We start from the raw sequence: 269,193 nt of genomic DNA, 5'->3' as shown, positions 1-269,193 counted from the left end.
GATAGTAAGTTGATGTCGGAAATGTGGCAACACTTGCAGGATCCGTTGATTCGATTTGATGCAAGTGATGCATTTCACTGTCTTGATGTACACGTGACAAATGAAGCTGATCTTAATCTTCGGCCCTGGTCTTTGAATAGTGATCAGCACTCACTGTTATAACAATAAGTCTGGCGTCAACTTTGGACAAGAAAGTTAAACATAGGGAAGCAGGAATACTTGCTAACGGTTGCTCCTCTACAGTCTACACAACAACTTCATACAGAAATCGGTGTTTTGGCATAAATTTGGGCTCTTTGCCTGCAGGTTTCCCTCTAAATGAACTTGACTAGGACTGGGTGTATTCAAAGGTAAATGAATTCCTAACACATAATAAAAGTTAATTACTCTCAAATAACTACTGGAGTTTGGTAAATCACAATACACACATGTGCAGTCTCCTTCCAGGAGAGGGGAATCATTGTTTAAAATCTTAATTTTCTTTTCATTATTTCTGTCAATCTCTTTCCTCCTTGCTCAATCTCATTGTCATTTCACAGCTTCTATCCTCCTCACTATATACAATTTTAAAACAATTTATATTTCTTCCTATTCAAATTTAAATGTGGGAAGCTCAAGACGAAGTTTAAAGTAAGTTTATTGTCAAAATAGTTATATGTCGCCATATACTCCCTTGAAATTCATTTTCTTGTGGGTACTTACAGGAAAATAAATATGGTAGCATTTATGAAAAACTATACATAAATAAAGGCTGAAAGGCAATGTGAAAAAGATGAAAAAATATGCAAATAAAAAACTAAATAATACTGAGAGCATGAATAATAGTCTTCGAAATTGAGTCCATAGGTTGCAGAATCAGTTCAGTGTTGAGATGAGTGAAGGTTTCAGTGTTGGTGTTAAGAAAGTTAAGAATCTAAAATTGCTCTAATCCATTTACTAATTTTAACTCTTGGTTCAAAAGTCCTGATTGAACAGCAGTAAACTAGTTCCCAAAGGTTCGTTAACTGTGTAAATTCTAAAATGAGGCTTGGAACTTCACATCTCGCATGTCAAGTCTCCCAACCCTCAGGAAATTCAGCAGCCTCAAGAAAGGGAAGTTAAAGGGGTAGCAGTTAGTACAATGGCCTCCGGGCTGCAGTGATCTGGGTGCAATTAAGACCCCTGATACTGCTTGTGCGAAGTTTGCATGTTTCCCTCTAACTATAAGGGTTTATCCCGGTGACTCTGATCTCCTCCCACATCCCAAAAATATGTTGGTAGGAAACTTGCCCCTCAGTATAGGTGAGTTGTAGAAGGATAGATATTTACTTTGTACTTGCTGGAGGTTAGAAGAATAAGGCGGGATCTCAGTGAAACTTATTTAATATTGAAAGGCCTAGACAGAGTGGACATGGGGAGGATGTTTTCTATAGAAGGGGAGCCTTGGACCAGTGGACACAGTCTCAGAATAGAGGGGTGACCATTTAGAACAGAGATGAGGAATTTCTTCAGCCAGAGGGTGGTGAAACTATAGAATTCATTGTCACGGACAGCTGTGTAGGCCATTGGGTCTATTTAAAGCAGAGGTTAGTAGGTTCTTGATTAGCACTGGTGTTGATGTTTATGGGGAAAAGGCAGGAGAATGGGGTTGAGAGGGATAATATACCAGCCATAATGGAATGGTGAAGCAGACTCGATGGGCTGAGAGGCCTAGTTAAATGGACAGAGGTAAAGTTAAAGGGAACTAAGACTGTTGGGAGCCTCCATACATCTAATGGGCCAATCGCCCTTCTCCCATGTTGTGAGGAAATATAAATACGAGTTATTATCTTACACACTACCAGCCTGTCAGGAGGAGCAAGTCTGTCATCAGCCCTAAAGCTGCTGTCTTCTCTGCAATCCAACTCTTCCTCACTAGACTGAGGATTGATCCCTGAAGAGATAAGACTCCTGGTTCTCCCTACTGCTGAAGAAGGTACATTAATTACTCTTGTGGCTTCCGAGTCACCCTGAGTGCTTTCTGCTGAACTGGAAGCTCAAAGTTGTTATCACACACAGAAAAAGAAAAAGGTGCTCTTGAAGAAGTTAAAACTTCATGAGGTTGAGGCAAGCAGACTCTGCAAAGCCTTTGCTTTATCTGACTGGTTGAAGAAATTTGATGTTTCTTTACCTGTTCACAGAGGCGTTGAAAACACTGGGGAAGGTATCACACTGAGCCAGACTATACGTTGGAATGGATCTGCACTCAGAAGTCTTTGCCACTGTTAAATTTCATTTGGGATTTTTACATTTCACTGTGTGACATGAGGCCTTCTTAATGCTAAAATCCACGTGTTGTTTTTATTCTAGCCTCCAGGGGGCAAATATCCACAGGATACAGCTTTCAATTCAGCTTTAAATGATTATTGCAAGAGACCTCAAAGCTAGTTAAATTACTTTGCACTGGTATAGTCTGTGCTTTCCCCTAATATGGTGCATTCTTCAGACAGAGTCCTGAAACCGTTCTGTACTAATACTGGGAATGTTTGACACATGTCGCAAAAACCATGGAATTAAACCTCTCCTCTCATGCACCCCCAGGCTTACGGAATAACTGCAGTTACTGCTTTGAGAGGCGTTATTTTGTGACATAAACTCAAAGCCATTGCTACAATAATAAAATTCAGAAGAAGAATTTTTCCACAGGGAGACAATTGCAGCTTCGTCCCACAATATTCGCTTCATTTTACTTAAATAGTATGAACTAATTATTTCAAAGTTTGAAGTAAATTTGAAGTAAATAAACTAATTATTTCAAAGTTTGAAGTAAAAATGAAGTAAATCAAAGTACGTATTTGTCACCATATACTATCCCGACATTAATTTTCTTCACAGTAGAATAAAAAAATACAATGGAATCAATGAAAAACTCCACACAAAGACTGACAAGTAATCAATTTGCAAAATTATTTAAATATATATAATTTGTGCCGTGTAATTTATAAAACCACATTTTGTCCTTAGAATTTGAATTATGTTGATAGGATTAAATAAGTAAACATTGAGAACCCTATCCTACTGCCTGTTACACCACTGACGTTTGGGGCAGCAATGAAGATCCTCCATCTCTGGTGGTGTTTAGGGCTTCCTTCATCATGTTAGTAGCTCAGCTTTCACTACTGTCAGTCATGCAAGTCCCAGGCAGAGACTCCGGAATACCAGACGTATTCTTCATTGCTGTTTCTGTAACAGTTTAGTTTTACCCAGACAGGGTTACCCTGAGCTGAACTCCCAAACCTGGAGGACCTGTGGACCACTCTTAACCTGGTCTGCCCTTCCAACTGTTTGGCACGGGTGAACCTACCAAGAGCCAAAGCATAACGCCCTGACTCCAGTCATCACAGCTCTCTGGGCCATTGAGACACGCAAGCCTCCTAACTCATTGACAAGGTTGTGGTCCTCTTGGAGGTAAACTTTGAGAATGTGGATTTAAAATCTAATCAGGTTCTGAGGCACGTTTGAGGTGCTGGATATCCTTGGCTATTCAGTTCCTCAAGCCTGTTCAACAGTTTGACAAGATTTTGAATTGTCACACTACTGGACTTACTTCAATAAACTGTTCAGGCTGAGGCTGCTGAAAAAAGTGAGACCATCACCCCTATGTGACTCCCAACCTACGGCAGTGAGGTGAACTATTAACTGACCTAGTAAGCCATATGATTGAATCCGAACCACTGGGCATTGAAGGAAAACCTTTATACAATTATTGCAGTTGTTGGATCTAGAGATGTTTAATCCAGCGATTCGTGGAAATCAAGATTGAAACATAAATCTTGTGGTTACAGCCATTTTATTCGGTGTTCAAAACAAAGGAATGACAGTCACAAACTTACACTACTGTGAGGAAAGGAGAGAACAGAGAATGAACAAAGAAGAGACTAAGAACAAAGAAGTTGTGGTGCAGATGTTCTACAATTCAGTGGTAGCCAGCATTCTATTCTACCCTGGAGTCTGCTGGAACAGCAGGGTGAGAGCAGATGACGCCAAGAAGATCGATAAGCTTGTCAGGAAGGTTGGCTCAGTTCCGGAGGTGGAACTGGATTCCCTGGTGGTCGTGTCTGGGAGGAGGACACTGAAAAAGCTACGGAGCATTATAGACAATCCCTCTCACCCCCTCCATGACACACTGGACAAACAGAGGAGCACCTGATTCCACTGAGGTGCACCACTGAACGCCACACGAGATCCTTCTCCCTGTGGCTATAAGACTCTACAACTCCTCCTCCTGAAGTATATAAGTATACTGTTTCATTGCAAATCTGTATTTGCACTACTTAACGCACATTTTGTTTTTTTTTGTACATCAATGCTTACAATTTGTATTTTAAACCATATATTTCTGACTGAGCAACCTTGCAACAATAATTTCCTTTGGGATAAATAAAGCTTAATCTTATCAAATCTTATACAGAACTAGCTATACTCTAATTTACTGAAAATTCACTGAACAGTTACCCCAAACAGATGATTATATGAAAATATAAGCAAGCATAAAGGAAGTTAAACTACAAGAAAAGTAACAACTTTGGACTCAAATACAACACGTTGATTTAACATGACCACTGTTTCTTGGGCAATAAGGGAGGTGAATTAATATTGGTCTTTCCAGCAAAACACATGATCTACGAACTAAATTAAAGAAAATAGTTCTTCCCCCCTTTATTTCACTCAAATTATGTGATTTTAATTTAATTATTCTAATTGATACTTCATGTTTAGATTCCTGGTGTCTCAGTGACAATTCCTCAAGCTGATTGGCTGAAGAGCCATTTTTCAGCTTTTCCTACTCACATGCACCAGGCATTTATTCTTATTTATTGATTTATAGGATGTGGGCATTGCCAGCTAAGCCAGCATTTATTGCCCATCCCTGGTTGCCCTTGAGAAGGTGGTGATGAACTGCCTTCTTGAACCGCTGCGGTCCCTGAGGTGTGGGTACACCCACAGTGCTGTTAGGGAGGGAATTCCATGATCTTGACCTAGTGACAATGAAGGAACGGCGATATGTTTCCAGCTCAGGATGGTGAGTGACTTGGAGTGGGATTTTCCAGTGGTGGTGTTCCCAGGTATCTGTTGTTCTCGTCCTTCTAGATGGTAGTGGCTGTGGTCTGGAAGGTGCTACCTTAGGAACTTGATAAATTACTTCACTGATATAATCTTGAGAAACTGTTTTAACTGCAACAACTTGTGTGTGGCTGCCAAAGTGGCAACAGGTTTCCTTGAACCCTTAACCAGAAAACCTTGGTCGTATAACTGATGCTACAAGTATACAGAGCACTGTATCCAATGTACCTGGACTTAGCAGCTGTCTAATAGCTCAGCTGTAAGAAAGGACATAGCTCACTTCTCAAAAAGTTGGTCATACCAAGTTCTTTGACACACTGAGTTGACACTGACCAATTGAGCACCCATACTGTTTTCCACCGCACATCAAGGATAATTTACCTAACTAGGTGATTCCCTCCCATTTCCTTAAGATGTGGGAGGAAACCCATGTGGGTATGTCCAAATTCCACACAGATAGCACTGGAGATCCTGTAAGAAGTGCTTCAAGCTTGTGTGACTAGCTTGGGCTCCAAGGTTTTTAAGATGTGAGTTGGTTAAAGATTATTTAATGAGAATTATTAATCACTTAGAGTTCCTTGTGTTTTTCCCTCAAGGGACTAGCTCTTTGTAATGTGGTCTCTTAGTGTTTTCTGTTGAAGTTTGTTATGTTTATTTCGATAGGCTCAGGAATTCCGTGTTACTTGTATTATTTAAGCAGACACCTGATTAGTGCTAATCACAGGGTCCTAGTTTTGAGAATGTTACATCTCGCGGTGTCGCTCCGCTTATCTAGCGACGTGCTGTTGGAATTCTTATGAATTAGTTCTGGTCACCGTCTCTATATTGGAGTCTGTCTTTCCCCCACACTTTGGTTCCGACACTACCAGCGCACATTGTGGGCCTGGGTAACTGAAGCCAAAAGTCAACAGATCTACCACTGTGCTGCCCCTGGTTGAGAAGTTAGGTTTTAGCCTGATGATTTTACTCATGGAAACAGGCCATTAATGAGGAAGAGCATAGAATCATCTGCTGGGATTATACTTCTGACCCATAATAACCGTATAACCATGTAACAATTACAGCACAGAAACAGGCCATCTCGGTCCTTCTAGTCCATGCCAAACACTTACTCTCACCTAGTCACACTGACCTGCACTCAGCCCATAACCCTCCATTCCTTTCCTGTCCATATACCTATCCAATTTTACTTTAAATGACAATACTGAACCTGCCTTTACCACTTTTACTGGAAGCTCGTTCCACACAGCTACCACTCTCTGAATAAAGAAATTCCCCCTCATGTTACCCTTAAACTTTTGCCCCCTAACTCTCAACTCATGTCCTCTTGTTTGAATCTCCCCTACTCTCAATGGAAAAAGCCTATCCACGTCAACTCGATCTATCCCCCTCATAATTTTAAATACCTCTATCAAGTCCCCCCTCAACCTTCTATGCTCCAAAGAATAAAGACCTAACTTGTTCAACCTTTCCCTGTATAATCAATAATATATGATCATAATCAATAAGGAGAGGTAGATTTACAGAACTATGATTGCACCAAATAATTTACAAAGCCCAGGAATAAAGAGCATATGCTATAAAGTAAAGTTGGACAAACTTGGGTTGTTTTATCTGGAGCAGTAGAGACCTGATGGAAGTTTATACAGTTCTGAGGGGCACAGACAGGGCAGACAGCTGGTAACATTTTCCCAGAATCAAAATGTCTAATATAAGAGGCTGTGCGTTTTAGAGAGGATGCATTCAAAGGAGATGAGAAGGGCAAGCATTTTTTACACAGGGTGACAGGGGTGGTAGTGGAGGCAAATAGAACAGGAGCATTTAAGACGCTCTTAGATGAGCACATAAATGAGCAGAGAAGGGAGGGTTATGGACGTTATGTCGGGATTAGTTTAGTTAGGCACTTAATTACTAGTTTAATTAGTTTGACACAACATCATGGGCTGAAGGGCCTGTTCCTGAGCAGTTCTATGTTCTATCCCATTTGCATTCCTCTCAAAATCTGAATAATATCTGGAACCAAGTTAAATGTCTCATAATTCAAATGGGCAGAAATAAATTGAGAGAGGGCATAACATTATCTTCATGCAAAATGTATATTGGAATAATGGCTTCCTGCTAAAATAGCATACTTCATTAACCACAAATGAGAAACTTTAAATATCTTTCAAATTATATTCTACAAAATGGTTAAAAGATATTCAAAGAAATTTCTGGGATGGATAGTTAATGACTTAATGTGCAAGAAGTCAAATAACTTCATCAAATCCGATAACTTAATGTCTTGTCTGACAAATCTATTTGCTTCTAAAGAGACATGATTATTTTTTTGTCTCCTGGACATTTTGCTTCTTTTCTTAATATTGTCTAAATGCTTAATATGTTCAATTGGTTTTAATGTGTCCCTTCCATAAGAACGGGATTTAATTAAAAGCTGCAATTGCAAAAATAGTGTTCTCAAATTAATAAGCCTGCTTCATTATGTTATACGATTGGTTTCCTTTATCCCTGGCTGCACACCCCAGTGCAACTGCCATTTATATCACGTTATCATATCTGTCATGTTACTACCAATATATTCTATAACTGCAATCTTGAAATTATTCACGCAGACTGCCACAGCAACTAGTCTGTGGAGTCAATGATCATGGCCTTGCTTGCATTGCATGCAAGAGCACATCGCACAGATGTTTTTCTAGAAAGATTGGACTAAAAGTGTATATTTTAATATGACATCAAGCCATTATCTACGCCAATCTTTAATTTTGAACTTTTCATCAATCTGAATTGACAAGTTCTATGATTAATTACTTCACCAATGAGTGTAAACTCAAGAGAAGTGTAAAATGTATTTATACAGCCTCCTTCATATCACTTTCAGAAAGTCCCGTGTGGAAGGAGATTACTTTTGCAGAATAGTCTCTGTGGTAATGCAGCAAATTTGCAAAAAGACAAGTTCCCATAAACAGTGATAATGATCTAAGTTTTACTGGAAAAGTTCAAGATCCCTTGTACATTTTCTCTTATTGTTCACAATTTGGCTTTGAATTAAATATTCTAATTTCCTCCTCTTGATTTTTCTGCATTTTTTAGTGAGAGTTCAATCTGCATAGTTAAGTAGTCAGAACAATACTTGCAGCTTCACACCGTTTCAGCGGAGGGAATCCAGCTTCCAGTTACTACGTTTATAATGCAACTTAATCATTAACACAATGATGTTTGTGGGAACCTACTCTTGGCAAATTGGCAGACACACTTCCAAAAGCACTTCATTCTTCATTGGCTGCAGAATGGTTTACAACGTCAGGGATCTGAAAGTCACTATCAAAAACTTACCTTTTTTTCTGTTCCCGAAAAACATCTGACGGTCCATTTGCCATCTGCAAGGGCTTGCGAATGACAATGGAATCGGAAGCAAATGATTGGTTTTTGCAATATTAGTCAAGGGAAACCATGGAGAACATTTCTGTTCCTCAAAGTAAGGCAGCATTAGAGACAGATATGCTTTGGACAAACCTATCCAGAATCTCCTGCAAGTGGCCCCCAAGTAACCTCCACATTTCTGTTGTACGTTCCCCTGAGGATACCTGTTTCCAATTTATGCACCCAATTAGACACTTTCCCAAACTGTCTGCTCCTATTCCTGTCCCAGGCAATGCTAAGGTGAGGGAATTGTCATCTGATAAAGAACATTCCATCAACGTTGTTCTCCTTCAGCACTGACCTGGAGAGTCAACCTGGGCTCAAGACTCCAAAGTATGGAAAATCATATCTAGCATAGGACCAAGCTCTTTGACCCAACTCATCCAAGCAGATCAAGGTGTTTTCCCGAGCTGCATGTGGCCCATGTCCCTCTAAACCAGAGGCTCCCAACCTTGCTTAATGGTATTGGGTATTAGAAACCCCTGCTCTAAACCTTTTCTGTCCATATACCGGTCAAAATATTCAAGGCTGAGGCAGACTACTAAAGAATCACAATTTATGGGGAAGGGGTGGGAGGAGTCGAGGCCAACAACTGACCAACCGTGGATGGTGGAGCAAGGTCGCCCAGTGCTCCCGTTTGTTTCGTTCTTACATCGTTGTGCGGAGCTTAAACCTACAACACTACGAGCGGGCGATGAGGGTGGCCTCGGTGAACCACAGCCAGCACAAGTAGTTGACAGGTCATCTCACTCATCATAATGCAGACACTACCCACCCTGCAAACTGCCTTTCCCAGAAGCTCCCCTCTGGAACGCGCTATAGGGTTATTGAAACTAAAACTTCACACCATCTTCAAAGTTCCTTTCCCCAGGCGGTTAATCTGATCAGCCAGCCCCCTCTATCTATCACCCCATCAATGAACTGTAAATACTTTAAACTGCTTTTTATAATGCTGTTCACATTGTAAATATTTGCTGGTGTTTATTTACGCACAGTTTATTCCATATCTATACTTTAAACTCTAACTTTATTTTCTGTATAGTTCATCATTCTTAATAATCGTTGAAAGGTGCCTTTGTTGCATGTTGCACCACAGTGAATTCCTAATACATATAAATGTATTTGCCCAAATAAAGATGGCCATTGATAAGAATCTTCTTCTGGTATTATGTATTCAACACTCTGAAAGACTGCAGATATCACAACAGATGCTTCTGGTTGAGTATTAACAATTCCTGCAGGAATACAGATACTTTCCGGTTAATGCTTCAGACTGAGAATGATGGTAAAGTTCAAGGTTCAGGGAATCCCCGGTGCACTGCTCCGTAAACCTTTGATTGGGGGGAAATAGTCCTGACGATATTCCTGCAGATAAATCGTTGAAGAGCAGGAACACTCACCTTCTCCATTATTGAAGCATAAATGTGATCCTGCAATTAATAATTGATCCAGGGCAAACATGACTGTAAGGTGCATTGTAATTTTCACTCAGAACTGTTGATGCACAGCCGTTTTACAGAAGCACCTCGTTCAGCGCCGCCAAGAACCAGAGCTGTACAAAGTAGCAGGTCTCAGTGGCTTTTTAAACCGAAAGCAGACTGTGAGCATTGCAGAATGGCAAAGAGAAGTTTTTCCGACAAGAGTTAAATTTAATGTACTACACTGGCCCGGGACTGTGGCTAGCGCTGTCGCCGTGATCTGCTGGGACAGGGGGATGGGTGAGTGGGAGGACAGTTCGTATACTGGAGCAGCACAGTGGTATACCTGGAAGAGCTGCTGCCTCACAGTGCCAGAGACCAGAGGCCCCGGTTCAATCCTGACCTCGGACACTGTCAGTGTGGAGTGTGCACGTCCTCCCCTGTGACCCTGTGGGTTTTCTCTGATTTCCTCCCAAGTATTAAAGATATGCAGGCTGGTCGGTTAACTGGGCCCTGCAAATTGCTCCCAGTACAAGGAGTCTGATGGGAGTGTGAGGAGAATGAAAGTGGGGTTAGGGTAGGATTAATGCTGGCATGGGTGAACAACAGTCATTGGAGGGTCAAAGGGCCCGCTGCCTGCCTATGGCACTGATGTAAGTGAACCAGGATTACATTCCATTATCATACTGATTTGACGCCCAGTCATTATCTCACGGGCTTCTCCTGGCTTATTTTCTCATGCTGATCAAGTTCCTGAACACCAGTGGAAGGGAATGGAAAAGTCAAGGTAAGTTTATTCTCCAGCACGTAGATGTCACTGTGGTAGCTGTGATGGAGAGTGCTCAGTAAACAAAGTCCTAACACGTGCACATTTACACACACACACACAAAAACATTACCTTGCCATTCTGTGCTGAGTGTGAGCACTTCAATGTCTTCCCCGGTATATGCTCATAATGGCTCCTAAAGGCTTGGCTTTGGGGTGCCTTTCCCGCCAAACACAGTAATTCCATTTCTTTAGTGACGGGGATGTGTAAGTGTTTATATGTTGCTTGTTTACTGTAGATATATGTTGGCGCGTGGCCTAGTGGACAAGGCATCAGACTAGTAATCTGAAGGTCAATGGTTCGAGCCTCAGCTGAGGCAGCGTGTTTGTGTCCTTGAGCAAGGCACTTAACAACACATTGCTCTGCGACGACACCGGTGCCAAGCTGCTCGGGTCCTAGTGCCCTTCCCTTGGACAACATCGGTGGCGTGGAGAGGGGAAGGCCTGCAGCTTGGGCAACTGCCGGTCTCCCATACAACCCTGCCCAGGCCTGCGCCCTGGAAACTCCAGGTGCAGATCCATGGTCTCTCGAGACCGACGGATGCCACCACCAAACTGTAGATACTTCCATCGACTTTGATAATATGATTGTAGCTACTGTACATTGTGGGGTGCATCATATTCTAATTTATGTGTAGTTTAAGATTAACTTTGTGGGTAATTGAAGATGGTATGCTGTGATGCCTGATAAATGGGGTTCTTTGCTCTCAGGGGGAAAGAGGGGTCAGGACTGGCAGGAGTCCGCTCTGGACAAAGCCAGCATGGAGCTTTTCCGGTAGCTGCCTCTTTGTAACTATTGGCAGCCTTCTTTTCCTTATTTTCGCTAATTTTTGTAAGTTTGATTTTTGACATACCTAATAAACACCCTTGCACAAAAGTGCTCAGCAACCACCTAGTGGTTAGTATGGCGCTTTTACTGGGGGGTATCAGAGCTCCTCCGTTGTAAGCAAGTGCTTACGTTCCTTCTCACGTGCACGTGGGTTTCCCTCGGGTACTCTGGTGTCCTCCCACACTCCAAACATCTACTGGTTAGTAGGTTAATTGGTCATTGTAAATTTGTTCCATGATTAGGCTACAATTAAATCAGTGGGATGCTAGGTGGTGAGGCCTGTTCTGCGCTGTGTCACTAAATAAAAATAAAGTGCTGAGTCTTGACGAAGGGTCTCGGCCTGAAATGCCAACTGCTGTATACTTTTCTCCACAGATGCTGCCTGGCCTGCTGAGTCCCTCCAGCATATTGTGTCTGTTGGTCGGTTAAATAAAATACGACCATGAGGTTCATTTCCTTGCGGGCATTTACAGGAAAATAAAGAAATACAAAAGCATTTATGAAAAACTATACATAAGCAAAGACTGACAAACAACCAATGTGCAAAAGAAGAAAAATTGTGCAGAAAAATAAATAAATAAAAATGATATTGAGAACATGAGCAGTAGAGTCTTTGATAATGAATGTGTAGGTTTTGAAATCAGTTCAGAGTTGAGGTGAGTGAAGTTATCCACGGCAGTTCAGGAGTCTGATGATTGAAGGGTAATAACTGTTTCTGAACCTGATGGTGTGGGACCAAAGTCTTTTGTACCTCCTGCCTGATGGTACTGGTAAGAAGAGAGCTTGGACTGAATGGTGGAGGTCCTTGATGATGGGCGCTGCTTTCTTGTGGCAACAAAATGTACTCATTGGCGGCACAAAAGGCCAGCAGACTCCAAGCAACCTGGTAAATTAGTATACATTGTAGAGGGACTTACAGATTTTTGCAGCATTTTCAATTTACTGAGCGATTATTGTCATAGATGTACATTTGGATCAATTACCTGAAATGGTAAAATCATGTTGCAGCTCTATAAAACTCTGGTTAGATCACACTTGGAGTATTGTGCTCAGTTCTGGTACCTCATTATAGGAAGGATGTGGAAGCTTTAGAGAGGGTGCAGAAGAGATTTACCAGGATTAGATAGATAGAAAGAAATTTTATTGATCCCAAAGGAAATTACAGTGTCACAGTAGCATTACAAGTGCACAGATACACAAATATTAGAAGAGAAGTAAGAAAGAATAAAAAATAAGTTACATCAAACAGTTTAACAGGAGGAGTCATCTCTTCCCCAGCTATAGTTTGACTCATTGGCCGAGGGTAAGAATAACCTCATATAGCGCTCTTTGGAGCAGTGCAGTTGCCTTAGTCTATCAGTAAAAGTGCTCCTCTGTTCAGCCAAGGTGGCACACAGAGGGTGAGAGACATTTTCCAGAATGGCAAGGATTTTCCGTAGGGTCCTTTGTTCTACCACAGCCTCCAGTGTGTCCAGTTTGACTCCTATAACAGAGCCAGCCTTTCTTATCAGTCTATTGAGCCTGTTGGCATCACCCCTGTTGGTGCCATTGCCCCTGAACACCACCGCATAGAAGATTGTACTGGTGACAACAGACTGGTAGAATGTGTGAAGGAGAGACCTGCATACTCCAAAGGACATCGGTCTCCTCAGGAAGTAGAGGTGACTCTGGCCCTTCTTGCACACAGCCTTTGTGTTGGAGATCCATTCAAGTCTGTCATCCAGGTGCGCCCCCGGGTGCTTGGAGGTCCTCACCACATCCACATCCTCACCATCAACAGTAACAGCGCAGGCTTAGTCTTCCTACAGTCCATCACCATCTCCTTTGTCTTACTGATGTTGAACTGCAGATGATTCAGTTTGCACCATTAGACAAAGTCCTCCACCAGGACCCTGTATTCATCCTCCCACCCATTCTTTATACACCCAACTATTGCTGAGTCATCAGAGAATTTCTGCAGATGACAAGCCTTACTATGTAAGGTTGAGCAAGCTAGGGGATTTCTCTTTGCAACAACGGAGGATGAGCGGTGATTTCATAGAAGCATATAAGATAATAAGAGGCATAATGTGGACAGTCAGCACCTTTTTCCCAGGGTGGAAATGACTGAAACTTAGGATACATTTTTATAGTGATTGGAGGATAGTATAGGGGTCAGGGGTAGATTTATGTTTTACACAGAGTGGCTAGTGCATGGAGTGGACTGCCAAGGGTTATAGTAGAGGCAGATACATTAGGGACATGTGAGAGACTCTAAAGCGCATGAATGAAAGAAAAAAGGAGGGTTATTGAGAAGGGAAGGGTTAGATTGACCTTGGAGTAAGTTAAAAGGGTCAGCACAATGTTGTGAACTTGTTTTATGTTTTTTCCTTCACAGAAGCTGCCTATTTTTCTGACCATTCCTGTATTTGCCTTTGTATTTTTCCAGTATCCTTATATATTTCAGTGAATCCACTGTACAGCTTGCAGTAGTTTTATTTTATAGGCCCCCAATCAACCAGGAACTGAGCTGAAGACATTTAACCTCAATTCATAGAGCCCTAAGAGCTTATACAAGTTTCTGCATGGGTTTTCCCCAGTACTCGGTCTCCTCCCACGTTCCAAAAGCATACGGATTAGGGTTAGTAAATTGTGGGCATGCTACATTAGTGCCAGAAGCAAGACAAAGCTTTTAGGCTGCCCCCAGCAGATAGTCATTGATGGAAATGAAGCATTTCACTGTACGTTTTAACGGTTTTGTGACAAATAATGTGAATCTATATCTAAACTAACCTAGCAAAGCATTTGCCTCCCAGTTCAGATGACCCAGGTTTGATCCCGACCTCAGGTGCTGCCTAGAAGGAGTTTGCACGTGCTCGCTGGTTTCCTTCCATATCCCAAAGCGTCTGGTTGCTTGGCTAGTTGGCCTCTGTGTGTATGAGAATGGTAGAATCTAGGAGATGTCAACAGGAATATGGGAGAATGAAAGGGATTTAGTGCAGATGGGAGATAAATGGCCGGCATGGACTTTGATGAGAGGGTGTTGTAGTACACAGAGTACACTTCAACAGAACTCCTTAATGAACAATTGCAAATGGATTTAAGCTTAACACAATTGAATCTTATTAACAATGTTGAAGAGAACAAGTTTGTTGGAAACTCTATTTGCAGTCAAGTTCCACAGGGAGAGCTGTGGTCAAGGAATAAGTGTGTTGACAATTTTCTATATGGGGAGCAAATTCAATAATCAGAGGCGCTAAGGGACTTGGGAGTCCTCATGCAGGACTCCCTCAGGGTTAACTTGCAGGTTGAGTCGGTGATAAGTTGGCAAATACAATGTTAGTATTCATTTTGAGAAATCTAGAATATAAAATGAAGGTTATCGTGGTGAGGCTTTATAAGGCACTGGTCAGACTGCGTTTGGAGTTTTGTGAGCAATTTTGGGCTCCTTATCTGAGAAAGGATGGGCTACCATTGGAGTGGGTCCAGAGGAGGCTCACGAAAATTATTCTAGGAATGAAAGGGTTAACAATGAGGCGCATTGGATGGCTCTGGGATTTAGAAGAATGAGAATGGATCTCACAGAAACCTATTGAATATTGAAAGGTCTAGATAGGCTGGAAGTGGAGAGGATGTTTCCTATGGTGGGGAGTCTAAGATGTCATCCCTTTATAAAAGAGATAAATAGCAATTTCTTTTAGCCAGAGTGTGGTGAATCTGTGTAACTCATTGCACAGGTGTCTGTGGAGGTGAAGTCATTGGGTATGTTTAAGGTGGAGGTTGATAGATTCTTGATTAGTAAGGGTGTCGAAGGTTACAGGCAGAAGGCAAGTGAACGGGATTGAAAGTGATAATAAGTCAGCCATGATGGAATGGCGGAGTGGACTTGATAGACTAAATGGCCTAATTCTGCCCCTTTGTCTTATGGTCTTATGGTCTTACGGTCTTCTTATGAACAGATAATTGCAAATGAGGCTAAGCTTGGCACAGCTGAATCTTAATGACAATGTGAAAGAGAAACAAGACTGTCAGAAACTCTATTTATAGTTGAGTACCACAGAGAGAGCACTGTGGGTCACTGGTTATAACCATCTTTCAAATTTCATTACAAAATTAATGCAGATAAAAAGGAAACTGGGATTGTTGCTGTTAAAATCAATGTTGTTGGATTGGGCTGTATAAGTGTGATGTTCCTTGTAGTTTAACTTTCTTATGTTTGTTTTGTATTTTTATATAATCACCTATATACATGTGATTGTTGGGTGAGTTTTTCAGTGGTTATTGTTGCCCCTGTATTTTTCTGGAAACTTCTTTGTTTTAGTGGTGCATTTCACATTACGTGAATCTGGCTGCTTAATTAGTTAACTGTTATCCATTGGAGTTTCAATGGAATCAGTGATCTGTTGTAAGATGACCAGACATCTTGTTCATTCTCTTTTCGCTTTTTTTCCTTCAGCTCTCTTCCTCAGCTCTTTTCTTCTTCCCTCTTCATCTCCCACCATGCTTCGCCCTTGTCCTCTTTGTTCTTGTAATGCTTAATACAATGATAGTAAGCTTCATTCTTAACTTCCACAGAACCTGTGGATCACAAAAGCATCAGGATCCGACAACGTCAAAGGCAGGAGTGTGCTTCAGGATCCTGTGATTGTAGTGAGGAATTGGTCTTATTTCATTTAGATTTTAAGGCACATTGTGATCCACAAACGTCAACAGCACCTCGATGCCACAACCATCATTGATGTTCAACAGCAGCACAGTCACCAGTGACATTAGGACCACAGCCACACCTGTTCACCTTGCAACACCTGGATGATCCTAGGGAGAACCGGTCTGTTGAATTTGAGCTGCTTCTCTTGATGGTGGCACAGGTAGAGAGAGAAAGCTGTGGGAAGCTCCACCAGATTACAGAGATCTATGCTGAGTCCAATCAATCGCTTTCTTGCTAATTATAGAATCCATGCCTTGTACCTTTCTCAGAACAAAATGTAATTTTGTTATTTTAAGACAAATCTAGTGATTTATACAGCATATACATTCAGTGGCCACTTACACCTGTACACGTGCTCATTAATCTAAATATCTTAGCAGCCAATCATGTGGCAGCAACTCAATGCATAAAAGCATGCAGACATGGTCAAGAGGTTCAGTTGTTGTTCAGACCAAACATCAGAATATGGAAGAAATGTGATCTAAATGACTTTGACCGTTGAATGATCATCGGTGCCAGATGGGGTGGTTTGAGTATCTCAGATACCTCCTGGAGTTTTCACGTGCAACAGTCTCTAGAGTTTACAGAGAATGGTGCAAAAAAACAGAAAAAAACTACAAAGATTGGTACTTTGGGGGGGGGGGGGATAACATCTTGTTAATGAGAGAGGTCGGAGGAGAATGGCCAGACTGGTTCAAGCTGACAGGAAGGCTACAGTAAGTAAAACCATACATTACAACAGTAGTGTACTGAAGAGCATCTCTGAATTCACAACACATTGAACCTTGAAGTGAATGGGCTACAGCAACGGCAGATCACGAACATAGGCTCAGTGGCCATTTTATTAGGTACAGGCTTTATCTCATAAAGTGGCCACTGAGTGTATAAATATTAACATATGAATATGGTGACAAGGAGGAGGTACAGGACCCTGACTATTCACACTCAACGATTGAGGAACAGCTTCTTTCCCCTCAGCAGATTTCTGAACAGTCCATGACTCCATGAATCATTATTCTTCTTTTTTCCACTATTTATTTATTTTGGGATTTATAGTATTTTTTCTTGCATGGCACTGTTGCGGTAAAACAACAAATTGCATGTCATAACAGACAGTAAAAATAAACCTGTTATTGATTCTGATTTGGTGTACTTCTTTGTTAAGACATACTGCTCACCTATTGATGAAGGACTTATGTGATAAACAGACAGACAGACATATTTATTGATCCCGAGGGAAATTGGGTTTCGTTACAGTCGCACCAACCAAGAATAGAATAGAAATATAGCAATATAAAACCATAAATAATTAAATAATAGTAAGTAAATTATTCCAAGGAGGAGTTGTAAAGTTTGATGGCCACAGGCAGGAATGACTTCCTATGACGCTCAGTGTTACATCTCAGTGGAATGAGTATCTGGCTGAATGTACTCCTGTGCCTAACCAGTACATTATGGAGTGGATGGGAGACATTGTCCAAGATGGCATGCAACTTGGACAGCATCCTCTTTTCAGACACCACCGTCAGAGAGTCCATTTCCACCCCCACAACATCACTGGCCTTACGAATGAGTTTGTTGATTCTGTTGGTGTCTGCTACCCTCAGCCTGCTGCCCCAGCACACAACAGCAAACATGATAGCACTGGCCATCACAGACTCGTAGAACATCCTCAGCATCGTCCGGCAGATGTTAAAGGACCTCAGTCTCCTCAGGAAATAGAGACGGCTCTGACCCTTCTTGTAGACTGCCTCAGTGTTCTTTGACCAGTCCAGTTTATTGTCAATTCATATCCCCAGGTATTTGTAATCCTCCACCATGTCCACACAGACCCTTGGATGGAAACAGGGGTCACCAGTGCCTTAGCCCTCCTCAGGTCCACCACCAGCTCCTTAGTCTTTTTCACATTAAGCTGCAGATGATTCTGCTCACACCATGTGACAAAGTTTCCCACCGTAGCCCTGTACTCTGCCTCATCTCCCTTGCTGATGCATCCAACTATGGCAGAGTCATCAGAAAACCTCTGAAGATGGCAAGACTCTGTGCGGTAGTTGAAGTCCGAGGTATAGATGGTGAAGAGAAAGGGAGACAGGACAGTCCCCTGTGGAGCCCCAGTGCTGCTGACCACTCTGTCTGACACACAGTGTTGCAAGCACACATTAAACCTTGTAATCATAACAGCAACAGCTAGTCTGGAACAACAGTTTGTAGAATTAATGCTTGGATAACTTTTAATGCTTAACATTGTTAATAAAGCATCTTTATTGGAATCCATTGAGTCCACTTGCATTCACATACACCACTTACAGAGGAAATTACAATCATCTCAAGCCTGGATAACTGAATCTCATTTATAATTTAATTTTCCTGTTGCCTGGAAATTCTGTCAGCGTGGGCCTACAGTTTAGGCACAATTATTTTATTGCATAAATTCTAAAATCCAAATCTGAGATTTGGTTTGTCACCTAAAATACTCAAAAACTTCCAGATATACCTTGGCGAGCATTCTGACTGGCTGCATCACGGTCTGGTATGGGGGTGCTACTGCACAGCTGACTGATTTTACAATTCTCTGCAGCTTACTCTGGTGCTCAGATCCTGCCTGACCTGCTGAGCTCCTCCGGCATTTTGTGTATGTTTCTCAATTTTTCCAGCATCTGCAGAATCTCGTGTCTGGGAAACACCAACACCTTTGGATGGAAAATCCTGCAAGAAGTAGTGGATTCAGCCCAGTACATCACGGGTAAAGCCCTCCCAACCATTGAGCACATCTACATGAAACACTGTTGTAGGAAAGCAACATCCATCATCAGAGATCCCTACTGCCCAGATCATGCAGTCTTCTTGCTACGGCCATCAGTTAGAATGTACAAGATCCTCAGGACTTGCACCACCACACAAGTGAAATGAGTCACTTTCAATGACTCTTTATCTCCTTATCTCACGTTCTCATTGTCTTCTGCACTCTGGTTGATCTTTCATTTATCCTGTTATAGTTACTATTCTATAGATTTGCTGAGTATGCCCACAGGAAAATGAATCTCAGGGTTGTATATGGTGACATCTATGCATTTTGAAATTAAAATTTACTTTGGTCTTTGAAAGGGAGCAGTTTTGGCTGTGACCATTGGCACACACCATTCAGCACATCTGAGAAGGGCCTCGGGACAAAGTATCAGAGCCTCTGCAAGAGTTATGCAAAAACATGAGACTTAAAAGCATTCCTTAAGTCTTATTTCCCCTCCCTGTTTTAAATTTTATTTTCCCTCTCTGACAGATGAAGTACTTGAAATATGTAAGCTCACTATCAGTCAGCTGTGACTGATGATATCTAAATGTTTTCCTTGGCGATTTCCTCCTCCGCACTCCTGCCCTCCATCCTCACCACCCCACCCCTCACACGTTCAGCTGGGATGAGGTAATAGCTTTGAAATTGAGACAGAGTCTGTTTTTCCTTGATGTATTTTTAAATGCTGCAGAACCAGAGATAGTAGCGCACCAGAAGTTTTATGCAAGATTAGAATTAGGAGATTTTTCTTTCATTTCAGCTCAACGTCACAATAAAGTCAAGTGTCTTCTTTACTCCTAAAAAGGGAAATTGTTACCAATTAACGGCTGTGCTTTTGTGTTTGACATTTTTACAGCTGCTCTGTTAACAAACAGGGCTTTACTTCTTCTCCCCCATCTGTACAGCATCAATCACTGTCACCTCTCTGTATCACACAAGAGTTGGCCTTTCATGCATCGCATTTCAAAGCAGTTCCCTGCTCCCCAAGGCAAAAGTAGATTACAAATGACATTTAGCTAGCGCGACGATGAACAGCATGCAATTCTGCTGACGAAGCAGAACTTATAAATGTAGACGTTCAGGGATTCTCCCCAGACAGTATTGTTATAATCCATCACTAAAGGCTTCCTCACAACATAAGGTTCATGTCCATGTCCTGTCTTACTTCCAGCCATTGTCTGCTCAGCGACTTGCAGCTATGGTAGGGTTGGTAACGTTGCGATTTCTGGGTCAGAAGGTCCTGGGCAGAAGTTCCATTCAAAGTCAGAGAAAAATTATTACTGAAGTAAGTCACCTTGAGATTTATTTTCTTACAGGCATATTCACAGGAAATGAAAAATTTACAAAAAAAACGACACATAAATAAAGAGTGACAAGCAACTGATGTGCAAAAGAAACCAATTTGTGCAAATATAAATAGATAGGTAGATAAATAGATAACAAAAAACCGTGAATATGAGTTGTAGAGCCCTTGAAATGAATTTATAGTTTGTGGAATCAGGTCAGAGTTGAGGTGACTGAAGATATCCACACTGATTCAGGAGCCTGATGCTTGTAGAGTAATAATTATTCCTGAACCTGGTGATGTGGGACCTAAGGCTCATGTACTCTTTGCCCAACAGTAGTAGTGAGAAGAGAGCATGGCCTGGATGGTGGGCTCTAGGGTATTACACAAATACTCAGGGGGTGCTAGACTGTCAAAGGTGTCAAACTCTAAAGGACTTTAAAACAAGTCTTTGTGTACCTTGGCAGCTAGTGCAATGGATTCTATGGTACTAACTTACACAAGAGGCGGTACTCTCAATATTCTGGCCAATATCACTAAAGCAGCCGCATTAATCGAATACCCCACCAACCCAGACATTCTCTCTTCTCCCCTCTTCCATCGAGCAGAAGACAGAAGAGCCTTCAAGCAGGTATTACCAGGCTCAAGGACCGCTACTCCACTGTTATAAGACTATTAACATATTTCTCTAATTTGATAAAATGGAACCTTGACCTCACACAAAATGCTGGTGGAACGCAGCAGGCCAGGCAGCATCCATAGGAAGAAGTACAGTCGATGTTTCGGGCCGAGACCCTTCGTCAGGCCCGAACCGTCGACAGTGCTTCTCCCTATAGATGCTGCCTGGTCTGCTGCGTTCCACCAGCATTTTGTGTGTGTTGCTTGAATTTCCAGCATCTGCAGATTCCCTCGTCTTGACCTCACAGTCTACTTTGCACCTTTTTGTCTCCCTACACTGCACTTCGTCTGTAACTGAAACACTTTATTCTGTTATTTATGTTACTGTTTTACTGTGTTCTACCTCTATCTTCTGTGTAATGATCTGATCTGTATGAAAGTTATGCCAAAGCTTTTCTGTATCTCAGTACATGTGAAATTATAAACCTATTCCAATTCCAATATCGTCCCCTTAATCACATCCCCACAGAGGCTCTGTTCGATATCAGATGGTGGTGTCCTGTTTAAGGCGGCCTAGTGATACTGACAGTAGAGCTGCTTCTTCACACCTCCAGTGACCTGGGTTCAACTCTGGCCTCCAGTGCTGTTAGTGTGGAGTCTGCACGCTCTCCCGGTGACTATGTGGGTTTCCTTCGGGTGCTCCGGTTCCTCACACATTCCAATTGTGCCAGTTTGGTAGATTAATTGGCCTCTGTCCGTAGTGCATAGATGAGTGATAGGATTTGGGAGGGGGTGGGAAAGTTGATGTGAATGTGAGGAGAATAGGAACAAAATGGGTTGGGGTAAGATCAGTGTAAAGGTGGGTACCTGATGGTCGACACAAAGTTAGTAGACAAATGATCAGTTTCCATGATATATCTCTCTGTGACTCTATATTCATAAAACTCTCAATGTTCATAATATACTGAACAGGCTGCAAAATACTATGGAATCTCCTGAAAGATGCTTTGTAAGTGCAAATCACTCTAGCACTTCACTGCTATATTACTGATTCCATTGTACTGAAAACATTTGGGTTGGATCCTCATCATATTGAGAATGCTAATCTTGATCATCAAGGTTGAGTTTATTATGAATGTAACTGATGCAAAGAGAAATCCCGTGTATTAGGTCTTTCCAAGCACCTTTGACTCAGAAGTTTGCCTTTCTTTTGAAATTATATCCATGCAGGTGGATATATAACTGGCCTTCACCCTAACTCCCTTTGAGAAAGAGGCTACTCATATTTACAGTCCAGCTTGCTGTTGGAACCTCCAAGAGGACTACAATCTTGCCGTGGTTTGGAGGCTTGCCTACCCCAACGACCCAGAGAGCTATGTTGGCTGGAGTCAGGGCTCTATGCTTTGGCTCTTGATAGGGTTACCCATACCAAACGGATCGAAGGGTAGAGGACAGATTGAAAGTGGTCCACAGATTCTCCAAGTTCTGGGTTCAGCTCAGGGCTAACAACCCTGACTGGTAAAATAAAGTTTTTACAGAAACAACAGTGAAGAGTCCTTCTATATCTGAGTGTGATGGTGTTCCTGAGTCTCCACCCAGATCTTGCGTGACTGACAGTGGTGAAAACTGAGAGGAAGCTACTGACATGATGGACGTCACCAGAGATGGAGGACCTTCAGTGCTGCTCTAACAACCAGTGGTGTAACAGGCAGTAAGTCAGTCAGTTGCCGTTGGAAGGTGGACTTCTGTCTGAGACAAACTTTCTTTTAGGAAACCACATATCAGTTTAAGCCTAGGAATGTTTTAAAGGATGGCAGAGAGAACTTTAAACATGCTGTCAGGACTTTTATTTCATCTAACCAGTCTTTGGTACACTGTATTCTAACAGATTACATTTGTTAATTTATCAGTAATATTAAGAGACTCTTGAATATGTGGAATTCCTAATACCATAATTTTTAATTGTTCTTTTATGTCTGATTTAGAATTGGATGCTTCTAGTCATTTTAAAGAGTCATTTCAGTAAATCAAATCATGAATTAAAGTCCTTAAAGCAATCAAAATAATTGTTAAATCCTTATAAATAATTCTATTGCTAGAAAGAGCATAAGTTCTTTCTACAGACTACAAGTCTACCTTGTGCCCCAGTGACCAGGACACCTCACTCCCGACTGGCTTTCTGTCTGGTTTGATGCACGGGGCAAAGTGCTGGCAAGGAGGCATCCCCAAGAGAGCAGACACTCTGCTTGAGGCTGAGCTGAGGAAGACCCTGGCGAGGGCCAACTCATGCTTTTCAAGGAGGCAACCCTCATTCCAATGCCAAAGACGGTGACAGTAACCTGCCTAAGTGACTATTGTCCTGTGGCATTAACTTCAACCATTATGAAATGCTTCGAGTGGTTGGTCATGGGGCGCATTAAACCTTTTTCCCCTGTCTATATCGATGCCTTCCAGGTTGCTTTTCACTCGAATCGATCCACTGACAATGCCATAGCCTCCGCCTTCGACTCTGTCCTGTCCCACCTGGAAAATGGGGTCTCATATCCCAGGCTGCTGTTTATAGACTTCATTTCGGCATTTGCCACAAGAGGACACAGGTTTAAGGTGCTAGGGAGCAGGTACAGAGGAGATGTGGGGGTAAGTTTTCTACTCATAGAGTGGTGAGTGCGTGGAATGGCTGCCAGCAATGGTGGAGGAGGCGGATACGATAGGGTCTTTTAAGAGGCTTTTAGATAGGTACATGGAGCTTAGTAAAATAGAGGGCTATAGGTAAGCCTAGTAATTTCTAAAGTAGGGACATGTTCGGCACATCTTTGTGGGCCGAAGGGCCTGTATTGTGCTGCAGGTTTTCTATTTTTCTATGTTACCACCACCATACCCCAGAAAATGGTGGGAAACTGTCCTCGCTGAGTCTCAACACCTCCCTCTGTAACTGGATCCTTAACAAAATCCGTATGGGCAGAGTCGCTGGGCACTGGAGCTCCCCATGGCAGTGTGCTCAGCCCCCTGCTGTTCACACTGTATCGCAAGATCCAGCTCAGACCGTTTCATCAAGTTTGCTGATGAGACAATAGTGGTTGGCCTCATCAACAACGATGACAAGTCAGAGCACAGGGAGGAAGTGGAGCGGTTGGTGGACTGGTCTGGAAACAACAACTTAAGCCTGAACGTGGAGAAGACCAAGGAAATGACTGTGGACTTTAGGAAGACGCAGATGAACCACCCCCCTCTGCTCATGCATGGCTCCTCCATGGAGAGAGTTAAGTGCGCCAAGTTCCTGGGAGTTCACATCACGGATGACCTCACCTGGTCGCTCAATATCACTTCCCTGATTAAGAAAGGCACAGCAGCCCCCCCCCCCACTTCCTGAGGAGACTGAGCGAGGCCAGCAGCCCCCCCACCTCTCCATCTTAACTGAATTTTACAGGAGCACCATTGAAGGTGTCCTGACAAGTTGCATCTCCATCTGGTACGGGAGCATCAGACTGGAACTCCCTACGAAGGACAGTGAGAACAGTTGAGAGGATCAGAGGGGTTTCCCTACCGTCCATCAGGAACATTTATCAGGTGCGCTGCGTGCGCAGGGTCCTTAGTATTATCAAGGATCCCACCCATCCATCCAGCATCCTCTTTGGCTTTCTACCATCAGGCAGGAGATTCTGATGCATAAAGACGAGAACGGTCAGGATGGGAAACAGCTTCTTCCCTCAGGCCATTACGCTTCTGAACTCCCTGCATTTAAAGTGTCACTGGATAATTTGCACTGTGCCCTACAATATTCAATCTATCCACTTCACTTTGTTTATCTATGTGTGATTCATCTGTAGATTTAATTCCTAGTTTCCTAAGTTATTGTGTTATGTTTTATGTGTACTACTTTGATTTACACCCCGGTCTGGAGAAACGTTGTCTCATTTGACGGTATACATGTATGTTGTTAAATGATACTAAACTTGACTTGACTGAAGATTAAAGGGTAGTCAACCTGTAGCATCTGCAGTTCAACATAAGCAGGGAACCTAAATGAATTTTAGAGAGATAGAATACTACAACAGAGAAATCGGCCCTTTGGCCCATCAAGTCTGTGCCAGCCTGGCCCCATCTATCTGCACCCAGACCATAGTCCTCCATACCCCCTCATTCACGCACCTATTCAAGCTGTTGTGATGGAACCAACATTTTACTCACGGTTTTTACAATATTGCTTTAAGCAGCTAAAACATGTTCTTGTGAATATGGAACTGTTTATTCTTATTGATGAGTAAGCAATTTCATCCTGGCATCCTGATGACGAAAAAAAGAGCAGACGCTATCTTTTCAGTAAGTATCGGACTTGGGCTATTTCCTGTCGCAATTCAGTATGGCGTCAATAAGGAATGGTTTTGTCGGCAAAAGGAAGAATTCTTACATAGCAATTCGGCAAAAAAACAGGCATTTGTTTCTGCTCAGCATTTGGGGTATCATCAATACAATAGTCATACAGCATTGAAACAGGCCTTTCAGCCCACTGAATCTACACCAATCTACTGTTCAAAGTAAAATTTATTATCAGAGTACATACATGTCACCACATACAACCCTGAGTCTCTTTCTGTGGGCAGACTTAGCAAATCTGTAGAACAGTAACTGTAAACAGGATCAATAGACAACAAACTCTGCAAATGTAGATATAACTAAACAGCAATAAATAACGAGCATGAAATAATAATATAACAGTCTTTAAAGAGTGTAGCTATCCCCTTTTGTTCAAGAGCCTAATGGTTGAGGGGTAGTAACTGTCCTTGAACCTGGTGGTGTGGATCCTGAGGCTCCTGTAGCTGCTTCCTGACGGCAGCAGTGAGAAAAGAGCATGGCCTGGACGGTGAGGATCTTTGATGATGGTGCTCTGATGATGGTTTCTACGGCAATGTTTCATGTACGTGTGCTCAATGTTTGCGAGGGTTTTACTCATGATGTACTAGGCCCGAATCCACTACCTTTTGTAGGGGTTTCCAATTAAAGCATTGGTGTTCCCATACCAGGCCGTAATGCAGCCAGCCAACACACTTTCCACCACACAACTGTAGTAGTTTGCCAAGGTTTTCAAAGACATACCAAATCTCCTCAGACTCCTGAGGAAGTAGAGGCGCTGTTGTGTTTTCATACTAATTTGATATTGTTTTTTAATTCTTTCCACATTCTCATCAACTTCCCCAGAAACTAACATTTAAACGCTAGTCCAGATAGACTGGGACTTTGCTGCATTTTTGTCCTGCTATCAGATGAACTGAGATGGCTAATATAAGTAGGCTTGGGCCTATTCTGGCTGCTCAGGGGAGCAAATCTAAGGATTCAATCTGTTGCTTATTCCCATTTTTGTATGATATGTATTCTTTTACCTCTTTTATGGTCTTTTTTGCAGTTGGGTTCTGATGCTCCATCAATAACTCTCGGAGACGGGAGGCGAACGATAGGCTTTTATTAGCAGCAAAACAGAGCACAGCATCTCGGAGACTGAGGGAGGAGCAGTGCCTCCAATCGCCTTTATACAGGGGTCTGTGGGAGGAGCCACAGGAGCAGTCAGCGGGGGTCTGTGGGAGGAGCCACAGGAGCAGTCAGCGGGGGTCTGTGGGAGGAGCCACAGGAGCAGTCAGCGGGGGTCTGTGGGAGGAGCCACAGGAGCAGTCAGCGGGGGGTCTGTGGGAGGAGCCACAGGAGCAGTCAGCGGGGGTCTGTGGGAGGAGCCACAGGAGCAGTCAGCGGGGGTCTGTGGGAGGAGCCACAGGAGCAGTCAGCGGGGGGTCTGTGGGAGGAGCCACAGGAGCAGTCAGCGGAGGGGCGTGTCCAGACCGGTATACGTAGTTTACCACAGGTTCTTCGGGATTATTGCTTTGTAGCTGCCCGTAAGCAAACAAAGCTCAAATTGTATAATTTATATGTTGTTTGATAATGAATGTACTTGATACTTGATTCACCTACATGCTGGGGCAATTCACAGCAGCCAATTAACGTGCCAACCGGCTGTCTACGGGAGAAAACCAGAGCACCCAGAGACAGCCCACACAGTCAGAGGGAGAATGTACAAACGCCGGACAGACGAAGCCCATGGTCGGGAGTGAAGCTGGGTCAGTGGTGAAGAGGGACGGTGCTGTGCCACTCCGCCTGAACTGTTCAGAGAGCACAGAGCCAGAGAGCAGTGCAGACACATGCGACTGCAGGCACTGGAATCCGGAGGGGATATACAATCTGCTGGAGGAACTCAGCAACTCGAGCAGGGTCTGTGGGAGGCAGGGACTGGTGCAGGATTTTGACAGATAACTTGGCAATTGCTTTCTTCCAGCAAAGCAGTTCCAGAAAGCAATATGGCAGAGAATTTTTGTTTTATTTTCTATATTCAATAGAAAATGTAGGAACTGAGGCTGCTTTGTTACAAGCTTGAAGATAAAGTTGGAGTGAGAGACATCAGACTTGAGAAGCCTGTTCTAACACAGGCTTTCACATTACCACTAATTAAACCCATTTGATTTATCACCCTGGCTCACTTGATAATACATGTTCTGCTGAGAAAGGAGATTTAATGACCTGAGCACACATTCTTGATTGATCGCAAAGCATTACCGAAGATGTGTCTCATTGTTACGTACTCTCTTTCAGAAGTGCCAGAACAAAACTCCATCTCCTTTTCCAGGTAAACAAAACAGTGGAAAAGGAGCAGATAATTCGTATTGTCATGACTGCTAATATTCTCTCAAGCAACACCATAAAGAAACTTCTCTGAGAAAATTATGTGAAGATTAACAGCTATTTCCAAAATTTCTCTAAGTTAGGACAGGACCAGTACATATGAATAAGAGAGGCCTCGCCCCTTTTGCATTTATCACGAAGAGGACTAATATTAGGGTAAAATCGAGATAATTTAGATTTAGACATATGGGCTCTATGAACAATCTTAAATTGTAAAAGGCAATGGCGAGCACAAAGAGAGGTTGAATTAACCGATTTGAGAATCGAGTCCCAAGTCTCATCAGATAAAGAGATATTTAAATCATGCTCCCAAGCCATTCTAATTTTATCCACAGGGGTATGCCGTAAGAATGCTAATTTATCATGAATAAATGATATTAAACCTTTACCCAGTGGATTAATAGAAAGAAAGAAATCCATAACATTTTTCTCAGGCATTTCAGGGAAGTTAGGAATTAAAGGATTAATAAAGTGTCTAATTTGGAGATATCTAAAAAAATGGGCAGTAGGCAGATTGAACTTAGCAGAGAGCTGTTGAAAAGATGCGAAGCGATTATCAATAAAAAGATCTTCAAAATGTCTAATGCCCTTCCTATACCAATCATGGAAAGATGTCTTCATAACTTTATCCTATATTCTGAATCACCACTTAGAACCTAACCCTTTAATTGCTTTGTTTGGTTTTTTGGGTGAGACAGATATACATTTGAGTTCGACTAAGTGTCGAATATTATCTTTTGCTTCTCTCCTGGCTAGATGTTTAATCCTCCTTAGATGGAGAGATGTTGCCCCGCCCACACATGCTCAATGGCTTAATGATATTATGTCCTGCTTAGACCTTGAAAAAGTTCATTATTCAGTTCTTAATTCGGATATAAAGTTCCATAAGGTCTGGGGACCTTTTATTGAGTACTTTCATAACCTTCCTCTTAATTAAGTTTTTTTTTTCGGTCCCTTGCTTTCAGCTCTTTTTTTTTGGTAGTCGGCATTATTATCTTCTGTTTTCAGGTGTATTTACAGTTTTGGGGGTTTGAATGTCCTAATTTATATTCTCTATATTGTGTTGTGGTTGGTCTGGAGTTTTTTTTTGTTGTGGGGCTTGGGGAGGATACTAACTTTACATGACTTCAATTTGGGTGCTTCTCAATTATCTTTTTTGTATTATATTATTATTGTATGTTTGTTGTTGCACTGTATTAATTTTCTTCATTTTGGTTTGGGTTTTTTTTCTATCTGTAGTGATGTAGAAAATGCATTAAAAAACCAATAAAAAAAAGACCTATTGGATATAAAATGCTTTGAAATGTATCAGTCTGATTCTGTACAATGTTATAGTCTCATATTGTTATAAGAAATTGTCCTCTCCACTGCCTCATTTGAAAAAAGGATCAAGATTACACTAAGTATCATTGTATCAGTCAGTCTAATTTCCCAACAGACACCAAATCCATTGCATTTTAAAGTGAGTTAATCAAACCTGCTTTGGACATAAGACTGAGTCATAAAAGTTCTCCAGCTGGTAAAACGTTAACTTCGGAACACCATTTTCATCGTGGTGTCAGGAGCAAGTGATGTGATGCCAGGTTCCAAGAGTTTGTTTAAAACTCTTTTTTAAAGGCCGGCTGATCTGTTCATTCTGTGCTGCCTGTAATGTTTTCCTTCACTGATATTGAAGAAAGTGGATGCGGTTGTACCAGCACAGTCAGGGTGGGAAATCTGGAACGAGCACTGCTGAAGAAGGGGTCCTGAAATTTCAGTCAATGTAACCCTAGCAACACATCAACAAACAGATCTCAACAGCCTCGCGAAGGAAGACCATCAGATATAGGAGCAGAATTAGGCCTATCGGGTCTGCTCTGATATTTTATCATGGCTGGTCCTCATTCCCTCTCAGCCCCAATCTCCTGCCTTCTGACGCCCCCCCCCCCCCCCTATATCTCTTCATGCCCTGACTAATCAAGAATCTATCAACCTCTGCCTTAAATATTCCCAGTGACTTGGCCTCCACAGCTGCCTGTGGCAAAGAATTCCACTGGTTCATCACCGTGGAAGGAAAGCAATGAAATGGGTTCCAGACTGTTATTAGATCTTTTAAAACTATCTAGTGCAACTATCCGATCATTAATATCTATCACCAACCACTCTTCCCCATCTTCAAGATTGCCCTCCTGATTCCTTGCCAGGCTTCAGTTGCTCTGACAGGTACCACAGCACAAGCACTATTTTTCCAATCATCAGTGTGCATCTTTGTAATTCTCAGTTAGAATGTTTAATCATAAATTTTCAGATTTTGCTACGTCAATGAATAGTAAGTTAGGCTGGGATTTGTAATTCCCTCATATGCACTACAGCAGCAGGACAAAGTGTAAACACCAACAGTACCGACTGAAAAATCATTACCAAGCATAATTCTTATGCTTCAGAGTTTTCTTCATAAAGTATGCAAAAATAATTGTTTTTTTGTAATCTATACTGCCTTGGAGGAAATTAAACAATCTGCTCTCTATAAATAATTCTTGTTTCCTCCATTAGCTGTCAGTGCAGCTAGAGCTGTTCTATTCACGTGTGCATGAGTATTAATATTTATATCACTGATAGACTTACTTAAAGTAAATGGCAAATTTGAGTTTCCATTTCCTTCAAGGTTTTTGTGGAAACAAAGATTCACAGGAAGAAAAGGCACTCACTTCCAACTTTCACAGTCTCTTCTGAATGCTGGGGAATCCTATAATTCCAGGTGCTTAAAAGTGATTAAAATGATGGAGAAATAAACAGTAAATCTGGCCTCTACATATTCCTTCCTGTCATCTCTACCTTTTGGTCAGGAGAGAATGACGCTGTAGGTCCTTTGAATGTGCTGCTGGGGTAGTGGTAGAGGCAGATATATTAGGGACATTTAAGAAATTCTTCGATAGGCACATGGATGATTAAAAAATCGGAGGGCTGTATGGAAGGGCAGAGTGAGATTGATCTTAGAGTAGGTTAAAATGTTGGCATAACATCACTGGCTGAAGGGCCTGTACTGTGCTACACTGCTCTGTGTTTGCACCGGAACTGGAGGGGGACTAATATCCCAGCAGGAAGGTTCATTAATGCTGCACAGTGGCATTTAATCTAGAGTTGCACGGGGATGGACACCAGAGTGTTAGAACAGTTAGTGGAGAGATAATGGAGGCAGATGATGGTAAGACCTCAGGCAAAGTTAGGAATCAAAAGGTTGAGCCTGGTGTGACTAGTGTCTTGAGCTGTGTATACTTCAATGCAAGAAGTATCGTAGAAAAGGCAGCTGATAGTGCTGAAGATTAGGTTTATAAACTGAGGAGATAGTGATGGTAGACAAGGGAATGGCAGATGAACTGATTAAGTATTTTGCATCAGTCTTCATTGCAGAAGACACTAGCAGTATGGTGGAACTTCCAGGTGTCAGGGGTCATGAAGTGTGTGAAGTTACCACTCCTAGAAAGTATGATCTTGGGAAACTGCAAGGCCTAAAGGTAGATAAGTCACCTGGACCAGATGGTGTACATGTACACCCTAGAGTTCTGAAAGAGGTGGCTGAAGAGATTGTGGAGGCATTAGTAATGATCTTTCAAAAATCACTAGATTCTTGAATGGTTCCGGAAAACAGGAAAATTGCAAATGTCACTCCACTCTTCAAGAGGGGAGAACCAGAAGAATGTAAACTATCGGCCAGTTAGTCTGACCTCAGCGGTTGGGAAGATGTTGGAGTTGATTATTAAGGATGAGATCACATGGTACTTGGAGGCACATGACAAAATAGGTCATAATCAAAATTTTCCTCAAGGGAAAATTTTGCCTGCCAAATCTGTTGGAATTATCTGAAGGAATTATAAGCAGGATAGACAAAGGAGAATCAGTTGATATTGTGTACTTGGAATTTCAAGAAGACCTTTGACAAGGTGCCACCCATGAAGCTATTTAACAAGCTACAAGCCCATGGAATTACAGGAAAGATTCTAACATGGATAAAGCAGTGGCTGATTGGCAGGAGGCAAAGAGTGGGAGCCTTTTCTGGTTGGCTACTGGTGACTACTGGTGTTCCACAGAGGCTGGGACCGATTTGTTTTCTGTTAGCTGTCAATGATTTGGATAATGGAATTGATAACTTTGTTGCAAAGGGTACAGATGATATGAGGATACATGGAGGGGAAGGTAGATTTGAGGAAGTAGTGAGGCTACAGAAGGACTTAAGATGGATTAGGAGAAAGGGCAGAGAGGTGGCAGGTGGAATACAGTGTTGGGAAGTCATGCACTCTGTTAGTAGAAATGAAAGGGTTGATTATTTTCCAAATGGACTGAAAATACAAAAACAGAGGGGCAATGGGACTTGGGGTCCTTGTGCAGGATTCCCTGAAGGTTAATTTGCAGGTGAGGAAGGCAAATGCGATGTTAGCATTCATTTCAAGAGGACTGGAACATAAAAACAAGGATGCAATGTTGAGACTTTGAGTATTGTGAGCAGTTTTGAGCCCCTTATCTTAGAAAAGATGTGCTGAAACTGGAGAGGGTTCATAAAAATGATTCCAGGATTGAACGACTTGTCATATGAAGAGCATTTGATGGCTCTGGGACTGTATTCACTAGAATTCAGAAGAATAAGGTGTGATTTCATTGAAACCTATCGAATGGTGAAAGGCCTTGATAGAGTGGATGTGGAGAGAATGTTTCCTATGATGAGAGAGTCTATGACCAGAGGACATAGCCTCAGAACAGAGGGGTGCCCTTTTATAACAGAGGTGAGGAGGGATTTATTTAGCCAGAGAGTGGTTATCCTGTGGACTTCTTTGTCACAGGCAAATGTGGAGGCCAAGTCTTTATGTATATTTAAGGCAGAGGTTGATAGATTCTTGATTGGTCAGGGCATGAAGAGATACGGGAGAAGGTAGGAGATTGGGGCTGAGGGGAGAAGTGGATCAGCCAAATGGCCTAATTCAGCTCCTATATCTTATGTTCTGCTGTTAGCAGTCTTTCTCAATGTAATGTTCTGCCCTTTTTCATCTGTTAGGGAGAATATTTTTGAAAAATGCATCAGCTGCAGGGAGATAGGAGTAATTACAGCACACAGTTCTTTAAAACTTGTATCTGAAATGTTCAGGATAAATGGGTCACAGCTTAACAGAAAACCCATGTACTGTACTCTGTGATATTTGCAAATTACCTACTTCTCTCCAGTCAGCAGTGTCATTGTAATGCAAACTTGTGGCATTTCAAATTAAATTCTAACTTGCAAACTGGTTTCATAAATGCTATTGACATTTCTTGAGTGGTGAAAGATTATTAACTTCCTGGCACTGGCAAATTTAAGTGATTAAAAAATTACCGATATGAATGAAAGTCAGATTTCATTCGTAAGGTCCTTAAATGGCAGTCTTTCTCTTTAATAAGTTGCCACACTATTGAAAGGCATCTTACTGGAACAGATGATGAGGTGATTTATTGTCACAGTGACAAAACAGAAAAATACTGTTATCCCCTGGGGGCAGAGAATATAAAGGAATTGTTGCCATGCAGAAAGGATTGGCGACACGTGTGTACAGTTGCAATTTACCAGTCCTTACCAGAAAGCACCAGGGAATCAGAGCAGACAAGAGCTTTCATAAGATGGAGACAGATTGCTGCCTGCACCCAGGAAGCCCCACTGAGCAATCAGCACCAAGTAAACACTGGTAAACACAGAGACGGGCCTGCCCACATTACTCAGTAGCCTGTAAAGGGAGATTTATTTTTTTTTAAAAGGCAGCTTCTGTTGCACATGAAACTAGTTTGATAGATTGTTTCTGCGCTGATGTAATGAAATTTTATACAATGGTTTGAATAACACAAAGGCACGGCTTTGAATACATTTTAGTGCATTTATGGCATACACTTAACATCCTCTATTTTTTTAACTGATTTTTCCAACCTGGACAATATCTTTGTTACAGATCAGAGCCGGTTCCTCTCCGTGTCAGGCCATTCTGCTTGCAGTTCCTTCGTGCCTTTGTCTCAGCACACCACATTTAATTTCTCTTCTCATTGGCGTTTTGCTGGTAATTGATAGCAGAGCGGTGCATTAAGTAAAAAACGCCTCCTTACAGTTCCAGTGACCCCCGTGAGCTGAATGTGTTAAGTTTGCTTGTTCTATGGTTGTTTCCACACCACCACCACCACAGTCCATGTTCCAAAGCCCTGTTGATTTGTGGGTTAATTGACCACTGTAGAACTATCTCTAATGCAGCTGGATAGTAGGAGACTTCAGCTGCAGTTGTGACAGAGAACACTTGTGATCCACATAAATAATCTGGATGAAAACATGAATGGATGGGTTAGTTAATTCACACACAGACTGCCAGTTTGTGGATAGTGTAAATAATTGTCAACGGATACTGCAAGATATAGATCAGTTGCAGATATGGGTGGAGAAAAGCTAGATAGAGTTTAATCTGTCCAAGGATATGTCGTACTTTGGGAGCTGAAGTGTAAGGGGACACTTCACAGTTAATAGTGGGACCCTCACCAGTTGATGTACTGAGGGATCTTTGGATCCAAGTCCTATGTTTCCTGAAAGTGGCTGCACAATAGGATGGTTAAAAAAAATCATGGTGTGTTGGTCTTTGTTAGTCAAGGCACTGAGACCAAGAGGTAGGAAATTATGTTATAGCCTCATAAAACTCTGGTTAGGGCACATTGGGGGTAGTGCATTCAATTCTGGTTGCTTCAATATAGCAAAGATGTGGAGGCTTTGAAAAAGGCGCAGAAGTTGTTTACCTGGATGTTGCCTGGATTAGAGGGTCTTGAAATAAACTTGAGTTATTTTCTCTGTTGCAAAGTAAGTTGAGGGGAGATCTGATTTTAATGCATAAGATCATCAGAGGCGTAGATAAAGCAAGCAGACAGTATCTTTATCCCAGGATCAAAATGTGAAATATAGAGGACAGTATTTAAGGTGAGAAGAGGCAAGTTTTTTAAACATAGAGCTATGTGTGTTTGGATTGCACTGTCAGGGGTGGTAGTTGAGGCAAATGTGATGGTGGCATTCAAAAGCCTCTTAGGCATAACTATTTAGAGAATGGAGCAGTATGAACAAAGGCAGAAAGGATTAATTTGGTTAGCATTTATTGCTACTTTAATTAGTCCAGTGCAACATTATGGGCCAATGGGCCTGTATTGTTCTGGCAGGAATGGGATTGCATTGAGAATCACTGGACTGGGTGACCTTTTCTGTGCTGTAATCAAATATGAAAATACGCAACAGCCTTTCTCTTCTTAAAACTCTGCCATTCTTCCAGTGGGATGGTGTTGTTAACATCAGTAAGTTGCAGCCTGGTCTCCCTCTCCTTTTCCAAGATATTCTCTCTTCTTTCTTCACTCCTCAATCATAATTAACTACTTACCTCTACTCCCATTGTCCCTCTTCATATCTCCCTGCAGATGCAGGTCTGAGGACTCTCTAGCCTGGGAATGTTTTCTCTGGAACAAGGGCCTGGAAAGATTCTCAGCAATGGTCCTAATTTGTAATGACCAGTGCGTGCAAAAATCTAGTTTTGTGCAATTTTTTTGTGCAGTGACAACAGCATGAGCACACTGAATAATTTCTTCAATAGAAACAGTACAAGTAAGCCAGATGTAAAATCTGCAAATGATCACAAACTCCACGTTGCCACCACTGTCCGCCATCAGAAACCGAAAAAGGAAATGTGTTTGTCTACGAATGTGAAATACACTTAACATGCCATTGAAGTAGAAGGTGACAACCTTTTGTGCACAGTTTAAATTCATCTGTGCGCGCACACCTTAGAGGGGATATTGATTCTCAGGATAGCGAATCCTCATGAAGCCTACTCTTCAGCCTTGCCAATACGTTTGTAAGTCATCCCGGTACCCTCTCCAGTGCTAACACATCTCTTTCATCTTGTTCTTTGGAACATTGGCTATTCAGGAGAAATTTAATTGAGATGCACAAAATGATGTGAAGCCAAGACAGCATAGCTGAAGAACAATTTTCTGAGTAGAGGGCATAGATTTATATTAATTGGAACCAGAAGGGAGGTGAGAAAGTAATTTTACTCAACAAGCATTGGGGATTGAGAACTCGCTCCTTTAAAGGGCAAGTGAGGCACAGTTAGAAACCTACTATGGCCACAGGAGCAGGTAAATTCCCAGCTTCTGGGACTATTCTAGCTCTTTCCTCTCAGCTTACCCCCATCTTTTATCTGGATCTGCTTTTTTTGCCTACCAGCTCTTGCTCTAACCCTTCTCTTTACCTCTTTATTCTGGCCATCTCACCTCTATCTTTCAGTTCAGATGAAGGGTCTCAACCTGAAACACTGACTGCCTATTTCCCTCCAGAGACGTCACAAATCTGCTGAATTCCTCCAGCTTTTTGTGTGTTGCTCTGGATTCAAGCACCTGAAACCTCTCGTCTCTCCAGAAATAACAGATTTGACTTGAATTATTCTTTCTCTGTCAGATTTTTTTTTAATTGATGAAAATCTTCATAAAATTGCAGTTACCCATCACAAGCTCAAATGATCCATTATGAATGTGCTAAACCACTAATTTAACTGGCTAACAATACAGAGTGCTTAAAGGAAGGAAGTATAAATATACATTGAAAAAAGATTATATACTGTAGGTTCAACTAGAAGAATGGAGCCAGTATAAATCAAGTCTAACTCCAAAATATTTTCATGGCCCTAAGGGCACTGAAAAGCTGCTTGATGAAAAGTCCTGATGAAGTGTCTCTGCCCAAAATGTTGGCTCTTTATTCCTCTCCATAGATGCTGACTGACCTGCTGAGTTCCTCCAGCACATTGTGGGTTACTCTGCAGAATCTCTAGTGTTTATCAAAGCTGCCAATTTGGCTGCATTTAAACGTACCTTAGTGTTCAGATTAATCTTCTGGTACTGTATATAATTAAAGAAATACGTAAACTGATTTCGGGTACAACACTGACACTGAAGCAAAATATTTGCTAGTGATCAACTGTAGTTAAAATCTGATATCATTGTATAAAAACAATGAATTCTGTGAAAAGTATGAATTATTAAAGCATGTAACTATGGCAAAGACTCTGGTTATCTTTAATAATAATCTTAAGATCTATTATATGACAAAATACCATCCAGTAGGATCACTTAGAATTCTAATTTATTAACAAATTACATACAGTTAAAGCTTCTCTGTACAATGCAGAAAATACATTAGCAGAAAACAAAATTATTTTACAAGATCATTAAAATCTACATTAACAAAATTTCCAAAGCACTTAATGCATTAAGGATTCAGACAGAAAAGGAAAAGGAAGTGCCTGAGGAAAAGAATGTCTTTGACACCAATTTTGAAAAGGTTAAAAAAGTAGCAGTATTCTTTATTATTGGGCAAAACAGAACCTTTAATATGGATTAACTCAACAATGCAGGAAACAAAAAAATCTAGCTATACAATTGAAGAATTTTAATTTGAATGAAGCCAATCTGTCGCTGAACATATGGTAGCTATAGTGTCGAGTTAATTCATAAAAGATGCCATGGTAAATAGGTAGTAGCCTTTATTCAATAGACAGTGCTATGTACAAAAAGGTTCATTTCATTCTGGACACTATTGGAATGATTCATATTCCCAATATAGAGTTTTGTGCCTGCATGAAATCTAAACTGCATTTCAATTGGTTACCTCAATCTGAGGAACAAACACAGTTTCTCTCTTTAACAGGAGACAACTATTTGTTAGATGCTCTGTAAATCAGGAGGCCACAGCTATGTGGTTTGTGAATAAATGTACTGTGATTTTTAAAACAGCACAGAGGACAAATCACAATTTTGTGATAAAATATTGGGAAAAAAATGAAAACAAATAACAGCTATTCAACATGATGATTTTCTTGGTGAAGATAATCTAAGGCGTTTTGGTTTCTCTCTCATAAAATTTAAGCTTTGGTAACTGATTTTAATTTAAACTACTAAATCGAAGAAAGAAAATCGAGAGCATCAGGTTTATCTGGCCAGTGGCTTCAGCTGTTTATTCAAATATATTACCTTAGTTACCAATGTCTTAGCATAAACTGTGTATCGGAAGCCATCCTGAAATATTAACTATAAGGTTAGACACTGACACTCAAACAGTGTTAAGCTAACAGTTATTTGGAAATTTCTGGTTTAAAAAAGCTTTTCCAGATCCTGCAGAACTCAGAAGATACATTTGAAAAAAAAATATATATTTTTTGAAAATAAATTTATTTCCTTTGCTCCAGACTTTCTTCACTTTTCTTTTGGTCCTAGGTCTTGGCCAATGCTGTTTTCCAATGAAACTGACTTGGAGCTGGGTTTTGATCCAGCAGTCTCTGTAGTTCTTACAGCAAAGAGCAGAAAGTGGAAAAGAGGAAATCAAAAGAACAAATCCATGTTTTGTCACCGTGTGACATAGGTACAAAATTTGTTGCAGTACCATTCTGCACGGAAGTATTTTGAAGTATTGATTATCTGTGCTCTTGAAAATACATATTTTGGATACAGTTTCAAAGTAGTTTATTTTTAAGTGTGACTCTATAATTATAAATGAAACTGCACCTTACTTCCTAGACAATGGAGTTGGGTGAAAAATGATAACACAAATATAGCACATTTAACGAGTCTTTAAAGTATACATCAACGTGCTGTAATTCAAAAATATACTTTACAAGAGCATAATTACTTAAACAAAAATCAAAGGATTTACATTTGATCATAACCAAATCACACAACTGTGGCCCATGGGAATGCTGCTTAAAAACATTCCATGATAACCAAGATCCATTCAACCTAGCAATCTAATCAATATATGCAGGTTAGGTCCATATGCTCCCACTGCCACTCCAGTGCTTTATAACTGTGGAAACATCTAATTACAATATTTCATCAGTGAAAAGCATACAGCAGCAATAAGATAGTGCAAATGCCAATAACACCACCCAAAATTAATGTATCCCTACGTTTTCTCAAATTTATTCTTTGAACCAAACTGTTAATGGCAGGAAATCGATCTGGAATTGTTGTTAAAGAAACAAAGTCATTTTTGATATATTAAAACAATCCAACTACATTGGACATCAAGGTTTTAAGAAATACAGTATCTTCTCCAAAGTTCTCTCCTGAAGATATAAATTCCTTGGAGATATAAATTCTATGGATGTTGGGTGCTTTTATGATGAAATGTGCTTCTTGGAGGAGGCTGAATGTTTTAAGTACTTATGGCCATTCAATTTCAAGAAGATTCACATGCAGATGCAAACATGTAATGACAATACGGATCTTTGTACAAAAGAACAAATAGTAAACCTTATTTCCAATTAAATTTATAAAGATAATTGAGTCACAGAAACTGAGATGGAATAATAGGTCATTTGGCCCTTTCAACCTTCTCAGTTATTCATTGTGATTAGAGATAATCCTCCATCTCATTACCAAATTGTTAGCATCTCTTCATAATCCTTCATTCGCAATCAATCTTTTTAAAAAAAATATAAAATTCAAGGACTTGGTCTCTACAGCACTCTGTGGTAGAGAATTCCTGTCACTTCGTACTTCCTTACGGATTATGACCCCACCACTGAATGTAAAGACTTATTTATCTTTTTGTGGGATACATGGAACAGTCTTTGTTTCAGTAGCTACCTCCCTCACTTCTTCGTCCTGTATAACAACTGAATTGATGCTGTTTCCTGCACTCATACAGAACTTGAAAATCTTGAGAAATTGAAACCTGCCAGGTTGTACTCTATTCCCTCCCACTTTCTTATTCTAGCTTCTGCCCCCTTTCTTTCTAGTCCTAATGAAGGGTCTCGACCCGAAATGTCAACAGCTTATTCCCATCCATAGAAGCTGCCTGACCTGCTGAGCTCCTCCAGTATTTAGTGTGTGTAGCTCATTAATTCCCACTGTTTCCTGTCTGTGAAAACAACTTCAATGCATGTCTGCATTTCCCCCAATCCCAGTTCCTTAATTTTTGCAAACTGAACTTTAACATGGTCTTTACCAATGATCTTCTGAAAATACAAGCACACTGCACCCACTGGTATTCAATCTGCCTACTAGTAAAATCCAAACAAAAATCAAGTAGGTTTGTTAAACACTATTTCCTTTTAATGAATCTATGCTGCAATTATTAATATTTCCCAAGTATCCTGTTATGCTATCCTTTATACAGACTCCAGCATTTGCCCCACCACAAATATTGGATAACCAATCTGTAGCTCCACTTTTCTCCTTCCATTTTTAAACAGTGTATGTTATCTTGGTCTTCCTTGATATGCAGGAACCAATCAATATTCAAAAGAGTACTGAAAATAACAACTGATGCCTCCACTACTTCCACGAATGCCTCACTTAGTCCTTTGAGATGCAGATTATCAGGCCTGAAGACTAATTGACTTTCAGCCCCATTAACTTCTTCAGCATTATTTTTCTTATAACTACTACTAATTTCCCTTATTCTACCTGTTTCATTTCTTCCACAGCATTTCCGGCAGGTATTTGGACTTTGTGCAAATAGAAACAAAGTATTTATTTAACTACTCAGCAAGTTTTTTTGTACTTCTTTGCCCACTATATTGGGTGAAACCTAATTTGGAGTACTGTGTTCAGTTTTGGCACCTACCTTACAGGAAAGATGTAAACAAGGTTGAAAGAGTAGTTACATTTTGACATACTGAGGTCAACTCCTCTACTGTACCAAAACTGAAAAGAGTGAACTTTTAAAGAGATTTAACCTAATAGATCTTTAAGGCTGTGCTATTCATTTTATAGAACAGATTTGAATTGAAAAGAGTTGCTGGGTTTGGAGGACCTGAGTTATAAGGAAAAACTGAGTAGCTTATGCCTTGGAATGTAGAAGGTTGAGAGGAGATTTGATAGAGGTATACCAAATTATGAGGGGTATAAATAGAGTAAATGCAAACAGGCTTTTTCCACTGAGGTTGGGTGGGACTATGACTAGAGGTCATGGGTTAAATGTGAAAGGTGAAAAGTTTAAGAGAAATATGTGGAGAAACTTTTTCACTCAGAGGGCTGTGAGAATGTGGAATGAGCTGCCAGTGAAAGTGATGCATGCAAGCTTGATTTCAACGATTAAAAGCTCGGCTAAGTACATGGATGGTAGGGGTATGGAGAGCTATGGTTGATGGGAGTAGGCAGTTTAAATGGTTTGGCATGGACTAGATGGGCCAAAGGGCCTGCTTCTGTGCTGTACTTTTCTACAACTCAATAATCTGTTTTTGCTTTTAAGGGACTTACACATATTGTAACTTAACATTTCATTTTGACATACTGAGGTCAACTCCTCTACTATACCCAAACTGAAAAGAGTTAACTTGTAAAGAGATTTAACCTAATAGATCTTTAAGGCCGTGCTATTCATTTTATAGAACGGTGTTGAATTGAAAAGTAATTTACTTCCAAGACCTTCCTGTTTAACTTAACTGGAACTACAAGTATTCTCACAGGTCCCACTAAAGTATACTAGTTCTTTAAAATATAGAACTACTTCAACTGAATTTAGAGTATGGATCAGGTTTACTCACAAGTTCAATAGATAACCACATGGCCATGACTCTGTACTCAGGTTTTATTGAAACTATTCTGTTCTACAAACAAATGCAAGTGTGAATCTGCTTTTAATAGCACAATCATCTTTCATGAAGGCTTTTTTCCATAAAATAATTTCTTCCCTTTTTATGGCCTTAAAAAATTATACAATCTGTTGTTGATGCAAATAAGTTAAATGTCAAACATCAAACTGCATGCTCTAGATATGTTTCAGTTGTCAGGACATTACTATTACAATTTTCACCTGAGTTATTATATATTTGTTTCCTAACTTTCTTCTAGCTGTTACAAATAACCAGTGGCAAATCAATTCATACAAAAGCTACTTAAAGCATCATATAGTGGTATAAAATTTCGAGAAATCAGTAGATCAATGGAATGGTACAAATTATGTACATAGTATAGATCTTACTGAAGAAACTGCTGAGCTTAGACAAAACCAATACAATTGGTTTTGAAATCCAAAATATGAAGTTAAGAACCTTTTGAAATCTATATATTAGACTACACCTCTAAGGAGAGCAATTTAAATTCTCTCAAAAACAACCATGGGGTCAACATATTGGCTCCATTAAATTCAACAGAGTAAAACTGGAGTTTAGTTGAAGGCAGTGACATTTGGCACTCATGCCTTTATTGGTCAGGATACTGAAGGAAGAAGTTGGGACATTATGTTGTAAGATATTGTTAAGGCTACATTTGGAGTACTGTGTGCTGTCAGATCGCTCTGCTATGCAGTAGGAAGGAAGAATTAAACTAGAAAGGGTGCAAGGGTTTTCAAGGATATCACCAGGATTGGAGTCCTTTATAAGGAGAGGCTGCATAGGAAGCCAAGGTTGGACCTTATTTTGAGTCCCTCCTACAGAATTTGCATTCCAGCTGTCTATGTGATATGCAAGTCAGTTTGCAAGTATGAAATGAAAAGCTAGCTATTGCCCATGTAGCAGACTTCCCCTCTTCATGCAGCTGATGAAATCAAAGGAACCAGCAGAGATCGATACTGTTTGACACAAGTGGCCTCGAGGTCCCTTGGGGTTTACTCCCAAACCCTTCCCCAAGAGTGGGTATAGCCACAAGGCGGCGGAGGGTTGAGATCAGAGCTTTCCTTCTCCTTTCTGAGCTGCCAATCACAGCTGATGAACGTCATCCGTCTGTAGCGACTGGTTTTAAGGTGCGAGTAACCTGCCTTTGTCCCTTCTCCTGTCATTAGAAACGGTTCAGTCAGGCTTAGTAGCTAAGTCACACATGAAGTCCACGAGCTGGACTTGATTGTCAGAGGCTATCTGAGATGCAAGTCATTAGGAGCATTTAATAGTTAGTGGGTGCTTATCCCTACTACCATCCTCAGTTATAACAACCTTAAGTCACCTGACTTATAGAGATTTATAAAAAATCATGAGGGGCATAAGACGTACAAAAAAGCTGGATGGACTCAGCAGGTCGGGCAGCATCCGTCGAAAGAAGCAGTCAGCGTTTCGAGTCGAAATCCTTCGTCAGGACTAAAGGTTAACGTTTCGACCCGAAACGCTGACTGCTTCTTTCGACGGATGCTGCCCGACCTGCTGAGTTCATCCAGCTTTTTTGTACGTCTTGATTTGACCACAGCATCTGCAGTGCACTTTGTGTTTATAAGGGGCATAAGATAAGATGATTAGCATAGACTTTTTTGCTAGGGTAGGGGAGTGCTAAATTAAGCAGTAAAGGAAGATTTAAAAGGTACCTGAAGGGTAGGTTTTTCACAGAGAGGGTGTGCATATATGGAATGAGCTGCTAGGAAGTGGGACAATTACAGCGTTTAAAAGACATTTATATAGATACATGGGTAGAAAAGGTTTTGAGACACGTGGGCCAAATGGAACTAGTTCAGTTAGGCAAGTTGCTCAGCATGGGTCTATGACTCCAGTTCAAGGGGTTTATTGTTCTTTAAGAGGCACCAACAGCAATATTTCCACATGGTCTAACTGCTAACAGCCTGGAAGTAAATTCTTATGGGCATTTGTACTTACTTTTGAAGTAATTTCACAGTATTAGGAATTTGATTCTTAGCATTCTGCTGATGAAAATGGCTTATTACTTCCAAACAGCAGGATCTTGTCAGAAAGGAATACTGTAACAAGCTGCAAAAAAGTTGGCTGCTGTGTTTAATAGAGCCCAATATTACTCCATAGCTATTAAAAATTTGCTAATGAAATTGAGAAAATATTAAATAGTTAGAGGTTGAATAACAATTAAAATGTGTTTTGCTACAGAATTTGATGACCACAATGCAAATATGGCTAAACTGCAACAGCCTTGTCTCTACCGTCTTTGACATAAACTTGTTCAATAAACTGGTGGCAAACTATCTCAAGCATTTATCACAGTACAGTTATTCAACACTGGCTTCAGATCTACTAACATCTTCCAACTAAGATTTACATCTCAATTTTCAGTTCTCTTTATAGAAGTCCCAACAGGAGCACACAAATTGCAGGGAATGCATTAAACAAATTGCAAAGTCAAAGAGTGCACACATTACAGAAAATCCTAACAAATTAAAAGTATAATAATGCCAAGAGGGTTACCAATGAAAAATGGAATTTAACAATGATAAATGTGAGGTGATGCACTTTAAGAGAAATAATACAGCTTGAAGCAACACGATGAATAGAAGAGTCCGGTTGAATATCGAGGAGATGGAGCTTGACTTTCCTGAAGGTGGCAGCACAGTGAGATACAATAAGTGACAGCATTTGGGACATATTCCTTTGGTAGTGAGAGTACAGAATATAAAAGTAGGGAGCTTCTGGTATAACTATAATAACCTTGATTAGGCCACAGCTGGAGTGTGTAGTTCTGGTTGTCATACCTTTGGAAGGATGTGATTTCTCTGGAGAGGAGGAGAAGTGGCTCATCAGAATGTTACCAAGGAGAGAGGGCCTTAATTATGAAAAGAGATTGAATAGGATGGGTCTGTTTCCCTTGAGAACAAGGAGGCTAAAGAGTGGACTTGATTAGAAATACAAAATAGTGAACAATAGTGAAAATAATGAACATCTGAATCACCAAGGCAGAGAATACTATGTGCCAAGTGCTAGAAAACACAATTAGTGCATGGGCATGTTAGATTTCTGTGCTATATGACACGATGGGTTTCATTGTGTGTCAGTATGTTTTTAATGTTAAAGACAATACATGAATGTAAAATGGGCATGTTATGCTGGCCACGGAATGTATGGCGACACTTATGGGCTGCCTCTAATGCATCCATAGGTTATGTTGGTTGTTAATGTAAATGAATATTTCACTATTTGTGTCGCTGTACATGTGATAAATAAATGAATCTGAATCTGAAGTTTGCTGCATACTTGCAAAAGTTAAAAGTTTACCCTTTTTACAATTTAAACCATTCCTCAACATGATTGTCTAACAAGAATTAAAAGCATTCATAACAGAGTTATATTTAACTTCCATGTTAAAGAGATAATGCATATGTGAATTATTCACTACAGATGATACCCAAATACTTACTTTGGGAGCCAGGGGTGGGGGGGAATCTACTAAAGTAAATCTTTGCTTCATTAAAGACACTGTACAGCAGGAGCAATGGCTCATTATATCCTTTAGTTAGTTTTTATTCAAATCTACTTGTTTTCTAAATAAATTAAGCAGACATCCAAAATTTGATGTTTGAAAACTATGTTGTGCATTCTGCCTTGAAATGTTGCCTTTAATTCTTCAAGAAAAATTACGCCAACACTATTAAAAATGCAAATGTTTTGATCCAACACAGCAATGCTGCACAAAGTAATTTAATGAAGTTTAAAAACACCCCTTTTGGATCCCACTCAAGGGTTCACACCTCTCAGACGCTCCACTAAACGACTGAGTACAGTCTTTCATGTAGCTATGGTTCAAGTCCATTAGCCTGCTTCAGTACATTTCACCTTCCAATTTATTCTCGCCTGAAAACTATGAGCGATATAAAAGCACTTTTTGAAAAGGATACTGGCCAAGGAGTTCACTTTGCTCTGTATCGTCTTCAGCATTCCTCGTTGTGATGTCACATTTTCTTTAGTTGCCATGGCGATGCTAAAGAAAGAAAAACACATCATTGCTAAGAATAGCTTGCTTAGTCTGCTACAATTTCCAAGCTGAACTGACAGAAAATCAAAATATCCACAGTCTGTTTCGTTGATACATGTGACTTGCACCAGCAATCTGGGTATTCCCACAGCAGCTCACCTTATGAATTCTCTAAAATTAATCTTCATCTACCCTGGACTTTATTTGGTCTCTGCATCTACTTAATAAATGTGCAAACATGCCACTTTTATTTCTAAATGTGCATTCTCAATATTAGCATGATGAAATCCACCGAGGCCAATAACAAGACAGATTCAACACACCAATGAGCGCACTGAGCTTCTTTCAGCTAGGCAAGCTGAAATGCAAAAGGAATTTAACACCCCGCAATACTTAATGGTCTTTGTCTAAAGGTGGCTTATGCTTCTTACTTCTTGATCTGTGTATCTGCCTTGTGTTCCCTTCAGGAGAAGTTTTTTGAACAATTTAAACAATGAAGGAAGTGAGGGTGGGTTCATAATAACTTTCCTTCAACCTACCGAGGAATGTGGAAGGAAGAAGTGGAGACCAAACTGAAATCAGATAGCGACAGGTAAAACTGAGATTAAACAATGGGAGACTTTTCAAGTCCTATTTGAAATACAAGCTATACACATTTACATTAGTGTAAGTGATAGGGAAACTAGAGTTAGAACTCCCAAGTTCAGTCAAAACATTTAAATAATATGATAAAACAAACAAAAATGCATGCTACGGACAAAGGTGAATAATATATCAGTTCCACAATGTGCAATGCCTATAAAAGTATTCACCACCCTCTTGGAAGTCTTCATGTTTCATTGTTTTACAACATTGAATCACAGTGGATTTAATCTGGCTTTTTTGACACGAGCAACAGAAAAAGACCCTCGTGTCAAATGTAAAAACAGATCTCTACAAAGTGATCTATATATCAGTTACAAATATAAAATGCAAAATAATTCACCCCCTTGACACACCAAATCATCACTGGTGCAGCCAATTGGTTTTAAAGTCATTAAATCAGTTAAATGGCGATCACTGTGTGCAGTCAAGGTGTTTCAATTGACTGTAGTAAAAATACACCTGTATCTGGAAGGTTCAATTGCTGCTGAGTCAGTATCCTGGCAAAACTTACACCATGAAGACAAAAGACCACTTTAAGAAACTCTGCAAAAAGTTATTGGAAATCACAAGTCACAAGATGGATACAAGAAAATTTCCAAGTCACTGAATATCATCAAGAAATGAAAATAATACAGTACCGCTATAAATCTGCCTATAGCACGCCATCCTAAAAAATTGAGTGACCATGTAAGAAGGGAAGGCCACCAAGAGACCTACGACAACTCTGGAGGAGTTACAAGCTTCAGTGGCTGAGATGGCAAAGAGAAAGCCACCGTTGGAAAAAAAAATTCACATGAAATATTGGCTAAAGTTTGCCGGAAGGCACGTGGGAGACTCTGAAGTCAGCTTTTCCGCCATCAGACTAAACACTATGTTTGGCTTAAGCCAAACACCGCACATCATCAAAAACACACCAAACCCTATCATGAAGTATGGTGGTGACTGCATCATGATGTGGGGATGCTTCACTCCAACACATCCTGGAAGGCTTGTGAAGGTAGAGGGTAAAATGAATTAATTAAAATGCTGGGAAATCCTGGAGGAAAACCCGTTGCAGTCTGCAAGAGAACTGTCTCGGCCCGAAAAGTTGACTGCCCATTTCAACAGATGCTGCCCGACCTGCTGAGTTCATCCAGCGTGTTTGTATGTGTTGATTTGACCACAGCATCTGCAGTATACTTTGTGTTTACTTGGGAGATTTGTTTTCCAACAAGACAATGACCCCAAACTAAAAGCCAAAGCTCCAGAGGAACGGCTTAAAAACAACAAAGTTAATGTCCTGGAGTGACCAAGCCAGAATCCAGACCTCAATCCAATTGAGAACTTGTGGCTGGACTTGGAAAGGACTGTTCACTCACAATCCTCATGCAATCTGACAGAACTATCCACACAAACTCAAGGCTGTAATTGCTGCCAAAGGTGCATCTACTAATATTGACTTGAAGGAAGTAAGTAATTATGCAATTATTTTGCATTTAATAATTGAAATAAATTTAGACCTATTTGTAGAAATTTGTTTCCACTTTGACATGAAAGAATCTTTTCTATTGATCAGTGTCAAAAAAGCCAAATATAAAACCACTGCGATTCAATGTTGTAAAACAATAAATCATGAAAACTTCTGGGGGGGGGGGGCAGAATGGAAGGTGAATACTGTTTAGGCACTGTATATACTAACCTCAAATGAGACATGGAAAATAAAAACAAAATAGCCACATCAAGGATGGAGAGCAGAACCATAAAAGGGAACGTAAACAAAACATTTACAGGCATTAAGTAGGAAGTGGAAAGTATCCTTAGAGGCCAAAAAATGCAGAGGGTAGGGCTCAAATACTTAACAGGACCTTATGATGGTTTCCCAAGGAAGGGTAAAGGTAGTGGCTTAGGTACAAAGAAGGATGATGATGGGAATATGGGCAATGCCATCTAAATGGATTTTCAGAAAGATGAAGAGCAAAATTGAGGTTCTCAGGATAAAGGAGCCAATAGCAACATGAACAAAAATAAGTGGCTCAAGGACAAAAGCAGTCATGGTAAGGAGTTGTTTTCTCCAATTGGAGGATGACACAACAGTAGCGTTCCTCCGGGTTCTAGTATTAGGACCAAAGCTGTTTGTCCACAAATTAATTATCTAGCAGTTGGTAATATGGAGTCGAAGTTCACAATTTCCATTGACTCAATCTCGGAGATATGTTAAACAAATGAGGAAGGGTGAGAGAGTGAGGAGTTATAGAAACGCCGGCAGTTTGGAAATTTAATAAACAGTGTTTGATAAACATTATTGATAAAAGTTAAAGAAGATGCAAAGGTAATACCATCTAAATGGTACTATTCTGAAGAACACAGTTACAGACAGATGCAAGTGTACAAATGCATATATTTTTGAAAGTGGCAAAATGCTGAGGGAGACATTAGTAAATCACATACGATGTTGGGCTCCGTATCTCAGAAAGGATGTGTTGTCATTGGAGAGAGTCCAGAGGATGATTCCAGGAAGGAAGGGGGTTAACATATGAGGAGCATTTGACAGCTTTTGGCCTGTACTTACTGGAATTTAGAAGAATGCAGGGTGATCTCATTGAAACCTACTGAAAGTTAAAAGAGCTAGATAGGGTGGGTGTAGAGAGGATGTTTCCTGTGGTGGGGGTATCTAAAATTAGAGGGCACAGCCTCAAAATTGAAGGATGACCCTTTAAGAAAGGAGGAATTTTTTTAGCCAGAGAGTAGTAAATTTGAGGAACACTTTGCCACAAACTGTGGCGGAGGCCAAGTCTGTGCATATATTTAAGCCGAAGTTGATCGTTTCCTGATTGGTCAAGGCATCAAAGGATATGGTGAGAAGGCTGGTGTATAGGGTTGAGTGGGGTCTGGGATCAGCCATGATGGAATAGTGGAGCAGACTAGATGGGCTGAATGGCCTAATTCTGCTCCTATGTCTTATCCAATGTACTCTGCACTCTAAATTACACCATAAGCACTGTCTCTGGATGAGAACCTAAGGTTTCAGGTTTGCAAATAATATTTTATTTATTGCAAATAATATATTAACCCTGACTCTTCATTCTTGCCTCCAAAACAACTGGAAAGAATTAGCTTCTATTGACTTGTTTGTACAATTACACCCAGTGGGCACTTTATTAGGTACGCCTCCTCATTAATGCAAAATCTAATCAGCCAATCACATGACAGCAACTCAATGCATAAAAGCAGGCAGACATGTTCAAGAGGTTCAATTGCTGTTCAGACCAAAGATCAGAATGGGCAAGAGATGTGATCTAAGTGACGTGGACCATGTAATGACTGTTGGAGTCTGACAAAGTGGTTTAAGTATCTCAGAAATTGCGGATCTCCAGGGGTTTTCATGCACAACAGTCTTTAGAGTTCTTACAACAATGTTTCAAGAAACCAAAAAAAAAATCCAGTGAGTGGCAGTTCTGTGGGTGAAAATAATGAGAGCAGTCAGACTGGTTCAAGCTGACAGGAAGGCAGCAGTAACTCGAATAACCATGTGTTGTACAAAAGAACATATTTGAACATAGAACTTTGAAGTGCATGGGCTACGAAGCAGAAAACCACACAGAGTTCCACTCATGTAGCTAATAAAATGGCCACTGAGTGTATATAGAATTAAGAAAAAGATCATTTGAATAATGTATTTCAGAATTTGAATGCATAGCTGTGATATTGTCATGGGCCTTGGATGTGTGCATGCTTTTAATTATCTAATAAAAGGTAAGATGGTGTTCTTTTTCAAAAATAAAATCCATTTCCCATGATTACTGATTTGAGCATCATTTCATAAGGGACAACAAGAAAGGATTTTAATTTATGTTAAATTGAGACAACACTCTTGGATTCCAATTAGTATGAAATAAATCTTAAACTAAGAACTACAATATTCTTCAAACTTCAATATCTGTACACCAAACAATACTTCTGACTCCAGAAATCTCTTTAAACTATACAGAGCCTTCATGATTAACAATCAGTTTTTAAAACATTCCTTCTATATGCTTCCTTTTTTAGGATACAGTGATGTATGCCACAAAGCCCTCAATAAACATCTAGGTACTTGTAGCCCTGAAGAGTGTATGCCAGAAGGTAAAATCCAACACAGATCAATTTCCTTTTCTAAATTTCTATTTAGTACTGAGATTTAAGGTTCATCTTAAAACACAATACAGTCCATACCATTTTGGTACTTGTCACTGTGAAAATACGCCAATATGCTTAAACTGGAAATAAATTTCACCAATTTCTCTATAGATTTACTGCTATGAAATTCATACAGAGTGCGCATTCAGCAAATGACCACAAAGCACTAGTTCAGTATACTGGTGAGCGTGGAAACAGTCCACGCACAGTGTCCAGCATTTTCTTCAGTAACAAAACCTACAGGGTAAGATGGGAATTGAGTACAAACATTGACAGAGACCAACAGATAGACACAGACCAAATGATCAGTTTGTGTGCTTAGGGGGGTGGGGGTTGTGGTTCTATGCAAACAAAACAAACTTGTAAGAAAGATAAGGGCAGATAGAGATATTGATATTGGGACAGTCGTTTAAAAGATCAACTCTAAAGACAAGATGGAAAAAGTTGGAGTTAGGAGAGAATAAAAGTACATTTTCTCTAATCCACTTTTTTGCTTATATTTCAATTTGTTCAGGATTCATATGTATCAACAAAAGTGTGCAGAAGCTTAAATTAAAATTCTCATTCTTTTTCAAATTCCTACCAAGGGTTTCTAAATTCTATTTCTAATCTCCACCGGACATGTAAACTTCTTGGTAATCCATGGATTCTTACCTCTTGTTAATTCCAGAATGATAAAAATGGAAGCTATGCCATTGATTGGTTTAAAAAAAAGGTTACAAGTTTTCTATTGGGTTTCTTTGTTTTGTTGTTGCCTGTGGGAAGACGAATCTTAAGGTTGTATAAAGTATACGCACTTAGATAATAAATTAATTGTGAACTTTGAAATCTTTAAACTCTCTTTGCTTCTTCAAGATGTTCCAAGCCTTTGGCCAATGCTTTAATACCCCTATGCGACTGGGTGTCAATTTCTGTTTGTGATGTGTCTTGGTACATTTTACTATATTTAAGATACTTTCAAATGGAAGCTGTTGCTGTGGGTGCTGCACTTTTACATCAAAAGCATGCAATGACATTGAACACGTGATGAAAAAAATATTGCTGGATAATAAACAGAAGAAAGTCTGCCGATACTGGAAATTCAAAGCACCACTCACAAAATGCTGAAGGAACTCAGCAGGTCATCATCTATGGAAACAAATAAACCATTGACATTTTGAGCCGACACCTTTCTTCAGGTCCTGGAGAAGGGTCTTAGCCCGAAACTTCAACTTGGTTATTCATTTCCACAGATGCTGCTTGACTTGCTGAGTTCCTCTAGCATTCTATGCGTGTTGCTGGATATTTTATGTTTAATATGGGACATCCTTTTGACTTTCCTAAATCATGCCATATGAAGTTCACTCTGTCCCATGATACAGAAATAAAGTCAAGAGGCAGCTGTAAACGCTGCTACTTGAAGAGAGATAATTTAATCAGTTCATATTTTTTCTTCTTTTTGACACAATGGGGGGAATCCAGCCCAATTTTGTCCTGAAAATAACTAAATTGTTTTTAGCTTAATGATTATAGCCTGTTTTAAAAGAAAGTCATCATAAACTTGTCAAATATATGTTAATTGCACTGCAGAAAGCCTCAATATAACCTTGTTTATTAATCCCACTTCTAAAATGAGAAACCTGCACATAAAACAAGAAAAAATAACTTTTTTTCTTGTTTAAAATATCTCATTTCTCTTACCAACTGAGTAAGATACTCATGCTGTCTGTAAGATGGCACGTGATTGGGAACAGCAATTTGTCAAATTTAAAATCAATGCCTTTTGGTAGGGTGAGATTAATTAAGTCAAATCAGGTAGATAGGATGCCTGTCAAATTTGCATTTTAGCTGATTCTACCTTAATAGACAATAGGTGCAGGAGTAGGTCATTCGGCCCTTCTAGCCAGCACCACCATTCACTGTGATCATGGCTCATCATACACAATCAGTACCAGCACCAGCACCAAAAGAAGTACAAACTTACAAAAATATGCAACATTCAAATCGTGGTTTATACAGTTATGCCTCATCAGCTATAAAGCTATAACAAGATTTGGTTTGGATGCCTGTCTCCTTCCTGTAATGAAATGGGAGATATGAGAAAACTTCATTGTTGTGTAATTTTTAGAAGCAATTGGAAAGACAATTATTATGTAGTATGCTTTGTGATTTTGAGATCCAAGCCCAGTTGATTTTTGAGTTGCTTTAAATTTCAATATACTGTAGTAGGTTTCCAGATTAATCAGTTGACTGATCTCTTCTACTTAGTGTTATATGGTTTATTAATGGAAAGCTTTCAGGAAACATTGATGTTTTCACTAAAAGGATTATATTTTTATGGTTAACAGCTGTGGCCTTTCAATGCTCATGTTAGCAACTGAGCTATGAATCAATATAAAATTGTCAAAAGTGAGGGACTTCTGATCTTTAGCAATGACATACCCATTGGGATTAATTAGTTCCTGTGTCATGGGGGAATGCATTTAAATCAGCACCAATTTCCTAAATGTTTATTAGTAATCATTCATTTACATTTTCCACATAGATATCTGGATGAGAAAATCAAAAGAAACTGATTGAGACACTCTACATGTTCAATTTTCTGAATAAAGTTAATTTTGTAAATATGAGTGGTTTAATGTGCATTGTTTTATCTCAGTTCAAGATCTTTCCCATGCTTGAGAAGATAATACTTACAGTCAGAGTAATGACTGAAATAAATCACATGACAAAACAGTGAAAGAATTTTTAAAGCTGTAAACAAGTAAAGACATTGAAGGCCGTTTCCCTTGTGAGCAAATAATGAAGGGAAGAAATTTAAAACAAATTTAAGAGGGTCTAAAGGAGGTTCATGAGAACAAGTCAAGGACCAGACAGTACAGCCTCAGATTAGAAGGACATCCCTTTAGAACAGAGATGAGGAGGAATTGCTTCCTCCTTCTCCTTTTCCCCTCTGCCATCTATTTTCTGAATGGACATTGAACTTACAAATACTACTTCACTACTTTTTTTATTTCAATTTTTGCACTACTTATTTAACTATTTAATACATATAAAGTTATTGTAATTCAGTATTTTTCTATTATTATGTATTGCATTACACTGCTGCTGCAAAGGCAACAAATTTCACAACATACGCTGGTGATTCTGATTCTGATCCCCAGAATGAAAAGGTTACCGTATGAGGAACATTGATGGCTCTGGGCTTTTACTTGCTGGTGTTTAGAAGAATGAGGGGAATTTCGTTGAAACCTATTGAATATTGAAAAGCCTAGACAGAGTGGATGTGGACAGGATATTTCCTGTAGTGGGGAAGTCAAAGACCAGAGGGTACAACCTCAGAATAGAAGACATCCCTTTAAAACAGAGATGAGGAAGAATTGCTTTAGCCAGAGGGTGGTGAATCTGTGGAATTCATTCCGCAGACAGCTGTGGGAATATTTAAAGCAGAGGTTGATAGGCTCTTGGTTAGCAAGGGCATCAAAGGTTAAAGGGAGAAGACAAGAGAAAGGGGTGGAGAGGGATAATAAGTCAGCCATGATGAAATAGTAAAGTACACTTGACAGGCCAAATGGCCTAATTCTGCCCCTAAATCAAATGATCTAATAAAATGAATATACATCTCTCAAGTTCAACAACCTTGTATTCCACACAATTCTTTTCTTATATGTTCTGATGAGGGGACGTAGACCCACAATACTGATTGTTTTGCGTTCTACAGTTGCTGGTTTTACCAGCATTTCCTGGATACATTTCTCTTCCTGCCATCCTCATCTAACTCCTATAGTAGCCATTATGTTCAAACAGGGACTTAAAGAGAAGTCAAATTATATTGAGGAAGTTTATTATACAGAGCAGAAGAAACATAAATTCAAAAAAAAAATTCAAAGTCTGTATAAGACTCTTGATCAATTTCAACTGAGACAATGGTCCACAATATACATTGTTGCTGAGCTCACTGAGGTGAGATGCAAGCTACCCTCAATAATCTGCAGAAGCAACTTGATTCATAAAACAGGCCTGATTCGTGAGTTCTTGTGCAACCATCTATCTCCCCAAGGAACGTTTTTAATACTAACTATGCTCTGGCTTCAGGCTCAAAAACAAGTCAAAATTTCTGACATTCATATACACTGAAAAATAATCAAAACATATTAAAAATTAATCATACAATTAAAATATTAAAACTTGCTTTTTAAAGTGAATTAAAAATTTAGGAACAAGAAGAGACATTCAAAATAATTAAATATAATCAATTCTTTTACTTCCAAACTATGTATAATTCCAAGACAGTAAAAACCGCCAAGAGGACCACCATGGTCTAACTCCCCCTCTACTTGTGACATTTACTGGGAACAATGTATACAAAGGGCCTGAAGCATTTTTGAGGATTACTACCACCCATCCTACAATCTCTTTGACCCACTACCATCAGTGGGGTACAGGAGCATCAGGACTACGACTGCCAGACAGGGTAACAGCTTCTTCCCTCAGGCTATGTATGAGACTAATGAATACTCTGCCACCACCAAGGTCTTGTTTCTAGGCCAGCAGGCTGTTCACTGTTTACCTATGCTGTGCACTTCCCATGCATTTTAAATTATATTTTATTAACTTACTTGTTTGTGCACCGTAGTTCAGAGGAACATTGTTCTATTTGGTTGTATATCTGTTCAGTCAGATGACTGAACTTGAACTTAAATTAGTTGAAAAGTCTGTGTCCCTCAGAGCCATTCCCCTCCTAAAATGAATGATATTCTGTAAACTGCATCACTCTAACAATGAGTGGAACAAAGGGAATTTTTCCATTTGGATGAAAGTACATAGCATTTAAGTTTTTTCTAAGTTTTACATTCTTTTGTATAATTTGGCCTACTGGGCATTCCCTATAGCCCAGACTATGAAACAATACACAGACTTTAGAACACTAACAGCACATTACAAAGACAAAGGAAGTTGACTGCTGCTTAAAGGTTACATAAATAGGGCACATTGTAGCCTGTAAAAATCAAAAACAATTTTTCTAACAGTTGACCTTTAGTTTGCTTTAGCACTAAACTTCATTCGACTTCACTTGCCCCATCATAGAAATATTTCCACAACGTATGGACTCACTTTCAAGGACTCTTCATCTCATGTTCTCAATATTTATTGCATATTTATCTATTTATTATTATTATTCCTTTCTTTTAGTTTGTTCTCTTTTACACACTGGTTGAATGCCCAAGTTGCTGCAGTCTTTCATTGATTCTTTTATGATTACTATTTTATTATGAATTTATTGAGTATGCCCACAAGAAAATCAATCTCAGGGTTGTATATGGTGACATATATTTACTTTGATAATATATTTACTTTGAACTATTTCCAGCTGATCCCTTTTTATCATGTTTTTCTCACTTGACATGTTCCAATAGGCCCAGACCTAATAAACTTAACAACACATTACATAGAGCTAACCGTCCCTTAACTACCACATTATTTCACCTTATCAAAAAAATTGCTTTTGTTCCAACCTTTATCCTCCCCATCTCTTTTGGTCACCTACTGAATGGTCCCCTTAGCCATTTCTCTTTCCATACTACATTACCTGACCGACTGACCACTCAACACTTTTTTGGTTTTATTTCAGATTTCCAGCATTTGCAGTTAAAAAAAAAATTAATTTAGTACCATATAAAGGCAAAATGGGAGACAGTGGAGAATTGGCAGAATATGGTAGGAAAAGAAATTGCTTTAGTGGAAGATTAGTTAAATGGGTGATTGATCGTTGGCATGGAAGCATTGCTGTGATGTCTAAATGGCAACTATTTCAAAAATGCATTTACTCAATAACTCTACTTCGTAAGGAGGCTAAAGAGGTTTGGCATGTCCCCTTTGATCCTCACCAATTTATAATAGCGCACTGGAGAAACCATCTTATCCAGACAAATCATGGCTTGGTATGGCCGTTGCTCTGCCCATGACTGCAAGAAACTACAGAGCTGTGGACTCAGCTCAGTAAATCACAGCAACGAGTCTCCAATGGACTTTGTCTATGATTTTTGTTGCCTTCCGTAAAACGACCAGCATAACCAAAGACTCATCCAGCCTGGACACTCTCTCCTCACCCTAAAAGAACATACAACCAGGCTCAAGGACAGTTTCTTTTGCTATAAGACTATTGGACTACTGACCTCACCATCTACCTTGTTATGACCATTCACCTTATTGTCAACCTACACTGTACTTTCTCTGTAACACCTTCTTCTGTAATAATTACAGTCATACAGCCCAGAAATAGACCCTTTTGCCCAACTTGTCAAAGCCAACCACAGCATCCTCCCCACAAGTCCCAGTTGCCTGCATATAATCCACAACCCTCAAAGCCCCTCCCGTCCATGTGTCTATCCAAATGCTTCTTAAATGTTGCAACTGTAACACCTCAATCACTTCCTCTGGCAACTCATTCCAGGTAATCACCACCTGTGTAGTAAAGGCGTTACCTCTCAGGTCACTTTTAAATCTCTTTCCTCTTGTCTGTGGTGGTGGTGTAGTGGTATCCGCATCCGGATTTCGGAACAAGAGATCTTGGGTTCAAATCCAGCTGGCTTCTTGCAAACTTTCCGCCTGCGCTGGGTTGAGCATCGCGATAGCAACTTGGCCTCGTAAAACAGACAAATGCTAAAAAAACGACGAGGTGCAGGGAAGGACTTGACCTTTTTACCCTATCTGTGCCCTCTTGGTTGACTCCACAGCCTTGGGGAAAAGACAATGATCACCTTATCCATAAACCTCATGATTTTATTAAAGAGGTCACCCTTCATTCTCCTGCACTTCAGGGAATAAAAATCCAGCGTTACCAATCTCTCCCTATAACACAGACCCTCTAGTCCTGGCAACATCCTCATAAGTCTCTTCTGCACCATTTCCAGCTTGACAATGCCTTTCCCGTAACAGGGTGACCAAAACTGCATACAATACTCCAAGTTCTGGCCTTATCAATAACTTAAGTAACTGCAACACACTCCCCTACTCCCGAACTCGATGCTCTAACTGCAGAAGGCCTGCATGCTCAATGCCTTCTTCAGCACCTTGTGTACTTGCTGGGCCTCTTTCAGCAAACTGTGCACTTATCCCTCCTATTCTGGTTTATCCAAAGTGAAATCCCTTTGCTATTTCTCAGCCTATCTCCCTAATATAGCAAGATCTTTTTGCAATTCAATGTAACCAGCTTCACTCTCCATGAGACCCCTAGGCCTAATTTAATGTCATCACAAATTTGCTTATCATGCCACATATAATAATTTCCAAATCATTTACAGTCCCAATGCTGACCCCAAGAGCAGCCTACAAGCCATGGTGGGTGTTGGTTGGAGAATCAACCTTCAACCATCCATCACTCTGTGCTTCCTATTATCGAACCAATTCTGAATCCACCTCACTAGCTCCCAATGAATCCCATGTGAACTAACCTTCCAAATCAGCCTGCCATGCTTGTCAAAGGCCTTACTAAATTACATATAGACTACATCCACTACCCTAATTTTATCTAACCCCATAGTTACCTCTTCGAAAAACTCCAAAAGATTCGTCAGACATACACCCACGTACAAAAACCACGCTGACTATTCCTGATTAGGCCTTGATTCTCCAAGTGATGGTAGATTTTGTTCTTCAGAATTCTCTCCAGTAACTGCCCTGCAACTGAAGTCAAGTTCCCTGGCCTGTCCTTGCTACTCTACTTGAACAATAGAACAACAGAATCCCTGTGTGGTCTTCTGGAGCTTCGCCAGTGGCTAACAACCAAACAAATATTTACAAAGGCCTCTGCAATTTCTTCTTTGGCCTCCAATAATGTCTTGGTTAGGCCCTGGGGCCTAAAGTGCTTAATGTGCACTTAATGTGTTTTAAAGCTGCAATTGACTCATAATATGCATACGACCCAAAGCCTCACTATGTACTACCCTCTTTTGTTTGGCATCCATGATATAACCAGTCAAGACCAAGAGAAAAAAAACCCATTAAAAATCTTCGTCATCTTCTACAGCTCCACAGAGGTGGCCCTGATGGTCTTTAAGCAGACCAGTCTCTCACCTTTACTGTTAACATAACTGAAGAACTTATAACCATATAACAATTACAGCATGGAAACAGGCCATCTCTCCCTTCCAGTCAGTGCCGAACCATTACTCTCACCTAGTCCCACCGACCTGCACTCAATCCATAACCCTCCATTCCTTTCCTGTCCATATACCTATCCAATTTTTTTTTAGGTGACAATATCGAACCTGCTTCTACCACTTCTACTGGAAGCTCGTTCCACACAGCTACCACTCTCTGAGTAAAGTTGTTCCCCCTCGTGTTACTCCTAAACTTTTGCCCCCTAACTCTCAACTCATGTTCTCTTGTTTGAATCTCCCCTACTCTCAATGGAAAAAGCCTATCCACGTCAAATCTATCTAACCCCCTCATAATTTTAAATACCTTTATCAAGTCCCCCCGCAACCTTCAACGCTCCAAAAAATAAAGACCTAACTTGTTCAACCTTTCTCTGTAACTTAGGTGTTGAAACCCAGGTAACGTTCTAGTAAATCTCCTCTGTACACTCTCTATTTTGTTGACATCTTTCCTATAATTCGGTGACCAGAACTGTATACAATACTCCAAATTTGGCCTCACCAATTTAACATTACATCCCAACTCCTATACTCAATGCTCTGATTTATAAAGGCCAGCATACCAAAAGCTTTCTTCACCACCCTATCCACATGAGATTCCACCTTCAGGGAACTATGCACCATTATTCCTAGGTCACTCTGTCCTACCGCATTCCTCAAGGCCCTACCATTTACCATGTATATCCTATTTTGATTAGTCCTACCAAAATGTAGAATCTCACACTTATCAGCATTAAACTCCATCTGCCATCTTTCAGCCCACTCTTCTAACTGGCCTAAATCTCTCTGCAAGCTTTGAAAACCTACTTCATTATCCACAACGCCACCTATCTGCATACTTACTAATGGAATTTACCACCCCATCATCCAGTTCATTAATGTATATGACATTAATTAACTTCTTGCCAAATCCATCTCATAGCCTCTTTTTTTGCCCTCCTGATATCTCTCTTCAGCCTGATCAGATTTCCAGTCAGACAAAATGCTGGAGGAAGTCAGCAAGTCAGGGTATTGATATTGTTTGATATCAAAATCAAATTCTAGCTTATTACAAATAGAAGTTATTAACAAAGAGAACAATGATAACTGCTATATTTTAGACTGTCTTCTCCTTGAATATATAACAGGAACATAACACTGAGAAATTGGTGGATGAAGTTCATCATTGTCAAAAGGTAATCAAAAATTGGTACACAAATTGGGCCACAGGGTAATGTGTGTATTTAATGGGTTGGGGATGGTTTAAAGGAGAGAAAATTTCGAGGGATAAATCAGTTGCTTAAAGGCTGATGGCTGCTGCTAATGGAGTGCCACTAAATAAGCACTGGGCTTTCAGCTAGTTGCAATCTGTATTAGTGGTTTACACTATGTGGCCACATGAGTGGAAACATGCATGTTTTCTGCTGCTGTAGCCTACCCATTTCAAGGTTTGAAGTGTGTGTTCAGTGATGCTCTTTTGCACATCACTTTGATAATGTGTGGTTATCTGAGTTACTGTCGCCTTCCACCAGTCTGGCCATTCTCCTCTGACCTCTCTGATTAACAAGGAATTTTTGCCCAAGGTACTGTGGCTCACTGGAAATTTTCTGTACCATTCTCTGTAAACTCCAGAGACAGTTGTGTGTGAAAATTCCAGGAGATAAGCAGTTTCTAAGATACTCAACCACTCCGTCTAGAACCAACAATCATTCCATGGTCAAAGTCACTTAGATCACGTTTCTTCCCCATTCTGATATTTGGTCTGAACAAAAACTGAACCTCTTGACCATGTCTGCATGACTAGCTGATTAGATATTTGCATTAATAAGCGGGAATATCTAATAAAGTGGCTTCTGTGGGTAGAAGCAGTGCTGATAAATGGAGTATGAAACTCAAAGTGAATCAGTGAATATAGTGATCAAGTAGGAACAGGAATTGATATCTGTTGACTGGCAGAGTAATGACAGTTCTAATTCCTGTTTTAATTCCCTATGTCCCAAATATTCCAGAATCGTAAAAGTACATGAAGGAGGTACTTGTTGTAGCTTGCTTGTAAGTAGGAATGCAGCATTAGGGTCACTTGTACATATGGTTTTTCTGACAAGTTTGCGTGGTAATGATGAGAAAGATGAAGAGATTATCATTTTGCCATTCCTTTGACTGAGTTTATCACAAGTCAATCCTCAAAAGTGAAAAGGCAACCCTTAAATCAGTAGCCAAAAGTGGGACAGATGACTCAGCTGTCAATTTATCAACAATAATGGATGTATCTGTTTAAGAGGAAGTTTCACATGCAGAATTATATTGTATACCTGTTTTGGATGGTAGTCTTAAAATATTTGTCACAGTCAGACAAAATAGGCAATCTTTTGCTCTTCCTCTGTGTTCTAGCAGCATTGGTAATCTATTGCAAGCACACTAAGTCTACATTTGTGCTTTTCTTGGAAAAGAATATGCACATCTGCTTGGGATTTGGGCAGTGATTGATTTTACTATGCAGAGAGCTCAGCCATAGTCACATTCTAATGTATTTTATTAGAGTATAAAAAAAATCCCAGCTTCTGCTGCATTTTGTAATACATAAAATAAAAACACAAGACAGGAGAAAATTTTGTACTTGGAATCAAACCATAAATTCACTTCATGGATGAACTTGAAGTGTAAACTTGCATGTAAGCTTTGAAATCATATTAATAAATTTGCTCATATTGCCTTACCTTATTGTGTCTTCTATCAGCCGATCTGAGCTGCAAAAGGAAAAAACAAATTAAAATGAGAAAATTATATGCAATTCGTATCCTAACTTCAATATTCAGTTGTTTCTATGCAAACTGCTGAGAAATATATTTAGCATAGTACTTTCACATTTTCAGCTGTGTCCCAGTAGAATGCAAGAGAACAGCAAGAAATTAATCATACAGATATAGTCTATTTTTATTTACCTACTACAGGTCTTCAGCAAATAAATGAAGGTGGCCTGGGAACAGGCATCCTTTTTCCCAAGGTCTAAGATGAACTACTTTGCTAAAAATTGGCTCAACATTCACTCCCTCCAAAATACCTGGTACACTGTTAGAGGCATTTCTTACATCTGTAGTATGCCAATTTTTTTCTTATGATAACCTAAGAACATTACAAATCATAAGAAATAGCAGAGTTACACTGTTTTGTGCCCGTTGTGCTTTTCTGTAGTATTACACATGTTCATCTTTCACCTCAGGGACACTTCGCACACTAACTTCATATCTCTTAATTTGCTTAATATCTAAAATATTTCATAGGGTTGAGTGTTCTCTAATCTTGGAAATTTATTTGCAAATGTTTCGTCACCAAGTGTGAAGACATTGTTGGTGAGCTGTTGATTGTGGTGTGTCCTCTGAATGCTTGGCCTTTATGGACTTTTCAATTATTCCGAAAGCTCAGCTGCAATGTGGGAAAGAAATCTTGTCACTGATTGGTTGTGCGGTGAACTTTGTGCATTGTGGTTTGGAATTCTGCCCGCATCTGCTCATAAGTAGGATCGAGGTCTACATGTTTGTTTACAGAATTGTTCATGGAAAACCACACTTCTAGGAATACTCTTGCATGCCGAGTGTTCACTTGCGCCATGACTTTCACTAATGCCCAGTCAACTTTGTATCTCTCTTGGTCTTCATGGATAGAGACTGTATACTGACGATGTCTCCTCGCATGGTGAAAAAATGTTTGCAAGTCAATCGCCAAGACTGGAGAACAACTCAACCCAACCATCAATCACCTGAGCTACATATCTTCTGGATTATTTCCACCTAAGTATCTATCATTTTCTGGAATTCTGCACTTGTGGGGGCAATGGAGGTTCAATTGTTGAGTATATTCAAGACAAAGATTCTTTACCCTCTCGGTAAAAAAAAATTATTTTCAACTCTCTGTAGTCTAAGGCCAATTGCTTATTTTGAGACTGAACCCTGGTACTGGATACTTCAGTCTCAACATCCCTGAAGAATTCTGTATATTTCAATGATATCATCTCTAAATATGAGAGAATATTTAGAGGAACTCATTAAAATATGCAGAATTTTAAATTTTCCATCTGCTTGAATTCTTATCCAGCAAACCCACCATTTTAGGAATCATTCTGATGTAAATTTGTTGCAATCGCTCCATCATATATGGAACATTCCTAAGGTTGGGAACCAGATCTATCCAATGTGGCCCTACGTAAAGTTGAGGCATTATAAGACATTGGTAAGACCACATTTGGAGTATCATCAGGAGTTTTAGACACCTCATCTAAGAAAGGATGTGCTGGCATTGGAGAAAGTCAGAAGACATTTATGAGCAAGATTCTGGAAATGAAAGGGATAATGTCTGAGGAGCACTTGATGGCTCTCGGCCTATACTTGCTGAAAGAATGAGGAGGGAACTCATTAAAACCTATTGAATTTCAAGATAAAGTGGACGTGGAGAGAAATTTTCCAATAGTGGAAGAATCTAGGATTAGAGGGCACAGCCTCAGAATACAAGGATGTTCCTTCAGAACAGAGATAAGGAGAAATTTAAGCTTAAGGTAAAAGAACACTTACGGGCAAGTGATCATAATATGATTGAACTCACCCTGAAATTTGAGAAGCAGCAGCTAAAGTCAGATGTATCAGTATTACAATGAACTAAAGGGAATTACAGAGCCATGAGAGAGGAGTTGGCACGCAATGATCGGAAAAGAACACTGGCAGGGATGATGGCAGAGCAGCAATGGCTTGAATTTCTGGAAGCAATTCGGAAGGCACAGGACCCTTTAGAAGGGTCTCGGTCTGAAACATCGACTGTACTCCTTTCCATAGATGCTGCCTGGCTGGCTGAGTTCCTTGAGCATTTTGTGTGTGTTACTTGGATTTCCAGCATCTGCAGATTTTTTTCTTGTTTTGATTGCCATAACTAGAAGTTACCATAACTAGAGAGAAGGTTCTTGGGAAACTGAAAGGTCTGAAGGTAGATAAGTCATCTGGACCAGTTGGTGTACACTCCAGGGTTCTGAAAGAGGTGGTTGAAGAGACTGTGGAGGCATTAGTAATGATCTTTCAAGAAGCACATAATAAAACAGGCTGAAGTCAGCATGGTTTCCTCCAGGGAAAATCTTGCCTAACAAACCTGTTGGAATTCTATGAAGTAATAAGCAGGATACACAAAGGAGAATTGGATGATATTGTATACTTGGATTTTCAGAAGGCCTTTGACAAGGTGCCACACAAGGCTGCTTAACTAGCTATGACCCCATGGTATTACAAGAACAATTCTAGCATGGATAAACCAGTGGCTGATTGGCAGGAGGCAAAGAGTGGGAATAAAGGGAGCCTTTTCTGACCGGCTACTGGTGACTAGTGGTGCTCCACAGCGGTCTGTATTGGGACAGATTCTTTTTACGTTATATGTCAATGATTTAGATGTTAGAATTAATGGTTTTGTTGCAAAGTTTGCAGACAATATGAAGATAGGTGGAGAGGCAGGTAGTTTTGAGGAAGTAGAAAGGCTACAGAAGGACTTAGAATAGGAAAATGGGCAAGAAATGGCAGATGGAACATTGTCAGGAAGTGTATGGTCATGCACTTTGGTAGAAGAAATGAAAAGGTTGACAACTTTCTAAATGGAGAAAAAATACAAAAATCAAAGGTGCAACAGGACTTGGGAGAACTTGTACAGGAATCCCTAAAGGTTAACTAGCAGGTTGAGTCTATGGTGAGGAAGGCAAGTACAATGTTAGCATTCATTTCAAGAGGACTCAAATATAAAAACAAGGATGTAATGTTGAGACTTTATAAAACACTGGTGAGGCCTCACTTGGAGTACTGTGAACAGTTTTGGACCCCTTATGTGAGAAGGGATGTGCTGAAACTGGAGGGGGTTCAAAGGAGGTTCACAAAAATTATTTCAGGATTGAATGGCTTGTCATATTGTTATATGGTTATATGAAGAGCATTTGATGGCTCTGGGCCTGTATTCACTGGAATTGAGAAGAATGAGGGGTGACCTCATTGAAATCTACTGAATGGTGAAAGGCCTTGATAGAGTGAATGTTGCAAGGATGTTTCCAATTCTGAGAGAGTCTAAAACCAGAGGACACAGCCTCAGAATAGAGCGCCGTCCTTTTAGAATGGAGATGAGGAGGAATTTAGTCAAATGTGGTGAATCTGTGGAATTCTTTGCCACAGGCAGCTGTGGAGGCCAAATCTTTGTATATATTTAAGGCAGAGGTTGATCGATCCTTGACCAATTGTGAAGGGATATGGGAAGAAGCCAGGAGATTCGGGCTGAGCGGAAAACTGGATCAGTCAAGATGAAATGGCCTAATTTTGCTCCTATATCTTATGGTCTTAATTTTGCCAGAGGGCTTTCGAGGTCAAGCTATTGGATATATTTAAAATTGAGGTTGATAGGCTCTTGATTAGTAACGGCGACAAAGGTTACCGGCAGAGGTCAGGGAATGGGGTTGTGAAGGATAATAAATCAGCCATGATCGAATGGTGGATCAAGCTTGATGGGCAAGTAGCCTAATTCTGTTCCTATGTCTTATGGTCTTGCATAACTGAAGTATGACAACTTTATTTATATGTTCAAATTCTCCTGCAGTAATAACCAACATGCCATTTAGCCTCATAATTGCTTGTTGAACCTGCACGTCAACTTTCAATGGTTTTGTATAATGACCTCCTGTGAACTTTTTCACTCTACAACCTTATGCCATCTAAAAAAGTACTTATAATATTTTCCAAGGTGGATTACCTCACATTTTTCTCATTTTAAATGCTATTTAGTCCTTGTCAAATAAGTTAATATGCCTGAAGACTCTCTACATTCTTCTTCCAGCCTGTAAGTTTACCTCATTTTGTAGATGACCAAATCACTTCATGTTGGTTCAAAACCCTCAGTGCCTAGGTGGCCATTTCTTGCCAGCCCAGGTCAACGAGTCTTTCCTTTTCCTTTACAAATTATAAAGGGTGACATAATTTTTCAAAACTTCATTAACTATTCTCTTGAAATGTACTAAATATTTGTATTTAGAGAACCTCAATCTATTTAAAATAAAATGCTTTCAGTAATTTAAAAAAAACAATAATTCTACTTAATTTTTAAGCCCATGGGAGCGTTGTATCGATTGAGAGACCAGTTCTGAAGAGAAGCTGTTCACTATGCTATAAATTACATGAAAAATTAAACTACATGGAAAACACAAAGTATTTTCATAATTTTATAACTTAGATTCGCAAATACAGTGGATTCTGTTTAATCTGGGCAGTTGCTTATTTGAGACAACTCCTTAAAGAACAAAAACCATACGAGAAAATAGCTGGATTCAAAGGTGTTAAAGGTACATTTAATGTCAGAAAAATGTATACAATATACATCCTGAAATGCTTTCGTTTATTTGGAACACTACGTCGCTTAATTGGGACAGAAAGCTGTTGCTGAACGGTTTTTAACTAGCATCAGTTGCATGCACTTGTGTGGCTGTTAGACTCTACGTGCTTAGAGCAAACAGTTTTTGAATAGCGTCAGTAGCATGTATTTGTGTTCAAAAAGCAGTGATTTTTGTCACTGATTGTTGGCGAGAAGTAGAAAGACAATTCAGAACTGTTTTTGCTCACTGTGGCTTCAAACATTCAGGCTTGGAGATGCCAGAAACAGATGTTAGACATAATGGAATCAGTTGCGTTCACTAGTGTGCAGTATCCATTTGAGGCAATGTATGCCGGTTCAAAAAGCAATGATTTTTGATTGTGTTGTTCTTTTATTTTGACTTTATGCAGGAAGGAGATGAAGGTAGTCTATTATCGGCAGTAGATGTCTGTGCTGATTTTGTTCATTTACTGTTTAACATATGGACACAGCAGGGATGAATTCTTCAGTCAATGACTATTAGGAATTAATGCACAGTGTAGAATACTGTAGTTGTATTGTTCTGCATTTAATTTAAATGCATTATTTGTTACTTAGTTAAATGGTAATTTGTCTTTGTTATGCTTTTTAACTATTTCCATAAAACTTCAGTCAATTGGGACAACTACTTAATGGGGCCAAAATGTACCGGTCCCAATGTGTCCCAATTAACCAGAATCCATTGTATTAATGAAACGAGTTAAAACAAGGTTGTGAATCTTTCATACAATTTTACCACACAGAAATAAAGGGAAGGGTTGAAACAGACAAAAATAGCAATCATTCACTGACTACGTGTTGGATCAATAATGTATCAGAAATACAAGAGATTGGCAATGGCAGGTTGGGGGGGGGGATGGTAGAGGGCTTGGGGTTGGGCAGGAGAGAGAAACAAAACAGACAAAAGAGATAAATAACTATAACTACAAATTGCCATGGCATACTAACTGTGCTATCTTTAAATTCAAACTATCCTAAAGATCACCACAATATGTCAAGTTTCGGATTTGAAATTAATATGTCACCCTGATACTCAAAGCATATAACTGACTTTTAACCAGTATCACTGCACTAATTCAACAATACACATCAAATATAATTTTGAAGCTCATTGAGTTGGTCAACAAAGTTGAATGGGTTAAAATATGTAATTAATAAAAAATGTATTTAGTACAATCTGATAACATGGTGGAACAGTAAGTTGTTCTATAGCCTGGGCTGAATCCCAACCTCAGGAGTCAGCTGTGTGGAGTTAGCACATTCTTCCTATGACTGCCTGGACTTCCAACAAGTATGCTGGTTTCTACCGACATTACAAGACATGTTGGTAATTGGTTATTGGTAACTATCCTGCATTGGCAGAACAATCAAAAGGAAGTTGATGAGTATGTGAGAGAAAGTTGCAGGGCTACAGGTAAAATAGGAGGGGAATGGAACTAACAGTCTGTTCTGCTGAGAGCAGGCACAGTATAGATGAACCAAATGGCCTCCTGTAAATAAAAAAGTAGAAGTGGTAATGTCTCTGTAGCTGTTACACTTTATTCTGCACTACCTTGTTCTACCTCAATGCACGTTATTTGATCTGTATGAACAATACATAAGAAAAACTTTTTCTCTTAATACATGTGACAATAATAAACCAATTCCAACTTGAAGGATTTCACCTTTCATCCTTAAGAAACAAAAAAGAACAAAATAGGACATTAGAATTGCAATTAAAGCCCCCAGATAATTACAGACTCAAAATAGAGTAGCTCTGCTACAGTCTAGACACCCCAGTGGTACTGGTTAGTCCCAGACGATATGTCATTGTCATTACTTTCCTAATCTCATTAAGCTAAATATCACAATAAAAACATTTTACACTCTTACTCTGAACGTTTTAATCATAAAATGAAATATATCATCTGCTTCAAATTTTAGTGCAATCAATCATTAATTACTATGCAGTCATCATGCCAAGTTTCATTTCTGAGCTGTCACCATTTCCTAATCAGTCAGTCAGAAAACAGGCCCTTCAGCCCAGTTTATCCATACTAAGGTATCTTCCTGAGCTAACCACACTTGCCTGGCTTTGGCCCACATCTGTCAAAACCTTTCCTAACCATGAACCTAGCAAAATTCGACCACTTCCTCTGCCAGCTTGTTCCATATACCCACCACCCTCTGCTTGGAAAGACTTGCCCCTCAGATCCCCTTCAAACCTTTCCCCTCTCACCTTAAACTTTTGTCCTCCAGTTTTTCTCCCCTACTCCAGAGAAAGAAAGATTGTGATTATCCACCTTATTGATGCCACAGATGAGATTATAAACCTCTATAAAGGTCACCCCTCAGCCTCCTTTTCTCCAGGGAAAACAGTCCCAGCCTATCCAGACCAGCAATATCCCTTCTGCACACTCTCTAACTTAATTACATATTTCCTATAATATGGCGACTAAAACTGTATGCACTATTCCAAGTGGGATCTCATCAACTTCGCAACTCTTGTAGTCAATGTCCTGACTAATGAAGACAAGCATTCTATACGTCTTCTACATCACCTTGTATCACCACCTTCAGGGAACTATGCATCCATACTCCCCAATTCTCCCTGTACTACAACACTCTCTGGGACCTTACCATTCACTGTGTATGCCCTGTCCTGGTTTAATTTCCCAAAATTTCTTCTGACCTTACACTTGTCAGAGATAAATTCCATTTGCCATTCCTTTGCATATTTTCCCAGTTAATCTAGATCCTGTTGCAACCTTAGAAAACCTTCTCCACTATCCACCACAACACCTATTTTGATGTTAGTTGCAAACTTACTGATGTTTATTATTTACCAGTGGCTTTACTTCATTAATACAACATTCAAATATATCCTCCAAGAGGATCACAACATTGTCACAGGGTTTTGGAGGCTTGTGTGCCTCAACGACCCAGAGAGCCATGTTGGCTGGTGTCAGGGCCCTGTGCTTTGACTCTTGGTAGGGTCACCTATGCCAAACAGATCAAAGGATAGAAGCCAGATTGAGTGGTTCACCAGTCCTCCAGGTTCGGGGGTTCAGCTCAGGGCTAACAACCCTGACTGGTCAAAACAGAATTGTTATGGAAAGAGCAATATATATATATATATATATATAATCTGTGTTATGGTATCCCTGAGTATCCACCTGGGATTTGCATGACTGACAGTAGTGAAAACTGAGAGGAAGTTATTGGAAAGTACAAACCATGTACAACACTGGCAAACGAGCACAAGAAACTGCAGAATTGCATCTTTACAATCTTCATATACTGGGTGTCAGTGAAAGTAGATGGACAGGGTCTGGCAGATTAAAGGCAACAACTGGTGAAACCGTTTTATACTCAGGAAGGGAAGATGGTCACCATCATGACGGTGTAGCTACCATTTAGAGAAGTGCTTGCTGGAGTGGAAAGCAATCGACAGTAGGCTGATGAGAGTCAGGTTGAAAGGGAAGCAAGTGACAACATATGGAGATCAACCAAGTACAGCATCCACACCAAGGTGAAGCTGTACCAGAGCCGTGATCTGTCCGCACACTTGTATGGGTCAGAATGTTGGCGTATGACAGAGAATGACTTCGCCAAGCTGTCATCCTTCCACACCATAAGCCTCAGGAAGATTGTCTGCATTTTCTGGCCAAGAAAGTTCTCCAAATATGCCCTACTCCTTCAGTGTCACTAAAAAGACATAGCCACCGTCATCATGAGGAAGCACTGGAGATGGATTGGGCACTTGATGAGAAGAGAGGGCAACTCCAACATCAAGAAAGTACTTCACTGGACCCTAAAGGGCGGAGGAAACATGGGAGACCACAGATTGGTGCTGTACCGTAGAGGCAGAAATGAGGACCCTGAACCACACCTGGGGCACAACAGAAAACATGGCTAATGACAAACAGAGATGGAGGACCTTATTTGCTGCCTAAATGCCAGCAGCGTAACAGCCATTTGGTGATGATGATTAAAATACATGGAATCCACAGTTAAAAACTGTATCAGGTGCAAATGGTTTCATTAGACAACATATCAACATGTAATTAATTAGCATCATTTTCCAGCTAGAATGGACCCGACTGGATAATTTCCCTGATGAATCACAACTGAACATTACACAGCTGTAAATCACTGAGATTAACGTTTGTATATAAATGTATTCCACTCATTGTATTTTAGTAATATGCTTTTATTGGTTCTGATGTTGCTTTTTCAGACACGTGTTCTATTTATTTTGCAGATGTTCTTCATAAAGATTCTACAAATAATCTTCTGTTAGCAGCAACTTGCTTACTGCAAAGTAGGCAGTTTTGTCAGGAGTCTGTCCTAAAAGCTGTTCAAACTCCAACTGATGTAATAGGCATTCAATGGACACAGCAATTTTGTCAAAGTAAATGGATGGCATACTAGAAGCTAGATTGAAGACTGTCACGTCATTCATTTATGAAATAGAAGTCTCAATTTTTCAAACCCGCATTCTGTGTAATAAAATTGCTGACAGCCACAAGTGCTTTAAAGCCATACATTTATTATTTCAATTTAAGTAAGATGGACACACATAAATGATCAAAACATAGTCCAAGATGTGCATGGAATACAATTTCTATTCCATGGTCATCAACTATATATCACTGACTTAATTAGGAGCAGCAGAAAATTGTTCACGTCTACACTTAGAAAACAATTATTTATCTGGAACAGATAGTTACAAGAATATCCATAAGAGTCCAAAACTGTCTTCCTGGCAAGATTACTTGTTGTTGAACTTTCTAATGGAGACATGGGTGAGACAAAGAGATGGCTCATGCTTTGAGTTCCTGCCTAGCCTTGCAATTGAGACTAAAAAACAGAAGGACTAAAAATATTTTATACATCAAAAAATAAATTCCAATTGCAGCAAAATCAAATGTTTCAGTTTGTCAGAAGGATTTTACACACAAATTCAATTTAAATACTGATGTGGTACTTGGTTCTTCTATAATTAATAAAAGTGTGATAGGAAATCATTATGAGTCAACTATTAATATTACTTATATCAAATAAATACTTAAAGCTACTCTTTAAAGTCTTAACAGCTGATAAGAGAATTAATCAATGCACAGAACAGTAGTACGCTGCACATTTTTTTAAAGATTGGTCGTTCAATATAATCAGTAATTTTAATTATATGTGACAAATATATATATGGCATAATACAAGGAAGAAGAAATTTACAAAGTCAACATTCCTGATTCTCAATGGTCTCTACTAATTTCTGTTGCAGTTTAAGATAGGACTTTCATTTTATTAATGCCTTCCCAGCATTATACAATGAGGCTCATATTAGGAGTAGCTTATCTAGCAACAGGTAATACCTTGGAAGAGTGGAAACTGGAGATGAAATTGGAGAGGAAAGGTAACCAAATGAGTCAGATGAAAAGAAAAATAAGTTATATTTCTTTCCACTGACGTCTGTCAAGATAATTGACAGTTAATAATTACCCATATTGGAGAATTATTACTTGAAAAGAACTTCACTCAGTTTTCTGCTGGTTATCCCTTTCTAATAGGCCTACAAATAGGTGTGGCTTTCTAAATTCAAATGTTAGAAACAGTACATTACAGCTTAGCTGGAGTTCTTAAACTCCCTTTTATTCTTGATAGCCAATACAGGTTCTCAATTTGCTTGTTGACACTGAACACGTCATTAAATGAGGCGTAGATGCCTGCCACAGGAGCACTTCTTGCCTTTCAAAGTTCAAAATATATACATATATGTTACTATATACTGCCTGAGATTCATTTTCTTTTGGACAAGTATGGTAAATAGAAAGAAACACAATAGAATCAATGGAAAATAGCACACAACAGAGATGGGCAATAAAAAAACAATGTGCAAAAGACAACAAAGCTGCAAATACAAAAATAAAAATAATTAATAATAATATGAAGAAATTATCATTAAAGAAGAAAAAGTTAACCAATGATGAGCATGACCTTCCATGGAAGACATCCCCACGCTCTGAGCAGACTAGATGTCAATAAGGGAGCACTGAACACCTGGCTCAAACTCGGAGACCTCTTCCCAGAAACAAAGGGGTTCCTTATGGCAATACAGAGCCAGGTGGTTAACACAAAAATTGACCAAAAATACACAATAAAAGACCGACAAATTCAAGATGATAAATGTAGGAAGTGCCAAGAGAAACCAGAAACAATCCAACACATTACAGGATCCTGCAGCAGTTTAACTCAATCTGATGACTTACATAGGGACAATCAAGCAACAACCATCATTCACCAAAATCATGTTTTAAAAGACGAACACATAAAAGACACCATACCTTACCATAAATACAAGCCTGATTCAGTTTTAGAGTCAGAGTCCTACAAATAGTCCCAAAAGTAATATCTGCAACTGGTATCATCCCAAAGTCACTACACAATAGCATTAAACAATTAGGTCTACACAGCAACATCTATGTAAACTTTCAGAAAATCACAATACTAAACACCACTAGAATAGTCTGAAAGTTCCTGGCAATTGAGTAATGAGTATGCTTGGCTATGCCTACACCTCAGCTTGAGGAAAAAACAAATGAAAATTAAAATAATAATAAATAAACAATAAATATTGAAAGTACGATTTGAAGAGTCCTTGAAAGTGAGTCCAAATGTTGTGGAATCAGTTCAGTGTCAGGGTGAGTGAAGTTATCCCCTCTGGCTCAAGTGCCTAATGGTTGAGGGGTAATAACTGTCCCTGAACCTGGTAGTGAGGGACTTGAGGCTCCTGATGTTAGCAATGAGAAGGCAGCATGGCCTGGATGCTGGGGGTCCTTAATGATGGATGCTACTAACACTCAGTGTGCAGATATACTCATTGGTGGGGAGGGCTATATCTATAATGGACTGGGCTGTGTCCATTACTTCTTGTAGACTTCTTCCCTGATCAAGGGCACTGGTATTCCCATACCAGGCTGCGATGCAACCAGTCAGTATACTCTTCACTGCACATCTAAAGAAGTTTATCAAAGTTTTAGAAACATAGAAAACCTACAGCACAATACAGGCCCTTCGGCTCCAAAGCTGTATCAAACATGTCCTTACCTGAGAAATTACCTAGGGTTACCCATAGCCCTCTATTTTTCTGAGCTCCATGTACCTATCCAGGAGCCTCTTGAAAGACCCTATCGTATCCACCTTCACCACCGTCACCGGCAGCCCATTCCATGCTCTCGCCAATCCTGTGTAAAAAACTTACCCGATATCTCCTCTGTACCTACTTCCAAGCACCTTAAAACTGTGCCCTCTCGTGCTAGCCATTTCAGCCCTGGGAAAAAGCCTCTGACTATCAAATCTACACAGACCTCTAGGAAAGTAGAGGCACTGCTGCACCCTCTTTGTGTTGGCAGTTACATGCTAGACCCAAGACAGATCCTCTGAAATGATAACACTGAAGAAATTAAAGTTGCTGACTCTCTCCATTTCTGATCCCCTAATGAGGACTAGTTCATGGACCTTCAGTTTCCCCCTCCTATAGTCAATAATCAACTCTATATAAAATATATAAATAATATATAATATAAAAATATATTTGCCTTTGGAATCATTATTTAATAATCTTATTATTACCCTCTCTAGCCAAAAGATTAATTGTGACTGTGTCCTGGTGTCATCCTATGACACTTTGTGTGATGTATTTAACAATACTCTTTCCCATTTTAGTTTCAAACTACTTTTTCCATCAAGTACAAATGTTCAAATAATATTTCATCATTATATTGCTAGCTTCCTTGTAATTATTTGTTCTCAGTTTGTTGCTTTTCTAGTTTCACCTTTGAACTATTTACATGAATAGTAAACTCATACACGAGGGACACATTTTACTTCATTAAATTTTACTTTTATTTTTCTTTAGTTATTGGCTTTCTTTATTTCTCCACTAAATCCTTTGGGATCTCCATTCTGCAGCAAATTATCCGTTTATGCTTCACCAAGGAAATTTTGTTTTATTTGCACATATTAAGAGGAAAGCCAGCTGCTATAAAAAGAGCTGGAACAACAGATCCTAATTTGAGAAAACACCACTTATGCAAAACTATTTATTCTGTTTTGCTAAATGAAATTTAGCATTAGGATCAACCCATGATCAAATGAGCAATGATATCAAAGTTGGGCTCCGTTCAATGATAGAATAAGGACACTAAATTTTAGGCTACAAAGGGAAACTAATTGGATGGCTTTGCATTATAAACAGCAGCCAAGAGGATTGCATCAAGTCATTACATTTTAACATATACACTGATTTTACTGACTAGCTCTGCATGCACATTTAACAGCTGCAATGCAGAGAACAAAGCAATGAAAAGATAACCGTGTTATGTGCAAGATGTAAATGGTCACGTAAATAACCAGATGCATGCCTTACTGATTAAGCTTTGGGATAACAGATCAGATTTTCAGCCCAAGGGAATCTGAATGTCTGTTGCACCTTTAACCCAAATTTGCATATTATTTAAATAATTTATTTCAAGCACCAAGTGCTTACTAACAATCTATATTTCATGAGCAGCACACACAAAATGCAGGAGAAACTTGGCAGGTCAGGCAGCATCTATGAAGCGAAATGAACAATCAAGATTTTAGGGTGTGACCTTTCATTAAAACCCACTTAAGGGTCTCAGCCTGAAATATCAACTGCTCAATTCCTTCCACAGATACAGCCTGACCTGCTGAGTTCCTCCAGCATTTTGTGTGTGTTGCCCCAGATTTCCAACATCGGTAGTCTGTTTGGTGTATCCATATGTTATGACTATGTTAGATTGCACTTGTAGAGTACTATTGGAGAGCCTTCTAGGGAAAAAATACACTCAAACTTAAATACAAGCAAGCAGTGCATTATGCAATCAGTTACACTGATGACTCAACAGAACTATGAATATAATAGCTCTCATTGTAGGTACATATTAGAGCCCTTTATCACTTAAAAATATAGAAATGACACTCTCTTGGTAGGATATGGATCTTGTGCAGACAGAAAGGATTAGCTTAATTTGGCATCATGCTTGGCATATTATTATACTGTTTTATGTCCCTTGAACATTGCATCTGATTAAGCAAATGAAGCAATGCCTTCCCTACTTTCAGCACTCAGGTAAGCATAAACTGAATGGATAGCTTGCATTTGTGAAAGAGGATAATTACAGAACATAGAACAATACAGCAAAGTTCATACCCTCCCACCAATGATGTTGTGCCAACCATTTTAACATTGAGGATGCTAATGCAGAACAAAATAAAAGAACAATTAAGAACAAGAGTCTTTTTTTTCAGTATGTAGAAAGATAACTAAGAACATTAGAGCATATTTATTCATTGCATCAATGGAAATAATTTCTTTTCCCCCAATCTGCTTCGTATTCCATTCTCCTAATTTCTGTATTGTGTTGTATCTGGACAATATTTTCCTCTGCTCTCTCTAAAGCTTCAAATTCTTCCTATAATGAGGCAACCAGAACTGTACACAATATTACAAATGTGGCCAAACCAAAGTTTTATAGATCTGCAACGTCATCCTGAATTCAATCCCCGGACAAATGAAGGGCAACATGCCTTCTTAACAACTCTATCAACATGAGGGATCTATGGATATGGACATTAAGATTCTTCTGTTCCTCCATACTGTTAAGAATCCTGCCATTAACCCTGTATTCTGCTTCCAAATTCAATTTTCCAAAGTAAATCACTTCATACTTTCCTGGGTTGAACTCTATCTTCCACTTCTCAACCCAACTCTGAATCCTATCAATGCCCTGTTGTTACTCTTGACAAAATCTTCTACACCATCCACAATGCTACCAACATTCATGTTACCTGCAAACTTATGAATGCACTCTTTCACTTCCTCTCCCAAGTTATTTATAAAAATCACAAAGAGCAGGAGTTCCAGTGCAGATCCCTGTGTTGAACCACTAGTCACCGACCTCCAGGCAGCATCATCAGTGAGATATATTGTAAAATTTGTTGCTTGAAGCAGCAATATGGTGCAAGACATAAAATTACTATAAGTTACAAAGATAAATAAATAGTGCAAAAAACAAATAATGAAGTAGTGTTCACTGGTTTATGGACTGTTCAGAAATCTGATGGTAGAGGGGAAGTAGCTGTTCTTAAAACATTCAGTGTGGCTCTTCAGGCTCCTGTACCTCCTCACCGATTGTCCTAACGAGAAGAGGGCATATACAAGATGGTGAGGGTCTTCAACGATGGATGCCACCTTCTTGAGGCACTATCTCTTGAAGATGCTCTTGTTGGCAGGGATGGTTGAGTCCATGATGGAACTGTCTGAGTCTACAAGTTTCTGCAGCCTCTTGGATCCATACCAGCACGTGATGCAACCAGTCAGAATGCTGTCCACCCAACACTGAGGAAATTTGCAAGTCTTTGCTGTACACTAAATTTCCTCAAATTCCTAACGAAGTAGAGCCACTGGCGTTTCTTCTTCATGACTGCATTAATGTGTTGGGCTCGATAGTTCCTTTGAGTTGTTGATACCCAGGAACTTAAGAGCTGCTAATCTTTCAAACTACCTTTAATGAATTTCCGTTTTCTTCCACTCTCTTTTCTTCTTCATTTCCACCTTTCAAAAGGGTCTATTCTCTTTAAAAAAAACTTTGATCCACTCTTCCATCTCCACTAAATGCTCCCATTTTCATGGTACTTTGCCATGCAACCAGCAGAAGATTCCACATCTGCTTTTTTACCTCATCTCATCCCACCATACAGAGACCCAAGCTGTCGTTTCAGTTAAAAGTGATTTCATTCACATTTCTTCCAATCTAGTATACTACATTTGGTGCTCACCACATGCTGGTCTCTACACTGGAGAGTAGACGCAGACGAATTTATGCAGCACCTTCATTCATGTTGTAGGGCTGACCCTAAACTTCCAGTTCCATGCCACTTCCAATTCTCAATCTGAATGATTTTACAGATCATTTCATTAACATTATGGGGGGGGGGGGAGCAGAATGTAAATTGCGCTTTTCATTCTCAATCATGAAGGAAAAAGAAGATGCCAAATGGATGGAATTTCACATACCTTAAGCAACTCACTACTAAATGTGGCATCCATTTATAACCAGCATCAGAGAGTGAACAAAATACAAGCTGGGGAAGAAAATCTAATTTGTTCCTTACATTTACAATATCCTATTTACTGTTTTATATAGTTAGAGGCACAGCATGGCAACAGTCCCTTACGGCCTAATGAACCCATGCTGCCCAATTAACCCATCGACTTTGGATTGTAGGAGGAAACTGGAGAATCTGGAGGAAACCCACATGATCACAGGGATAATGTATAAACTTCTTACAGGCAATGGTGGGAATTGAATGCTTGTTGCTGGTGCTATAACAGTGTTACACTAGCCGCTATGCTACATTGTCCCATAAAAAGCTTCCACTGTAAGTGTAAGGGTGATAATCAAATAAAGACATGCAGTGTTTTGATGGCTGAATAGTTCTATGCTGTCAAGCATCAGACAAGAACAATATTTTGCTGGGCCAAGTGTCATGGGGTTGCCCAGCAGATGTATCAAAGACTCAATACTTTAAGAGAATATTGAAAGAAAAAAGTCAGCACCACTCTCATTTTAAAAAAATCAATCATCCTCTATTGCAGAATTTCTTAATTTCTTTATTGATCCACAGATCCACTGTTTTAAATATTGATCACTGTAACAGCTAATGCAATCCCAGAATTTTTTAATATTTAGCAACATGTCAGGTTGGAACCTGACGATACTCTACTGCACTCAATTCTCAAAGGAAATTCAAATAAATCCTGACTTTATATTTTTCACAGAGTTAAAGCAATGAATAATAGAAATAAAAGTATTTCTTTTTATGATATAATACTGGGTTTAATGAACAGTTACTGTGGAGTACTGAAGTAGTTTGTCATTGGAACGCATTTCAGTATCTATTTGGATAGGCAAGAAATTTCCAATCATCCAATGTTCCAGTCTAAATGTAACATTTCCAATTTTATTAGAAGTATTTCTAATCTACTGCCTTGCTTTGACACTGATCGTAAAACATGTAAGTGTGATAAAAGATCTTACTAATACTTACTCAAGACTGCCAAGTTCTGCTTTCAAATTAACTGCAACTTAACAAAAACTCTTAACATTCAGATCCATGACCCCATACACTCAGTCGTCTTTACTGATTCACAATTAACTGGCTTCAAAATCCTTGTCATTAGTTACAAGCTGTTTCATGGTCTCATTCATCCCTAACCCTGCAGTCTAATCCAGGCCTGATCCAGTATTTGCTTTGCAACTTTTTTTAATGCTGGATTCCTTTAGATTCTTCTCCTCCATCAGCAAGGTGGAATTTTTGCAATTTTAACCAGGCATGAGAACATTACACCACAGTACAGGCCCTTTGGCCCATGGATAAATAGACACATCATTGATCCTAAAAGAAATTACAGTGTCACAGTAGCATTACAAGTGCACAGGCATAAATATTCAAAGAGAAGAAGAAAGAATAAATAAAATAAGATACCTCAAACAGCCTAATAGGAAGGGGTCACCACCTCCCTGTGTATAGGTTGACTCATTATAGAGTCTAATGGCAGAGGGTAAGAACAGCTTCATGTAGCACTCTTTGGAGCAGCACAGTTGTCTTAGTCTATTACCAAAAGTGCTCCTCTATTCGGCCAAGGTGGCACACTGAGGGTGAGAAACATTGCACAGAATTGCCAGTATTTTCTGTAGGGACCTTTGTTCCACCATAGCTTTCAGTGAGTCCAGTTTGACTCCTATAACCGAGCCAGCCTTTCTAATCAGTTTATCGAGCCCATTGGCATCACCCGTTTTGATGCCATTGCCCCAGCACACCACCACATAGAAGATTGTAATGGCAACACAGACTGATGGAACATGTGAAGGAGAGGTCTGTATACTCCAAAGGATCTCAGGAAGTAGAGGCGACTCTGGCCCTTGTACACAGCCTCTTATATTGGTGCTCCATTCAGGTCTGTCATCCAGGCAACCCCAAGATGTTGTGCTGACCTTATAATATACCCCTTCCCTTCCTACATATCCTTCCATTTTTCTATCACCCATGTGCCTATCTAAGAGGTTCTGAGATACCCACAATGTGTCTGCCTCTACCACCACTCTTTGTAACACTGCCTGTAAACGAGTAGTAAGATCAGATGAGAATGGTTCTGCCCTCGCCCAACATTCAAATTATACATTTTTCATCTGGTGTCATGCTCTGTACTAGATCCCTGACCACAATTCTCTTTCTAACAACAGATAATTCTCATGACATTTAAAGTTAATATTAAACTGGAAAGCATTCAAACTCATTTTCAGCTTGCACCCTAATTCTCCTTCCACCATTCAAAATGGTCTGTGGATTTTTATTGCATGAAAGGCATGGTTAAAAAAAAACTAGAAAATCCCTCCTTTTATGTTTGTCAAAGAAAGCAAGCACGTAGGATTGAAACAAGTCTGGTGACTAAATGTACCTCACTTTGGGATTATAAGACATACACATATGAGCTGAATTAGGCCATTTGGCCATTGATTCTGCCTTGCCATTCAACCATGGCTGATCCTTTATTTTTACCCTCCTCAGCCCCACTCCCCATAAACTTTGGTGCCATGTCCAGTCAAAAACCTATTAAGCTCTACCTTAACAACAACCTGGGTTCCACAGCTGCCTGTGGTAACAAATTCACCACCCTCTAGCTGAAGAAATTTCTCTGCATCTCTGTTTTAAATAGACGTCCTTCTATCCTGAGGCTGTGCCCTCTTGTCCTAGACTCCCCCACCATGGGAAACATCCTTTTCACATCTACTCAGTCTAGGCCTTTCAACATTCTAAAGATTTCAATTAGATCCCCCCTCATATTCTAAATTTCAGCAAGTGTAGACCTAGAGCGATCAAACATTCCTCATATGATAACCTTCATTCCTGGAATCATCCTTGTGAACCTCCTCTGAACCCTCTCCAATACCAGCACATCTTTTCTTAAATGAGGAGTTCACAATACTCAAGGTGAGGCCTCACCAGTTCCTTATAAAGCCTCAGTATTTCATCCCTACTCTTGTATTCAAGACCTCTTGAAATGAACATTAACATTGCATTTGCCTTCCTCACCACTTACTCTAGTTCCTTTGCATCTCAGATGTTTGGATTTTCTCCCCAGTTAGAAAATAGTCTGCACATTTATTTCTTCTACCAAAGTCCATGACCATGCATTTTCCAACATTGTATTTCATTTACCACTTCCTTGCCCATTCTCCTAATTTGTCCAAATCCTTCTGTAGTCTACCTGTTTCCTCAACACTACCTGCCTGTCCACCAATTTTTGCATCATTGGCAAACTTGGCAACAAAGCCATCTAAATAATTGGTATGCAGCATAAAAAGAAGTGGTCCCAACACTGAACCCTGCGGAACACCACTAGTTACCGGCAACCACCAGGAAGGATCCTTTTATTTGCACTCACTGCCTCCTACCAATCATCCAACACCCTAAACATGCCAGTAACTTTCCTGTAATACCACGGGCTCTTAACTTAGTAAGCAGCCTCATGTGTCAAAGGCCTTCTGAGAGTCTAAACATACAATATCCACTTCATCCCCTTTATCTATCCTACTTATAAGCTCCTCAAACAATTCCAACAGGTTCATCAGGTAAGATTCTCTCTTAAGGATACCATGCTGACTTTGTCCTATATCACCAAGTACTCCATATAGCTCATCCTTAACAATTGACTCCAACATCTTCCCAACCACTGAGGTCAGGTTAACTGGTTTATAATTTGCTTTCTGCTGCCTTCCTCTTTTCTTAAAGAGTGGAGTGACATTATGAATTCCAGCAGATAGACAAACAGAAAAACTCAATCATATTGGAGTTATCTGTTGGAAAACTGACTGATTAAAATACCATTTGATATCCAATTGCTTGAGAAAAAGCAGGCTTGTTATCGTATTGGATAAAACAGGTAGTTTGACCAGGGACTCTCCATCTGAATAAGAAATTAACTCAGAGAAGGGGAGCAGAATAAGAAAGCAAGAGTGAGATAGGACCAAAAAAACTTGTAAATTTAGCAGTTAATCAAAAAAGTAAAACAAGCTGTCTTTCATATTTCAAGATACCTGACAGCTAGCATGTACAAGTCAGCATTTTAGCTGGCTTTTCATATTAAATATTCATACACACAAGAATATGACAATTGTTTAGACAGTTTTACATGTATTGCTCAAAGAATACATTAAGTTTGCAAACAAGAGGTACAACTCTTCACCCATTTTATAAAGTTTTTTATGTTAATAAAATGCCTGCACCTGTCATTAGCAAAAAGACCCTCTAATCCCATAGTTCCTCCCTCAATTTGTTAGAAAATGTAAAAATAATTTGCAACATTGAAAAATTGTAAAATGTAGAATCTACAATAGTTTCTGCACCATTTTCATCTCCCATCCTGTCTTTACCTAAATGAGCTGCAGTAAATTCTTAGTTGGTTAATAATCACTGGCAAACTTTAAAATTAAGCATCGACAGCCCATCACAAATGAGACTACTTTTGTCCACATTCTACATTCAATTATACACCTTCAGTAAAGGTTGCCATATTCCAAGTGTGATCCCTGACCAAATCTGATCTATTTTCCTAATCATGGCTATATTTCTGTTGGAAAATTCATATGAAATGCGTAATATATTTTACTGAGCTGAAAAACAAAATTGACAAGCAAAACTAATTTAATAGATCACATTTGCACCATTTCCCTGGCATTTAAACATTTCTTTTAAAGGCTTAATGTTACAAACATATATCAGACTTTTCCGCATCATGTGAATTTCTGCAATATATCACAAAAAATAGAGTGAAGAGTGAATCGAGGAACATTGCACAGGAATTTCAGAATCTGGCATAATGCTTGTGTCCAATAAGAACTTTATTTCTTGATTCAACATTGTATTAGATGACCTAAGTAACCTTTGCCTCCAAAAACTGTTGGCATAATATTTCTTTGCATTAGTACTTCCATTTTCCAGCAGATTCCCACAAAAAGAAATGGAGCTTCTGCACACATTTTTGTATTTTCTTTGACTATGTTTTTATATGCTGTATTAAGGGATGTAAATACAAACTTAAAATAATAAAACAAAAAAAAGTTAGAATTACTAAGTGACCTTTAATTAGAAATGGAAAATGCAGAGGAAGGACAAAACTAATAAGCAGCAGATCTATAAGCAAATGGAAATAAATTTAACAGTAATTAAAACTTTAATTCTTTTTTGACCCAAAATGTTAACTTTTATTTTCTCCACGGCTGATGCCTGATCTGAGCATTTTCACCACCCACAGGTTTATGCTATCAATCCCCCTTTCCCTCATCAACTGCAGTAGCTACAGCAGTTAATGGGGGGGGGGGGGGAATGGGGTAAAACTGAAAAGAGGTAAATGGAAACTAATTGATAAGAGGTTTGTCAAATATTGTAGTAAATATTATAATTGGTTAGAGAAGGCAACATAAGCTGAGTGACAATTTAATACAAGACAGGAATGAGGGGAGTTAAGTCCACAAAGAGAAGTAAAGTTCATTGTAAGATAAAATGAGATGTGGACCAAGCAAAGCTGGAGACAGGAACACAGAGCAGAAAAGATGGAAAAGAAAGGAAATCAAAATAGGCAGAAGTTTATGTATTTAAATGCAAAACACAGAAGGAAAATGTAACTCTGTAGATATATATCAATGATACATCAAATGACCGTTAAAAATTCGACACCCCTCTGAACACTGTTAGAAAAAACACTTTTATTTAAATCAAATCGACTGATTAAAAAAAATACTTGGGCAGAATTCTTCAAATTAAAATGATTAAGTGGCTTGGAAAAGGAAAGCTCATTTAGGCACAAGTAGGAGACGTCAAGTCCATGACCTGAAATGCTAAATGCTGTTTCTGCCTGCCTAATCAGACTTTTAATCTTTCCCTTGTCTTTATGTTCCTTCAGCACTGGAATTACAATTCCAAAATCACATTCAGAATCCCATGCCAATATGTTTTTAATACTGTGGTGAGGTTGCAGAAGTGTTGTTCACTCTCATTTTCTTTATAGCCTGGAAGCATTTGAAAACTGTGGCAACTGGGTAAAACTGTTAGCTCTGAGCTGAACTGTTAGAAACGGCAGTTGATTTAATACATTATTAGACTGAATATAAGATTCCTGGAGGTGATACTCAATTTTAAATTTAATCATAGGTTCTGTTAAAATTTAACAAGCTGCTGGTTGATCCTGTCAATAAAAGGAGACATACTGGAGTAACTATAAATGGCATCTTAATCATAATGCGATTACATCCTTTCAAGACATATGATTACTTATGTTATTCAATCTTTCCAATGGCAAAATTTTGAATCAGAATGCAAATAGGGAAATACACCTGAAATATTTAAATACATTTCATTTAAATACAATTACCTTCAGAATTGAATTGAAACAAAAACATTTCAGTGAACGTGACCAAACTCCATATAAGCTTTTCTAAGTTACTTGACCCACGGGAGTTCTATGCTAGTTATGAAGATGAAGGTGAATAGAATATGAACTCAAAAGGGAAGAATTAATCAGTGAAGATTTTGTAGCTTAGTTGGGATAGATATACAGTAGAATTATTTCTTTATCAGTTTACAATTTTTTCTTGCTTCCAATTGCCAATAAATAGACCCCATTTTTCAATTCATTTGCTTGCTTATTTAGAGATAGATAAACAAAAGTAAATTATTTAAAGGAACTGGTCCTTCCTGCCCAATGAGCCGTGCTGCCCAGCAACCCACCTACTTAACTTTAGGCTAATCCCATGACAATTTATAATGAACAATTAACCTACTAACTGGTAGGTCTTTGTACTGTGGGAGGAAACCTACACAGTCACAGGCAGAATGTACAGATTCCTTACAGGTGGCATTGGAATTGAATTTTGATGCTCCGAGCTGTAACAGCATCACTCTAACCACTATACTACCAGATAACTGAATAGTTCCAGATGAAAATGTCTCCGTTCACAGTGTAGGCTAGAAGTGCATTATGTTGAGATTCCTCAACATGTACATTAAGTATATTGGTTTTCGATTCCATCCCAAGTCACACTTGTCAGCTTTCCCATTGATTTTTAATGGGGATTGTAAGACGGAAGGAAACTGAAGAATAAATTATGTAAAATTATTTCTGCTTTTTCAAAAATTTAACTGAAAAACATGCTGTTTTTAAGTTTCTTTATTAATATTTAGTTTTTAAATATTTCTGAATGTCTTTGACGTCTGATATTTATAACCCTGACAATTCTGACAACCAGCAAACCTGGAGGTGGGACTTTACGAATTGTCAAAGAATTCCAGAGCTGATTGGTGGCCATATGTGTTTTGGCCCCAAAGGTCAACGTTACATCATTCAAGAGTTTGCTGTTGCTCTGTGCTTGTTACTCAACTCAATTATCTTTTCAAGTTCAACTGAGATGAACTTAAGGTGGGGCAAGAAGGCCAAGGAATAAAATCCAGCCACTGTCATCAGGCAGTGGCCTGCTGGTTATAGCATTCATTTGTGATCTGAATTAGGACTTCCTTACTGATAAACTGGTGCTAGATTATCAAAGTTAATTTAAAATTATTATTATATACAAAGTTAAGCAATTAGATTCCCCCCCCACCAAAATTTGCTATTGTGTTTCTCAGGTAATAAGTATTTCGAAGGATGCACATATTTTGAAAAATGAAGACTCCACTCGTGGAAAGTTTGCAATAGGCTAACAGCAACACGGCAGCAATAAATATAAAGAAAAGTTTTAAACACCACTAAGAATAGTTTTGTTACAGTCCCATTGGTTAACATTGCAGCTTGCTTCATGTTATGAAACAAACATGGATTGGAGATGAAGTTCTGTGGACAACTGGATTTGAAAGAATTTTACAATCCTTGCAAATCAACAAAAAATGTTGTTGAGGTTAAAATAAAAAGCCATGTTGGAGGTGCCATGAAGATCAAGCCCACTGTGCATTTGAATAAACGAAATACACGTAATAACCAACTACACTGAAGCAAAAAAAGTTGATTAAATTCTGAACAAAGAACAAAGAATATTCCTTTATTAAATTTCCTTTAGCTTCAAACCATTAATCATGGCTACAGAACACCTAGAAAAAAATGAAGTCAGAGGAAAGATGGAAAATATATTTCCTGTTAACAAATTTCCTCACTAAGATTTTCTTGCAGCATATGTACTATATGTACTGTACTATGTTGAATAATTTCATTCAATTTTAACAGGAACAGAAACATAACTGAATTCACTTCTGGAAATGCAGTAGCTTCCCCATTAGTAAATCTATTACAGGATATGTCTGCTGGAAATCAGATTTTCAGGATATTAAGGGGGTTAGTTACAATGTGTTGGGACAGGTTATCTTAATGTGCTGCTTAGCAGAGCTACAGAGTAATTCAGGCTAAGGTGGGAGAGTCTCATTGATCAGCAGTAATGTATTAGGTAGAAAACTGACTGCATTGTTCTTTAGTATTATCAAAGCAAGAAATAAAAAAAACAGCAAGGATAAGATAAATGTCATGAACACCAGTCTGATGATTACTTATTTTATTCTCCCAGTTATTGTCTCCAAAGCACCACTTGTGTAGTAGTTGAACATTTCTAAGAGAAATGCTGATTGAAGAATGCTTCACAAATGTATACAATAGATTTTAATAGAGTCAAGATGAAAATGAGATCCATTTTGTTCATAGAAGAATGCATTTGTACAAAGAGCCTCCAAGATCAAAATCAAACACATAATCTTCAATATATTCATAGAAGACAAATAAACAGCCATCTAATGACTTAGAAAAATCTTTAAAGGCGTTAACATATTTGGGCAAGTTTGCATCAACAAGTGATGGCCATGTCAAGATTGGACACCAAAAGTGGAAATGTTTATAACGCTGTGCTACCATTGTAATTGATGGAATCTTCAGACATAAAATCAACCTGACAGTGTTAGTGTTAAGCTGAAAAACATTTAAGATGATCCACAAAGTTTGTAAAATGAATCAGTAACAGAACAAGCCAAATTTGCAAAGGCAAGAAAATTTCAAAACCCATTCCAAAGAGCTCGTGCTATGCTATATACAGAATCAAAACAAGAACACGGGACTAGCTGGGTTACCATGAAAGGCAATTCAAACATTAAGCTGCTGAACAAAGCAATAAATAACATTTAAACATTTATATTTATATTCAACAACATTAGAAAAAGGGAGAGGGAGTGGGAGTGAGAGTTGGGGCTAAGGGGAGGGAGGAGAGGGGGAGATGGGGAAAGAGGAGGGAGGATGAAGAGAGGAGGGTGGCAGGTTGAGGGAAGGATGGTGGAGAGGGAGGGAATGAGATATTTACAGCCTTAAATGGACTGAGGTGGACACTTCCCCAGAGTCTGATCAAGAAAATTTGTGGGCAGAACTGAAAAAGCATGTGTGAGCAAGGAGACCTAAAAACCTGACTCAGTTACACCAGTTGTCTGGAGGAATGGAACAAAATTCCAGCAACTTACTGTGAGAAGCTTGTGGAAGGCTACCCAAAACGTTTGACCCAAGTTAAACAATTTAAAGGCAACGCTACCAAATATTAACAAAGTGTATGCAAACTTCTGACCCACTGGGAAAGTGATGAAAGAAATAAAAGCTGAAACAAATCATTCTCTCTACTATTATTCTGACATTTCACATTCTTAAAATAAAGCAGTGATCCTAACTGGCCTAAGACAGGGTATGTTTTCTAGAATTAAATGTCAGCAATTGTGAAAAACTGAGTTTAAATGTATTTGGCTAAGGTGTATGTAAACTTCTGATTTCAACTGTATCTGATGTCAGCAGTGAGAAGAGAGCATGGCCTGGGTGGTGAGGATCTCTGATGATGGATGCTGCTTTGCTACGACAGCGTATTATGCAGCTGTGCTCAATGTTTGGGAGGGGTTTACCTGTGAGGTGCGGGTCCAAATACTCTACCTTTTGCAGGATTTTCCTCTCAAAGGTAGTGGTGTTTCCATACTAGGCTGTGATGCAACCAGTCAATACATTCTCTACTACAGAACTATGGAAGTTTGACAAAGCTTTAGACAACATGCTGCATTTCCACAGAATCCTAAGAATGCTAGTAAGGCAGGCCAGAGAAAACAGACTAGTGAGCTTGACTTTGGTTTTAGGTATGCTACTGAAAGAATTCTGAGAGACAGGATCTACCATCACATGGGTATTCAAGATCTGATCAGGAATAGTCAAAATGATTTTGTACCTGGGAAGTCATGTACAACAATCTTTGGGTTTGTCCGAAGAGGTAACTAAGGGGATAGATAAAAGGTAGGGCAGTGGATGTTGCCTATGTGGACTTTGACAACTTCTCCTATGTCAGGCTGATCTGGAAGATTAGGTTGCATGGGAATCAGGGGAGATAACAATGTGGATTCAGAATTGGCTCAATGATAGGAAGCAGAGGGTGACAGCAGTAGGCCGATTCTCTGCCTGGAGGCCTGTAGGGCGTCAATGTTCGGTTCTGTTATTCATTACTTACGTAAGTGATTTAGATATGAGGGATTTAAAAGATTCCTGAGAGGTAACTTCTTTACACAGACAACAGTAAATACCTGGAATGAGCTGCCAGGAGAGGAAATGGCATTTAAGAGGCATTTGGAGAGGTACATGAAAAGGAGGGGCTTTGAGGGTTATAGGTCAAACATGGGCAACTGGGATGAGCAAGGAGAATGAATTGGTCAGGGAAGTAAGAGGGTGAAAAGAGATGGCTTCCCAGAGAGCTGTCACAAATGTCTTTCTTGAGCAACATTATAAGACAAGCAGCTAAAGATGGGACTACATCTTCCCTGTTACAGTGGTCCTGAAGCATTTCAGTGATTTGTCTCAAGCGTCTCTTCTCTAGTCGGGGGTTACATCCTCACCTGCTTTAGCTGTTACCTACACAACTGTAGCAAGAAAACACTGTAACAGGTCTTCCTACTCCTCCTCCTCCCCTCAAGTCCTCTGGCATCTCAAGATGGCAGAACAATATATCCCCATCACACAAAGAATATTGCAATTCAATTTTTTTAATTGCTATTTTGACACAAGGTTAAAGAAACTTATGATACCTTAATTTAGAATATTTGCTTCCACCAATTCAGTTTATATTGAATAAAATAATTTGTCAGTCACAGAGAGTTGATACTTGTCGATCACAAGAAGCTATCTTCTTCCCAAGGGATCCAGGAACATATCTGATAACTAAGTGCAACAGCCTTCATCTTTACAATGAATACATTGATTCTTCATCCGTTAATCAAAACAGATATGTAAATCCCTCTGGAAGCCTTAAAGCTCCCCAGAACAGATGGCAAGAATCCTATAATTGCAAGTAAAAATAACCTGAATTAGCCCTATAAAACCATGAATATTGATATTAAATGCTACCTCAGGATTGTTAACAGCTGCACAAATGCTTGAACAGATTGGAAAAACTGCTGAAAATTTAGTTTAAAATTTGAAGATTGAAACTTTGCATCCTTTGTTTTCCCTATCAGATTTGATACCCCAGCCTCAATGAGTTTGCTTTCCATGGAAACCAGGGCTTCGGTATTTTAGAAAGGGGCATGGGAACTGGGGCACGGGTGTGTTTAAAGTGAGTATGGGATCTATGGCCACAGTGATTTCTGAACAATTAGACAGTGGATGATCAAAACTTTACTGTTTAGTTCAAAGTTTAAAAAAAGTTTATTATCAAAATATGTACATGTCATCACATACCAGAGATTCAATTTCTTGCAGGCATTTACAAAGAAAATAAAGAAATACATTAGAGTTTGTGAAAGGTTAGAAGTAACAAAAACTGACAAACAAAAGAAGACAAATGAAAATGTAAATAAATAATATTGGGTTGTAGAGCCCAAAGACTGTTCAGTGTTGAGGTGAGTGAAGTTATATGCTGGTTTAGGACCTGATGGTTGTAGGGCAATAGCTGTTCCTGAATCTGCTGGTGTGGGACTAAAGCTCCTAAACCTTGTGCCTGATAGTAGTAGCAAGAAGACAGCATGGCCTAGAGGATGAGGATCGTTGAGGACTTCTTATAGATGTGCTCAATGGGAAGGGCTTTGCTTGTGATGGATTGGGCTGCATCCACCACTTCCTGTAGACTTGTCCATTCATGTGCACTGGTGTTTCCATACCAGGCTGTGATGCGATCAGTCAAAATAAATCTCCACTGTGGACCTTTAGAAGTTTGTCAGTTTCAGATGAAATACTGCTAGTTTATTATAATGAAAGTGGGGGGGGGGGGGGAGGCAGGTGTCCAAAAACATTTAAAAAATGAACTGCACATTTACCAGCAGAAACCTTGCCATTTGTGACTAATGAATATTTTTCAGGCCTATTTTTCCCCTTCCATCCTTCCAGCAATTCCTTCAAATGACCACCTTGCTGAAACCAACCATGGCGTGCTACTTCACGGAAGCCCAGGGCCGTGCTTCTCTCAAACTGTAATCAAGTCCACAATGCATATTCATATGTATACTTGCAAGCTTGCCTTGAACAGACACCAACAAAATAAAAAACAGTCTGCAGATGCTGGGGATCGGAAATAAAAATAGAAAATACTAGAAACACTCAACAGCTCAGACAATGTCTGTGAAAAGGTGAAGTGTCTCTGACTTCAAGTGTTAACTCTGTATCTCATTCTATAGATGCTGTCTGACCTGTTTAAAAAAAACCTGAAAATGTTAGAAACTCTAAACAATTTCACCACCCTCTTTAACGTAAAAGAGATTAAACTAATTCTAGCAACCCTGCTGACATTACAACAGATAACAGCTTCTTTGGCACAAAATAGAAATGGTCTGGTCACCTCTAACTGAATTCACTGAGGTATCAGGGGAACTGATAACAAGTTACGCATCACATCATGCTCAGAAAAATTAACTGGAAAAAAATCGGACATCTGTTCTTCCACCAAATAATTTATGGTGAATTATAACTCAAGGGATTCAAAGCAATAGTAAACAATATCTGTATTCATCCCCAGGGTCTGCTTTCCAGTCAATGACTTTTTACAAAATGCCACAGAAATTTCATCATTAAAGATGCACTACTCTTTGTGAAAGGTGAAATGCAATAGATGAAAAAGTAAGTTCTGAAATCATTCTCCTCTTCCAAGTTTTCTATTCTCTTTCAACAGTCCTTCACTTTAAAATATTCTCCAGCATTGCTTGATAATGACAATAAACTCTTGAAGGGAAAATAAAAGAGTAGCTATTAAAAGTACTCACATTTTGCACTCAAGTGTACAGAATAGAAACCACAATATAGGTCACTAACAGTTAGCAAACATTTAGTTTACCAACCTTCTTCACAATTAAAGATTTTAATATATCACTGAAGAAAATTTTTGTTTGCTGCAACAAAAAACAGGGAATACATTTTACATCTCATAACACAACCTCAGAGCTTCAGTTCTATAAGCAATAGCTTTTGAAGCCAAGCAGTATTCTGATGAATGCAGATGACTGTAACCCCAGCAGATAAGGAGTCCGATGTCCAGCACCAACTTCACCACTTATCTCACTAAAGGAAGGCATACACTGGAAGTAAAGCTGGATATTGTGCAAAGAATGAAAAGAGGACAGCAGACATCTGTTATTGACAAAGTCAACCATGACTGCCATTATGAACAATAAAAAGGCAACGAAAATAGTCATGACCCTGTCAGCTCTTGCCATAACGTCACAAGAGGTAGAGATTGAATAATGGAGAAAATGGAGAAGAACTTTAGCATGTGGATCAAGGATCAAAATGCCCAGAGACCTCTCTTCTCTAGCATCTTTTAAAAGAAGACATACATCATGCAGAACTTTAAATATCATGGCGGGCAAGGTGTGATGAATCTATCTCTAATGGGTGAAAGTAACCAGTTGAACTCTTTGTTGCTAACCATGGGTGGCTTGATTTTTTTTTACAAAGTTACATTTGCTTAAGATTTTGGAGAGGTTGCCAGTGCAGATCTTGCTGATGCCCAACAATATACTGAAGATCAGAAGATCATAAAAGATGATTGCAATGCATTTAGACAAATACGTACTTAATTTCACTGAGACTGGACTTAATTAGAAGAAATTAGTGGAAAGCACCTTCATATCACAAACCAAGAAGTCGCTCCAGGGGTTAAGAACTGTTTGATCTTTGGGGCCAATGCTTTGGAGGCAAATCAAGGTAATAATTTCAAGTTTAAACTATGTCCATTAGAAAATCCTGGAGCATCAGAAAGGTACGCCGAAGGAAGCTCTGCCAGTTTACTTTAAAGCTAATTGTCAGGCTTGGAAGACAGCAAACACTTGCTGCAACAACATTAAGGAATATATTTAAACTGCAATTGAACATGTTAAAGAGAAATATTTGAATAACAAGGCTTTGTGGATGTCTATTAAGATTCAAAGTACTTTATTATCAAAGAATGTGTAATTATACACCTTGAGATCTGTTTGCTCACAGGTTGCCTCAAAGCAAGAACCTGAAAGAACCCACTTGAAGAAGAAAAATAAAGGATCAACATTTGATGCGCAATGAAAGAAAAAAAACACAAATCATGCAAACAATTGAAGCGAACAACATTCCAGACCAAAATTTATTCCTCAGATCTGAACCTGAGCAGTCCGAAGCAGGCCCAAAGCCTCATTTATCAGTTCATCATATTAGTGGACATGGAGCACAGCAGCCGGGCAGTCTTCATATCCACAGCGCCATGGAGAGAGGAGTGACTTATCGCGGAGAACGAGGGAAATCGACTCTTGCACTGAATCCAAACACCCTGTCCTTTCAGTCCATCTGGGCCAGCGATTAAATTGGCCAAACAACGGAACAGCAAAAGGCTCCAGCGTCCTGGAGAGAGGACTGAACATTGCGGAGAGCAAGAAAAATTGGCCCTCAATCTGATATTGGCCAGTTTAAATTTTCTAAACTGTGGATCTTTCCTTGCTCTAGGATCCGACTACCGTAAAGGATTTGGGGCCTGGACCATGCAACCTAGCAACTTGCTCCAAGCCCAGATTTCACTGCCCAGCCCAAGGCCGCTCTTAAGCTCTTCAAATCAGCTCAGTGCTCAGAGTGCTCCAACCTCGCAGCCGGGCCAGTTGTACGGGCATCAAATCTCCTCTACCTGGGCCTCGACTTCTCTCAGTGCCCAGAGCAATCCAAACTCGTACCCAGCTAGTTGTACAAGCAACGGAACTCCATCTGTAACACACCATCTCAGCTCATTCCCTGAGCATGCCTCACCATTGTTGGCCCATCAGTTTGAGGCAATAATGCAACACAATTTACCTCAGAAACGATATTTTTAATGGTATTTTTAGTCAGATTTCTTAACCAGATTCTGTCACTTATGTAGACAGCAACACACCAGGTTTACATTTTGCTAAATAATGCTACAAGCATATTGCAGCCTACAGACCAAAATTGCTTCTGACATTCAAAAATGGGCACTGTACGATTAAAAAAGGCGATTCACTAACATTTATTGTGATATAGAAGTTCATTAGTTTGGTGTATGTCGTTATGACCATGATTGTTCTTTGCAAATTTTCCACAGAAGTAGTTTGAGAAGCCTTTTTCTGAGTAGTGTCTTTACAAGATGGGTTACTCCAGCCATTATCAATACTCTTCAGAGATCATCTGTCTGGCGTCAGTGGCTCATAACCAGGACTTGTGATATGTACCAAGCTGCTCATACAACTATCCACCACCTGCTCCTTTGGCTTCACGTGACCTTGATCAGGGGGCTAAGCAGGCATTACAACTTGCCCAAGGATTATCTGCAAGCTAGCGGAGGGAAGGAGTATCTGTTACATCCTTTGGTAGAGAGATGCAAGGTATAGTCATTTAGGTACAGAAATAGTGCACAATAAAGGAGCAATTTACACTGCAGCCACTGCTTAGGATGAAGTGAAGTACAGGACAACAAATAGTATTCAGCAGAAGTTATGGCCTGGAGCAGTGACTGACTTCCATGTCAACCAGTGACTTGAACCAGTGTCAAGAAAGTATTGACATGGAAAGAGTCAAGGAAGTTCATCAGAAGAATTTATAATTGAGGAGATTAAGAAGCTAACAAAAGGGATAGCATTTGAATTGGAAGATGAATGTCAAGAGTCATGACATTTAAATGTGCAAGTATTTTCAGAACAGAGACTTTCTAAAATGGGACATAGCAAAAAGGCAGCTTGTGGTATTGAGCTGAGAATTCATTGCTATGGAGAATTGTGAGAACAAAAGCAGTGGAAATTCCATCAGACTTCTCTCAATACCATTCTTAAAATGTCACCATCTGCTTCCATTGCTTATCCATTACTTTCACATCAATACCTTCTGACAGACTTGCATGTCTTACCCACTTCTGTCTCCTCCTGAACCACCTAAAATGTCAAATACTTGTTTACCTTTCATTCCACTGCCTTGTGTGGCAATGTTAGCTTTTTCCTTCTCTTTGCCTTGTAAATACAACTAAAACCATCTCTAAGATTTATTTGCATTTTTTTTTTACAGATTACTAAAAAATCATACTGCTGGATACCAAGCTGAATATTTTGCAACAAGAAATAACAGAAACCTGTAAATATTTTTTACATAAAAGATTCTTTAGGAATCTCTTGAGGTAAAGGATTGCTTAGAATCATGACAAAAATATGCCACTGACCTCTTAAATTTGTTTTAATCAGGCAACTCTTGATTTTAAAACCTTGACCGCAATGTAGATTCTCCAAGATGAAATGCCCTCATGAAGTACAACCTAGCAAGACTCCTCAGGAACTTACATATTTCAATTAGATCACCATGCCATATTTCTGAATTTCAGTGATTTAGAACTTTTGCTAACAATCTGCCCAATGCAGACAACAGTCTGGTGAACCATCTCTGAATTGTTTCAAATGTACTAACATCCTTCCTTAAATAATGGGACCAATATTGAACTGAAAGATGCAACTTTAACAGTACCCTGTATCACTGAAGCTTATACTCCATACTTTGTATTTGGTTCTCCTTGCAATAAAGAAGTATTTTGTCAGCTTAACTAATTACATGTTATATCTCAATACCAGTTTTTTTTTGCGAATTATTTGGCATGTACTCAGAATCCTTTTGCATCTTGGAGCCCCACAACCTCTCACCATTTAGATAATTTTTCCAGTAATATTTTCCCACATTATACTTCATCTGGCAGATGTCTTTGAACTCATTCAACCTACATAGATCCCTTTGAGGTGTCTTTATCTCCACAGCAAATTAAACAAATATTCATATAAAAGAACTACACTAATTCTCTGCCAACACAAAGCAGCTTGTGGAACTCAGCGGGTCAGGCAACATCTATGGAGGGAAATGGACAGTTGACATTTGGTGCTGAGACCCTTCATCTGTACTGGAAAGAAAGAGAGGAAATGGCCAATAGAAAAGGCAGGGTGAGGGTGGCGGGGGAGAAGAAGGGATGCAGCTGATGGGTGATAGGTGCAGGTAACAATAAGCTAAAGAAGATGGAATATGATAGAAGTGGTCAGAGGAACATAAAGACACCGAGGAAAGAAATAGGGTGATGGGGTCCAAATGGATCAGGAAAAAAAAAGGGAAAAAACTAATTATGTAAATATGTGATAATTTATAATTCAGCATTAAGTTTCAGAAATAAATATACTTTATTGAAAATAGCATTCATTTTTCTCTAAGCAATAAAAAACAAAACTTGGAACTTCTGAAGTGACAACCAGGAAAATTTGGTTGACACTTCAAGGCCACGGTGAAGGAATACTGTACGCCAAAGTATATTTTTAGATCAAGACATCATCTGCCATATCACCTGATCAACAGAAAACAAAAATCCACTACACAATTCAGAGATATCACAAAATCTCAAAAAATTGGCTTGCTCAGTCGTTTTTCTCAACAAAACATTCAGGCTGTTCATTTCATTTATACGTTTGTGGAACTGGACTATTGACATCGAATACTCCATTTCAAAAATCTCAGGAAATATTTTGGTACATTGTGTGGATATGCGAAGATGCTACATTAATGAAAGATTTAAAAAAAATTTTAATTCTCTTAAGGAACCGTGCAGAAACTTTTTTTTCCCTCCAGAGGGACATCAGGGGTATTATTGCCAATAGAAATTGACATAATATTTAGAGATATATTGATTCTAATTTGGATAGTTTGGGATTTTTTTTTCAAATTTTGGATATTTTTATTTGGCACGTATCTGACATTAAACTAAACTTCAGTTGGGTTATCATACTGGATCAATAAATGGATCAGAAGCTCAATGCATTGGCATCTGAGATTTTAAATACATAATAACTAACAATCCAAACTTTAAAACAATCTGAGGAATTAAATAAACAAATATTTATTAAGAAATTTGTAAGTAATTACTCAAAACATGAATTCATCTTTTAAATACTAATAAACAGCATTCAACTGCTTTGTTTGTTTTATTTTTATGCAGCTTTATCCATTTTCAAAGACCTTTTGTAATTTGAATGTTGTCTCAGGTCTTTGCAGACAGCCAGCTTAAACTGTGATCTGATTACATGAGTTAGCATGCTAACAAAGATAAACTCAATTATACCAGTGCCCAATAAGAGTAGTGTTAGCTGCCTTAATGACTATCGTCCAGTAGCACTCACATCTATGGTGATGAAATGCTTTGAGAGGTTGGTCATGGTTAAAATCGACCCCTGCCTCAGCAATGACCGAGACCCACTACAATTTGCCTCTTGCCACAATAGGTCTACAGTAGATACAATCTCAATGGCTCTTCACACGGCCTTAGATCACCTAGACCACATAAACACTCAAGTTAGGGTGCTGTTCGTTGACTGTAGCTCAGTGTTTAACACCGTCATTCCCTCAATTCTGATTGGTAAGCTACACACCTGGGCCTCCATACCTCCCTTTACAATTGGACCTTCAACTTCCTAACTGGAAGGCCACAATCTATGCGGATTGGTAATCAGATCTCCTCCTTGCTTACGAACAACACTGGCGCACCTCAGGGATTGTGCTTAGCCAACTGTTCTACTCTCTCCATACCCATGACCGTGTGGATAGGTGTAGCTCAAATGCCATCTATAAATTTGCCATTGATACTAATATTGTTGGCATAATCTCAGATGAAGACGAGAGGGCGTACAGGAATCCTGCCAAAAGGTTTCGGGCCAAAAAGTCATCTGTATATTCCCATAGATGCTGACTGGCCTGCTGAGTGTGTGTTGCTCGGATTTCCAACATCTGCAGCTTTTCTCTTGTGTGCGAGACATACCCACCAGGTGAGAGGTGTTGCAGCAACAACCTTGCACTCAATGTCAGTAAGATGAAAGAGCTGGTTGTGGACTTAAGGAAGGAGAAGATAAGAGAACACCAACCCATCCTTATAGAAGGATCTGAAGTGGAGAGAGAGCGCAATTTCAAGTTCCTGGGTGTTAAGATCTCTGAGAATCTAACGTGGTCCCAACATATCGATGCAGCCATAAAGAAGGCAAAACAGTGGCTATATTTCATTAGGCGTTTGAGGAGATTTGGTTCATCACTTGAAACTTCTACAGATGTACCGTGGAGAGCATTCTGACAGGCTACATCACCACATCACTGGGGGGAGGGGGGGGAGGGGGGGGAGGCAGGGAGGAGGGCTACTGCACAGGATTGAAAGAAGTTACACGAAGTTGCAAAACTAGTCAGTTCATCTTGGGTACTAGCCTCCGTAGTATCCAGGACATCTTCAAGGATCAGAGCTTCAGAAAAGAAGCGTCCATTATTAAGGACCCCCATCACCCAGGACGTGACCTCTTCTCACTGTTACCGTCAGGAAGGATGTAAGAAGCCTGAAGGCACACACTTAGCGATCAAGGAACAGCTTTTTCTCCTCTGCCATCTGATTCCTAAATGAACATTGAACCCATGAATACAACCTTACTTTTTTCATATTTCTGTTTTTGCACATTTTTAATTTAACTATTTAATGTACATACTTACTATAATTGAGTTACTTACTTCTTTCTTTTATATTATCATGTATTGTTGCTACTAAGTTAACAGATTTCATGACATATGCCAGTGATATTAAAACTAATTCTATACTTTAAACACTTCCTTTACAATTGCTTCCTAACTACCTACTGTTTGCCCATACAAACTTTGAGTTTCATGTACAAGAACACCTAGGTTCTTTGTACTCCACTCACTTTCGTAAAAAGAACTCCATCTACCAAATTTTCAAACACTCACTGAACTAATTCTGATGCAGAGTTCAAATACCCTCAACAGAAGAACGCTGTGTATTGTGGTTAACACAGCTCTTAGATGTTCTGGATACTCTGATCATCCTGATATAGTCCAAGAGCTTCTCCACATTACAGTGCACTTCAAGATAGTTGATATGCTATGGCTCCTATTGCCTGGGTACCGACAGCTTGTCTGTGAGGTTGAAAAAGATCTACCCTTGTATACAACTTCTAAATCTACATGAAGAAAATAATAATCAAAAGATGTATTAATATTTGTATAGATAAAATAAAAACAGATATTTTTCAATCAATTTTTGACAGATTTAGATGATCAAGAATGTTAATAAATTAAACATGCAATTGAATAGATATAGCAAGAAAGCATATGAAAATATTTTAGGCCTTATGAGAAGCACATTACAAATGAAAGTTTGATTGCTCGCCTGTGAACTGACACCAAGACTCAATAATGAATTCAGCCTCACTGCTACAAATTGACTCATGCACTACTACAGTTGGACAAAACTCAAGTTTCATTATGATGCCATTTACCACCAGATTTCCAACACACATCGCCTGTATTCATAATAGGCAAAGGAACTTAAGACATGTGAATAACAATTACCCAGTTTAGAGTTAGGATCTTTAGGCACGTGATGAACCATACAAGGGAAAATATCAAGGTTAATGAGGAAGAATTATAGAAATGGCCAAATAGGCTACTCTAGGTGCAGCAAAAACAATGCACAGCCTTTTAATGCATCCAGATGCACCAGTTAGTTTCCCGAGCTCAATTGATTCCAATACAAATAAAACCTTTTAAACACGAAAGAAATGAATAATTTATATCAGTTCAGTGAAGTGTAGAAAAATCATTCCCCGTGTTGCTATTAGCTTTGAACCAAGTGAGCCTCACTTTGTCTGGGTTTGTCACCTGGGCACGTGCTTTGCAGAGTGTAGAAGAGCCAATCATTTAGAACACATTAAGATGGTAAATAATTTACTCATTTACAGGTTTCCTTAAAACCTATTCATTTTACTCAGTGGCATCACAGGAACAGTAGCATCACATTTAGCACAACACTTTACAGTACCAGCGACCAGGGTTCCATTCTCGCCACTGTCTGTAAGGAGTTTGTACGTTCTCCCTGTGACCGCGTGGGTTTCCACCGGGCACTCTACTTTCCTTCCATGATCCATAGACGTACCGGTTGGTAGGTTAATTGGTCATTGCAAACTGTCCCATGATTAATTCAGGGGACTGCTGTGTGGCGTGGCTCGAAGCACATTGTATGTTAATAAATAATTAATAAAATTTAATAAATCATTGATGGTACAGAATATATATCTATCAGAATACTACATGCATAGAACACACAGAAATTCTACATATCTATGCAAAGTAACTTTTGAAATTCACAAATTCTGACTGTACATAAGTAATGGTAGGATCCTAAGGAATGTTGAGTTCAAGATGATTGCAAGTATTCAGTTTTCTGTGCCTTTGGATGTTAAATTTGAGGGGTACAAAGTGGTTGGGAAAATTGGACTGATAATCATGAATTCATAATGGCTCTGAGAGGAAATGATGACAGGAAGCACAACTAACAGAAGATTTTTTGGTTATGCCTGGCTAGATGAACAAAATCCAGCATACACTGTTTTGAAGTTACACAAAGCTGGCATTAGTTGCTGCAATTCTTTTGCAGTAGACAAGATTGGAAGTTATCAAAGATGTTGACAGGAAGAGCAATGAGAAGCACGATTGGTACAAAATGATGTATCCAGATGATCATTTTTCTCCAAATGAAGGCACACATGAGAAGTTATGCTTTGATTTTAAGAGCCTCAGAAGAAAACTCTGAATCTTATGATGCAAGGATGCTCATGGTGCACTTTGGAAACAAAAAAAAAAAGAATCAGGTTATACCTTGGTATTAACACAGAAGCGCTGGTTATCACAATTACATCAGAATTTTTAAAATGCAAACTCATCACCACAATCCAGAGACATAAACACAAGAAGATAGACTAAGGCTTCTGTGCTGCATCATCTAGAGTAGTGAACATATCTCCATGAGAAGTTAAACCAAAAGCAGAACTTCTCTCAGCAGACTATAGAAATTATTTCAAAGACTAGTTTCCCTTGGTATAACGACCAATGTTTATCCTTCGGCTAACCTCAAAACACAGATTATTTGGCTAATACCATAACATTCTTTTGTGGAAGCTTCTTACTTGTAAAACGGTACCCACAACTTATAAATGCTTGCCAAGTGAACAAAAATTGACACCATATGAATCCCAGAATTTCAGTGGCACAGATGATTTTTATGTCAATGTCTTAAAGTACTGCAACAGAAGGAGATAAGCTACTGGTTGTTTCCTCCATCAAAAGCACAAAGTTTAACAGGATTTTGCTTAAGATTTTCTGAAAACTTAATTTTATAGTTTATAATTCTAAGGGATTGTAAACAAGGCAAATCAAGGAGAAGAGCTATTGTAATCAATCTTTCTGCTCTGAATATTAAGTCTGAAGTTTACTTAGAAATGGACAATCTTTTCCCAACACCTTAGCAAAGCAAGGCTGACCCAAAATATTTTTCAAATCACTAGCACTTTAACAGTTATGACTGAAAGTTTACAGTAAGTAGTGCATATGATTTTGGAACCTGCACTTGATGGTCAGAAAACATTATTATCAGAGTTTGTTTTGTTAAAAATATAGGAAACGCACTTCATTTAAAGATTGTTTCACAGTACTAACAACACAAACAATCCAGCTGTCTTCACAAGAGGGTGGGGATGAGGGTGGGCAGGATGAAAAGGAGGGATGTGCACTCATTCAGCTTAAGAAATCTTAGTGATTCTCTGAAACAAAGGTCAGCAGTGAGGAAAGATCTTGAAACTAATGTTAATCCATCTGGTATATTTATTCTCAGTAAACAGCAAACTTTCAAAAAAATAATTAGTTATAAGTGGTTAAAGATACTCATTAAAAATTTCTTGAAACAGCTTTGATATCTGTTCTACTTTCTTTTTGCACTAGTTTCCACTTATGTTCTCCAAGGATGGCTTCGAAGTTCTGCTCTGTCCTAACACATTATCTCATACACCCTTTCTCCTTTTTCTTCTGATATACACATCTCGTCAAGTACTGTTATTTTAAATTTCTCATTATATTTCCAAACCTTTCCATGGACACACACCCCCCACATTCTAATACACCTCTAACTGACCATCATCAGATATTTCAATACCCTAATCCTTGGTCCTTCATCATCCCAAACATAAATGAGTCATATAGAAATTCATTTCTGTTGTCATCATCACAGTAGTTCTAGATTTGTACATGTGAACAGAAAAGATTCTGCAGATGTTGGAAATCCAGAGCAAAGCACATAAAATGCTGAAGGAACTCAGCAGGTCAGGCAGCATCTATGAAAATGAATAAATGATTGATTTTTTTGGCCGAGACACTTCATCAGGACTGGAAAGGAAGGGGGAAGACGCCACCCTGTATTTTGTTGGATCAGTCCAAGCCTTCTTACTCCCCCTGCTGTTTAGCAAGGTTTCGGATGCTCATGGTGCTTGACCATTGGAAAGTTGAGAACTAAGGGACAAAAACAGATTGATGGCAAGTGAAATAGGAAATAGGTGAGATGGTGGTGGGGCAGAGAAGGAATAAATAGAAAACATTCACAAAAGATTGTTTCTACATTTCCTGCACTCCTCACGTTACCTACATTAGTGCCTTTAGGATCACTATCCACGTTCAATAAAGCATCTAATATTTAATTTTTGTATAACTACTCATTAAAAATAAAGTGAATGTTCCTATATTAATTGCTAAATGACATATTCTAGATATGACAGCAATTTATTGTGTTCTATAGCACAGAAACACCCATCGCACTCCCCTCCTAATCATTCTCCTCCCCACCCAAGTGCGCACCAACAATCAAACACCCACTTACACTAATCACATTTTATTCTCCTACATTCCCATCAAGTTCCTCCAGGTTCTACCACCCAACTGAAGTTAAATTCTCTCTAAAATAACCAGGTTTGACCACCTTTGAAGAAGCCAAAGGCCATCTCATACACTAAAATTCTAAAGCCTGCTGGGCCTCCGCACAATTTTATCAGTTTCTCTCCGGCACGTACAGGAGCCAATGTAGATTTTCACTCATTCAGTTAAGCACTTCTGCCATCTTGAGACAATATTTAGTTATTACATCCCAATCAAGTTAACTTGCCTTTATTCACATTTATGTAATTTTCTAGTTTAGTATTATACACTAGAAAAATCACAAGATGAAAATTGAACATGTACAATTTTGATCTGAATACAAAAAATGAGTCTTAAGCCTGCACATTATTTGAAAATAGTGTAGTTTTAGATGGTATTTATTAACTTGTATGCATTACATTCATGACAATGTCATACTAGAAACACTGATAGTCAAACTGACCAATGTTACATCAATAAACTTGTTCACCAAATCACTTCTTCTATTTACCATAGTGCTGAATATAAATTTATAAAAGTAGTGCTGACGGTGAGAGTTACCACCATACGGTACAAGATAAAATTTGATCCTCTAAAACGTTCTGTCCAATAAAATCAAGAGCAAGTTAACAATTGGAAATTTTACACCACCAATACTCTTCCAGCAATTCTCTTTAGAATTTGGAAAATAATTTCTCTACTTGAATCCATGTAATTTTATATTAAAAACATCAAATCTTTTCCTATAATGAATTGCTCATAACATTCTTTCAACTGATGTACAGAACAAGAAATTCTCCAGATGCTTATTTCAATCTAGTACACAGTACTATGAATCCTTTTAAGGTTTTATGGCAATTGCACTAAACGAAATGAGAAGATTCTTCACTGAATACATGAAATGCCATAAAGGAAACAAATGTGACAAAATGAAATTAATGCCTTAATGTCCCATTCCGGACACTTTTCATTATTTCTCAAGTTTAAATCAATATTAGAATTTAGTCCAATAAACATGTGATACATGTAAAACACAAAACTACCCAGTGCATTAATACAGGCATGGAGATATCCAATTCTAAGAAATCAATGAATAAAAGTGATTTCCAATGAGTTTCAGGACACACTGCAGCCCCAAAGATTTGTGGAAAATACCTCACTTCAACCAATCATAATGGTCAGAGGTTCACAATGCAATCATAAAAAGTTACAGGAACTAAGTAACTTCTAAAATCTTCAGGCATTTAATTGGAGAATGACTGGAGAACTCTGTCGCTTGATCTCATATTCTGCAATTTGATTACTGTGTAAAAATTGGTTGATCGCAGGCAGCCTTGAATATACCGAACAGCTGAGCATTCAAAAGTCCAAAGGTTTGCAACACTGAGCGAAGAAATTTCTCCTTGTATCTGTCTAAAAGGACAATCCCTTATGTCAAAATATTACCTAGAAATAAATATTGACAGTAAATTTCCTGTTAGTTCTTCTTAGAACTTACTCCAATAAATAAAGGATGACCCCACTGAATAATCAAATTTTCTGCAGGTGGTATTAATGCTGAGTGGATTCAGGAATGCCAGCAATGAGTACGAGAATATTCACAAATGGAAATAATAAAAACATAAAAATGACTTTAAATGATGAGAGCTAAAGGAGTCTCGCAGCTGAGAAATGCTGCAGAGACAGACGAAAAAGCCTTGTCAATGGATGAATGAAAACACCACAATTAAGCACATTTTGCTCAATCTGAGAACAAGTATCATGAAGTGACAAAGTAGTATCAAAACATTAAATGTAAGTACTCATCCCAATAGTTAACTGAAATTGGTTTTGACATCCAGGATTCAGTTAGACTAGGTGTTTGGTCACCACGAAAGCAGCTGTAAGATCAGAACTTAAAGACAGAGTGGCAATACTGCTTACAGTCAGCATGAAATGCAAACTGATAAAGATAAGCATATAAATGACCAAAAGGAAGACAGGAATTAAATCGAGTTTCAAATATTATGTGGAGAGAACGAATATATCATTGGAGAAGGGTAATGACATTTATTTCACAGGAAACAATAGTAAGAGCAGTTCAAGAAGATAAAATTACCAACTCAATAAACACAGAAGATATGAAGAACATACAACTGCATTTCAAACCGGAGGTCACTGGATATCTATACAGCAATCTCCATTGTACAAAATGGGTGAAACTTAGAATAGAACACTTTAAGTCGGATCCTGCTGGAGAGAAACTACAGAATCTGGTAGCAATGAATACTCTGGAAAGTTAATTTGAGATGGGATATCAGTTTCTCCACCTGTAAATGACTAGCCTTTCCTATTATTATTGACTGGTCTTGAGGCCATCATGAACTTCAACTCCAATGGGATTCAATTCCTCCCACGCCAAATACCTGCACAGTCACATTTCAACGCCAAAGAAAATTATCTCCATTTCAAACTTTCTAATTCTAACCTCATCCTGTTTATCGTCAATGACTGAATACGAGTTTTTATGTCTCCCCCTTGATTCTCTTATTTCCATATTTATTCATCATCTATTTATATAATGGACAAATTTTTCCCTCACTCTCATCCAGCAATCTTGAACACACTACACATCTGACTATAATGCTTGTGTTTCAGGATGTTTTATCTTCACCCAGGCTTTCACTGAATACCAGAACATGCAACACATTACATGAACATATGTAACTGGGTTAACATTTTACCATGGATCTGAAATAAATTTACATCGCCAATTTGTAAAGCTTTTAATTTAACATGTCAAAATATTAAGCAGAGACCCAAAAAAGAAAATAAAAATTAGGAAATAAGAAATAGGAGCAGAAGTAGGCTATCTGGCCCATTGAGCCTGCTCTGCCATTCAATAGGATCATGACTGATCTGACCATGGACTCATCTCCACCTACCTGCCTTTTCCCATAACCCTTAATTCCCCTACTATGCAAAAATCTATCCAACCCTGTCTTAAATATATTTACTGTTATAACTGAGGTAAATATGTTCTAGAAACAGGAATAATTTTGTTTCTAACAAAAACATGTTAATGTTTCCTCTCCTCGAGTACTTTTTTTTGACTAATATGTATTTTTCTTCTAAGTGCTCATTAAGGAAAAGTTCATTGCACAGTTCTGTCGTGATTTCAAATGGAAAATGAAATCAACTGGACATTGAACTTAACCACTTAACTATACAAGATACTACTTAATTTCATTATAAAACACTCAAAAGCATTCCAAAAAGCAGAACAACATTAAGCATAAGCTGCCAACATGACCAAAAATATACAAATGTCATAAATGATATATCCACATGATAACATATACAAAATATAGACCCTCCGTGCACATTGCTAAAACCAATGAAAATGACAAGAGTGATTCATGCACATTAAATTCCACAAAGATAATTGCACAATTACATACAAATTTCCATTTGTAAAAGAGCACCATAATACTAATGCTTATGGAACAAATTCAGTCCCAGCTGTAACTGACCTGTGCAGATTTAAGGCTGTTACAAAGCACTCAAGTTTTTTGCAGTTTACAGTACAAGAAATAATTACCTTGTAATTACTGTTCTCTTTCACACCATATTTCCTCAATGCTTTGCTTTCTTGACTTGCTTCAAACAACAAATCTTACAATATACGCTCATGATATTAAACCTGATCTGTTGACTTTGAGTAAACATACTCATACTACAGCTGGTGAAAAACAGGAAAATAAAACTTACTTTCGAAGATGTTCATGTTCTTTTAAGAACAGTTCTGTCCTTCTGTTATTAACTCCTGATCCACTTTTGTAAGATCTGAAGTTAAAATGGAAACACTTTATTAAAATACCAATGTAAATGACAAAAATTACTTTGGCACCACAGACATTGGTAAATATTTATGTGCCAAAGTCGATTGTACTTTACAGTTTGGTTAGTTAGTCAGCTAGTTAGTTGTTTTAGAGATACAGCATGGAACAGGTTCTTCTGGCCCAATGAATCAAAACGCCCAACAACCCATCTGTTTAACCCTAGCAAACACGAGGAAATCTGCAGATGCTGGAAATTCAAGCAACACATACAAAATGCTGGTGGAACGCAGCAGGTCAGGCAGCATCTATAGGAAGAAGCACTGTCAACGTTTCTGGCCGAGACCCTTTGTCGGGACTAACTGAAAGGAAAGATAGTAAGAGATTTGAAAGTAGGAGGGGGAGGGGGAAATGCGAAATGATAGGAGAAGACCAGAGGGGGTGGGGTGAAGCTAAGAGCTGGAAAGGTGATTGGCGAGTGATACAGAGCTGGAGAAGGGAAAGGATCATGGGACGGGAGGCCTAGGGAGAAAGAAAAGGGGAGGGGAGCACCAGAGGGAGATGGAGAACAGGCAGAGTGATGGGCAGAGAGAGAGAGAAAAAAAAAAGGGAGGGGGAAAAAACTAAATATATCAGGGATGGGGTAAGAAGGGGAGCAGGGGCATTAACAGAAGTTAGAGAAGTCAATGTTCATGTCATCAGGTTGAAGGCTACCTTCTCCAGCTCTGACTCCCTTTTGCCGATCACCTTTCCAGCTCTTAGCTTCACCACCCTCCCCCCCCCCCCCACCCCCGGTCTTCTCCTATCATTTCGCATTTCCCCCTCCTACTTTCACATCTCTTACTATCTTTCCTTTCAGTCAGTCCTGACAAAGGGTCTCGGCCCAAAACATCAACAGTGCTTCTCCCTATAGATGCTGCCTGGCCTGCTGCGTTCACCAGAATTTTAAGTGTGTTGTTTAACCCTAGCCTCATCACAGGACAACTTACAATGACCAATTAACCTAATAACCTGAACGTCTTTTGGACTGTGGGAGGAAAGCGGAGTACCCGGAGGAAACACATGCATTCACAGAAAGACATACAAATTTACTGCAGAGTACGTAAGAATTGAACTCTGATCTCCAAAGACCCAGGTGTAATAGCGTCATGCTAACCACTGCATTACTGTTGCACCTGAAAAAAGTTAATCTGACAGCACAAAACTAAAGCCATGAAACTAAAGCACTCCTGCAAGAGTTTTTACTCAATGTGAATAAATATGCACAAAAAAAGCATATTTAAGTAGTTTGGCATCAGCATAGATGATAATTTTTAAAGTTAACTGCATAAATTAACTTTAAATTCAACTTGAAATATAAAATTAAATGAGAATTTACACCTGTTTTATTGGTAATATAAGTCAATATACTCATGTCCTACTCATATACTCATGTTCAATATTAGTAGAAACAAAAAGTATTCCTTTCTGACCAAAACACAATTCAAATAGCTTACTATCACAATGTCAGTTTGGATCCAACAAGATTTATGCTAAGATTTAACAGAATATGTAACAAATAATAAAAGCTCCCAAATCATTTAAAAAATGACCAGACTGAGCAAAAATTGCTGCTTACTCAATATCTTTCCGAACTGATCCCAGCAAGTCCTCTCGCTCTCTAATTGCAATAAAGTTTGCTTTGGTTTTATTAAATTCATGTGTATAGTCCTGTAGAGAAAAATAAACAATGAAATCATTGGAGTTTTTTCCCCTGTGGCATAACTTCTGTAAGATAGAAAACATAGATTAGGAATTAGAAGATTCACATCATTTTTCATTCCCTCGAAGTTAAAGTCCCAACGGACTACCTGCACAATAGCTCTTCTTCAAATCCAAATCCTGCACTCAATAGTTCTGAGGGCAAATATGGAAGGCAGCAAGCACTAACATACTATCTGAAATGTGTTGAAAAATTATCAGTGAAGATCACAGCATTAGCAAATTAATATGTTTAGTATCCTGAATAAAGTGATATACCTCCTACAGAAGGAACATGTATTCTTTAAGAACATAAGATGCAGAAGCAGAATTAAGTCATTCAGCTTGTCAAGTCTGCTCTGTCATTAAATTGGCCTTTTTTCAACCCCATTGTTGCTATGCTGTCTGTAACCTTCAACCCTCTTACCAAAGTCCAAGGTAAAATTATTATCAAAGTACACACGGCACCATATACAGCCCTACAATTCATTTTCTTGCAGGCATTCATGGTAAATACAAAGAAACTCAACAGAATCGATGAAAAACTGCACACAAGATGAACAACCAATGTGCAAGACAACAAACTGTGCCAATATAAAAAGAAATAAAAAAACAATAAATATTAGGAACATGAGATGAAGAGTCCTTGAAAGTGAATCCATGCAATAGGCTGTGAGAACATTACAGTGTTGGGGTTGGGGTTGTTGGGGTGAGTGAAGTTGAGTGAAGCTATCTCTGTGTTTCAAGAGCCTGATGGTTGAGGAATAATAACTGTTCCTGAACCTGGTGGTGTGGGTCCCGAGGCTCCTGTATTTCTTTCTCAACAGCAGCAGCGACAAGAGAGCTTGGCTTGGATGGTGGGGGTCCTTAATGATAGATGTTGCTTTTCTTGAAGATGTACTCAATGGTGGGGAGGGCTTTACTTGTGATGACTGTGTCGACTACTTTTTGTAGGTTACCAAGATGACACATGGTGACGCTTTTGGGCTGCATACAAACTTCCAGACACACCTCTTCTGAACTAGCAATCAAGAACATATCAATCTCTGCCTTAAATATGACTTGCCCTTCACAACTCACTGAGGCAATGAATTGCAAAGATTCTTGACCCTCTGGCTGAAAAAAAATTCCTCCACATCTCAACTTTACAGGGATGCCCCTACATTCTGAGATTGTGTCCACAGATCCTGGACTTTCTTATCAAAGGAAACAAACTCCCAATTTCTGAGCTATACAAGGCCATTCAATATGCAGTAGGTTTCAATAAGATCCTTCCAGACTCTAGGTTCAATACAAGAGTCACAATCAATGCTTAAAATATATTTTGTTTTTTCTTAAACTGTTCCAGGGAAATAATTTGAATTAGTTACCCTTTCAAACACATTCACACACACCGATTCTCTGAATGTTATCTAATTAGCCCCTTGTCTGGTTTCACTCTCTGGACAACTCCCATCTCAATAACCTTCCTACAATCTTTACTATATTTGGGGATAGACCGGCTCTTGACACACTGCATTTTAAAATCTCTTTAATTCTTGTATACATTAAAAATAAAGACATATCAGTCATCCCTGATGTACCTACTCAGCAAAAGTAGATGTTTCTAAAGTGCACTGAATTATGGTCTAATGATAAGATTTAATTTCTCTCAGATGCACACAAAATATTAACTTAATCACAATTAACAATTAATTTAAAAGCTACCAGATTGGAACTACCAGTAGAAATATAATTATCTACTTGTTTTAATATACACAGATAATTCCATTTTTACAATCCAGCACGGCCCAAGAATAATTAACATTATTCTTGGATGAAGTACTATATACGGTTCTTAATTGCACAACAGTAATGACAGATTTCTTACAGCATAAAATTAAAGACATGTTGATACTGCAGTACAATCCTAATCGACCAAATTGTTGTCTTAAATAAGATAAAGCAATGGCCTAAAATTTAAAACAATATAGTCCATGAAGATTTGCAAATATGAGAAGCCAAGAAACAAAGTTGGTTGGATGCTATATTTTTAAATCTCTTGAATTCTGCATACATTACAAATAGAAGATTATATCAGTTATTCCTACCCAGCACAAGTAGATGTTTCTAAACCATACTGAATTATGGTGCACAGACATGATTTAATTTCTTGAAGCTGCACATAGAATATTAACTTCATCATTAGAATAACTTGACTCATTTGAGTCATTAAGATCAAGTATCACCTTTAGCCCAACTCTCTTGTACATACCTTTGACTCGTTTCCTTCAATATCCTTGATTAACAATAGTCTATCTCACATTTAAAATTAAAAATTACCAAGCATCAATTGTTGTTTAGACAGAAAATGCCAAACTACACACACAAAATGCTGGTGGAACACAGCAGGCCAGGCAGCATCTATAGGGAGAAGCACTGTCGACATTTCGGGCCGAGACCTTCGCAAACAGCTTCTCCCACTCTGCCATCAGATTTCTGAATGGACAATGAACCCATGAACACTACCTCACTATTTTATTTCCTCTCTTTTTGCACTACATATTTAATTTTCTTTTATATATACTTATTTTAATTTATAGTTTTTATTAGCATTGGAAAATACTGCTGCCGCAAAATAACAAATTTCAAGACATATGCCAGTGATATTAAACCTGATTCTGAAAAAGCAAAATGTTTTACATCTGCCCAGAACTAATGAATTAACTGTTCTTATTTTAAAGTATAGAACTGTCACACTACTGTCAATGTTCAACCACTCAAGATTTTTTAAAAATTCTGATGGGTAAGCAGAATACTTGAAGATACTTGTATTGTGTCAGTGGAAAAGAGTGTATGGAACCGGAGGAGACAGCAGAGGTACTTAATGAGTACTTAGCTTCAATATTCAATATGGAAAAGGATCTTGGTGATTGTAGGGATGACTTACAGCAGACTGGAAAGCTTCAGCATATAGATATTAAGAAAGAAGATGTGCTGAAGCTTTTGGAAAATATCAAGTTGGATAAATCACCGGGAATTGATCAAGCTTTTTGCTATGGAAAATAAAAGGAATAACATGTTTTTGTGATTATTTATGGATGATTGTTTTATGTCTTTTGAGCAGTTGTCTAATAAATATAATTTGCCTAGGTCACATTTTTTCAGATATTTACAGATTAGAAACTTCCTGAATGCCACTTTACTTACCTTTCCAATATCACATCAAATTGAAGTTACAGAAATTTTTTTAGGTTTAAACCCCTTTCAGAAGAGTTTAATAGCAATTATTTATGATCTGATTACGAAAATACATCTAAGTACTTCTGATAAAGAATGAGTGGGAAAGAGAACTTCAGATATCTTTATTTACAGAGAAATGGGAGAAAATTCTTAAACTAGTTAATACTTCTTCAATGTGTGCCAGACATGCTTTGATACAATTTAAGGTGGTTCATAGGGCACAGAAATCCAAGGATAAGTTAGCTCGTTTTTATCGTCATATAAACCCTGTTTGTGATAGATGTAATTCTGAAGTAGCTTCTTTGACAGATATGTTCTTGCCCTCTGTAAGGAAAATATTGGAAAGATATTTTTGATGTTATCTCAGTAGTTCTGCATATTGATTTACAACCTCATCCTATTGCTGCAATCTTTGGACTACCAGTGATAGACTCTAGTCATGTATCCTCATCAGCTTGTCGTTTAATTGCTTTCGTGACATTAACAGCCAGAAGATCCATTTTACTGAAATGGAAAGATTCCAACCCACCTACCACATTTCAATGGTTTTCCCAAATGATAGCATGTCTAAATTTGGAAAAAATTAGGAGCAGTACAATGGACCCCTCGGTTAAATTTGAAGAAACTTGGAGGCCATTTATTCAATATTTTCATATGACGTAAGTTGACCCTTTCTGAATCCACTTTCTTAGTAATTTTTTATGTATAGAGGAGTGGAGTTAATGACAAATTATAATTTTAACCGAAGAAATATGGTAGCCCAATTTTTGTTTGTTCTTTTTAGTTTTTTTTCTTCAGTTTGGTTTTTTTTTCTCTTTCTCTCTTTTATAATGATCTTTTTCATGGTTAATTACTAAGAGATTGGGAGGTTAAACTCCATTTGCTACTTGGAATATGTGTTTTTACATATTAATAGTTATTAATGTATTCCCAATCTCTATGTACCATTATCAATATTGATGTTTGTTAATTGGAAACTTAATAAAAAGATTGAAAAAGAAAGAAAGGATAAGTCACCGGGACCAGATGAGATGTACCCTGGGCTACTGTGGGAGGCGAGGGAGGAGATTGCTGACCTCTGACGACGATCTTTGCATCATCAATGGGGACGGGAGAGGTTCCGGAGGATTGAAGGGTTGTGGATGTTGTTCCTTTATTCAAGAAAGGGAGTAGAGATAGCCCAGGAAATTATAGACCAGTGAGTCTTACTTCAGTGATTGGTAAGTTGATGGAGAAGATCCTGAGAGGCAGGATTTATGAACATTTGTAGAGGCATAATATGATTAGGAATAGTCAGCATGGCCTTACGAGCCTGATTGAATTTTTGAGGATGTGACTAAACACATTGATGAAGATAGAGCAGTAGATGTAGTGTATATGGATTTCAGCAAGGCATTTGACAAGGTACCCGAGGGGAAATTACTTTGTGGATCCAGAACTGGCTTGCCCAACAGAAGGCAGAGAGTAGTTGTAGACAGGTCATATTCTGCATGGAGGTTGGTGACCAGTGATATGCCTCAGGGATCTGTTCTGGGACCCCTTCTCTTCAAGATTTTTATAAATGACCTGGACAAGGAAGTTGAGAGATGGGCTAGTAAATTTGCCAATGACACAAAGGTTGGAGGTGTTGTGGATAGTGTGGAGGGCTGTCAGAGGTTACAGCGGGACACTGATAGGATGCAAAACTGGGCTGAGAAGTGGCAGATAGAGTTCAACTCAGATAAGTGTGATGTGGATCATTTTGGTAGGTCAAATATGATGGCAGAATATAGTATTAATGATAAGACTCTTGGCAGTGTGGAGGAATCTTGGGGTCCAAGTCCACAGGACACTCAAAACTGCTAATGCAGGTTGACTCTGTGGTTAAGAAGGCATACGGTGCATTGGCCTTCATCAATTGTGGGATTGAGTTTAGGAGCCGAGAGGTAATGTTGCAGCTATATAGGACTCCGATCAGATACCATTTGGAGTACTGTGCTGGATTTTGGTCACCTCACTACAGGAAGGATGTGGAAACCACAGAAAAGTGGCAGAGGAGATTTACAAGGATGTTGCCTGGATTGGGAAGCATATCTTATGAGAATAGGTTGAGTGAACTTGGCCTTTTTATCTTGGAGCGATGGAGAATAAGAAGTGACCTGATAGAGGTGTATAAGATGATGAGAGGCATTGATCGTGTGGATAGACAGAGGCTTTTTCCCAGGGCTGAAATGGCTAGCATGAGAAGGCACAGTTTAAGGTGCCTGGAAGTAGGTACAGAGGAGATGTCAGGGGTAAGGTTTCTTCTACAACGCAGAGAGTGGTGAGTGTGTGGAATGGGCTGCTGGCGACGGTGGTGGAGGCAGATACGATAGGGTCTTTTAAGAAACTCCTTGACAGGTATATGGAGCTCAGAAAAATAGAGGGCTATGGGTAACCTTAGGTAATTTCTAAGGTAAGGACAGGTTCGGCACAGCTTTGTAGGCCAAAGGGCCTGTATTGTGCTGTAGGTTTTCTATGTTTCTATCAAAATGCTTCCCAATCCAGTTTGTAAACCCAGAATTCCAATGATAATAAAATTAATTAATGCACAAACATTCCTGCTACCGTTTTGGTTGCAAGGGTAGAAAAAAACTTGTCCATCAATGGTCAAAAGGGGTGTCAGAACCTTTCTTGTAAACATTACACTCTTCTCTTTAACTTATTATTTTCAAATTCAATAAAGTTTATACACAAGAGATTCTGCAGATGCTGGAAATCTTGAGCAATATACACAAAATGCTGGAGAAACTCATCAAGTCAGGCAGCATCTATGAAAGGAAACGAACAATTAGTGTTTCAGACTGAGATCTTTCATTAGGAAGGTCTTGATGAAAGGTCTCAGCCTGAAACATTGACTGTTTATTCCCTTCCATAGGTGCTACTTAACAATTCAGTCATAAATCAAACTGATTAAAACTTTGACTTATTGTTTATTTCAACATACAGAAAATGCATAACAAAATCCTATGTTCACCCAGTAAAGTCATTAAATTTTCCACTGATGGTGACTGCAAACTTCATGAGTTAATTTTTGTTATCCTACACCTGGCAACAGTCATCCTCAAGAAGGCGGTCAGAAATGTTCCCCGTTTGCCCCTCATCACTCTCATTGGCTTCACGTTATACCATTCTCTATTTCACCAATATCAGATTTTGACTCACTGAATTGAGAATAAAACTATTTTACAGCCTTCCAGAAGACTCATTTTCTATCTTCCCTGCAGGAATCTGCTCATTCACCATGATGATACCCTGTTGTCAAGGTCACTCAATTATACCTGCTTTATTCCTCGTAAATGGTTTTTGTACGTAGTGCTGATTTACATGCATGATCACAAACTGCCCTGGGCAACTGCAGGTATTTTTCAGCAGAAGCATGACCAGATGATGTACATTTGGTAGTGCCCATCTGCTATTGTTCTCACCTAGTCTGACCATAGCTCTTAACATCTATCTTTTGGTCCATCAGGAACATAAGTTTGAACAATCATAGGTTTAGGGTATCCAGTAATAATTCTGCATCATTTTTATTGTAGGGCCAATGCATTCCCATTGAAGTGGCATCACACAGGCACAGAGGTTTCAATCATGGAAGGGTGCAGCAATCATTTGGAGACTGCAAGCTCTCTGATGCATTAACAGGTGGCACAGTGATACAGCTAGAAGAGATGCTGCCTCACTGCAGCAGTCATGGGTTTAATCTTGACCTCAGGTGCTATCCATATGAAATTTGTACACTCTCTCTATGGGTTTCCTCTGAGCACTCCATTTTCCTCCCACATCCCAAAGAAGAAAGGTAGGTTAAATGGTAACAGTAAATTGTCTCTAGGGTATAAGTGTGTGGCAGAAACTTGTGGAGTTGATGAAAATTTGGAGAGAATAAAAATGGAATGAATGTAGGATTGTTGTAAATGGATATCTGGTGATGGATGTGAACTTGGTGGGTTGAAACGACTATTTTTTGCTGCACCTCTCTATGACTTCACGACTTACTTTGCCAAGATGTAAGTCCTTCTGACTGACAATCCTTCAGTGAGCAAAAAAAAAATTCCTTTTGATAATTATATTGCGGATATCTTCATTAAATTTTACTAGATTTCTCAATAGAACATCAAAAGCTACGACATTTTATTTGGAGCTATCATTCTGTTAAATTTAAATTATAACAATGAGATAACCTTTAACAAAAGAATAAGTCATGTTATTTTATTTTAATGGATTTTCACAACAGTCCCTAATTAAAATGTAAGAAGTTCATTTCCAGAGAAACTATTATTCTGCAGCTTTCAATCACCTCATTCTTTCTACTGAGGTTGATAATTAAACATTCAACCCACAAATGAAGATATTTATCATTCACTTAAATTGAACTGCGATTTATCTTCATTTATATATAGCAATGATCTGATCTTTCAACATTATCACTGCTTTGTTTATTAGCAAATATTTGATGGAAATTAATGGTTTCCTCCATCTTTTGATTTTATTTTGTGGAGATAATATTCAGAAAATTTTCTAGCAATATTAACTTGCTCTATATGCAATTTCATTAAAAATGTAGCAATTTTTAAAAACAAATGACCACAAAAAGGACTATGATGAAGCTGAGAGGTATTTAATAAACTTTCAAATGGAGTAACGATTATAAGCTGTTCAAAACTTTCATTCGTCCACATTTGGAGTATTCCATGAAGTCTGATCACTACACTATAAGAAGGATGTGACGGATTTGGAGAGGGTGCAGATGAGGTTCACCAAGATGACATCTGGATTAAACTGTATCAGCTATGAGAAGTTGTTGGAATGTTTCTGCAAGAGCTTTATGGCTGGGGGGCGGGGGGGTGGTGGAAAACAACCTGATACAAGGATATAAAATGTTTAAGAGGATAGATAGGGTAGATAGTTGGAGGCATTTTCCCAGGGTAGTAAAGTCAAGATGCTGGAGATGACAGGGCAAAAATTTAAATAAGATATATAAGAGATACTCTTTACTCAGAGTGGTATATACTTGGAATGCACTGAAAGGGAAGGTGGCAGAAGAAAATACAACAGCAGTGTTTAACAGGCATTCAGATAGACCCATGAACAAATGGGAAATAGAACAGGAACATTACACTACAGGCCGTTCAGTTCATGACATTGTGCCAACCTTTTAACTTACTCCAAAATCAATCTAACACTTCCCTCACCCTTAGCCCTCCATTTTTCTTTCATCCACGTGCCTATCCTAGAATCTTTTAAACATCCCTAATATATTTGCCTCTAACATCATCCCTGGCAGTGCATTCCACACACCTCCCATTATCTGAGTGAGAAAGCCTACCTCCGACATTCCCCTACAATTTCCTCCAATCACCTTACAATTAGGCCCCCTCATATGACCTGTGAAAAAGTTTCTGGCTGTCCACTTGATCTATGCCTACCTTGTACACCTCTTACCTCTCGACCTTCTTCACTCCAAAGAGAATAGCCCTAGCTCACTCAACCTATCCTCATATGAAATTCTCTCTAATCCTGGCAGCATCCTAGTAAATCTCTGCACCATTTCTCAAGTTTTTACATCCTTCCTATAATAAGACGGCCAGAAATGACCACTCCAGGTGTTGCTTAACCAGAATTTTATAGAAAATTGACTTAAATAAGTAGGGCAAAAAGAGGAAATAAAAGAGAGGATGTCTTCATGGGTTCACTGCCCATTCAGAAATTTGATGGCGAATAGGAAGAAGCTGTTTCCTGAAAGGTTAAGTATGTTTCTTCAGGCTCCTGTACCTCCTCCTTGATGGTGGAAATGAGAAGAGGGCATATCCTGGGTGATAAGGGTCCTTAATGACAGATGCCACATTTTTGAGGTCTCACCTTTTGAAGGTGTCCTGGATTCCAGAGTAGCAAGTGTCCATGATGGAGCTGACAGTGTTTACAATTTTCTGCAGCTTTTTCTGACCCTGTGCAGAGGTCCATCTATACCAGACGGTGATGCAACCAGTTAGAATTCTATCCATAGAGCTACAACATTACCTCACGGCTCTTGAATTGAATCCGCTTACTAAAGAAGGCCAACACTCCATATGCCTTCTTAAACACCCTAACAATTTTGATGATGGTATTAAAAGCTGAGCTGTTATCGATAAACAGCATCCTGATGTATGCACCTTTGCTGTCCAAATGGTCTAGGGTTGTGTGAAGAGCCACTGAGCTGGCATCTGCTGAGGACCTGGAGCTCCAGTAGGCAAATTAGAGCAGATCCAAGTGACCACTTAGACAGGAGCTAATACAGACTTTATTAAAATAGCTGTGGATGAGTGTGTCCCCACAAAATCATTCAGATGTTTCCCCAACCAGAAGCCCTGGATGAACCATGAAATCTGAAATTTGCTGATCAGAGACATTCAAGTCTGGAGATCAAGAATGCTACAAGAGGCGTAGGCATGATCTCCGGAAAGCCATCTCTTGAGAGAAGTGGAGATTCTGGACTAGACTGGAATCACTGAGGGATACTCGACAGCTATGCCATAACCTCCAACAAAGCTAAATCTTGCGACATGGGGACAGCACAGCATCATTTCCAGATGACCTCAATGCCTTCTATGCTTGCTTTGACCACCAGAGCAGGAACCATTGCACACCCCCATGTCTCCTGATGATCCTTTGGACTTGGTCTCTGAAGATGACCCACAGGCTGCCTTCGAGACAGTGAATCCAAGGAAAACATCCGGTCTGGACGGAGCACCTGGCCAAGTACTGAAGACCAGTGCAGACCAACTGGCTGGTGTGCTCACGGATACCTTCAACTTCTCAGTCTGGCAGTGTGTGGTATCTACCTGCTTCAAGCAGGCTTCAATCGTACCACTGCCCAAAAAAGAGCATGGTACCCTGTCTAAATGACTATCAACCAGTGGCACTTACATCCACAGTGATGAAGTGGTTTGAGAGGCTGGTGTTGAATTATATCAGCTTCTGTCTGAATGGAAACTTGGATCTGCTCCAATTTGCCTACTGAACCAACAGACCTACAGCAGATGCTATCTCATTGGCTCTGCACACAACCCTGGAACATCTGGATAGCAAAGATGCATACATCAGGATGCTCTTTATCAACTGCAGCTTGTCATTTAACACCATTACCTCAAAACTAATCAGTAAACTTCAAGACCTGGGCCTCAATACCCTCTTGTGCTTTTGGATCACGGATTTTCTTACTTGTCGACCCCAGTCAGTTTGGATTAACAAAAACTTCTCCTCCACAAGCCCCATCAGCACAGGGTTCGTGGTTCATCCAGGGTTTCTGATTCAGGAAGACCTTGAACAATTTCATGGGAACACACTCTTCTACAGCTTTTTTAAAAGTCTGTTACAACCCTGGTGCAGTCATTCAGATCTACAGATGAATGTCTGAACACAGTCCAATCCATTGACTCAATACAATCCTGTAATTGTTCCTCAGCCATCTGCGACCACCTCTTAGTTGCCTTAATCTCTGAAGCCTTGCTTCTTAGGCTCTGTCTGTATGTAGGTAGTAGGAGGACAGCCAAATGGTCAATTTACCAAAATGCAGTGTAGGCAAGGAATGATAGGCATTCCTTATAGTGCAGCAGTGGTCTTGTGTGTTGGGACCTCTGGTGCTAGGGGTTATATGCTGATCTTAATTGTGCAGAGCTTTCTTCAAACAGGCCTGGTTGAAGCCTCTGACTACAACTTGAAATGCTTCGGGGTCGGCTGTTTCTTGTCTACATACGTCACCATGCAGTGTCACAAGTGCCTGCTTATCGTCGGCCGCTGATGGTATATAAACTGCAGTCCGGATCACAGATGAGAACTGCCAAGGTAAATAGAATGGTCTGCATTTGATCGATAGGTGTTTCAAGTCAGGGGAACAAGAGTTCGACATAACCTCCACGTTGGAGCACCAAAGAGAAATGATCATCCTTTTCTTTACCAGAGTTCAAGGACTGATCCACCCTGAAAATCGTAAGTCCTTCTGGTCTGACTGCTGTGTCCAGCGTATCCACAGACAGCCAAGTCTTGAAACAGCAAACAATTGAGATCTGCCTCCAACATAGGCAGCCTTGCCCTCAGATTATCAATTTTATTTTCCAGCAACTGCACGTTCGCCAACAAGATGCTGGATAGAGGAAGCCTGTATATCATCCTGGCTTGGATCCCTGCTCTCCTGCTGCGGTTCCAGCCATGGCAATGACCCTTAAAGGCGCTGACTGCTCCGCATTCTTTCATTGTGAGATCTTGAGGTGATTTCTAAGTCCATTGTTAAGAGGAAAATTACATGCTGCAGATTACAGTGAAAGTAATTCAAAAGAAGTTTAAGAGGAAATCTGGAACAATTATCTGCAGCCTGCAGAAAGTAGCCGATGATTGCTAGTGCCAACTTTTCAGATTGAATTCCATCTTCCACTTCTCAGCCTAAATTAGAATAGGAAAACAGAAATAGGAGGCTTTATCACTTAAAGATTATAACTATTGTTATCTGCAAATGGGCAGATTCCGTTTTCTGACTTTGGACAAGCTCTTGGCCACCGAGAGTTGGCAATGAAGATTCCCACAATGGCTTTCCTTAGGCGAACAACCTAAAAACTCCTTCAGACCTGCCTCCATTTTTGAAAATGCTCATGAGATCTTCTGGCATGTACTCCGTAGGTAATGTGGACACTCTTGCTGTAGCATATTTAGACTTAGTTTGCAACAGGTGCCAATAATCTAATATTCTGATGAGTAACTGAGGCTTAGGGTCAAAGCATACCACAGTCTTACCACTTATATGCATCAAGTTGACGAGATAGGCGGACGAAACTTGACACATTTGCTTCAGTAACCATCCTAATATGAGTAAATCATCCAAAATAGCCAGCTGAAATATCATGTAGAGGCAAAACATACTCATTTCAGTTATAATTCATCTCATCTTTAACAAGTTCAAAATAAACAATTACTTGGTATGGTGCTTGGATGGTGATGGTGGGATGGTGGTAAAGGCAAAGGCGGGAGTGGGTTGTAGTCTAATTTCTTCAAAGAAAAAAATGCATTATGGGAAGGATTATTTCAGAGATCTGCTAATGATATACCCAAATAATAACATTACCATAATGAAGCCTACTTATTGAAGAATCTTACCTGTAAGATATCTCTGTGCCTTTGTAGTGTGTGCATGAGCGCTGCATTCAATGACGTAACACCAGGTGTTGAAGTGTATTCTGCCATTTTGTCATTTACTCCTGTGAGCTAGAGGCAAGTATAAATAAAACAATGAAATTGTACATAAAAGCACAGTTACAAAATTCTTTAACAAAACCTTTTTATAAATACCTTAACTTTCCTCTTTTATGAACATTTAATATTGTGTACCACTCCTGCTGCTAAGAGGCAAGTGACACTATTCCAACTTCCCCACTAATGCTTGAAAGTTATCTTGAGGCTATTCCATTACACAAAATTAGATGCAAATTTGAATTTTCATGGTGGCTACTTTCATAGAGGGATGAGCTAAGAAAGTTTAAATACTGCTCAATTGGATAGAAAATTAAACAGCAAGCATGTATTCTTAGTAGTGAACCACTCATGGAACTTTTCTTATAGGTCTGCTTATCGTGGCACTGAAAATCGGGAGAAATGATCAGAAACATGGAAGACACGATGGAAACATATTTAGTTAATTCCTTATCACTTCTGGGCTAATTATGTATCACTCTCCCATATGGGTTACGACACTTCCAAATGAACATTCAAATTAACTCTAAGTTGTCAATTTACTTCATTTAATAGCTTTTTTATTATGTAATCAGAATCATAGTTCCAGTCCAATTCTAGGATATACAACTAAGCTGAAATCTCTAACACAGAGAGCTACATTTTCAAAAGGGCAGTAAAGAGATAGGGAAATTATGTTCATCTGAATGTAGGTTATCTTGTGACAGTATTTCAAGCAGTATTACTTCTTCCCCTGCTAATAAAAACGTATCACATGCTCACTGTTTTTATTTTATTTAGGAAAACCCCATGCACAAAATCGATATGTATGTATAAAGTTTAATTAATTGTGGATTTTTTTGTGAGGTAATATGGTTCAGTTTCTTTTAGTTTGTATTTTTTGTAATGGTCTGATTTTCATACAGGAAACGTAGGCATAAATATCTCTTCAGTATCTATAATGATACTGAAGTGCATTCAAATGAAGATGTATGGTGTAATTAAAGGCTATTATATTCAGAGTAATGAACTGGGAACAGCAAGGTAATAATTGCAAAGCATTTTAGAAATTTTTGAAAGTTTCTGACTTGTTTTAATTTACTTTATTTAGTCAAGTCACTGCAACCCTATGGAAAAGCTTTCACCTTTCTTATTAGGGAGACTAACAGATTAAAGAATTGTTATAGCCAGCAGATCACACACAAGAATTGCTGACAAAGTAATATACCCCAACATCATCTGATACTTATTCCACCAGCACCAAGTGCAGAATCATTACCCTGAAATTAATTCCAACTAGTTACAACAATGGGATCTCCAGGCCTGCATAATGGAAACTTACTTAATCATCTTCAGTTAGACCACGAATAGTGGCATCATTACATGCAGACATGTGGGTTTCTTATTTATGGAACGGTTAACAAGCAAAGTAGAGAAACAACAATTAGATTTGGATCTCTGGAATGACTTGACACTATAGAGGCTTTGGAGAAATACACCTGCACAATTTTCAATGAATTTAAGCTGTTTCAATCATCTTAGTTGTGGCAATCACTTACGGAATTGCATGAGGATTTTGCATGTAGCTCTGGAACTACATTGTGTGAATAGATCCATTATTTTTGCTAATTCTGCCATGACATCCCTGGTCCAACCATTAAAATACAAGCTATTTTATAAATATATTTTAAAACTGAAATATGACCATAGAAATGATGATTGACAAGCAAATGCCACATTGCATAACAATGGTGGACGTTGGCAGGCGTCGAAAAGTAGTCGGCAGACAAATGGAGCAGTAAAGGAACCAAAGACCGTCATAATCATTTTGAACACTGCAAAAATCTAAGTAGTATAGTACCTGCTTGTGTGATTTGGGATGAAGAAATGTGAAACAAAAATCTGAGCAATAAGCAAAAACAGAAATGTAGTTAAGAGGTAACTAGAGGACAACAGACTTCTGAAAAAACAGAGAGACAAGACAAGGTTGCACAATTCAGGCAAAATTATAGTAGTAAACATAGCAATAACTGATGTAGCTTCAATTTCACCTTGGCTAGCAACTGTTCAATTTCCACAGCCATCGTTTCAAACATTCTGTCTTGGCTTGATCCATTAAGAAGCGGCGTTGTATCAGAGCTAGAAAGTTGGAAAGAAAAGGGCAATAAACCAGCAGAATAATCAAAGTAAACGTTAGCCATATAATAGATTATGTGCAATTAAATAATTTAATCTATCTACCTAAGTATGTAAATAGCTAAAATAACTGTTAACAATAGTCGAGTCCGTGGAATGTGTATTTTAAAGTTATTAAATGAAATATTTACTGTTAACAAAAACACATTCAGCTTATCAAAATGCAAAATGACACAAATTTTCTCGTTTTGAAAATCAATGCTTTTACCTAACTTAATATTTATTCTGTTAAATGGCTGAATTAAGCGAATACGAGTCTCGTCTATTTGGCAAAGGATGAAAAAGCAGTGAAGGTTAGAAGTACTGTTAAAAAAGACCTTAAAATTAAATTTATATAACATATGTTATAAATCTTAAACCAAAAGGCAATGTCCAAAATGCATTTTTTGTCTAACTGATCTATGACAATAAAAGGAATCCACAATGTGAGAACAAAAAGATCAAATGAAACTGCATCATTAAAATATCAGACAATAAAACGTATCAATAGGGAAAAATATTTTTAATTTCCAGTTGTCTTTCTTACAGTAATTTGTGATTTCTAGCAATCAACTGAAACACAACAAAGTTTAAAATTATAATCTAGTCTTCAGGATAACAATGTTTAAACATTAATAATTGCACAATTTCAGAAAACCCATCAACATCTCAATATTTGGAAATACAGTTCAGCGTGAGTTGATGCACTTTGGAAAGTAAAACCAGCATAGGACTGATACTATGAACGGTAGGGCACTAGGGAGAGTAATGGAACAGAGAAGGTTAGGTGTACAAGAGCATAATTCATAGAAAGCAGCATCACAGATAGACAGGGTGGTGAAAAAGGTGCTTTGTATGGTGGCTCTCAGTTAGGGCACGATATAGGGGTTGGGATATTATGCTGTAGTTGTACAAATTGCTGGTGAGGCTGCATTTGGAGTACTATATATAGCACTGGTCCCCCTGTTGTAGGAAATAGGTAGTTAAACTTGAAAGAGTGCAGAAAAGATTTACAAGCATTTTGCCAAGACTAGAAGGAATGAATTACAGGGAAAAGTCGGCCAGGCTAGGACTTTATTCCTCAGGACATAAGAGAATGAGGGGTGACTTTATAGAAATGTTTAAAATTATAAGAGACTGGTTAGTTTTTCCTCAGGGTAGGGAAGTCCAAAACTAGGGGGTATTGATTTAAGGTGAGAGAGAAAGCTTTAAAAGGGACATGAGGGGCAACAGAGGGTGTTCAGTATATGGAATGAGCTGCCAAAAGAAATGGTTGAGGAAGGTACAATAGTATTATTTAAGTAGTACTTGGATAGGTACAGGGAGGGTCAGGGCTTAGAGGGATATGGGCCAAATGTAGAAAATTTGGTCTAATTGGGTGGGCACCTTTTGGATTGGTTGGAACAAAGGGCCTGTATCCATTTGTATTACTCTATAAAGATTTTTTGAAGGTTCAGGAAAAAAAGCAAAAAAATCAAAAGGACTGCTGTGTAGTACCTATACCTGTCGCGACGTCCATCTCTCGTAGTAGCACCACTGTAACTTGTGCAGAGCTTACTGAAGGATACCAATTTCAAATCAAGTTCATTCTCCAGTTGCCGAGCCTGCTTCCGCAAGTCTGTGCATGGAAAGAAACCAAAAACGATTTAGCAACTTCCTAAACACTACAAAGGTGAATATATTGGCAAGTGGGAAGATGGATTAGATGCTGTAATTCTAGGTTACCCAAAAGTTATCTTCAGTGATTATAACACAACCAGTACATGGACTCTGAACAGTGTTGAAATCAACCAATTTTTATATCCTTATTTCTCTTGTTTATTACTATAACACAGATTTCATTTGAAGTAACTTTTCCCTCCAGAATGTCTCTAAAATTCTTCAACCAACTGCAGTACCACTGGTTCTTAAGGATTCTAAGAGTTCTGCTTTCATTGTTTTATCTTCTTATCCAATAATTTACATTCACATAACTTATTTCCCACATTATTCCATATCTAATCATATGTGTTTGATATTCTCTGTTCTAACAATGAAGCATGACAGCCAATGGGTATACAATCAAATCCCAGAAATGATACAAAGTGACCAAATGACCAAGGAAATAAAGGACTGGGAAACAACTAAGCATGCCAAGGCATCCCCTCAATCACTTCCTGAATAACTGCATCTCTGACTGTGCAGCAACCCCTCAGTAATGTGAATGAGGGTCCTGAATCCACTAACCTCTCAAGGAAGGGTACTGCCATGGATAGTGTATCTCAATATCACTTCAAAAAGTACCCTCAAGTACTTTGAATTGTGTTCCCATCAAATCACTGCTTGGACACCTTAAAAAATAAAGAGCATCTTCAAACCCTTTTCATTAGCTTGGCTGTCAAAGGCTCAAATTCAGCCTTCAGCTTTTTGTGTATTGCCTCCAAGATTTTAATGTTATTCTGAACATATTGCTACTCATTTCCATTTTAAGCAGGGAACTTGAAAGCTTTGATTAAACTTCAAAATACCTGATTATTAATTAGTACAATTTAATTAGTATAAAAGATCCCATGGGGTGCTTCATTTTAGAAGGATATGAGAGTTTTAAACCTACACAAAAATTTTCCAATGCTTTACATTTTAGTTTGGTAGAAACCAAACTGGCATTAGTTCATTCACTCACTGCCTCAAAGTAAAATGCAATTAGAATAACATCTGCTTTAACTGCATGGCTATAATTACTAGCATTAATGAAAATTTTATCTTTGCATTTTAGCACATATTATTAGCATTAATATTTCAAAAATCCTGCAAAGGCCAATTGTTATGGATATATAGCAATCAACAGATATTGTCAAAATCCCAAAGAGGCTAATTGTCAAGGATATTACTTGATTACACCTTATAGCTGCCACAAAATGCTATTTCATACAGACAGGCACAGAAACAAGCCCTTAGGTTCACCATGTTTATGCCAATCATCGAATATCCATCTCTACTTATCTCCTTTTCAGCTTTTAATTGGTAGCTTTCTGAGCCTTGGAGATCCAAGTGCTTCTTTGGATACTTAAATGCTGAGAGTATATCTGTCATCACAACCCACTTGGGCAGTGCTTTTCAGATTCTAATCCACCCAATGGATGAAAGAAAAGTTCCTCAGGTTGCCTCTGATTTCTCACCTTAAATCTAGTTTTAAACATCTCTGCTACAGGGAAAAGTTTCTTACAATCTCAATCAGGTAGTCCTCTCAGCCTTCTCCTCTCCAATGAAAACAAACCAAGCCTATCCAGCTTTTCCATACAACTACTACCAATTAATTCTTACAGAGAGGTTCCAAGGAACTGCCAGCTCTTAATCTCCTTTAACAATCATTTAACAGAACTGCATCATACTTCAATCACTAAAGGCAAATTTTCCGTGACATTAAGAAAGTCTATATGAATCAATATACAGAACCATGGGTCATCACTTTCATACTGCAATATTGCTAAAGCAGACAGGTTGTGCTTCAGACAATCCTTACTTCATGAAACTGCAATATGTGCAAGTCTATGTTTTCTGCTTTTGATGGTCATTGAGAAACAGGGACCTCAGTGCTCTCACAAATAATTTCAGAAGCATTTTATTCCAGATATTGTTACACAAACCAGAAATGTAATCTTATGATTAACATAGCAGACTGTTTAGTTCAGTTACATCGGGCGGCAACCTTGTCTTTACTTTTAGCATTTTGTCTGCTTCTTACGAGGCCGAGTTGCTAGCTCGACACTCAATCCAGCACAAATGGAAAGCACAAAGGTGAAAGGAGCAGCCTGGATTTCAACTTGGAATCATTCGCCTTGAAGTCCGGTGCAGATGCCATTACACCACCATCCGGCAATGTGATAAGTTATTAAAATAAGATACTGTCTCAGTATAGCTGTCAGGAGATCATAAGGAAACCTGTCCAAGTCAGTACAAATGACTGCGCATTATATGGTCCAACAGGTGGAATCTTTTTTCAGATAATGAAAGACATTCTTTATACCTCCAGTGTTTGCTTCTTCATAGACAGTGGATTCCAGTTAAATACTCCATCATTTAATTAGGGCAGCCGCTTATGTGGGACAATTATTAAAGAACAAAAACATTGAGAAAATAGCTGGGATTCCCTTTGTTTATTTGGGATGTCCTGCCACTTAATTGGAACAAGAGACTGTTGCTGAATAGTTTCTAACTGATATCAGATACCACACCATAGTTAGAGTAAACAGTTTTAAAAAAAAAGTGTCATTTGCATTTGTTTGTGTTCAAAAAGCAGTGATTTTTGTCACTGATAGTTGGCAAAAAAACAAGCAGCAAGACAAATTAGAATCCAATTGCTCAGTGCAGTTTCAAGCATTCAAGCTTGGAGATGCCAGATATAGGCAGGAGTGAAAATGAAACAATTTCACTACTTCAACAGGTTAGGAATGTTGGAAACTACTGTCTTTTTAAAAATAACACTTTTTATAAGATTTGTACTTTTGAACAAACTCATGTATTTTTCACTCACAGGCGGTATAGTAACTAAAAGTTAATCGCCTTTCTCATTTTTAATTGGCTAAGTATTAGCACATTACCCTCATGATGTAATTGTTTTAATTATGTAGCCTATTAACCAATTATTCCCATCTAAATAATTTCTTTATCTTATCTATAAAGGTGATAGATTGTTCAGAGACACCATCTTGGCTTCTTTATTCCTTTATCTTACAACCTTTAGCATAATTTCCCAGTTCTTTATTTAGATTGCTTAGTATTAGTATGTTTGTTTAATAGAAACATAGAAACATGAAAAACTACAGCACAATACAGGCCCTTCGGCCCACAAAGCTGTGCTGAACATGTCCTTACCTTAGAACTACCTAGGCTTACCTATAGCCCTCTATTTTCCTAAGCTTCATGTATCCATTCAGGAGTTTCTTAAAAGACCCTACCGTTTCCTCCTCTACCACCGCCGCCGACAGCCCATTCCACGCACTCACCACTCTCTGCATAAAACTTACCCCTGACATCTCCTCTGTACCTACTGCCAAGCAGCTTAAAACCATGCCTTCTCATGCTTGCCATTTCAGCCCTGGGAAAAAGCCTCTGACTATCCACATGATCAATGCCTCTCATCATCTTATACACCTCTATCAGGTCACCTCTCATCCTCCGTCACTCCAAGGAGAAAAGGCCAAGTTCATTCAACCTATTCTCATAAGGCATGTTCCTCAATCCAGGCAACATCCTTGTAAATCTCCTCTGCACCCTTTCTATGGTTTCCATGTCCTTCCATGTGAGGTGACCAGAATTGAGCACAGTACTCCAAGTAGGGTCTGACAACATTATAGCTGCAACATTACCTGTCGACTCTTAAACTCAATCCCATGATTGATGAAGGCCAAGGCACCATATGCTTTCTTAACCTCAGAGTCAACCTGCATAGCAGCTTTTGAGTGTCCTATGGACACGGACCCCAAGATCCCTCTGATCCTCCACACTGCCAAGAGTATTGCCATTAATGCTATATTCTGCCATCAAATTTGACCTACCAAAATGAACCACCTCACACTTACCTGGGTTGAACTCCATCTGCCACTTCTTAGCCCAGTTTTGCATCCTATCAATGTTCCACTGTAACCTCTGACAGCCCTCCACACTATCCACAACACCCCCAACCTTTGTGACATCAGCAAATTTACTAACCCAACCCACTTCCTCCTCCAGGTCATTTATAAAAATCACAAAGAGTAGGAGTCCCAGAATAAATCCGAGGCACACCACTGGTCACCGGCCTCCATGCATTAGAATCCTTCAATGTGTTTAGTCACATCCTCAAAAAATTTAGTCAGGCTCATAAGGTACCACCTGCCTTTGACAAAGCTATGCTGACTATTCCTAATCATACTATGCCTCTCCAAATGTTCATAATCCTGACTCTCAGGATCTTCTCCATCAACTTACTAATCACTGAAGTAAGACTCACTGGTCTGTAATTTCCTGGGCTATCCCTACTCCCTTTCTTGAATAAGGGAACAACAACCACAACCCTCCAATCCTCCGGAACCTTTCCCGTTCTCATTGATGATGCAAAGATAATTGCCAGAGGCTCTGCAATCTCCTCCCTTGCTTCCCACAGCATCCTGGGGTACATCCCATCTGGTCCCGGTCACTTATCCAACTTGATGCTTTCCAAAAGCTCCAGCACATTCTCTTCCTTATTATCTACATGCTCAAGCTTTTCAGTATGCTGCAAGTCATCCCTACAATCGCCAAGATTCTTTTCCGTCATGAATACTGAAACAAAGTATTCATTAAGTATCTCTGCTATCTTCTCCGGTTCCATAACATTTTTCCACTGTAACACTTGATAGGTCCTATTCTCTCATGTCTTATCCTCTTGCTCTTCACATACTTGTAGAATGCCTTGGGGTTTTCCTTAATCCTGTCTGCCAAGGCCTTCTCATGGCCCCTTCTGGCTCTCCTAATTTCATTCTTAAGCTCCTTCCTGCTAGCCTTATAATCTTCTAGGTCTTCTAGACCTAGTTTTTTAACCTTCCATTAAGCTCTTCTTTTCTTCTTGACTAGATTTACAACAGCCTTTCTATACCACAGTTCCTGTAACCTACCATCCTTTCCCTGTCTCATTGGAACGTAACTACGCAGAACCCCACGCAAATACCCCTGAACGTTTGCCACATTTCTTCCACACGTTTCCCTGAGAACATCAGTTTTCCAATTTATGCTTCCTGCCTGAGAGGCTTATATTTCCCCTTACTCCAATTAAACGTTTCCCTAACTCGTCTGCTCCTTTCCCTCTCCAATACTATGGTTTGTACTGTGAAATAAACCTAAATCTTGGAATTAAGACTACTTGTAATCCTGATTCACTTAATCCTTTGGATCAGAAAATAAACAAATACAACAGGAACTTCAAAGAATTTGAAGATATAGACAATTATTTTGAATGTTAAAATGAAAATGAAGATTTGAGGGATGCAATCATCAAAAGCATTGTTTGGAGGTGGTCCATTATCTATACTAGATGCCTATGCTAATTTTGTTCACTTACAGTCAAAATAACACAGCAATATACACCGGCTGAATTCCTCTATCATTAACTATTAAGAACGATGACACTGTTTTATAATACTGTGGTAGTATTGGTAGTGTTTTAATTCGATCTGTATTTTATTTAAATACATAATGTGTTACTCAGTTAAATAGTAGTTTGTTTTTTTAAAAATATCTTTTTAACTATTTCCATGAAACTTTGGCTAATTGGGTCAGCCACTTAATTGGGACCAAAGTGTATTGGTCCTGATGTGTCCGAATTAACTGGAATGCAGTGTATATTTTTTATACATTCAGTGGCAAATTTATTAGGAACACCTGTGTAGCGTTAATGTGACTCGGACACTGCAGTATTAAACACACGTTTATTCACCAGGCTTCCATTTTACAAAACCCCACGTTTTGACGTCATACGCACTCTGACCTACGAATACTCACATAATACATTACATCCCCCTTCTCAAGTTTGTTTTTACAATACTGTGAATTACCAAACAATGCCTCTAGGTATGACTTTCTAACATTACAACAGCCATCACATAAACTAATAAAAATCTTAACTTCTTATACTGTATTCTACATTGTATCTTACAATACTAACAGCAGTATATTTTCTTTTACTAACATAGACTAATAAACCTTTTATTTCACACCTTGGAACTTATAACATGTGTGATTTTGTCTCAAAGTATGCGAGACTGTAGGTAGATCTAGTCTCTGTATCTAGCTGGAAGTTTGACTTGTCTCCCAGACCTTGTGCGATAGAACTGTGACTGTGCTTGTCCTTCAGAGTTAGTCTCTCGAGTAACTTCTGTGTCTGCATTTCCAACTCGGTCTGTCTGTGCCGAACTTTCACCGTCATTGCGTCGTGGGGTTTCTTCACGCCACTCACTCTTGGTGTCGTTTGTTTCCATGTCTGTATCCGTGGAAATGTCCTGTGTATCTGTACGTGGAAACGCCCTCTCACCTGTCTTCAGCAGATGCTTCCTGTTCCTCCTGCAGACTCTTCCATCCGGCATGCGAACTATGAAGGATCTTGGTTGTTAATGCCTGTTCACAACCACAGCTGGCTGCCAAGTGTCTCCTCTCTGTATTCTGACATTTTCACCTCTATGCAGATCTGGTAACTGTCTTGTATGTCTGTCATAGTAGCTCTTTTGCTTTATTTGCTTGTACTTTAGCTTGTCATGTACTTGAGCATTACTTTCAGGAGTCAGTAGAGCTGTGGATGTTGGCAGCTTGGACTTCAGACGACATCCCATCAACAGCTGTGCAGGACAGAACCCCTCACCTTCAATCGGTGTGTTGCGGTATTCAAGCAGAGCAATGTACGGGTCACCGTTGCTGCTTTGTGCCTTCTTGAGCATGTTCTTCACAGTTTGTACAGTTCTCTCTGCTTGTCCATTAGACTGAGCGTGCCCAGGACTGGAAGTAACATGTTGAAATTCCCAGCTTTCTGAAAACTCTCTAAACTCACCACTGGCATATTGTGGACCATTGTCACATCTGGAATACCATGTCTTGCAAATGTTGACTTCATTGCGGTAATGACACCTTGACTGGACGTGTCACTTAACTTGGTGATTTCCGGATATTTTGAATAGTAGTCCACACAAAGCAGATATTCTGCACCATTGTAGCAAAAGAGATCTGTGCCAAGCTTCTCCCATGGTCTTCCTGGTAGTGGGTGGGGAAGCAGAGGTTCTCTTGGATTGCTGTTTTTATTTTCATTACAGCACACTGAGACACAATGTCCTCTATCTGAGTTGACATACCTGGCCAATACAGAATGTCCCTTGCTCTTTCTTTACATTTCACTATCCCCAGGTGTGACTCATGAATTCTGTTGAGCATTTCCTGTCTCATTTGATTTGGTACTATGAGTTTTGCCGCTTTGAACATTAGTCCTGATGCATAGCTAATTTCCTCTTTAAATGTCCAGTATTTCTGTATTTCTTTTGGAACATCTTTTCTTTCTGTTGGCCATCCATTCATTGTAATGTCTCTTAGCATTTGCATTTCAGGATCTTCTGCAGTCGCTTTCCTGAACATGTTCAACTTCTCCTCAGAAATAGGTAGCTGAGGTGTAACCCAGTTGACCTCCAGCTCTCTTCCTAGCAACTCTTCCTTTTGCTCTTTGAGGTAGGCATGGCTCAAAGCATCAGCGATGTGCAGTTCTTTTCCTGGCGAGAGTGTACCTCGGTAGCCTGAGAAGCATCCTTTGCAGCCTCATAGGAGCTTGATGAAGTGGCTTTTTGAAGATGCTCTCAAGTGGTTTGTGATCACTCTCAACCTGGATTTCTTTGCCATGTACATGCTGGTGGAACTTCTCACACCCATAAACTATGGCAAGTAATTCCTTCTCGATTTGAGCATATCGACGTTGACAGTCTGTAAGTGCTCGTGATCCATACGCCACAAGCCTCCCATCCTGCAGTATAAAAGCTCCTATTCCTTCCGAACTGGCATCCACAGACATTGTCACCGATTTATTGACATCATAGAACTTGAGTGCTGGTGCATTGGTAACCAACTGCTTCAGTGTGTCAAAGCTTTTCTTTTGTTCATCTTCCCAATGCCATTCAGTGTTGCTCTCTAGTAGCTTTCGAAGTGGAGCACTGACCTCCGATAAGTTGGGAATGAACTTGGCAAGATACTGTATCATGCCCATGAACCTCAAAAGTCCTTGCTTGTCTTCAGGTGGTGGTAGCTGTACCACAGCCCTGACCTTTTCGTTATCTGGTTTTAGCCCATCAGCGCTGAGTATGTGACCTATGTATTTGATCTCTATATTTCTGATCCTACATTTACTTTTGTTCAGTTTTAGGTTGTACTCACATGCTCTCTCCAGAAGCTTCCTCAATCTCTGATCATGCTCCTCAACGGTGTCACCCCATATCAGCAAATCATCAATGATACTGACCACTCCATCCAGGCCTTCAATCATTTGTGCCACTGACCTCTGGAATACCTCTGATGCAGAAGAAATCCCAAAGGGTAGACGCAGGAAACGATATCTCCCTATGGGCGTGTTGAAAGTGCATAATTTGGAACTTTCTTCATCCAGCTTGATCTGCCAGAAACCTTGATTTACATCCAATACTGAAAAGTATTTTGCATTAGGCATGCGGGAGACAACCTCTTCAACCGTGAGCTGCGGATAGTGCTCTCTTTTGATGGCTCGGTTGAGATCTTGTGGATCCATGCAAATCCTAATCTTTTTCTCTGTGACCACTGTCACCATACTATTCACCCAGTCGGTTGGTTCTATTTCTCCCGTTATGATTCCCATCTGTTCCATTCTGTGTAGCTCCTCCACTACTCAATCCCTGAGAGCTACTGGAACCTTCCTCGGAGCATGCTCGACTGGTGCAACAGTTGGATCAATCTGGATATGGTGTTTCCCTGGTAAACATCCTAATCCAGAAAACAAGTCAGCAAAGTCTTTGAGAATGTCATTTTCTTTCTCAACACCATAGATTCGCTTCACCAGGCCTAGCTCTATGCATGTTGCTCTGCCTAGTATTGCCGAAACATGCTGTTGCACAATCTCACACTCTATCTTGTGTTTCTGTCCTTTATACACACAGGTCGGTGTTTTCTTTCCCAATGATGCTGTCTTGTGGCCAAAATATCCAACAAGCTTGCAGGTGGATTTTCCAAGTTTTCCTCTGATGTCCAGTGAGTTGAATGTTTCTGCTGACATTACATTGCACTTCGCCCCAGTGTCAAGCTTAAATGTCACATTCCTCCTGTTTATTGTCAGATCTTGAGTCCATTCATCTTCAACATCCATCTCTGCATTATCAATATTCTTGATGCATACCTCCTGTTCCACTTCAATTGTTCCAATGAACGTGTCACTGTTGCACTCACTCTGTTCCACAGCATGCATTATCCTTGCTTGCTCCTGCGATTTGCACATCTTCGCAAAGTGATTTTTCTTTCTGCATAATTTGCATGTCTTACCAAAGGCTGGACATTTTCTGTATCCATGTTTATAACCACATCCGTTGCAGTTAACTTCCTTTTGATTATCCTGTGGAGCTGGCTTTGTCCTACTCTTGTCAGTTTTCACAGCTTTTATTTTGTATACTTCAGTCTCTTCATTAAGCATTTTAACCTGACTCGACGTGATCTCGCTAGCACGGCACATATCAATCGCTTTTTCCAATGTAAACTCTGCCTCTCTCAACAGCCTGCCTCTCACATGATCATCTCGTATGCCGCATACAATCCTGTCGCGTATTAAAGAATCATGCAGTTGTCAGAACTCACAGATGTTTGCCTTGTTCTTCAAATCTGTTACGTAGGCGTCTATAGTCTCTGTTGGTCCTTGAGCCCTTGTAAAAAATGTGTCGAATGTACGATAGGTTTTCTCTCGGTTCGCAGTAATCTTGAAACTTTTTCTTCAACATTTCAATTTTATCTCGCTCACCCTCTTGGAAGACAAACGTGTTGCAAACCTTTATTGCCTCTGCTCCAGCCACATGCAGAAACGTAGCACATTGCACTTTCTCCGTCTTGTCATCTACGCCACTAGCAGAGCAAAACAGCTCAAACTGCTGGAGCCATACCCTCCAATTCTCAGCAATATTACCTCTTAGGCTTAAACTCGACGGTGGCTGTAACTGTGACATCTTTTTACGTGTCTTCTCTTCCTTTCCTTTTCGCTTTCTTCTGACACCATGTAGCGTTAATGTGACTCGGACACCGCAGTATTAAACACACACGTTTATTCACCAGACTTCCATTTTACAAAACCCCGCGTTCTGATGTCATACGCACTCTGACCTACGAATACTCACATAATACATTACAACCTGCACGTTAATGCAAATATCTAAACAGCCAATCATATTACAGCAACTCGATAGATAACTGCATGGAAACATGCTCAAGAGTTTCCGTTGTTGTTCAGACCAAACACCAGAATGGAGAAGAAATGTCATCTAAGTGACTCTGAAAATATAATGATTGCTGGTGCCAGAAAGGGTGGTTTGTGTATCTCAGAAACTGCTGATCTCCTAGGATTTTCATGCACAACAGTCTCCAGAGTTTTCAGAGAATGGTGTGAAAAACAAAAACAAAGCATCCCGTGAGTGGCGGTTCTGTGGGAGAAAGTACCTTGTTTATGGGAGAGGTCTGAGGAGAATGGTGTTACGTACCCGTGGGTATCTTGTACCTGTCACGTGACCACGATGTAATTGTAGCTATGCTGGACATGAGGTAATGGTCTTGTGATGGTGGAGTGACGTCATTTTCCCAACAGTGAGAGATCATGTGATAGTTCTTTTTCAATAGGGTATAAACGGAGGACCCCTCCTTGTGGGGGCAGTTCATGGTTGAATTTGCCAGACACTCCCGTTTTGCTGCATATTTCGATGTTATGATGCAGTTTCTTTTAAAAGTGGAGTTTTACTTTCTGTCTTAAGTCTCAAAGGTTATTGCCGGCAGTTTTGCTACAATACTGCCAGTTCAGCAGTGGAGAGTGAAGATTCATCGAAGTTCGGAAATCCCGAAGGATCGGGAAAGTTGGTGTTGATGGTGTTGATGGTTCCTTATTTAATCTTCGTACAAGGAATTAGTAACCTGCAAGCCGAGATAGCTCCTGCTAAAGGGGGCAGAAAGAGTTGGATGCAGAGTTTCGCCAAGGAAAGGTCAGTGCCTTTAAGAGGTTTCATTTTCTTCATCGTAAATCCTTTGATCCAAGCATACTTCGACTGGGATCAGCAGTAACGCCACAAAGGAGAACTTAAATTATTTCAAGGAAAGTCTCTCCCAAGCGACTGTAAATTTTGGACTTTCGCATTACTGCTTCTAAGAACTGTTTCTGCATTCTCGCTTTAAGAACTGTTTTTGCATTCTCGCTTTAAGAACTGTTCAAGCTGCCACACAGCAGCTGACTTCCGGTTAAGTTAGTCGTTTGTTTACTTTTGGGTTTTTTTTAAGCAGTGTTTAATAAATGTTTTGTTTGTTATAAAAAACTGTCTCAATCATATATTTATTGTTGATGGATTGTAACAATGGCCAGACTGGCTCAAGCTGACAGGAAGGCGACAGTAACTCAATAACCATGCTTTACAACAGTCGTGTGCAGAGAATCTCTGAACACTCAACATATCAAACCTACAGCAGCAGAAGACCACAAACATGCTCTCAGTGGCCACTTTATCAGGTACAAGAAGTACCTAATACTTCTAATACCGGCTACTGAGTGTACATGCAATATCCTTGTACTGCAACACAGTGTTCCACTCAACAACCCATAACACTTGCTATCTGTTTTAATTAGCACTAAGTACAACTGGCAAAAGATATGGTGGCCTTGGGAGGAGAAAAAGCACAAGTTTTGACAACTTGAGGGGCACTGACCATTTAAAAATTAATTCAGCCTAATGAAAACTGCACATCATACTGATATAATTAACAATAGATCTCAATATTCCTGTGAAATACCACTGCATATTCAAAAGCAATCCACAGGATGTAAACGGAAAAATAAAACATAACTTTTGGCCTCCTGAGATGACAATTTAGCAAAGGTGCATGCTCAGCAAGTCAGTCGTTGGAAAATTAAAGTAGTATTATTGTTCTGGGGAGACATTTAGTGCTCTATGGACATCAGAATTAGTATCAAGTTTAACATCACAGACGTCATGAAATTTACTGTTCTGCGGCAGCAGTGGAGTCCAATACATAAAAACTACTATAAGTTAAAATAAGAAATATGAGAAAATAAATAAACAGTGTCAATAGAGAGCAAAGAGTGAGATAGCGTTCATTGTCCATTCAGAGATCTGACGGTGGAGGGGAAGAACCTATTCCTAAAACAGTAAGTGTGTGTCTCCAGACTCCTGTACCTTCTCCTCGATGGTAGCATGTCTGGATGGTAAAGGTCCTTTATGATGGATGCCATCTTCTTGAGGCTTATGTTCTCGATGGAGGGGAGGCAAGTGTCCATCATGTCATCTTAGCAATTTCTTGCTGGGAGGATGGTCTCTTACAGAAACTAAGTAAGAATTAACCCATCTGTGAGCCCTACAGTGGCTTATGAGACAAATCTTCAAAGGGCCTATCTATAGACAGATTGATGAAGACTTGAAAAAGTTAAGATTTCTTTCCTTTGCTCTTTCCCTCTCCCACCGAATTAGAACCAATTTGATAATCAGGTAATACACACAAAATGCTGGAGGAACTCAGCAGGCCAGGCAGCTTCTATGGAAAAGAGTACAGTTGACATTTCTGGCTGAAACCCTTCGACAGGACTAACCAAGTACTTCAAAATGGGGAGACTTCTCAGAATGGCAAGGCTATCACAGTGATTTCTATTCTGCTTCACTTTCAATATTAACTTGTTATACGCCCACCAGAGATGTTGGGTAGGGGGTTGGGTGGGTACCAGAAGTTAATATTGAATGAGTGCTCTCACTTTGACTGAAAGGGGAACAGAAATCTTGTTTCAACCAACATGCACTCAGGGTGCGAAGCCCCGTATGATGGAGCTGTTCAGTAAGCATGAGCTCTACATTCGGAGTGTTGGCTTTGGACTGGCCATCCATGTGGATAATGGCAAAAGAGCAGAGTGGCAGATGTTCTGGCATCTGTCTCACAGCATGACTGGTCTTACAGCAGGTCTACACAACTCCAAAATATTAGTCATGGCCAGCATGATCCAGCCTGTTCAATCTAGTCTTACACATTGACAATTTTTTCTTACATAATTAACCATATTAACTGTATAACTTGTGATGTTCCAAAATAAACAGATTTTCAAGCTTTTTTCTTCCAAGCTATTTTCTCACTGGGAATCTTAGATATGGTTGAAAAACATTATTAATCCCCTTTGGTGTGTATAACATGACCATCCTAGGAGGATGTACTTGCATTTCCTATTAATCACCTTTCCTGTGTCTCTACCTCTGTTCTCCTGTTTGATGTTGGAAATCACAAAATTTTCTTGGACTGGTTCTATCAGCCTTTACTACTATCATGGAAAATGGCAATTTGCTCTCAAATGCTTGAATGCTCAACCTAAGATTAGTTGGGCCACAGTCTTCAGTCTAGGTAATTTCAAGAACCCTATTCTTGTCAACAAGGCTACAGGCCATAGCTGGTCCTAAATCTCACTGTTTTTTCTCAGATAGGTGATCCATGGTAGAATGTACGCTAACAACCACTTCCTAAACTTCACTGTCATTTTTAATTTTTATTTTATTGAGATACAGCGTGGAATAAGCCATTCCAACCCTTCGATCCTCGCTGCCCAGCAATATTTGATTTAATTCTAGCCTAATCATGGGATGATTTATAATGACTAATTAACCTACCAACCAGTACATCTTTGGATCGTGGAAAGAAACTGGAGTGTCCGGAGGAAACCCAGTCACGGGGAGGAAATACAAACTCCTTGTAGGGAACAGTGGGAAATGTCATTTACTATCGTCATGCCTGCACAATGGTAAACTTCTGTCTATTCCCCAAACCTGGTTTCTTCTCAGTAAACAATACCTGCAATAGATTATTTATTGTGCCCTTTGTCAACACATCTGGGAAGTTAATTTCTTCTCCAAGCATCCACTTTCTGTCTATTCTTTTGTCAGCCCTCATCTCCCCATTATACAAGCAATCGAGTTGTGAGGTTCTTTCTGTCTATAATTTCCATCAATCCCTCTCTAGTCTCTATGATACTCAAAATCTGGTAGTTACATACATAAACCCAGCAAACCCATTTAATTTCCCTTCCAGTATTAACCATAATGGTTAGAATTCACATCAATGATAACATACAAGTGCCTTATTATATGTAGAAATAAATGGAAAAAGAGATAGCATAAATGAAATGATTAAATATACAGTGCCTTGTAAAAGAATTCAGCTCCAACCTTTTGTTTACATAATGAGTATTACAACCAGGGATTTTGATCAATTTAACTGAAATATTTTAATTTTATGAATCACACGCTCCTTTTTTCCCCCCACAGTAGAGTTCAGAAACATGGAAAATTGTACACAGTGAAAGACTAAAAAATTAAAAACAAAGAAGTCAGCAATCAAAAGTATTCATCCCCCTTTGCTCAGCACTTATTTGAACCACCCCTCACAGTTATTAAAGCCAGTAGTCTTTTTGGATAAGTCTTCAGAGCTTTGTGATAGATCGAGATTTGCCCATTGAGGCCAAGGTCTTGAAGCTTAATGATTAGTTTTGATAGTATTGTATACTGAGCTGTAGTCAATAAAGAGCATCCTGACGTATTCATGCCTCTGTCCATATGTTCCAGGGTTGAGTGAAGAGCCAATGAAATGGCATCTGCTGTGGATCTGTTGTGCTGGTAGGCAAATTGGAGCAGATCCAAGTCGCTTCGCAGGCAGAAGTTGAAATGTTTTATCACCCATCTCTCAAAACACTTCAATACTGTGGATGTAAGTGCTACTGGTCGATAGACATTAAGATAGGTTACAATGTTCTTCTTAGGCAACGGTATAATTGAAGCAGGTGGGTACCTCAGACTGCCAAAGTGAGAGGTTAAAGATCTCAGTGACCATTCCAGCCAGTTAATCAGCACATCTTTAGTGCTGAACCAGGTACCCCATCTGGGCTGGATGCTTTCCGTGGGTTCACCCTCCTGCAAGATGCTCTCACATCAGCCTCAGAGACGGAAATCACAGGGTCATCAGGAGCTGTGGGAGTTGTGATGGTTCCTCCAAGTTTTGACGGTCAAAACGAGCATAGAAGGCATTGAGCTCATATGAAAACGAAGCCCTGTTGTCACCTATGCCACTTGATTTCATTAAGTATGAGGTGATAGCATTCAAGCCCTGCCTCAGCTGTTGAGAGTCCTTCACTGATTCAAGTTTAGTCTGGAACTGCCTTTTCGCCCATGGTGTCTTTCCAGAGAGCATACCTGGACCTCTTGTAACTTCCCTTGTCGCCAGACTTGAATGTCTCTGATCTGGCTCCCAGCAGATTGTGAATCTCATTGATCATCTAGGGCTTCTGGTTGGGGAAGACTCTGAATGATTTTGTGGGGACACACTCATCTGAGACTGTTTTCATAAAGTCTGTGACAAACATGGTGTGAGTATTCATTCAGATCCACAGATGAATCCTAGAACATAGCCCAGTCCACCAACTCAAAACAATCTCGGAGGCGCTCCTCTGCCTCGCATGACCACCTCTTTGTTGTCCCTATCTCCAGAGCCTTGCTCTTTAGCCTCTGCCTTTACGATCAGGTTTCCTGAAATGCAGAGTGGACAGAGAATAGTAGGCATTCCTTATCTTCGTATAGCAGTGGTCAAGTGTGTTGGGACCTCTGGTGCTACAAGTTATATGGTGATGGTAAATGGCTGGCGATTTCTTCAAACAAACCTGATTGAAATCCTCAACTATGATTTGAAATGTGCCAGGGTGGACTGTTTCTTGTTTGGTGATGGCATCATGTAGTATCTCAAACACTTGATTATAGTCAGCCACTGGTGGTATGTACACTGCCGTCAGGATCATGGAGGAGAACTCTCTTTTTAAATAGAATGGTCACCTTTTGATCATTAGGTGTTCAAGTCTGGAACATAAGAGGGACAAAACCACCCCAGTGGAGCACCACAGAGAGTTTATCATGAAACACACACCTCCACTTTTTGCCTTTTCTGAATCAGCAGCCAGTCCATCCTATGTATCGAGAAGCCTTTGGATATGATTGCTGTATCTGGCATACTCGGAGTAAGCCACATCTCGATAAAACACATAACATAATATATTCCTCATTTTCCTACGATACAGCACCCTTGCCCTTATTCTCCAGCAAAGGCATATTTGCTAACACGATCCTGGGTAAAAGAGGCCTCATCCCTCTGTGTTTCGGCCTGGTTTGGAGTCCACCCATCTCCTGCCTCACTTCCAGCCATGGCGATGAACCTTCGCTTAAAGATGCTGTACCTGCTTGCTTGAGAGTTGAGTCCAATGAGCTCTTCAGAAGGTTATGTATTCTATAGTTCATTAAGCGGTTCAAAATTAAGTTGCTTAAAGGAAATTACATGCTGCAGATTGCAGTGAGAGTAATTCAAAAGAGGTATGTTCAGAAGTTTTGTACGTAGCCTGTATGACCCTGCCGTGATTTACTGGTACCATCTGGGTATCTGCATCAATCAAACTGAAAGGAAATGCTGCATTCCTTGAAGTGAGAGTATATACAAACACAAGAGATTCTGCAGATGCTGCAAATTTTGGGCAACATACACAAAACGTTGGAGGAACTCAGCAAGTCAGGCAGCATCTATGGTGGGGAATAGATGACATTTCAGGCCAAGACCCTTCAGCAGAGCATATCCTCTATGCTTTCAGGGAGAGAGTTCCAGCATTTTGACCCAGTGACAGTGAAGGGACAATAGATATCCAAATCAAGAGGGCAGCTTCCAGGTGACGGTTTTCCCAGACTTTTGCTGTGATTGTTTTTCTAACTAGTAGAGGTCATGGGCTTGGAAAATGCTGTCTAGACTCAGAGTTAGATGAACATATCAGACCATATCCTCCTCTACTGTCACGACGAGGCCACACTCAGGTTGGAGGAGCAACACCTTATATTCTGTCTGGGTAGCCTCTAACCAAATGGCATGAACATCGATTTCTCAAACTTACTGTAATGCCCCCCTGTCCCTCTCCTTCACCACTCCCTTTCCCTCTCTCACCTTATCTTTTTACCTGCCTATCACCTCCCTCTGGTGCTCTTCCCCCTTTTCTTTCTTCCATGGCCTTCTGTCCTCTCTTATCAGATTTGCCCTGTATTTACAGTTTTGGGGGTTTGAATGTCCTGATTTATATTCTCTATATTGTGTTGTGGTTGGTCTGGAGTTTTTTTTGTTGTGGGGCTTGGGGAGGATACTAACTTTACATGACTTCAATTTGGGTGCTTTCTCAATTATCTTTTTTGTATTATGTATTATTATTGTATGTTTATTTTTGCACTGTATTAATTTTTTTAATTTTGGTTTGGGGTTTTTTCTTATCTGTAGTGCTGTAGAAATTGCATTAAAAAACCAATAAAAAAAAAATTGTCCTTCTGCTCTGTACCTCTTTAACTTCCCAGGTCTTTACTTCAGCATCCCATCCCCCTACCCCCCCCCCCCCCCCCCGTTTCACCTATCAGCTTATGGTTCTTCCTCTTCTCCCCTCACCTTCTTACTCTGATTCATCCTTTTTTCTCCAGTCCTGCTGAAAGATTTTGGCCCAAAACATACACTGCACTCTTCTCATAGATGCTGCCGGGCCTGTTGATTCCTCCAGCATTTTGTGTGTTGTTTGGCTTTCCAGCATCTGCAGATTTTCTCTAGTTTGTCATCAACTCAGAGTGCTCATTGCTGACTATTCCTTTCTTGCTACTTTGATGAGTCCTCCGGTCGCAAAGCCAGGACAACAGTATCCATCCTACCCTATTATAAGACCATAAGACATAGGAGCAGAATTAGGCAAATCAGCCCATTGAATCTGCTCTGCCATTCTATCATAGCCAAATTATTAACCCTTTCACCTCCATTCTCCTGCCTTCCCCAACTAATCAAGAACCTACCAAGCTCCGCTTTAAATACACTGAATGACCTCACCTTCACAGTCCTCCGTGGCAATGAATTCCACAGATTCACCACCCTCTGGCTGAAGAAATTCCTCATCTGTTCTAGATAGACACTCCTCTATTCTGAGGCTGTGCCCTCTGGTCACAGACTCACCCGCTATAGGAACCATCTCTCCACATCCACTGAACTATGCTTATCAATAATTGATAGAGTTCAATGAGATCCCTCATTTTTCTAAATTCCAGCAAGTACAAGCCCAGAACCATCAAATGCGCCTCACCCATTAACCCTTTGATTCCCAGAATCATTTGCATGAACTTCCGCTGGACCCTCTCCAATGCCAGCACATCTTTTCTTAGATAAGGAATCCAAAACTGCTCACAATACTCCAAATGTGGTTTGACCAGTGCCTTATAAAGCCTCAGCAGCACATCCTTGCTTTTATATTCTAGACTTCTCAAAATGAATGCTAACATTCCATTTGCCTTCCTTATCATTGACTCATCCTGCAAGCTAACTTTTAGGGAATTCTGTACAATGACTGACAAGTGCCTCTGTACCACTGTTTTTTGAATTTTCTTCCCATTTAGAAAATAGTCTATGCCTTTATTCCTTCATCTGAAGTGTATGACCATCGTCTGAGCTACACAACATTCCATCTGACAATACTTTACCTATTTTCCCAATCTGTGTGTCCATCTACAGATTCCCTGCTTCAACATTACCTACCACCACCTATCTTTGTATTGTTTGTAAAAATGGACACAAAGCCATCAATTCCATCATCCAAATAGTAGACATATATTGTGGAAAGAAGCGGCCCCAATACTAACCCCTGTGGAACATCACTAGTCACCGGCAGCCAACCAGAATAGACTCTCTTTATTCCGATTCTTTGCCTCCTGCCAGTCAATCTTCTATCCATGCTAGTATCCTTCCTGTAATACCATGGGTGCTTATCTTGTTAAGAAGTATCATGTGTCAAACACCTGCTGAAAATTCAACTAAACTTCATCAGCTTCACCTTCACATATAGTGCCTGTTATTTTCTCAAAGAATTCCAATAAATTTGTCTGGCAAGATTTCTCTTTCAAGAAACCATGGTGAGTTTGGCCTACTTAATCATGCATCTTCAAGTATTCTGAAACCTCATCCTTAATAACGTACTCCATCATTTTCCCAACCACTGACGTCAGAGTAACTGGCCTATAATTTAATTTCTATTGGTCCTGTTCATTACTACTCTGTGATTGCGAATCATAGGCCAACTTCTTTCTTGTGGATCAAATAAAGTTGATGAAACATTGAGAATTGTGTTTTAGTGCACTGAGATAAAGTTTTTATGAATATATCAAAAGTGCTTAAAACTAAGCAAACAAAATAGCTGAAATGCTCTTAAGATAAATGCCAAAATTCCCTGAGAATCAGATCTATGTGTATAAAAGGAGCCAACACAACACTGCCAAAGGAGAAGCAATACTCCTATTTCCCAGCTCCACAGACTCACAGATCATGATTCTTCAGGTTACAACAGTATCCATCCTACCCTATTATAAGACCGCAAGGAACGATACGAAACCAGTTTCTGTATCCACCACTCTTTCACCATTTGAGCTTCAAACCCCAACTAATCTATGTGTGAAAATATACTTGCTTAACACCTCTGATTACAAGGGACATATCTAGATTTAACCCTTAACTCCACCATGAGCAGTTGCAACCCCAGCTACGAAAGGAAAAGGGTTGGGCAGGAGGCTAGCAACTCCATTCCATATAAAACACAGGGCTACAGAAGCTCCAAAGATCTCATCTTCAAAGATGGACCACATCTGGGGAATAACTTGAAAGACTGAACCAGGACAGAGGACTCTGGTGAGCTGCTGTCAATGGTCTATGCCCCAGTAACTGTTCCGGTCTTAAAGAAAACATTTGTCAAGTAAAAAGTGTCCTCCTTGTTTGCTCCAGGGGCTTCTCAATTTTATACATCTCAATTAAATCTGTGTCTGTTCCCTCCCCCCCCCCCCCCCAATAACAACCAGAACTTTACCTACCTCTTATGATGACTATAGCCCTGGCAAAATCCTTATCAATTTCCTCTTTAATGCTAATATATTCTTTTGTAGTGTAGCACAAAAAATTGACACGTCGTGTTTCAACAATACACTGAGACAATTCAAGCCCTACTTCCGATCTCAGACAGATCATCCTGGCTGCCATCATTCATTCAGATGCTATTAGATAGGTGCAAAAGCTTCACGTCACAAATTCTAAAAGAGTACAGGGGAGCTCTTGCCTACAGCCAAAATCGATCCCTGGGCCAAATAAATTACTCGATCACTGACCCGTCGCTACTCACGTAATCTCACTAGGCACAAATTAACAGTCACCGTTTTCAGTCTTGCAACACTTCATCTGCAATCCCTTGGCTACAAAACCTTATCACACTTCTCAAAAATTTTAATACTATAAATACGAAAGTTTCGTTAACTAAATCTTACTGACAACATTGTTCTTTTACAACCAATAACAGAAAATGAACAATTACGCTTAATGAATACAAAACAACTGTCAGAAAATTGTATTTTTAAGGATGGAGTGCAGATGCTTAACATCAGTCCAACAGTCTGTTGGAGGAACTCGTGAGTCGAGTAGCATCTGTGGGAGGAAAGGGATTGTCGACGTTTGCTCTAACAAATTGTTTGTTACTCCAGCATTTATAGTTTCTTTATCGGCTTAGCATCAGTCCAGATCTATTCAAACTTCTCACGTGTAATTAACTGTAGAAGTCACACGTCTACCTACAGGGTGGCGGCGAGTCCAGAGATTGTGGACCCTGGGGTTAACATGGGGTGACAGGGCGATGTAAGTCCCTCTCTCTAGCTCCAGCCACTGAAGCAGCTGCTGGCAGAGAGCAGGGTGACGGAAGAGACAGTGATCGGGAAAGGAGCAGGTCCCCACCTTCAAGCCCGGAGCTCGCTCCCGCCACGCTCACCCAGGACCGGGCCCTGTTCGAGGCCAGCGACATGTCCACCTTTCCCGTCTGCTCGGCTACACCGGGAGGCGGGCTGCGACGGGGGAGTGGTCAGCGGGGCAGGTGTGTGGACAGAGTCGCGGCCGCTGGTGTCAGGATCAGTCCCCATTTACCTCTCTCAGCCCCTCACTTACCCTCCCAGTAGTTGCTACTCGCCGCCGCCATCTCTGTTGTCCAACGTCACCCGCCTGGATCCTCATCATCTACATTTCCGAGAGAGGGGGGAGGACCAGAACAAAAAAGAACAATCAACCACGCAGACTCAAAGAACTACTCGAGCAAAACAACCACACTGATATTATATTTAATATTTAGTTATATTTTCTTTTTCTCTGCTTCTTGTTATTCAGTCTGTTCCTATAAAAAACGTTGATTACTTTCAATCCCCTCTGACTAATATGGCACAGTCTAAATATTTAAAGGGACCGCTCAGAAATTGATGTTTGCGCATGCGCATCGGTAAAGTAGTTGGGGTTTTGGAGAGCGGAGTTCGGCTGCTTCTCTCGAATCTGAAGCAGGTGATCTACCATTGACGTTCCGGTTACCAGCATTGCAGGAAATGGTGTAGGGTTTACTGATGTATGGTTATGCAATTTTATATAAACTTTCGGGCCATCTGGCCGAGAGGTTAAACTTGATTCGCTCTGCACTTGCTAAGAGTGACGTGCTAAGTGTTTTCTCGCTTGTTTTAGTGTCCACAGTGTACGTCTTACAGGCAGAGGGGTCGATTCAGAAAATAATAATGCATTTTGGAATGGCCTACAAATGTTGGTTTTGGAGAAAAGGTTTAATTCTTAGTATTCATCTAAGACAGAATCTATAGGTTGGTCATTCGTGTAGATGTTGTACAGCAGCGGTGCAAGCACACTTCCCTGAGGAAGACCATTCTTCCGAATACGCTGCGCTTCCCGCCTAGCTCAACATAGAACCGGCGATGCTGAAGCTCTGAGCGAAGGGCGCTGAGTAGGCTACGGTCAATTATGGATAACTCTGAACATCCTCTACATAGCACCATCCAGAGACAGAGAAGCAGTTTCAGCGACAGGTTACTATCGATGCAATGCTCCTCAGACAGGATGAAGAGGTCAATACCCCCCAATGCCATTAGGCTTTACAATTCTACCGCCAGGACTTAAGAACTTTTTAAAAGCTATTATTAATGCTTTTTGAGATAGTGATTTAGATGCATATCATATTTTTTACTGAGTTAAGTATTGTATGTAATTAGTTTTGCTACAACAAGTGTATGGGACATTGGAAAAAAGTTGAATTTCCCCATGGGGATGAATAAAGTATCTATCTATCTATCTAAAAACAGCACCTCTTATCGTCGCTCCCCCTGAAATAAGGAGGGTAGCCGACAAGAAAGAACGGCTCCGTCAAACATCAGATGAGAGGCGCCTTCTACATGGTCATACACCCACACCCAGCCACCTAAAGTCAAGGAAGAGCTTCATGAACAGTGTTGTTCCATTACAATCAACCCCATCTGAAGCCCGCATCGCCTTGTGGAAAGACTGGCTCGCCAGTTTCAAACAACCCCCAACGATGGAAATCCCACCGGATGAAATTCCCCCAGGAGCTAATGGCAACTGGGTAACCTGGAAGCGCCTGAACAGTACTTAGGACTGGTGTAGGTCGTTCAAAGGTGTCACTCAGCAAATGGGGATATACAACTTGTGAATGTGGAACTGAGCCACAAACTATGCAACATCTCCTGCAATGCCCATCGCTAGAGGAACCCTGTACCGTTGCTGATCTTGCCGAGTTCAACAACAAGGCACAAAAATGTGTCCAGTTTTGGCTGGGCCATGTATAGACTGTCCGTGGACACGATAAGATTTAAAGGGCAAAATAGACCAATAATCTTTTACCAACTATTTTTGTTCCTCCCTCTCCACCGACATAAATGGTTTTAGTTGTAGAAGAAAAACTTCGTCGATTTTATCATTGCAATTAATATTTGCTTTATTTCAAAACTATTTTTAAGGTTGTAATAGCTCTTCAGTGCACCTAAATGATTGTCAATTGTCCTAATTTTAAAATCTAAAATTCTGATGTCTAAAACGGTTTTACTTGATTCAGGATAAACATTCCGAGTACCCTCCAATTTCCGCTCTGCAATTTAAAACACGTTTGTGTTTTATTCTTCTATCCCGAAATGTCCAGTGCGTTTCTCTGCCCACCGATGCTGGTTGATTTGTCCAACGCTTCGAACGTTCTCTGTGCATATTTGCGGGGAGCACGTGCCTGATCTGAATTTTATTGCTTATTTGCATTACAATTGTATTTTAATAATAAACACAATACGCTCGCATCATGTAACAATGAGAGAATCAAACTTTAGTGCTTGACTTTCTTCTGAGAAACTTTCTAAAAGCACATTGGAACTTTAAAAAAATACTTGACAGTACTTTGGTTTGCATCTTCATCAATAAAAATACTATTATTTTCCTTCGCTGCAGTCTATAGGGTGGCGAATCTTTTTTAGAGCGTGCGCCCAAATTAGTATAAGCTTCAACAAGCCGGATGTAAAATACGTCATTGTTCGCGCAGCAAAAATCCCACTGAGTAAAGTCCCTTTCTAGCTAGTCCTCCTCCCCCCACCGTGATAAAATTAGTGATACAACTCTCTCGCGTGCTAAAGGTAAATTAAAGATTATCATTAATTAATTTAGTAACATCAAAAATGAACATTTTAAAGAAAAAAGACAAGCAATGTAGTTTATTTGCGTGTTCGTTGTTTTGCTATTAAAGTATGACAGATTAAAATAAATGAAGCATTTAAGAAACGACACAAAAATTATGAATCAGTTAAAGTTGGGAAAACATTTCAAAATAGCATCCTTATTGTCACAAAGCATAAGAAATGTGCATATGACATTCTAAGCTTTGCTGTGTAGTTATAAAAATCAAGGGAAATAAATGAGAGATTGTGCAGATGCTGGGAATTCAGAGCAACACACACAAAATGCTGAAGGAACTCAGCAGGTCAGGCAGCATCTATGGAAATGAACAAACAGTTTACGTTTCCGGCCGACATCCTTCTTCACGACTGGAGAGGAAAAGGGTAGAGGGCAGAATAAAACAGTGGGCGTAAAATAACTAGCTGGAAGGTGTAAACATACTTTATTCTCAGTGAGACTGTTGCACTAATGATGACAACGACTTGTGATTTTTTTTTCTGCGACCCATGTACATAGAACTGGTTTCAATAGTTAATTCTAGTCCTATAGTTAGACTTGGCCAAGTTAGTAACCGAATTAATGACTCAGATGAATGTGCTGATGAATATACTGTTAATATTGCCATTGCAACATTTTTTAAACTGTTCAAAGACTCGGGCATATAATTCTGGAATTTCAGAACGCCATTGTCTGGATTGTTATTAGATCCAGTTACTAGCCGACAGATCTTTCATTTTTTCCCCTCAGTTCAGCTCCAGAAGAGACTGGAGAAAGTTGTGGACGCAGCTACATACATTGACACCTGTCTAGGCTTCTCGCCAGTCAGTTTGAATCGAAGATTCCACCTACCCATATATCTACTTACCTCTTCTCGCCGCCCCCAAAATCAGGCAGTAGATACAAAAGCATGAAACCATGTACCATAAGGCTCAAGGACAGGTTCTATCCTGCTGTTATAAGACTATTAGACAGTTCCCTAGTAAGATAAAATTGACTCCACCTTGCACCTCATTGTCTACCTGCAGGCATTCTCTATAACACTTTATTCTGCAGTCTTGTTTTATCTTGTACTACCTCAGTTACGACCTGTTGTAATAAATTGACCTCTATGAATGACATGCGAGACAAGTTTTCACTATACCCCTGTACATGTGACAATAATAAACCAATTTCCCTTTGGGTTCCTGAAAATTCTCAACATTGGTTGAAAATGCAGAATGAAAGAAATAAGTATCTGACAACAATTGATAAGAAATCATGTTTCTTTAGCTAATTTTAACATGCACTTGTAGATCTAAATGGTTTTCAGTGCTGTGATTTAGCCCAGATTTTAAGTATGATTTATTCTAATTTGTGCATGATCTTAACAATACATTGCAACCAAATTATTAATAACACAAATGATTAATAATGCTAGCATACAGGTTAATCTCATTACACAAATTTGACTGTTTGATCAGTATATAGTAATATGGGGATGACACTAAAATACCGTTAAATCATTAAATAATACCAAAGGCATCAGCGCCATTTCTGCTGATTTTGCTGCATTACTTCAAAGAACTTTTATGTTTGCATCAGAGGCCCAGATGAGATCTCTATTAACATTTCATTCAAAAGATAGCTACTCTCAAGCCCCACTGAATTAACAGTGAGACATCTCAACATTTTAGACATTTGTAGTATATTACACAGGAATGAAATAAACCTGGAGAACAAGCATGGACAGCAGTAACAAATTGTATAAACCAACTGATCTTCCCTTCCTAAAATTATACCAGTTGCACTCCAAGCATACATTTTAAAGGTTTATAGTAGTAATTATCTTCTTCAGGGTAGCTTCTGCCACAAAACACTATGCATGAAAAAAATGTAATTGTTTACTTTAGCAATAAATTTCATTTTTTATTCTCCACACAAATTAGAAAGATTTAAGTTCAATTAACTGATTTAGGCACCCAACAACAATCTACATTATCAACTGTTTGGGCCCCAGTTTCATTTGTCAGTTGAACAAATTGTTTTCATATCTTTAATAATCACAGATTCTTCATCCAGTTGCAAAATACTATTTTGTAATTTAAAATACATTATCTGGGGTGTCCAGGGAGGGGTCGCACCGCTGGTGAAGGGGCTTGTCGTGTCCGGTCTGGGGCACCAAAGATACTCAAAGCTTTCACCAATGGCTCCAAGTGGCTGTTTGCATGCGACAGTGACAAGAGCCAGTACACCGCTTTGACAGTGGAGTCAAACCAGGTGAGGGAGGCTGGAGGGTCTCATACCCCAGTGAGATAGCCTCATGCCTGTCCTTGCAAGCAAAGTTAGCTCCGGAGGACGGGGGTTGGGGTTGAGACATACAGTAAGATCCAAAGGCCAGGAAGGTGGTTTTGCAACACTCTGTGGATAGTGAAGGGCATGAGGAAGCACAGAAGTCGTCAAGGTTATCCACTGTAACCAAGGAAGTCCCCAGTTGTGTAAACCACTTGTCGCACTGGACCCGGACTTCCAAGGCAGAGAGAGTGGAGTTGCCCCTGTGCAATAGCTTTTCCGCTTTAAATTCTGAAAAAGATGCAAAGTTTGACATAGCAAACTGCATACATGTTTTGCACAAATTATATGCATATAACTGCAGAAACTGATCCCCTAGAAATTTAAAATTCAGTGGTACTTTGGTGTATTTAGTCACTGTAAAGCAGTAACTCTGATCACAGTTCCCTAACCAGTCAGAATAGGCAAGTTTTAAAGACAAAAATATATTTTATTTGTTATTTCAGTTTTGGAGATAGACTTCCCAACTGATGTTCAGCACACTATAAGAATGATTAGAGAATACAAAATAAAAAAGAAAGGAAATAAGAAACTATTCAAAATCAGGCTTGCTTCTTACTTAAATACAATGTTTCCATCTGGTTGCTTCTGACATACCCATCATAAAAGCTTATCTAAATACCACCATTGTTAAGACCATTAGGAACATAAGACATATGAGCAGAATTAGGCCATTCAGCCCATTTAGCTGTACATACCACCATAACAGCCATAAATTATGCTCAATAAAGCATTTATTTTCTGATGCCAAACCCTTTCACTGATATCCAGTGACATTACCACAAAGTGAATGCAATATGAAAATTTTAAGGCATCACAGTATATAACCAAATTCACAATATTGACTAAAGTCCTGTGCAAAATCGGTACAAATTAATGACAATGACAACATTTTGAAGTCTTCTTCCAAAACAGAGCTGGAAAACATCAGGTACAGCAAAACATTTCCCATGAACTCACTGATATACAACTATGAATCTGGTGTTTTTGGCAATGCTGTATTTTCGGTGATCATATACTGTATTTAGGCAAATCAGGCGTACATTCAGTGACACACACTGAAAACATTCACACAGACGTACACACACATCTGTACAGAGTTCGTTATTCTATATTCCTTCACCAAAATTCAATAACCTCTACATTATACTTTAAAAATTTACACCCAGATTTCAGATTATAAAAGTTATGAAAAAAATATGCTTCAAACAGCATACAACAGGACCACAAGTTCTCATTTTGCTCTCCAGTTACCACTTTCATCATGATTGAGCTTAAGCAATTTCCCCAACTCAAACAGTACATCATAATTGTATTTTTATATTAAAAGGCCACCTTCAAAAATTAAGTGCCCATTTTCTCTATTAAAGGTTATAATTGAAAATGAGGGTGCTCTGATTGTAAAATAATCCAGTGTGCATCAAGAAATCAATCCAACAGCAATGTTAAAGACACTATTTCCAGAAATGATTCATTTGATTTGCTTTCCCTTTATCTAACACGTGCAACTTAACAGTTGTTTGCAACATGCACAAAATGCTGGAGGAACTCAGATCAGGCAGGATCTATGGAAATGAATAAACAGTCAATACTTTGAGATGAGACCATTCTTCAGACTCGAAAGGAAGGGGGAGGGGAAGGAGGACAGCTAGAAGGTAATAGGTGAAGCCAGGTAGTAGGAATGGTAAAGGGCTAGAGAGAAAATTGAAAGGAGAGGAGAATGTATCGTAGAAGAAAGGAAAGAGGAGAAGTTTGGCTTTCAAGTGTTTTCTCTGGATAAAAACAGAGTCTAAAAACAAATGTAAAGAATATAGCAAGCACTTCTGACCACTGATTGTTGATGTCTTCTTATATTCAGTTATGAATTACATTACTATAAGCAACGTTAGTTTGATGGGAGTGAATTACAAATGAACCGTATACAATTAGAGTGGAGCAAAAATGTAAATATCCAAATCGTAAATTCTATTAACGTCAATTGGTAAAGAAGGCAAACACATACAGGAATGTTGCCTCCTTTACACTGTTGAAAACATTCATGCACAGCATTAAGCTGCAGTGCACTTTAGATTAAAATATGCTCAGCGTTTAAAAGTAGCATGTACTGTATAACCTGTATAAATTTTACAGCAAAGTGCAAAATTTCACTTTGTCCCCACCCCTTTATTTTCAAAAATTTATTTGTACAAAATATAGTGGAGTCCCCAAACGTCACTGTGAATGGTTGGAGGTTTATAAAGTAGATTGTGCATTAATGCGCTTGTATTTTATATATAAAAGGAAAAAAATCTACCGCACCTTTAACTATTGGCTGTCAGTTTAAAATTGTTATGGTAGGCAGAGGCTCAGATGGTAGATATGGTGCAACAACATTCTTTGTGTGGCTGACCTTCAACCATTTTAAACAAGCTAGCAGTCATATCAAGGTATGTGCAATTCTGAAGATGAATAAAAAAACTTGCATCATCTTGTAGCATCTACTTTTTCCAAAGGGACAACTAAGAATGTCAGAGAAATCACTTCAAGATTTCCACCCAGTGCCATGTGTAGTAGATCAGGCATATCCTCTTTTAAGGTAATGACGCATTAGTTGGTTTTACTTGGCAAAAAGATGAATATTACTATCAGACCAGCAGGGCTGGCTTGATACATTAATGTTTATTAACATACAGCGTGTCTTCATCACTATCAGTTTCATCTTGGAACTCGTTGCTGAGAAGAGATTTCTTTGAACCCATTGACATCATTCGGATCTCATCCTCATATTCATCTCGATGCTGCCTCAAACGATGAAAGCCATCCTTCTGGTGATTTGATTTGAAAGAGCAAACACACCAAACAATACAGGCAGTCACAATTATTGCTGACAGAGCTGCACCTAAAACGTAGAAATAAAAATTTTCCTTGGTTAACTTCATTCTTAATTTGTAGTGTAATATAATAAAATGTCAGACTGTCATTCGCATTCACTTGTAATAAATACTAACTGCTGTGGATATTCAAGTAGAAGCAATGTTCATGTATAAATGGACCATCATTAATGATTATGCATTCATTGAATTACAACCATTTTAATGTAATACTAAGCTGAAACATTTCAAAGGTTCACTTTATTGTCAACATATGCATGGACGACTCTGATGTCTTCTCCAGATAGCCATGAAATACAGGAAAACCATGGAGTTGTTGTAAAGCCATCAACATCCACCCCAACACCCTGCTCGCCGAAAAAAGTGATGACAGCATCAAACTCCCACTCCCTTCCTCACAAAAAAAGTGATGACAACATTAAGTCCTCAACTGCGTGCCTCGTAAAAAAAGTGACATTATCAACCCCTGACCCCCTTCCTCACAGAAAACAACAACACCCCCCTCTCACACATAAAAAATGAACAGATCGCCTACGCAGAAAGACAGTTGGACAGCTTGCGCAAGTTGCATTACATTTACGCTCCAAAATCTCTGTGATAAAGATTTGTTCTGCTAATTTGTCAACTTATAAGGGAATGCATGATAAAATCAGGAATTAAAAAGCCAAATTATAAATAACTATGTAATGCATGATCAAACAAAGTCAGTGCTATTTTAAAATATTTATGCTTAAGGTGAGGTGTAAAGGTTTATTAGACTTTAAGAGTGGGCTCTTCTTTGAATCTAAGTAGGAGTTTAAAATAATGAGATATGAACTTAAAACATAAGATTGTGAGGAGGCTTTACAAGGTGGATTTTGAAGAGTTTGAGGGTTTAGAACAAAGGGCACAGTCTCAGGATAAGGGAAAAGAAATTTCTTCCCTCAGGACTGTGGAATCTCAGTTGAGTACAGTCAAGAATAAGGATCTATATATCCTTGGACAAAAAAGTGAAGGAATTTGGGGATGTGAATATAGAATAAAAGGTACAATTACCCATGAACTTGCTGAATGATGGAGCAAGTCTGAGGTATTTTGTGATCCATTCTTGTTCCTATGTTCTCTATCTCACTGCTAAATGAACAAATTGCTTATTTCGACAGATTTCAAGATCAGTAAATAGATATGTTACTGCAAGCAATTTATAATACTGCAGCATTGCACCATTTCCTACCTGCTGTTGTTACCACCAGTTCTCTCGGCAGGCCAAACAATTTATTATCCAGCTCAACAGCTATTACCAAGTTGGTGGCAGCTTCATACGATGATACAAATACCTGAAGGCACAAAATAAAAAACAAAACTTTCCTTCATCATCTTCACTTTATGCAGCTTTGTAAATCCAGAAAGACACTCAAATGTCTGGGATAGAGAACTAAAGTAAATTATTTATATTGAGGAAAACATAAATACAGCATAAAAAATGAAAAGGGTAAAGATGAAGCAACCCATGCCTGCCTGGAGAAATTAGACAACATTCAGGCATAGGCCAATAAATAATGTGTGCCACAGAAGTGCCAGGCAGATGTGGGGCAGCACAGTAGTGTAGTGCTTAGTATATCACTTTACAGTGCCAGCTGTAAGATCCACATTCAGTTCTCACAGCAGCCTATAAAGGAGCTTGTACATTCTCCCCGTAACCGTATGGGTTTCCTCCAGGCATTGTGGTTGCCTCTCACATTCTGAAGTCATATGGTTAAGGTTAGTGAGTTGTGGGGACACAGAGTTTGATTTGATGCAAATGACACATTACACTGTATGTTTGGCATGTATGTATATGTATGTTTGTTACACATGTAACAAATATTGTGAAACACATGTTTCACATGTAACAAATAAAGCTGATCTTTAAATTTGTAATAACCATCTCTAACAAACCACCCTTGTGGCAAAGACCTTTACTATCAACACCTTAGAGGTAGTCATTGATCAGAAATTCAAATGGAGCAGCCACATTAATATAGGGCTAAGAGTAGGTCCAGGGCTGGGTACCTTGCAGTGAATGACTCACCACTGGGGAGCCCAAGGCCTTCTACCATTTGGCTTTCAAGAAACTCAACACCATTCAGAAAGAAGTCCACTCAATCCACCACTCAAAATTTACACTCCAAATCACTGGCACACAGTGCATGTAGTGCACACAATCTGCAAACTGCACTTTCTTGGGTCACTTCAAAAGTAACTCCCTAATCTGTGATTTCTAATTAATAAAGATAGAGGCAGCAGTAATGTGAAAACACCACTATCTTCAAGTTACTCTGTAACGATCCTCTGACTTGGAAATTTGCCACCTGTCCTTCACTGCTGCTGAGCTTAAATCTTAGAACTCCTTCACCTAATAGCAACTAGCAGTACCTTCTCCAGAAAGACTGAACAGTTCAAGGTGCTAATTTACCTCCATCTCTTTCAAGGGCAATAGGGAAGGACAAAAATGGCCTTGGCAGCAATGCCCAGATAACAGAAAATGAAGACATTTTGAAGGAAAAAAACTAAGGTTGCTTTGACCAATTTTGAGAAACATTTCTCTTTCCACAGATTCTGCCTGAGCTGCTGAGTGCTTCCAGCCGTATCAACTTAACTTTCGATTTTCAACATCTACAGTTTTTGTTTTCATGTAGAATTGGGTATAAACAAAACTACAAAACCTGTTTGCGCTGATGTTGGTATCCGTCCGCAAGTGCATCAATATCATGTGATCCTGGAGCCAGCAGAATGTGGAAATAGCCTGCCTCTGAAGTTGGAACTTTAACACCTTCATTCAGAATAATATCAGCATTTGGAATGGGATTTCCATCACGATCCGTAACCCTTCCACGCAAACCTTTATGAACCTGTCAGAAAGAACAGATTAGAACATAGTGTAAGTACTTTGAGTAGTACAAGGCAAACTGCAAAGAAGGTACTTAGGAAAGAGAAGGAAAAGCATTATGGCTAGATCTTTCTTTTTAAATAGGATTGATTTGCCCAAGTTCAAATGATTATTTTGATAGGGATCAGGGATAACATAACCTGTAGACATCTATCCAATGAGCAGTCTACCCAGGTTTTGATGCTAGAAGCTTACCTCAACAAGCATACCGAGAAGAGACTTCTTGTTATCACGCCATATTGCAGTAAGCTCTCTTGCTGATGGGAATTTACAGCAGCCTGTGTATACTGTGATCTCAGGACAGTGGCCATAGGTAACACTGAAATCCTAGCAGGACAAAAGACGAGAGAACTAGTTACTACAATTAAGAGCTAGTTTATAGATTAATACACAGTAAGAATGGTATTCATTTTATCCATTATTTGTGCCCTCTCCTCCACCTCCCCAATTTTTCCCCTTGGGGCAAAAGCTTTGCAATAACCAAACATACAGCCTTAAACTAACAAAAATAAGCATTGTGCAGCATCTAGTTTTAAGCTGCAGTTTGAACTTTTGCTCACATCCCAATTTCTACTTTGATTCTATTAATCAAGTGGTATAGCCATGTACAAAATTGAGGGGCTCAGGCAGTGTAGAAAACAACAAACCTTTCCTCCCATAGCAGAGGGATATGAAATCAGTGGGCATTGGTTAAAGGTGGTTTAGAGGGGATCAGAGGGAGAATTTTCACTGTACAGCGAGTGGCTGAAATGACATGCCTGACTGGGAGGGAGAGGCAGAGCCACTCAAACCATTTCCAAAGCATGTGAACACTCAAATCACCGAGGCAAAGCCAGCTATGGACTAAGCAATGAAAATGGAACTGAAACAGATGGATATCTGATGGCCACCAGCTCGTCAACCACACTGTACTGTATGACTCAATGCCACAAAGTACCAGCTACTCTTCTGAGAAAGTCTTTAGTTCATTACTTCAAAATGCTTAACACTGCACAACTTAGTATTCTGAAAACTAATCAAATTTAAGATTATTCTAATTTCATATTTGATCGTGTCTCAACAGCCACAATTTTATAATACTCAAACCACCATGAGAGGGCAGTATAGGAAAAGTACACAGTACCTGCTTTTGTTCAGCCAATCAAAGCTTAGTAGTTCAAAGCTGAACACGTGGCAAACTTTCAGTGAACGAGTTCTTTCTATACACGCATACACTTTGCAATTGCAAGCGATTTCCAGTCTTACTCAGTGCATGATGACAATTACTCACCTTCATACTGTGCATGTGACCATGCCACTGGGCACCACGTATAACACCGCCAGGGATGCTTTCATCTGTAACAGATTAAATCAGTGACAAACTGTAGATTCCAGGAAAGCCCAACAAATATGCTATCACATTCTGCAGTCATGACTTCCATATTCTTATTGATCGGGAATGAACATGAACAATTTTACTGCAGAAAGCTTATGCAAGATTGGACAAATATCCTAGAGACTATTTTGTATCTTTATAATACAATCCATGATCTCTGACTGCAGCAATACTTCCCCTTTCAATGAGATAGAAAAGGTATTAGTTTTTTTCCTTCCTTTACCGAAAGATCTTTCATCTTTCAAAGTTTAGTAATATTCCACATATTTGGAATCTGTAAAGATTCCCAATCTGACAGTGGTACTAATGCAAAGAAACCCAGCATACATTAACTTCTTCTGTCACAAGGGATGACATAATTTAATAGATGTCTCTGAATGAAACTGGAAAGTCAAAACTATTGTACCCAACTCAAATTTACATGTGGGTACAGCAACACAATTGGAAAATAATAACATTTTAATTCAAATCAGTCCACGTGTCTTGGACAGTTAATTTTATCCAAGCCTAACAAGACTGAAGTTCATGAAAATCAGTTTTTTTTTTGGAAATACGCAACTCAACTAGATAGCAATAACATTCCCTAGAGATAAAAATGCTGTAAATTAACCTTTCCTGTAGCATTCCAAATACAGTGGGGAGAAAGGCTTGAAATTTTAAATCAATGAAAGTTTATTTCTGTCCAAACAATATCAAACCCAATATATTAAATAAACGCTGATATTGTAACATGACTTGCAAACATCCGAGCATGAAATCAGACTGTAGTTTTGAGCTAATGTGGCTAATTTCAATGAGTAAGCAAAAACTAAATCTTCAATCAAATTATTTTTCCAAGCTATGTCCCTTAATATTTCATACTTCTGATATCCAAATAGCATTATTCATATCAAATAATAAATCACTTTGCATTACATTTTTCAAGCCCCAAAACAGACCGTCTTCTATTTCTCTGCAATGCCACTTGATATACTGAGTATTTCCAATGTTTTCCCACTGTCAGATTCTGAACCTGCATCATATTATATTTTGCTTGATCTAAAAAGTTACTTCTACCTCTACGTTGCAGTGACACAATGCATATTCCTGTATTTGAATCACATACTTTTTGCTTCAATTTTTAATGTAATAATTAATTTCATACTCCATTGTAGATTTCTTCTGATCCACTATGTCAGACTACAAACTGCAATTTGGAACCAGGAAAGGCTGCCAGGTTTACCAGAGAGAGCAGAACAGTTCTAATATTTTGTGGCCAAATCAAATAGGAAAAGAACAACCGAGGAAACACATTCTATTTGATTGTGATGTCAAAGACTTTCCATCCTATATAATGGAACAGCTGAAAGTATTGATCTAGGCTTACAAGGTACATGAATTTCAAACATTCATTATTTTTAAATAATTTCAATAAATATCTTCCATGGAGTCCCACCAAAAAATAACATTAGATATCTCACCAAGTTTAATTTCACTTTAATTCTTACCTGTGTTATTAGGACATCCTGGATGACCCAGATGCATCTTCGGGTGATTGTTAGAGTATACATTTGCCAGATATTTTAGGGTTTCCTCATTCTCCACTGTTGAAGAAAACAGACAACATCGTATTGAGTTCAAAGATTAATGCAACAGCATTTCACATCCACAGCATGCAACTGATATCAAAATTACTCTCACACTGCAGCATATTAGAATGACCTCACAAACTCTGCTGAAATTCTGTTCATAAATTGTGATTTATGAGGCACATCTGTAATGAGTTTTGGGAATGTACAAGATGATAGGTCTATTTTCTTCATGTTGCTTTTTCTACCTGACTATATTAAAATTTGAAAACAATGAAATATCAAGAAAACAATTAGCAAACATACCTAAATGAGAAATTGTTCAATTAAAAAATGAACACAAATGGCAAAAAATATAATCAACATGAAAAATAGTATTTGCATATTAAAGGCTTCAACCCCTTGGGAATTCAATACAGACTCTTCCACATGATATATTAATATTACATACAAAGAGTTTGATCTTTTTTTAAAATCACATTGAAGCAACAAATATGAAATTGACAATATTAATATGTTATAGGTCGGTGATCCCAATCTTCATTCAGGTTTCAGTTTAATTGGGGGGGAAAAGAACAATCATCTCCTTGTTCCATAATTTTTTTTAAAGTCAGCTGTTACCCCTTCTTCCATTAGTTTCTCCAAAAGTGATGCTTACTCTTGTCCCTTCAATGAATTCAACAGCTTGATACGTTATAAGGATTATATGAGCTTTGACTAGCATGCAACATGATCATTTCAACACTACATCTCCATTGCCTGGTCCAGTTAATAATTAGTTTCACATTTCAAACTGACTGAAAATTGGGTTTGTTTTTTCTACTTTTAATTCCATAACAGCCTTACCTTTGGTAGTGGTCTGAAAATGATCTCCATTTGAATTTTGAACCCTGTCATTTCACTTCCTCCAGATAAAACATCAAAAATAAAAGCTGAAATCACTGTGGCTTATGTTTAAATCCTCCAAGAGGACCACAACCTTGTCATAGGATCTGGAGGCTCGCGTACCTCATGACTCTGTCAAGGCCTTGTGTTTTGGCTCTCGGTAGGGTCATCCGTGCTAAACAGGTCAAAAGCCAGAGGCCAGACCAGAAGTGGACCACCGGTCATCCAGGTTCAGGGTTCAGCTCAGGGCGAACAACCCTGATTGGTCAAAAACAACTACGGTCCACTGACTGAGCAGAAAAAGGCAGCAGATTGTGGCAGCTTAGCGAGAAGTTGGTGAGTAGAGGATTTCACTCGGGTCCATTGATTAGCAAGAGTAAATTAAAGGAAGGCAGGGGCATGCACAACAGCCATAGTCAGAGTGGTGAGGCTTTAGCTCTTCGAGGCTTATCAAAGAAAGCAAAAAAAACCTCTAGGTAAATTGTTTCTTCCTTCTTTACACCTGCTCAGTTAGGATAGTAGTGATGCCAGGCAGGATAGCTGAATGCTTCTCTTGCAGAACGTGGGAAGGCAGGGAGTCCTCCAGTGACCCTGACGACAGCAATTGCGAGAAGTGCATCCAGCTGCAGCTTCTCAAAATCCACATTAAGGAGCTGGAGCTGGAACTGGATGAACTCCAGATCATTTGGGAGGCTGAAGGTGGGATAGATATGACATATAGAGGGGTAGTTACACCCAAGGAGCAAGACATCGGAAACTGGGTGACGGTCAGGAAGGGGAAAGGGGAAAGAAGATTAAAAAGCCAGTGCATACTACCTCTCAACAAGAGGTATACCACTATGGCTACTGTTGGGTAGGGGTAGAGAATGACCTAACAGAGGGAAGTCATGGCAGTTGGGTCTCCAGCACTGTCTACAGCTGTGACACAGAAGGCGAAGGGGGAGAAAAGACGTGCTGTGGTGATATGGGATTCATTTGCTTGGGGAAGAGAGAGGAGGTTCTGTGGACGAGAATGAGATTACTGGATGGAATGTTGTTACCCAGGTGCCAGGGTCCGGGACATCACAAATTGAGTGCTCAGCATTCTTAAGTGGGAGGGTGAACAACCAGAGGTTGTGGTCCATGTAGGTACCAATGACATGGGTAGGACGGGTGATCAAAAGGTTGAGCATGGTGTGACTAGGGTCCCAAGCTGCGTATGTTTCAATATCGTAGAAGATTAGAATCAGACATACTTTATTGATCCCGAGGGAAATTTGGTTTCGTTACAGTTGCGCCAACCAAAAGTAGTGTAGAAATATAGCAATATAAAACCATAAATAATTAAATAATAATAAGTAAACTATTCGAAGTGGAAATAAGTCCAGGAACAGCCTATTGGTTCAGGGTGTCTGACACTCTGAGGGAGGAGTTGTAAAGTTTGATGGCCACAGGCAAGAATGACTTCCTATGACGCTCAGTGTTGCATCTCGGTGGAATGAGTCTCTGGCTGAATGTACTCATGTGCCTAACCAGTACATTATGGAGTGGATGGGAGACATTGTCCAAGATGGCATGCAACTTGGACAGCATCCTCTTTTCAGACACCACCGTCAGAGAGTCCAGTTCCACCCCCACAACATCACTGGCCTTACAAATGAGTTTGTTGATTCTGTTGGTGTCTGTTACCCTCAGCCTGCTGCCCCAGCACACAACAACAAACATGATAGCACTGGCCACCACAGACTCGTAGAAAATCCTCAGATGAGCTTGGGACAAGGATCAACACCCAGAATTATGACGTTGTAGTGGCTGCAGGAGGGGCAGGGTGGCAGCTCAATATTCTGGAGTTCTGTTGTTTTAGACAAGACAGAGCAGAGGATAAAAGGAGGTGGGGTGGCATTACTGGTCAGGGAAAGTGTCATGGCAATGCTCCATCAGGATAGGCTGAAGAATCTGTCTTGTGAGGCGGTATGGATGGAATTGGAAATAAGAAAGGAATGATCACATTAATGGGGCTATATTACAGACCACCCAACAGTCTGAGGGATTCAGAGGAACAAATTTGCAGAGAGATTGCAGGAAACAAATACGGTAGGTAAGAAACAAGTAGGTAATTTTAACATTCCAACTACTGACTGGGAATCCCATACTGTAAAAGGACTAGATGGGATACAGTTTGTCAAATGCGTTTAGTAAAGTTTCCTTCATTAGTAAGTCCCATCTAGAGAACTTGTGATATTGGATCTGCTATTAGGCAATGAGAAGGCAGGTGACAGAAGTTTGTATAGGGGAATACATTGCATCCAGTGACCACAAAACCATTAATTTCAAAGTAAATATGCAAAAAGATAGGTCTGAACCGTATGTTGAGATTCTAAATTGGAGAAAAGCAATGTTTGACGGTATCAGAAAGGTTATAGCAAGTGCGGATTGAGACAGGCTGATTTCCGGCAAAGGTGTACTTGGTAAGTGGGAGGTCTTCAAAAACAAAATTGAGAGTACAATACTTGTATTCCTGTCAGAATAAAAGGTAAAGATGACAAGTGTAGGGATCCTTGGTTTTCAAGATATATTGAGGATATATTTCAAGATATATTTAAGAGAAAAAAGGAGCTACACAGCAAGTATAGGCAAGCAGGAACAAATGAGGTGCTCATGGAGTATAAGAAATGCAAAAGGACACTTAAGAAAGAAACCAGGAAGGTTAAGAGAAGGCATAACGTTGTTCTAGCAGACAAGATGAAGGAGAATCTGAAGGGATTCCACAGATACAGTATGTTAAGAGCAAAAGGATTGCAAGGGACAAAACTGGTCCTCTAGAAGACCAGAATCATGTATGAAGCCAGAACAGATTGGGGGAGATCTTAAATGAATTCTTTGCATCTGCATTTACTCAAGAGACAGACACCAAGTCTACAGAAGTGAAGCAAAGCCACATCAACTTCATGGACCCTGTACAGATAACAGAGGAGGAGGTGCTTGCTATCCTGAGGCATGTCAAGGTGGATAAATTCCTAGGGTCTGACCGAGTGTTCCCTCAGACCCCACCTGAAGCAAGTGCAGAAATTGCCGGGGCCCTAGCAGAGGTATTTAAATCCTTAGCAATAAGGGAGCTACTAGACAATTGGAGGATAGCCAAAGTTGCTCCACTGTTTAAAAAAAGGCTCTAAATATAAACCAAGAAATTATAGGCCAGTGAGTCTGATGTCAGTTGTGGGAAAGTTATTGGAATGTATTTCCTCCCTAGTTCTGTGGGTTCTAAAGTGGCTGATTAAACTACTGTTGGACCTGGAGATTTTGACCATGGGTGGGCATGTTGAGCAGTTTGAAGGTTCCATCCACTTTCCACCATTCACTTCTGCTTTAGGGAACACTCAAAACCTGGACTCAAGGTAGGGTTTTTCTACTACATGTGGGCATGGAACAGAAATTCCAGAAGATTGTTGGGAGCTGCATTTATTTTTCCTCTCAACAGGTGGTTATGAGAACATCTTTGCATCTTAGATAGCAAGAAACCTTCTCTCTCACCCTCACAATAAAGGCCAATAAAATCAGAGGGAATAGGTTAAAGGTAAAACATAAATGGTGTAGAGGGATGAGGAAGAATTTTCACTGCACTTTGAATGACTGGAAAGCCATACCAAAGTGGGTGACTAACAAATCAACAGGCATAACTGTGGACCATGTGAGAGCTTGCATCTATTCCTGTGAAGTGAGGACTGCACAATTTCTGCCAATCAGATCGGGGGGGGGGGGGGGGGGAAACTAAATGGGTCTTTGTTCAAGAAAGAAATGGAATGCCCTCAGATCTTCCTAATGGAGGTGGAAGTGTATAGATCAGGACAGGCCTGGCAAACACAAGCCAGGAAATTTGGAAGCTATCAACATTTTAGAGTGCATGAGAGATGTCCTACATGCAAGTGCTATGGGACAGGACAAGCGGTGTCCAGAGATGAGAGGATTCCCAGATGTTATTTATTATTTTTGTTAATATATTTGTGATATTACTGTGTGTAAGTTGTATGTACTGTGCTGTGCACCTTGGTATGGAGGAACATAGCTTCATTTGACAGTTACATAGGTGTATGGTTGAAAGACAATAAACCTGATGAAGAAATTAATTAGTGGGGGGCAAAAGCAATCAAAAACAGTGGGCCTACCAGGGCATGGGCAATCTAAGTTTGGAAATGGATGACTTTGAATATGATAAGATCTGTAAGAAAGCTGGTGTCTAACCTCTGCAAAGCCAAAGTCAGTATGCCAGACTACAATGGCACCCCATCCACCCTTCTTTTTCTGTTGGTTTTATGTTGATGTCAAGAATGATCTGAAGTCAGTAGGGTGTTGCTCATTCGAAGAGGGTGAGGTTAGTGAGGGGACTGGAGAAGTCAAGGTGGTCAGTATAACTGCAACTGGAAATGACAAGGTCAACAGGATAAATGGATATAAGGGGGAATGGTGAAGATAGGAGGAATAGTCACAGCAACATGAGGATTCCTAGCCCAAAAAGTAGGCAAAGAAATTTAGAAGATGTGTAGCTCACATGGTTGATGGTTGGGTTGAGTTGTTCTCCAATCTTGGCAATTTACTGGCAAAGAAACTGGGGAAAAAAGTTTGACATTGGAATTCATTAAGATATGGGCATAAGGGTACAAAGGTGAAGATTCTGAGGACTGTGAGGACTGACCACTCATTGTTGGAGAGGAGGTCAGGAAGGAACGCAAGGACATCGCAGGGATTGATGTTGGAGTGAGACGAGGGGTCAGAGGAGGAAGAACAGAGAAAGCTGGGGAGAGGGGGATGAGAAGTGGAGAGAGGTGTAAGGAGGGAGAATATTGCAGGTTAGTCTTGCAAACAACGTGGCTTGGTGAAAAGAACTGACAGCAATTAGCATCAAATGCTGGGATGGTGATTGGGCTACCTCACCATGTAACTCCTCCCCCCGTTCCCCACCAATCTTGTTCTCACCTGACATCCATGATAACATAACTAGCAAATGTCACATCATAGTGATTAAACAAATAAGCCACTGGTAATACTTCTGACAACATTAGGCTGGAGAAGTTAATATTCAACTGTGGCTGTAATGTAGATACATACCTGTTTGTACAGGTTTATCATAAGGATATGTGGCTAGGAGAGAGCCACCGTCTAAAACAACAGACAGTGTAAAACCTTGGTTGAGGATCAGGTTCTGGATAATGTCCCTGGTCTCAGGCTGCATCTTTGCTAATTCCTCTGATGAGTTCCCTGGTAAAACACAAGGTTACTGCTTATTGTATTTACCATCTGGGCTTCAAGAACTGCTCTCAAGCAAAACTCATTCTTTCTATTCAGCTTACAAAAAACATGAAGATTGACACCAGCATTCTGAGAATGTGAAAACTACATTTATCATTCAATTGACATACATATCACTTAATTTTAAATGAGTCAAATTATGATTACACTTAACTAGCCAAATTATGACTGATTTCTGGCATTAAATCCCCATGCTTATAAAATGACCCCAGAAATGTGCTTTTGGAGCAAGTTTATTGCTCAAAATTATTTGTGGTCAAAATAAATATTTAAAACCTTTTACTGGATATAATGTAAACACAATTCAAAATCCATCTTTTATACCTTCTTGTCCATTTTAGCACAAGAATAAGGAGGTTAAATTCATGCTTATATATATTGTTGAAACAACAGAAGTCAGGACAGAGAGGGTTTCAACACAGGCCTAAGGTGAATTAACCAGAACAACACAGATATGAACTATGCTCCCAATGGACATTTCTGCTCTCAAATATAAATAATAAAAATGAAAACTTCTGGAGAATGTACATTTTAATGATAGAGCTCTGGATCGGCGATTCAAATTGAACTTAATTGTTCTAAGAGGTTACCTGTAAAATCACTGTCGAGGTCTTTGCCATGTACGTTAGTTTGCCCGACTCTAGACATACACTGTCCCTCTTGTGCAATTTCTCTACCGTCAGGATTCACTGACGGTACAATCACAATCTTTGTTTCCTTAATCAACTGGGGGTTTAAAAAAAAGGTTTAAGTTTAGTTTTCAGTTCAAGGTTTGTTCTCTAACAATTAAGTACAAAGCTTAAAGTATGCAGCAGGATAGCATAGTGGCTAGCATAACACAATTACAGCACTAATGACCTAGGTTCAATTCCGCCACTGTAAGGAGTTTATATGTTCTTCCCATGATCAGCTCTGGGTGCCCTGGCTTCCTCTCATTCCAAACATGTATGGGTTAATGGGTCACATGAATGTACTTGGGATGGAAGGGCCTGTTATCATGTTGTATCTCTAAGTAAATAAATATCAACTGCAGAGACACACAAGGTCATGATGACATCAACTGTTTACTTCCCTTCATAGATATTGCCCACTGTGTGTATGTTGTTCATGATCAACTGCAGTTCTTAATTACACAGGGGTTGCATTAATAAAGGAAATCTGAAAACGTGAAAGAATTAAGTTGTAAACCTAACTTAACTATTCATCCAAATTTTCAGCACTTCAGAGTTCTTGTTTCAGAATTTCAGAATCAGATTTATTATCACCGGCAAATATGAAATTTCTTCACTTAGCCGCAGCAGTACAATGCAATACATGATAATATAGAAAGAAAAAAAAATCGATTACAGTTTGTGTACATGTACATTGAATAGACTAAAAATAGTGCAAAAACAGAAATAATATATATTTTGAAAGAAAGTGAGGTCGTGTTCATGGGTTCAATATCCATTTAGGAATCAGCTGCCAGGTACTGCAGTTTTAAGGATATTAACAATAAATGATTTATTAGATATTTATATGCTTCCAACTTATAGAATGATCTTGACATTAATATTCTACTGGGAACAGGCAGCATTGCAGATGTGGCAAAAGATTCCATATCACAAGATATGCCAATATTTTCTGATCTAACCACATCCTGCATAGATATCAGAATTTGAGTAATAGTCTTCAACAAATTTGGCTAGAGGGAGCAAATGGTTATGCATATTCCAATACAGTAGAAAGGATACAGAATTGAAATTTTCATATTGTAGAAAATTCACAGACACTACAGGATTAAATCTACAATTTAATTTGAAGCTCCTTGAACGTTACAGAAGTACGTCAATTCTGTGCTTGTTCTCAGGGTTATAACAATGTGATGCTGGATATTTTCATTCTTAAAAACAAAGAACTTACATTAACTTTTGCATTAGATCTTCAATTGCTAAACTAGTCAATATGAGCTCAGTGAATTGGGAGAATGGGTTAGCTAGTTATTAGCTCTTTAGTACTTGATTATCAATTGGATGCGAGTGCACTGAAATTGTAGGACAATGTATCACCTTTAATACCAATATTACCAAAATAACTGACATTTGATCATTCTACATTGATATGGCTTCTAACCACAGGATCCACCGGATCTGTTGTTTTGTCTCGTCTCCTTGCAGTTTTTAATAAAGTATTTTTCCTTTAAAATGGTCCATCTTGTTAAAGCAATTAATGGACACTGGCTAGTAATTTTCACTGAATAATATGCACTTATAATATTAAAGAAGCTCAACTGCAAGAGAAAAGTGCAGCTAAAGGAAAGTCTTTACAATTGAAAATTGAATACAAGAACAATGGCAAAACATTACCTGTGTAACAGCTTGGTTTTTCCCAAAAAGAATACAAAGAAACTCTGCAAAAGCCAGAAGCAGCTCTGTACCAACAGGTGCATTGCCATGAACTCCAGCAATAAACTTAATTTTCGGTTCTGCATATTCCTTTATTCCAGGTTTATCTGATATTTCCAGGGCCCAAATTTGGCGAACCTCTACACTCTGGCCCAAACTTTATCACAATGTAAAAGAAAACAAAAACATTAAGTCCAGTTTGTCCTTACTCCATGTGTCCATTATTGAACCTCCCCTTGAATTAGACAATGAAGTGGGAAGTGGACATTTCATTAATAGCATACCGTAGTTAAAAACAAACGCTTCTAGAAGATTACTACCAATTTTCTATAAAATTTAAATGGAGCACAGGTAATTATTGAACAGAAGCTTATACTTCAAAAAAGTGTATGATCAACTGGCTCTGTATGACTTAGAGATTTTAAAAAAATCATATTGATTGGTCCAGACTAACACAAATTTTTCCAAATATTTCCATTTAGTTATGCAATTACAAGCATAAGTTCCTGAATGCTATTTTTCATATGATAGAAAAGTATTCATTTATCAAAACTTCTTTACCTAATCAGTATTGTAAAACAGACAATCCCTCCACAAAGTAAACTTAATATAGTGCTTTCTCTTAGAAGCTATTTTTATTGAATATATTATACAGAAACAGGTCATGTGACCAATCAAACCATATTGCTGCTATGTTCCATGCAAGACTCTTGACTACTGCACACCTTTTGCCCCTTTCATGTCATTAATTTTGCCCAGATTAATATATTCATGTAATTCACTTCCACTACTCTCTGCAAGGTCTCCACCACAAGTGCAAATTCCTTTACCATTCTTATTACATCTTTTTAAAAATGATGCGCTCCTTCTCTTCTTTGAGAGAAAAAGCCCTAGTTTGCTCGTTCTTCCTGGAACAGTTCCAGCACTATCCTGGTAAACCATTATTAAACATATTCCAGTGGATCTAAATACTTTCTACATAACATGGAGATCAGAACACGATTCTCCCATGCACTCAGAAATAACAGCAGTTTCAATACCTGTTTCAAAGATTCAATGCCCTTGTACATTCACACTACAAAATTTAGCCATTAGTGTTTTATTATGAATTTTTAAAGTCACAATATCTATTCTTAGGAATATATTTAGGTCCAATTTCATTTTCAAATGCCAATCGCCCTCAGCCTCCACAATACATTTTGACAGGATGAGAAATAATTGATGTCAGAGAGATAATTAAAGGATCCACACAGCACACTTGAGTGCTCAGTGGGGAGCGTTGATGCTTTTTTGGCTGGTGGGGGAGGAGGATCATCACTTTGCTGCTGCTTATGCATAGTGGGGGCTGAGGGGGGCTTTGGGGTTCTAACATTTACCTGTCATCCATTCTTTGGGGCATGCCTCTGTTTTCGTGGATGGTTGCAAAGTATTTCAGGATGTATATTGTATACATTTCTCTGACATTAAATGTACCTTTGAAACCTTTGAGCTAATATCAATTAATCAAATAATAATTCTCAAAAGGATTTGCACATTACCAATTTCAATCTCAAAGAATTACAAGAGAATTATTTGTGATTTTTAGAACATATGGTGCTAAATAGGTTAAAGGCAGATGATTAACTAACGTGGAAAATAAAACTCATGCAAACTCCTAATAAGTAACGAATAAAGGCTTCTAATAAGTAATGAATAAATGACTAACAGTGTTATAGTAGCACCATAGGTATATGCTCACTTGTAAAACATGGCCATTTAATCCACTGATCAATGCTGGCTACCAGATCAATTCTATCAACCTATTTCCTTTCTCTCTGCAATTTTTCATCTTCTTTCATGTGTCCATCAACAGCTCACTGCATGTTTTTTGCAACTTAAAAAAGTATAAATGCAAATAAATATTCTACAAAATTAGGTATTGTTAACAAATTACATTTCAATTGAAATGTATTCCAGATCCTTAAAAACCTTAGATTAACGTGATTCATGGCCCAGTAGAAGACACTTGAACTTGAAGTGCCCTCACTGCCATTCTTTTGCAATGCAGAACTATGTAAATAGCATTAAGCAGGATGTCCCAGAAAGAAAAAAAAGTGTAATACTTACCTGGTCAATTTCGTAATTGTTGGATAGTTGCTATGTAGCCCATGAAGAGTTTCATACAAGTCTTTATAGTTATGGTAACGGTAGAGATTAAGATCAACAGATGCAGACAAAATCAGGTCATGCAATCCATCTTCTGTGGACAAACTCTTTATAAGTTTTTCAAACTCCTGCCCTGGGTTTGCTGAGGACTTGATCAGCACTTTGTCAAGGCTGCTGTCATGACCATCAACAACACGTGAAAGGGTGAAATTGACTTCGACTGCTTCTCCCACAACTGTCACACTCTTAGTCATTGGGACATATCTGCAAAGAACAAGGACACAATTATTAATACATTACAGAATTGGATTCAACTTTTTGTACGACTCATTGGAGAAATTTGCTAATCAATTCTTGGGCTCAAACACATTTAATCTCTTCAAGATTTGCCATTGTAAGAAAACGTGAGCGTTAGTTACTATGAACCTTTTTTTAACATATATTAATATTTGCAAATTACAAATTTAATTAACCTTTCATAAATTAAAGCATGGACAGCACCTTAAAAATGAACACTTCCTTGCAACATGTTTGGTTGTGTTTTATAGCATACTGATGCCCCCAGTAGAAAAGCCCTTCAACAATTTTTAATTCACTTCAACATAACAGTGTAACATAATTTTTAATTCACTGTAATATAACATTTACACTCTGTAAATACTAAACACCATTCCTATAAATTCTAGCTCAGAAATACAACTGTAAAATCATATGCCTAGTTGGAATTAGCTTTTACTCACTTAAGTAAATAATTGAAAAATATATTTCAGCATCTTGATCTGGAACCTTTTCCCAGTGACAAGCTTTCTAGGCTCATTGCTGATTTGTGCTCTGCAATCAACTTATGCTCTAATCAACACATTCCTTAATGGCAAGGATCAATATAGTGGCAGGGACTTGTAGGACAAAGGCCCCTACCATATAGGTAGTGGAGTACAAGACAGCCCTGTATGCAAAACAGCAGAAAAAAATCTGACAGCTTCTGGCTTGGCTGGCTGTCAGACCTCAGACTAGAATGATTCTGAAAGCAGCTCAAATATCAGATATCAAAAGCCCATTAAAAATAAACAAAAAGTAAAACTTAGCAGTTTTAAGCAGAAAGAAACATTTAAATAATTATAAGCAAGCTCTCTGTTCTCTTGCTCTGGCCCTGCATGAAATGCTGGAGAATTTCTACAGGTTTGCACTACACCGCTGTATATTGTGAAGAGGCCTTTGAGAAAACAGTAGGGAAAGCTACTGACAAAGAGCAGCCAGAGAGTACTGCATCTCTGCATTTTCATGCTTGTGTCAAAAACGTAAGTACAGGGTTACGTACGACTTCCATTCCTGAGTCCATCTTTAAGTTGGATTTGTATGTAAATGGGAACATTACATCCGGTATTATTTAGCGTTAGTTAGTCAAATGTTTGTCTTAGTATATAGTATATATTTTACCTTTCTATGCATATAAAACACTTAAGAAACGTATGTATTCCAATAATTAAACCACTGCGTTGCTTAGTAATAACTAGCTTTCATCAGGGCAAGGCCTTTCACATGCTCCATTATTCACACTTTATCCTTTATCCTTTAAAATTGTTCCAATCGTTGACCGACTGTAGCCTAACGCTTTTCCAATGACCGATGGCGTTTCACCTCTTTCCAAACGCTTTATGATTTCCACTTTATTTTCAATCGTGATCGCTTCGCGTCAATAGAACAGAAATGCTGCGGGCCCCGAGCTCCACTGGCTCCCGAGGTCCGCTGGGTCCTAAGGACCACCGCACTGAGACCAGGCTAAATGGGACAAGTGGGGGCTGTGCTGGGTTTGGGTATTTGATCCTCCACAATATTCCGCGTGGGAATTTAAACTGGAGGTGGCAGTGTTTTTTTTTTACGAGATCGAGTTGTGAGCTCGACATCAACCCAGCATGAATGGTACAGGAGTCACTGGATCGACATCAACCCGGCACGGGAACGGTCTATCACTGGATCGAACTCAGCAACCTCCATTCTCCAGCCCAGTGCTGATCTCACTGTGCCACCAGCTGACCGGAACCGGGAGCGGGCAGGGTCAGGGTGAATCTTACTAAGAAAAATTTAAGCCAAATACAAAGTTAAACACTCAACACAGTGTCAACAGCAACGACTTAAAATGGCAGACGGCGTTCTCCTTCCTCAGTTCGTAAGTACGAGTTGTCCGTGTCGGACGTTCGTAACTCGGGGACTACCTGTAATTTAGATATGAGTGGCTTATTGCTTCTCACCCTCGAGCGGACACAGTAATTTTGTAGTGACCGGGAACAAGCAGACGCCAGTAATCTCCATCTTTAGCAGATTTCACTAGATGGTTCACTTCAGCAACAATGATCGTAGCATTGAAAATTCCTTTTCCATTAGTGGCATCAATTACAAATCCCTTCACACCTTGGTGCACCTGTTAAAATATTAATCAAAAGTAGAGGCAGAGGAGTGAGAATTCAGGTTAGCTTTCCCTTAAATAGACTGACTTCACCCATCACCATTGTTTTTTTCTCTCTAAAGGCAGCTAACTCAGCACACACTGATAAACAAATCTTGCTAGTATTGTTAATCTCACATCAAGAATTTCACTAGCTACTCTGTAGCACAGCTGTGGTCACAACTGTGATAGAGCCCAAGGAATTTCTTTTAAACCCCAGAGAGAACAAGAAATGTTCATCCAGTGCTACAAAAATTATACCACCGAGTCCATCCTGTCTCCCAACAGAGCAATCCCATTCAGTTCCATTCCCACTGCAGTAATTTGCAGTAGACAATTTACCATATAACACATGCTTGACACTTGGGAGGAAGCTGGAGAATCTTTTGGAAATCCATGCACTCACGAGGGGAATGAGCAAATCACACAGATGCCGCTTGTGTCGATGGTGTAGTGGCATCTGCACCCAGACTTCAGGGCAAGAGGTCCCGGGTTCGATATCTGGCTGGTTCCTTGCACGAGTTCCACCTGTGCTCAGTTGAGCATTGTTCTTGCAACTCAGCCTCAAAGCAGCTAAGATATGGCAAGATTGACAGCCGCTATGCCCAACGGCACGGGAAGGAACTTTACACATAAGAAAGCAGGGTGGTACGTGCAGCTCTGTTGTGAAGCAGCAGCGCTAATTCCACTCTGTCACATAAATTTCAATGCCACTCATAGGTTTTAATCGAACCAAAATACTCCAACTCAACCAAAGAGCACCTAATAGTGCAGACACTCTGTGTTTACAACATTAATGGAAATAATTGCTTTTCAGGATGCTCTGATAACTACTTTGTCTATATTATTGTTTATTTTGATTTCTAGCATCGCCTGTATTTTTATTTAATCCTATACACTTCTTATATTAGATCACTGCTCTTCCATCTGTCCATTTAAGTTCTTCTTTCCTCTGCCTTTGGTAATTTGACTCAACAGGAGCAGGAGCAGGCCACTTAAGACTGCACCACCATTCAATCGGATAATGGCTTATTGTAAGTTGGACTCAGTACCAGCTTCCCATCCTCCTTCCCCACCCTCCCCCTAATACCCTCAGTTCAGATGTCTCACCAGCATGAGGAAAAGTTGAATGAAAACCTATTTTTACTTTTATATTCATGCTCCTTACAATTAGAATTTCTATTTATTTGCAGCACCTGCATGGCAAGATTGTTCTTTCTTTTCAAATCTTTTTATTATTATTATCATCCAAAATACAAGAGTACATCAAAGTAAGTAACACTTACAATGTCTCAAAAGAGAAAAAAAAATTAAGGATTGAAAAATATGGTGACAAAAAAAAAGATTGTTCTCAGAAGCTTCATGTTCTGCAGCATTCATAGTCTTACTCTTGGTAAATTATAAGTTGTTTTTTGCACTCTTCCAGAAGGATTTTTCCCCATCCTTTTCCCTATCCCATGCTCTCATAATCTGCTAACACGCCTCTCGGTATGACCTGCAAGTTTGGCTACAGGACACTTGGTCCCTTCATCCAAGTCATTAATGTGGAAGAAGACTCCAGCAATAATCCCTGTGGCACCTCACTAGTTGCTGATTGCCAATCTGAAAGTGACCCACATGCCCTTTGTCTTCCGCTAGTTAACCATTTTTCTGTATTTTTTTATTCCTCAAAACTGGATTCCAGCTTTTTCCCCAAAGCCAGATGATAAACAAGTTGCCCAAACAGCTCTAAACCTGAAGTACTAACTCCGACTCCACTTCAGAATTACACTTACCATTGGCTTACATAACATGAAATACGTTGTCTTGCAGCAGTGCAAAGACATACAGTAAAATTAATATAAATAAAAAGTGTGGTGCCTGATCTAGTATTTTCTGGATTATGTTAGTTAACCTACTTATAGTTTCCTGCTTTCCAGTTCCCTCCTTTCTTGCAGATAGGTATTACGTTTCTGATTTTCCAATCTACTAGGATTTCTGTTTAGAGAAGGTTTTGACAAGCTACACATAGTGCATCCACCATCTCTGCAGCCACTTCTTTTCATTCCTTCAGATACTTACAACGTACCAATCCTTTAAATTGTACTTATAACCCTCAGGGAAGGGCACACCAAAGTTCTAGTCACAGGGTTTTATTCCATTTACACAACTTGGCAATATGAATGCTTAATGACCCATTCCAATTTATTCCTGATCCAAGGAAGCAGTTAACTACGCTGTTATGTCTGTACTGATAGCAGATCACAAATAGGCCAGATAATAGCAGAATTCCTTTCCTGAGAGACAGTGTGACATCACAGTCTTGCTTTAAGGAAACAAAGAAATGAAAAGCATCTGCCTGATGCAAGATTCAACCTACTTGTTTTATAAACTGTAGAAGAGACCTCTTATTTTGCTTCCAATATTTCGGGAGGTCTTTAGCGAAGGGGAATTTAAAACAGCCCAATTCAATAGTAACTTCAAAGCAATTTGTATGAAGATAATTCCAGTCCTGCATACCACCTGTGGGACAAGGATTTATATTTTAGCAGTTTCAAAACAGCAACCTAATATAGAAACAAAATTAGGAACAACAACCAAGGTTTAAAAAAAAAACAAATCACACTAAAAATGTAACAATAGACAACCTCACCACTTTACTGGAAAAATGCAATTACATAATTCTAATTTCTTACACAATACAGTTTGGGATTATGAAGTTTAAACTGTTGCACTTCTGGAAACTTCGTGGAGATGGACAAGACTGATTTCAGAGGATATATGCATATTAACTATCTGGATCAATTATCTAATTTGCTATTTTTAAAATATTGTGAGTGCAAACAAACTGCATAGAAACCATCACATTCCTCCAAGAGATCCAAAGGTATTCCACATGCTGGAGTTTCCTCCAAATTATATAGGGCTGCATTATTTGCACAATTCAGTTAGTATCTAATTGACAACAGACAAAACTGGTCATGGAACAATTATCACTAATTAAAATAAATTGAGGCTTCTTTTTTTTTAAAAAAAACATTATTGTCCTGAATAAACTACACCATGATGATTAATAAAATGGTAATGTCTATGTCTTGTGATGGCTTTATAGCCACCAATTGCAAACTCACTAAATCATACACAAAAAGTAGTTAGGCAATCTTTAATTAGTCCCATGATTTTTCAAAATCAATACCGCAGCTGTCCAGTAGTCAGTCACCAGATTTCCCTAGGACAAAACCTTCAAATAAATGCAAAACATGCACATCAACTGTTTGGGAGTAGATCCTTCACTAAAATATTATGGTGGCAGGATCTGCCTTGGGCACTTAGATTATTGGTGATAAGCAATTAAGAACATTGCCCATATTGTTCAGTAAACATATTACAGGAACTTACTCAGCTCATCTACCAACTTGTATGCTAATAGCTAGAACAACAACCATTTCTTACTTGTCATATTTTATCATGATATTGGAAGAACTATTTGGCCAGTTGAGTTGACATGAGATCCATTACCCAACGACTGACTGACACACACACACCTGTCCTGATATGCCCAAGGTACATCAATTTCAGTAATCTACTGCAGCCAAACTATCAGTCAGACAGCATTCATGGATGGGAATACACCACTGGGCTGAGACCCTTCGAGACCTGGCAAAGAGTTTCAGCCCGAAATATCAACTGTTTATTCTCTTCTATGGATACTACCTGATTTGCTGAATTCTTCCAGTATTTTGTGTGTGTTGCCCAACATTTTCAGCATGTGCAGAATCTTTTGTGTTTATAACCATCAATCAGCGTGCTTTTAAGGATATGTGAGGAAGGTGAAATACCAAAAGGGGAATGGCACACAGTCAGAAAGAACATGCCAGCTCCACTAGACTTAAGGTTTAAACCCAGAATAGTGGGAGCTGTAAAACTACTTGCTCAAACTAAGTGTTATGATCCCAGCCCCCTCCTTTGTGAGGCCTAGTGAAGGGGGGGGGGGGGTCAATGACTCAAGAGAAGAGAAAGATACGTGCGGTGTCCCTCATTTCACGGCGAGGCAAAAGCTGGCGACTGTGGTCATTGTCTCTTGGAGACACCTTTTGTGAATTGGGAACTGTACTACGTGTATACCCTCAGGGCAACGTGGGTGAAGAGATGGAGAGAGATTGCATCATCATGTCAATCTGAGACCCCGTGAGTTCAGTTAAAAGAGGGGTTGTAAAGACGGCCCCTCTGACGCACCAGAAGACACGCTAGAAATCCTGTGACAGCGTTTAATAGCGACAGCCGGTGGGGGGCTCGTGTGCGTCCTTTCCTTGCCTGGGATTGGCGACCTCACCACGGAAGAACGGCTTTAGCTACAGGAGAGGCCACAAGTGAACGGCCACCCCCCAATGAGACTCCGACGGATCGAACTCATAAAGGTTGGAAAACTCGCCGGGTTAACTGTTCCATTCTATACCTATCTCTCTCTCTCTCTCTCTCCCCAACAAAGTGCACCACCGCGACACCCAAAAGACGGCAGCTGGTGGAACTGCAGTGACCTCGAGAGACTGTTATATTTACATCGGACAAAATATTACCCCTAGACAACGATAGAGCTTATTTCTTATTGATTATTACTATACCTGCACTTTAAATTGAGTATTGACGACGTATGTTATCTGAATGTTTGTATTAACCTTACTTTTGTGCCCCTTTATAAATAAAAACTTCTAAAAGATAGTGCCATCAGACTTCAACGGACCTCTCTATCTTTGCTGATAAGTGATCCAGTTACGGGATACGTAACATAAGCAATACACAACAAAATACTCAGTCCTGACGAAGGATCTCGGCCCAAAACGTCGACAGCGCTTCTCCCTATAGATGCTGACTGCCCTGCTGTGTTCCACCAGCATTTTGTAGGTGTTGCTTCAATTTCCAGCATCTGCAGATTTCCTCGTGTTTGCTCAAACTAAGCTCTATTTTCTTTAAAAAAAAAGCTTGTGAATTCCAGAGTTGTAAAACCTTAAAACACATCTTACCTGGTACATTATACCAATTTGCACCATTTGTGATTCCTCGGACAAAATATTCATCAGGAAATGTATTTGCACAAGGATGACCTTCGTACATTGCATCATTCTCCTAAAATAAACACCAAAAAGTAATTTACTTGGAAGGCCATCCGTCACGTGTGCTGTTATCTTCCTCAGATTGATCATCCTAGCTCAGTTTATTCTGTACATTCTTTGTGTGCCAATTCTGATTACAGTGGATTCTGGTTAATGGGATACATCAGGACCTGTACATTTTGACCCAATTAAGCAGCTGCCACAATCAGCTTAAGTTTCATGGAAATAGTTAAAAGTCATTTTAAAAAAAGACAAGCTACCATTTAACTGAGCAGCAAATTATGCACTGAAATGAAATACAGAATAAATTAGAACACTACCAATACTACTACAGTACTATAAAAGTTTTGGTTCCGAATAGTTATCAATGGGGAAATTCATTCAACATGTTGTCGCGTTCTTTTGGTTGACTGTAAATAAATAAAATTGTCACAGACACCTGGTGCAGATAATGGACTGCATTCATTACCTTCCTGCATGAAGTCAAAATAAAAAAAGATACCAAAAATCCCAGCTTTTTGAATTGGTATCTATCGCCCCAGATAGATACATACCACAAGCACACAGAATTGATGCCATTTAAAAACTGTTTGCCATGCAAGTGCATGCAACTGACTAGTTCTAAACTGTTGGGCAACGACCCCCTGTCCTAATTATATAGCATAGTGTCCAAAATAAGTGAAGGCAATCCCAGCTATTTTCTTGATTAGTTTTTGTTCTTTAAGAGCAGTACTAAATAAACTACTGCCCCAATTAATTGATGGCCCAATTAACTAGAATCTATTGTATTTAAATTGCTTTATCTAAAGTACTACCCTCTTTGTTGTGCTCATAACCAAAGTGATATTTACATTACCTTTTGCTGAGACCTGCATTGGTTGTTCAGCTTTAAAAAAAATCTCTATAATTTTTTGAGACAAGTTTATATAGTTCTCCACTACTCCTGCATCTTATGGTAAACTCCAGCTTCCCCAGCATTTAACCGCACTGAAGCAGATTCTACTCATCTCCTTGAACTTCAATCCCATGGGTAAACTTAGATTAGCATTCACTCTGGAATACCTTTCCTTATACCTTTCTCCAGACCTCACTCACTGCCATAGCACCTCTGATGCAGACAACAGCTTGTTGGTGATTTCATTGCATGTCAGTGATAATAAACTTGATTCTTACTTACATTTTACATTCCCACTACTTCATCTTAAATTTTTGTTTACCCTCACTAAACCCCCCCCTCTTCTGTCATCATGTCTTTCCCCTTTTCCCTTGTTTTCAATTAATGGGGGCAGTGGGAGGCAATTGGGATTGACTGGGGACATAAAAAGCAAAATTATTCAGCATACATCCATAATCTTAACAGCATTACCCTCAAAGCCCATGGACTTGACTGTGGGTTGGTGACAGCTTTCTACTTTCCAGACCTGCCCAGGTTAGGACATTCGTATCTACAATGCAGACATTGCCTTTCTACTTCCTTCAAACCTCACCCTTTGATTACAATCCTGTCTAACCCAAACAGCGAAAATAAGTTGTCTTGGAAAGCTTTACTGCTTTTTACCCCGACCCCCTCAGGTGCTCTACACAGAGAAGGGCTCATCAATGGTCAATTCAAACTTCATCTCAGTTCATCCTCTCTCCCCTATGCATTCTCTCCACTGCCTCTCATGCACAAACTTGCAAAGCTTATTCATAGGCGCTCCTGCGACAAACACTGCCTTCCATCATTTCATTCACAATTAAGACCATCTCCAATAGTTTCCTTCCTCCCTCCTTTAATCTGATCTTTTTGTCTTCCTTAGGAAAAACAGATTAATTTAAAAATATTCATGACCAGTGAAGTAACTTTCAAAACAAAATCACAGCTATATATTCCACCATAATATTTATTAATGAAGTGAAGCAAAAATCTACATTATGAAAATTTGTAGTTCTTCACATTAAATCAACATCTCCTTTGTATTCATGTTTCTATCTGGACACTTTTGTTGTGAAGTTGTGGTCTGAAGCAATTTTCTTTGATCAATTTCACAAACAAGATAAAATAGCTTTCACTTAATGAGTACTTCCATTATCTCAACAAGCTTAAGAGAACATTAATTGATTTAAATAGTATAATTCATTATTCAAAATTGGAGGGAAGGATTTAATTCAAGAGATAAATAGAGACTATAAATAGCAATTTTATCATGGTAGCAAACAATTGCAGCATAGTGGAGAGGCTGTTCACTGTGTGTGAAATTGATGGAGGGGGATTACAGCACCCAGGGAGGAAAGTAGTGAGAGAAAATGAAAGGAACAGGTGCAACTCAGAGTTTATGGAAAGCATAAGGTATCAAAAAGTGAATAATTACAATGGAAAAAGAATGCAAATGAGTGGGATTTAAATGTTCTTGTGCATGAATCAAAGTTAGGTAGGTGTAGCAAGTAGTTCTGAGAGCAAATGATACATTGGCCTCCATTATAAATGGGATGGAGTTAAGAAACAGGGAAGTTTGGTTAGAAATGTATAGGATGTTAGTGAAGCCATTCCTGGAGTACTGCACAGAGTTTTGGGTCCCTTACTTAATAAAGGATACAGTAGCATTAAAGGCAGTCAGAAGGATATTCATTTGGCCATTTCCTGGGATGTCCTATCATGTGAAGCAAAAGAGATTAGATCTGTATTCTTTGGCATTAAGACTAAGTGGTGGTCCTTTCAAAACATTCAAGAAGCTAAAAGGCGCATGAGGGGTTGATGTTGAGGTGACTTTCAATAATTGGAAATGGAAGCATCTCGAATGAAAAGACTGTTTCAAGATAAAGGGCTGATCACTTGTGAGGGGCACAAATTTATTTTCAGAGGGTAATGAATCTTTGGAATTCTCTATCACAGAGTCATGAAGCCGAGCTCATTATAAGTGTTAAGTGCACAGGTAGCTGCATTTCTGAAAGATACGGGCCTTGAGGGCTAATTCAAAATTGCAAGTCTTAACTTCAGAGATTAGTATCAATAAGATTACAACATCATAATGTATGACAACACATCTAGTACAAATTTTAAAATTAAACACTTAGGAAACAAATTAAAGCTTTCTATTAATTTAGTAACAGCATTAAATCGAATACCTTGGCAAAAGAAAGTGCCAACTGGCGAAAGACAGCATCATCTGGCGACTGACTGTACCTTTCTTTGCCTTCTGGATCATCATCATAAGGGTAATTTACCACTAGGGAACCTAATAAAGAGCACACAATCACTCAATCTTTGAAAGTGTTCTGATGTACTGGTAAGATACATGAAAGTAGACAACATTGTCACAAGGTTCTTCAAATTTTCTAAGAGAACATATTCATACATTTGCCTGAACTTTATACAGCAGATAAACTTTTTCTCCTATAGATGCAGAGAAGCACTGAGTTTCTATATCTATGTAGTAACACCCTGTACTTTATATCCGTAAACATGCCTAAGCCCCATATCACATGATCTTCTGTAGATTTCAGATTAAGATTCACACTCAACATCATGATTTACAAAAATAACCATTATGGAAATAAGCATCAATTTACCCTTCACAGAAAAAAGTTCCAAACTTCTGCCAACTTGCTTGCGATAATTCTCTATCATCTCTTCTGCAAGGCCTGGCTATTTTTCTCTAGCTTAGTTTTCTCAGGCTCCTTAATGTTATTATAGTCGGGGATGGTAATGGGGACAAGCTCCCACTACCTATTAAATGCTCCCAATGGCATGAGCCTCAATCTCTGACAACCAAGGCCAGCTCCTGGCCTTCACGTGTGGCTTAATTAAGCCCGGCAGAACCGTTTCAACTGACAGGAGAAGGGGCAAAGGCAAGTTACTTGTGCCTTAAAACCAGTTGCTTTGAGCAGATGGGGCTCATTAGCTGTGGTTGGCAGCTCATCTAAGAGGTGGAGAACTCTGATATCAAACCCCCGAGGAAATATCCAGAGCTGGAGTCCTTAAGGCAGTCCCACATTGAGTTCAATGCTGATTGGCAACTCCTGTGACGCTGCTGATCCAAATTATATCGGTCTCTGCCATTCCTTTGGGTTCATCAGATGCGTGGAGAGGGGGTGCTTTCTACATGGGCAACAGCTTGCTCTCCATATTGTACAGCCCAGGCTTGCATATCTAGATAGCTAGGAAGCAACATTCATGGTCAAACCTGAACAACAGAGGCCTCACTCATTCACTGAAGAATGGGGTTACATGTGATATTTTCCAATCTGATTAAACTTCACCAAAATTTCAGAAATTATAGAAAATTAAAACCAGCTCATCAACTCTCATCTCCTTCAATACCTGGTTGAAAGATACAACATTCTGAGATGTCTTGTCAGGGTAAATGTTGGGTAGCTATTTCCTCTGGTGGGAGAATCTGGAACTAGGTACCACTGTTGAAAAGGGGTATTTAAGATGGCCTCATTGATTTCTTCCCTAATGCTTAGAAGCTCTTGAGTCTTTCAAATTTTTTCCTCAAAGAGCAGCATAATTATCTTAAATATCTTTAAGGAAGGGTACATAGATTTTTGATTCGGTGATGGAAGATTACCTTAGAGGGCAATAAGTTGCATTTACACTAACCACGTTCTTATAAAAAGTCAGAGCAGGCTCAAGGGGAAAGTGATCTACTGCTGCTCCTAATTCTTGTGCCTGTTGATGTGCTTTTCCTCTCCCTCCACATAAGTGAAGGAAAAGATACTGACACTCACTGTCAAGATTCAGATCTCAATGACAGTCATTAAGACAGGATCTTAACTATTTAAGTTAGGACTCAGTTATTTCAACGTTGAAAGAAAAGGTGAAAAGTAAATAGTTTTGTTCTGACATTGATTGAAGTTGTGCCATTTCATCATCTTACCAATTTCTCAAAATGTCCAATAAATGATAACAAATTAAACCCAACTTGACCCAAGAAGAAAAAGTACTAACCTCCATGTAAATTAGCAGACAATACAAAAGGAATCCTGCTCAACCAATCCATCACAGCTAATGTCTCAGGCTGTTGCGGGTCGGTGATTTGAAAAAATTGATCAGGAAAGTTGCGATTCAGATCAAAGTTGTTACTGTTGTTTCTACCAACCACACCATTTGCATCCCCTGAAAACAAAAGCAAGCGTGTATTTTAGAAGCATGCAAGGCATATCACAGAAACAGGGAAACTTTCACATTGCGTATATTGTTAAGTAAAGTTCTCCAAAACATGACACTAACGTAATCTGTGGATCAGCAGAACACACTAGCATTTTGGAAAAGGATAACATATAGAAAATTTATTCTTTTGTTTCCTGCAAAGACAAAGCACTTAGAATCAGCAGAGCACAGACAGTTTTTCAAGAGATCCTTGGAGTTTCAATGCTATAAAGTTTTAAGTACAAGATCAAGTCACACGTTTGACCAATGATTTAAGTACTTATATTTTTTGAAAATTCATTTTCTTAAATTCATTCTACTTGGGCACATTCTTGCATAATAATTAGTTGCATAGAAATGCTGAACAAGCTTTGTAATGAGGCATTCTAACATTACTTAATAGGTATAATACATCCTGCTGAAGAGGGGAAGTTATAACAACTCAAATATATAATTGGGGAGGAAACAACCTTTATGACTCAAATCAGAAAGCAGACGTTAACAGATCCATGAACATATGACCTTTTGTCCTCAAGGGGCAGCGTGGTTTGAAGGGCCCAAGGGGCCTACACCGCACTGTACTAATAATAAATTTTAACAAAGTATGGATGAATAAGTGACTGCTGCAAGACGTATTTTGAAATCAACCACCAGAACACCAGGAAAAGATCATTAGATTGGTCTCACCCAGGGCGCATTTTACTGAACATTCTTTCAAAACCTATCGTCTTCTAATTCAATCCTAAAATAATCACCTTCTACTGAAGTTTCATATCCGTCGGGATTCATGGAAGGCATGATGTGGATTCTGGTTTTATTCACCAAATCAGTCACTTCAGGATCCAATCCATAATTATTACAGAGGTATTCAATTAGATTCAGGAGAAGTTCACGGCCTACTACTTCATTCCCATGCATGTTTCCGATGTATTTGAATTCAGGTTCACCTGGTTAGGCAGAAATTATTTAACTCAATTCAGTTAATATTTCCTTCTAAAGATCACTGACTCAACATATTACACCACTGATTTTGTAAATTAATGCAGAGGCAAATTATGCAATATAGCAATAAAATTGCATGCAAATTTGGCTCCCGGCAAAGAGTAATATTCATCTGTCATCCAAGACATGAGGATATATCATGCTGGCAAAGAGTTTCAAGTAGGAACTAATGTTTATAGCTAGCACTGTCCCAAACACATCAACTAACTGCTAAATGTTGTAAATCCAAAAGAAATGGCCAAATGATCACAGCATCTTGCCTCGCTATTCACTGAGAACAAGGATTACCCATGATCCAGTCACTTTTCTGCCCCATAATCTTAAAAGCCTCAAAATCAAAACCAAATTATTCTCAGTCTCAAGTATTTTAATGACCAAACCCCAGTCTTTGAAGATTAAGAATCCCAAGAAGATTTTCAGCCTCCCAAGTTATCAAATTTCTCCTCTGACCAATTGACAAGAAATTATCCACTTCAAGATTATAGACTTTCCAGCTTGAAGAAACATTCTCCACATCCACTTCACCAATTGCTTTCAAAAACTTACATTAACGTCACCTCTCATACTTCTAAAACTGTCCTGCAGTTATTATCTTGCAACCTCCTCACCCCAGGAATCAATATAGCGAATTCAGGTTGCATCAGCTCTTTAAAGGTAGAAAGCACTTTCCCATATTCACTTGTAGACACTCTGCACACTCTTTGCAGCTCCTTTCTCCATCTAGTTTTGTATCCTCAAACTGTAAACATTGCATTGTATTTTCAACCAAGTTACTGGTCTAAGTAATAAACGGCTTAGGACACAGTAATCATCTTTGAGGCACCACTGGTAAAAGCTGTGCAAACCTGATCTGTTGATCAATCACAACCCCACTAATATATTAGTTTCTATTTTAAGTTCTCATTTTATGTACCAAATATTTTTGTTCTATCTTCACTAATGTCTTTTGAAATTTTTAATTTGGCTTTCTGGTTATGTTCTTGGAACAAAACTGAACTGGACAAAATTTTCAATCCTATGTCTTCCATAAAACTCCTCATATAGTGAGCATTTGATATCACAGCTCTACTATTTTCTTCAGTACCCAAAACTCTCAAAGACCATTTCATAAATATGGAGAACTTGCATCAAAACCATTTATTCCTATAGAAAAATACCAAGTTATGTAAGCTTGAGGGAAAAAAAATTCATTTTATGGAGTAACTTCCAATCACAAAAGGGACAATAAAATCCTAGCTCTCAAAACAACTAAATCTTGAGAATAGGGGATTACAGAACATTCATTTTCAGCTTTGAAACCTAGATGCACGTCAAGTAGATTTTGTATTATCTATTTGTAACTATACCCATTTCATGGACGCCTGCATTGTCCGAGATTTCCATAACATACAAATTCCTTTGCTCCACTGATTTCCCAATGGTATAGAGTCTCGTGATTGTGGGATATTCAATTGCATATTTCCTCAATAGGATCTCCATATCTATATAATTATGATGTCTGAAGTTCTCAGGCTCAATAGTGTTTGACTGTTGTCCATTTTCCATTTCTGAAATGTTTTGTGTCTTGAATTCAGTAGAGCTTGCCACGGTTGGAGTGACAGCCTCGATAGTATGATTAGCTGCAGTTACTAAAGATTGGAGTGTGAAATTAAGCTGTGTGGCTGGACCCTCTAGCACCTCAACGTCGAAGACAGTGACAGGGATGTAACTGTGAAGATACAAGAAATGTTCTTTTATAATAAATAAATATAAATTTATTACGATTTCATAAAGTAGTAACCAAACAACCCTGAAAATTGTGCTAGTTTAGGACCCAATGCAAATTTATTGGATTTCAAGTTCAAACATGTTAATTCACACCAAGTTGCTCGGCTGGAAACTTGATTCAAGTGAATACCAAAGCTGCACATATTTAAAAGATTAAAGATAAACAGTGCTCTGTTGATATTTTGTTCCACGAGATGCACTGTAATCAGTAACCATGTAGCTTAACAGCATTGTGCATTCAAAGATAAATTTTATTTTGGAAAAGTATCAAACTTCATTTTGTATAGTTTGGGAGATTACAAAATGTGCTGACTAGAGCAATGCTAAATTGTTTTTGGAACATACATCATACAAAAGCAGAGGATTCTGGTTAATTAGGACACATCAGGACCAGTACATTCTGGCCCAATTAAGTTGCTGTCTCAATTACTCAAAGTTTCATGGAAATAGTTTAAAAAAGTATTTTAAAAAAGATAAGCCAATGCTTAACTGAGTAACAAATTATATATTAAAATGAAATATAGAAAAAATAGAACACAACCATTACTACTACAGTACTATTAAAGTACGTTTTGGTTACTAGTTATCAATGGAGGAATTCATCCAGTGTAAGCTGACGTGTTCTTTTGATTGACTGTAAATGAACAAAATCAATGCAGCTAATGGACTGACTTCATACAATGTTTTCCACAACTGCATCTCCCAAATCTTCATTTTCATTGTAACATTATTGTTGATGCCTTCAAATTCTTTGTGGTTCCTAAACTGAAGTAGTGAAATGATTTTATTTTTACTCCCGGCCATTTCTAGCATCTCCAAGCCAAAATGATTGAAACTGCAGTGAGCAAAATACTTCTGAACTGTTTATTTTTTGCCAACTATCAGTGGCAAAAAATATTGCTTTTTGAACACAAGTACATGCAACTAATGCCGCTGGAAAACTGCTTACTTGAAGCACGGTGAAGTGTCTAACAGCCACAGAAGTGCAAATGACTGACTCTAGTTAGAAACTGTTCAATAGTCTCTCATCCCAATTAAGTGGCATTGAGTCTTAAGTACCGTAGATTCCGGATTTTAAGCCGCTACTTTTTTCCCACATTTTGAACAGCTTTGAACTCTGCGGCCTTTAATCCAGAGCGGCTAATACATGGTTTTTTTTCATGCCGCCGAAAACATTTTGCCTCGTAACAGTAGACCAATAAAATTGATGAGTAGTTCACAGAGGTCCAATGAAATTGTACGATAAATCAAGTGCACTTTCACAATTAAATTATTGTAAATCAGTCATTTGTACTCACCCTCATCAACATGGAAAACACTCGAAGAAAAGCATTGTGCTGCCTTTATGGCAGTTATTTAGTTTATAATATTTTCGCTTAGTAATTCATTTTCTAGTTAAAGTTAGAAGAGTTTTAACTATATTTGTTTTCTGTATTACATCGCGGGATGCTATGACGTCACACCCGGTTTCGCCGCGTCTTGTGGGATACCGGTTTGCGAAAAACGGGAAGGAGGGGGCATTAGACCCGAGCGAAACGCTGCTTTTAAATGCCGTTTGCGATAAACGGGACGGCGGGGGGGAGCGGCGGAGCGAAAACGCTGCTTTTAAGTTAAAGGCGATCAATAACTTTTCCTGGTAGGCTGCAGTATATATATTTTTTACCAGTCGTTAGGAGATATTGGAATGTTGTTCAGTAAAGAAGTATACGCAACGTATATTTAAAAGTAGCCGCGTTACGGGCACGGTTCGAAAAAAAGCATTTGCAATATGTATTTGTTTTTGTTACCATATGGATTTAATTAAAAGTTAAAAAATCCTCACGTGTAATATCTTTCTGTGTAAATATCTCATATTACAACGTGGGACACCTGCGGCCGAAAATCCGGTGCGGCCTTTACAAGTAAAAAATTGATTTTATTTCTAAAATTAGAGCCAGCGGCTTTTAATCAGGTGCGCTCTGTAGTCCGGAATCTACGGTAAATGAAGGGAATCCTGGCTATTCTCTTTATTGGCTTTTATTCTTTAGGAGTTGTCCCATAAGTGGCTGTGCAAATTAACCAATGGCCCTATTAACCAGAATCTACTGCAATTCATTAGGACATAATGACAGATTTCAGAAGGGATAAAAAGCAGTGTTCTTTTGCTGGTGTATACAAAGCAGCAGACATACATTTAAAAAAAAATCATTATATGCTTCATCTCAGCTATCTGGAAGAACAATACAAAACATAAACATTAGCATATTTGATTGCCAAAGCTGAATCGTACAGTTGATGTGCAGGTGCATAGCAAACTATTTTTATGCCGAGTTCCTGCAATTGCTTAAATGTCAATAACTCTCCCCAAAAATACATAGTCTCTTCTCCGCCCATACATCAGCACAAATACGAGTTCTCAGAAGAATCAGTGTCATAGGATCCTGCATACAAATAACGGATAATGAAACTAATGAAATCATTAGTTGCAGGAATCAGATTATGTGTGCCCCATAATTAATTGTTCAGAGTCAGAGAACTACAGCATGGTAACAAGCCCTTTCAGCTCACTGAGTCCATGCCAAGTGTCAATCATATATCTACCCTCCCTCATCCTACATTAACAAAGAAAATGAAATACAGGATTGAAGGCCGAACTCGAATTTAACCCTACAGATCTAATTTGAATATAGTGGCCCCTCCTAAGTGGCATCACCTTATTGCTTTGCCTGGCATAGATCTATATTCACAGATCCAAGGAAATTTCCCTGGGTTAAACTCCTTACCCTTGTGCAACAACTGTTATATTGTAGAATCCGGGTACAAGCAATCTGTGGAAATCACCAAACCTCCCTGTAGTGATATTATGATAAATGCCAGCAACCACAATGACTGCATCAGAAATTCCTGAGCCAAAAGCAGCATCCGTGACAATTCCTGCAATACCAATGTGAACCTGCAAAACACAAGCAGAAATTTCCAATTGTAATTGATACTTGGTAGAAAATAATCAGTTATTCAAAAGACTCAAAAATTAAATGCTCCAAGCACAAATTGCTTAGAAGTGAATGAAATCTAATCATCGTCAGCAGGGTTCAGAGATCTATTGGATAAAGAATATGTGGAAGACAAATGGTACATCAGAAAATACTGCATAATTAAAATTTTCAGCTGTGACACATAAAAAGGTATTACCTATACTGGAAGATATTATTTTATGAAGTGCTTTGGTCGTACTACAAGATCAGAAAAACAGAACACAAGAGTAAAGCCTTTCATTCCACTGCACCCATATAAGCTTGCTGACAGAACAGCGCTGTTTGAAACTATAAACCAATTGTGCTCCTAAATTTGCATGCTAACCCTTGAATGCCTGCTCAAATATTACATAGCTTATGGAAACCAATTCCATTACATCAGCAAGCGCAGAATTCCAGTTCCCAACATGTCAAATAAAAAAATTCACCTCCTACCCAGATATTTTGCCCAGGTTTTTTTTTTAAATTCAATACAACTAGTTATTGACAACCTACCAGGGAGGATAATCTTTCACCATCACATTATAAGTTTGTATTTGGTCATCTCTTATCCCTCCCTGAACAGTCCTAATATTTTTTGATTTTTTCCTTCTACTGAAGTCTTCCATCTTGATAGCATCCTGCATCTTTTCTGTATCTATCCTAAGGGATAAGTCTTTTCTGAAATCCAGAAATATTCAGGAGTCCAACTGAGGCCTAACCTGTGAATTTATGAAGTTCAGAAACAAAACGTTTACAACCTTAGCTAATGTGCACACATTTATGTCACCTTTAAGGAACTCAATACAATGGCAGCAATTCTGCTTACATGCATTTTCCAGATTTGTATCATTTATAACAGATTGCCCTCTGAGACTGGCCTTCACAAATATGCCCGAGTTCACAGGTTGCTTTACTGAATTCCATCTGTCATTTTGAGCATTCATTACACCACGATGAATCTTACAACCATCCTCAGCATGATCCACCAACTTAATCACGTCTGCAAATGTTATTACACAGCTTTTGTATAGAAGTAACAAGAGGTTTATGAAAATCACAAACAGTAATGAACCTATATTTGATCTTTGGGGAAACGGCACGACAAACTACTTTGTTTGAGGAACATTTATCCACCACCATTCTTTGCTATTTGTCATGACACTAGATTTATATGCTTGACATAATTTTTATTAATCTCATTAGCTTCCATTTTAAGTATCCTATATGATACATCAGGGAAAGCCTTTACCTTATATAAAACACACATATTATCTATTATAATGCTCTGATCCATCTACTCTATTATGCAAAGAATTTAATAATTTTCCAGACATGGTTTTATTTTAAATCCAAGCTGACTTTCCTTGACAAACCTGTCATTAATCCACCTTCCTTTTCGAATATAATAGCACAACAGTATTAACTTTTTAGTCTTCAGGCACATTCCTACACCTAATGAGGATTAAGAGATTGTTTTTCTATTTCCATTAATGCTTTATCAGAAACCTAAGATATATCCTACTTGGACAAGTGATCTACTATTTCTCTTCAGTGTTAATTTTCCCTGTATTTGTTTCCCATGTTTCAAACTTGTACATGACCACCTTCTTCATAAAAACTTCTTGGCTTCTTTGGTAAAAACTAGAAAAAGTAATATTCTAAAACTGCTTTTGATGCCTTTGTATGAAAATTTAGTTTGAATTCTTGACGGATTCAAATGTTTCCCCACTAACTGCTTATAACATACAGATGTTTTAATGGGTACCTTTTAAGTCACCTACTAATTTCTCAAAATCATACTGGTGCCTGTATTAACTGACTTTTGACAATAGGAAGTGGCAAACACTACACCTGAACCCCAACAATGCATCAAAAAGAATATCCATCCTGTGGTTTCTATAATTTTCTTGCTCCTTTTGTTGCTTCAATTCATATTTGCTTTACATTCTTATTTTAATCTTCTCCCTTCCATGGAATACCCTCTCCTTCCACAACCCATTCCTTCCTTACTATGAAACAGTCTCTCTCAATCTACATGCAAGGTCCTCTTCTTAAAGTAATTAACATATCATTTCTTTATCACATTTTCCCTTAGAATACCTGCTCCATTAGACTTAGAAGCGAGTCACGGTTGTTGATCCATTCTTCTTCTAGTGCAGAGGCAAATGGGTATTTACAGCAGGAGAGTTCCAGTGTGATTTCAAAGCAGTCTCCGTGCAAATAATTGTAGTCCTGCATGCCACCTGCAAGACATGGGTTAAATTAGATGTCATATAACCTCCATGCTAAGTAGTACAAAACAGTTCAGATTTGATAAATAATACTTCCTACTTTGGGGAATATTTTCTCAGTTTCACTATGGCACATCCCAAGGTACTATTTTCAAACTGCATTTACAATGTTTAGACTTGGAGGCACTAAAAGTGGCTGGTGGTTATACAAGTTATTCAAATATATTTTATGCTCATACTTACAGTGAAAAGTTCAACCTCAAGATTGTTCAGCAATCAAAACAATCATTAATTGGTAAATTGCCCTATGTACAGTGAAAGACCTCTCTTGCATACAGTCCCTACAGATCATATCATTGCACACATGACACTGATATAATCCATATCATTATCATAGCCGGCACAGCAGTATAGCGGTTAGTGTAATGCTTTATGAAGCCAGGTGTAAGATTGAGGTTCAATTCCAACCTCTGTCTTTGAGGAAGTTGTACACTCTCCCTGTGATCATGTGAGTTGCCTCCAGGTGCTCTGATTTTCTCCCACATGCCAAAGACACATGAATTATGAATATGGACATGCAATGCTATCACCAGGAACATGGTGAAACTTGCAAATGGCCTCCAGCACATTTAATGCATTACTGTACATTTCATCATACATGTAAAAGCTAATCTCTCATCTCTCAATAGTGCATTGTAATAGTACAAGGTAAAATAACAATGTAGAATTGAGTATTACAATACAAAGAAAGTGCAGTTCAGGTACAAGGTTACAACAAGGTAGACAGAGATCAGGAACCCATCTCAATATACTAAGTAAGTCAATTCATATCATTCTCTCTGTCAGAATCACTCATTCCACCTGTCAACTAATGTTTTCATAAACCAAACTGAAAAATATCAAAGGACAAAGATGCCAAACTAAATACAACAGGGACAACACATGCTTCAATATATTTCTATGGGTTATCAGAGATTATGATTCAAGTTAGTAATAGCATTAGGATCCATACATAAATCATCTGAATAAGAAATTTAAATACTTCGGAAATGACAGTGGCTAATCCCCAAAACCAAGTTAGAAACTTTCCCAATGACTCAATTACCTGGAATGTAACTTCAAAATTTAAAAAAAAGGTTTGAATACCTCAACCTCACATCTAACAGCACAAAAGAACTGGAGGAGAAGCACTTCTGTTCATCTTTAGAACATGGCGACATCATTTATCATCCTTCAGTAATCGCCTTTGAAGGCACGGGAAGCTGCTAGTGGTTATATTAGGTATAAACTTGTTTTGGTGAGTAATCACCTTCTTGAATGCTGTAGTCTATATGGGGAAATATCCCCAGAAACATAATGCCCAACAATGGATCTTATAACAAAACAGGGTAACAAATGGAGCAGAAAACTTATAGTCCCAAGGATGGTATAAATGTTTTCATGCAAAGATTTAACAAAGAGATCTTTTGGAGCTATTTAAAGAACTATATGAGTTCTGCATTGTGGTGTATGAAAAAACTATCTAAATTCAATTATTGCATTGAATTTACAGATGAAAATTACTTGCATGAACAGATCAATTTGATTCGAGCAGTGAAAGGAAAGCAAGTCTTAATATGCAGGTATCAAGTGACAGACCACTCTCTTTATAACACTACAACCTGCTTGGGAGGAGATCACAATTTGTTATGAAAGCTGATTATTGACCTAGTTAGAAGTTGGTTCAGAGGCTGAAGAACAATAATAAGCAGGCACTCTGGTTGGGAGGATGTGGCCAGTGATGCCTCAGAAGAGTATACTGAGGCTGCAACTATCTTCCACATTTATGAATTCATTAGGTGATGGTATAAAGAACCACATATCTAAGTTTGTCATAGATACAAAGCTAGGTTGTGTTGTAAACAGTGCAGAGCAATAGGACTGAAATGTAGACAAATATGAAGTCATTGATAATGCAACTAAAAAAAGAATAAGGTTTCCATTTGTAAAAAAAAAGCCAGAAGTAGTGGAAATCCAAAGCAAGCCAGGGACCATATCCACAGAGTAGTCGAGAAACAAATCAAAGTATATGGAGTACTGGTCTTTATATATAAACAAAACACATACAAGGGGATAGAGGTTTTGGTACAATTATGTCAAGATTAAATGCCACCTGGAATGACCTAATTCCATCTTGTAGCTAATGACTTTGAATGGATTGCAGATAGAGGAAATGGGTATACAAAACAAAATGATGCTGCTCTCAACTGCATCTCCTCCATTTCCCACACAGCTGCCCTCACACCATCCTCCCTTTGTCATTACAGGGATAGGGCTCCCCTTGTCCTTACCCATCACACCAAGTCTTCATAATTAAGCAAAAATCATTCTCCATAACTTCCACCATCTCCAACAGGATCCTACCACTAAACACATCTTTCCTTCTCCTGATCCAACCCCCACTCCTTCTGCTTTTCCTAGGGATCACTCTCTGTGACACTCTTGAAAACATGCTGCTTCTCACTGATCTTTCTCCTTATCCCAACAAATGTGACACTCACTTTACTTGTCCCTACACTCTCTCCCTCACAATTCAGGGTCTCAAACAGTCCTTCCAGGTGAGGCCACACTTCACCTGATGGGTCATCTATTCTACCTGGCGTTCCCAGTGCAGCTTCCTCTACATCAGTGAGACCCCGAAGCAGATTGAAGACCATTTTGTCGATCACTTGTGCTGTCCGCAGCAGAGGGCTGTATCTCCCAATGGCCACTCATTTCAATTCAACTCCCCTTCTGGCATGTTTGTACATGGTCTCCTCTATTACCATGACGAGGCCAATATCAGTTTGGAGGAGCAACAAGCAGCTCATGTTCCATCTGGGTAACATTCAACCTGATGGTGTTAATATCAATTTCTATCGTCCAGTAACTTCATCCCCACTGCTTCCTCTCTTGTTCCATTCCTCATTCTGGTTACTTTTCACCCCTTCTCTTCCCTGGTCTGCCGTCCTCTCCTATTAGATTTCTTTTTCTTCAGCCCTTTACCTCTTCCACCTATCCCCTCCCTGCTTCCTACTTTATCCACATCACCTGCTAGCTCGCAATCCTCCACCCCCCCCCCCCACATTTTTATTTTGGCTTCTACCCTCTTCTTTTCCATGAAGGGTCTTGACCCAAAACTGTTTTAAGCCCCTCCATAAATGCTGCCCAACTTGCAGAGTTCCTCCAGCACTGTGTGTATGTTGCTCAATGCTTCCAGCATCTGGAGAATTGTGTTTATGACACATTCCCTGGAATTTAGATATTATGGAGCTGACAGGGCAGATTGAAAGATCACTCCTAATCAGGAAGTCCAGGGATATTTTATGCCAAAGTTCAGAAGTTTGAAAATCTTTTGCAAATGGCCATTGAAATTGAGAGATTTTTCATGACCTAAAAGGTAATGAGGAACACAGGTCAGAGGGAGATTCACGTGTGTGGAATCTGCTATCCCAATGGAATGGTTGTACAGTTTTGAAAATCCCCAATTACATCCATTGCATAGAAAAGCCTACTTTAGTTTCTTTAATTACAGTGGAAGCACATGTACTGAGGGAGCTTAAGCCAATGTTACAGAATTTCAACCTGCATATGTTCAGCATTTCCAGATCAATATCCCTTGGTAAAACAGCAGCTGCTCATGACAATAAATGGCATGGAGTATTGAACACAATATTCTGCAGGATCAGTGATTAGAATAGTTTTAGTTTGTGTCTAATTAATTTCCTAATTGCAATTTTAATGAATTAATATCACCCAAATTATTAGAAGCACTAGAGAAAACAGAAGTACCATGTGCTTGAGACTGAATCAGATAGTGTAACAGCAAACTCTGGGAACTTATTTAAAAACCTATTCTTACAAAATAAACTAAAAGATTAGACAAGGTCAAAGTATAGCTGAGAGCAAGTCAAATGAAAAATGTTGATGTTCACGGCAAAACGAAATATATCATTGGGAAAACACTGCAAATGTGGAAACTGCTGTTATTTGAAGTAAAATAACTCCAAAAAAAAAAGTGATCCATTTGATTTAGGATTGAAATAAGGGAAGTTAACCTTCAATTTTTATTGTACTGTGTACTGCTTATGTGCACAAGTGACTAAATTTAAAAACATAATGAGTTACCAGTAAAGGAAGAATACAAGTTACTTCTTGCAAATAGACAATTATTCATCATTCCATTCCTGCACTGCAACAACCCAGAGAGTATCAAGTACCTGGAAAACACTGCCAGAAATCGAGTTACTGACAGTAAAAAGTCTAAACATATACTTGAATTGCTTAGGCGTAGAAGGCTATGGGTCAAATGTTAGAACATAGCACTAATGAGACTGGGTGCCCACTGGCCAGCAAGAACGTGGTGGGAAGAATGGCTTGTTTTGATTTGTTGACACCAACTTCTAGATCTTCCTTCTCAGGAGCTCAATTGTGAATGAGCAGTAAATGGCCAAGCCATTAGGAAATTAATATTTTTATTGCATTTTTCATGCACTCACTCTGGCAGGAAAATTCAGCTTGTCACAAGTGGCCAGAAATGTGAAAAGTGCACTCCTACATAAGATCATAAGATGCTGGCAAAAGCGCAGCTACCATTACCCTATTGGGATTTACTTTGCCTGGATAGGAAGGGCTCATCATGCTGGTCCATGAGATCCTATCCAACTGTGGTGGATTTGGGGTTTCCAATATGTACTAGAAAAGCCACACTGCTGAACTTCACTCAGAAGATACGGTGATCAAAGCTCAGCTTCCATTTTCTAGTCTCCCCAAAATTCTCCACTGACTGACACAGGATTTAAAAAAAAAACACCACCAATACCTCAGAACAAATGCTGGAGAATCTCAGCTAGAGTGAGCACTGCTGCTGGAATTCACAGGGAGTCTGGGTAGTTACACATGGAAACATACAATTTGCAAAATGAACTCAGGACTTCATCTTACAATGAACACCTGCAACCTCAGAAAAGCAAATTTTCAAATAGGAGAATCTGTGCCAAAATTTCCACCTGCCATTGCTTACCTCAACGTTTGCAGGCATGGTGCAACTTGTCCGATATTTTAACCCACATCAGTCTCTAATGAGTACAGGTTACATCAGAATTTAAAAAAATAAAAGGGTACATTAACTTTAGTGAGAATCTTAAATGGCAAAATATTAAAGCACAAAACCACAATCACAAACTGGGGCTTAAAATATTTTATTAAATATTAATAGAATTCAGCAGCAACACAAGGGTACAATAGTTAACTTTCTTTCAAATTTCATTTTCAGAAAAGCTTTGAAGAAGGTCCCACATAGGAGGTTGGTTAACTGAATCAGAACATGAAAATAGTGGAGTTATATGTTGACAATAGGTTAGAAAGGAGTTAACAGATTGATGGGCTCTGATGAGTAGCGCACCATAAGACTGGTGCTATTCACACTCCATGCCAACGATTTAGCTGGGAAGGGTACATGTTATAATTTCCAAGTTTGTTGAAAGTTCAAAAGTAGTGTGGTTAGTGTGGAAGATTGAAGATTCAAGAGAGGGTTTAGAGCAAGTTTACAAGCATGGTTCCGGGAATGAAAAGGTAAATGTATGAGGAGCACTGATGGAGCTGGGCCTATACTCACTGGTTTAGAAGAATGAGAGGGGATCTCATTGAATCTCACCAAATTTGGAAAGGCCTAGATACAGTTGAAGTCACAAGGATGTTTCAAATAGTCAGGGTGCCTAGGATCAAATGGTACAACCTCAGATTATAAGGATGTCCCTTTAAAACAGATAAGGGTGGTGAATCAATACACACAAAATGCTTATGGAACACAACAGGCGAGGCAGCATCTATAAGGAGAAGCACTGTCGACGTTTCGGGCCGAGACCCTTCGTCAGAGTGGTGAATCTGTGGAGGCCATGACATTGGGTATATTTAAAGCAGAGGTTGATAGGTTCTTGATTAGCTGTCAAAAGTTACAAGGAGAAGGCAAGAGAATGTAATTCAATTAATTTTGCTACTTTTGGGTTTTGTAACAACCTTTGTGGACCTATCTAAAACTGGGTCTAGACAAAAGTTAAAGTCTCCACCTATTAATATTTTATCGTGTGCGTCAGCCAAATTCAAAAAAGTCTCTTGTATAAATTTTACATCATTTTTATTTGGTGCATAAATATTCATAAGAGTTCATAGTTCTGAAAAGATTTGACAATGTATAATTACATATCTTCCCGCAGAATCAATTAATACATTTTGTATTTTAATTGGTAAAGTTTTGTTGATCAAAATTGCAACTCCCCTCGCTTTTGAATTAAATGAAGCTGCTATAACATTTCCAACCCAATCTCTCTTTAATTTCTGATGTTCTATCTCTGTTAAATGTGTTTCTTGTATAAAAGCTATATCTATTTTCATTTTCTTAATGTATGTTAAAATTCTTTTTCTTTTCACCGGTCCATTAAGCCCATTAACATTAAAACTTTAAAAATTCAGTAAATCAGTCATATTTTTTAATTTTCTTTTATAAACGGGGTTACTCCAGTCTATAATAATATATAATATTTCAACTCTCATAGTATCTTGGGGAATTATTTTAAAATGAGGAAGTAAAAGAAGAACAACAGGAAAAGGTTGGAAGTGGAAGATATTCTGGAGACATAAGAGAAGCTTTGGCGCAAATAATGCATGAATTAAAAGAATTAAAAACATTAAAAATAATAAAAGATATTAAAAATATGAGGACTATGTTTGATAAAATGATTTAAAAAAGGAGAAAACGGACAAGAAAGTTAAAAAGCTGTTAGAAGTAACAGGAGTCACTATTGATAGAGTGAATAAAATGGAAGATAATATTCTTGCCTGGACATCAGAAAGAAAACGACTGTTGCAAAAAATAGATGTGCTTGAAAATTTTAGTAGACAAAATAATATTAAAATTGTTGGTCTTAAAGAAAGGATAGAGGGAGAGGATCCAATAAAATTTTTTCAAAAATGGATCCCGGAAAATTTGGAAATGGAAGAGGGAACCCAGTTGATTGAAATCGAAAGGGTCCACAGATTCTTAAGACCAAAACCTCAACCTGATAAAAACCCACGACCAATCTTGATAAAATGCTTTAAGATATCAAGATAAAGAAAAGGTCCTGAAAGCCGCTGCCCGATGTGCCAGAAAGAGAAATAAGCCATTGATGATAGAAGGGAAAGCAGTTCTTTTCTATCCTGATACAAGTTATGACCTTTTGAAGAGAAAGAAGGAATTTAACCCAGCGGAAAAATTTTTTATGGGAAAAGGGTTATAAATTTATATTGCGCCACCCGGCAACACTAATAATTTTGGATGACGAAAAAAGATTTTTTTTACTGATCAAGAGAATGTAATTGAGAGGAAAAATAAATCAGTGATGATCGAACGGCAGAGCAAACTCAATAGGCCAAACAGCCCAATTCTGTCGTCCTATGTCTTACAGAGTTATGGGATTAAGGCAAACCATGTGAGTGAGCAATGGCATGGCAGGAGCAACACAGTATGGACAACAATCAGGCTATCCATTTGCTGCATATAACAGAAAAGCACTTCTTAAAAAATTGAGAGAAATTAGGTAGAAAGTGTTTAAAAGTATTTAAAAGGAACCTAGATGGTACTCAGATTAATGAAACTCAATGTGCGTGTATACCAAATGACTAGGAAAGCAAATGGTATGCTTGAATATGTTATATACAGGCCAAATGACATCTTACTCCAATTATACAGTGCTCTTTTAGGCCACTCCTGATGTCCCATTATTTGTTCGATTGCTCAACTCCTACAATAAAGTCCAGCTGATCCAAAACAAAACCATCAAGAATTTGCCCGTCTGCCTTGCCGATGTGCATTAGTTTCTGGATTCCATTTCTAAAATTTGGAAGTATGGAAATCATGGCTTTGTTTATCCAAATATGTAATTATCCATTGCCCTGCTCATCGATGATTAACCAAGATACATTATTTCCTCCCAAACTCTTGCTTCCTTTTAATCTGATCAGTGTCACTGAGTATTGTTTGTCCTGCTCAAATTTAAGAACTCACACTGATGTGTACATGCTTCATGCATCTTCCTTCAACACTCTAGTGTCCCTCTATGTCACTGTGAATATGCTATTCAAATTGAAATCAAGTGGGCTGCATTCAAAAGGCAGTCTGAATTAATGTCAGACTCATTATTTTTAATTTTTATTATCATTATTTTTAAGATTTTTAAGATTGGGACATAAGCTAGACTGGACTGCCAACACAGATGCCTTGTGCAGGAAGGCACAGAGTCGACTGTACTTCCTTAGAAGGTTGGCATCATTCAATGTCTGTAGTGAGATGCTGAAGATGTTCTATAGGTCAGTTGTGGAGAGCGCCCTCTTCTTTGTGGTGGCGTGTTGGGGAGGAAGCATTAAGAAGAGGGACGCCTCACGTTTTAATAAGCTGGTAAGGAAGGCGGGCTCTGTCGTGGGCAAAGTACTGGAGAGTTTAACATCGGTAGCTGAGCGAAGGGCGCTGAGTAGGCTACGGTCAATTATGGAAAACTCTGAACACCCTCTACATAGCACCATCCAGAGACAGAGAAGCAGTTTCAGTGACAGGTTACTATCGATGCAATGCTCCTCAGACAGGATGAAGAGGTCAATACTCCCCAATGCCATTAGGCTTTACAATTCAACCGCCAGGACTTAAGAACTTTTTAAAAGCTATTATTAATGCTTTTTGAGATAGTGATTTAGATGCATATCATATTTTTTACTGAGTTAAGTATTGTATGTTATTAGTTTTGCTACAAGTGTATGGGACATTGGAAAAAAAAAAGTTGAATTTCCCCATGGGGATGAATAAAGTATCTATCTATCTTTATACATTGTCATTTACATTATTCTATCATTTACCTCCCAAATAGAATTCCAGGAAGAATCAAATGTGTGAAAATAGTTTTGCAAATTACTTTCAAGGGATTAACCAATTAAAAATTGAACACTTCAATACAACTACAGGTATACCTATTTTAAAAATGTACATACAGTATCACCCTGTAGGATTGATCTTATATACTTGCAGGGACAATGAAGTTTTAATTTATGAAGACCGGAAAGTATTCATTTAGCCCTATTCCACTGCTGGTGACTTGATGCCTTCATTGACCAACCCTCAAAAGGGGCGACAAATTAAATGCACAGATTTAAAAACAAGAATTATGATCACATCAGGCAAAAAAATGCCATTAAAATTGTTTGGATATTAAGTGTCTTATTTCATGCCTCCTCATGGGATGTTCTATGTCGATACATCAATAGATTCATGAAAATTGGCCATGTAGTTTAGACCATATGGTATAGGAACAGAATTAGGCCATTTGGCCCACTGAATGATGAAGCAGGCACAAATATAACTGATTATTTTTCCTCAACAATATTTCCCTGCCTTCTCCCTGTACGCCTTAAGCCCCTAACCAATTAAGAACCTATCAAAAATATGAGATTTTGCTGATGCTGTAAATCCACAGTAATGCACACAAAATGCTGGAGAAACTCAGCAGGTCAGGCAGCATCTATGAAAAAGAATAATAACCAATGTTTCGGGCTAAGACTGGAAAGGAAGGGGGAAAGATGCCAGAATAAGGTGTGGGGAGTGGAAGTAGTACGTTAGAGGTGATAGGTGAAGAACACAAGGTCAGAGAGCAGCAGAGATCACAGATAGGGAGCAATGAGAGAGGTTCTCACTGAACTCCCATTGAAGGGAAGACTTACACACCCCCTGGGTAGGCATACTCGAAGAGACTTAGCAATGAAGTAGCAAATCATACAAGAGAACCTATCAATCTCTTACTTGGATTTCAATGCCTGCTGAAGCAACATATTCAACAGATTTACTTAAGAAGAAATTCCCTTTACTCCTAAGCTCATAAACACTAATGTAAATGTACTCTTTATGTCCACCCTATCCAGGCCTTCTAGACATAATATTAACTGCTAGAATAATATGTGAATTTAAAGTAACCACTTTTTAAAATATCTTTGGTACTCGAGGTTAATGGTACAGCCAACATGTCTCATCCTTAACTGGCATTGGGAAGATGCTGACAGGCTGTTGAACCATTGCAGGTATTCTGGTGAAGAAATTCATTGGACCTACCAGGATGTGACTTGATCAGTCTCTTATTCAGTTCAGGGGACAGGTCATTTCATGCTGAACTAAGCCTGCAGTTACTGGAATAGTTGAAATTCAAAGATCAGTGGACAATCATCAGGTCACAATGTGGTCAGCTTCTACCTCACTATCATTACCCATCACTGAATAAGCCTTTGCTCATTTTTTGCCAAAATCCTGTTTTTTTATCTTTGTTATCTTTTCACATGACTATTTCAATCTTCTAATTGTCTCATATTTGCACCCTTATGCATAGTTTAGGGAAAGAGTCACAGAGATCAGGTCAGAGAGGACAAGGCAAATAGTAACACAGTTAAAAAAAAAACCAAAAGGAATATGCAAAAGGCCCAAAATGAAATATGGAAAATTTTGTAGATCTGAATGTCTGAAGAAATTTATAAAGGCAATGGGGATGAGGCCTTAAAGTGATATGAAAGTTTAAAATCCTTGTTTGTTTATTGAATTCACATAAATTAAATTTAAACATCCACAAAATTATTCTTTAGCCTATTACTAAATACCAAATATTTATTCAATTTAAAATTTTATCACTTACATTCTGTAATTCTTAAATTGAAAATTTACCATTTGAAGAATTAGTGAGAGAATACCATGAACTATTCAGAAAGTGGAACTGAAGGTTGCGCCAGAGGTACCATCAACAGACATAGCAGTTAGAAGAGAACTGTGGTTGCATAACTGCCTGTCAATTTTTCATGATACCGTCAGTACTGAGCCTACTGCTTGTCACCCTGCCTAATACAAAGAGAGCTCAAAGAAAATGAGATAGATTGTTTTGAGCAAACATCTTCTTTATCTGCCCTTAACATACAAAGTTTTAACAGTTTTGCCTCCTGTCATTTCCAAGTTAGGAAACACCAAGATCACATTTTCTTTTTACAGCAAAGAAAACTGTTGTGATTAAGTCTTCTTTAACAATATTACCAGTAATCCAAACCTGCCCATCAATGGCAGTAAGAAAGGAAAACCTATTATGTGACATATATAAATGAATTGAGTTATTTATACAGCCTCTCTATAATGCACATCTTGTACAAGTTTCAAGAGCAATTACAACCTGGTCCTCGTGCTCATAACACACTTTAAAAAGCTGAGAGATATGAAGCAAGCAGCCATTGTTGCTATGGCTGAATACCCTTTAGCAAAGTGAAATTTTAATCAGACCTCTACCAACATCTATAAAAATTTGAAACTCCTCTTCAAGAAGAAAAAAAAATCACGTGTTCACAGTAACTAAAAGCAAAAATTGTCAGAGATTGCCTGACAAGGTAAATGGGGTTAATGTACAGCAGTGTAATTGAATACCTTTAGAACCCTGGCACTGTATTTCCAATTAACTTAGTGAAAACATAATCCCTGTGACTTCAGGAAGAATTAAAAAAAAACAGGATAACAGAAACAAAAACAATTGCAGAAGGCAAACTGAAATTAATTTTACAGCTAGCTCTCGTTTATCCAGTGTTTATGCAACAGAATTCTCAGGTAGCTATTAATAATCGGACTTTGTTTTTATGAAAACAATCTCCTGGGTATCAACATCTCTGAGGATCTCTGCTGGGCCCTATACATCGGTGCAATCAGGAAGGTGGCACACCTACTTCATTAGGTGCTTGATGAGATTTTATATGGCACCAAACACACGTGTAACTTCTAGAAGCATGACGCAGAGCAGTCCGAATGATTGCATCACAGCCTAGTAGGAGGGTTCTACCTCACAGGACGGACGGCATGGAGGCTCCACTGCATGAAGCTGCAGGGGGTTCTAGACTCAGCAAGCTCCATCACAGGTATAGTCCTTCCCACTAGTGAGATGTTTGCGAAGCAATAGCTCTAGACAGCACCACCCCTCACCATCTGAGACCCGCCTTCTTCTCGTTATCATCACCAGAACAGTGGTACAGGAGCCTGAAGACCCACACTCAATTACTTTCAAAAACTACCTCATTATTCCAATTTTTTTTTTGCATTTTTATAATTTGTGGCAATTTTATATAATTGTGCTGTACTGCTGCTGCAAAACAACAAACTTATAAGACAATGATAATAAACCTGATTCAGAAGCATTGAACTTCATATTTATTAAGCAACACAAGAATGAAAAGACATTGATGTTTATACGCAAGGACAGTGTAGTCATAGGCTCATCAGTAGCAATATCCTCTTTGAAGATTTGGCACTTCATGTGATAGAGAGCACAATCATTTGATTTATTTTTGATGGGCATTTGGCCTTAAACTAGAATTACAGGATTAAACAAGTCTTAAAGGGCAAGTAGATGACACAGTTTGTCAATTTATTGAAATGTTTATAACATACAGTTGGCCCTCCTTATCTGCGGGGAATTGGTTCTGAGACCCCCCCCCCCCCCCCCCCCCGCGGATACCAAAAAACGCAGGTGCTCAAGTCCCTTATTTAACCTGTCTCCGTGTGGTGGACTTTCGGACCCAGCGGAGCTCCGGACCTTATTTCATATGTTTCAGCGCGGTGGACTTTAGGACCCGGCAGAGCTCGGGACCCGCCGCCTGCGGCTGCTGCTCTTTCTGTTGACGGAAAGTGCTCACCATTGAAAATAAAGTGGAAATAATAAAGCCATCAGAAAAAGGTGAAATGCCATCAGTCATTGCAAAAGCGTTAGGCTACAGTCGGTCAACGATCAGAACAATTTTAAAGGATAAAGTGAGAATAATGGAGCGTGTGAAAGGCCCTGCCCCGATGAAAGCTACAATTATTACTAAGCAACGCAGTGGTTTAATTACTGAAATACATACATTTCTTAAGTGTCTTATATGCATAGAAAAGTAAAATATATACTATATACTAAGACAAATGTTTGACTGATGCTGAATAATACCGGATGTACCTGCTCAAACGACGAGTGCTGGAGAGAGAACTTCCATTTTTAAAATTCCCAATCTGCGGTAACCTACGCACATCCTCCCGTATACTTTAAATCATCTCTAGATTACTTATATCTAACACAATGTAAATAGTTGTTATACTGTATTATTTAGGGAATAATAACAAGAAAGAAAAGCCTGTACATGCTCAAGCAACAAGTGCTAGAGAGAGAACTTCCAGGTTTTCCCAATCCATGGTTGGCTGAATCCGTGCGTGTGGAACCCGCGGATAAGGAGGGCTGACTGTACAGTCATGTTTTGAACAATTCTCGTGTAACCAGCACATTCATGCAATCACCACCTAATATTGCTGAGAGTCTATGTGCATAAAATAAAAAAAAGTGACTTGTGTTTATAACAGAACTTTCACAATTTCATGACTCAGGTTTTTTTTATCCTCACCAATAGCCAATTAAATATTTTTTTAAACTGCAGTCTCAGTTGGGGAAACCCAACAAACCAAAGTCAAGACTTCTGAGAACTTGGCTTCTTTGACTATCAGTTGCCAATAAAGGGGTCTGAAGTCACACCCAAAAGATGGCAACTCCTAAGCCATTGCACACTTTATGTGTTAACTTACACTCTGTATGCAGTTCTCTTTAGTGGACTTGGATCTATAACCTAATCATTCAGAAACATCAGATACCACCAAAAATAACCCAATTATTGACATTAATATTAAAGAAAAAGAAAATCTGCATCACAAATGAACTGTTGAAAATTGGCAACAGTTCAAAGATAAACAAAGAGAAAAAGTAAAATGACATTTTTAAACATTCAAAAGTCTGCAGATGCTGGAAATCCAAAGCAAAGCATACAAACTGCAGAAGGAACTCAGCAGGCCAGGCAGCATCTATGAAGTGAATAAGCAGTTGACATTTTGGGCCAAGACTCTTCTTCAGGACTGAAAAGAAAGGGAGAAGAACCCTTCCTGGGAGAAGGGCAAGGAGGACATTAGAAGGTGATAGATGAAGCCAAATGGGTGGGAAAGATACAGGGTTGGAGAGGAAGAGATCTGATAGGAGAGGAAAGTGGATCACAGGAAAAAAAGACCCAGGGGAGGTGATAGGCAAGTGAGGAGAGGCAAGGGGCCAGAGTGGGCAATATTTCTCTCAATCAGAAGGAGAAATCGATATTCATGTCATCAGGTTGGAGGCTACTCGGATGGAATACAAGGTGTTGCTCTTCTAACCTGAGGGTAGCCTCATCTTAGCACAAGAGGCGGCCATGGACTGACACGCCAGGGAGGTGCGAAGGTGCTCGACAAAGTAGTCCCCCAATTTAAAACGAATCTCAGCAATACAGTGGAGGCTGCATTGGGAGTGCCAGTCATGATAGGCAATTCCAGAAGATTCACGGGTGAAGTGTTGCCTCATCAGGAAAGACTGTCTGGGGCAATGAATGGAAATAATGGAGGAGGTGTAGCACTTATACCACCTGAAGGGATAAGTCCCGGGAGGGAGATTAGTTGGGAGGGATGAATGAACAAAGGAATTATGGAGGGAGTGATCCCTGTGGAAAGCGGAGAGAGTGGGGAGGGGTAAAGATACGCTTTGTGATAGGATCCCTTTGGAGATGGCAGAAGTTGCAGAGGATGACGTGTTAGATGCAGGGGCTCATGAGGTGATACTCAATGACAGGTGGAACTATCACTATTAAGGTGATGGGAAGATGGGGTGGGTGTGGATATTAGGGAAACAGAGGAGATACAGGTGAGGGAAGGGAAACCCTTTTCTTTGAAGACTGTAAAAGAAAACCACATCCTGGGTACAGACGTGGTGGTGGCACAAGAGATGAGAAAAGGGAATAGCATTTTTACAGGGGATAGGGTGAGAAGAGGTATAGTCAAAATAACAGTGGGAATGGGTAGATTTACAAAAGATGTCAATTGACAGGTTGCCTCCAGAGATAGAGACAAAGACATCCAGAAAGGGAGGGAGGTGCCAGAAATGGACCAAGTGAATTTAAGGGCAGGGTAGAAATAGAGACAAAGTTGATTAAATTAATGAACTCAGCATTGGTGCATGTAGCAGCACCAATGCAGTCATCAATATAGCAGAAGAGTTGGGGATCATTACCTGGAAGGCTGGGAAGATGGACTGTTCTATGTAGCTAACAAAGAGGCAGGTATAGCTGGGACCCAGGCAGATGACTAGCTCTGCCAATGGAGGAGGACAGTGGAGGGGAATTGGTTGCTTCTTTTATTGAAAATGTCAAAAATGACATTTTTTTCCTTCCTCCTTCCCTTCCCCCATAGCTAAATGAAAGAATGTAAATACAGACATTGAAGAAAACACATAGAACATCATTTTTCTCCTCTTCGTTCTGGTGGTTGGCCCAGTTTTCAAATATTACTACAACCCTATTATGTTTCCCAGAATTAAAACAAGAAAGCTACTCTAACCAGAATACTTACCACACTTACAGGATATCCTGCAAATGCTATGTACACATAAAATCCGGTGCAACTCACCTTCAAATATAAGCCTTTTACCTTCGGAAATTTTGTAAATGTTTTAAGTTTCTGAAGAAAGCTTAATTTAAATATTACATTGGGTTTCTGAAAATGAACTATATACAAAGCAGAATGAAAATACACTTCAGACAAGCAGAAACATCTTTTACAAATGCTGTGTCAGCTCTTCCATGTTATTTTCTTTTCCTTTACCTGTCAAGAGCTTTAAAATCGTTTTTAAGGTGTTGTTATTATACGTAACGATTGGAGATCAACACCATTGGAATCAATGGGCATAGATTCCAAATTACATTCTGGCCAGGAAAACTTGAACTCATTTACACAGATGAGCATATACAAAATCAATCAGAATCAGGTTTATTATCACTGGCATGTAACGTGAGATTTGTTAACTTAGCAGCAGCAGTTCAATGCAATACATAATCTAGCAGAGTGAAAAAACTATTAAATAAAGCAAAACATTATAATTTAACAGTACACAAGCATGTACAGTTGCAAGAAAATGTTTGTGAACCCTTTGCAGATACCTGGTTTTCTGCATTAATCACTCATAAAATGTGATCTGATTTTCACCCGAGCCACAATAATAAGGCAACACAGTCTACCTAAACTAATAACACACAAATAATTCTACTTCTTATCAGTACTGTGTACATCATTTAAACGACCACAGTCTGGGTTCAAAAAAGTATGTGAATCTCTGGGGTAATGCCTTCTATAAAAGCTATTTGCAGCCAGGTGTTCCAATCAATAAAATGAGCATGGAGGTGTGGGCTGTAGAGGTGCCCTACCCTATGTTCCACAAGACTTTTGGGACAATGCTCTGTGGACAGATGAGAAAAAAAGTCAAACTTTTTGGCAGAAATACACACCGCTACGGTTGGAGGAAAAAGGGCACTACATACCAACAACAAAACCGCATCCCAACTGGAAGCATGGTGGAAGGAGCTAACTAAAATAAATTGACAATATAGTTTCAATGATCTATGGCACTAGTAACTGAACTGATTGCAAATATTTATTTTACAAGACTCAGACAGACTTGCATCAGTTCCTGTCTGCATATGAATCAGAATCCTAAACTTGAAACAAACTGAAAGGGCAAAAGAAAACAATGTGCCACTTAGTTCTTAAGTTGCTGTGTTTTAAAAACAAAATATTCCTGTAAACCTTTGTCAGTGACATCTCATTCTGAATGTTATCATAATTTGAAATACAAACAAGTTTGAGATCTGTACCCAAAAATGTACAAATCTCATGATACATTGTAAAATTCAAGTGGAACTTTCTAAAAACCATTTGCCTTTTCGATGAGATGAATGACTAGAAATAGAGCAGAGATTATGAAACTGTCTAGCACTCAGGTAGAGACATTTGTACAAGGCTAGATTTATATTTTCACCATAGAAAACATATGTACTTTTTAATCATCTGATAATTACTGTGAAATTATATCTTTTAAGTGTGCCTTTTACCTACTAAATACATGATAATTTAGCCTTGCAGAGGCGAGCATTAATAATATGCTGTTCACTCACAAAAATTAACTGGAAAATCAGACTATAATATTTAATCATGAATTCTCAGCACAACAGGGTCTGGCTCTTAATAGTTAATTTGCTCATCTGCTCATTGTCAATTTTCTAATTCTCTACTTCCATCAGTTATGAAGTAAAACTCCACAAGGTCAAAAATTTACTGGCTGATTAAAAAATGCACAAGGTATGTAAACTACAAAGTGTTGTTTTCTTAATGACTGGTTAAACTACCAATGCAAGGAATTATCCCTTGGTTCTCCTCTAAATGTACGTGAGACAATTGATTAGACGGTAACAGAATTAAAGTTATAAAGAAAACTATTCTTTGTCCTCCATTCCTAACCAATAATTGAGTGCTAATAAATTCCTCCATTTCCACAAAGGAAGATTCTAACAGTCCTATACAGACGGATTAGTTACATCAACTAACTCTCTTATACCCTTCACAAATTGGAAGTCCATTGGCCCATTGAGTCTATTACAGCTATTCTCGTTTGATTCTCCTAGGGTCTGCCTACAACTCGTCTGATTTACTGTGCAGACCCTCCAAAGGTCATTCAGGTTATGGAAATTCAACCTTACAGAATTCACAAATCACCACCTAAATATTTGCAATACAGAATAAGATTCAATCTTATTGAACTTTTGTGGAAAGCTAGAAATCATGATTTTTCCTCTTGACATATGTACAAATGACATGGCTTGTTGCTACAGAAAATTGCAAAACAGCCAGCATTTAAGAAAATGAATGGTAGTTCATCAAGATGGAATAATATAGCACCTACATGATGAAAATTTGACAGCTGTCTCACTTGACAAAAACTACTTATTGAAACATACACAGCAGAATCATGCCTCACTTGTACCAGGAGTTACTGCAACCAATCCAGTATTAAAAAAATACTTCTATAAAACAGCAAAAACCCAAACTTAACACAACCGGAGGTATCCAAATGGAAAATCAGAAAACCTGTAAATTAAGGTCAAAATTTCAAGCATTTTATAGCTATCAAGTTTTAAAACTAAAAATCACAGTGTTTATCTACTGGCCACGTTTCAGTTATGCAGACATAACTTTCAAATAAAGTAATCATTCCATGGAAAAAAAAATTCTATTATTAAAGCCATTCCTTTTCAATGATTCCTGCTGGCAGAAAAAGTATTTTACACTTTACTGGCAATTGCATTAGCTTGGATTTTTGGTGAAATAACAACTAATTACACAATGCATTCAGACGAAGAGTAAACTGGAATTTGTAGGCTAGTAATTAATTCTATATGTGTGAAGACAAAAAAAAACTGCAAATGATAGAATCTGGAACAAAAAAAAAATAAAGCAGAATGCTGGAATGCAGCTCAAACAGCATTCATGGAGGCAAAAGGTACATGTTCATGCTTCGAGCCGAGACCCAGTATCAGGACTGAAATGGTTCAGGATAGACTGTCAGTCTTTAGCAGCAAAAGGTGGGAGAGGCTGGTAGATGACAGGTGCAATCAAATGGGGAGGGGCGGTGGAAGGAAGGAAGAAAGTGAAAGGAAAACGAAGGAAGAAATCTAGGTGAACGTGTAGGGAAAGGAACAAAAGGGAAAAGGATGACCGAAAATGTAAAATCCAATGTTTCAACTACTGTGTTTAAAGCTACCTGCGTGGAATAGGAAATAGTGTTCTTCCCGTTTGCGTTTGGCATCTCCGTAGCAATGGACAAGGCTGCAGAAAACCACACTTGCGTGGGAGTGAGGAGAGTTAAACCTTGAGATGGTCAGTGCGCGCGGAGCACAGGCACTCCATAAATGTTCCTACACAACGTTTCTTCACTGCGTACAGAGAACAAGGTTGGAAGGAGTGCAGCTATCTCTGCCTCACTTAAAACGACTTGCATGGTGGTGGGTTTGGTGGTGAAGGGAAAAGTCTCACAGGCTTCCTACAGTTGCAAAGGAACATGCCACAGGACGGGGAGGGCTGGGCCAGAAAAGTCCAGGAACTCACAAGGTGGGTGGTCTCTGCTGAAAATAAAACACAGGGAAGAGGGAAAGTTGTGATTTGTGGTGGAGTCGTGTAGCAGCTGACATAAATGGCAAAGAATGATATGGTGATTGTTCAGTCTGGTAGAATGAAAGTCAAGGACCACAGGAACTGAAAGGGGTAGGAGAATTGAGAAGAGACAATGGGAATTGCAGGAAATGTGCAAGCATGCCATCAGTTATGGCAGAGGGGAAGTCATATTTCTGGAAGATAATATCAACTCCGGAGCAGAAGGCCAGATCTTGAGAACATACAAAGCAGGAATAGGGAAATGGGAAATGGGAAAAAAGGGGATGCCATCCTTGCAAGAGGCATGGTAGCAAGAGGTATAGTCAAGACAGCTGTGAGAGTCTAAGCATTTATAGATGTTAATGGTAAGTCAGTTTCCTCAGATGCAGAGAGAGATCCAGAAAGGGAAGTATTAAGTTATTTGCAAATGACTCCTGTGCAAATGTCTAAACAGAGGCCAGGTATTTAAGGAGAGATGGGATAAGCTCAAAGGAGATGTGCAGGTCAAGTTTTTGTTTAAATACTGAGTAGCGGGTGCCAGGAATATGCCGTCTGAGGTGCTGGTAGAGGCAAATACAATAGGAATGTTCAACAGGCTCTTAAGACAGGTGCTTTTAAAGGATACAAACTTTGTCTGGGCAGAAGTGAATAGTTTAGCTGGGCACTTGATTACTGATTTCACTAATTTAGTACAACACTCTGGGGTGAAGTGCCTGCTACTATGCTATTCTAAAAGTTGTCCACACCTTGCTGCCTCATAAATCTTACATCCGAACATAACAGGAAAGAGCATCTATAAACACTGGCACTCAACCAGTATTCTTCTGCAGTTTTCTCCTCTCCAAGAGTAATAATGGCTTGGAATACCACGGGAAAAAGCAGTCCTTGAATGTCATCTAATCTTTACCCATTCTTGTTGTGCAAGCTTGATGTCCAAACAAAGACAAACCTGACAGTAATACACATGCACTGTGAAGACATATCCAAGTTTTATTAAATGAAAATTTAAATTGCCCCCCTCAACCTTCTTGTCTGAGGCTCACTCTTTCTGTTTGGTACAAGCATGGCATTTTTTTGTTGAGGCATAAAAGAGCCGGTACTAAACAATGGCTTACATCACAGCAGCTATCAATAGATGGACTCCATTATGGAGTCACATAGGTACAGCATGAAAATATGCCCTCCAGCCCATTGACTGCACCAACTATCAGACATGAACATTTTACTCTAGTCCTGTGCTAGCCTGAGACACGAGAGATTCTGCAAGATGCTGGAAACCTTGAGCAATGCACACAAAATACTGGAGGAACCCAAGATCAGGCAGCATATATGGGGGGAAATTATGGATCCTACCTCCTTCCTTCCCAGTCCTGATGAAGGGTTTCAGCCCGAAACACGTGTTTGTTTCCTTCCATACATGTTGCCTGACCTGCTGAGCTTCTCCAATATTTTTATGTTTTGCTCTTATGCTAGCCTTTTTTATTCTCACCACATGCCCACCATTAATGTTTCTCAAAGTCCAACTCTACGTCCCTGTTGTGAGAGGTGGAAATGAGTATGGCTGGCCAACAGGGCTCTGCTGAAGCTGTGAAGTCCAATCCCCTGTACAGTGGATACAATGGATTGCAGAACCGTTGATGTACTCCAACCGTACCATCGACTTCACAGGATCATGGAGGTCATTGATAGCCTATGCTCCAATGGGAGCTAAGAATCCAAGTACATACCCATCAAGTTCTTCACAATTTCTACCTCTCACCCAGAATATAGAGGCAATATATTGATAACCATACATTTTTGAGATGTGGGGGGAAAAAACCTAAGCACCTAGCGGGAAACCAATATAGTTAATAGGAAAACTGTACACGGGCAACATAGGAGGCCAGATCAAACCTGAGTCACCAGAAAAATGATAAAGCAGTTCTACTAGATGCTCCCCTGTACCTATTCCCTGTATCTATTCATTGATTAGGGAATAGGAAATATACCAAAACTGTACATTGTATAATTATAAGTAAATAGTATTTTGCTAAATGCTTTATTTCTATAATGAATTGTTTTGTTTTTATATAATTACAAGTTTCCTTCAATCACATTAGAGCTAAGCTACATTATTCATTGCTCAACTCACCTTTTCTTTCTTTTTCAATCTTTTTATTATTGTTATTAATAGCAACAAAATAAAATTGATACATAGATAATGGGATTACAAACATACACATTTCGACTGAACATGAGAATACATAAGCAATGATTACAGTATAAATGAGTATTCCCAAATCATGGACGATACAATATACAAATAAACAAGGCAAACCTAGGTATATCATAGTATATATTAAAATAAAACAGAAAAAAGAAAAAGCGAAAAAAAAAGAAAAAATTATGCAAAAGAAAACTGATCTAATAATAAAGAAAAAAAACCAAAAAAAGAAAAAAGAAAAAGAAAAAATGGAAAAAAGGGCTGTTTATAATATCTCACAAAAATACAAAATCATCAGTGTCGCCAACTCCGATCCTCTCAACATATAAAATCAAAACTGGAAAAACAAATAGGCTTGGAACAGGGTCATATTACATCATATGAAAATATTGAATAAATGGTCTCCATATCTTTTCAAATTTAATAGAAGTATCAAATACAACACTTCTAATTTTTTCTAAATTTAGACATAACATAGTTTGAGAAAGCCAATGAAATACGGTAGGATTAATTTCTTTCCAATTCAACAAAATAGATCTTCTAGCCATTAATGTAAGAAATGCAATCATTCGACAAGCGGAAGAGGATAAATGGAGTGAGTCCATCATTGGTAAGCCAAAAATTGCCGTAATAGGATGTGGTTGTAAATCAATGTTCAACACCACAGAAATAATATCAAAAATATCTTTCCAATATTTTTTCAAAAGCGGACATGACCAGAACATATGAGTTAAAGACGCTATCTCAGAATGACAACTGTCACAGATAGGATTTATATAGGAATAAAAACGAGCCAATTTATCCTTGGACATATGAGCCCTGTGCACAACTTTAAACTGTATTAATGAATGTTTAGCACATATAGATGATGTATTAACTAATTGAAAAATTTTATCCCAATTCTCAATAGGGATAGTAAGGTTAAGTTCTCTTTCCCAATCATTTTTAGTCTTATAAAAGGGTTTCAACTCACCTTCTACATCATACCACATGGCTCCATTGGTGATTCCATCAGGAAAGGTTTCGTCCTGAGTGCTAGAAGAGTCTCTGTTGCAGTGTGGTCTGCCAGTTCTCATCACTGGATGCCTAGCAGCATAAGTCTTGGCCAGGTACTTAAATACCTCATCATCTGGAGACTTACTGTAGTACCCCGAAACTACGTGATCTTTAGAATCATCGTAAGGATAACTGGCAACAACACTTCCACCGTGAAGATTCCCAGAAATCACAAATTTGTTTTCTACAGGAAAATAACAAATTAAAAAATTAGTGTTAAACAATGAAAAAATAAACTTTAATCTCACAAATGCATTACACCAGTGAAATATTATGTTGCATTACACTACATTAAGATCAAGATTTAACATTGAACTTTTTGTTAATCTGTTTCTAAAGAGAGATGATTTCTTTAGAGATACAGGTCCTCTCCTGATGATGAACACCCAACTTAGAGACAGCTTATACGTGTGAATGAGCGCTTGGGAGACTGGCAGGATGGATTTGCTAGCTGCGGGCATCTTCTGCCATGTGAGAACTTGGATTGCTGCAGTACCATCGCAACTTGCAAAGAAATTTGAATGGTCGAGTTAAATGTCCTGGTTTAAATGTGCATTGCCTTTCGTTGCCTTACGTTTTAATCTAAATATATTACCAGTAGCTCCATTTCCAACTTGCAAAACATTCAGGTTACGAATGGTTCTTAGGAATGTGATAACTTGGAAAATACCTGTAGTACAATGCAGACAATGTCCAGAGAGTACAATAAAGAGCAAGAATTTTGAGAATGGTAAATTATAATTAAAATGGAAAACCCTGAATCACACTAACAAACACCGAACAGCTTTTCTATACTTATTCACCTCAAAAGTAAGATTTAGAGATATACCATGAAAAAAATTTGAAAATTTATCAGCAGTAATTGCAACTGGATTAATTATAAACTAAAAACCTACTAATCAACTAATCATTGAAGCCCTTGTGATCAAAGACAGAGTGTAATCTAACCTTGACATTCAATGTTTGTTCACTATTAAGTTCTTGCTGATATTGCTTTCCCTCATTACCAAGATGCACTTACGTATTGAAAAATATCTGAAGGGTAAAAAGACAATAGATCAATCAACCAGTCCAATCTGGAGATAGCAAAAAAATGCATGAGTAATTTGGAAAGTATTGAGAAAGGGATGGGAATGGAAGTAGGTAGTCTTTGTGATGAAATAGATTTGGGTTTGAAACTTAGCTCTCAGACACTGTGTGAAGAGAAGCCTGCATGGATATCTTAAGAAATAGGAAGAGTGGCGGTGGTTACCGGAAGCCAGCAAGAAACCTGGTTGAGATGGAAAATAAATCAGCCACAATCAAATGGCGAAAGAGACTCGATGGGCCAAATAGCCCAATTCTTCTGTGTCTTATGGATGCGAGGCATGAAAAGCAGTATTTCACTGTATCTCAGTACATGGACATGTAACAATAATAAACCAATTGCCATCAACATGCCAGGAGTCATCATTAACCAGAAATGCAAGTGGGATTGCTACCCAATAGCCAAAGCATTTCCACGGTGTTGTGCATTAATCAGTACAATAGGACACTCGGCACTTGTCTGGAAGAACGCAACTCCAGCAACACAATTTCTATATCTAGAATGTAGTCTGCTTATTTGGCCCCTCATCCATCACCCTGAACATTGTTACACTAAATGACTGCAGTTCCTACTTACATAAAGCATGTGACTACTTGCCTGGATCACTCCTAAACTCACAACCTTTACCACAAGATTTTCTCCTGGAACACCACCAGGTTCCCCACCAAACACATAGCACCAAGACTTAGGAGCATATGACTAGTTCTTCATTGTTACTGCATCTATACGCTGATACAGGTTACTCAAAAGCACCAGGTAGTAACTGGCACCAGCAGCTCAAGAAGAGTTGCTAACTACAGCGGTAGCAAGGGCAATTAAGGATGGGTAATAAATACTGGCCCTGCTATCCACATCCATGCCATGTAAATAAATGAAAGGTACAGAAACCTTCATAATCACTTGCATGGTAACAGCAAATAAATTAATCAGCCCACACAATACTTGATACATGTTGTTAATTAAAAACATGGCCAATAAAATATTTACAAGAATGCACAAAGAAAATAAGAAAAAGTAATCCATCTGTGTTTTATTTTATTTATTCTTCCTTTAGTCCTTCTGAAGAGATTGATTCCCAAAGTATGATAGATGTATTAGTTAAACCTTTGCTTGTGAGCTCAAGTCGAGAGTGCTGGCAGACAGCAAGTCAAGCCAAGCCAAATTAGGTACTCGGCCAACATTGCTAGGTAGTACTCTCTACTAGAGCAGCATTAAATCAACAGAGTCAACTTTTCCCCATTTTACCAATTAGAGCATCCTTACTATTACTCACCAATGACTGTTCACCGACTGCAACCAATCAAGTCCAGCTACTTTAGCTGTATTTACACAAGAACAGTAGTAGGCCATGCAATCCTGGGCACATTTTACCACTCAATTAAGTCATTGTCAATCAATACTCATGTCTAGTCTACCATCTGCAATTTGAAATAGCTGGAAATAACTAAACTCCATACTACTTACCTTCCCCAATGTTATGTTAAAAAAATTAAAAATGTACAAAAAGCAGAAACTTATCCAAAGTCTCAAAATCAGAATGAACTGGCGTAAGTAATGAGTTTGATCTGGGGACATGGCACACTTTCAACATAATGTCCTTTCTCGCTTGCTCCCCCCACTAGTAAACAACTTTTTTTGTAATTTAATGTGGTTATCTACACAAATATTCTATTTTTAATCTTATTTGGCCTAATCCCACCAGAGACGATGTTTCCTATGGTGGGGTGGGGTGGGGGGGAGGAGGGAATCCAAGACCAGAAGACACAGCTTCAGAATAAGGGGTGTTCTTTTAGAAAAGATGAGGAGGAACTTCTTTTACCAGAGAGTGGTGAATCTGTGGAATTTGTTGCCACAGGACGCTGTGGAGGCCAAGTCATTGAGCATACCTAAGACAGAGGTTGATAGATTCTTGATTAGTTAGGGCATGAAGGGACTTGGAGAGAAGCAGGAGATTGGGGCCGTGAGGGAAAATGCATCAACTATGATGGAATGGCAGCGCAGACTCGATTGGCCAAATGGCTTTATTCTGCTCCTATATCTTAAGGTCTTATTTCATTTCCTTCATTTCAATACTGTAGTTTAACATCGCATGGCATCCTCCACCAGGTTATTGCCAATTTCTGCTGATCCTCATTTTTGCTAATAACCTCCTGCAGAAAGTAAACCAAATGGGTTTTTTTAAACATCTGTCTAAGCATTCAATGATACTTCCTCATTTGCCTGTTAGTTTATGAACAGTTTCAGTTCCAACAGAAGAAATCCAAAAAGCAAAGGCCATTACATTCCCCCCACCTTTTTCATTTAATAACATCACAGGTGTTCAGTGACATCAGCTCTACCGCCCACCCAATCCTCATCACTTATTCCCTCAATTTTTTTTTTAAAATCCATTAATAATGGCTAGAAGATTCATAACCGACTTCCTTTCCATTGATATTTTTATTTGTATGTACATTAGCATCTGAAATACTTTGCACCCACGGTTTTGAGCCTTTTTTAAAAAAATTATTGAGATCGAGCAGAGAAAGGCCCTTCTTGCCACCTTGCCCAGCAACCCCCTGCTTTACTCCTAGCCTAATCATGAAACAATTCACAAAGACCAACTAACCTGACCGTGGGAGGAAACATACGCAATCACGGGGAGAACGTACAAACTCCTTACAGGCTGCAGCGGGATTGAACCCAGGTCAACTATACTGTAAAGCATTGTATGCTATCGCTCTGCCATTTTAATTCTTCTTTATGTGCTTCTCTGCTCCCTACAACTGATGTTTTTCCAGTCTGCTGCATTTCTGCTTGCTTTGCAATGAGCTCAAGTTTCTTCAGTTAACATGATATCACCTCTTACCATATTGGTTATTGTTGCTTGGTTGCACAACTGAAACACCGAGTGCACCACATTAACCTGCCTTCAATCAGCAAGGCATTGCTAAATAGCTAGGGTGGCTTATAATGAGTCACACATTCCCTCTTCCAGGTGACTGAAAGTAGTGCAGCATTCACAGACCGCACAAGTGTCTCTCAACTTCAAATACATTGATACTCTTCTATCCAGTTTCCACATCTCCAAATATTTCAGTTTTGCTTTCTAATGTGCAGACCACTTTTTTTCATTAGTAGGTAGAAATGATACGTTTTACTAGGGACACAGAAGTCAGTTAACAGCTGGTGTTTTTTTTGGGGGGGGGGAGAAACTGTGTTTGCAATAGATGGGGCATTAATCGACATTGTGAGCAGGCAAGATTCTCAATTCAGTTCCCACCATTCAACGTTCCTTTATCTTAATTACATACCGCCCTAAGACAGCCAAGATCTGAACGAGAAACATCAAGTTTCTGAATTATACAGATTGCGCTACTTGCCCCTGCAGATAATATTCCGTCTAAAAGCACGCTAAAGAGTTGGTTTACACCGATAATAGTGGAAGCTGATGACCTACTTATAATTCAAAGGTATCTAGATAAAGGAAAACCAGCGAGTTTTGTTACTAATTAGCGCCAATGCCATTAAGCATTGCGACTACATGGACAAGCCCGTGCTGTGAACTCCAGCCGGGAGACTTGCACCTTTCATTTGTCCGATATTTGAATTGCGCACCTACCTCATCAGTAATTGGCGCACTATACAGGGTATGAGCGTCTGCAAACCTGTCACTAGTTGAACTCTGTTTTGGAACTCGAGTTGGACGTTTGCCCGTTCAGTAAAATAATAGCTGTGCGACCCTATCATTCATCGTTTCGTTGTACAACTTGGCATCGAACTACGTGCTGATGGCACTTTTGTGAAGCGCTCTATACACGTTTACACATGCTCATATAACTGCCGATAAAGAGATGACGCCCCGAGATTTAAAGTGGTGTTGGGTTTAACCCGCAGATACCTTTAATCCACTTCTCTATGGCCACCACTTCAGGCACTTCTGCCCTGTTCACAGGCATCCCGTTCACTTTCACCCGGGAGAATTGATCCAAGAAGCACCGGTTGAGGTCTTTGTTCTTGGCGTTGTTCCTACCGCGTTCATCGCCGTCGCAATCGCCTTCCTGCGACCTCTCGAAGCCGTCCGGGTTGAGACTGGGCAGGATGTAGATATCGGTGGTGTTGACCAGGCGGTCGACCCGCTCGTTGTGACCGTAACTCTGCAGCAGGTACTGGATCAGGTACAGCAACACCTGGCGGGACACCGTCTCATCGCCGTGCATATTGCCGACGTACTTAAACTTGGGCTTGCCCGGCACTTCCACGCCCGGCGTCGTCGAGATCTCCATGACCCACAACGAACGGTTCTCGATGCTCTGGCCAATGCTGAAGAGCCTGGCGTGAGCACCATAAGCCTGGGCCAAGTCCTTCAGCAGCTTGGTCATTTCCTCGTAGCGGTAGTACCTCGACGTGTCGATGCTGTTCTCCCGCTTGGCCAAGTGAGCGGCCCCGGCTACCGACCACAAAGCCACGGCGCACAGAGTCACCAGACTCGCACTCGGCGTCCGCCACCCTCCGCTCGCCATGTTTGCGTCCGCCTGTGCCGATCAACGCAACTCGCTGCTTTCCCCCCGCCCCCGTCAAAACCTGCCCTGCTGATCGACAGCTCTGCCGACCAAACAGCTGGCCGCTCCCCCGACTCCCGGCTAGGTTGTATTCGCACAGACACGCCTCTCCAGGCACCGATCAATCGAACTCGCTGGGTCGCCGCTCCGCCCTGATTGACAGCGCAGCTGACCAAACACCTCCCCGCTATCCGGCTCCCAGGTCAGATTAGGTTGCGTTCGCATGGAGCCGGCATCCAGATATGACGTCTTTCCCTCGCTTCCAATGGGAGGGACGCTTTCAAATTTTGCACTTTTTCCTCCCCCCCAGGCTTTCGTTTTTCCCCAATGGCCTGGGAGCTACCCAGTATGTACGTCCACATGGACTAAATCTACAAGCACTTGGGAGGTAATGCAGATGTTGTAAATCTGAAATATTAATAAAAGATGCTGGATCTATATTTCTCTAGCTGCCCTGCACTTTCTCTGGATCTGCCACACTTCATTCTGCATTCTGTTTTACTTATTTTATGATCTGTCTGGCACGCAAACAAAAGCTTTTCACACTATCTCAGTACATATGACAATAATAAACTATATACTCAGTAGTACAGAGACAGAGAGACACTCGCAAGATTATGTAACCATTTCTGATGAATAGTCAATCACCAGAAATATTAACTGCTTATCTCTTCATGGTTTCTACCTGATTTGTACAGTCTTTTTTTTGTTTTAATCAGACTTGAGCTTATTTTTTTCTCTCCATTTTAATAGTTATGTAGATACTTGCATCCTTAATTTATTCCAGTTCTAATCCAAAGTAACTTTTCTCTTTCAGTTGATACTGTTTGATCTGCTGAGTTTGCTCTGGGGAGCAAGTGGCAGGATGTACTCTGGCATGACAGGACCTATGCAAAAGACTCATTTGGGAAGAGTCATTTGTGAGATACAGCACAGAAATGGACACTTAGCCCACTAGATCTGCATTGACCATCAACCACCCTGCTTTTGCAAGTATCATATGTTAATCCCATTTTTATTATGATAAAATAGGCCAACATCAGTATGGTTGACAGATCTTACCTTCTTCATTGAAGAACTAGCAAGTAGGATAGACAAAGGTTGATGTTGTGTACTTGGATTTTCAGAAGGCCTTTGACAAGTTGAGAGCCCATGGTATTACAGACAAAATAGTAACATGGGTAGAAGTTTGGCTGACTGACAGGAGGTAAAGAGTGGGAATAAAGGGAGCCTTCTCTAGCTGGTTGCTGCTGTTTCACAGGGGGTCTGTGTTTGGACATGAATTGATGGCTTTGTGGCCAGGTTTCTAGGCGATACGAAGATAGGTGACGGGCAGTTAGATTTGAGGAAAGAGGGAGGCTACAGAAGGACTTAGATTGGGAGAATCGGCAAAGAAGTTGCAGATGGAATACTGTGTCGGGAAGTGTATGGTCATGAACTTGGTAGAAGAAATAAAAGCATAGACTATTTCCTAAATGGAGAGAAAATTTTAAAGTCTGAGGTGAAAAGGGACTTTGGAGTTCTTGTGAAGAATTTTCTAAAGGTTCACTTGCAAGCTAAGTTGGTGGTGAGGAAAGCAAATACAACGTTTGCAGTCATTTTGAGAGGATTGGAATATAAAAGCAACAATGTAATGTTCTATAAGGCACTAGTGAGGCCTCAATTGGAATATTGAGAGCAGTTTTGGGCCTCTTATCTAAGAAATGATGGGCTGACTTTGGAGTGGGGTCAAGGAGGTTCATGAACATGAATCTGGAATTGAAATGAGCAATGGTTGATGGCCCTGGACCTGTACTCACTGGATTCAGAAGAATGAGGGGGGAATCTCATTGAAACCTTTCAAATGATTAAAGGCCTCAACAGAGTGGATATGGAGAGGATGTTTCCGATGGTGGGGGAAGTCTAAGATCAGAGGATACAGCCTCCAAATAGAGAGACGTCCATTTAGAATGGAAATGAGGAGGAATATCTTTAGCCAGAGAGTGATGAATCTGTAGAATTCGTTGCTACAGGTGGCTGTGGAGGCCAAATCACTGGGTATATTTAAGAGGGAGCTTGATAGATTCTTGATTGATAAGGGCATGAAGGGATTCAGGGAGAGGGCAGGAGACTGGGGCCGAAAGGGAAATAGATCAGCCATGATGAAATGGTGGAGCAGACTTAATAGGCCAAATGGCCTAATTTGGACTTCAATTTGGGTATCATCTGTAAGATGTTTGTATTCTCATGAACTGGATGGGTTAACTCCAGGTGCTCCTAGGTTAAATACTGGGTATTTACAGCTCATTGGCCCAGAAGGGTCTGTACTATGCAATATCTCTAAATAAATAAATAAATGTAGATAATGTTTAAGATTGATGACTTTTTAAATTGGAAGTGGAATAAGCCAAGGATGTAAAAGGCTTTAACCAAATCCAGAAAGAGGAAATTGTGAGTGGAAAAGAGAAAATAAGTTCTGAGATCAAAACGGTAAAAACAATGAACTCTCAGACATCGGTCAACATTTGTAGGGAGAGAAAGAGTTAACAGTTCACAAGAACTGGTTATCAATTCTGGTAAGTGATCATCACCTTAAATGTTAATACTGTTTCTCTCTCCAGTGATGTTGCTTGACTTGCTGAGTACTTCCAGCATTCTTTGATTTTATGTCATAAAGTCACAGGGTCATGGGCCACTGCAGTACAGAAGCAGACCCTTTGGCCCATCTAGTTTATGCTAAGCTATTATTTTTCCTAGTCCATTCCACCTACACCTGGATCATAGCCCTCCATCCCCACTCATTGACGTATCTATCCAAGCTTCTCTTAAATGATGAGATCAAACCTGCATATGCCACTTCCACCAGCAGAATGTTCCACGCACTTACCACCCTCTGAGAGAAGAGCTGTCTCTCTCCATCTTGTTTTACGGCGGTTGGCACCCAGCTTAATGGTGCATTACCGCCTCCTTCTGCTCCGGAGTATGCGATAGACTCACATTTAAATCCCTTCACCCAATCACACACATACACATACCCTAACCTACACTTTATCCTCCCCATCCTAGTACCCTGGTGAGGGCAGATAGTGAAGAGCTTCTCCTCCTGTTCCCCTTAAACATTTCACCTGCCACCATTAACTAATGAACAATCATGCTTGAATTCAAATTTTAAGCATCTACAACATTTCCTTTTGAAAATCCTCTGACGAGATGGAAGTGGTGCTAGTTAACAATTGATCATTTTAATGGGGCATAGCAAAATAAAACAGGTGGTCTAAAGAAATTTAAATAGAAATAGGAAAATAATTACCAAATGCTGCTGCCATGGAAATAAAGGGAGTGGTTACAATTGAAAGATGTTTATTGTAGCATGAACAAAGTCATCAGAGAGACTCAGTTGGTAGATATGAAAAGTGATCTTCTTATTTGACAAAATCAGACACTGCAGGCATCATTTTGGAGACTCTTTTGGAGCAAGAGGTCTGCCTGGCCCAACACTACATGATATTTTATATGCTAAAGATCGGCAGACAATTCAGGCTAAAGTCAAAGGACAATTCCATACTAACAGTGCTTCCTTTGAACTGCACGTAACAGTTTCAAATGCCTGGATCTTTCCTACCATCACACCTCCCTGTTTGCACCTATATTACAGACACCCAAATATACACAAGTAATAAATTTAAATCAGCACTGTCTATACTTCCAATTAGTCTGGTTTGTAGTTGTTAGGAACCCATTGTTCAGAGCTGCGTTTTAGATTTAATCCACAATTCATTCTTGAATCTGAAGGCTAGTGGCCGAAGTCAGTTAAAGTCATTTGCTACATGTGCTAACCCCAAAAATCACTCTAATAATGTTCTTCCATTGTTAAGTGCTACATAAAATGGCTGTGATCCTCAAGCCGCCATTGAGTGTCAAGTCAGGTCTATTGTCATTTATCTATATACATGTCTACTGTCAAATGAGACAACATTTCTCCGGTCCAGGGTGTGGTGAACTACATATACCCGTCTGGACACGTCCCCTGCTGACTGCTCCTGTGGCTCCTCCCACAGACCCCAAGAAACTTCGCCACATGGGGACTCTTTTTAATACAAAGGGGGGGGGGGGGTGAATGTGGTGAACTACATATACCTGTCTGGACATGCCCCCTGATGACTGCTCCTGTGGCTCCTCCCACAGACCCCGGTATAAAGATGATTGAGGTCTGAGCCCGGCCTCTCTGTCGCCAGGATGTGGTATGGTGGTCAATCACTGCTTGTTCCTTCTTCCAGTCAATAAAAGCCGATACCTCGCCTTTACGTCTCAGAGTGAGTTATTGATGGTGCATCACAGGGTGTATGGCACAGTGGTACATATAACACACAATAACTTAGGAAAGTAAGGATAAAATATACAGATGAATTACACATAAATAAATAAAGAGCATAAATTACATATTGTAAGGTAAAGAACAGATTAGCCAGTGACACTTCATGAACCAGTGACAATTGGAATGTGATGCAGCAGGGAGTTCAGAAGCCTAATGACCTGAGGGAAGAAACTGTGGGAGGTGAAGGACAGAGTTGGTCAGGCAGCACAAGGTCATGATGCATAGTGACTGGCTCTGTCTCCGCTAACAAACACAAATTAAACTGTGGCTCCTCAACAACACAGACAAAAGACTGGGGGATCTCAGCAGGCCAGGCAGCATCTATGGAGAAGAGTACAGTTGACGATTCAGACCAAGATCCAGCAGCCACCCATTTTAATTCCACTTCTCATTCCCATTCTGACATGCCTCCTCTACTGTCACAATGGAGCGACACTCCGGTTGGAGGAACAACACCTTGTATTCTGTCTGGGTAGCCTCCAACCTGATGGCATGAACATCGATTTCTTGAATTTCCGGTAATGCCCCCCCCCCTCCCCTCACCATTCCCCATCCCCTTTTCCCTCTCTTACCTTATCTCCTTACCTGCCTATGGTGCTCCTCCCTCCTTTCTTCCCTCTATGGCCTTCTGTTCTCTCCTATCAGATTCCCCCTTCTGCAACCCTGTATCTCTTCCACCAATCAACTTCCCAGCTCTTTACTTGCCCCCCTCCCCTCCGGTTTCACCTATCACTTTGTGTTTATTCCTCCCTTCCCCCCACTTCCGTATTTTGACTCCTCGTCTTTTTTCCCAGTCCTGATGAAGGGTCTCGGCCCGATTCATTGGCTGCACTCATTTCCATAGACGCTGCCTGGCCTGCTGCGTTCCCCTAGCATTTTGTGTGTTTTGCTTGGATTCCAGCGTCTGCAGATTTTCTCCTGCTGTGGATCCTCAAGACTTCCTGCTGGGAGACAGAGAGGTAGAGAAACAACTTGTCCATGGTTAATGGGATAGAAGAAATAAAGCAGAATGTGAAAATTTAGAAGTAAGCATGGTGCTTAGGGCCACTACAATTATAAATTCTCAATTAATTTATGAACATACCTATGATTTTCATGTGAAAATCAAAACCTCAAAGCCCATCTTGTGATACCCGAAAATAAACTATTAAATATGCGAGCTTCAGGATATAAACTTAACATAATTTCAGTCGCAGCTACACCAAAATGTATTTGACACATGTATGGCAAGGAAAAAATATTAAACCCTCTTCATCTTAATAGAAATAGCACTTGAAATGTGCAGTTGGTATCGCGTGAATTTCTCTCACCTTTCTGTTTAATGGTATTGGCATGTTCCTCGAAACTCTGACAATATCATTTTCCATTTGGTTCTCAGAAATTTTGTTTTTTTTCCTCTCTTATTTTCTGCTATACACTCATCACATTTATAAATATATATTAATTCTGTGCTGAGGCCTAAAACATCTCCCACTAAACAATGAATTATTTAATTTCTTACTACCAATGTGCCACCAGGTGCTGATCATGAGACAGTACAGTACCATGTGCTCATGAATTTATAAAATGAGAATCAAGCTTATTATCAGTGACATATCTCAGGAAGTTTGTTGTTTTTTGGCAGTACAGTGCAAGACATTTAAAAAATTACCATAAATTACAATTTTAAAAAATAAATAGTGCAAAAGACAAATAGTGAGGTAGTTTGCATGAATTCGGCAGAGGCGAAGAGGCTGTTCCTAAAATGTAAAGTGTGCATTTTCAGGCTCATGTACCTCCTCCTTGATGGTAGTAATGCAAGGTCGAAGACATTTCATGCATAATTGTTTTATTCCTGTACACCGATCTGTAAGATATTGACTGTTCACTTCAAATAACAACTTGTAGAGTTATTCTTCTTTTTCTGCATTGTATCTGTACCTTGCAATAAGATATTTCAGGCAGCTCTCTGATTTTTATCCTTGTCTCTCTAATACTCTTGTTGATTGAATTAAATCTGACACTTCTCCAAACCGTTCCTCTTTCATATTATGTTAGTCGCTCTCTTGCTTTGGACAGAACTATTCTGCTTCTCAATTGCCATCATCATGTTAAGGCAGATACCATACCTGCCTCCTTTACCATTTGCTTTTATGAATGGTACAATATTTATGACTCTTTTTCCAACTTATTTTCATCACTGTGGAAGAAGACATCAGAGCTGAAACTGCAATCTCACCTATCTGCTTCTAAACCAGGGGTTCCCAAGCTGGGGTCCGTGGTCCCCTAAGTTAATGATAGGGGTCCATGGCATAGAAAAGGCTGGGAATCCACATTCAAAACTGGACTAGACAAAAAGATTCAGTTTTGAGGTAAAACACTTCCTTATTTTTTTATTTTAGGGATACAACACTGTAGCAGGCCCTTCCAGCCTATTAAGTCCATGCATCCAAGTGATCAATTAACCTACTAAATGATATGTTTTTGGAATGTGGGAGGCAACTGGAGCACGTGGCGGATATCCACGCAGTCGTAAGATTAGAGTGCAACCTCCTTACATGCAGCGGTGGGAATTGAACTCAGGTTACTCTTGCTAAAATAGTGTTACGCTGTTACGCTACTGTGCTGCCCCATTAGCTGTATGAAGGTAAGATTGGAAAATCAGACGTAAACTCATATCCTACCAGACTGTAAATTAAAATATACATTTTAACTTCCCATAGATATTTTAATATCTTCAGTGCAATGCTAAACTAAAATCTAAATGTTATGATCCCTCAGATCAATCCCTGGGCCATGAAAATATTTGCCAATTAGCACAGAGTCTGATGGAATTTTTAAATTCAAGAGACAACTGTTGGGTCACATGTAAAAGGGTAGCTCATGCAGAATAACATGTCATTATGTCTTTATTCTTGCATCAGTTGCTTATCAGACAGGGAAGAGCTTTTTCATGATTGAACACTTAGTTTGATTCCCTAGTTGATTAAGTGGGTAGAAGTGGAGAGTTCCAGATGCTGCATTGCACGGCAAGAGATGTGTAGAAGCTGATGAGGCACTGAATAGCATTATAAGAAGTTTCATCCTTACTATTGCATACGTGTTTTTTTGAGTAGTCGTGTTGTAAACAGCTGCCAGGGGATCCTCTATTCCCAACACTATTTTGGATACCAGCCACATTGGTCAAATTTCACTGAAAGAACCCTCTTCTTGACTTCTGTGAAAATCTGCCTTAATCCAATAAATGGAGAAGAATTACAGACCAGTTTTAGTCAAATACAAAAGTAAAGACTTGAGACATAGTACACCCTACACATAACTCTCTGTGTAATGTTAAACAAAACAACAACACAATATTGACATTATTTATATGGAAACTGAACAAATGTTGCTGTAGGAATGACATTCTTCTTAGATGAGTTCTGCGACATATTGGTAAGATGAAAGTACAGCTAAATATGTCATGTACCATTCAGCTATATCTTCTAATTTACAGTAACAAACCACAACAAATTCAGAGTTGATCAAATGATAAACGTTTTTATTACTTGCAAACGAAAGTCTGTCTCCGTACTTGTAGTCATTGCTTCAATCTTACAGCTCAAAACAAACCATTTTTACATGTTTACAGAGTCCAGCAATTTATCAACATCATATCTTTAAGATTGTTCCATCCCACAACCACATTGCCTGCTTATCTGCGTTCGTCACATCTGCCTTTAATCAGTCCATTTATCTTTCGAAGCTTCTTCCCCTCATGGCAGCTGTGTCCTATCTTTCCCTGTTGTCAAATCATTACATGCCATAATCACATCCCTATTGTAAAACACACACACACACACACACACACACACACACACACACACACACACACACACACACACACACACACACACACACACACACACACACACACACACACACACACACACACACACACACACACACACACTTCTTGTAAGCCTCCATCCAACCAGCAAAGCGCTCTGGGATCACACAGGTTCCATTTTGTCACATTACGTTTTAAGTAAGTTATAAATTCCTAAAGACCTCAGGGTTACAGGTATATTTCCACATTGGCCTAGTGTTGCCTGAAACTGACGCCTGAAATGGAAAGATTTCCATTTGCTAGTACAAACGTCCATCTTCTTAATGGGCACTGGTTTTAACTAATAAGTTTATAAGTGACTACAATTGTCTTTCCACGGAACTAAAAGAATTACATCATGCTCATAGCTCACATGAACTCAGGAATCTGAATTTTTTCTCCCAGAGGGAAAATTCCTCACCATAAAGTCAAGCTTTAGTGGCCCCCAGATTTAAAGAAATTTCTAAATAGTGGTTGACTGCTCTATCTTCCACTTCAAATGAGAATTAACAAGCAGTTGCTTTATATTATCAAGTCAACCCACTATTAATTTTGCTATTAATGTAATAGCAAAATTAAAAGCGTAGGAATTAAACTAAGATGTTTCAAAATCATGTAGTTCGATTTAACCCGTCGTCTCTTTCTCCACAGTGAAAAGAGTTGAATCAGATTCTTAATAGACGTTTTTTCTTTTTGTAGATTTTATTTTAAACTTCAAGATTAGAATCAACCAATTCACTTCTCAATGGTATGCTGTGTTGAAAAAGACACCACCATTTAATTATTAATACAGACTCAGTTATTGTTTTATCTATCATGTTGCCAGCACTCATTGCCTGTTTCCAATTGTCTTTAAATAGAATGGTTTGCTTATCCATTTAAAGTCAAATAAAGGTCAGATCAGAAAAGAATGGCAGATTTCCTTCCCTGAGTGAGCCATTATGAACCAATTGGATTACAAAATTATGTTGGCCATCATTACTATTAACTGAATTTAAATTCCATAGCTGGCATGGTGGGATTTGAACTCAATCTCTGGATTATTAGTCAATGGCTCCAGAATGCCAGTTTGCCTGTTTATGCATTGCATTAACATCATACTGATGCTGCACAGTCATTTAATCACATCTATTATAAGGGTAAGTTAATTAAAACCCTAACAACCCAGAAATTAATGATTGCACTGTTACCAAAATAAATTATGAAACCAAATCCAAGCAATTTGATAATTTAAGGATATAGGCTTTGAAAGCTGAAGCAACACACACAAATTGCTGGAGGAACTCAGCTGCTCAGGCACTATCTATGGAAATGAACAGTCGACATTTTGAGCCAAGAACCCTTCATCAGGACCGGAAAGGAAGCGGGAAACTGCCAGAATAAAAAAGGTGGGGGGAGGGAAATGAGGATAGCTAGAAGGTGATAGGTCAAGCCAGGTGGGTAGGAAGGGTAAAGGGCTGGAGATGAAGGAATCTGATTGGAGAAGAGGGTGGAACATAGGAGAAGGGAACCCAGGAGGAGGTGATAACCAGGTGAGAAGATGTAAGAGGCCAGAATGGGGAATAGAAGTAGGGAGGGGGAGTGAAATTTTTTTACGGGAAGGAGAAATCAATATTTATGCATTAGGTTGGAGGCTACACAGACAAAATATAAGGTGTTGCTCCTCCACCCTGTAAGTGGACTCATTTTGGCATGAGAGGACATAGACCGACATACTGGAATGGGAATGGGAATGGGAATCAAAATTAAAATGTTTCACCATCGGGTAGTTCTGCTTTAGGCAGATGGCGCGGAGGTGCTCAACGAAGTGGTCCCCCAATTTACATTGGGTCTCACTAACGTAAAGGATTCCAGCCCAGGAGCACAGGATGCAATAGACAACAACCCCAGCAGATTCACAGGTGAAGTGTTGCCTCTCCTGTTTGGAGCCCTGACTGGAAGTGAGGGAGGAGGTAAATGGGCAGATGTAGCACTTTGGCCAGTTGCAGGGATAAGTGCCAGGAGCGAGATCAGTGAGGAGGGACAAATGGACAAGGGAGTCACAGAGGTAGCGATCCTTGTGGAAAGCAGGGGACGGTGGGTAAAGATATATTTGGTGGTAGGATCCCTTTAGAGATGGTGGAGGTTGCGGAGGATGATGTGTTAAATGCAGAGACTCATGGGGTGGTAGGTAAGGACGGGGGAGCTCTATCACTGTTAAGGTGGTGGGAAGTTGGGGTGAGTGCAGATGCTCAGGAAATGGAGGAGATGCGGGTGCAGGCATCATCCATGGTGGAAGAAGGGTAACTCCATTATTTGAAGAAGGAGAACACCTCTAATGTTCTAGAAAGGAAAGCTGCATCCCGGAAACCAATGTGGCGGAGATGAAGGAACTGAGAAAAGGGAATAGCATTTTTACAGGAGGCAGGGTGGAAAGAGGTATAGTCAAGATAACAGTGGGAATTGGTAGCTTTATAAAAGATGTCGGTTGACAGTTTGTCTCCAGAGATGGAAAAGACCAAGAAAGGGGAATGAGTTGTCAGAAATGGACCAAGTGAACTTAAGGGTGGGGTCAAAGAGGAAGAGCTGGGTATCATTACCAGGGATATCTTGGAACATGTGGGTGGCCATGGCTACCCCTTGAGTCAGAAGGCAGTGGGAAAAACCAAAGGAAAAATTGTTGAGGGTAAGGACTAGTTCTGCCAAATGGAGGAGGATGCTGATGGAGGGGAACTGGCTGGTTCTTTAATTGAGAAAGAAATGGAGAACCTTAAGCCCTTCATGATGGAGTAAAGGAGTGTGTACAGACCGGACATCCATGGTGAAAATGAGGCGGTCAGGGCCAGGAAATTGAAAGTTAGTGAGGAGATAGGCAGCACGAAAAGTGTCGATGATGTAGGTGGGAAGTGACTGAACCAAGGAGGATGGAATGGACTTTGTGTGAGGACACGAGTTCAGTGGGGGAGGAGCAGGCAGAGACAATGAGATTTTGAGGGAAAACATAAAAGATTACTTACAGAAAAAAGAATCTGTCACAACAATCCCTAATCAGTCCAGTCCTTATGACTTAGCTTGACAGGATGTGGCTGAATGCTAATCCTCTCTCAAGGTGACTAGCAGGTCAGTTTTGAAATGATTATTCAAATAGACAAAAACAATACAGCGGCTCTGGTTTTGTAGCTAACGGGAGAAGAATTTCAGAGTGTATACATTGATAACAAAATGAACCTGTGAACCTTTCAACTCCTGAACCTTTTTGAGTTCAAGGCTTTGATGACCGAAGGCATGGGTGCAATTAAATTTCCAGATCAATGAGAAACTGGAATTAGGGAAGCACAAATAGTTTGAATGGATTTAGGGATGAGACAGTAGGAAAGGATTTAAAAATAGATGAGAATTGTGAAGTTGAAACATTGGTTAACAGGGATCCCCAGTATTTCAGTAAGCAGAGGGACACCTGGTAAAAATGGTGTAACGTCTATGAGAACAGGGCAACAGAATTGTATGATCATTACTCTGAATGGATTAAAATTAGGATTAGAAGTGCATTAGAATTGTCAAGTGCAAAGCTGTCAAGGAAGGTTTCTTCATTAAGTGAGCTGAAGAAAAGATTGAGTTGGAGCAAACTGAAAGATCACACGGAGTTGGTGTTCTCAAAATAACAAGTAATTTATTAATTTATTTCCGTGTTCTTACTGAGTTCTCAACTGATATGTCATTACTTCTTGTATGCTAATTATACAGCCTTTAATGTGAATTTCATCCTTGATTGAAATTTTACAGGAAGTATTTAATTGAATACCACAGATGTGCGCTTATGAAATCAATGGACAACTTCTCTAGAAACTTGCCTCTGGTTAATAGCAATAGCAGTTAGTCATTCTATTCTGCTTTTAGAATTCAGTTCCAAACAAGTTTCAGAAGTCAAATAGAATTAATATGATTCAGACCAGTGATAAATTCCTTTCCAAGAGACTGTTTGCTTCTCTCTGTTAAAACCAACCAATATTATGCTAAGTGCTTGAATTATCTAAGGGTCTTGGGAAAATATCCTTCACACCTATTATCTAGCTTTGGTCTGGAAGCATCTGCGTGCAGTAAAACTAACCAATGTTCATAGAACAGAACATATCACAACGGTTTCAAAAAGTATATTAAGAAAGAATAAATGTCAGAAGTAAAATAATACATCACACACTACAAATAATGGAATATAAGATTTTACAAAAGTGATGTGGAATTATTTCAAATTAAAAACAGAGAAGAAAAGAATCAGAAATAAAAGAAGATACAGTACTGTGCCAAAGTCTTAGGCATATGTACCATACAGTATATAGCCAGGGTGCCTAAGACATTTTATGTGTTGCACTGTACTGTTGCCACAAAAACAAGCAAATTTCATGACATATGTGAGTGATGATAAAACTGATTCGATATGGGTCTCTATTGTTGACTGAGAGTGGGAAGGGGGCAGGGAGAGGAGAATCATAGTTGGGAAAGGGGGAAGGGAGAGGGGAGCGAGTGGGAAGCATCAGAGAGACATTCTGTAATGATCAATAAACCAATTGTTTGGAATTAAATGGCTTTGTATGGTGTATCAAGGCTGGGTGTGTCTGTACCCGTGCTACTGGTATTCCTTGTCTACCACCTGTCCCACATGCCTCCCATGGCACTCCACCCTTGCCATTGCCAACATCCTCCGCTCCTGCCAGACTTACAATCTCACTGTCTGCTCCATGTTGACAAATACAGTTCTGTGTAAAAGTCTTAGGCATCCCTAGCTATGTATATGTGCCTAAGACTTTTGCACAGTACTATATATTTAAAACAAATTCTGGGGTTGTGCTTTCCTTCTTTTGAAATATCTGCAAATATCTTCTTCAGGACTTGCGTGAAACCTTGTACGTATCTCCCAGTCATTCACACAACTTCGCAAAGAGACTCTGACTCGTGAAATGTAAAAGAACTTGCAATTTTATTTCAGGTTACATAATTTGCTGAGTCATTCTAATTCTTGGTACATTTCTAATAGAACATAAAGTTAATGCAAGCATTTGCCCAACACAGATTTAATACACGCCTAACACATTTTCACTCCCTCTATCTCTCTCTCTCCCTCTCCCCTCTCTCTTTCTCTTTTGTTATGTAACTAAAATGGAACTCAAAGTTGCCAGATTCATGCACTGGTTTAAAGCTCATAGAAGAGTCACACAGTTTAACCAAGTTCAGAAAACATAGCAAAGTTCCAGAGGTTAAACAGACAAGACCACATAAAACAAAATTATACAATCTTTATGGAATTTTTTAGACTTAAATCTTCTAAAGCTAAGGTATGTGTTTTGGACATATTGATCATTCATACACATGCATACACTCAAAGTCCTCACAACAAACAAATCTATGTCAGTTTTCTCTTTCTGATCTCTGTTTTATGAGAGAACACAAGAAGCAGGAGCAAGAGTAGTCTATCTGGCCTGCTGGGCCTTCTTCATCTTTCGATACGATCATGCCTGATGTGGCTGTGGACTCAGTTCCACCTATCTGGTTTTTTCCATAATCCTTAATTCATCTGCTATGTAAATAAAAATATATACCTAACTGTCCTTTCTACTATGGTTCTCTCTCTCTGCTCCTATCACATTCCTTCCTCTCCAGCACTTTATCTTTCCTTCTCACCTGACTTCACCTCTCACCTTCCAGCTAGCCTCCTTTCCTTCCGCCCACATTTTTATTCCGGCACCTTTCCAGTCCTGAAGAAGGGTTTCAGCCAGAAATGTCGACTGTTTATTAATTTCCGAGGTGCTGCCTGACTTGCTGGGTTCCTCCAGCATTTTGTGCGTGTTGCTTTGGATTTCCAGCATTTGCAGACTTGGTTGTGTTCATATTTAACTGTCTTAAATATATTTAATGAGGTGGTCTCTACAGCAGACAATTCCAAAGGTTCACTGTGAAAATTAGTTTCTCCTCACCTCCATCCTAAATGTATTCCCGTTAATCTTGAGACTATGTCCCCTAGTTCTAGTCTCGATTACCAGTGAAAACAACTTTCCTGCCTCATAATTTCATAAAGATTTCATATTTTATTATATTTGTCTAAGATCCCCTCTCATACTATCACCTGATAGCCCAGTTCATCACGAGTAAAACCCTTCCCAACATGGAGCACATCTGCACGAAGCGTTATTGCAGGAAAGCAGTATCCATCATTGGGGACCCCCACCACCCAGGATATGCTCTCTTCTCGCTGCTGCCATCAGGAAGAAGATACAGAAGCCTCAGGACTCACACCGTCAGGTTAAGCAACAGTTATTACCCCTCAACCATCAGGCTCTTGAACCAAATGGGATAACTCCACTCCACTTCACTTGCCCCATCACTGACATGTTCCCACAATTTACGGACTCAATTTCAAGGACTCTTCATCTCATGTTCTCAATATTTATTGATATTTATTTATTATTATTATTTCTGTCTTTTGCATACTGGATGAATGCTCAAGTTGGTGTGGTCTTCCATTGATTCTATTATGGTTAGTATACTATTAAGTATGCCCACAAGAAAATAAATCTCAAGGTTGTATATAGTGACATATATGTACTCTGATATTAAATTTACTTTGAACTTTGATCTTATTCAGGTATAAAATTTGTTTGCCCTACAATCCAGCCTTGCTACACTTAAAACACTTCATTTTTCTGACCGTTCTTAATTCCGTTTATATGTGAGTTATGTTTTGGGCTTCAGCCTTATGAAACTTCCTTCGAGACGGCCACTCAAATTGGTTTGAAGTCTCCTTCCACTTCCGCCTATATGAGTGCTCTCAGGTTGTCTTGTGGTTTCCGTTAAGTTGGGGCAGTAAAATCTTCTTCATGATTCAACGCTGCTGGGTTTTCCCCAATCTCTGGCATTGCTGCCATGTGACTTAAACACATTACCCCGCCTCACACCCATTCTTTCTTTCACTTGCCACAGCTTTCTCATCTATCCGTCCCACCACACCTCCAAATTATTCCCTTCCTCCACAGCCCATGCCAGAGGGGTTTACAGCACTCTGTGCTCCTAACATCTGCTGCAGCTGTTCAATCTCTTCTCTGCCTGCGTGCGTTTCGGATTCCTTGTGTACTTGGAAAGCTGGCATTTTATCACTGTACTTCTGACACTCTGGTGTTTCATTTTCCCGTCCACTAACCACCGATTTGCATTATTTGCCACACTGACGTTCTAACTCAGCTGCTTGTGCTTCTAGGATGTTTTGCCTTGTCTTCATGGTTCCCTTCCCTCCTCTCCAGTCTAATCTTTTTATTTTCTATCATCAGTCTCGCTATTGTTTCATCCTTCCTCACAACTTTTCATCCTTCCATAGATGTTTCTTCTAAAAGTAAACTGCTTTTCATATCTACTCTTTCTGTAATTTGGAAGAAGTAGGTGTCTTCACACAACTGGTGTCCTTTCCCTGGGAGGGAGGGTGGTGACACGTCTCTACCAAAATGGGTGCAAGGTGCTCCTTCTCTCCGTTAGCCTGCAGGTCATCCACGGGCAAGGTGTAGCACCTGCTTAACCCTCTCCCTCTGATCTGGGTCATGTGAAGCCATGGAAGGATGTGGTATGAGCAGCTGGTACATATCACAAGTCCTGGTTATGCGACCACTGACACCAGGCAGAAAATCTTTGAAGAGTATTGATAATGTCCCAGAAGAAGGCGATGGCAAATCACTTCCGTAGAAAAAATTGCCAAGAACAATCATGGTAGTGGATAGACCATGATCGCCCATGTTATATGACACGGCACATAATGATTATGGTGTCTTTTCTACAAAATATGTTAAATTTCTAAATACAGCTTAATCTATCACTTTCTATTCTATCCAAAGAATACCCGGTAGTTTTTTTTTACTGTTTTACTAAGTTTTCTATTTCATTCCCTCTCCCTTTATCGGTTCTTTAGTACTTCGCCCGCTCTTTCTGCTGCTTATTTGTTAAAGGATTTGCCTGTATCAAGAAAAATCATTAAAGCTAAATACCATTCAAAAATACCATGTTGTTCTTACATGAAGAAGAAACAGATGTGTTCAAGATGTTGTGAGCAAAATGAAGGAAATCACGGAGAAACTGGGTAAATGAGGAGGGATTTACAGAATTAGAAAGAATTTACAGAATTCAACAGACAGGCAAACGAGTCAGTAATTTATGCAAATAGATTATACCAATATTAATGCAAACTAGTTAGAGAGAATGATTTTTGCAAAATCAAAAATGTTGGGCATAATGTATCAGTATGAATGAATAGAGAATGAATAAGACTGAATTATATATATTTATTTTGGATATTTGCACAGCTTTGTTTTATAGGCTAGCAATGATATTTTTAAGATGGTGGATGAGGTAAAGTAAGTATTGTCAGGTTTAAACATGTCCAGTACTGTACAAAAGTCTTCGACACACGTTTATATAGACTTTTGTACAGCTGTTCCCTGCAAGGGTGCTCAGACTCTGCGGCAGAGCCCGTGGTTGTGTCGATAAGTTAACACACTAGGGCGGCATAGTACAGTAGTGGATAGTGCAATGCATTAATACTAGCTGTATGACTGGAGTTCAATTCCTGCCGCTGTCTGTTCACTCCGTGTCCATGTGGGTTTCCTCTAGATGCTGCAGTTCCTACATTCCAAAGACGTACGAGTTAGGATGAGTGAGCCATGGGGATGCTCCGTTGGTGCGGGAAGCACGGTGACACTTGTGCACTGCCCAGCACAACAAGTTGGACATTTCACTGTATGCTTCAATGTTTTGACGTACATGTGACAAATAAAGCTGATTTTTAAAGATAAAAGATCCTCATTTGAATTTATATGTTATGTTTAGTAACTGCAGAAACTAAATGAAAGAAAAACATCAGAGCCCAGCATAGCTTGTCTACATAGTTATTCTTTTGTAAGGTGTTCACGTATGACATGATGGCATAATGACATATGCCATTCACGTGCTTCTTACATGTCACCCATAATGAATTACGTAAACAACAAACAGTGCATAATCAAACAGTATATTTACAATATCACTCAAATTCATTACACTCCTCCCCGCTTAGCTATAAACTCCAACTCAAAATAGAATGCATCTTAACTCAAGTACATCATGTATTGCTTTCTGGTCATTAATACATATGATACATTTATCATAATATAATATTATGATACAACTACTGTATTGACATCCACAGCACAGTAAATTTAAAATTTTCCCATTCAGTCCTAAAGATTCAAGCTCTGTGGAAGATACCTTACTCTTGTGGGATAACATGTTCCTGACAAGGTTGGTGGGGCGGGGGTTACTCTGCTTGGCAGGTGAGACTTGTGGCTGTGAAACAATCTCAGGCTACATCCACACTAAACCGGATAATTTTGAAAACGCCGGTTTCGTGTAAAAATGATAGGCGTCCACACTATGTATTTTTGAAAATAACTCTATCCACATTGAAATGGAGATTTCGGCGAATCTCCTCCTCCTGCGCATGCGCAGGACACATCTACCGAAAACAAGCGACATGTTTGGTGTCGAATCTCGCCGTAAAAGTGTGCATTTGTGTAGTTACAGACTAGAAAAACTTAAAACGATGGACAGCTGTTGGCTCTCATGCAGGAGAACTTAAAAGTTAAAAAAAACAAATACTGGAGTGTACGGAGGCAACCGACAGGGAATTCACGGACTGTATGACCCGGCTGACCACGAACATTGAAAAACTGACTAACTCTGTTGCATTAATAAAGCAGCTTGTTAAATGTATAAAACATGTCTGCATCAGTGTTATCTTGTATTTCCATACAATGTTACATTAGGCTGTTACACATCTATTGTCAGAGAAGTACTTGCATAAGTAGGTAAACCACCTTCATACGAGCTAGGACAGAAAACGGAAAAGTGAGTTCAGTATACTTATTTATTCAGTAAGTTATGGGTCAAAGTATTTGGTGAGTACATTTCTAACTCTTCTGGCTTCAGTCTTATTGCCGTCTGTTCTGAAATTGTTAGGTTGCGTTCAAGAAAACAATGAAATAGCGCGTCTGACAGCATTTTCAAAAGTCTCCGGTTACTCCGTCCACACTGATCTGCCCGAGCAGCATTTTCAAAAATATCCACCTTGGAAAGCATTTCTGAAAAGCTCCGGTTTCGGGGGACGAAAATGCCGTTTTAGTGTGGACGGAGGGTAAAAACGAAGAGAAAAAGCTTTGGTTACGGATTTATCCGGTGTAGTGTGGACGTAGCCTCAGGTTCTGGGAACTCCTCTATGGTGGTTGTAGGAGTTGACTCTGGTACTGTAGGAAGTGGTTCTGACAGCTCTGGACAGCTTTCTTCTTTAACAATTGACTCTGCTCTCCTCAAATGATTGATGTGTCATCTCCAGATGATATCAGACGTAATCTGTACTGTGTAGGATGTGTGTTCCAGTTCTGTCCTTAATCCTTCCCAGTGCCCACTTTTGATCACCTCGGTAGTCCCTCACCAGAACAGCTTGTCCATGAGTGACACATCGCGCCTCCTTGTTTGAGGAGCCATTAACTTGCCTCAGCTGTCTGTCCTGCTTACTCCATCGGAGAATGGGTTTGAGGAGAACCAAGTGTGAGTGCAAAGAATGACCAAGTAACAGCAGAGCTGGTGAGCTGCTGGTTGTGGAGTGTGCTGCATTGCGACATACAAGGAGGAAGTTGGCGAACTCCTGAGTCAGTGTCAGTGCGGTGTGTTCTACTGAAATTGCTTGCAGTGTCTTCTTTAGACTCTGGACAAACCTTTCTGCCAAGCCATTTCTAGCTGGGTGGTTCGGTGCTGACGCACGATGTCTTTTTTCCATTTACTTTCAGGAATTGCTGAGACTGTTCTTCAACAAACTGCGGCCCATTGTCACTGACTATGTGTTCTGGAACACTAGCCCTTGAGAAGAGGCTTCTCAACACATCAGACGTGTGCAAGGCTGTAGTGGAGGCCACTGGGAAATCTTCTAACCACTTTGTCGCTGCATCCTCGACTACCAAGAAATTTGTGCCCGTGAATGGTTCGGCAAAATCCACGCGGATCCTTTGCCAGGCCAATGCAGACCATTCCCAGAGATGGAGAGGCACTGCTCTTGGCATCTTCTGGAGATGTTGGCTTCCCAGACAGTGCATTGCAAGTTGTTCGGTCACCAGACAAAGCTTCATTTTGACCGTTCCTAGATGACTGGCTTGTAGCTCCTCCAACACTTTAGCTCTCCATTTGGATGATACAACAGCTCTCAATCCCCACATAAGGCAACCAATATCAAGGAAAAATTAATCCTAGTGCTGGAAAAAATGGGGGAGACTGGAATTTCTGCTGCACATTCCAGCCATTTTGGGTGTCCCTTTAGACCTGAGACACTCTGTTCAGCCAGGCAGTCTTCTGTTTGTGTTCGTATTCACTTTCATTCCTGACCTCAAATCAAACACGAGTCGGGCTATTGTTTCCATTGCTACAGCAATTTCAAATGTAAGTTGTGCTTCAGTCAGGAGCTATTTTTGAATGATTTCCTGTAAGATTCCACAAACTAAATGATCTCTCGGCGCATTATTAAGCCCATCACTGAACTGCCGATGCTCAGACAGTTTCTTCAATTCAGCGACGTCAGTTGAAATGCGCTCTTTTTCCTTTTGATTCCACTTATGAAACCTAAAGCATTCTGCAATCAACAATGCTTTCCGTTATATTTTGCTACTCCAAAAGCACGAATGGAAAGAAAAACACAAAAGCCGTGGATATTCGTGTATTTAGTTTATTTTCTGTAGAGAGGCACTCACATATGATGTGGCATAATGATGTATGCCATTGACATACTTTACATAACCCATAATGAATTATGTTAAAAACAAAGAATACTTAATCAAGTGTTATATTTACAATATTGCTCAAATATTACTGAAGTATTAAGTACAGTAATATCCATGAACATAGAAGTCTTGCCAGGTTTCATCCTTCATATATATTTCTATTATAAAGCAAGTTTTGTTTTAAAATATGTAAAAAAATATTTTATTGGGGACAGCTGACTTTATAATGACATGTTAAACTGAAGCTCCATATGCATGTTTTTGTCTGCTTAAGAGATGTATAGAATTGTCGCCAAAGGGGTCTTTCACCTCATTTCCATTCGTAAAACATTTATGTGTGAAGATTGACTGCCATGTTCCACGATGAACCACAGTGTGTCAGAACTTTAAGAGAATTCTGTTGGTTTGGAAATCCTGAGCGGAGAATGGTATCGCGCAGAAGCAAGTGATTTGTGGCTTGTTTATGGAACCGAGGGATTGGGCAACATGGTGGTACCTTGCCCTTAAGCATCGACTCTCAGAAAATGCAAACAGCATGTTCCCGGCAAAATGCACCGTGAGGATAACCAGATAGAATGTGAGTAGCAGGTTTCGAATTAAAAACACAGAGCCCAGTGATATCAGGGCAACGCACACACTGGAGGAACTCAGCAAGCTAGAGTTCTATGGAAAAGAATAAACAGTTGGCGTGCCAGGCCAAGACCCTTCTCCCTAGACCCCCAAAATATCGTTTATATGGCAATATAGAAGTGACTTCAGAGAACTTTTCACATTTTCACCTACCGAGCAGTGGATCCAAATGGAAGGTATTAATTAGCCAAAGGCGAACCATCTACTCCTTTTAGAGTATCTCGGAGGTTAGTGGGAACAGGAGTGCTTTCTCTAGGTCTACCTATTACTTACCAGATTGTTTTCACCCTTCCCCCACATGGACCCATATGCCCATCTGGTTCCACCTGTCAATCACTGCACCCAGTCTCCCTCATACTGCTATGGACTTGCCAGGTGCTACTAGGAGTCTAAGTCTTCATTACACCATAAAACAATGGAGAAATATTAGACAATCTGACTCATCGAGTCTAATCTGCCATTCAATCATGGCTGATGTATTATTCCCTTTCAACTTCATTCTTGTGTTTTCTCTCCTTAACCTTTGACGCCCTTACTAGTGAAGAACTTCTCAACCTCTGCTTTAAATATACCCAATGACATGGCTTCTGTAGCAATCTGTGGCAATGAATTCCACCACCTTCTAGCCAAAGAAGCTCTTCTACATCTCTGTTTCATTCTTAGGCAGTGCCCTCTGGCCCCAGACTGTTCAATCACTGGAAACATCTTCTCTATGTCCACTCAGGCCTTTCAGTATTTGGTAGATTCCAGTGAGATCCCTCTTCATCATTCTAAGCTCCAATTAGTACTAGGCCTGAGCCAACAAATGTTCCTCATAGTTTCACCCTTTTGTCCCTGGGATCATTCTCATAAACCTCCTCTGGGCCCTCTCCAGTGCAGCACATTCTTCCTGAGATATGGGGCCCAAAACTGTTCATAATACTTTGAATGTGATCTGGCCAATGCCTTGTAAAGCCTCCTCCCAGCATTATATCCCTTTACATTTAGTTCTCTTGAAATGAATGCTAACATTGCATTTGGATTCCTCACTTACAACTCAGTTGAATCCTGCTCTTAGGCCCCACGTGCCTTTGCACCTCTGATTTCTGAATTTTCTTCCTACTTAGAAAATAATCGATACCTTTATTCCTTCCACCAAAGTGCATGACCATACGCTTCCCGGTGCTGTATTCCACCTGCCTCTGCTTTGCCCGTTCTGCTATGGACTTGCCCAGCTGCCCCTGTCCTTCAACAGACTCCCTGCTTCCTCAGCACCGACCTCTGGCGAACACAACCAGGCGCCAGCAGCCAACGAGAAAATATATCTTTTATTCCCTCTCTTTCCCTTCTGCCAGTCTTCTACCCATGTGAATAACTTTCCTGTAATACCGTGGGGCTCTAACTTGTTTAACAGCCTCATGTGCAGAACTTTGTCAAAGGCCTTTTGAAAATCCAAGTAAACAACATCCTGTGACTTCCCTTGGTCTGTCTTGCATGTTACTTCCTCAAACGATTCCAACAGTTGTTACGGTTTGGGAAGTCAAATAAGGATAGGATATTATGCAATAAATGCCCCGTCACTCAGGAATGTTGATAAACAAAAAGAGACCCTGGGATTCAAGTCCATAGTTGCTTGAAAGTGGTAACGCAGGTAGATAGAGTGATGAAAAAGGCATATGACATACTAAAAAAATTCCCTCCCCCTCCCCTCTTCTATTCCCCACTTAGACCTCTTACCTCTTCTCACCTGACTATCACCTCCCCATGGGTCCCCTCCTCCCTCCTTTTCTCCTATGGTCCACTCTCCTCTCCTATTAGATTCCTTCCTCTCCAGACCGATATCTTTCCAACCCTCCCGGCTTCACCTATTACCTTCCCCACCCCTACCTTTTTGTTCCGGCGTCTTCCCCTTCCTTTTCAGTTTTGAAGAAGGGTCTCGGCCTGAAATGTTTATTCATTTCCATACATGCTGCCCGACCTGCTGAGTTCCTCCAGAATTTTGTGTGTGTTGCTTTGGATTTCCAGAATCTGCAGACTTCCTCTGCATATGACACACTTACTTTCATTGGTGAGGGAATAGAATCTAAAAGTTGGGACATATGGTGCCAACTTTTATGAACATCCTCTGCTCCTGCCAGACTTACAAACTCACTGTCTGCTCCATGTTGACAAATACAGTTCTGTGTAAAAGTCTTAGGCATCCCTAGCTATGTATATGTGCCTAAGACTTTTGCACAGTACTATATTTTTAAAACAAATTCTGGGGTTGTGCTTTCCTTCTTTTGAAATATCTGCAAATATCTTCTTCAGGACTTGCGTGAAACCTTGTACGTATCTCCCATTCATTCACACAACTTCGCAAAGAGACTCTGACTCGTGAAATGTAAAAGAACTTGCAATTTTATTTCAGGTTACATAATTTGCTGAGTCATTCTAATTCTTGGTACATTTCTAATTGAACATAAAGTTAATGCAAGCATTTGCCCAACACAGATTTAATACACGCCTAACACATTTTCACTCCCTCTATCTCTCTCTCTCCCTCTCCCTCTCCCCTCTCTCTTTCTCTTTTGTTATGTAACTAAAATGGAACTCAAAGTTGCCAGATTCATGCACTGGTTTAAAGCTCATAGAAGAGTCACACAGTTTAACCAAGTTCAGAAAACATAGCAAAGTTCCAGAGGTTAAACAGACAAGACCACATAAAACAAAATTATACAATCTTTATGGAATTTTTTTAGACTTAAATCTTCTAAAGCTAAGGTATGTGTTTTGGACATATTGATCATTCATACACATGCATACACTCAAAGTCCTCACAACAAACAAATCTATGTCAGTTTTCTCTTTCTGATCTCTGTTTTATGAGAGAACACAAGAAGCAGGAGCAAGAGTAGTCTATCTGACGCACCATCAATAACTCACGCTGAGACTTAGGAAGTGAGATATCGGCTTTTATTGACTGAAGAACAACACTACATCCTGGGAAAATGAGGGAGAGCAGCAGGCCACAGTCGCCTTTATACAGGGGTCTGTGGGAGGAGCCACAGGGGCAGTCAGCAGGGTCTGTGGGAGGAGCCACAGGGGCAGTCAGCAGGGTCTGTGGGAGGAGCCACAGGAGCAGTCAGACAGGTATATCTAGTTCACCACACTGACTGCTCCTGTGGCTCCTCCCACAGACCCTGCTGACTGCCCCTGTGGCTCCTCCCACAGACCCCTGTATAAAGGCGACTGTGGCCTGCTGCTCTCCCTCATTTTCCCAGGATGTAGTGTTGTTCTTCAGTCAATAAAAGCCGATATCTCACTTCCTAAGTCTCAGCGTGAGTTATTGATGGTGCATCAGTCAGACAGGTATATCTAGTTCACCACACTATCTGGCCTGTTGGGCCTTCTTCATCTTTCGATACGATCATGCCTGATGTGGCTGTGGACTCAGTTCCACCTATCTGTTTTTTTCCATAATCCTTAATTCATCTGCTATGCAAATAAAAATATATACCTAACTGTCCTTTCTACTATGGTTCTCTTTCTGCTCCTATCACATTCCTTCCTCTCCAGCACTTTATCTTTCCTTCTCACCTGACTTCACCTCTCACCTTCCAGCTAGCCTCCTTCCCTTCCGCCCACATTTTTATTCCGGCACCTTTCCAGTCCTGAAGAAGGGTTTCAGCCAGAAATGTCGACTGTTTATTAATTTCCGAGGTGCTGCCTGACTTGCTGGGTTCCTCCAGCATTTTGTGCGTGTTGCTTTGGGTTTCCAGCATTTGCAGACTTGGTTGTGTTCATATTTAACTGTCTTAAATATATTTAATGAGGCGGTCTCTACAGCAGAGAATTCCAAAGGTTCACTGTGAAAATTAGTTTCTCCTCACCTCCATCCTAAATGTATTCCCGTTAATCTTGAGGCTATGTCCCCTAGATCTAGTCTCGATTACCAGTGAAAACAACTTTCCTGCCTCATAATTTCATAAAGATTTCATATTTTATTATGTTTGTCTAAGATCCCCTCTCATACCTGATAGTCCAGTTCATCAGAAGTAAAACCCTTCCCAACACTGAGCACTTCTGCACGAAGCGTTATCGCAGGAAAGCAGTATCCATCATCGGGGACCCCCACCACCCAGGATATGCTCTCTTCTCGCTGCTGCCATCAGGAAGAAGATACAGAAGCCTCAGGACTTACACCGTCAGGTTAAGCAACAGTTATTACCCCTCAACCATCAGGCTCTTGAACCGAATGGGATAACTCCACTCCACCTCACTTGCCCCATCATTGATATGTTCCCACAATTTACGGACTCAATTTCAAGGACTCTTCATCTCATGTTCTCAATATTTATTGATATTTATTTATTATTATTATTTCTGTCTTTTGCATACTGGATGAACACTCAAGTTGGTGTAGTCTTCCATTGATTCTATTATGGTTAGTATACTATTAAGTATGCCCACAAGAAAATAAATCTCAAGGTTGTATATAGTGACATATATGTACTCTGATATTAAATTTACTTTGAACTTTGATCTTATTCAGGTATAAAATTTGTTTGCCCTACAATCCAGCCTTGCTACACTTAAAACACTTCATTTTTCTGACCGTTCTTAATTCCGTTTATATGTGAGTTATGTTTTGGGCTTCAGCCTTATGAAACTTCCTTCGAGACGGCCACTCAAATTGGTTTGAAGTCTCCTTCCACTTCCGCCTATATGAGGGCTCCCAGGTTGTCTTGTGGTTTCCGTTAAGTTGGGGCAGTAAAATCTTCTTCATGATTCAACGCTGCTGGGTTTTCCCCAATCTCTGGCATTACTGCCATGTGACTTAAACACATTACCCCGCCTCACACCCATTCTTTCTTTCACTTGCCACAGCTTTCTCATCTATCCGTCCCACCACACCTCCAAATTATTCCCTTCCTCCTCAGCCCATGCCAGAGGGGTTTACAGCACTCTGTGCTCCTAACATCTGCTGCAGCTGTTCAATCTCTTCTCTGCCTGCGTGCGTTTAGGATTCCTTGTGTACTTGGAAAGCTGGCATTTTATCACTGCACTTCTGACACTCTGGTGTTTCATTTTCCCGTCCACTAACCACCGATTTGCATTATTTGCCACACTGACATTCTAACTCAGCTGCTTGTGCTTCTAGGATGTTTTGCCTTGTCTTCATGGTTTCCTTCACTCCTCTCCAGTCTAATCTTTTTATTTTCTATCATCAGTCTCGCTATTGTTTCATCCTTCCTCACAACTTTTCATCCTTCCATAGATGTTTCTACTAAAAGTAAACTGCTTTTCATATCTACTCTTTCTGTAATTTGGAAGAAGTAGGTGTCTTCTCACAACTGGTGTCCTTTCCCTGGGAGGGAGGGTGGTGACACGTCTCTACCAAAATGGGTGCAAGGTGCTCCTTCTCTCCGCTAGCCTGCAGGTCATCCACGGGCAAGGTGTAGCACCTGCTTAGCCCTCTCCCTCTGATCTGGGTCATGTGAAGCCATGGAAGGATGTGGTATGAGCAGCTGGTACATATCACAAGTCCTGGTTATGCGACCACTGACACCAGGCAGAAAATCTTTGAAGAGTATTGATAATGTCCCAGAAGAAGGCGATGGCAAATCACTTCTGTAGAAAAAATTGCCAAGAACAATCATGGTAGTGGATAGACCATGATGGCCCATGTTATATGACACGGCACATAATGATTATGGTGTCTTTTCTACAAAATATGTTAAATTTCTAAATACAGCTTAATCTATCACTTTCTATTCTATCCAAAGAATAGTTTTTTTTACTGTTTTACTAAGTTTTCTATTTCATTCCCTCTCCGTTTATCGGTTCTTTAGTACTTCGCCCGCTCTTTCTGCTGCTTATTTGTTAAAGGATTTGCCTGTATCAAGAAAAATCATTAAAGCTAAATACCATTCAAAAATACCATGTTGTTCTTACATGAAGAAGAAACAGATGTGTTCAAGATGTTGTGAGCAAAATGAAGGAAATCACGGAGAAACTGGGTAAATGAGGAGGGATTTACAGAATTAGAAAGAATTTACAGAATTCAACAGACAGGCAAACGAGTCAGTAATTTATGCAAATAGATTATACCAATATTAATGCAAACTAGTTAGAGAGAATGATTTTTGCAAAATCAGAAATGTTGGACATAATGTATCAGTATGAATGAATAGAGAATGAATAAGACTGAATTATATATATTTATATTGGATATTTGCACAGCTTTGTTTTATAGGCTAGCAATGATATTTTTAAGATGGTGGATGAGGTAAAGTAAGTATTGTCAGGTTTAATCATGTCCAGTACTGTACAAAAGTCTTCGACACACGTTTATATAGACTTTTGTACAGCTGTTCCCTGCAAGGGTGCTCAGACTCTGCGGCAGAGCCCATGGTTGTGTCGATAAGTTAACACAATAGGGCGGCATAGTACAGTAGTGGATAGTGCAATGCATTAATACTAGCTGTATGACTGGAGTTCAATTCCTGCCGCTGTCTGTTCACTCCGTGTCCATGTGGGTTTCCTCTAGATGCTGCAGTTCCTACATTCCAAAGACGTACGAGTTAGGATGAGTGAGCCATGGGGATGCTCCGTTGGTGCGGGAAGCACGGTGACACTTGTGCACTGCCCAGCACAACAAGTTGGACATTTCACTGTATGCTTCAATGTTTTGACGTACATGTGACAAATAAAGCTGATTTTTAAAGATAAAAGATCCTCATTTGAATTTATATGTTATGTTTAGTAACTGCAGAAACTAAATGAAAGAAAAACATCAGAGCCCAGCATAGCTTGTCTACATAGTTATTCTTTTGTAAGGTGTTCACGTATGACATGATGGCATAATGACGTATGCCATTCACGTGCTTCTTACATGTCACCCATAATGAATTACGTAAACAACAAACAGTGCATAATCAAACAGTATATTTACAATATCACTCAAATTCATTACACTCCTCCCCGCTTAGCTATAAACTCCAACTCAAAATAGAATGCATCTTAACTCAAGTACATCATGTATTGCTTTCTGGTCATTAATACATATGATACATTTATCATAATATAATATTATGATACAACTACTGTATTGACATCCACAGCACAGTAAATTTAAAATTTTCCCATTCAGTCCTAAAGATTCAAGCTCTGTGGAAGATACCTTACTCTTGTGGGATAACATGTTCCTGACAAGGTTGGTGGGGCGGGGGTTACTCTGCTTGGCAGGTGAGACTTGTGGCTGTGAAACAATCTCAGGCTACATCCACACTAAACTGGATAATTTTGAAAACGCCGGTTTCACGTAAAAACGATAGGCGTCCACACTATGTATTTTTGAAAATATCTCTATCCACATTGAAACGGAGATTTCGGCGAATCTCCTCCTCCTGCGCATGCGCAGGACATATCTACCGAAAACAAGCGACATGTTTGGTGTCGAATCTCGCCATAAAAGTGCGCGTTTGTGTAGTTACAGACTAGAAAAACTTAAAACGACGGACAGCTGTCGGCTCTCGCGCAGGAGAACTTAAAAGTAAAAAAAAAACAAATACTGGAGTGTACGGAGGCAACCGACAGGGAATTCACGGACTGTATGACCCAGCTGACCACGAACATTGAAAAACTGACTAACTCTGTTGCATTAATAAAGCACCTTGTTCAATGTATAAAACATGTCTGCATCAGTATTATCTTGTATTTCCATACAATGTTACATCAGGGTGTTACACATCTATTGTCAGAGAAGTACTTGCATAAGTAGGTAAACCACCTTCATACGAGCTAGGACAGAAAACGGAAAAGTGAGTTCAGTATACTTATTTATTCAGTAAGTTATGGGTCAAAGTATTTGGTGAGTACATTTCTAACTCTTCTGGCTTCAGTCTTATTGCCGTCTGTTCTGAAATTGTTAGGTTGCGTTCAAGAAAACAATGAAATAGCGCGTCTGACAGCATTTTCAAAAGTCTCCGGTTACTCCGTCCACACTGATCTGCCCGAGCAGCATTTTCAAAAATATCCACCTTGGAAAGCATTTCTGAAAAGCTCCGGTTTCGGGGGAGGAAAATGCCGTTTTAGTGCGGACGGAGGGTAAAAACGAAGAGAAAAAGCTTCGGTTACGGATTTATCTGGTGTAGTGTGGACGTAGCCTCAGGTTCTGGGAACTCCTCTATGGTGGTTGTAGGAGTTGACTCTGGTACTGTAGGAAGTGGTTCTGACAGCTCTGGACAGCTTTCTTCTTTAACAATTGACTCTGCTCTCCTCAAATGATTGATGTGTCATCTCCAGATGATATCAGACGTAATCTGTACTGTGTAGGATGTGTGTTCCAGTTCTGTCCTTAATCCTTCCCAGTGCCCACTTTTGATCACCTCGGTAGTCCCTCACCAGAACTGCTTGTCCATGAGTGACACATCGCACCTCCTTGTTTGAGGAGCCGTTAACTTGCCTCAGCTGTCTGTCCTGCTTACCCCATCGGAGAATGGGTTTGAGGAGAACCAAGTGTGAGTGCAAAGAATGACCAAGTAACAGCAGAGCTGGTGAGCTGCTGGTTGTGGAGTGTGCTGCATTGCGACATACAAGGAGGAAGTTGGCGAACTCCTGAGTCAGTGTCAGTGTGGTGTGTTCTACTGAAATTGCTTGCAGTGTCTTCTTTAGACTCTGGACAAACCTTTCTGCCAAGCCATTTCTAGCTGGGTGGTACGGTGCTGACGCACGATGTCTTTTTTCCATTTACTTTCAGGAATTGCTGAGACTGTTCTTCAACAAACTGCGGCCCATTGTCACTGACTATGTGTTCTGGAACACTAGCCCTTGAGAAGAGGCTTCTCAACGCATCAGACGTGTGCAAGGCTGTAGTGGAGGCCACTGGGAAATCTTCTAACCACTTTGTCGCTGCATCCTCGACTACCAAGAAATTTGTGCCCGTGAATGGTTCGGCAAAATCCACGCGGATCCTTTGCCAGGCCAATGCAGACCATTCCCAGAGATGGAGAGGCACTGCTCTTGGCATCTTCTGGAGATGTTGGCTTCCCAGACAGTGCATTGCAAGTTGTTCGGTCACCAGACAAAGCTTCATTTTGACCGTTCCTAGATGACTGGCTTGTAGCTCCTCCAACACTTTAGCTCTCCATTTGGATGATACAACAGCTCTCAATCCCCACATAAGGCAACCAATATCAAGGAAAAATTAATCCTAGTGCTGGAAAAAATGGGGGAGACTGGAATTTCTGCTGCACATTCCAGCCATTTTGGGTGTCCCTTTAGACCTGAGACACTCTGTTCAGCCAGGCAGTCTTCTGTTCGTGTTCGTACTCACTTTCATTCCTGACCTCAATTCAAACACGAGTCGGGCTATTGTTTCCATTGCTACAGCAATTTCAAATGTAAGTTGTGCTTCAGTCAGGAGCTATTTTTGAATGATTTCCTGTAAGATTCCACAAACTAAATGATCTCTCGGCGCATTATTAAGCCCATCACTGAACTGCCGATGCTCAGACAGTTTCTTCAATTCAGCGACGTCAGTTGAAATGCGCTCTTTTTCCTTTTGATTCCGCTTATGAAACCTAAAGCATTCGGCAATCAACAATGCTTTCCGTTATGTTTTGCTACTCCAAAAGCACGAATGGAAAGAAAAACACAAAAGCCGTGGATATTCGTGTATTTAGTTTATTTTCTGTAGAGAGGCACTCACATATGATGTGGCATAATGATGTATGCCATTGACATACTTTACATAACCCATAATGAATTATGTTAAAAACAAAGAATACTTAATCAAGTGTTATATTTACAATATTGCTCAAATATTACTGAAGTATTAACTACAGTAATATCCATGAACATAGAAGTCTTGCCAGGTTTCATCCTTCATATATATTTCTATTATAAAGCAAGTTTTGTTTTAAAATATGTAAAAAAATATTTTATTGGGGACAGCTGACTTTATAATGACATGTTAAACTGAAGCTCCATATGCATGTTTTTGTCTGCTTAAGAGATGTATAGAATTGTCGCCAAAGGGGTCTTTCACCTCATTTCCATTCGTAAAACATTTATGTGTGAAGATTGACTGCCATGTTCCACGATGAACCACAGTGTGTCAGAACTTTAAGAGAATTCTGTTGGTTTGGAAATCCTGAGCGGAGAATGGTATCGCGCAGAAGCAAGTGATTTGTGGCTTGTTTATGGAACCGAGGGATTGGGCAACATGGTGGTACCTTGCCCTTAAGCATCGACTCTCAGAAAATGCAAACAGCATGTTCCCGGCAAAATGCACCGTGAGGATAACCAGATAGAATGTGAGTAGCAGGTTTCGAATTAAAAACACAGAGCCCAGTGATATCAGGGCAACGCACACACCGGAGGAACTCAGCAAGCTAGAGTTCTATGGAAAAGAATAAACAGTTGGCGTGTCAGGCCAAGACCCTTCTCCCTAGACCCCCAAAATATCGTTTATATGGCAATATAGAAGTGACTTCAGAGAACTTTTCACATTTTCACCTACCGAGCAGTGGATCCAAATGGAAGGTATTAATTAGCCAAAGGCGAACCATCTACTCCTTTTAGAGTATCTCGGAGGTTAGTGGGAACAGGAGTGCTTTCTCTAGGTCTACCTATTACTTACCAGATTGTTTTCACCCTTCCCCCACGTGGACCCATATGCCCATCTGGTTCCACCTGTCAATCACTGCACCCAGTCTCCCTCATACTGCTATGGACTTGCCAGGTGCTACCAGGAGTCTAAGTCTTCATTACACCATAAAACAATGGAGAAATATTAGACAATCTGACTCATCGAGTCTAATCTGCCATTCAATCATGGCTGATGTATTATTCCCTTTCGACTTCATTCTTGTGTTTTCTCTCCTTAACCTTTGACGCCCTTACTAGTGAAGAACTTCTCAACCTCTGCTTTAAATATACCCAATGACATGGCTTCTGTAGCAATCTATGGCAATGAATTCCACCACCTTCTAGCCAAAGAAGCTCTTCTACATCTCTGTTTCATTCTTAGGCAGTGCCCTCTGGCCCCAGACTGTTCAATCACTGGAAACATCTTCTCTATGTCCACTCAGGCCTTTCAGTATTTGGTAGATTCCAGTGAGATCCCTCTTCATCATTCTAAGCTCCAATTAGTACTAGGCCTGAGCCAACAAATGTTCCTCATAGTTTCACCCTTTCGTCCCTGGGATCATTCTCATAAACCTCCTCTGGGCCCTCTCCAGTGCAGCACATTCTTCCTGAGATATGGGGCCCAAAACTGTTCATAATACTTTGAATGTGATCTGGCCAATGCCTTGTAAAGCCTCCTCCCAGCATTATATCCCTTTACATTTAGTTCTCTTGAAATGAATGCTAACATTGCATTTGGATTCCTCACTTACAACTCAGTTGAATCCTGCACTTAGGCCCCACGTGCCTTTGCACCTCTGATTTCTGAATTTTCTTCCTACTTAGAAAATAATCGATACCTTTATTCCTTCCACCAAAGTGCATGACCATACGCTTCCCGGTGCTGTATTCCACCTGCCTCTGCTTTGCCCGTTCTGCTATGGACTTGCCCAGCTGCCCCTGTCCTTCAACAGACTCCCTGCTTCCTCAGCACCGACCTCTGGCGAACACAACCAGGCGCCAGCAGCCAACGAGAAAATATATCTTTTATTCCCTCTCTTTCCCTTCTGCCAGTCTTCTACCCATGTGAATAACTTTCCTGTAATACCGTGGGGCTCTAACTTGTTTAACAGCCTCATGTGCAGAACTTTGTCAAAGGCCTTTTGAAAATCCAAGTAAACAACATCCTGTGACTTCCCTTGGTCTGTCTTGCATGTTACTTCCTCAAACAATTCCAACAGTTGTTACGGTTTGGGAAGTCAAATGAGGATAGGATATTATGCAATAAATGCCCCGTCACTCAGGAATGTTGATAAACAAAAAGAGACCCTGGGATTCAAGTCCATAGTTGCTTGAAAGTGGTAACGCAGGTAGATAGAGTGATGAAAAAGGCATATGACATACTAAAAAAATTCTCTCCCCCTCCCCTCTTCTATTCCCCACTTAGACCTCTTACCTCTTCTCACCTGACTATCACCTCCCCATGGGTCCCCTCCTCCCTCCTTTTCTCCTATGGTCCACTCTCCTCTTCCATCAGATTCCTTCTTCTCCAGACCGATATCTTTCCAACCCTCCCGGCTTCACCTATTACCTTCCCCACCCCTACCTTTTTGTTCCGGCGTCTTCCCCTTCCTTTTCAGTTTTGAAGAAGGGTCTCGGCCTGAAATGTTTATTCATTTCCATACATGCTGCCTGACCTGCTGAGTTCCTCCAGAATTTTGTGTGCGTTGCTTTGGATTTCCAGAATCTGCAGACTTCCACTGCATATGACACACTTACTTTCATTGGTGAGGGAATAGAATCTAAAAGTTGGGACATATGGTGCACCTTTTAAAAAACACTGTACTGACTGCACTTAGAATAATCCGGTTCTGGTTGCCAGAATATAGGAAGCATGAGGCTACCTTGGAGAAAATAGAGAAGAGATTCATCACAATGTCGCCTGGATTGGAGGACTCTCGTTATATGTTTGTTTGTTGTTTTCCCTGGAGCAAAGGAGACTGAGTTGTGACCTGACAGGAGGATATAAAATTATAAAAGATTAGCAGCATCTATCAAAAATAAGATGGCTTATTTTGTAAGATGAAATAGAAGGAGCTTTAAAGGGGATTTCAAGTGAAAGCTTTTAATACAAGGTTTAATTGCTATCTAGAACTCTGCTATAATTTGAAATTATTTAAATCTTACATCCATCCCACAATGTGGGTGTGTAAAAATCTTTTGTTTTATGACTCCGTTGCAATGTACAGATATGTGAATTTACCTATGGCTTGTAGAAAGATCTACTACTACTACGTCGACTCAGGCCTCCGGGGGCCAGCGTTGGGCGCGAAGACGGACTCTCCACTCCTCCCTCTCCCTCATCAGTGTGTTCAGTTCATCTACATTAGTTGCGCCGCTATCTTCTAGGAGCGTGTTGACCATAGTCTTGGGAGGGCGCCCAGGGTTGGGCTCCCATGTGATAACTAGGCTGGCAGGTAGCTCAGGGTGGCGTAGACAGTGCCCTGCTACTTGCTGCCTTCTTGACTTGATTTTAGTGGTGAGCATCGGTAGGTTGTCATCGAGCTCAACGTTCGTCATGTGCTGTTGCCAACTCACGTCAAGAGCCAACCGGAGCATTCGTGTATAGCAACCATCTAGTAACTTCCGCATTGTCTTGGTGAGTGTTCAAGTCTCGCATCCGTACATGAGAATGGACTCTGTGACTGCTGTGAAGATCCTCTTTTTGAGCCCTCTGGTCAGGTTTGACTTCCAGATTTCCTTCATGTTGTTCATAGCCCTCCATGCCAGCGCCTTCCGTATCTTTATGTCCTTCTCCGAACTCATCATTCTTGACCTGAGGTACTTGAAGTCCAAGACTTTTTAAAAAAAATATTTTTTATTAATTTTTAAACAAACATAAATGAAACATGAATACAGAGAGTTTGAGAGTACATAGTTAATAGTTTAAATAAACATTCAAATAGATGATAATCAATATATAATAACCTCTCAAACTCATGGTAATTACGAACAAAAGACGTTTTAAAAAATCCCAAAAAAAAAGAGAAAAAGAAAAAAAAACTAACCAACATGGGCCATTGCATTATGTCAAATATATACAGTAGTGCCAATAACTCCGTACCTCCATCCAAGTAATTAAGGATAATAAAAGTGAGGTTTAGGAAAAGACAATTTAACTCATCCGAAAATGTTGAATAAATGGTCTCCAAGTTTCTTCAAATTTAACTGAAAGATCAAAGACAACACTTCTAATTTTTTCTAAGCTCAAACAAGAGATAGTTTGAGAAAACCACTGAAATATAGTTGGAGGATTAATTTCTTTCCAATTCAATAGAATAGATCTTCTAGCCATTAATGTAACAAATGCAATCATCCGTCGAGCTGAGGGGGATAAACGACTATTATCCGCCATTGATAAACCGAAAATTGCAGTAATAGGATGCGGTTGGAAATTGATATTCAGAACTGTTGAAATAATACTGAAAATATCTTTCCAGTAGTTTTGCAAACAAGGGCAAGACCAAAACATGTGGGTCAATGAAGCAACTTCAGAATGACATCTGTCACAGGTTGGATTAACATAAGAATAAAATCGAGCAAGTTTATCCTTAGACATATGAGCTCTGTGTACAACCTTAAATTGTATTAGTGCATGTTTAGCACAAATAGAAGAAGAATTGACTAATTGTAAAATTTTCTCCCACTGCTCAGTGGGTATAAGACAATGAAGTTCTTTTTCCCATTCCTTCTTAATTTTTTCTGATACTTCTGGCTGTATTTTCATGATCAAATTATAAATCATGGCTACTAAACCCTTCTGACAAGGATTCAGAGCTAAAAAATTTTCCGTAATGTCCTAAGACTTTCTTAATGGTATCATTCTTTACGATCTTGAGAGTACCTTCGTCGCAGTTGGACGCCATATACTCAGTCTCCTTAGCATTTAGGTGAAGTCCAACTTCATTGCACTCAATTTCCACTTTTGTCAGTAGCTGCTGTGCTTCCTCCACCTGGTCAGAGAGCAGGACTATCTCATCTGCAAAATCAAGATCTGTGAGCGTAACTGGTTTGTAAAAGGTAAACCCTTTTGGTTTGTCCTGGTTTTATGGTAAAACCAAACTTGTCCCGGAGGTTACGAAGTGTAGAAGGAAGATGTCCCGTAACCAGCTGGTCCTGGCTTTAGTGCTGCAGTTCTGTTTGCTGGATGGAAGTAGCTGAAACAGTTTACGATTGGGGTGACTGGTGTTCCCGATTATCTTCTAGGCCTTCTTTGTGGTGGTGGAATTAGATGTAATCACTGTGTTTAAGAGGAAATTAGACAGGCACAAATAGGCAAGCCTCACTAGGGCCTATTGCAGGCAAATAGAATTAGTATAGATGAACATGAAATTATGGGCCTCTGGGCCTGATTCTGTGCTCTACCAGTCTCCCTATCCATGCAAGGCTACATCATTTGCATGCCCAGCACCAGACGTTACTCTCTCCGTAAACTTTCATTTGCTGAGATTAGCAGGTGGACAGAGAGAAAGATTCAACAATGTGCAATGTCCCCATTGATTCTTCAGAATGCCTGTCCTGTAACTACTCAGTATTGAGCGGGAGCATTTGGAGTGATTTTGAGAAGCTGAAGCCCATCCACTGGGAGCCTTGTGTTGTTTGTGGAGGAGGGCACTGCAGCACAAATGACCCACCCACCCATCCCATGATAATGATCAGTGTACACAAAATGTTGCAGGAACGCAACAGGTCAGGCAGCACCCATGGAAGGAAATAAACAGTTTCAGACTGAGCCCCTTCATCAGGATTGAAAGAGGTTGTCCGAAAGATTGCTTCTTCTTTACCTCTTCTACCTGTCACTTCCAAGTATTGTACAACATCTGCCTCCCCCATCCAGCCATTTCCCCCTGTTCTCACCTATCATCAGCCAGCTTGCACTTGTCCCCTCCCCCCAACTTCTTATTCTGGATTCTGCCCCCTTCCTTTCCACTCCCGGTGAAGGGGCTCAGCCTGAAATGTTGACTGAATAGTCTCCTCCATCTACGCTGCCTGAACTGCAGAGTTCCTCCAGCATTTTGAGTGTGCTGCTCAAGGTTTCCAACACTTCCAGAATCTCTTGCACCCCATGTTAATGTCTGTGGCCTCATTAATCATCCCATGACCTACAAAACTGGACAGGAAGCCACTCTTGAGCCCAAAGGACGAAAGTAGGATATTTAAAAGAAGCCCTACCGTTAAAATTGGCAAGGTTTCTACACACAACTACCATTACTTGTCTAAGTAGGCCTGACATCATACAGTAAAGTTTTGAAAAGTACAAGATCTGATGGCATCTGAGACTTGGAATTCTTGCCAAATGCTTGAAGTAGTACATTCAAAAGCTACAACTCCTAATCCACCTTTTCTAATCAGGTAAAAAAAACAAATCACTATTTTCATGCAATCTAGATAATTAATTTTCCCAAACATTTATAAACTTATTAACTTCAGTTCTTGGTTTCCATTTGAATTGCCATGACAACAAAACTTTTAGAGAGATCATACTTAACTACAACCTGACCCAGTTTTATTGAAAGACTTTGGTAGGAAGCCAAAATTAATGGAATATCTGATTTACAGAATGTTCTGGTTATGGTTTATTATGAAGTTGGAGCAAAATGATTATAACATTCTTTTAAACATTGGTGGCTGCCAGGGTCATATTTCTTTCAAATAAACAACGTGAAAATCTTTTATATAGTTTATATATATTTAACTTCTGGTTTACCCACAATTCAAGGTTGCATATGGAAGAGGTTAATTACACTGTGCTTTAATTGTCCAGAGCCACGTCCATTAACAGCTTGTTGGAAGCTGCTTAGCTATCCGCCCAATTTCACTAATTTCTTTTTACAAAGATTTTTGAGAGATATGATTAGGAACATTGTTCACTATAATGAGTCAATTGAATTGCTAAGTCATTCTGAGACAGTGCCCATTACTATTTGGTTGACACACCTAAGCTGTAGCCTTTGGTATCAAGATGTGTACTCATCTGTATTTACTTAACAGAGTGAAGATGAACACTCATTAAATTGTATGCATTCTCTCAATAAAATAAGTCCCTTTGATGGGAAGAGTTCAGAGGTTGCGAGGCCAAGGGAGGGGTGTGTTGAGGCGGAAATGCGGGACAAAATGTGAATTAGGTATATTTACTAGAAGCAGGATGGGAATAAACATGCCAGAAACACTCACCAAATCAGGCAGCACCTATGCAGAGAGAAACTGAGTCAATGCTTCCCATCAGGGCTGAATATGTGAGAGAACATTTATTGACTTGTAGAAATGGTGAGGGATGGGAAGATTTCTAGTATCTGTGGATTTTTGTCTGAATTGCTAGAAGGTGGTAATAACAGCTCAGGCTTGCACTGATGGCTTATCAATGTTGAAATTACTTTCTCTCTCTCTTGTTCTATAAAATACACATTGAGAGCTGCCGCTTCTGTCAGCTTTTAGTCTTCTGCTCTCTGCCTATGTTCACTGCCACCTTCTGTTAGATTAATAGCCCTATGAAAAGCCTTGGCAAATCTTGCTGTGTTAATGGCTTCCTATAAATATTGATGTTGCTTATTCTTGCACTCGAAAGGGCTCTTTCCAAGCATAAAGAATAGCTGTCCGCCAAGATCCAACATCCAGTGGAAATCTTTTGGAAAGGGAAACTTAAAGGTATAGGTAACACACAAAAGGTGCTGGATGAACTCAGCAGGCCAGGACGCATCTAGGGTCCTGCCGAAAGCTTTCAGCCCAAAACGTCGACTGCACTCTTTTCCTGGATAACGCCTGGCCTGCTGAGTTCCTCCAGCTTTTTGTGTGTGTTGCTCAGATTTCCAGTATCTGCAGATTTTCTCTTATTTATTAAGGTATAGGTATTAAGGTATTGTGGGCATGTTATGTTGGTACTGGAAGTGTGGTGACACTTGTGGGCTGCCTCCAGCACCTCCTCAGACCGTGTTGATTGTTAATGCAGATGCTTTTCACTGTATGTTTCGATGTAAATCTAATTTTATCTTGTGGTTGTTTGCTCCTGAATATTATATCATCAGAAAATAAGTCTAGGTAAATTGGTATTATCCTTGTTTATGTGTATTAAAGTGCTTTCCATTTTTAGAGAAGACAGGTGAACTTTATGAATCTATTGTCCATTCAAAAAGAAGAAGCTAATAGCAAATGGTGCACATGCACTCCTGCATAATTAATGAATGAATGTGTAGGCTTTTGCTCAGCAAGTTCAGATTTACATATCATGTGTACATTGAAACATATCATGAAATGTGTTTGTGATAACAATCAACACACCCAAAGGTAAACTGCGGGCAGCCTGCAAGTTTTGCCAGGCCTTCTGGTGCCAACAATACATACCCATAATGCTCGGCAGAGCAACATGGAACACAACAGGTGACAAAACAACAGTAAAACAGGCCCTGTTCCTCCTTAACCCCCGCCCCACGCACACAAAGTCCTTCAACACTAGGATAGGCTATCTCTGGCTTCCAGCCAACTTGGATTCGCAAATATTGGAACTTTGACTTTCTCAGCAGATGCACAGATTTGTAGACTTGGGGTTCAGTTTGTGAATGGCAAATACAGTGGGCAAGCAAAACAACAGCCAAATACTGCTTATTTTAATTTGCTGGACAGTGCACCGGACTACACTTGGAGAGGCCCAGCATAACCTTACAATGCTCCAAAATAAGAGAAGTTACTCACCAGTGTGGAACTCATTGGATGCGCATCAAATGAGCTAGTTCCTCATTGTATTTAGGGCAGATTGTTCCACAGATGGATAATTGTTCACCAATCATATTTTAATTGTGACAGGACAAATGAGACTGCAGATCTGGAAGCTGGAACAATACAGTGACAGCATGCTAGAAGAATTCAGCTGGTTCAGCAGCATCTGTGGAGGCAAAGTGTTTAAGTTGCTGTTTTGGGTCCAGACCTTACATCAGGACTTGGAGGGAAGAGGAAGAATTGGTAATCTCTATTCTCCCTCTTCTGAAAACATACAGTAGCTTCCCCTCTGCTGTAGTTGGTGGAGGCTCCATACATAGTTCCTTTGTTTCTAACAAGCAGAACAGAACAGTGATTAAGTTCCCTTAGTGTGAAGAGTACTAATTTCAGGTTGTATACTGTATACATACTCTGAAATTAAATGAACCTTTGAATCTTTCAACCCATCCACCTCCATATCACCCATCACTATTTCTACCAGCTATTTCTACCATTTCCATCCCACTATCAATTGCATCTTACTTCCCCTGTAAATCCACCCCTTACCTTCCCTTTTTGCCCTCTTTGTGACTCCCTGGTCCACTCCCAACTACAGGAAGTGTGTAACACATTGCTTCACCTCACCCCTGACTGCCATCCAGGTGTGTAAGGTGGAGATTCCAATGCACCCCCTCCAACCTGATTACTGCTGCATGCGCTCATAATGTGGCCCCCCGCATGTTGCAGAAACCAAGCGTAGTCTTGGTGACTATTTTGTGGAGCACATACACGTTGTACACCATGGCTATCTTGATCTTCCGGTTCCACGTCATTTTTAACTCTCACTCATACCTACACTGACTGGTCTATCCTTGGCCTTTAATGTTGCCTCAGTGATGCCAAATGCATGATGGAAAAACAACATCTCATATTCTGCCCGCGTAGCTTACAACTCAATGGTATGAACGTTGAGTTTGCTCACTTTCAGATTCACTTATTCATCACATGTACAGTAGAACACTCAGTGAAATATGTCATTTGCTTTATCAACACAACACAAACCTAAAGATGTCTGGGGGCAGTCCACAAGTGTCTGCACACAATATAGTGTGCCCACAGAGACCAGCAGAACAGCACAGAATACCACAAAGCAAAATACAACAAACAACAACAGAAAATCAAGTCCCTTTCCTCCCTGCCAGCCTTCCGTACACCCACATAGACGGGCTTCCAACCCCAGGACAGGCCTCTGGACTTCCAGCAGACTTGTGGACAATGGCCCTTCAACTTCCCCAGTGGAATTTAGACTTGTAGACCTAGGTTTCCAGCCATTGGAGTGATTGGCTTTTGAACTTCAATCTTCAGTATTGACCCCAGGACTGGCTGTTGACAGGATCCCAAACTCCATGCTGTGAACTCTGGATTAGCCAATAACGGGACCTCCAACTACAGACCCGCCAAAGCCTGTATCTAGATTTCCCCTCCTTTCATTTATCATTTCCAACCCCTTCCTCCTGCCCTTCTCCCTATCTGGTCGCATCTCCTCTTGATTTGATTTCACCTTTCACCTTCTGTTCCACTCCTCCATCTGCTTCCACCTATCACCTACCATACCAGCCTCCATTCCGCTCCTCTCTCATATACTGGCAATCTTTTCTCTTCCCTCACTGTCCTGATGCAAGGTCTTAAATCAACACATCATCCTACATCACATTCCTTCTCTACAGATGCTGTTTGATCCACTGAGTTCTTCCAGGATTCCGTTTTTTGTTTTCATTGAGTTACTCTGGACCAGGACTACAGTCCAGTAGATCACATTACTTGACTAGTAACCCCCTGACCAAGATGATACCAAACACTAGTTCACTGATTAACCTCAGCCCACCACTAGCATAGCACAAGCCACCCCATCCTCCCCCCATCCACAAGCATTACACCACCTTAACTATCTCTGGAGATCCCAATCTCTACCCCTTCCTTCGTCACAGGACACTAATCACCTGCAAGCTAAAACATCTAGAAGGTCTGCAACTCGAGCACACTGACAACCCAAAAGCCTTCATCCACCACAAAGCCCTGTTTGGGTTTCTAATTGCTAGTTGCCTCTCCCCTCATCCCCTCAATATCTGGCCAGGACACCGCACTTTCCTTTGCATGCACGAGCATTCCTGAGGCTTGACCAAACCAGCTCACAATTCAAATCATTAGTGTAACGGGGAGTAACCGCAGGGTGTGCTTCTGATGGCATCCAGCAACTTCCAGGCCTGAGTATTTATTGATATCAGTGTATGAAATAGCAGTAGAGTGTATCATCTGGTTTACAACAGGCAGTCTATTGAACAGCAAAAGATGTCAAGTTAATCAGAAAATATAGTCTATTGAACTGGCAAAGGAAGTGAATGTGGTAGCTCTCATGTAGATAAATGCAAGACAATTTCACCAGAAGCATGCAGTGAGTGGACAATAATTATGTACATAAGATCAACCTCAGTTGCATATAGCAGTGTGGGTTTCAAGCTTTATTACCCAATTATCTCCACGCCGGCTGGCTGTGGTGCTGACACCACATGCTGCCTCAGTTGTATTAATGTAATGAGCATATAAACGAGTGTTATAGAAAAAGCTGAAATTGCATCAATGATATTTTCTGATTAAGGCAATTTATATTTCTCTGAAAACATGACTCCATTTTCACCATTGTCATCTCACCTCTAAAGAAAGGCGTCCTCAGCTGTAACTCCACGCCCAATAAAATTAAATGAATTCAATAAACTTAAGAGGATCCAGCTCATGTGACTTCTCAGAAGAAAACGAAGGGAAGATTTTGAACACTCCATTACTCCAACAAAGATGCTGCATCTTAAACAATCACCCTACCATCTCCTGCATTTTTGCTGTTAAACTAATGAAGTGAAAAGTCTGGAAAGGCCTTTTATGTTCCCCTCCCCTTTCTAAGTTCTTTTGAAACTGCTTCACATCCAGTGGAGCACAAAGCAAAAGCAGCTACTGTTTTAGTGCAGCAGCTCATTTCTTGTGCAGAAAGATTCCTCACTCAACAATTAAAATGATCGGCCCAATAATTTATTGGTTATATTGATTGAGAGATCAGTAATGGTCAGGGAATAGGATCCTTGCTCCTATTCAGGATAATACCAGGGATCTTCTTTGCTTCCATTTAAGAGAGTTTGCTTCCAGCTTGATATCTCATGTGGGCAGCATGGTAGTGTAGTGGTTCACACACCGCTTTACAACACCAGCATTCAGCGATTGGGGTTCAACTCCCACTGCTGTCTGTAAGAAGTTTGTATCAACTCCTCATGACCATGTGGGTTTCCCACAATCATTCCACGGTCAAAGTCACTTAGATCACATTTCTTCCCCATTCTGGTGTTTGGTCTGAACAACAACTGAACCTCGAGACCATGTCTGCATGCTCTTATTCATTATGAGTTGCTGCGACATGATTGGCTGATAAACGTTGACTGTACTCCTTTCCATACATGCTGCCCGGCCTGCTGAGTTTCTCCAGTATTTTGTGTGTAATGCTTGGATTTCCAGCATCTGCAGTTTTTCTCTTGTTTGTGTTTAGATATTTGCCTTATCAAGCAGGTGTACTGGATAAAGTGGCCACTGAGAGTGAGAGTACGTTTCTTAAAAATCACTGATACTGATTTCCCACTAGTAATCGATGCTGATTATTTATTTAATAGCCATTATTTTACGAGATATTTGAACACATCGGGATTTATTAACATTCACAACCACGGTAAATCTCACGAGAAACTTTCAAAAGAGGGAGAGAGTTCAAGGTAGTTGCTTTAGACACCATCAACAGATTAAACCAGGCATGTATGTCTCTCAGTAATTGATTTGAATAGAGTGTGAGAGGAAGTCAGCTTTCATACTGAATTTTCTATCACTTGCTGTCATTATAATTGATCAGGTACAGCTATGGTCTGAAATTTAATTTCTAAACCTTCCAGAAACAGCATTGTGGAACTGTCAGTTATAGACTGGCTAGTCATCTGTGGGCTACACCCTCACCAGCAGCAGAGTCCACAGCAGATAAATACTAAAGCTTATTATCCCATATATTTCCCGAAGTTCCTGATCTGTGCACATGTGATTGCCCTTGGATGAACTGTCCTGCTCAAAGGAGAACATGCTAACCTTGTTTTGTCATAATACACTTCTCATTTTGTGCTACTTCATCCATATATGAAATGGGAGGAATCAGCACCTTGATGATGCAGTCAGATTGCAAATTCCTATCTTAATATTTCAGGGAGGCTTATCTGAAAGAGATCCTCTTTGCCTCAGGTATAATTTAAGATCATAATTTTATATTGTATTTGTAATGGCTTCTTTGTAATGTTTCTCAGCTCAGGCTAATGTAATGGCTTCTCTGTAACATTTCACTGCCAAGGTAATGGTTTCTCTGTAGCAGCAATGTTTGGGTTATGGCTGAAGATAACAGGACTGTGGTTTGCATTTTAGGCAACTGGAGATTGTTGCTTTGTCTTGCGAATCTGGAAGGATGCTTTTTCGCAGGCCTTTGTCGAGGAGAGATGAAGAGGGAAGATGTGTGTGGAGAGAGCTGGTAAACCACCGGACAGAGTGGACTGGGATCTGAGGGTCCGAAGGTCGGCGACACTCGGAGGAAACCTATGGTGGAAGAATGACTACTGAGTGAGCTCCAACTGAACTTTTAACTTGAATTGGGCCCTTATTTTATTTTCATTACTAACCCTATATTCAGATTAAGTTTCATAAAGTTCAATCATTTAATTGCTTGATATACTGCCTGATATTTTGTGTTGTGGGTTTGTAACTGGGGGTACATTACACAGTTTCCACACAAACGTGATTTCCCAGTATGGCGGGCTGAAGGCTGTTTCCCCTAGACAAACATGAGGTGGGCGAGCCGGAGGGTTACATATTAATTTCCACATGATGAATCTAACAAAAGACACAGCACTGTATCTAAAATTTCTTTAAAACAATCAAGAAAATAACAGCGTTCAGTTAAATATGTCAAAGCTTATGAGCTAAAAAATCTAGTATTCTCTTTAAAAATTGCAAGTTGACAGGAGACCGAATGACAACTGTCCTTATCTTCTTGAAATACTTAGTAACCTTTTTGAAGACCTTCATTAACATCACCTAGCCCTTTAGCTATGGAGAAAACAAAGGCTGGCTTGACAATTATGGGTTACTATTTAAGCTAAATAGGAAAAACCAACAGCACAAACAGAGGATGAAACTGAGTTACTAGCTTTAGAAAAGGAAAGCCTTATTTATGTATTTAGCTTTAATTATGGATTTACATTGAGCATTATTCGGTTTTATAATGCCAGTAGTAACTACTCTAGAAAAAAGAAACCAAAATCAGAAATACTCAAAGTTAATATGCAAATCTAGAGAGTGAGACAGATTGATCACCTTTCTTCAGAGCTAGGGAAAATTAGGAAATAGTAGAGGGAGAATGGTGGGAAAATTTGTGCTTGGGTGGAGAACAAAGGGAGAAACAAAGGCCTTTATGTATTAATTTTGTAATATTAATTTTGTTGAGGGAGTGGCAGGTTATAAGGATATACGGTGGACTTAATCAGACTTGTCCTCAAGATGATCATTTGACTTGGTAAACAAAACCACCCAGAGTGAAACACCATGTTAGAGTAACACACACAAAATGCTGGTGGAACGCAGCAGGCCAGGCAGCATCTATAGGAAGAAGCACTGTCGACGTTTCGGGCCGAGACCCTTCGTTTTGTTGCTTGAATTTCCAGCATCTGCAGATTTCCTCGTGTTTGCTTTTTAAATTCACTACTGCGAAGCCTCTGCCTGTGATGCCCTGACGAAGGGTCTCGGCCCAAAACGTCGACAGTGCTTCTTCCTATAGATGCTGCCTGGCCTGCTGCGTTCCACCAGCATTTTGTGTGCGTTGCTTGAATTTCCAGCATCTGCAGATTTCCTCGTGATTGCACCATATTAGAGTACTGGATTACAATTCAAAAATCCTTGTCAAATTTCTTCTGAAGACTAATATCTTCTGGGTAAAATATAATATTTTATTTTACGAGCTGTTCTACTGAATAATTAAACTTTCAACTTGCAACATTCATTTCTGGAGCAAGAAATCACTTAACACCTGTCCAAGTAAGGCTTCCGTTACAGTATCACAAATTGGTTGAAACCACGAATGCAATGCTACTAGTCATACCACTAAAGAAATTTTAAAATGAATCTTCGTGGTGAGTGACTCGACCTTAATAAGTTCAATGCAGTTACTGTCACTGTTCAGTTCAACATTCAGAGAAAGGCATCGCCATAGTACTCCCCAGGGCAGCCGAGACACAAGGACGTAAACACTCTCTCTCTCACACACACACACACACACACACACACACACACACACACACACACACACACACACACACACACACACACACACACACACACACACACACACACACACACTTCTCCACTAATGTGCATGGGAGAAGCAGAACATTCTCAGATGCACTGACCGACACACAAATCCTAATAACCCAGATACTGCAAACAATGAGTACTTTATGCAGAAGTTTTATGTAAATTGCCACACACCAGGAAACACAGAAATGTCTTTAAAAGGTATTCATAATGTGTGATTAGGTACTCATTTTTATTATGTTGCAGTGATCGTAGGTGAAGCCATAATGCAGGATGTGAGAAAGCTTTATGTTCCACCTAGGCTCTGTTGGCTGTTTTTTTGTGCACTGTGTTGGTGCTATTGCTGGAGAAGATCAGTTGGTTTGTATTGGCGCCTTTTACTTAGGAAGTTCCTTGGCCGCATTTCCACCTGGAAGTCCCATATATCCTGTGTGAACAATGCTCCCTTTCTCCAAAGTAAATATCGAAAATTGTTGGCAGTGTCTGTGGAGAGGAAAAGTCAAAGGCCTTCAGGAATTCATGCTGACCGACTTGTTGAGTTCCTCCGATATTTTCTGTTTTTTTCCAGGTTTCCAGCATCTGCAATTTTTTGCCGTTCTGTTGCTTCCTTTCTTTGCTCAGCTGGGAGGTGAGAGAGTAGCTGTCCAGCTGAAAATCACATATACTGTATTCATGATGACAGCCTCGCAAAACCACAGCCTTCGAATACATTTTGCCTTTGAACAAGTCAGGATTAGTTAGGATGTCCTCAGTCAGCCTCTGAGGACCTTCTGAAAATAGGCTCTTCACAGATGGGCACGTCTGTTTCTCCTCCTCGAGGTTCTCAACACATCCTGGGTGCTTCATTGCGGCTTTTCAATGGCCTCCAGCAATGGAATGGTGCCAACAGTGTCATTACTGAGTCACCCATTGAATGACTAACTCATCAGACAAATAGGGAAAAAGACACTCCCTGTTAGTTAAGCAGAGAATTGTGAAGAAAAAATGACAAGCAATCCTTCTGAGAAAAGGAAACTAGAAAATACTGGTTATAGCACACTTTGTAAGATGCGCGAGCGGTTCTGAAATACTTTGCAAGATCTGGCATTATTAGCAGAGTCCCCCTTTAAAGAGTAGGAAAAGCAAGAACGCAGAATGTTCTGCTCCCGATTACCCTTTGAGATGGTCTACTTTACACGGTGGCAAGGTCGCGCGACACTTTACTGCACCAACTTTTTAGGGGGTTCAATTCCTGCCGCTATCTGTAAGGAACTTGTACACTCTCCCCATGATTGTGTGGGTTTCCTCGGGATGGTCCGGTTTCTTCCACATTCCAAAGACATAAGGGTTAGTGTTAGTAAATTGTGGGCACGCTATGTTGGCGGCGGAAACATGTTGACACATGCGGGCTCCCTTGGATGTGTCTGTTGTTGACACAAATAACACATTTCACTGTATGTGTAACAAATATAGCTAACCTTTCTTATCTCAGGAGTTCAATTTATGTCTGTATGAGTGGAAATACAAGGTGTGTGATTAGTGACCTCACCTGGATGCTGGAGAAATACACACAATGGAGGCCTGTCCAATTCTGTGGTTGTCAAAATTTCACCCTGGAGCAATTGCTAACATAATCATCATCAGGTAAAATTGATTTTAGAATACAATAGAACAGCACTACTCTGCCCTTTTTCTACTCTTTCTCCATAATCAAAATGATTCTTTCTCCATACATGCCTTCAAAAGGTGCATTCCTTTCTTTCCTTAACCAGAACTTCCACTGCAAACCCCTTTCTTTCCTTGGTCACAGGGTTGCGGGTGATGAACTCTTAATTCTGGACTCAGCTGAGGTTTGATGCGTTGGACAATACTACAGCCCATTCTAACTCACACTCAGTCACATCTCTCTGACAGAGCACTGCGCAGCTGAGGTGTTAAAAAAGGACTCAACTAGACTGATCCAGAGATTGCAGTCACCACATCTCCACGTGACTTAGCAATGCACACAAAATCCTGGAGGCACTCCGCAGGCCAGGCGACATCTATGGGAAAGAGTCAACAGCCAACGCTTTGGGCCGAGACCCCTCAGCAGGACTGGGGGAGAAAATGAGGTCAGAGTAAGAAGGTGGGGGGAAGGGAGGAAGAAGTACAAGATGGTGATGAATGGTGAAACTAGAAGAGGGGGAGAGGGTGAAGTAAGAAGATGTGAAGTTGATTGGTGAAAGAGATAAAGGGCTGGTGGAGGGGGAAATCTAATAGGAGAGGGTAGAAAACCATCTTTTCCATAGATGTTGTCTAGCCTGCTGAGTCCCTTCGGCATTTTGTGTGTGTTCCTTTGGGGTTTGCAGCATCTGCTGATTATCTTGTGTTTGGGATCATATGACTTAAGCAGATTCTCCCTAAAAAAAAAATTACTTATCCAGAAAATAAGAACTATCAGTAGAAATACTGTGCAAAATGAAATCACAACTAAGTTCACAACAGGAGAAAGACAAAAGAATTGATAACAATTCATAATAGGTCATATCATAATGTAACCAGGATTCTTCAAAGGTTAGATTGTAAGAAAGCAGTGAATGCTTATAATGATGGCAAGTAGTGGCCATACTGTCACTGAACTTGCCCTCCAGAGTCCTTTAGCCGTGGTGATGAGGTAAGTTTCTGCAGTACACCCAGCTATACTGACATCTGTTGAAAGTGGCTACTTTAATTACAAGGGACAGTTATCAATTTCACACTAAAAGTGAAGGCTGATAAACAGACACCAAATGCTGGAGGAACTCAGAAGGCCAGGCAGCATCTATGGAGAAGAGTAAACAGTTGACGTTTTGGGCAAGACTCTTGATCAAGTTGAAGGCCCTGATAAGGGATCTGGGCCAGAAACATTGACTGTTTACTCTTTTCCATAAATGCTGCTGCCTGCTGAGTTCCTCCAGCATTTTGTGTCTGTTGTTTTGGATTTCCAGTACCTGCTATTTTCTTGTACTTGTAAAGGCAGATAATATACTTTTGCAGACATATCTGCAAAATCCTGATGTTCCATATACCAAGATCATTTCTGATTATTGTCCAGACTTGTCAGTATCTGCATTAATCTACTCTCGGGTACTAATCCCACATTTGATGTAGGTTTCACGGTGTTATGTTTAGAAATCAAAAATGCAAAATCTTTGCTGGTGTCTTCTGAAATTATGACCAAATTCCACTCCGAGGATCATTAGCTTGCTGTGATGGAGAAGCTTGTGAGATCTTGAGAGTGATGCCCTCTGGAGCTTAGCTCCTGATAGAGTTTCCCATGGATTCCCAGACAAAGAGCGATCCAATCAAGGCCACAACGGTGGAGCTGGTGGAAGATGATGCCACATCACAGTGAAGGCGGAGGAAGGGTCAGCAGAGAAGAGCCTCCAGTTGTCTTGCCTTCCGTGTTCCAGGACCCTGACCTGATCCGTCAAGGACCTAGCCTCCCATGTTAAACAAAGACATGCACGGGCATTTTCCATTAAGGGAATAACCCCTCAGGAGAACATTGTACTCATCCTGAGTAATCATACTACTACAATGACCAAGTTTCTTAAGGGAAGAGGAAAGTCATCCTCCCTCTGTAATTTTACGATGTACTGTACCAAGATATGAGACGGACTATCACGCCAGGCTTTCAGGCCGTTTAAGCTTAGAGACTGCAAGGAATCAGAATTACAACCAGCTGGCATATGTCATGAAACTTATTATACGGCAGCTACATAATGCAATACATCATAATAAAACCAGTAAATTACAGTAAAAAGTGTGTGTGTGTGTGTATATATAATGTTAAATTAAGTAAGTAGTGCAAAAAAGAGGGAAAAAAGTAATGAGGTAGTGTTCGTTGGTTTATTGTCCTTTCAGAAATCTGATGGCAGAGGGGAAGAACCTATTCCTGAATCATTGAGTGTGTGCCTTCAGGCTCTTGTACCTCCTTCCTGATGGTAGCAACAAGAAGAGGGCATGGCTTGGATGATGGGAGTCCTTAATGATAGATGCCGCCTTTTGGAGACGTTGCTCCTTGAAGATGTCCTGGATAATGGGGAGGCTAGAGTCCATGATGGAGCTGACTGAGTTTACAGCTTTCTGCAGCTTATTTTGATCCTGTGTTGCCCCCACCCCCCATCCACCCCACCAGACGGTGATGCAGCCAGTTGAAATGCTCTCCACTGTTATCTGTAGAAATTTGCGAGTGTCTTTGCTGACATACCAATTTTCCTCAAACTCCTAATGAAATATAGCAGCTGTTGTGCCTGCTTTGTAGTTGCATTGATATGTTAGGTCCAGGATAGATCCTCGGAGATATTGACTCCCGGGAACTTGAAATTGCTTACCTTTCCACTTCTAATCCCTTGATGAGGATCGGTGTTTATTCCTTTTGTTTATCCTTTCTGAAGTCCGCAATCAATTCTTTGGAGACAAAATCAGTCTGAAAACATTAGATAAAATCATTTGTCTATGAGAAGATGAAGAGAAAAATTAAAAAATAAGAGAATCAAATTATTTCTCTGAAGAAAGCTTCATAACATACTTGTTGCTTTGAAAAAGAAATCAAAGCCTTTTCACTTTCCTTTTGAACAAACATACTAATGAGTTTGATGTTGCAGAGTTCACCAAGCTTGGCAATTAACTTGCAAACATTTCATTACCAGTCAAGGTGACATCCTCAATGCGTAGTTGTTGATCTTCCTCTCTGAGAGTGCTCGTGTTTCTATTAATAAGTACTTTGAAAGTAACAACATTTTGAAAGAACATTAACTGCAATAAAAATCAGAAATGGAAAGATTACACAAACCTATAGTTCAGAGTGAAAAACTGTAGAAGATTTCAAAGTCCCGTTTAAAGAGTGTTGTGACCTCCTCCGTTACCACCTGATTTCCCGCCACCTCCTCCCTCTCCAATTCCAGGTTCCAGCGAGAGGTCCACTCAGTGGCGAAGATCGCGGGCTGTCAGCTACCGACATTGAAAAATCAGTCCATCGGCACAGTGAAGAAAAGAACTGGAAAGGCTACTGCTGACTCCATCCACCCTAGCAGTTTCCCATTCACCTATTTGCCATCAGGGAGACGTTACAAGTCCATCACCACCAGGGCTACAGGTCATCTCCAAAGCTTATTTCCATGAGCTACCAAGCTCTCAACAGAACTCACTCAGGTGTGATACCCTAAATGTCCCTGCACAACATCTGCTTTTCCTTCTCTCCTTGTTCTGCTGATAATTATTTAGTCTGTTCACATGTTCACATTTACCTGTCTGATTGTAGACAGTCGTGCACATGACCACTCTGCTGATTGTTGATTGCTCAAGGCTGATGGCACTATTGTCTTGTAAACTGTTGGTTGCTAGTGTGTTATCTGTTATGGTATTGTTCTGTGTTTTATGCTCGGTACTGAATCACAATCAATTCTGGTATGCTTCACATACTGACAATGAAGTGATTCTGATTCTGAAAGGGTGATACAGTACTTACTTTTGTAATGCCCTGTCCTCTTTTGATGGGATAGGCTACTTTCAGTGAGGTGCACTTTGCACCTCAATCTATCTTACTTATTTTCTCATCTCACAATCCAGGCACTGGCAGACATTTGAGACCTGGAATCTTATGCTGAGCACAAATCTGTATTGTTTTTGACAGTGCGATATGTTAATTGTCAAGTCTTTTCCTTAATGTCAGAATGAAACAAGGATAAATTTCGCCTTATTACTGGGAGCATTCACAGCTGCAAAGTTTGGAGGACAATCGTTCCGTAGTGGTCTTTCCAAAATTCTCCATTTAACATATTTATCAGTCATAATAGCAGCATTTGATCCTAGTACAATTTATGCTTGGTGACTGAATTGAATTTTTTGTGCCAAGCAGAAAATGCATTTCCATGTAAATTAAGTCAGATTGAGCTTGATACGTTTCCATAGCAACGCAAAGCACATTAGCTCTCTTCATTAGGCTATCGACAAGAGAATCTTTTCAATATTTTAAGATGTCCATCTAATTCTACTTCTTGCATCTGAATTGGAATCATCATCTCCTTTTGCAGCTGAGAAGCTTCAAATCATAAATTTAAACAATATTTATTAAAGAGTAAAAGATTGTTTGGAATTGCTATCAGGGGAACAATTTGCAAATAAAACCATATTACACATTGTTTCAAATAGGCAGCAGTTTTTCACTGAATGAGGAGATGTTTACGTGGAGGGTAAGGCTTGATACAGATATTTTAAGGGGAAGAAATGTAATTGTATGATGTCTTAAGTATTAAAGGTAAGCGTATCATTTCAATTCCTCCTTCTTTTCCCATATTAACTGGTCCGTCCTCAGCTTTCTTAAGACCATAAGACCACAAGACATAAGAGGAGAATTAGGTAATTTCAGCCCACTGAATCTTCTCTGCCATTTGATGATGGCTGATTTATTTTCCCTCTCAACCCCGTTTTCCTGCCTTATCGCAGTAACTGTCGATGCCCTTATTAATCAAGAACCTTTGCTTTAAATGTGCCCAATGACTTGTCCTTCACAGCTCTCTGTGGCAATAAATTCCACAGATTCACCACCCTTACTGCTGGGGTGAGGCTCAATATAAACGAGAGGAACAACACCTCACTTTCCACCTGATTGTAGATTCAGTCCTGCCTTCGTGCTAAGTCAATGTCTTCCTGGTTTTGTGCTAAGTCGATGTCCTGCCACCCTTGGGCTCAGAACCCCAGACTCAGTTGATTGTGGGGGGTGGGGGGGGTGGGTGGGAAATGAAAGATTAGAAACCTGGATACATTGTGAGGAGGTTGACATCATTTTGCTAACACTCCCCTTCCCC

The 269,193-nt window shown here is 39.6% G+C and overlaps 2 protein-coding genes across 3 annotated transcripts; both read right to left on the bottom strand.

Annotated features, from left to right (window-relative positions):
• Positions 1-36,813: 36,813 nt before the first annotated feature.
• gosr1 (golgi SNAP receptor complex member 1) lies at positions 36,814-144,057 on the bottom strand. Of its 2 annotated transcripts, none has more exons than XM_073053377.1 (9): positions 143,992-144,057; positions 122,698-122,818; positions 121,077-121,164; positions 118,954-119,061; positions 106,466-106,557; positions 104,780-104,854; positions 60,960-60,989; positions 45,249-45,331; positions 36,814-38,700 (listed from the first exon to the last, which is right to left on the bottom strand). In XM_073053377.1, exons 1-9 carry the CDS (start codon positions 144,020-144,022, stop codon positions 38,576-38,578), a joined length of 753 nt encoding a protein of 250 aa, XP_072909478.1. In that variant the 5' UTR covers positions 144,023-144,057; the 3' UTR covers positions 36,814-38,575. The 2 variants fall into 2 exon arrangements, with proteins under 2 accessions (XP_072909478.1, XP_072909480.1); XM_073053379.1 differs by having other exon boundaries at positions 122,704-122,818.
• A 5,224-nt stretch (positions 144,058-149,281) lies between these two features.
• LOC140731693 (carboxypeptidase D-like) lies at positions 149,282-216,972 on the bottom strand. The gene is made up of 21 exons (XM_073053376.1): positions 216,303-216,972; positions 211,253-211,519; positions 188,820-188,962; positions 186,486-186,655; positions 183,303-183,664; positions 181,710-181,901; positions 180,754-180,921; positions 178,929-179,038; positions 175,734-175,836; positions 173,093-173,235; positions 170,540-170,709; positions 168,252-168,554; positions 166,107-166,302; positions 164,352-164,487; positions 163,561-163,710; positions 157,513-157,608; positions 155,921-155,985; positions 154,846-154,977; positions 154,427-154,612; positions 152,956-153,058; positions 149,282-151,750 (listed from the first exon to the last, which is right to left on the bottom strand). Exons 1-21 carry the CDS (start codon positions 216,922-216,924, stop codon positions 151,524-151,526), a joined length of 4,044 nt encoding a protein of 1,347 aa, XP_072909477.1. The 5' UTR covers positions 216,925-216,972; the 3' UTR covers positions 149,282-151,523.
• Positions 216,973-269,193: the final 52,221 nt, after the last annotated feature.

The sequence above is a fragment of the Hemitrygon akajei genome, chromosome 8 (genome assembly GCF_048418815.1).
Source record: "Hemitrygon akajei chromosome 8, sHemAka1.3, whole genome shotgun sequence".
In the NCBI taxonomy this organism is placed as follows: Eukaryota; Metazoa; Chordata; class Chondrichthyes; order Myliobatiformes; family Dasyatidae; genus Hemitrygon; species Hemitrygon akajei.
This window is presented reverse-complemented; position numbering and strand designations above follow the sequence as displayed.

Bases quoted from the DNA above. Each gene is read 5' to 3' on its own strand.
- gosr1 (XM_073053377.1), bottom strand. From the start codon at position 144,022: ATGGCGGCGGCGAGTAGCAACTACTGGGAGG. The intron at 122,819-143,991 runs GTAAGTGAGGGG...TTCCATGCACAG, and splicing joins GAGTAGCAACTACTGGGAGG to ACTTGCGGAAGCAGGCTCGG. The intron at 121,165-122,697 runs GTACTACACAGC...CCAACTTTCTAG, and splicing joins GGACGTCGCGACAGGTATAG to CTCTGATACAACGCCGCTTC.
- LOC140731693 (XM_073053376.1), bottom strand. From the start codon at position 216,924: ATGGCGAGCGGAGGGTGGCGGACGCCGAGTGCGAGTCTGGTGACTCTG. The intron at 173,236-175,733 runs GTAAGATGTGTT...CTTGTCCCACAG, and splicing joins AAATTGGTATAATGTACCAG to GTGGTATGCAGGACTGGAAT. The intron at 163,711-164,351 runs GTAACCTCTTAG...GTGTTTTACCAG, and splicing joins CCTCGACAGTGATTTTACAG to GGAACTCATCAGAGGAATTA.